This window comes from Acinonyx jubatus, chromosome A1, assembly GCF_027475565.1.
Source record: "Acinonyx jubatus isolate Ajub_Pintada_27869175 chromosome A1, VMU_Ajub_asm_v1.0, whole genome shotgun sequence".
NCBI classification, from domain to species: Eukaryota; Metazoa; Chordata; class Mammalia; order Carnivora; family Felidae; genus Acinonyx; species Acinonyx jubatus.
Window position 1 is genome coordinate 89,522,892 of NC_069380.1, and position 282,881 is coordinate 89,805,772.

Sequence of the window (282,881 nt, forward strand, 5' to 3'; positions counted from 1 at the left end):
CAGAGACTCAAAGGTAGAGGAGTGGGAAAACAAAGAAAGGCTTCAGGTGTGCTCTGATTAGAGGCTGTGGGCAGGGAAGGGGGGAAGCTGGCTAACTAGAAAGAGTCTTTTGTGTTGCTGTGAGGAGCATAATTGTCCTCAGGTTGGTCCAGAGATGAAAAGCAAAATGCAAAATATAGGGAAACTGGCAGTCATTGACCAAGTCCTGTCTGCTCTAGAGGTTGTAGATTTGTTTTAGAGGTTGGGGGTGGGGTTTGCTATAGAGGTGTTAATATGTGGTCTGGTCACAGTCCTTTTGTAAATTCAGCCCCTCAAACATAGTATTTGTAAGCAAATTTGGTTTTTTTCTAACATGCTATTGTGCAAAAGTTGGATAATTTAAACAATTTCTTAAACAATTTTAAATCATATATAACCTTAAGCCCCCACCCCTGTAAATAAATAATACCTGGTTTTACCTAACTGAAGTTATGTACTCTTGTAACTTCTTTGCTTCCCATCGATACACACTGGCCAGCATTTCATGTCAAACTCAGATTTTCTGTAATGGACCTGCATGATGGTCCTTGCTGAGTTACCGTAAGCAACCATTCTTTAGCGCATTTCCACTTTTTTCTGTTATACGAGAGTGAACACTAATGATAAATAATAAATCTGGGTGAGTCAGTTATTTTCTTAGTGTAGAGGTAACTGCCAGATCGTTTTCCATAAGTTTTTTTTATTTTACTCTTCTACCAGAATCCTGTTTTTCTCACTACATCCTTGTCAAGACTGGGTGTTATAATTTTAATAAGATGTTATCGACATGTGGAACGTCTTGACGGGCTGGCGTTAGGGTCCCAGCGCGGTTGGGACAGAAGGGTTGCGTCACTCGGCCCTTCTCCTCCACCTTCCAAAGCGGATCACAGCGGGGCTTTCTTGGGAGCTGCAGGAGGGTCTGGTTTCGTTTACAGCTGCCTCTCCTCTCTCCCTCTCCCGTAAGCGTGGGGCTGGTGAACTGCGTGTTTTCGCGGTCCTCGGGGCTCAGGCTCAAAGGTTACCTGGCTGCCTCTGCCCAGAAGACCCGCAAACCCCAACCACGAGTCCCAGGGGTTGGGCCGGGGCGGAACTCCCATTCCCAGTCTGCGACTAGAAGCAGCAGAGGGAATGGTGAGGGCAATGGCCAGACCCCGAGCAGCGGCTGGAGGACTTGCCCTTGCAACTTCAATCTTCCCAGCGAGCCCAGCAGGCTAGAGAGGCCCGAAAGCCTGGTGAGGGCGGAGCTGGGGCCGACCGAAGCGCAAAGCGCATGCGCACGTGAGGCGAGACGAAGCGGTTGGGGGAGGCGTCTAGTGGACCCTGAACGCGTGCGGGGGACGTAGTTCGGGCGGGCAGGAGAACGGGGCGCATGCGCAGCGGCGAGGGTAACCGCAATGGCGGCGCCTCAGCGGTTTTGTGTGCTGCGGTGCTATAGCTGCCGCCTCTTCCAGTCGCACCAGGTGGGGTGGGCACCGGCCTCCCCCTCTGTTGGGCGTGGGGACGGCGTGCGGGACTTGGCGGGGCCGCGGGGTGCCCGGCCTCCTTCCCGTACCTTGCCCTCAGGCGCGGGCGCCATCTCCTGCAGTTGCTTGGGTCTCCCTGAGGCCGGACACGTGATGATGACTGGCCTTGAGGACTGGGTTTTGATATCTCTTCATAACGTGGTTGTGAGCTTTGTTTTTTTAGTTTTTGTCATGGCTGTTGTAAAGGATTTACGAATCCAGGGGCAGTGGTTTCTGCCGAGGCGGCCTCGTAATTTACAGATAGTTGGGAAAGAGAGGTTGAGGATAGCCTCTTTTATGTAGAGCCTAGCTCCCAAAGTGGCTTCTTTCTTAATTTGAATACATGGGAGATGACAGTTTTTAAAACTGACACATGAACGGGCGTCCCCTGCTGCCACTGCTTGGCTGTGGCAGTGTCTCCATCCGCATGTTAAGGGACTCGCCGCCTTTCCCATAGTGTAAACAACTCGCGCATGAATATTTTAAACAGGATAATCGATACTTCTAAAACGTACTGCTTCCCAAACTTTCAAGATGCAATTTAGTGGATGTCATTTAACTTTTTTTTTCCTGGATAGCATTTGATCTTCCTGCTTGATGTCACCTAACACTGCTGTCAAGCAGGCGTATCTGCTTCTGATAGTCCTCTCTTACCCCTCGTTGTCTGCTAATCTGTGCCCTGAAAAAGGATAACCTCAAACTTCTTCAAAATGTATGTTTAAAAGTCCGATGCTGAGTATGTAGTTGTAAGCTCGCTGGGACTGTAAGGGCTGTTTGGGGACTCAGGAATTGTTTTTACTTACTTCATTTTTTTGGACAGTGTTTTAGGAATTGATATTAAATAGAAATTTCCATTTTTTAAATTATTACACATATATAATGTACACACTCTCATGGTCGTTTTCAACGATGAAAAGTGATTTGAAACTAAAGGGGGGAAAGAGTTAACAGTTTAATTGCAGGTATGACAATTTCACACATCCCCTTTAATTTCAGACAACCTCTGGATTAGGTATTTTACCATTATTATTTTACAGAGATGAGAATACAGCAATCCAGAGAAACCAAGTGGTCTAATAAATGGCAGATGCAGAGCTATCTGCAGAGATCCTGTTAAACCATACTGTCTCTCTCCAGATCCCCCAGAGCTAGCCAGTTACCATGTGTCCTTCCAGACCTTTTTTTTTTTTAAGTGCATTTCTTACGTGCAGATGTACCCATAGAAAACATTCTTATGGTGTTTGAGGTTCAATACTGGAGAATTAAATGAATTGTAGGACATGCCCACATAAATTTGTACATATGGCTTGTCCTCCTTAGAATCCTTTTGGGTACTTCAAAAAAACCCAATGATTTTTGTGTTAGGATCATACATCTATTAATTTTGATAAATCAACCCAGGCATGTTTTTTTTTAATTTTTTTTTAATGTTTATTTATTTTTGAGACAGAGACAAAGCATGAACTGGGGAGGGTCAGAGAGAGAAGGAGACACAGTATGAAGCAGGTTCCAGGCTCAGCTGTCAGCACAGCCGGACATGGGGCTCAAAACTCACAGACCGTGAGATCATGACCTGAGCGGAAGTTGGAGGCTTAATCGACTGAGCCACCCAGGCACCCCCAGGCATGTTTTTTATGTTAAGCACACTACTACGTTCCATTTTTTCAAACAACTTTGGTGCCTTTTGATAATATTTTCTTTGTTGTTGTTATAAATGGACTGTTCCGTTACCTTTTCTAACTAGATAATTGCTTATATAAAGACTCTATTAACTTTTGAAGCTATATTAACTTTGTATTCATCCCCACCATCTTAGATTGTTTTTAGTGGTTTTTCATTTGGTTTTGAGTTTTCAGGTAAAAAAAAAAATCAAATCTATACATAATGATAATGTTTTCCTCATTTCCAGTTTTCGTACCTCTTATTTTTCTTTTCCAATTCCATTTGTAGAAAATAACAATGGTAAATAGTAGTGGGGATTCTTGGCTTGTTCTTGACTTTCATGGGAGAGCTGGTAGTGATTCTACAGTTTTAGAGTTGAATGTAAGGTATTTTATCCTGTTAAGAGAGACCCCATCTAGTTAGATTTATCAAGAATTGGAATTAAATGTTGTGGAATTATTTTTGAGAACCACAGGTAATAGAGATCTAACTAGACTGTTTGATATGGATAGCCAGTTTTCCCAGCACCACTTATTAAATAGTCTGTTTTTTCCTCACTCCTAAAATGCCACCTTTACAATATACTAGCTTTTTATACATATATGTTGTTGGTTTGTTTTTACACTTTTACTCTTTTCCACTGGCCTTTTTATATCATTATTTTTGATTCAGTTCCACCTGTTTTAAATAATTATCTAAGCCAAATTTCTGAAATTCATTGTAGGAAAAGAAGAGTCTCAAGTGGACATGCAAAGCTTGTGGAGAGAAGCAGTCATTTTTGCGGGTGAGTCCTGAGAAACGGTATCTAATACCCAGGCCAGAAAGCCGGTGGGCCCAGCCCTGCAGTAGTGTGTTTCTCATGGGGTCCCAGCATCCCAGTATTGGGACCAAGTTCACTAGATGCAGAGCCTCTGCTCCCTAAATTCCTGTTCCTTCAGGAAGTGAAATGGATGGAGCAGTGCATGGAAAGTTACCTTCATTTGTTTATTTGGTCAGCAAGTATTTATTGAGTACTTTCTGCCTGCAGGCACAGGAGAAACAAGGGAAGGCAAAAAGCTTTGTCCTTCTTGCCCTCACAGATCTGCTCATGTGGAAGAGGAAGAGAAACCGATGCACACACACTGGCCATTTGAAACTAGATTGAGCACAATGCAGGGAAAATGCAGGAGCCTGTAAGAAGATGACCAGGCAGTCAGACCCACAACCGGTCGGGTGCATGTTGGTGCATGCAGGGTGTGGGCATGGGTGGGCTCAGGAAGGGGAGGCCATCAGGAGACCAAAACAGAGAGAATGAAAGCTCGGAGTAAAAGCTTATTTAGGCCATTGCCGTTCTCTTCAAGTGGATACCTATTTCTCCACCTCATCCTTTTTTGCTTTTTTTAATGTGTATGTTTGAGGGAGGAAGCACACATGAGAGAGAGCAAGAGCATGAGCACAAGCAAGGGAGGGGCAGAGAGAGAATCCCAAGAAGGCTTCATACAGTCAGTGTAGAGCCCGACACAGGGCTCAGTCTCAACTGTGAGATCATGACCTGAGCAGAAATCAAGAATCGGATGCTTAACCAACTGAACCACCCAGGTACCCCTCCATCTCATCTCTTTGATACCACACAGTGTCCTGCACCTTTTGCCTCTTTGAGCCCCTGTATACCTTCTCTGGCCCTTGATGCCACCTCTCCACCCTCAGCTCCTTGTTCTCCTTCAGCCATAAGGCCTTTTCTTTATGACCTTGAAACAATCCAGACATGCTGCACTCTTAAGGCCTTTGTGCTCATTGTTGGAACTTTGCCTAGCTCTTCTCACTATCCTGATCAGATATTATATTCAAGTGTGTTTATGTGAGTATTGTTTATCTCCTGGAAGTTCCCTGAGAGCAGAAGCTTTGCCTGTTTTATACTGATACACCTTCTGCACGTAGCACAGTACCTGGCACAGAGTAAGTGGTCGCTCGATAAATACTTGTTGAGTTGGTAAGTGTCCAATCCCATGTTGTTTGGCATTTAGGTTGATCTTCATCTTCATTGGTAAGAACGATGCTTCAGTGAAGCTTCTTACAAAGAACCTCCTCCTTCACTAGACTAATTACTTCCTTAGGACAAATTCCTAGAAGTTTAAATTGCAGTTTCAAAGGATATCTTTTGACCAAGGCTGTTTTAGTTACAAATAATAGAATATTTCAGAATGGCCTCAGCAAAATAGAAAAAAAATGTCCTGGCAAAATAATGGGGTATTATGGGGAATTCAGGGGAGGGGTTTCACCCCTGACCCCTTGAAGAACCAGCCCCAAGAATTGAAAAGCTGCCAGCAATGTAGGCATCTTTTCCTCCCCTTCTCCCCATACCTGATTGTCCCCACATCCTCCTTCCCCTCTCCCTGCCTCCTCTCCTTCCCTTACTATCTCCCCAGATAGTTCACAGTAACACACTCCACCCACAGACCATGGACTCTCACTTCAAGCCAACTAGAATAGCTGAGTCCTAATTAATAAACTGGCAGAAGTGATATGATTGGCCCATTTGACCCAGATGTCCACTTTTGGTCCAGCCAGCTGGGATGGTAGAAGTGGGGCTGATCAGGTCATTGGTTAGCAGTACAGCTGCTGAGGCGCACTCCAAGATTGAGTCTCAGAAGGCAAGGGGCTGGCTCATGAGCTAGTGACTGCTGCTTGTTTTTGATGTCAGCACATACTTCTAAGTTCTCCTTGAGGAGGCTCTACCTTCTTCCCAGCACCTCAGTGCATGTGCAGTGGTATATGGCTTATGGTAGACTAGGCCACTGTGACAGGACAACAAAATTGTGGTGGCCTAACACAGTAGAAGTTGTTTCTCTCGATGGGGTGCCTGGCTGGCTTAGTCAAAAGAGTGTGCAACTCTTGAACTCAGGGTCATGAATTCGAGCCCCATGTTGTATGTAGAGATTACGGAAAATAAATAAACTTTAAAAAAAGAAGAAGTTATTTCTCTTGTTCTTGTAACAGTCCTGAGAGGAATTGAGATCAGCAGGGCAGCCGTCCTTGGTGAGGTCATGCAGGGACCCAGGCTCCTTCTATCTTGAGGTTCTGTCACTCCCAGAGGCCTGTCTCCTGCTGCCTGGAGCCACTGAAGGGCAAGAGCACGAAGGAGCTACACAGGAGGCTTTGAGGGGCCAGGCCCGGAAGTGGCTCACATCCCACTAGAAAGAACCTAGTCTCAAGGCCACACCTGACTGCAAGGAAGACTAGAAAGTGTAGCCCAGTCTGTGGCCAGATAGGAGGAGAATTAATTTCAGTATTCAGCCAGTGGTCCCTGCCATGCTGGCGAGCGTCCTCCCTGCCACTTAACATCTTTTAAAGCTTTGCCATTCCATTCTGCAGTTCCTCTCTCATTCTTGCTTGAACTTGCCCCAGCTGGGCTTTTATTCCCCACAGTCCAGTAAAATTGCTCATGTCAAAGTCATCAGGGATCTCCATTTGCTAAAAACAGTTGTGAGTTCTCACTCCTCTGGTGACTTGACCTATTGGTAGTGTCTGTCACAGTTTGTCACTGAAACATTGTCTTCACCTGGACTTCCAGTCATCCCACTCCTGTCTTTCCCGCTGTCTTTCTGGCTGTGTTTCTGTCCTCTTTGCTAGTTTTTTTCTAATCTCCCCAACTTCTAAATGTGAGAATGCTGTGGTGCTCAGTTTGTTGGCCTCTTCTCTAGTGGCACTCCTTTGGTGGTCTGAGATGAGATCACCTGACAGTTCTGGAATGTCTATCTCAAGCCCCAGGCCTGCCCCTGCACCATCCATTCAGCTCTCTAATAGGTGTCCCAAACCCACCTTTCCAAACAGAAGGCCTCACCTTACCCCACCCACCTGCTCTCCCACAGTCCACCCTGTCTCTTACGGGCTAAGTCCCTTGTTAGTTGTTTTGGGCTAAAAACGTGGAAGTCCTCTCTGACTCCTTTTTTTTTTTTTTTTTTTCCTTAAACACTCTTCATCCAGTCCATCAATAGATTTTGTCAGCTCTACTTTCAGGATGTACTCAGAATGACCATTTGTTACTACAGTGGTCTGAGCCACATCAGTGTTTGCAGCAACCTCCTGCTAGCCCACCTGTGTCTGCCATACAGTCTGCCCTCAGCACCATACCTGAAGGTCCTGCTAAAACATGTGCTAGGCGAGGTCACTCACCCCAGCCTTCCAAGTTAGAGCAAAACCCATGGTCCTACAGGCAGGGCCAAGTGTGCCTGGTACAAAACGAAATTGTGGGGCCCCTTGTTCAAAAGCAAAAAAAAAAGCTGTTAAAAATACTAAAATATTAAGCTTTTCCTTTCCGTCCTGGTCTCTCTTGATTTTTTTAATGTCTTTTATTTACTGTTGAATGTCTTCCTAAGTAAAGAAAAACTAACATTTTAAAATTATTTTATTATTATTATTTTATTTTTTTTATTTTTATGCAGCATCAGTTTAAAATGCAAAGAGCGTTTAGTCTAGGGGTACCTGGATGGCTCAATTGGTTTAAGCATCTGACCCTTGATCTCAGCTCACATCTTGATCTCAGGGTCTCATGAGTTCAGGCCCCACAGTGGGCTCCGTGCTGGTCATGAAGCGTACTTAAAAAAAATAATAAGTGTTTATATGTGGAATAATATAAGAACATTTACTATATATATGCAGAATCCTCAGAATTGCCCAATTTGTATTTTGGAGCTCATTCATGCCTATGTATGTCATTCTTACCAGAACAGTGGACATGCTGCACAAAACTAACTCTGCTCTTTATACTCATTGATACATTCTCCCCACACTCTCCCCCATCAGCTCACTGATTGGCATAAGGAAGGACTGAGAGGGAAAGGAACAAGGGTCTCCCTGCCTTGCCCTTTCCTTCCGTGTCATGATTTTCAGCATAAGTGATCAGCTGTTCCAGGCAAGTAACAGGAATAAAAAGATATGATAGGGTTCTTTGATTATTCATGTATTTTTAAAACATCCTTGCCTTCCTTCTGAATCTGAAGCAAGTTCTTGTTCCAGTGGAAAGCCTGGCCTCTCAGGCAGTGGGTGCTCCCCACATACTCAGGCATAGACAGCAAACACTGAGCGTCTACACTCGGAGTCTCAGTGAACACTCCCACGTATTGTGAGTCCACTTTAATTCTGTGCTCCTGGGTCATTGAGCATGCTGTATGCAAATGGTGTGGCAAGGAACAATGGACTTGTGTAGTGTGTATATCTCCTCTGCTTATGGACGTGCTCCATTATCTTATCACACGTATTCAAAGATAAGGCTATTGAGCATTGGTGGTATAGTGGTGAGTATAGCTGCCTTCCAAAGATAAGGTTATTAACATTTTCAAATAAAAAAATTTTTTTAATGTTTTCAAGATGCCAGCCGCAGAACAGGTCTCGTTCCCATGAGGCTGACTTTGCCTGTAGTAGGGAATAATACACTCAGACCTCATCTCCTACCATTTTCCCCCGGACCACTCAGCTCTAGCCTTGTGCCCTCCTTACTGTTCCTTCACAGGCTTAGGGTCTTTGCCCTCAAGTGTATTTCATTGCTTCTGAATGCTTTCCCCCAGCTATCTATGTGGCTTATTCCTCATATCTTCCTATTTTGTGCCCAAATGTCACCTTAGTTATCTACTCCCTGAATGCCCTGTATAAAATAGTCTACTCTTTCCCCCACACTGCCCCATCCCCTTTCATCACCTTATTTTCCTTGGTGGTACTTCTCGTCATCTGATGACCACATAGTTGACTTATGCAGTCTCCTCACACTAGAATGTATGCTCCGTGATGACTGATTTTTGTCCACTTCTGTACTGTATTGTCCTTAACTACTCCAGGGGACTGGCACATAATAGGTGTTTAGTAAATATTGTTAAACAAATGAGTGACTGCTAAGTGAAAAAAAAGTATTTCATCTTATTTTATGGTCCTTAGATTATCAGTGAAGTAGCATATTTTATGTTTACTGGTGGTTTGCGTTACATATCTTCAATTTCTTATTCATGTTTATTAACCATTTTGTGTGGGGCCTGGGGCTGAGTTAGTCTTTGATGTGTAGAGTTCCAAGTGCTAGAAGGACAGTCAGACCAGAACTGTTAGTTCCTGAGACTGTTAGTTTGCAAATCAATTATTCCAGAAAAAGTGGTCAGTCATTAGAATTTCTGCATGGTACATTTGGGCCTTATAAAGTACAGCTTTCTTCTCCCTGAGGAACATCACTAATGGATCTGTTTCTCCGCATCCTATCAGCACTTTTTAAACTTAATATTTTTTTGTTTTTCAGACTTACGGCGAGGGTTCCGGTGCTGACTGTAGACGCCATGTCCAAAAATTAAATCTGTTGCAGGGACAGATTTCAGAGATGTCACTCAGGTACAGTTGTTTGAAAAGGGGACAGTTATCTTGTCCTGTGTTCATCTTGAGTGATTAGTGGAAGTTTTATATGGAGAAAGCTTTTTCTATATGGTGATTAGTTATCCTAACACTCTTCCAACTGAAAATAACTAAAATATGTCAGCTATGATATTTTAAGTACACTGATGAGATGATGGAAGTAAATGAAATATCAGAAGTCAAAAATGAAGCAAAAGCCAAAATTCAGAGAGTAAGTACCTGGGCTGTTGAGGCAATTGAAGCCTAGTGTTCTGGAACTTTCATTTAGGTGATTGGGAGGGGTGCAAGAGACAAAGACAAGGCCTGTTCAGCATGGGAAGGTCAGTAGGAGACCACAACATAAAGCCGAGTCCCCGGGGCGCCTGGGTGGCTCAGTCAGTTAAGCATCCGACTCTTGATTTGGGCTCAGGTTATGATCTCCTGGTTCATGGGATTGAGCCCCACATCAAATTCTGTGTTGACAGTGTGAAACCTGTTAGGGATTCTCTCTCTCCCTCACTTTCTCTGCCCCTCCCCCGCTTGTACATTCTCTCTCTCAAAATAAATAAATAAATTTTTTTTAAAAAAAAGCTGAGTCCCCAAAAGACTACACCCTCCATGAATTAATTGAACTAGAAATGCACCCTCTTTGCAGCCTGCCTGTGTTGACCTTGGTGCTGGCCAAAGAGAGGAAATCTCTCTCCAGGGTATAATAAACACAAGAAATCTATCACATGGCTTTTCAGTCTTCTACATGCACTGTGTGAAAAGCCTCAAGCGGAGAATTTATTTTTGAATTGTCCAAGGAAGCAGAGGTAAATATAGCTCCTCTGGAGCATACATCTTCAGCCTAGACCTGAATGTTTAATATAGTTAATGAAATAAAAGGGAAGGTTGATAATGTAAGAAGCAAGGGACTTCAAGGCACCTGGCTGGTTCAGTTGGTGGTAGAGCATGTGACTCTTGACCTCGGGGTCATGAATTGGAGCCCCACGTTGGAGATTACAAAAAAAAAAGGCAAATGACTTTAGAAAATGACCAAGTACATTTGAAAAAGAACCAGAAAGAGTTTGTAGAAATTAAAAGTATAATCATTGAAATTAAAAATTCAGTGGACAGATTGAGCATTAAATGTAGCTGAAGAGAGAATCAGTGAAATGGAAGATAAATCTGAAGAAAGTATTCACAGTGCAACACAGAAAGATAAAAAGGTGGAAAATGTGAGTTGAGAAACATGGAAACTAAGGGAAGAGTTTGGCAAGAGGGAGTTAAGAAAGCAGGGTAAAGGCAATATTTGAAGAGAAAAGACTAGAGCATTTTCTAGAATCAAAGGCTTATATTCTTAGATTTAGGAAACAATAAATCTCAAACTGGAACAAGTCATTATTTTATTTGCAAACACCATGATTATGTATGTAGGAAATCCTGATGAAACTACACAAATGCTACTAGAGCTAATATTTTAGCAAGATCACAAGGGTACAAAGTCAACGTACAAAATTAAATTATTTCTATATAAATGCTATGAACAATTGGAAAATGATTTTTTAAATCAAATACCATTTAGAACAGCATCAAAAATTAGATACTTAGGGATAAATATAACAAAAATGTGTCAGATCTGTTCAGTATAAACCATAAAACATTGCTAAGGAAATTAAAAGGTCTAAGTTAATGAAGAGTTCATGTTCATGGATTGGAAAATTCAATATCATGAAGATTTCAGTTTATCCTAAATTGGTTGGTAGAGACCACCTAATCCAAATCAAAATTCCAGTGAGGTTTTTTGTTTGTTTGTTTGTTTGGTAAAAATTGGCAAACTAATCCTAAAATTTATATAGAAATGCAAGTACCTAGAATTACCAAAACAATTCTGATAAGAACAAAGCCGGAGAATTTCTACTGCCTAATTTCAAGGTCTACTATGATGCTGCAGTGACTGAGTGCAATATCTGTATGTGGACATACAGAGGTTAATGGATAAACACACTGAGGTATGTTCATGCAGTGGCATGCTACAACAGAAACAACATGGGCAAATCTCAAAAACATTGCTAAGTGAGAGAAGCCGACACAAAAGACTACCTGCTGAATGGATCAGTGTGGTTTTCTAGGGGAGAGAATTGCCTGCCAAGACAGGTATGAGAACTTTTGGGGGTGATGAGAATTTTCCATATCTTGTCCATTATATCTCAATGAAAAATGTTTTTGCTGTATCTTGATTGGGGTGATAGTTTCAAAGATCTAATTTATCAAAGCTCATCTATACACTTGAGTTTTAGTGTATGTTATACCTCAAGTTAATTTTTAAGGTTAAAAAAAATTAAATGACCCTTAGATGATGACAACAACATAATGAAATTAGGGAACATGGAAGACATAGGGGAGAGCTGAAGAGTAGGTGGAGAGAAGAGAGATCTCCTACAAAGGAACATCAGACACCCAACTTGTCAGTGGTAACGTCAGAAACAAGAACACAGACTGGTATCCTCAGACTGTTGAGAGATGTCCTTTATTGATGGAGTTGAGTTCCTGAATCAGAAAGGTGAGCAGACTTCTAGCCAGTGGCTGCTAGGCCACTGCTCTGGTGAACACTGGATTATCAGCCATGTGGCAGGGTAGGTGTTTCACATGCATGATCTAATTTCCTCATCATAATCACCCTGTGAGGATTATTGGCTTCTGCGTACAGATGAAGAGAATCAAGTACAGACGCCCACATTTGGCAGAGTTGGCAGTTCGCATAGCTCACCAGGGAGAGTGCCCTCCTGATTGTGTGATGTAACCACCCTGTGTGATGTGGGTGGGGCTGGCCTTGTGCTAACCTCCAGCCCTTGTATGGTAAGTATTTACCCGCCCCTCAGTCCCATTAGAGACCACAGAGGCTCTGGCTCCCCACTCTTCTTTATGTGGTGGAAGAGCCCTGATCCTCTTCCCTGTGCTGTTCCCTCCCTGTGACACACACAGTGCCTCTCCTGTCTTGTAAGGGTTGAGGTATGACTAGAAAGACTTATATAACCCTATGCAGTAGAGACCTCTCCATTGCTGATGGGAGGGACTCTGTGCTACAGGAGTTCAGCTGACATTACTCTCCGTGTTCCAGGCCCTCAGCCAGGCATGTGCACACACTTTGTCACGTTTGTCTTCACAGTCACCCATGCAGTATTGTCTTTTGTGGATGAGGGAAGCGGGGTAAAATGATGAACCCAAAGGCACACTGTGACAATGACCGCCAGTCATTGGCAAAGCCAGGATGCAAACTCTGGTCTCTCCAGCTTTAGAGTCTGCCCTGTGTCACCTTTCCTGTTGTTGGTGCCTCTGCCCAGGCCTCCTGAACTAGATCAGAACAACAGAAATAAGATCCTAAGATCCCCTAGAACAGCCTTTGATGGCTGTTGTCAAGTATTTATGTCCTGCTGTTCTCCTCTCCTTGCCCTTCGTCTTCCTGGTCATTTTACTAAGGACACATGTACAATCTTTCATTAAGGTCTCTGGAAGAACCTGTAAATATTGACGAAGAGGACAATGCAGAGCCTCAGCAGGCTGAGCATGTGAGTTCACAGGTAAGCCAGCAGCTCTGTCTCTGTGTCACAGAGGGAGTTCCATTTATTCATCTGTTGATCTTTTGTTCAACAGTGCTATCAACAACAGGCACTTGGCTTAAAGCTACTGGAAACACAACAAAGAGTAAACCTATCCCTTTTGTACCAGTAATGTGTGTACCAGTAATTACGGTACTCTGAACGGGGCCTTGTCTTTGGCCGGGAGAACTCCTCTGAAATTAGCTTGAACTTTACCTCCCCGTGTTTCTCCCCTTGTCCCGCAGTGCTCTGGGCACACCTCTGACAGGGAAAAGGTGCTATTGTACAGTACCTGGCTTTCACATTTCCTTTCTCCAGACTGGGCCTCCCAGCAGGGCTCACATCCAGCTTTCTGTCCCAGTGCCTAGGAAAGTAGGTGCTCAGACAGTGTTGGCTGGGCAGTGTGTGTAAGAGCTTGAGTGAATGAGGAAGTGATGCCATTGGTACATCCAAGGTGCTGTGGGTACCCAGTGCTGTGTCCTGCTGGGGACAGGGTTAGTGGGAACAGCTGCCAGGGGCCCCCTGCCCACCTGAGGACAGAGCCTGCCTCCACTCACAGAATCACATTGGCAATGTCAGTTGCTTGGCAATGTCGCTCGCTTTTCCTGTTTTTATTATAAACAAGAGCCCTGCTCCTAAGTACATCACCTTAACCCAGAAGCTCTCACATACTTGGTTCTATACTTCCAATTCTGTCCACTTAGGGACTTAATTTTACATCATTGTTATTACAAGAAATGCTAGTTTGCACCCTGGAGTCTTCACTTATGTTGTTCTTGTGTCGCAGTAGAGTTTTCAGTGATGTCCAGTATTTACGGAATATAGTGGATGTAACCAGTGTTCGTTCCATGATGACCGGGCATGTAGATTATTTCCAGATTTTTGCTATGATACATATTTGCTGTGGTTCATATCACTTTGATGAGCATCTTTGTGCCTTTGTCTTCATTTGGAACCCCTAGGTCAGGGAACATGGACATTTATAAATTTCCTTGATGGGCTGTGCCCTGTATCTTTCCCCTGGCCTGTGCCAGTGTGCACAGTCCCCAGTGGTGCCTCAGGACACCCATCTCCCCATTACCTTCCAGCGAAATACCTTTCCTGGTGACAAGGGAGATGTGGGTCCTGAGAATAAACTTACTTCCCAATCCTGTAGGAAAAACCTCAGTCCTCAGAGAACCGCTGGCTGAAGTATCTGGAAGGAGACTCAGAAGAACAGGGGATGGAAGGAGGAGGAGTGTGTTTCAAGACACAGCCCTTGTCCAGGACGGAGAAGACGGACCCTCCCTTCAACACAGGCCTGCCTAGAAAAAGGTGCCAAGCTAGTCACTAATCCAGCCATCGCCCCATACCCACAGTGACTCACAGATGGCGGGGAGCGATGGGCAACCTCTAGCAGCCAGCAGCATGGGGGAAGTCTGAGTGGCGATGGCCAGCAGCTAGCTTCACCAGGCCCTCCTTGGCCTCGCCAGGTGCCAGATGCTGCCGCACAGAGGTGAGAGGTGCGGGGTGCCAGTATGAGCACCTTTTATGGTGCTCACTTAATTGTGACTGCACTGATCGCCAGAAGAATTGACAAAGTGAAGTGTGGCCAGAGTGGCTTACAGGCCTGGGAGCTTATAACCTACAGCAGGAAAGACCTGACCTCTTACAGGTGTCTTCTCCTGTAGGCATACTCTGTGTTTCTGCGATTCTTCTGAGACACTGCCTTATCTAGATCCACGGTGGCTCCCGTAGGGCGAGTGATTTATTGGAAGGTAGATTCCAATTCAAAATAAGAACTTTCTAGCAACTATGAGCTATGGAGCAGAAATGGACAGCCTTGCATGTTGTTGGGCAGTCTGTTATTGGCAGTGGAGGAGAAGCAGAGAAGCCACCTTGGAAGCTGTATGGGAGGACAATTACCTGTGCTAGAGGTCACACCTGGTGACCACCAAGTCAGGATCAGGACCCTGTGAGGTGATAGGACTAGATTCTTGACAGAACTTTATCTCCACCAGGAAATGGATCCAGAGCACAGACCGTCCTCCACACAGCCCTGATGTCTGGAACCCGAGTGACTCTGAGATTCCCTTGGAGCCTCAGAAGGTCAGTGAATGAGGACAGTGTTTCTCTTCTGGTCCTAGTAACTACTGAACACAGTATAGAATTTTTTTTTTTTTAAATGTTTATTCAATTTTGAGAGAGAGGGAGACACAATTCGAAGCAGGCTCCAGGGTTTGAGCTGTCAGCACAGAGCCCAACGAGGGGCTTGAACTCACAAACTGTGAGATCATGACCTGACCTGAAGTTGGATGCTTACCCTTGAGGTATCCAGGCGCCCGAACCACACATAGAATTTTTTAACACCCAGGTGTTTTGTCTGCTTTGACTTAAGCCAACTCCTTTCTCTGGCTTGTACCATTTCCCTGCCGTATTCAATCTCTCAGTGATGTGAGCTCCGAGTCAAAAGGACAGTTTGATCAACGAAGGTTAGCCACTAGGGCTTTTCTGAGTCAGGAATTTTCTCTTCCTTCTACATGCAGTGGAGGGTCTTTGTCAGACTAGGCAACATGGGATCTGCCCTGGATTTCTAAGGAATTGTTCCCATCCTCACCTTCAGTTACCCAAGTGTGTTCTTTTGCACTGAGACACTGTCTTCCCCTAGGTTCTGCTCTTGTTCGTTTTAATTATTGGAGTATAGTTGACATACAGTTATATTGATGTACAACATAGTGATTTAGCAGTTCAATACATGAATCAGTGCTCACCATGATAAATATAGTCATTGTCACCATACATTATTACAGTATGATATTTCCTATGCTGTTTTTCATCTCTATGACTTACTTATTTTATCACTGGAAGTTTGTATCTTTTCATCCCCTTCATTTATTTTGCCCATCTCCTCATCCCCTTCTGCTTGGGCGACCACCAGTTCTCTGTATTTATGAATTCGTTTTTATGGCTGAGTAATATTCCATTATATAGATATATACCACATCTTTACTCATCTATCATCAATGGGCACTTGGGCTGTTTCTATATCTTGGCTGTTATAAATAATGTTGCAGTAAACATAAGGGCGCATATATCTTTTTGAATTAGTGTTTTTGCTTTCTTTGGGTAAATACCCAGTAATGAAATTACTGGATCATATGGTATTTCTATTTTTAATTTTTTGAGGAAATTCCATATAGCTTTCCACTGTGGTTACACCAGTTCATATTCCCACCAACAGTGCACTAGGGTTCCCTTTTCTCCATGTCTTCCCCAATACTTGTTATTTCTTGTCTTTTTGATAATACCCATTCTGACAGGTGTGAGATAATATTTCATTGTGGTTTTGATTTGCATTTCCCTGATAATTAGCAATGTTGAGCATCTTTTCATGTGTCTGTTGGCCATCTGTATGTCTTCTTTGGAAAAGTGTCTATTTGGGCCCTTTGCCCATTTTTTAATTGGATTATTTGGGTTTTTGGTGTTGAGTTGTATTATAAGTTCTTTATATTTTAAGGATATTAACCCCTTTTCAGATATGTTATTTGCAAATATCGTCTTCCATTCAGTACACATTACCTTTTCATTTTGTTAATGGCTTTCTTCACTATGCAAAAGCTTTTTGTTTTTATGTGCTCCCAGTATTTTATTTTTGCTTTTGTTTCCCTTGCCTGAGGAATCATAGCCATAAATATGTTGCTAAGGCCATTGTTCAAGAGCTTATTGTATATATTGTCTTTTTAAGAGTTTTATGGTTTCAGATCTCACATTTAGGTCTTTAACCCCCCTTTTTTTTTTTTGAAAGTTTTTTTTTTTTTAAGTTTATTTATTTTGAGAGAGAGAGAGAGCTTGTGCATGAGTATGTGAGTGGGGCAGGGGCAAAGAGGGAAAGAGAGAATCCCAAGTAGGCCCCGTGCTGTCAGCACAGAGTCCGATGCGGGGCTCAAACTCATGAACCGTGAGATCGTGACTTGAGCCGAAATTAAGAGTTGGACACTTAACCGACTGAGCCACCCAGGTGTGCCTAGAAGATATTTAATCCATTTTGAGTTTATTTTTTTGTACAGTGTAAAAAAAATGGTCTAGTTTTCCCACCACCTTTCATTGAAGAGGCTGTCTTTTCCCCCACTGTACATTCTTCCCTTCTTTGTTCTTGATTAACTGACCATATAATCGTGGGTTTATTTCTGGATTTTCTATTCTGTTCCACTGATCTGTGTGTCCATTTTTTATGCCGATAAGTTTTGATTGCTATACCTTTGTAGTATATTTTGAAATCTGTGATTGTTACACCTCCAGCTTTGTTTTTCTTTCTCAAGTTTGCTTTTGCTACTCAGGGTCTTTTGGATTCCATACACATTTAAGGATTGTTTGTTCTAGTTCTGTGAAAAATGGTATTTTCATGTGGATTGCATTGAATTTCATAGATTGCATAGGGTAGTATGGGACAGTATTAATCCTTCTAATCCATGAGCGTGGTTTATCTTTCCATTTGTTTGTGTCATCTTCAGTTGCTTTCATCAGTGTCGTACAGTTTTCAGAATATAGGTCTTCTACCTCTTTGGTTAAATTTATTCCGAGGTATTTTATTCTTTTTGATACAGTCATAAATGGGGTTGTTTTCTTAATTTCTCTGTTATTAGCGTATAGAATTATCTTATTAGTGTATATTAGTGTATAGAATTTTTCTTTCTCTTTTGTTATTAATGTATACAAACACAAGAGATTTCTGCAACTTCACTGAATTCATTTATTCTGATAGTTCCTAGGTGGAGCCTTTAGAGTGTTCTATATGGAGTATCATGTCATCTGCAAATAGTGAGTTTTACTTCTTCCTTACCAGTTTGGATGCCTTTTATTTCTTTTTCTTGTCTGATTGCTATGGTAGGACTTCCAGTACTCTGCTGAATGAAAGTAGTGAACGTGGATATCCTTGTCTTGTTCCTGAGATCTTAGAGGAAAAGCTTTCACTTTTGCACCATTTAGTATGGTATTAACTGTGGGCTTGACATATATGGCCTTTATTATGTTGAAGTGTGTTTCCTCTAAACCCGTTTTATTGAGAGTTTTTATCATGAATGGATATTGTACCCTGTCAGATGCTTTTCCTGCATCTTATTGGGATGAACAATTGGTTGTTATCCTTCTCTTGTTGATACCATGTATCACATTAACTAATATGCGAACATTGAATCACCCTGGAATAAACCTGGAATAAATCCTACTTGATCATGGCAAATGATGATCCTTTTAACATATTGCTGAAATTGGCTTGCTAAGATTTTTTTGATTTTTGCATCTGTATTCATCAGGGATTTTGGTCCATAATTTTCTTTTCTTGCAGTGCCTTTGTCTGGTTTTGGTATCAGGGTAATGCTGATACAATGCTCATATAATGAATGTACAAGTTTTCTTTCCTCTTCTATTTTTTGGAATAGTGTGAACAGAATAGGTATTAACTCTTTAAATGTTTGCCAGAATTCAAGACTACCAGGGACGGCTGGGAGCAGAGCACACGGTGCTAGCACAGTGTGTGGAGACAGAACTGGCTCCCACACGCATCCCGTTATCCTGGCTGGGGGAGGGCAAGTGAAATGGTGCCTACTAGCACTTTTGTTCCAGAAGAGAGCTCCTACAGATCCCTGCCCCTCCAGCATATATCCTAAAATTAGTTAACTAAGATCTTCACATATATACTCAGGTGCTTTTCAAACTACTGTTTCTGTGCTGTGTTGGGCACAGTTATTTATCGTGTTGGCTCTTTACGGACAGGGACTTGGTTTCCTATCACCCTCCAGCTCTCTTAGTGTTAAGCTCCAGATTTACAAAGCCAGATGTTATATAGGGACTGGTCTTCCCAGTGCAGGTCCCTGAGGCCAGGGGTGCCTCGTGTGGGGTCTGACCCCTCCCATTTGTGGCCAGTCACTCCAAGTGTTTGGTCCTTGACTGCACTCATCTCTGCCCCTCCTACCCTTCCCAATATTATCTTGTTACAACTAGCTGTGCAAAGTCTGTCCTGCCATGCTTCACATCATTTTGAGTTAGTTAGGATACATGTAGTTGTTGCCCCCATATGTCTGTGGTACGAGGTAAGCTTAAAATCCTCCTACCCAGCCCCACCACCCTCCCCACACTTCTGCTCGTTCTTGGTGTTTTAAATCTTCCCAACCCCACTGCACTCAGACTTTGCTTTCTTCTGTCACCGGAGCCGCAGGCACTAAGGCAGAAGTCTCTGCTGGGCCTCGGTCACTGCATCCCCGCAACATAGGCCAAGGTCAGCCTGGCCAGCCTCACACAGTAGGGCAAAGGTCAAACTTTGACGTGGCCACTGACTAGCTGTGTGGCCCTGAATCTCCAAGTCCTAGAATAATGACAGTTATTGATCTGCTGGTCCCTCAAACATTTTAACTACATTGTCACGTGGAATGCCCACACAGGCATGTTTGGTTTTGCAGGTGAGGAACTAAGGCTGCACAATAACGTGGTCCCAGCAAGTCAGGGGCAGGGCCGATGGTGATCTTCAGCTGTTACAACCGACCACAAGCCTCTTCCACACTGCCCTCGGGTAGTGATGCAGGGTCCTGCCTGTTCCTACTCTCAGAGGCCTTTATAGGCCGTCAAACCCTGGTTCCAGTGCGCACTTGGCTCCTGAGGGAAGAGAGGCCAGGCCCCATGCTGTGCTCACCTCCTGGGGTCTTCTGTGCAGCCACTCCCCACCCCACCCCACCTCCACCGGCTTCAAACCTTCCCCCGCGGTTCCAGAGAGACCTTCCCATCTGTTTGACAGTGAGCAGACAGGACAGCTCTTCCCCCCTTTCTAGATGGTCTCATGGGCCTTTCCTGCTGACCCCTCCTTTCAGGCACCCTCTCACCTGACTCTTAAGTTTCCATGGGAATACTCTTTTCTGGAAAGCCTGGTCATAGAATTTGGCAGAGGATTTGAGGTGAGGGCATTTATTTGCCCTGCTTTGCCAAACCACAGAATGAAAGCAGGTCCCTAGCCTGCCAGCACAAGAACTAGCAAGTAGGCAGAACAGAGTGAAAAGTGGGAGAACCCTGAGGCAGAGGACACAGCAATGCAGGCACAGGGACCCTTGTCTCCCATCCCTGGGTCCTGCTGGGCCACTGGCACTTGTTCTGAATGGCGGACCTGATCATCTTCTCTCCTTTCCGTTGCAGGACCACACTGGCTTGATGGGGAAGGTCAAAGACAAAAGCAGTCACAAGGACCGGGGCACCAGGGAGCTTTTTGTTCCTCAGGGGGATCCTCCACAACCTGCCCACCATGTCAGGACCATGCCTTCCAAGTGGGAACGATTCCTTCAGCCGCCTGGAAACAGCCAATGTGTGGACATGGAGCCCCCAGTTCCTTTGAATAGAGACCCTAGGCCAGCCGAGGTGGCACTGACTGAGCAGGGGACCCTTAGGGCCCAGACCCCAAGGGAGAGGTACATCAGCAGGCCCCATGATGCACCCGAGCTTCTCTGGCTCACACACACGCTCACATCCGGCTCCCAGAGGCCCTGCGTAAAGACCACCAAACAGCCATGGGACACCAATCCTCTGGCAAAGGGTGGGTCCTTAGCCACAGGGGCACAAGAGCCCCCACTTGTGCAACTGTGTGACCTCTTTAAAACTGGGGAGGACTTTGAGGACCACTTGTGAACTGAAACTAGAATTTTAGTAACAGACATATTTGTTGTATGAGCAAATTAGACCTCTTGGCCACTGGAAAGGGGGCTCCCCAAGTAGCTTTTAAATGGTTCCCATAAATAGGGGTGCCTGGCTGGCTCAGTTGGAAGAGTGTGTGACTTTATCTCAGGATGAGTTCAAGTTTCACATTGGGTGTAGATTTTTTTTTTTTTTTTTTAAAGTTCCCATAAGTGATCCCCAGTCCTGTCAAGAAAGACACACTACAGGGCACTGGGTGGCTCAGATGGTTGAGCGTCTCCTCTGGCTCTTTAGTTCAAGCCCCACGTTGGGCTTTGTGCTGTCAGTGCGAAGCCTAGTTTGGCTCCTCTGCCCCCTCTCCTGTCCCTCCCCCTGCTCACACAGGTGTGGTCTTTCAAAAATAAAATGACAAACAACTATCAGGTCATCTCTGGTTGCAACATCTTTGATTAAGGTGCTTACAGATTGTTTACAACATAGCAACAGAATGGTTACAAAGGGTTTTTTTAAAAGCAAGGACACGCGGGAAAGGAGAGAAGTACAGTGGTTAACGACAGGCAGTATCCGTGAGCTCCAGCCTCCGTCCCCTCAGTCCCCCCTCCTGACCAGTCCCAGGCTGCGCTAGTCTCCCCTCCTGCACTTGCTCCTCCTCCACCCCGACAGGAGACAGGATGTTGGCGGGACTCGTCTGAACTTGGAGATCAGGTTTCTAGCAGAAAATCAACTACATGTCAGCATGTGAGTAGTGATTAAAAAAGGCAGAAGGCCATTAGGCAAGACATTCTGGACTGCTGGTGTAATCCTGGTGGGGGGAGAACAGGAATATGCCGCCATGTGGCCTCAGTGTCCTCCCCAGCAAGGACTTTCAATCTGCCCCAGGAAGCCTCCATGTACCCAAGGAAAGCTGGTAGACGTTTCTCAGACATTGGCACACATGCTGGGGTCTCCTCCTCTCACTTGTTCTCCTGCCCTATATGGCTTCATGCATCCCCGCCCCCCAGATTCTGGAAGAATGCAGAGAAACTGGCCATTACAGAGGCCCTGCTGTTCTACACTAGCTCAAAACAACTATGAGACAAGAAAGGGGACAGAACAAGTGAGCAAAAGCTGTCACAACGGCAGTGGATGCTTTGAATACTGGATGGTGTCCAGGGCAGCCCCGATGTCATAGTTCTTGGTCTGTAGGAGCCTGGTGAGCCAGCCGCCTTCATCTGAGAACCCCATGGACAGCATCTGGGAGAGGGACTCTATCAGCCGGGGGTCAGCTTCTGCCAGAGAGAGGACAAAAGCCATGAGGGCGAGTCCAGCCAGCCAGCACCCCGTGCCTGTGGAGCCGGCCCTTCCACGGGCTCTCTGACCTTCAGAGTGAAGTTCCCAGGCCAGGGTTGACCAGCCCTTCCCGTAAAGGGCCAGAGAGTAAATACCTTAAGCTGTTGTGTGAGACTATATGGTTTCTCACAACTACTCAGTTCTGCCATTACAGCATAAAACAGCCAGACACTGTGTCAACAGACAGGCACGGCTGTGCTCCAGTAAAACTTCTATTCTGGACACTGCCATTTTAATTTCATCTAGTTTTCATATCTTGATTTTTTTCCAACCATGGTAAAAATGAAAAACTCACTCTTGTCCCAAAAGCTATAGGTTGCTGCCCCCTGCCCTGAGGCAGAGAACATATATACAAATCTGGCCCACAGCCGGGTTTTCACCTGTTTTACCATTTCAAACATTGTCTTGTGACCATAACGAACCAAAGCAATAGGTCAGCTGCCTTTCCTACTCAATGCACCCGGGGCTGCGCAGTCCTCACGTGGCCCTACCGCCAGGCACACCACCCTCCACAGGTCGGCCTTCCCGGCTCCTGTAGGAGCTCTGAGATCGACATTTCCCTCAGGGAAATGGAAGGTGGACTTTGAATCCACTTCTAGGGGCACATGGCGGTGCCAGAGCCTTGAAATCCCACAGCCTTCATGACTCTGGGTCTGGAAGCTAAAGGGAGGGGACTAGATGCTCTGAAGGATAAAGATAGAAATATAAAACTGTTTGAAATCACTTGCCTGGGGGCAGATGTGGGTACACCGCAGCCTCCTTCAGCCCTGTGGGCCCTTCCTGAGAAGAGTCTAGGGAGGCTGGCCCTTCGGACTCGGGCATCTGTAGAGACTGGAGTTCACCTGTAGACGGGTCTACTTCTTTTGAAGATAAATGAGTCCAGTCCTCGTCCCCTCCTGAACAGTTATCAGACTCCATCTGTTCCTGGAACAGAAGCAGTCATGAGCACACAAGGACCCGCCCACAGCCCCAGTTCCTGGGAGAGGCAGGTGTGGACAAAGGGCAAGGAAAGTTCTAGCAGAGGGCTCACAGACTGAACTGTAACAGAAAGGCCATCAGCCAGCCATGTAAGCACCAGGCAGTGGCTGTGGCCTCTGGAGGGGGAGACTTGCCTCAGGCTGCCCTGGCTCTAGAGCTATCTTGTCCATCTGCTCTGCCAGAGACCGCGCGGCACCCTCCGTGTCCCCGTCCGGTTTGCTGGGGTCAGAAGAGCAACTGCTCGGCTGAGAGCTACACTTCTCCTCCATGCTGGAGCTGCCCGGAGAGACGGGCGTGAGGCGGCTTCTCTTCCCTCCATGTTCCACGTCAATATCCACTTCGATGCCTAGAGAGGCCGAGGAGGAAACAAAAACCAGTGAGGCCTTCACAGGGCCTCCCTGATGTGACAGTGTGTGGCGCGCACGGGCTTACAGAGCCCTTCCATGTTCAGTCCCCCTGAGCGTCACGGGTCAGGACAGAGTGGGATCTGCTACGCTCCACAGTCACACAGACAGAGCAGGACCAGGCAAATGGATGGTCATCTCTTTATCTTCAAGATCCCAAGGGCTGACTGCTCCCAATATCCTGGCTTCTAGAAAAACTCTGCTGACTTGTCCACCTCATTGGACCTTTCTCTTCTTCCAACTTATGGAAACTTTAATCTCCGCTAACATCCCAGGTCAGCTTTGGAGCCAGAAACCCCATAAAGAGATCTTGTCTTTCCCTAAATGTGTGGGCAGCAGCTGTACGGCAGGCAGGGCCAAGCCCTAGGAACGGGGAGCCAAACCCCCAGATGGCCAGGCTGTCCCAGCCACAGCGCTGAGGACCACATGAAGCATCACACTTGTGTGTGGGGCCTGGTGATGTGAAAACCAGAGTAAATGCTAGAATCCTGCTTAACTTTGTAAGGCTGGAAGGACAGGTCAGCAGGTCTCCTCTGGTCTCTCACACGGGCACATGCTCACTGAGGACCCGGAAGGTGGTCCCTGGTGCTCTTTTTTAAGTTTGTTTTTGAGAGAAGAGTGACAACACACCAGCAGGAAGGGCAGAGACAGATGGGCAGAGGATCTGAAGCGAACTCTGCACAGAGAGCAGCAAGCCCGATGTGGGGCTCAAACTCAACAACCATGAGATCATGACCTGAGCCAAAGTCAGACGCTTAACCTACTGAGCCACCCAGTGCCTTAATGTTTATTTTTGAGAGAGCGTTGAGTGGGAGAGAGGCAGGGAGAGAGAGATAGAATCTAAGCAGGCTCCATGCTGTCAACACAGAGCCTGGTGTAGGGCTCGATCTCACGAACCATGAGATCACGACCTGAGTCAGACACTTAACTGACAGCTACCCAGACGCCAGGCTGTGTTTCTAACTAATTTATCAAAGGACGACACGCCCACGGCTTAGAGTCAGCTCCTAAAGGCTATCTCAAAGACTCCCTGTCCCCCACCACAGCCTGCCCACTCCCAAAAGACAGCTTTCAATCCACACTGCTCTTCCTTGTTGGCTTCTTATTCTAGATCCACTTACCTCCCCTTCCCCTATGCTTTCAAAACTTTTAGTGACAACATTGTGTTATATTAATGCCACTATATAAATATTGTTCTTTCCCAGCCCAAATACTGAACTTATTTCCTTGTAGTTTTGTTTGTTTGTTTGTTTGTTTTTCCTTTTGCAACATTAATGACACTCACTTTTCTCATTTGCTGACTCTCTCCGTATTCTGCCAACAGCTCTATGGAATTTTCTACCTGTGTTAAGTGCCAGATACCCCTGCAAGCCCAGTTTTTCCCTGGAAACCATCCCTCTAGCACCACCCCCAGCACTGCCCCATGCTGGCAGCTCCCTGGGCCAGAGGCACAGCTATGCTGCACCTGCCTCTCCTCTCCCACCTGACGCCTCCCCATCTTGCTCATGTTTTGGGTCCCGTATTTTGAGCACCTTCCTCGTTCTGTGTTTATGTCTTCATTTTGTTGGGTTGGGGGAGGGTCGGAGCCAAGGAAGATGACTAAGACCTTGCATACCTGAAAACAACTTTGTTCTACCCTCACACTTGACAATCAGGTGGGGGTAGCTCTCTTGGTTGAAAAACCATTTCAGCTCAGGCTTATGAGGTCACTGGTTGTTACATGGTATTCCAGCTTCCAGTGCTGGCTCTTTGAACTCTCCAGTTTTTAGGATAACCTGGAGCATTTCCAGAGCCTCCCTTTATCCAAAGGGCTCTGAAACCAGGCAATAAGCTCTGGTGTGGGGTTTTTGGTCATTGTCCAAGACAACTGGGGTCCCCTTCAACCCAGAGGTTAATGTCCTTAGTGCTGAGATGCTCTTACATTCTTTGCTCATTTCCTTCCTTCGGTTTTGTCTGTTCTTTCTAGCATTTCTATTATTCATCCTATACTGGGCCTCCAGGATCAATCCTCAAATCTTCTCACTTTTTCCCTCTTCTCATCTCTATTTGTTTTGCTTCTGGAATATTTCCTCAAAATGACCTGAAAATCTAAGCCCCCTTCTGAGGTCTTTGTTATTTTTCTTCTGGATTCTAAGAACATTCTTATCTGTTCTTATCTTGGAGCGCACCTGGTGGCTCAGTCTGTCTTTGGCTCAGATCATGATCTCACGGTTTAGAAGTTCAAGCCCCATGTCGGACTCTCTGCTGTCGGTGTGGAGTCCACCTCGTATCCTGTCTCCCTCTGCCTCTTCCTTGCTCACACGTGAGCTCTCTCTCTCTCAAAAATAAACATTAAAAAAAATTTTTTTTAATCTGTTGTCATTTTATGGTATCCTATTCTTTTTTCAAGGATAGAAATATATTTTTGTATCTCACTGAGGATGTTAACATTCTTTTTCCTGTAATGTCCTTTCCCAAGTTCCTTCTTGTCCATGTGCTGAGATTTTCCCAAATGGTCGGTGATCCATGGCAGTCGATCCTAGTGAGGCACTCCCTGTGGGGCCAGGGCCATCATTCATTTCCCTCTGCAGGGTGACTGGGTGTATGGCCAGGCATCAGGATCCTAGGCAGCAGAGCTGCAGGACTCTGCTCCAGCATGCTCGGCCTCCCCTGAGCAGGGACTCCCTAGCACCTGCTAGAGACCCACTGCTCATTCATGGTGCCCAATTCCAGGCTGTGGACACAGGGCAGGGTAAGGTAATAGTGTCCTTAAGGCTAAAGCTTCCCTGGGTCCAGCAATTAAACATCAGGTCTTGTGCATGGGTTGGCAAGGGCCACCATCTGGCTGACCAGCCAGCGATCTCTACGTGATCCCGGAACAGTGGTCTTAACTGCTCCTTGGCCTCTCCTGGACCCTGAGAGGCCATCTTGCCTCTCACCAGTATTCCTGTGCAGGATGCGGGCTTCTGATGCCTCCACTGTTGGTTACTACCCTCCATCCATTTCCCACCTTCCAAAGTTTGATGTCACCTCATCTTGTCCCCTATCATTTTTTCACCATGTTTTTAATCCCTTTACTGTTATTTTGGTAGAGTTTGAGGACCAAACAGAGATAAAGACAGGCTTAGCTACCAATACCTACCCCTCCATCTGCCATAGTTAAGCTGTTTTTACCCTACTATCCTCCAATATTTCATCATGAAAGGTTCCAACAAACAGAAAATTTGGAACAGTACAATGAACACCCACATACTCTCACTTTTCTCTATGGATGAACGATGGGACTTCTGTCAATGAACTAGAGATTCTAGAAGCCAAGTTCTCCAACTGATGATAACCTGACACTTAGGGGCTTACAATATGTACCACAGTCTGTGCCCTGCTTCCCCCAAAGCCTCTGTGTGGGGAAGGGTTTTCTCAAGTCCTGGACGTCAGGGACTGCAAACTCAGGCCAGGAACAGTCCTGGGACTCAGCGGTGGACCTGCTCAGCTGGTTCTCATGGCACCTACCAAAAAAGGCCTTGGAGTTTTACTTTAAAGCCGCTGAGTCACTGCACACAGACCGCCCTCTGGGAGGTATTAACGGCTGTCCCTGGGCCCCTGCTCTGGGAACAGTCCCTTCTCGGCCATTGGCAGTATGAGTCATCCTAGCCATCAGGTACTCATGAGAAAGGAAGATACCTACAACACCAGAGCTTAATCAATTCCTCAAGTGGCTCTCTGGGACTGAAATTACTCAAAGGCATATTTACTGAAACTTTACTTGTTTTGTAGAGCTCTAGGCTCCTCCCTAGCTGTAGAAAGCAACTCCACCCACTTTGAAAGACTTAAAAAGGGCCTTTACCCTTATCCCAAAACACCTGGGCACTGCCAAAATTATTCCCAGATGTCTTGAGTGGGGCACCCAGGTCAAGGTCTGAAACATGCCACAAGCTCAGATGGGTCTCCGGATGGACAGCAAGTGTGACCCACAGTGGCCTGGGAAGCCTTCAAAACAGACCCCAGGCCCTACCCAAGACCCATTTACCAGAATCAAAAAAGTGGACCTGAGACTCTACACTGTTCCAAAGTTCCCTACCTGAACCTAAACTTGGCTTTAGGACTCGCCGGCTTGTCTTGTTCGTTCTTTTTAGTGAAGGACTTTGTTCTTCAGAGTCCTTTTAGTAACATTCCCATACAACAAAATCTATACCCCAAAAACCCGTGTTGGTGATTCTGATGCTCAGCCAGCCTAGAGAACCACTGCCCATTAACTGTCTTCCAAAAAGAAGCTTCCCGTGCCCCTAAATCCCAGCCTTTGGAGGACCATCTCTCAAAATACCCAGTGCCTTCACACTCTCAACACCACGTTGTAAGTAAGTGGCAGCTGGGGTTTAGCACTAGCTTATCTCTTGATTTGATGCCCCTTATAAAGCATTAACAACATTAGTTCTTTTCTCTCCCTCAAGTGCCTGAAACTCCAGTACAAAAACAGTATGCGGCCTGAGGTGTTGACGGGCAGCAATGCCAGGACATCACTGCTGCCGCAAAGCTGCGTTCTGGGCTGAAGGAGTGGGAGCTGGGGTGCTCTCACACTGGAGGTGAGGGCAGTCATGCCTCCCCTTCCACCAGCATCCTTTCAGACACTGGACATGACTTCTAGACCATCTGTGTGGGCACTTCCTGCCACTGCAGTCACAAAGCAGGGCACTTCTAGTCAGAGATTATGGAGCCACTATAATCTTGTCACCTTTGTAGTGGGCTATCACTGCCACAAAGCCCTGTCTGGAAGCCCCCACATCAAGACCAGCAGATGCAGAAGGTACTTTCTAAAGCCTCAGGCCAGGGGCACCTGGGTGGCTCAGTCGGTTAAACCTCAGACTTCAGCTCAGGTCATGATTCACAGTTCCTGAGTTCAAACCCCACATCAGACTCTGTGCTAGCTGCAGGGAGCCTGCTTGGGATTCTCTCTTTCTCTGTGCCTGTCCCCCACTCACCAGCGTGTGCACACTCTCCGAAATGAACTTAAAAAAAAATTACAAAAATAAATAGATAAAGCCTAGGGCCAGTCACACCACCAGGAAGGTACTCGCTGTGGTTCACCCATGGAGAAACCTCACATCTGTGAAATCCAGTGTCACACAGAACTCCTTATCACACACTGCTCCCCAGCTCGAGCACAAGCCAGGCACGTAAGGAAGCACCCAGAAAAGCTGGGGTTGCAAAAAAAGGGGGGGGGGGGGAGAGTGGAGGGGAGAAAAAAATAAACAACATCTCAGCTAACTGCTCACTTAAGTCCTTGGGTAAACCTGAGACTCACGTTCGGGGAAAGTGCAGAGTGCCCTTTGTGGGAAGAACTATCTGAAGTTGACAGGCCAGCCCTGCAGCTGAGCCTCTTGGGATTATCCCAACCACACACTCACTGCTTCCAATTCACACCACGTGGAAAGCTCAAGAATTTGTCAGGGATTTCAACTGAGTGACCTGGGGTGCAGCACATGGCAAAGGTCAAGGTGAGCCAACAGATGCTCACCAGTATCAAGGGCACAGCAGTGACAACTCCTCTATAGTGTCCCAGGGGCAAGCCACCAGACAGCCACCCACTAGTTCTCGAAACACTGCTGTCAAAGGACAAAGACAGCTACTTACCCAGAGGGCTGAGGGCAGCTGCCACACTCTCCCCTACGTTCTTAAGGAAATTCACGCTGGGGTCCTCCGATGGGCCAGAAGCTTTGATTTGCAAAAAACAAGAACAAAGATGTTTAATTCAAAGCATGTTTCTCAGTGACTTGAACACCTGTTGCAATCCTATCAAGTTCATCATGGGTCCCCTCTATCCCCAGGGGCCTTGTCCTGGCAGCCCTCCCTCACTCTCTCCCACTCTCGGCCCCTTTGTGACCCTGGTGCTCAGAAACCTGTGGGGGATTCAGTACACGCAGTAGAAAAAATGGACCACGTTCTAGCTCAAACCACATCAAAAATCAAACAAACATCCCCATCTTTGTTCCAAAGGATGAGGTAAATCGAAGGACAGTTAATAAAATCAGAATAAAACCAAAATCCAAAAATCTAGAACACAAGCCACATGTAAGTTAACTTTGTGATTGTGTTTAAAAAGACTTGAGTGTGGGTGGGTGCCTGGGTGCCTCAGCTGGTTGAGTGTTTGACTCTTGGTTGGTTTTGGTTCAGGTCACGAACTCATGACCCATAGGATCAAGCCCCATGTCAGGCTCTGCGCTGCCAGTGCGGAGCTTACTTGGGACTCTCTGCCCCTCCCTTGCTCTCTCTCAAAATAAGCCAAACATTTAAAAAAAAAAAAAAAAGGAAAAGAGAAAGAAAAAAATAAAAAAAGACTTGAGCAGAGGCACCTGGATAGCTCAGTCAGTACAGCATGGGACTTTTGATCTCAGGGTCAAGTTCAAGCTGCATGTTGGGTGTAGATCTTACTTTAAAAAAAAGGGGGGCAGTGGGGGGGCTCAGTCACTTAAGCATCTGACTCTTAATTTCAGCTCAGGTCATGATCTCAGCTTCGTGGGACTGAGCCCCACATCAAGCTCTGCACCGACACGTGGATCCTGCTTGGCATTCTCTCTCTCCCCTGCCCCGTCTACCCCTCCCCAGCTCATGCTGTCTCTCAAAATAAATATATAAACTTTAAGTAAATAAATAAATAAATAAATAAAAGCCTTGAGCAGATTTGGCTGATTTTGCTGGCAGCCAACACAAAAGCAGCAGCGGGCATATCACAGAGGTGTGGGAGCTCTCAGGGCCTCCCTGCCTGTAGGTGAGGGCCACCTCAGAAGGGCAGCATTGTGAGGCAGAAGCTGGGGGAAGATTACAGCTGATCACGCCTGGGCCGTGGCTAGATTCAGTGCAGGTGAGTTAGTGGCCTTGGGCACTTAGGTGCCTCAGTTTTCCGGCTATGAAGACAATGTCCCCCCACTTTGCAGGGTTTTGTTAGGATCAAATGCCATGAACAGCTGTGAAGTGCCTGCCGGGCCACAGGCCCAGCAGCAGACTCTGGACTTGGGGAAGGCCCTCCGGCTCCACCAGCCCTGCCATCTCACCCTTCAGAAGCCGGCAGACTCAAACCTCACCTGACTCCGCCGCAGGGCTGGGGCGGGCATCCCCTGCACGAGGGGGACGTGGGCTCCAATTCCCCGGTGGGCCCATCTCCCAGCCGGGCCACCCAAAGTGCCCATGTTTCAGTTTCCGGAGCCAGCGGCTATGCGAGAAGCCCTGACGAGGAGCAAGCAGAGGGGTGGCACAACACCATGTCAGGGGACTCCCTCCGCCCCAGGCCCACTCCAGGCCCACCCCAGCCCTCAGGGAAGCCCTACTCACCTCGGAGAAGGGCCCAAAGGTGGTGGGGAAGACAAGCTTGTTGTGCTCTCTGTGCAAGCCCTTCCCCTCACAGGCAGCACACAAGTCATAGTCCGGGCAGACGCTGCATTTGTAGCGGGTCCCCACCACCGGCCCATTGCAACCATCACAGATCACGTTGGGGTGCACCATGCTGCGGGGTGCCTCCTGAGCACACGGGGGGCGGTGGTCCCGCCGGCACTCCTTCTTCTCTGCAGGAAGGGCAGAGAGCTGAGAGGTGGGACCCCAGAAGTCTCCCGTTCGTCACCACCATAGGGCTTTCAGTTAGCAGGCCCCAGCCCTACTCTCCAGACAGAGTCCCTGCAGAACTCAGCTGTTCAAGTGACAGTAACAAAGGGATCTGAGAAACTGCCAGGAGGTTCCTGGTCCTTGTGCTGGTTACCCAGACGAGCGAGAAGTGGCAGGGAGCTGTGTCCACACAGCTTTGGTCTTGCCCCATATTACAATAAACCCCACAGCACCCCCAAAGCTGTCCCAGCCCAAGGCACTTGGTCTAGGCATAATCAAGAATGAACCCAGAGATCCTCAGGCCCCACCCCATGCGGTGGACAGACTCCTTTCTCGGGCCAAGCACAGTGATGATTAAGTCTTGGTTTCAACCCACAGGTTCTTTCCCCCTCCCACTCTGAAGGGATTTCTCAAAAATCTCAAGCTGACCTTACTTAGAAGAAGCACCCAGCTTCAGACCTTTACCTTTAATGTAAATACGGAAGATGTCATCCTTCACATAGGACATTGCCATGGTCAGCTCCTCGTCACTGGAAAAGGCAACCAAGTCTCCGTCCTCATCTAGATTGTTTAAAAGACAGCACGTAAGCACCCAGGGCTTCTCAGCCCAACACAAGCTGCTCAGAGGGGCTGAGGCCAACCCTAAAGGGGCACCTGCAGGCCTAGAAACTGAGGCACACCTGTGTGAGCCAGGGGCCAGCAGGGCTGAGGCCAGAGGTCAGAATGCCCTTTTACTCCCCACTGCCTGGAAGGTAAGCACCCCAACATGGGCCGTGGACGCCCACGGGAGACAGAGCATGTGTTCGTAGGGACAGCTGGCCACCTGCTCTGCCTTTAAGCCAGCTGTCCTGTAAACAGGTGCTGCCTCGGTCCACTTCCGACCACGCTTTAGACCCATCTTCAACTGCAGGAGATCCATATACCTGTGATGGGTTCCTAGGGGCCCAGCCCTTCCAAAGGCCTTGGGCCTCCTGTGGTTTAGGTCTGCCTACTTCCTGCTAAAGTATCTGTACGTACTCTTGCATTTTTACACTTCGATTTAGCTAATGGTGTTCAACTCCCACCACGTAGGCCAAACCACACAGTACATTACACCATGCAGACTGGGCCAGGTCTGTGGGCCACCAGATGAAACGTCCACCATAAGAACAGGGGCAGGATATCATAAGGTGATTAACCAAAATATCCATCAACTAATGAATGCATAAACAAAATGTGGTATGTCCGTAAAATGGGAGACTATTCATCACAAAAAGGAATTAAGTACTGAACTATGCTACAGCACACGTAAACCTCGAAAATGCTATGCTAAGAAGCCAGTCACCAAAGAATACATAATGGTCAGATTCCATGTACAGATTTATGTGAAATGTCCAGAATAAGGACTTCCATACAGAAAAAGATCAGTGGTTGCTTAGGGGTGAGGAGAACAGGAAGAGAGCCAAAGGGTACACTTCCTTTGTAATTTGATGAAAAGATTCTGAAAACTGTGATGATAGTTGCACAAGTCGCTCAAAACTGTGCACGTTAAGTGGGTGAATTGTAAGTGAATTACAGCTCAATAAAGTCATCACAAAACAAAACAAAACAAAACAATCCAGAAGCGGGCAGACCAGCTGGCAGCACTCCTAAAGAAGGTCCCGGCGCTGCCCCTCCCCAGGGGCCGGCCTTGGCTGCCCGCCTCCCTCCCAGCCACAACCACTTCCCCACCCCACCCACCAGCAGCCACCAGTCACACCAGCGCAGCAAGAAACTGAGCTGGTTCCCGGGCTTCTGTCCCTCCACCGACGCTTCTGAAGAATGTTTTGCTTTTGGCCCTCTGTCCACTGCCAGGGGGACAGTGTGCACACTCGTCAGCCAGGCAGCCCTGCCTGAGCCCTCGCACCCCCGCGCTCATTCTCCCGTCTCACTTCTGCCCCCGGCCGGCCCTTCCCGGGCCCTATCTGAACCCCCACCGGCCCTAGCCAGCCCAGATTCGGCAGCCACAGGATGTCAGCGTAACCTGAGTGCCCGCCCGGAGCCGGCTAGGACGCCCCCACGCGCCCTTGCCAAGATCTGCGACGTCACGGCGGGGGGAGGGGCGGCGCCCTGCGCCCCCGGGCCTGAAACCCACCGAGAGAGCCTTGCAGCACCGGGCCCAGAAGTGCGCCCGAGGCCGACTCGACGCCCACCCAGACAGCGGTCAGAGCAGACCCCGGCAGGCTCCGCCAGGCCGGACGAGAAAGGCCAGCCACCCGGCCCCGCACGGCAAGCCTGCGTCAAGGCCCCAAGCAGCTGCCCGAGGGCGCCCGGCCCGCTCACCGCGATAGTGCGTCTGGAAGCCTCCGGGCCGCAGCGCGGGGAACAGGGCGGCCACCCGGCTCAGCAGCCGTTCGCAGGGTCCGGGCCCAGCCGCGACCTCCGCCTCGGCCTCCGCCTCCGCCTCGGGTTCTGGGCTGAAGCAGAAGCTGAAGCGGCGGATCTCACGGGCCGCGTCCTCCTTGCCCAGAAGGTAGGCCTTGACGGTGAGCGACGCCATCTCTGCTTGTTGGTGAGGAGGAAGCGAGCTGGGCCGCAGCGGCAAAGAGCGCTCGGCTTTTGTAGAGAACGCGGGAAGCCCCGCCCAGGACGGCCTCCTGGGGGCGGGGACTCGGCGGCCCGCTCCGCCCCCAGGCGAGAGCGCGCCGCCCTGCATAGTCCTCCAGCAAGCTACCCCCTCTTCTCCCGCGCCCCCAAGTGTTCCCTCACAGTCTCCGGTACTCCCGTATTGCCGACACCTCTCCTCATGTCCTTAGCGCAGCCCAAGAGACCGGCCTAGGACTCCGACATCTAGGCCGGGACCCTGGCATCCTCACCTGAGGGGAGGCACCCCGAAGGGGTCCCGCCCCAGAGCCCTCCCAGGCTTGGGCCGGGCGGTGACTCAGCAAAGCAGAACGGAGGCCGCCGGGGATACCCAGCGCAGCGGGAGGGGGCCCACAGAAGCCGGAAGCCCCAGGCCAGAACAAACTAGTCCCCTAGGTTCTGTCCCGAGTCTGCATTCTTCACAGCCTCCCGAAGCACTCGGCTTCCCGGGTGGCAGCCCGCTCCACCGCCCCCAGCATCCCCTATGACGGCCCCTTACTGGCTTGAGGGACATACCCCCAACTCAGGCCTGAGCATCAGGGAGCTCCCAGTATAATACAGGGTAAGGTTGAGCCCAGAGTCTCCTCACGCTCACCTGGCCGGAGGGCCAGCCAAGGCTTCCTGGAGCCTCGGTAGTCATTACGGGTTCACTGCAGCCCAGGGCGCTCCCCATGGGCAGCCAGGCACCCACCTGTCAGCGCAGAGCTCGGTTCAGCAGGTGGTGCCCCAAGGGCCTGTGTGGTCTCAGGCCTGTGGGTCTCACGGGCACCCCAGGGGTCAGACCAACAGCCCTCCAGCTAGTAACCAAGAAACACTGCTTCATGTGACAAAATCCACCTGTTCGCAAGGTCTGGAGGAAGTGGGGGGGGGGGGGGTGGTCTTGGAAGGAGGTGGGCAGGAAGGGTAGATCATCCCATGTCATCTCCCAGGTCGGGTCCTGTGAGAAGTCAGACCTGCTGAGTCAAAATCCTGTCCTCTCATGGGGTGGTTTGTGGGAGCAGGTAAAACCTCAAGGGATGGGAAACCCAGAAGGGAAGGGTGGGTGGATTTGGCTCAGATGTGAAGGCGGTTTGCCCCTGGAAGCAGAGCAGGGACCTGTCCACAGGTGTGCCTGGTCCTCCCCAGGGGTTCCAGACTAGGCAAGTCTTCACACCCCCGCCCAGGCCAAAGAAGCCTTTTTTGAGAGGATATACCCTCTCAGACCCCTTCCTGCATCCCTATTGGGAGCCTGGGAAACTGACCCAATCCCCAGTGCCCCGCAGACAGGGTCAGGGGGTGCCGGGCAGAAGCTGCAGGGCCCACAGGTGTCCATGGGGGTGACTCAGCAGCCTGGGAGCCTGGCAGCCCAGAACAGGCTGAGCCAAGAGCCCAGCGTCCCACCTCCCCCCAGGTTTCAGCAGCCTCATCTGAATAAGTGGGGGCGCAGAAGGAAAGCCCTTCAGGAAGGGCTCAAGGTGCGTCCCCTGTCCAAACAAGCAGCGGAAATAGATGCTGCCAGCAGAACCTCCTTTGCTTTCTCCTCTCTTCAGCCCCATTTGGGACCGTGGTTTGAGAGGAGGGATGAGGAGTTTAGGTGAAAAGGGGGTGGCAGGGAATGGGGCCCAGGGAAACCAACCTGGAGCCCCGCCCCCCCCCCTGCTCTAGAGAGTCCCAGCTGTGACCTTCCCAGGATGCCCTACTGCTGAACATGGCCCTTGCCCTGCCCTCCCCCAAGGCTAGTGAGAAGTAAACAAGGCGGCAGCTGGGGAACCCCCTGGCAGGGCCCTCTCGCCTGCCGGGTGAGGTCAGGTGGTCTGGCCAGCAGTGAGTCAGCGTCCCATGACCACCGTCATAACAGGGGGATCCCCGCCCCGCTGCCACCTATCTCAGCAACATTTTAACAAGCAGCCAGGAAGCAGGGGTGGGGAGCAGGACCCCCAGAGCCACAAGAGCTCAGAGAGGCTAGGGTGGCAGGGAGCTGGCAGCGTGGAGACCAGAGCCAACCAGAAGGGGTCCAATGCCCCCTTCTGACATCTGCTGTCTTTCCCCTTCTTGGGTGTCAGGGACCTCCCCTATGCCCCACTTGCACCTGAGCCAGAAGACCCACTATCTACTGGGCCTGCCATCTTTGGGCATATGACAAGCCTCTCAGTTTCCCCATCTTTGAAATGGGGCTAGAATGGGGCCGCTCCCAGGCAATGCCCCTAGGCTTTGCTAGCTGTTGTTTGGCTGCCTTTGGGGGCGTCCACTGGGCGTAGGGATGTCAGGAAGGAGACTACAGTCGGTGTTGAGGTGAAAGTGTGGGGAGCACGGAAGAGACCTGGGTCAGGATTTTCTGGGGGACGAGCAGGAGTGGCTGGGAGGTTATCTGGTTTAGTTTATTGTTGTCTGGGATGTTGTAACCACCTCAATTCCGCCCCCCTATTCCTCCCCCTTAAAGAAGTAACCCCATCCCTTGACAATGGTTTTCTGAAGTTCCCTGTATTTTCTTTGGGATGTGGAGCCAAGCTTATAGGGGGTGCTGGGGAAACCAGAGACAAGGCCACCGCAGGACTCAGGCCAGGCTGCTGTAGGTCACCTGAAGGAAACCAGGATCACAGGGGATCAGACCCCTCCAGAACCCAGCACTGGGTCCAGGGACTGAGTTTGTCCATGGAGGAACAGAGTGGTTCGTGGGTGGGAGTCCCACACTGAGCTCCACTGTTCTCCCTCACAAGGGAGAGACACGCCCTTGGTTCCTAACCATGCTAACTCATTCCACCTGGTGACTTTCCCCTGGCTCCTTCCTCCCCCTACCTGGAACCCTCCCTCCCTCCTCTTGCAACCCAACCTCTCCATAATTGTCACCTCCTCCATGAGGCCTTTCCTGAGCAACCCCTTGGGAAAATCCCCAGACACTGAATATTACCTACATTTAACCCTTCCTGCAAAAGTGCATGGGCCAACCAAGAGTGTAGGGGCAGGTGGGGGCACCATGACAGGGTGAGGGTGGGGTGGGTCTGGGAGTGTTTCTAAAGAAAAAGGGCTCAAGGTAAGTGTCATCGGGGAAATGGAATAATGCCACGGAGAGTCACAGTTGGGAGAGTTAGGTAATGCTAAGTTGCCTAACTTAGCACCTGGGAGCACATGGCTGCTGGAGGACAGGAGCAGCGGTTCTGGGCTCAGCCGCCTGCCCAGCATTCCCCGGGGGGCGGGACACTTGGGTCCTGAAGGGAGCATTGAGGGTCACCCTCCACGTCTGTCAGAGCCGCTCATGGGTGGTGGGCTCTGGAGACAGCTCTCACCAAAACTGAATGAGAAAAAGAAGACGGCCCACCGCCTAATTCAGGTCATGTGTGTAAAAGACATACCAGAAAGCTCGGTGCCCAAGTTGGGCAGAAACACTAAGCCCCATGGGTGGCACCAGGGACCTCTCTGGCTGAGACCCCAGTCCTACATGCCTGGCAGGGAAGGAACATGCAGCCAGAGCTCAGGCCAAGGCGGGGGGTCCCCAGAGGGAGCTACAGACTGCCCCTGGGTGGAGGCTGGACCCAACCTCATCCTCACCCCACCCTGGTGGTGCCCTCTGGCCAGCCCTTTCTCAAGTATGGGTCCCTGGGCCCCTAGCATTGAGCAGGTCCTTGCCCCACAGACATGCCAGCAGGGGCACTGGTTCCCCCCATCCCTGCAGCAACAGGGAGAGCACACCCACTTCACCCGGCAGATCCTGTGGTCTGATATAGGTGACTGCAGTTCCCCTCAGGCTGTTCATTAAGTGGAACCTGCCAGGATGGAGGCTCAGACGAGGGTCATGGCTGGGATCCAATGGCACCACCCCTCACAGGACTCTCCCATCCTTGGTCCAGACCTACCCCTGGAGTGAGCACTGTTGGGAGCCCCTAGAGGACCATCCTGACAGCGGATGGTTCTAGAATCAACGGAGAAGCCAAGAGGTGTGGGGGAGGGGGCCATGATGAGACAGAGGGCTGTGACAAGACCACGTACCCTTGCAGACGATCACTGAGATGGGAGCTATGTTTTCTGAAAAGGGGCAGGAGTTTGGGGTCATTGGCTTAGGGCCCTACTTGCCCCTCCCCCAAGTCCCATCAACAACCTTCTAGAAAAGTTAGGGGTGCCTGGGTGGCTCAGTCGGTTAAGCATCCAACTTCAGCTCAGGTCATGGTCTCATGGTTTGTGAGTTCAAGTCCCACATGGAGCCCCATGCTGGCAGTGCAGAGCCTGCTTGGGATTCTCTCTCTCCTCTCTCTCTGCCCCTCCCCCACTTGCAGGCACTCATGCTGTCTCTTGTGCGCATGCTCTCTCTCAAATAAATTAGGGGGAAAAAAAACCTTCTGGAAATTTATTGGGCTTTCTTGTGCTCCAAAGTCCCAGTGCCCTGACAGCCCTCACCTCCAGGTCTGCACCCCCTTTCCCTGCCCCTCCTCTCCTCTTGGTCCAGGGGTACTTACCCCATTGCCCTGGGCCACACATGCCCTGAGCCAGAACTCCCCTCTTTCTGGCAGGCCTGGCTGGCTGCGGGCACCCCTTTCACTCTGCCCGTGTCTCCGTGCCTGTCATGTAGGGGAGCTCAGGTACTGTTTGTGGGGTGCGTGGGGGTGGTGTGAGTGCTGGACATAGTCCAACATCGCTGTAACCATGATGCTAGGGAGCAGGTACAGCGCAGGGTCCTCCTTGGAATAGCACTGGCTCACTGTGTAAAGGGGTCCCCGGGAGCCCCCTCCTGTGGGGGCCCAGGCAAAGACTCTGCAACTGCCTTGCCTAGCTGCCAGGTTCCAGCTGGCCCACAGACCACAGGGTGGGAGATGCTCCAGGTTTTCACATGTGACCGGATGAGAAGACAAGAGAATGGGGTCCCTGGAGCCCTGGTGGCTGGGGCTGGATCCTGGGCACCCAACTGTCCGTGGAGCCCAGAAGTTACCGTCTGGCAGGCCCTGAGCTAAGGAGAGAGGTCCTACAGGAGGCCATGCCCAAGTTGGCTTGCTCTCTGATGTGGTTAAAAGCATGTCAGGCAGGAAGAATTCAGTAGGGCATTTTCACAGCTACCTAACATGGGCATAGCCCCCACCCCCGTACTGGACTGTAGGGACCCACACTCCTTCACTCTCCAGGTCTGCAGTTCTGGAGGAGGGGCTCAAGTTCCCCTTGACTAGAGAGTTCCAGTAAGAGAAGGAAGGTTACAGCCCTCACTCCTGCATTTTACATGCATCCCCTATTCCAGTCTCCATGCTCAATTTCCATCCGTTTTCTGGATGGAAATTTTCCTTTAAGGATTCATTTCTCCCCAGCATTGAGGGTAGGGTACATGAGCCACGTTTGGCCAAACAGAGCATTGTAGCCCCCTGGGTCAGGGCTGGGCATGGAACCCAAGCTCAGTGCTGACCCTGAGCAGGAGATGAAGGCCTGATCTCAGCATCTGGGCTTCTAGGTCCCACCAGGCCTGATGCTGGATCACAAAATGGCTTAAACCAGTTGATTTGGATCTCTGTCAGTTGTAAACAAGAGTCCTAAACCATCACACCTTATGCCTGCCCCAGGGTTCCCAACGGCAATAACACTCACCTCAATGTAGGCTAGCAACCTGGGGGTCAGCTGTCACCACACCAATGCCCTCAAACCACCTGTAGTTCCTGTCAGTTGTGTGTCCCGATAATAACAGTAAAAATATCCACATAGTACTTCTCTTATGCTAGGAAGCATTCTAAATATTTTATATATATTAACTCACCTGCTCCCTTGAGGTACCTCATGTGATCAGTTCTGGCCAAGGATGTGAGAGAAGAGCCATGTATCATTTACAGGCCGGAGCATTTATTTATTTGCCAATGCCAGAGCTTCTATAGCTCTCTCCCAGTCATGAAAACCTATAACGTTCAGGTGGTTACCCCTGAAGCCTGGGCAGGAACTACCATGAGCCAAGTTCCCAGAGGACCTTTGATAGATATATAGTTTTGAGAAATATACCTTCATTAAAGCATTAAAATTTGGGGTGATTAAGCCTATCCTATTATCCCATTTTACACCCCAGGGAAATAGGCACAGAAAAGGTTAAGTAACTTGCCCAAAGTCACACAGCTTGTGATGGGGTTTTGGAGTGGTTGGGGTTCAGAGCTGACGGTGCAGAAAGAATTCTTGAAGGCATCTTTGGTGAAAAAAAGGTGATTTTATTAAAGCACAGGGACAGGACCCATGGGCAGAAAGAGCTGGGGTTGTGCAGAGTGACTGGTACTATGGAGTTGGGGGAGGTAAAGTCAAGAGGAAGTTTCTTTTTTTTTTTTTTAGGTTTATTTTTGAGAGAGAGAGAAAGAGAGAGAACATGAGTGGGGGAGAAGCAGAGAGAGAGGGAGACAGAATCTGAAGCAGACTCCAGACTCCGAGCTGTCAGCACAGAGCCCAACGCAGGGCTCGAACCCACAAACCATAAGATCATGACCTGAGCCAAAGTCAGACACTTAACCAACTAACCCACCCAGGTGCCCTAAGAGGAAGTTTCTTAAAGGGATTTCCATATGCTAAAGAAGACTCACAGATTACTGGAGGCCTAGCTATTGACAAGCTAAAGCTGTTTTATCCTCTAGCAAAGCATTATCATTAAGACAGTACAGAGCTCTGGGGCGCTTGGGTGGCTCAGTAGGTTGGGCAGGCGTCTGACTTCGGGTCAGGTCATGATCTCACTGTTTGTGAGTTCTGAGTTCGAGCCCCTCGTGGGGCTCTGTGCTGACAGCTCAGAGCCTGGATCCTGCTTCAGATTCTGTGTCTCCCTCTCTCTCTGCCCCTACCCCGCTCAAGCTCTGTCTCTCTCAAAAATAGACAAACATTAAAAAAAAAAAAAAAAAGACAGTAGGGAGTTCCTAGAGATTAGGCTATTGATAAGATTGCCCTTTTCTTGTAATATTACTAAGATGTTTGTAAATGATGGAGACTATCACTTTAACCATTTGTTTTCTGTCCTTCCCTTTATTCTTGGGCAGCCAGGAGCTCCTGAGGATTATCACACATATTCCACAGGGGCCAGGGCGGGGGGCGGAGGGGTGGCGGGGGTGCTCTAGCTTGTGCTTGACCCCCAGCTTGCCTTATGGTCCCTAATCAAGCTGTGTGTCACACAGTGGTACAGCCAGGATTATGAACCTGGGCAGGCTGTGTCTCTAGTCCGTGCTCTTGACCTCAACAATATATAATTTCCTAAAGGTTGTTCTGACCTATCTACTTCTCTTCATCTCCAACTCTCTGCCCGTCATTCCAGACCACCTCTCCCCCAGATGGTGACGTCTAAGCAGAATGGAAAACTCCTCTACCCTTTGAGGTTCAGTAACTAGGGCCTGTGAATTAAACTGACAAAAAGAAATTTAAAAAAAAATAATAAACTGACAAGAAACAGATTAGCAAGAAAAAAGATTTTTGTTAGAGTACTAGGCAGTTAGAATTTGGGGGCTTATATACCAATTTAATACGGGAAGCAGAGAGGAGAATGTACTTACAAGGAAAACAAATGACTTTTAGGAAAGATAAATGGGTCCTCAAGGAGAATAGATGAGAGGTATTGATGATGGTTTTGAGACAATGGGTTTATCAGGTGATAAAAGCCAATCTCTCCCCGGGTGCTCCCAGGGAGGGGATTTAGGACAATTGAGATATATTAGGAGGCCTTGCTGTTAGGCAGATAAAGGAGTTCAAGGGAAAGCATATTTTCAAATGCTTTCAGCTCAAAATAATTTTCATGCCACAGTGGTGTATTCTGGAGTCCTTCACCTACAACAGCTCCTGGCTCATCTCCCTGCTTTCTTTCTTACTCTCTCCAGTCCTTTCTCTCTGCCTGTGGTAGGTGATCAGTTCAAAATGTAGAGACCTTTGTATATGCTGACCCACCTGGCCATCTTTGCTGAGGCAACTCCTCCTCCTCCCCTGGGTCATACTGCTAACTCCATTTTCCCAGGAAGGCCCACTGTGTTTGGACAAGCTAATTTCCCCTATTGTAAGCTTTCGGAGCCCCATAGACTTTACCTTTCCAGTAGTGGGTGAAGTGGCCAGGGACAGAGCAGGGCAGGGACCAGGTAGATGTCAACGCACATGTGTCTGTGTTACTAGTGACTCAAGCATGTCTAGCACATGGTGGGCACTCAGAACATTTGTTACGAATGAATATGGAAATGAGGCATCCAAGGAAAGAAGGGCCAGCTGAGGGGTGAGGTGAGGCTTACGCCAGGACTTCCAAACTCTCCTGTGTGGAGAGACCTTTAACATCTGGAGAAGGCAAAGGATCTCTTAGAACCATGTTTTGAAATCCTTAAAATAAAGTATGTTGTGATGAGGGACCATAAGGCAAGCTGAGGGCCAAGCACAAGCTAGCACAGCCCAGATGGGACATATGTGATATTCCTCAGGCACTCCTGGCTTCCCAAAAACAAAGGAAAGGACTGAAAACAAATAGTTAAACTGATAAAAGTCTCCATCAGTTTACAAACATCTTAGTAATATTACCAGAAAAGGGCAATCTTATCAATAGCCTAATCTCCAGGAACTCCCTACCATCTTAATGTTAACGCTCTGTTAGAGGGAAAAACAGCCTGAGTTTGATAATTACTAGGCCTCCAGTAATCTATAAATCCTCTTTAGCATATGAAAATCACTTTAAGAAATCTCCTCTTGACTTTACCTCCCCCAACTCCACAGTATATAAGCAGTCACTCTCCACAACCCCAGTGCAGCTCTTCCTGCCCACAGGTCCTGTCCCTGTGCCTTAATAAAATCACCTTTTTGTACCAGAGCCCTCTTCAAGAATTCTTTCTTGGTCATCAGCTCTGAACCCCACTATTACCCCAAAACCCTATCATATTGCATTGCAAAAGGAGTACTAATATTGACATATAAATACCAAAATATAAAAACACAAATTGGTGGGGCGCTTTGCTGGCTCAGTCCATAGAGCATGCAACTCTTGAGCTCAGGGTCCTGAGTTCAAGTCCCATGTTGGGCACGGAACCTACTTTAAACACACACACACACACACACACACACACACACACAAACAACTTTATGATACAGAAACACCTGTGTTTTGTTTTGTTTTTTAAGTAAGCTCTATGCCCAGTGTCGGGCTTGAACTCAGGACCCTGAGCTCAAGAGTCACACGCTCTATGGACTGAGCCAGGCACCCCACCTGTGATTCTTTATTAACTCATTAAAGTATAAGATACAGAGGCAGGATTAATAAATACCAGAAACACCAAGTAGTGGTGTGTGACCACTATTTGGAGGTGTCTGCAATGCCTGTAATATGAAAATCCCTGTGATTTCTGTGTGACGGTCACAAGTACTGCTAATCCTGCTGACTCTGCATCCTCCATTCATAATTGAAGGAAATGCCAAGTTTCAGTTACAGATTAGTGAAAATAAAGATGGATTTTTTTTTCCTTTCTCATCTTAACTCTTAGACCTCCCCAAATCTGGGAGCCTGGACCACAGGTTAAGAAGCCCAGTAAAGGAGGCGCCTGGGTGGCTCAGTCGGTTAAGGATCTGACTTTGGCTGGGGTCGTGGTCTCATGGCTCATTTTGTGAGGTCAAGCACCACATCAGCACGGAGCCCACTTGGGATCCTCTGTCTCCCTCTCTCTCTCTCTCTCTCTCTCTCTCTCTCTGCCCCTCCCCAGCTCATTCGTGGTGTCTCTCTCTCTCTCTCTCTCAAAAATATAAACATTAAAAGAAAAAGCAGCAGCAGCAGCCCAGTAAAGAAGGAAGGACCAGCCACCTCCAAGGGCTGTCCCAGAAAATCTCCAGGAAGGCAAAGTGGGCTGAGGGCATTTTCACTCTGTAGGAAGCAAGAACAAAGGAAGAAGGGCCCACAGCCTGGGGTCTGGGGAGAAAGCAGGACTTTTCTGTGCCCATCTGGCTCCATCCTTCCTCCTGGGTGGAGATCAGTTACTGTCCCCAGGCACAGGGGCTGAACCCTTGGGTGAGGTGATGCTGCTCCCTAGCCCTGGAGGTGCCTGGAGGGAGTCTGGTTGCAGGCGGTCCCTGAAGCACTAATCACTGCAAGGGCACAGAGAGCAGTGGACAACCCAGGGGAGTCCAGCAACTGCTGCCCCTGTTTCAAAGGACAAAGTTGGGAGTGCAGAAGCCACAGTGGGGGGCAGGCTAAAGTCCTCCCAGAGCTGGGACAGCAGGATCAGGCCCCTCTCCCCAACAACAGTGGGCAGAATGAATGAACAAATGAATGCAGGGACTAATGAATTATGGAACAGTAGACCGGGGCGCCTGGGTGGCTCAGTCCGTTAAGCGTTGGACTTTGGCTCAGATCACAATCTCACGGTTTGTGAGTTTGAGCTCAGCGTTGGGCTCTCTGCTGACAACACAGAGCCTGCGTTGGACCCTCGGTCTCCCTCTCTGACCCTCCCCTGCTGGTTCATTCTCTCTCTCTCTCTCTCTCTCTCAAAAAAAAAAAAAAAAAAAATATATATATATATATATATATATATATATATATATATATATATGAACAGTGGGCCTTCCCTGTGATGTCACTTCTGCAGGCCCCCGTTTATGTTGCCCCCTTAGGTTTCTGCCCTCTTTCCCTTGGGATGTCCTTTCTCTCCCAGCTTTCCTTTGGGATGTCCTTTCTCTCCCTCACACCCAGCTTTCCTTTGGGATGTCCTTTCTCTCCCTCAATGTAAATCCTAGCAGGACATTCGGGCGTGGTGGTGGGTGTGTGTCCCTGAGTGAGGGTGTGGCCCAGAGGACCCCCACCTCCACCCCCCGCCCCTGCCCCCCGGGATTCTGATGGAGGCACAGAAAGGCAGCTTGGCTGGGGGGTCTGGAAAGCCTGCCCTCAGTTTCCACAGCCTGGACTCCTATGGCTGCCCAACCCAGCCATCTGTTTGGGTGTGGTTCCTGCAGCCTATACCCCCTAGCCCCCCCTCCCACTCCAGACCTCACGCTTCCCAAAGTCAATCACCACCCTTCTCGACCATGGTGGCCCTAGGTAATCCTGTTTCTGACAGAGTCCCTGCAATTCCCAGGATCCTGCCCCCATCCCAGGGCCTCCCTAATTCCTGTTCCTCCTCCCCAAAGCCGGAGTGTGGGTGGAAGGGGACTCAGATGAGCTTCCCAAACTTTAGTCACAGATGAGCCCTCCCCTTAATTTTTACTGGTTTAAGAATTTTCCTTAAATCAACTCCTTTTAAACCTAAAGACACATTTAAGGGTGCCTGGGTAGCTTAGTCGGCTAAACATGGGGCTTCAGCTCAGGTCATGATCTCATGGTTTGTGGGTTCAAGCCCTGCGATAGGCTCTGTGCTGACGGCTCAGAGCCTGGAGCCTGCTTCAAATTCTGTGTCTCCCTCTCTCTCTCTCTCTCTCTCTGTCCCTTCCCCTCCCCCTGCTTATGCTCTGTCTCAAAAATAAACATTAAAAAAAAAAAAAAGAAAACTAAAGACACATTTAGAACAAGGTAAAACCCTTTGTATCACCGTCCAAATGAAAAACCATTATTCCCTGCCACAAACAGAAGATGCCACAGGAACACAAAACCACACCATTTCCTCCAGAAGATTCCAACAAGGCCTGGTGTCAGTTCATAAAGTTCATTACAAGCAGAGAGAGCAGTACCAACCTGTCAGCGTTGGAATCAGGCCCCAGGATGAAGTCCCACCTCAGCTACTGGCCCTGCCTCACCTGCTCCTGGCATAAATACCTCTACAGAGGCTAATGCCCAGACCCTACAATGCTCCCAGGAGCACGTCCTGCCCCAGGTGTGGACCTGGGCTGGAAGAGAAAGAGAAATCCCCAGTGACTTCCAGTCTGAAACCTGTCCCCTGCCAAAGCCTCTCCCATGGGGCGGGGCTCGCAGGCAATGCTGGAAACCAGGATTCTTAGGAATTGGACAAGGGTGCTCCCCAGATGTCTGCCCTGAACCTCAGTTGGACAAATCCCTTTATTGTTTGTACCCTCGCTGGTTTCATGGAGGGTGGGGAGGGGGTAGGAGGGAGGGGCGGGGCAAAGAATTCAGGTGTAAGCGCTGGACCATTAGGGGCCTCGGACAGCATCCCCCTACTGTTCCACCTGCCTCCCGCCCACCTGGGAAGCCAGGCCCGCTCTGGACTGGTCACTGTGCCCAACACCCAAGGAACAGTGGCTCTTCCGCTCTTGAAAAACGCCCATTGTGCACACTCTGCGGAGCAGGAGCGCCTCTCTGGCCCCCAGCACGCCTTTATCCGGCTGACTACAGAAAGGTCCTGGTAGGCGAAGCGCCCGTGGGCGTCGGTGCAGGCAGCGGCCACTCAGGCCAGTCTCCCACCTCGAGGCAACACCAGCTCTAGCCGCATCTTTCCCCCTCCCACCGCTTAGACCTGGGGGCGGGGCCTGAGGGTCCCCCGAATAAATGGGAGCGGGGTCGGATCTGAGGCGGGGAGGGTTCATAATGGAGAGATTACGAAGCAGGGGTCCGGGGCCCCCGGCGCGCCTCCACCACCGCCGCCCACCCGCACTGCCGAAGGCCCCAGCCTCGACCTACCCGTGGCGGCCCGAGGCCTGGGACGCGCAGGCCCACGCGGGGGCCACTGTCTCGAGCCGCACGGGCGGGATCCCGGGCGCTAATACCCCACCCCGCCCCCTCGTGGTGCTGGTGGCGGCAGCGGGTGATGCGGCCCCTTTAAATCCGGGCCGCCCCGCCCTGCGCTGCCGACTCCGCGGCGGCCCCGGATCCAGGCCGGGCCGCGGCTCTCGCCGCCCAGCCTAGCCTAGTCCAGCCCGGCCCGGCCCAGCCGCCCAGCCGAAGCCGCCCGCGCCGCCAGCCCCGCGCCCCGGAGAAGCCGTCAGCTCGGCGCCCGGCCGGGTCCCCAGCGCCGCCCGCCCGCATCTCCGCCCGGCCCCGGGCCCCCAGCCCCTCCCCGCCCCGGGGCCGGGGCCCCCGCCGCCTCCCGGCCCCCGCGCCCCGGCCCCGGTTCCCCGGGCCATGAGGCCTCGGCCCCGCCGGCGCCCGCCGCGCACCCGAGGAGATGAGGCTCCGCAATGGCACCTTCCTGACGCTGCTGCTCTTCTGCCTGTGCGCCTTCCTCTCGCTCTCCTGGTACGCGGCGCTCAGCGGCCAGAAAGGTGAGCCCCCTCCCCCGCCGGGCCCCGCGCCGCGCCCCACACCTGGGCTCACCTGGGTGCTGGCCGCCGGAGCAGGGTCCGGCCAGTGGCCGCGGGAGGCGGCCGGAAGCCGACGCAGGCGCCCCTTCCCCGCCCGGGCGGCGCGGGAGGACGCCCCTCCCATCCTCGCCCCCACTTGTTTGCTGCCGGAATAGCGAAATTCTCCTCCGGCCTGGGCTGGGCCGCCGGGCCGAGCGGTCAGCAGATGCGCGGTGCGGCGCCCAGGACCCCAGACCGCTCTCCGGGAGTACAGTTACGCCGCTGCTAGGGCTGGTCGCTCCCACGGGCGAGCCGGGGACCTTGGAGTTTCTAGAGAGGGACAGGAACACAAGGTCAAGCGATGGCTGTGGCCGGGTGGTCCCCAAGGTACCCCCTCCAGGCACCTGGGCGGGAGCAGGTACGGTGTTCCTGAGACAGGTGTAAGGGGGCAGCCAGAAATGCAGGCGGCACCCTCCACCCCACACCACCTCTCCACCCCATCCCACTGTGGGGACTGCTCCCTGGGGCCTCCACAGCCCTTCTCCATGACATCTGGCCCCAGAATTCTTCTGCAGGAACCTGGGTGCTGGGGAAGACTTCCTGTGGCTGTCTGGCCCGTGGACAGCCTCATGAGTAGCCAGCCCAGCCCCGGTTACCTGTGAACTTATTTTGTGTGGTCTCATCCAACTTCCACCCCCCACCTGAAGTTTGGGCAGGCTGGCCAATCTATCACTGTGGCCCTCTGAGCTAGGTCAGCACACCTGGGGATGGGGGTAGGGACAGGCCACAGTACTGGCTGGAGTTGCTTGGTGTTGGCTGAGTTGGCTGGGGCTGAGTGGGGCCTTGGTGAAGGGCTGAGGAGGCCCTCACAGGCCTTGTCCACTGGGCCTGCAGCATGGGAGCCTCCGGGAAAAGCTGCTTCCTTCCTGCCTCCTGGCCTTCCTGCGGGAGGTCTAAGCAGGATCAGGTTAAGGCCAGCTGACCCTCTGCCACCCTCTTACCTCCCGCTTCCCTATTCCCCAACCCTGTGCTAAATGAAACTGGAGGAGGAGGACTGAGGGAGTATCTGGAACCTTCCTGACCCTCCAAGCCACAACGGCCCCCACCTGTCTCCTGCCTGACCAGCCCAGTAGACACTGCAATTTGCCAGCCTGTTTGGGTTTGAGGGCTTAGGGCTCCAGAGGCCCTGAAGGGAGATCCTTAGGGCTTGGCACAGATCAGGCATGGCTAGGGCAGAGTTCTCTGTAGATAGGTGTGTCACCAGGGGGATGGCATTTTGGACCTTTGGAAGAGTAGCCACATAAGCAGACTGGCATGGAGGCCAGGGTGGGGCCATATCTAATGTGCTGGGGCACATCTGTCTGGTCGTGGGTGGGTTGATGAGACAGGGTGCCAGGTCCTGTCCTCAGCCAGGCTGCAGTTCCTGTGTGCCTCTTGCAACAGCCACATGCCCTCAGCTTGGTGTCAGGAGCTCCAGGGCAAGGCCCCCAACTCAACCTGTTCTCTGGGAGCCTAGCTGGCGATGAACCTCCAGAGACAGAAGAGTGAGGGGAGATACCAGTGTTTCCATCTAGGCCCACCCTCTCTGAGAGGGGTATCCGGGAGGCTGGCAACCAAGCAAAAGAAGTGCTGGGCTCAGTTGCAGGAGTGCTCTTAGAAGCCCAAAAGCCTGTGAGGTAGGGCGAGGTGTGTGACCTGGGATTTCCTGTCAAGAGCTATCCCTGTTTTAAGGGGCCCAGTGGAGCAAGCCAGGGCTTTGGAAGCGTCAAGAAAAGCCTGGATCCGGGCTCTTATGCAAACCCTTCTCATTCTTACATGTAGACAACTGTGTTAAGCCTGTGCGTGGGGGAACCAGACCAAGCCAGTCTGAGGCCAGACTTGACCCCAGCTTCCAGTTTGCAGTGAGTGAGGGGTTTAGGATAGGGCTGGCACAGGCACCAGTACATACGGGAAAGGCAGAGAAACCCGGATGGGGAAGAAAGGTGGGCTGGGAGCCAGAGAAAGGAGGCAGCAGGAGCTTCCTGGAAGCTCAGGGCCAAGTGCCAGGAAGGACACCTAGGTCTTGGCAAGCTGGACCCTGGATACAAGTTTAGGGCCCACTGTCCTATCCAGCCTTGACCAGATTTGTGCCATGGCTCCACTAGCACTCAAATTGCAGCCCTCGGCCAAGCCCATCACCAGGGAGAACAGCAGACCCTGCGGGGCCCATCCTGTACCCTCCCTAGCATCCCAGCCGCCTCAACCTCAACAACCACAGACACCCTCCTTGACCTCCTGGGAGGGGTGGGTGCAAGGCCTGGAGAGGAGAGGAACACCTGCCCCCACCTGCAGGTTCACAGCAGACCTTCCCTAGGCCTGCCACCTGCCTGTGCCCCTCTGTGCTTGTTTCCCCTTCCCTAAGTACTTGGCAAGGGTCTGTGCCCAGCTTGGCTCTTCAATCTGTTTTTTCAATCAAGAGAGAAGAGGGTGGGGGGAGACTGTGGTCTCCAAGGTCACGTGTCCTGATTACGCCGCCTTCAGGTGGGGGGAGGGGTGGGAAAGGCGCCACTAGGGCGGCCACAGCTGCAGTTCTTCCCTATGGCCAGCTGCGCCAGAGACCAGGCCCTCCAGCCCTCCTCCGTGGGCCAGGAAGGTGTGGAGGGAAGGAGAAGCCAAAGTGCCCTCAGCCTTAGCTCCCAGGAACTTCTGTCCCACCCCTCAGGGGCAAGGGGCTCCCCAGGCCTTTGCCCCTCCCATCACTGGAGCTGCCCGCCCCCCACACCCATTCAACACTTCAATCCAGCTACCTAGCCCAAAAAGGTTGCAGGGGGGTGGGGAGGGGTTGCTAGGATGGTCTGACAGAGCCCTGGCACGTCCGGCTCAGCCTGTGGGGAGGTAGGCACCCAGCTTGAGTCTGGCTTTGACGGGCAAGGACAGAATTGCCCCAGAGCCAGGGAAGTCAAGGACAGTGGTCAGTCTGGGGACCTTGCAGGCAGGACAGGAGCAGGGGCAGGCTGCTGAGGGACAGGGCCTGCGGTGTTGAGGGAAATGACAAAGGGTTGGTGTGGGCAGGAGCCAGGGCCTGTCACCTGCTGGTAAGCAGAGGAAGCTCAGGACCTGGGTGGAGGGAGGCCCCTAGGAAGGGAGGCCATGGTGGGGAGCAGGCTGGGCCCAGTCCTCAGTGGCCAGGGGACTCAGGTGGCCACTGCTGCTCACCTGGCTTGTCTGCCCCTGCCAGGTTAAGGTTGAACTGAACTCAGCCTACGGAACAGAGAAGGCCTGGGAGGGACAGCAGTCAGAGAGGAGTGAGGCCTCCAACCTCCCCACATGTCACAGAGCAGGCAGCTCCAGAACTCCCTCCTGGGGGCCCTGGCACTAACAGTCCCCCTTTCCTGTCCTGTCGAGCATCTGCCCCAGAGGAGGACACTCCTGGCGCCTGGTGCCGCCCAACCCTAGGCTGGCTGGGTGGGTGTTTGTTGGGGGTGGCTGGCTCCCTTTCAAGGGGTCAGGTTTCCAGGGTAACCCAGCCACTGAACCCAGCGCAGAGCCTCACAGATCTTGTAACCTGACTCCCCTCCCTCCCCCTCCAGGGATGTCCCTGTGGGGCGAGCTGATGAGTGCAGAGTGCCTTAGGGAGGGTCTGTTTGGCTCAAACCCCCACCCCACCCCCACAGCTTCCTCTCCCCCTAGGATTTACCACTTAGACCTCTGCCCTGTGCAGTTTAAGGGGGTGTGTCCTGAGATGACAGAACTTTGCCTTGGTCCTGACCTTTGGTGCCCATAGCTGGGTTGGGGTGGCAACACCATCCCAGGGCATTCTGGGGGCTATGACCCCACCAGGGATCAAGGAACAGAAGAGCTGCCTAGGGATGGGAAGGGAGTTCTGGAAGGCTTCCCTGACTTGAAAACTGAACTTTGAAACTAGGCCTTGAAGGTTACATGGGTTTTCGTTTGGCCCAGAAGAGAAGAGGGGATCTCAGGCAGAAGAGATGGCACAAGCAAAGGCACAGACACGAGACAAGGAAAAGGAGTTGTATGTGGTGGCAACTAAAGAGGGCAAACCCGAGATTAGAAAAGACATTGTGTGCACAGCCCTGCGGGACCTGGCTGTGGCACCAGCCACAGGCAGGGATGTCTCATCCTTGCTCACTGGTCCCTCCCAAACCAGGGGAGCTAGGTACTTGGCACCCTGCAGAGCCCTTTCCACTGTCAGGAAGCCCCACCTCTGTGCTGCTTCGGGATGGCATGCAGACCCTTGGAGGTGGCACATGTCCAGTACAGGTCTCCAGAGAAGTGGGTCTCTGGGCATCCAGAGCTTGTTCCCTCTCTCCTGCTAACTTACTGAGTGACCCGGGACTAGTTCCTCAATTTCATTTGCTCCTCTGAGCACTGGAGACCGTGACTGCAGCAGCTACCTCTTGGGGCTGGAGTGAGACAGAGAATCCAGAGTTGGTGCTTAGTGCAGAATGGGTCCTGGGGCCCATCAGGAGGATAGAATGAGAGTCTGGAGAGGGCTATCCCCAGAGGGCCTTGGGGCAGCCTATGGTCTGCTCTGTGAACACAGGTGGGGAGCAGAGGAGAGAGGCTGAGAGGAGGGAGAGGGAAAGGACAGAGAGCTGGGTCCTTGTGCCGTGGATGGGATGTTGGCATCCCATCTCCTGGAAGAAGCAGATGCTGCAAGAAGAAGCGGGAAGGGGCTTTGGGAGCCACTAGGTGAGGATTCAGTCTATTGGCCGACCTGGAAGTGATCCTGCAGCCTTTCCTCAGATGTTTCCTCAAAGGTGAAGACAAAAGGGTAGGGGGAGAGTACTGAAGAAGACCAATCCTTCCAGTGAAGACTTTTTGCTCCCCATGGTGTGAGTGTCATTGTGACTTCAGAGTGACCCTAATGTACACACCTCCTCCCCTCCATCCCCGGACCTGGCATGTGGCAGGCACAAGAACAGATGTAGATGGGCTATCGCACAGATGGGCACAAAAATGTGCGTACTGGCTCACTCGAGGGGCAGTAGGTCAGTGCTTGGCTGCCCCCTGGTGACAGCGTGCGAACTACCCACAGGGGATGTGGTGGACGTGTACCAGCGGGAGTTCCTGGCGCTTCGTGACCGGCTGCACGCGGCTGAGCAGGAGAGCCTCAAGCGCTCTAAGGAGCTCAACCTGGTGCTGGACGAGATCAAGAGGGCTGTGTCGGAGAGGCAGGCGCTGCGAGAGGGGGAGGGCAATCGCACCTGGGGCCGCCTGACTGGTGAGCGCTGGAGCCACACGAGGCAGGGGAGGCGGGGCTAATCGCAGGCCGCTTGGTCTGAGCCGTCCCTTCCCGACCCACCCAGAGGATCCACGACTGAAGCCGTGGAACGTCTCGCACAAGCACGTGCTGCACCTGCCCACCGTCTTCCATCACCTGCCGCACCTGCTGGCCAAGGAAAGCAGCCTGCAACCTGCCGTGCGCGTGGGCCAGGGCCGTACTGGAGGTAGGGGCGGGTCCCAAGAGGGGCTAGAGGCGGGGATGGGAGGGGGGCGGTCCCGGCACCCAGCCAGTATGCGATCTCCGCGCCCCTGCAGTGTCGGTAGTGATGGGCATCCCCAGCGTGCGGCGGGAGGTGCACTCGTACCTGACAGACACGCTGCACTCGCTCATCTCGGAGCTGAGCCCGCAGGAGAAGGAGGACTCGGTCATCGTGGTGCTGATCGCCGAGGCGAGTGGGGTGGGGTACGGGGTGGGGGTGGGGGCATTCAGAGAACACACGGCACAAAACAAGGAGAAATAAAACAGCAACATTCCGGAGGAAAAAACTTATCAGAAGTTCAACTGTCAGATTCATTCACAAATTTATGAAGGGAAAAAAAGAAACAAGTTTTAGAGCCGCCTCGTGGAGATGCCAGTTACCTAGGCTGCCCCACCCCTGAGGCCCCAGGTACAGCTTTTTGTGAGGCACTATGGTCCCCAGGCCCAGACTTATTCGGCCCTCAGGATGGGGGGCTCACTTCTGTGCATGGGGTCATCTGAAGCCTGCACGCTTCTGACCCCAAGCCATTTGGGGCCAGGCTGAAGCCAGGCTTAGGGAGGGCTCTTGGTCTCCCCACAGACTGACCCACAGTACACCTCGGTGGTGACAGAGAACATCAAAGCCTTGTGAGTACTGGCAGTCCAATAAAGCTGGTGTGGGGAGGGCTTTGCAGGGTGCTGGGCAGGCAAGTGCCTGCTTCTCATTTTAGCTGAAAGAGGGTGGGTACAGAGAGGTGGCCTAGCCCCTCTGGAGCCTGACTGCCTCTAGGATGGGTGTGGTGTTGGGCAGTGTCTGCTTGGTGGGCCTTAATAAAGGGACAGGGTCTGGCTAGCTCGGCTCTGCCCTAACTCTGGTGCCTGGACGCTGCACACCCACCCGCCTTTCCTTTCCCCCAGGTTTCCCACGGAGATCCATTCTGGGCTCCTGGAGGTCATCTCCCCTTCCCCCCACTTCTACCCTGACTTCTCCCGCCTCCGAGAGTCCTTTGGGGACCCCAAGGAGAGAGTCAGGTACTAGCATTCCCCCCTCTCCCGGGCCCCAGCCACCCACCCACCTGTGCTGAGAACCCAGTCTGTTGGTGCCAGTCACCCAGGCACTTCCTTGCCGTGCCTCCATTTATCCATTGGAGGCCCCCTACATGGGGTTGGGATGGGGGGTCCAACCCACCCAGTGGCCTCTGTGGTAACCACACTGGAGGTGGAGGGGTCTGAGCTCCCGAAGCCCCTACCCCACAGGTGGAGGACCAAACAGAACCTCGATTACTGCTTCCTCATGATGTATGCGCAGTCCAAAGGCATCTACTACGTGCAGGTCAGCACTGAGACCCTGCTCTGCACCCCCCTCCTCACCAGCCCTGGACCCTGGCTGGGCCCAGGTGGTGAGCCCCACCATGCCCCATGCCCATCCTGAGTCTGGATCCTCCTTCTGCCCACCACTGTGCAGCTGGAGGATGACATTGTTGCCAAGCCAAACTACCTGAGCACCATGAAGAACTTCGCCCTGCAACAGCCTTCTGAGGACTGGATGATCCTGGAGTTCTCCCAGCTGGGCTTCATTGGTGTGCCCCCCCGCCCGACCCCATTCCATTGACCCCACCAGGGCCCCTCAGTCCAGCCTACCTCTGCCTCCTATGGCCCTGGTACCACACAGGGCCATGCTTGTGAGCTTTGCCAGGAGTGTCTGTTTTCACCCTCCCTGTGCCTCCACATGTCGGGGCTCCCTACCCCTGGCTGCCCCCTTGTGCTCGCACCTGCCTGCAGCTGGCCATAGAGCTTGCTGTGGGAACCTCCTTGGTGACCCTCCCCCCCCCCCCCCCAGGGATTAAGAGGAAGTAGGGTAGGGCAGAGCTGCCCACCCAGCACGCTTTTCCACCCCCAGGGAAGATGTTCAAGTCGCTGGACTTGAGCCTGATTGTGGAGTTCATCCTCATGTTCTACCGGGACAAGCCCATTGACTGGCTCCTGGATCACATCCTGTGGGTGAAGGTCTGCAACCCTGAGAAGGATGCGGTGAGCGGGGCTGCACAGAGGTGGGGGGGGCGGTGGGGTACATGGCTTCCAGCATGGAATATGTCCGTGTCCACGTGCCACCTGACATGGGGAGACAGCAGAGCCAAGCTGAGCCCTAGGGCGTCCCCCTCCCCCTGCAGAAGCACTGTGACCGGCAGAAGGCCAACCTTCGGATCCGCTTCAAGCCATCCCTCTTCCAGCATGTAGGCACTCACTCCTCACTGGCGGGCAAGATCCAGAAACTGAAGGTGGGCGGTGCTACACGGAACTGGCCGGGTACAGGCAGAGCCCAGGCCCAGGTGGGGCAAGCGGGAGGCAGGGCAAGATCAGGGCCCTCCCTAGCACCACTGTCCCTCCTTGGTGTCAGGACAAGGACTTTGGGAAGCAGGCGCTGAGGAAGGAGCATGTGAACCCACCGGCCGAGGTGAGCACAAGCCTCAAGACATACCAGCACTTCACCCTGGAGAAGGCCTACCTGCGTGAGGATTTCTTCTGGGCCTTCACACCTGCTGCAGGGGACTTCATCCGCTTCCGCTTCTTCCAGCCGCTGCGTCTTGAGCGGTCAGTACCAGTGCCCCTTGTTCTGCCTTGGGGGAGTGGCAGGGTAGCCACCAGGGTACAGGCCTCACTACAAATTTCTGGACCTGCACATGCCCCTCTGTGAGCACCCCCAGCAAATCACTTAACCTCACCATGCCTCAGTTTCCATATCTGAAAAGTGGGGTTCATAGTGGCAGCTACTTGAAGTCAGGCAGTGCTCACAGGAGTTCTGTGACACTGGCCCATCACCATCATTGCCCTGCACAGCCCAGTGGCTGCCCCAGGTGGTACCCAGACTCCTTCAGACGCCAGGGCCCACCCCCTACACTCCTGGCCCAGGCGTGGCCTTTGGTCTGCTAGACAGTGTGCCAGTGCAGCACCCCGCCCCTGCAGCAGCTCACAGGCCTGTCTGGCTGCAGGTTCTTCTTCCGCAGCGGGAACATTGAGCACCCAGAGGACAAGCTCTTCAACACATCCGTGGAGGTGCTGCCGTTTGATGTGAGTGTGATGGGGTGTGGATATACACTGATGCCTGCCCCTCCCACAGCCACTGGCTTCAGCCCCTTTCTTTTGCTCCCAGAACCCCCAGTCAGACAAGGAGGCCCTTCAGGAGGGCCGCTCAGCTACTCTGAGGTACCCTCGGAGCCCTGATGGCTACCTCCAGATAGGTGAGTGGAGGGGGGCAGGTGGAGGTGGGGGGAGTAGGCCAAGTTGGGGTCTGGAGGCAATCTTTCAGCGCTGCCCTCCCTCAGGCTCCTTCTACAAGGGTGTGGCAGAAGGTGAGGTGGACCCAGCCTTTGGCCCCCTGGAAGCACTGCGCCTCTCCATCCAGACAGACTCTCCAGTGTGGGTCATTCTGAGCGAGGTAAGCTAGACGGCACAAGACAGGGAGCTGGTCAAAGTAGCTAGACCAGGGCTGAACTCTGAGGCCCCAGCTGACCCCAAACCCCGTTCTTATAGATCTTCCTGAAAAAGGCTGACTAAGCGGAGGGCTTCTGAGGGTGCACTTTGGCTGGCCATGAAGCCCATGAGACCTGGGAGACCTGGGATGTTGTGGCTACTGCCCCTGGAGGGCCAGGCGTCACCACCCCAAGCCTGAGGGGTTCTGCCCAGCGCTCCCCGCTCTGCAAGCCCGGGATCCCCAGGCCTGGGATCGCCGCTGGCCCGGAGGCCCCAGGAGCTGGTGCTGCCCCCGCCCGCCCGGCCGCGGGAGGAGGCAGGCGGCCCCCACACTGTGCCTGAGGCCGGCCTGTGCCGCCCGCCCGGAACCGTTCGCACCCCGGCCGGCTTGAGCCAGGCCGTTTTAGAAGAGCTTTTTCCTGGGCGCCCGCTGTCTCCGGCGCGAACACTGGAATGCATATACTACTTTATGTGCTGTGTTTTTTATTCTTGGATACATTTGATTTTTTCACGTAAGTCCACATATACTTCTATAAGAGCGTGACTTGTAATAAAGGGTTAATGAAGCGCGAGCCTCCCATGTGAGTGTTCCAAGCTCCCGCTGGTGGCGGGAGGCCAGGTGCCTGGCAATGCCACCCCTGCCCGCTGCCACCTCAGCCCTCCGTGCAGCTCTAAACCGCATTTCCTAGAGGGCCCAGGCCGCAGGGTCGGTAACTCCTGGGTGGAGGCGGCGCGGAATCCCGGTCCTGGCGACCCAAACCGCCTCTGCTTCCTGAGGACCATCTTCCCCCCGCCAAAGGCGTCCCCTAGCTTCCATCATCCGTCCCAACTGCCTGCTCCAGAGGCGGCCTCTCAAGCCCAAGGCATCCCGACCTCCTGTTTCATGAGTCCCAGCCCGGCCCTGGTCCACGGTACCGAAGCCCCCCACCCGCCGCCCCAGCTCACCTTCCGCCCCGTCTCCCGGTCGCTAACACATTTTAGGGTCTCCCGCCCACCTCGGGGCCTATTCACTGCCTGGAAAGCTCCTCTCCACGGACGCAGCTAAAAAAACAATCACCTCTTTAGGGACGGTCTGCCCGGCCTGCAGGCCTTCCCCAGGTCCGGTCCCACAGGGCACCCGGACGTTTCCCTGAGTGCGCCCGTCACAACTACAATGACCACGTTGGTCGTCGCCCCCATGCCTCTGAGGCAGGGTGCCCTGAACATCCACACTGTGCCAGCTGGCAGGGACCGAGTGCTGACCGAGGAAAGTCCCCAGTGTCAGCTGTGAAAGCCAGGGGACGGGGAAGAGGGCGGCTGGGGAACAGTGAAGGGGCAGGCCTCAGAGGAGGAGACAGGCGACTACAGCGCTGAACGCGGGGAGAAGGAGCCGTGGGGTGAGCCCCGACGGAAAGGGCGGCCGTGGGCCCGGCCGAGAGGACCCTTTTCTTCTGCAGCCCCACACCCAGGAAGCCTACCCGACCGCTGCGGCCCAGGGCTGGGCTCCACAGCCCGCAGTGCGCGATCCCCTCCGACCTAGAGAGTGAATTCGGAGCCGGGTCACCGGCACTTTAATTGAAGATTAAGGATAAAGAGAGCACCCCCTCCCTTGTCCTCCCGGAAGCTCTGGCTTTTCTCCCGTTCCGTCGACTTGGCGTCCTCCATCTCAAACCCTGGGCAGCAGCGTCCGGAACGGTCCAAGGAGCGAGGCGCGCAGCGCGGCCGGCAGAAAGTGGACTAGCAGGCCGAGCGCCGCCAGCGCTACCAGCAGCCAGAGCGCGCTCGCGCTCGTGTACAGGGGAGCCAGCCTAAGGGCAGGGTTCAGCGGGGGCGGGGCGGAGCGACGGCGGCTCCGCCCACCTACTCTGCCGCCCAGCTCCACCCACCTCCGCCCAGCTTGGCCAGGACCCGTCCCCCGCCCAAAAGGGACCCACCTCCAGCCAGTCTCCCAGTTTCGCTGCCCGGATGGTCAAGACTCCTCCCACAAACCGCCTTTCCCCGGACCCACGTGACCTCACCGAGCCCCGCCCCTGCTCTCACCTTTGCTGCGGCGAGCGCGCGTAGCCCTGAAAGTAGCGGAGACGCGCGAAAAGGTAGACCAAACCGCACAGGGCCGCCGCACCTGGGAGAGGGGCGGGCGGGGCTAGGTGAGCCAGTTGGCGCGAGACCCTGTGGTTCCAGGGCGTGCACGCCCGCCCCGAGCCCAGACCTTCGTGAAAGAAGATTCCGGCGACCCAGAGCGTGGCGAGGAACAGCGGGAAGTACTCGCTGCAGTTCACTCTGAGGTGGGGGAGGGGCGGCGTGAGGGCGCGGGCTGGGGGCCTCGGACCCTGCAGCTGTCCGGGCTCCCTCCCTTCCTGCCCCAAGCCCTCCGCGCCTCACTGGGCTCGGTAGACACGCTCGAACTCGGGCGGGCCGGTGGTGAGCGGCGGCGACACGCGGAAGGCTCTGCGTGCAGAGATCACCTGCAGGGAGAAGTAGGCTGGGGGCGAGTAGGGGCGGGAGTCAGGTCTGGCTGCCCCGAGGCCCGCAACCTCCGCCAGGTTCCCGCCTTTTCTCCTTTCTACACGCTGAACTTGTCATGATTTCCCTTTAAAGCCCCCATGGAAAATAAAGTCCTCCCGAGGGGACCTCGTGCCCCCTCTCTTTCTGGGCTTGTCCTGTGTCCAAGATGTTCAAGGGGAGGGCAAGGTCCCTCTTCCCCCACCCTGAGATGCGTCATAGTTACACCTGTACTAGGGAGGGGCCCTCAAGCTTAGGACTGTGCTCCTGAATCCTTTGACTTGCAAAACACAGACAAATGACCAGCTCCCACTCTAGACATGATCTTGGCTCTGGGGGTCCCTGAATAGGGCATGCCACCAGGGCTTGAGGGCAGAGTTGTCTGCATTCTCCCTGGTGCAGGGGAGCACACACCCTGTGGTTTACAGTTCCTGGTCCCCACCGATAGAGAGACGGATGCAGTGGGGGGTGGGGAGGGCTCCTGACCCTACTTCCGGCCAGGATCACTCAAGCCTGGGGCCCTGTGCCTCCAAACTGTGGTGTGGTCTTCTGCTTTAGTTTCTCTGCTCAGGTGCTCTGGACTCTGCCCTAAGTCTGACATACATCCTCTCCCCTACCCCCCAATTGGTTGCTACTGAGACTCATCTAGTCCAACACCAGGCCTCCAGGGCTCTGCCTTCCCCTGCACCGCCCCCCCCCCCACATCCTGTTCCAGCATGGATGGATCTAAGTGCACAAGGGCCCTTCTCTTGGTTTCAGGGCAGGCCCCCATCACACACACAGCTCCAGTGCTGGTTGTCTTCAGCTATCTTCCAGCAAGTCCTGTGGCGCTGGTGCGCTTGGTATGAGGCCTTCTGAAGAAATATCCCATCCCAAGTGCACTGTGGGTGCCAAGGCTATGTGGACCATCACAGTGTAGGAGCTAGAGGGGGGTCCCATGGCTACGTGACAACCTTGCCAGTGCATCAGGAGATCCAGTCAGCCTGTCTGCTCTGGCCCTTCCAGGGTCCCTGCCCAGGCTGAGCCTTGTCCTGGCCCATACAGTGTGGGGTAATGGCGTCCCAAGTGGTAAAGATATCTAGCCTCGGAACATGTCCTGTAGGGCCAGTCTAAGAGGCCACCATGCAATTTTGGAGGGCCAGGCAGCAGGTTCCAGCCCTGTCTAGCTCTATGCCATCCCAGCATAGAGAGAATGCCTTTGAAGGCAAAGCCGGGTCCTGCTGGGACCCCCAGAAAGAGGATAGCTGGAGAGGGCAGGGATCAGCTGGACCAGGGCCACCCCAGGCCCATGGCTGACCCACTTCTGTACCCACCATCAGATCACCCTTTCATTCTGGTGCCCCCCCATCCCAGATCCTAGAGCCTAACACACCTGCATGCCCCACCTGCTCCCTGAAAGCCCTTGCCCTCTTCCAGGGTTCTATATCCCATCCCCAGCCCACACAAGGCATGCCTACCTCAGTTGTCCCTCAGGGGCCTTTTTCCATTTCACTGTCCCCTCCCTTGGTCAGGCACCCATGTCAGCCTTGGTCCCTGCCCAGGGTTTCACAGTTCACCCTGCAAATACTCCTTCCACGGCTTTCCCTGTCCCTAACCAAGGACAGCACAAGCGTCTCAGCCCCGGGGTATCCCAGCCTTCGCTGGTGCCAGAAGAGCTTGGGCACCAGGAGTCTGGGCCAGAAGCCCTGCCTCTGCCCCGCACCCACTCTGGGCCCTCCAGCACCTCCCCGGGGCCTGGAGGGCAGAAGACAGGCTGCAGGAGTTCAGGGCCCACCCACCTCCCAAACAGGAGCCAGCGCACCTTGCAGCAGGACTCCCAGGAGGGTGACAGTGGCCAGAAGAGCCACGTCGTCCTTCATGGTGCTGGCAGGTCTGTCAGCCGGGCTGGTGTGTGGAAAGGAACTGCGGAGCTTTTATCAGCCCCTTTCCGCTGGCTCAGAGGCTGGCTCAGAGGCTGGTCGGGGAGAGGAAGACTGGCTCGATCTCCCCGCCCCTACTTAGTGGAGGGGGCACGACAGAGGGGTGTGGCCATGGCCAGCAAGAGCCCAGGAGCCTGGTCAGGCCAGGCAGACAGAAACCAGGGCCAGACAAAGCCTGGGCAGGACAGAGCAGCAGGCTGGGGACAACCCGGCCCCACCACTTCCTCCCAGGCATTCTTGCCTCTTCTATGCCTAGTCCTGTGCTGACAGAGCCCAAGCTATCTACCTGGGCACACCATAGTGTTGGGTCAACCCAGTGTCCTTCAGGCCCTGTACCCTCAGCAGGTCCTAGGTGGCTCTCCAGACCTCCCCTTGTCCTGAGTCTGGTCTCAGGAAACCAGAGGATCCTACCTGAACTAGCCCCCTCACCCCCCACACAACATGCCTACACCACTTCCTATTGATCAAGTCCTGCTTATTCTCAAATCCACCCCGCCCAACCCCCCCCCCCCCCCCTGCACTTTCCAAGCCCTGCCCTGCCCCGGTCATCTCTCACCTGGACACAGGTCATGGGTTCCTCCAGGGTTCCCAGCCCTGACCCCACTCCCACCCATACACACCCACTTACCTATTTCCCTGATCACAGCCCAGGGCTCTTATATAACATGCAATTCTGACAGCAGGGCAGTCCGGGCACCCAGACCAATTGGGCACAGCTGAGTCCCTGCTCCCCTCGAGAAACCTGATGCCCGCCGGTCTCACAGCTCCCTGGGCTCCATGCACACAGGCCATCCTGAAGCCCACCTTGCTGGCCCGGAATGATGGGTCAGCCCATCCAGGGTGGTTGAGCCCAGCATCTCCTGGGACTCACACCTCAGAACAGTCACCTGCTGTTTCTGCCTGCCCAGGGTCCCTCCTTCCTGAGGTTCCAACCCTTCCTATTGTCAGGTCCTGTGGTGTGGACATAGCTGCCTCCCACCCCTCCTGGGCTTGAGGGATGAATGTATGAGTCCAAACTGACTGAGCCAAGGCTAACTCAAGATGGTGAGGTGCAGTTCTGGAAACTTTCTAAGGACTTTGGGAAGGGGAACTCAAAGTGAGGAGGAAGATTTCTGAGGGCCATTTATGGCTACTGGCCAACCTGAGGAAGACAGAGCTAACGCAAGGCCACGCTTTGAGGAGAAAGGTGGCTAGTGTCCTAGAGCCTCCTGGGACCACCTTGCCTGGGACCCACCCCCCCTCCCCCCCTCCCCCCCCTCCCCACCTCCCGGCCCCTGGCCATTCAGCCTTTCCGTTTTATAACACAGCCACTTCTCCTTTTGGCTCAAGCTGGTTGGAGGCGGGTTTTGGTCAGCTGTGGCACAGTCCAGACTGATACCTGAGCACAGGCAGGAGCTGGCAAGGCCACAAGCAGGCACAGGCCATGCCGTGGGATGAACAGAGCAGCTGGGTCTTTGGGGCAACTGCCACTGCTTTTAGTCTTGGGCAATTGTGATCTCCTGGCACCCTCTGCCTGGTCTCTCTGGGGGAGTCTCCATATGTCAGGGTCATGTGACCTCTGGAGCTCTATCCTTGCCACCCAGCTGGCCTCCTTCCTTGCTGTCCCCAAGCCTGGGTTCCAGCCCAAGAGCTTTGTTGCTTGCTGGGCTCCCCAAGAACCCCTTTTACCCTCTCATGGTCTGGCCAATGCCCAACAAATGCCCCTTGCCATCATTGCCCCCAGCAAACCAGCTGCTCCCCAGGGGCCGCAGCGGGCTCCTCAGAGGCAGGGATGGGTCTCCGTGTCTGTGCCCTGCTTTGGACCAGCTTGCCAGTCACCATGGCAGGTGCTCAATGGTGGAGAAATGACTGACAGAAGCTCAGAAAGAGACTGGAGCACAAGGGAACAGATGCCAGACGTGCCCTCGAGCTCTCTCTCTGCCTGCTCAGCACTCCTGTCCTCCCTGAAAGTGGTCCTGACCACAGCCCCCTGCTCTGGCCACCCCTCTTGACCCCAGCTGGGACCCCAGGAGCAGGCAGACCGTGTGCCAGCGTGTTTGCGTGAAACACATGTGTCCGTGGCAGTCATGGCATGTGTTTCTCAGGGCCCCTGGGCTTGCTAGCATGTTGGAGTTCATCTGGGCCTACGTGTGTGTCCGTGGGTCTCTGTGCATTTCAGGGGCTTCTCTCTGCCAGACTTTCATTTCCTCTGAGGCCTAGACATCTTCCCTTCCAAGCTGATCCCCTTCCCTGACAACAGGAAGCTGAGGCAGCTTCTGAGGAAGTCCTGGGGCAGATGTCCAGGCAGTAACTGGGGTCTCCACCCCTGGAGCTCTCCCCAGATCCTGCAGTTTCCACCTCGCTCCCTCTGCCCTTGCCCAGTCTCTCAGAGCCCTGCCTAGGCTGTGCCTGCTCTGGCTGACAGAGGTCCAGCCCGGGGCCCTCCAGGCAATGGGCCACCCACTCACCCTCCTGGGCAGCCCTTGTTAGACACTCACCTCATGAAGGAAGTGTAAAAGCCCCTCCCTGAGCCCCTGCAGGACATTCCTCTGCCCTCCAGCCCCTACAGGGCCCCGAGGAACCTTCTAGAAGCTGAGCTCACCAAGGATCTCTGGAGAGTGATAGAGTCAGCAGAACCATTATGTTGAGAAGAAATAACAATTTCAGAACAATAGACCACCACAAGCAGTGCAGAACTCAGACACTAAACTAAATTTAAAAAGGTGGGGAGCACGGGGCTGGCTCAGTTGGAAGAGCATGTGAATCTTGATCTCGGGGTTGCAAGTTCAAGCCCCACATTGGGTATAGAGATTACTTAAACTTAAAAAACAAAAAAGATGTTGAAATGATTTTACTTACCCAAAAAGTTGCAAAAATAGTACACAGTTTCCATATACCCTTCACCCATCTCACTCTAAGGTGAAAATCTGATTTAACCATAATTCAGTTATACAAACTAGGAAATTAACCTTGACACAAACCTATCAGCCATTCTACAGGTATCATTCAAATTTCCCCCAATTCTCCCACTAAAATAGGACAAGGACTTAAAAACATTATGCTAAGTTGTGCCCCAAACACAAAAGACCACATAGCGTATGACTCTCATTATATGAAATGTCCAGAAAAAGCAGATCAGAAGAAACAGAGAACAGATCACAGGCAGCCTGGGGGTGGAGGGGCAGATATGAGGAAGATGTTCTAGAACTGGATTATGGGGATGTTTGCACAGCTCAGTAAATTTACTCAAAGTCACTGGATTGTACACTTAAATTGGGCAAATGTTGTGGTATGGAAACTGATTCTTGAACAAGACAGGGGTTAGAGGTAGCAACAGTCAAAAATCAGTAGAATTCCCCCCAAACTTAACTACTAATAGCCTACTGTAGACCAGAAGCCTTACCCATAACATAATAATTAACACATATTTTGCATTTTACATGTATTATACAGTATATTCTTACAATAAAGTAAGCTAGAGAAAATTAAGAAAATCGTGAGGGACCACCTGCCTGGCTCAGTCTGTAGAGCATGAGACTCTTGATCTCAGCGTTATAAATTTGAGCCCCACATTGGGTGTAGAGATTACTTAAAAATAAAATCTTAAAAAAAAAAGAAAATCATAAGGAAGAGAAAAAACATTTACAATACTGTACTGTATTTATTGAAAAAAAAAATCCACGTATAAGTGGACCTGCGCAGTTCAAACCCGTGTTGCTCAAGGGGTCAACTGGACACCTCAGTAAAGCAGAGTGCGAGCAGGGGTGGGGAGAGGCAGAGAGAGAGAGGGAGACACAGAATCCGAAGCAGGCTCCAGGCTCTGAGATGTCAGCCTAGAACCCGAAGCAAGGCTTGAACTCACAAACCATGAGATCATGACCTGAGCCAAAGTGGGACGCTTAACTGAGCCACCCAGGTGCCCCTAAGCTTTCTGCACAAAAAAATAAAGACCTATGATGATAGCATGTCTTGCTCCTTTCAGCCCAGCCTGCCCCCAGCCCACACTCCACCTGCAGAAACACCTCACAGATTCATGGCTCTGATCTTGGTCCTCCTCAACCTGGTGCTATTCGGGCACTGGGGCCCCTTAGACAACCCCCTAGGACTCCTGGGACCCTTCCCTGGCTACCCTTGTCCCTTTCTGTTTTCCTGGGTTTTCTATCTACCCAGCCTTCCAGGAGTGTCTGTGAGGGGATGCCTCTGCTCCACCTTATCTCTGGCTCTGTGTGTAGTGGGTGCTCAAAAAAACATACCCATGAAGGGGCAAAGACTTCCCAGCTGGCCTGGCTGCCCTTCCGCCCCCTCCCCTTGGAAACCATTGAACTGAGAATAGGGAAACAGTGACCTGAGTAAATAGATCCCTCTAGAGGATGGGGGGGCGGGCAGGGCACTTGCCATAGTGTTGCAAGGTTTTTACAAGGACACCTGGCCTCTGCTTCAGCCAGTGGGTTCTGGGCCTGGGAACTGATTTGGGTCTGGAAATGGGCAAGGGATCATGAGTTTCCACTGACTCGGCTAACCTAGGTTTCTGCTGATCCATTCTTTTTTTTTTTTTTTTTAAGTTTATTTATTTTGAGAGAGACAGAGACAGCATGAGTGGAGGATGGGCAGAGAGAGAGGGAGGCAGAGAATCCCAAGCAGGCTCTGAACTGGCAGGACAGAGCGCAACGTGGGGCTCGAACCCAGGAAACCATGAGATCATGACCTGAGCCGAAATCAAGGGTCAGACACTCAACCGACTGAGCTACCCACGTGCCCCTCTGCTGACCCATTCTTGATCTCTTTTGGTTATATCTGTTAAGCAGCATACCCTCATCGGCTGCCCATCTCTCTGGTCACTAGGTCACATTCTGCACGCCATCACTCTAGACTCTGCCATTCTGATCTTGCCAACCATCATGGTAGTCATTGACACCTGGCTTGCGATAGGTGTATGCCACCACCTGGCCTCTATTTTTCTTTCTTTCTTTCTTTCTTTCTTTCTTTCTTTCTTTCTTTCTTTCTCTTTCTTTCCTTCCCTCCCTCCCTTCTTTCTCTTCCTTTCTTTCTTTCTCTTCCTTCCTTCCTCTTTCTTTCTTTTCTATTTCTTTCTTCCTTCCTTCCTTCCCTCCCTCCCTCCTTTCTTTCTCTTCTTTATTTCTTTCTTTCTCTTCTTTCTTCCTTCCCTCCCTCCCTCCTTTCTTTCTTTCTTTCTTCCCTCCTTCCTTCCTTTCTTTCTCTTCCTTCCTTCCTTTCTTTTTTAAGAGAGAGAACAAGAGAGCTGGGGAGAGGGGCAGAGGGAGAGAGAATCTCAAGCAGGCTCCATGCTCAGTGTGGAGCCTGACTCAGGGCTCAATCCCATGACCCTGGGATCATGACCTGAGCCGAAATTGGACGCTCAACTGAGTCAACCACGCAGGTGCCCCTGGCCTATATTATTTCTGTCTCTTTTCATCTCCATTGTTCCAAAGGCACCGGGTTCTGTCATGGCTATCACCCATCCCAGACTACAGGGGCCATGGAGGCAGGTAACAAACCCAAGTGTGTTCTGGGCCTCCCAAAAAGAGTCTTAGCCAAGTTCCATTTCACAGTGAATTAGCTGGGCCCAAGACCCCTGGGGCATCTCCCTGGCTCCTAGATGTATTATGGGACAGTCCTACTAGGCAGCTGGCATTGTGCAAAAAAGAGTTTACACAACAGGGCCATGATCACTGTCCTTGCAAGGACAGCCCTCAGCTAACATCTGCCAACTTAGATTTTGGGAAAGTTCCCACCATTAACTGATAAGAATGTCTCACTTGCCTAACCTGTTTGGGTTTATGTGGAACACCTACACTCCTTTTGGGAGTCTGGAATTTTGGTTCATGCTAGACAGAACCTACATGCCAGCCCCCTATTAAAAACCTGGGGTGCTGGGGCACTTGGATGGCTCAGTCAGTTGAATGCCCAACTTTGGTTCAGGTCATGATCTCACGGTTTGTGAGTTTGAGCCCCACATCACGCTCTCCGATGTTGGCAAGCCCACTTTGGATCCTCTGTCCCCCTCTCTGTCTCTACCTCCCCTGCTCATGCTCTCTCTTTCAAAAATAAATATACATTAAAAAAAAAAACCCGGGGTGCTGAGTCTCTAATAAGCTTCCCTGGTTGGCCACATTTCATGTCTTCACATCTTACTGCTGGAGGAATTAAGCATGTGGCTCCAATGACAGGGGCTCTTGGAAGCTTGTGCCTGGTTTCCCTGGTCCTCACACTGTGTGCCTTCTCCCCTTTGCTGACTTTGATCTGTATCCATTGGCTGTAATCCAGCATGGCTTACAACTGAGCGCCAGGAGCTGTACTATGAGCCCCACTGTGGCTGAGTCCTGGGGGTGCTGCCAGCACATCACGGGACCTGGGCTGGTCTTGGGGACCCTCTGATACAGGCAGATTCACACATTGGCTCCTTGGCCCATAGTAAGAGGTATTGGAGTAGGAAAAGCCAAGCAGAATCTCCTGAAACTGTTACCCACTCACCAAGAGAGTATGTTACAGAATAATACTGCCTCTGGGAGGAAAGACAGAGATTAGTGCCACACCGAAAGCCTTAAAGGTTGGAGGGTGGTGGTTCCTATCACCACCACCCCCAGGTTACATTCACCAGTCTGGCCCCTACAAAGAGCACATGAGTCCTGGCAGATGACAGGCACCCAGCCTGGTCGCAGCCCTCACTACAGCGGCCAGATGTGGAATAGTTGAGCACGTTACACAGGAGATGATGCAGAGCCACTGGATGTGATCATTTCCATTCTCATCTGAAAAGAGGATTGGATGGGAGCACCTGGGGGGCTCAGTCGGTTAAGCCTCTGACTTCGGCTCAGGTCATGATCTCGCGGTTCGTGAGTTCGAGCCCCGTGTCAGGCTCTGTGCTGACCCCTCGGAGCCTGGAGCCTGCTTCGGATTCTGTGTCTCCCTCTCTCTCCGTCCCTACCCCACTTGCACTCTGTCTCTCTCAAAAATAAATTAAAAAACATTTAAAAATTTAAAAAAAGAAAATTAATCCTTTAAAAAATAAAAAGTAAATAAATTTTAAATAAATTTTAAAAAATGGAAAGAGGATTGGAAGCAGTTTGGATTCACACGGGATGGACAGCATTACGCGTTTAGGCTTGCCCTGGGACTATTTTATTATATTTTATTTTTTTTAATGTTTACTTAATTTTGAGAGAGAGAGTGAGCACAAGCAGGGGAGGGTCAGAGACAAGAAGACACAGAATCCATAACAGGCTCCAGGCTCTGAGCTGTCAGTACAGAGCGTGATGCGGGGCTCAAACTCACAAATTATGAGATCATGACCTGAGCCGAAGTCAGACGCTCATCCACTGAGCCACCCAGGCACCCCAACCCCAGGACCATTTTAATTGTCCCACTCTCTGTCATAATACAGTTCGGAGGAACCTTAATGCTCTGGGCATTCCCCCAAGATCACATTGGTCCATCATATGGATGACGTCGTGTGATTGACCTGTGGAACAGGAAATACTGAGTACATCAGTGGCCTTGGTGAGACACACACTCCGAAAGGCCAGGGACTCGTCACCTCAATGAGGCTGCTAGTCAGTGGCCTATTGGAAATCCCCTCAGAAGTAAATACAGGGGCACCTGCGTGGCTCAGTTGGTTGAGTGTCCGATTTCAGCTCAGGTCATGATCTCATGGTTCGTGACCTCGAGCCCCATGTCGGGCTCTCTGCTGTCAGTGTGGAGCATGCTTTGGATCCTCTGTCCCCCTCTCTCTCTGCCCCTCCCCTGATCGTGTTTTCTCTCTATTTCTCTTAAAAATAAATAAAACATTAAAAAAAATAGTTAAAAAAAGAAGTAAATACAGGTTATTGCAGTTTGCATGAAAAAAGGAACACAAGACTTGGTAGGTCTCTGAGTTGGGGATGTGGCATATTCCACACTCAGGGACCCTACTGTGACACATTTATCAGATGACGCAGAAGGCTGCCAGCTGTGAAAAAGACCAAGGGCAAGGAAAGGCCTTTGCAGCAGGGCCAGGTTGCAGGGTGAGCACCCCCCTGCTTGGCCCACCAGGTCCAGCAGATCCCCTCGAGCTGGAAGTATCTGTGATAGAGAAAGAGATGTCATGTGTTTCTGGCAAGCCCCAGTAAGAGTCCTGGTGCACAGCCCTCGGGTCCCGGAGCAGGGCTATGCCTTCCCCACCAGGAAATGTACATCATTCCAAAAACGAAGCAAAACTTGACCATGGGACCATGGCACACTGGGGCACCAAGTGAGTATGTGGCCAGAGCCACCTGTCACTGGTCTATGGGACTGTGGTTCTAGGGCACACAAAAAGTCACAACAGAAGACCATCACACAAGGGAAGGGATGCTTGGTATTGGCTGAGTGGGGGTCTAGGGCACAAGTCAGTGTCTGCATCACCCACCACCTTGGCCCCCTCCCAGAACCTCTCCCTTAGCCACTGGCCAAAACTGGCCCAGAGAGGGGCTCCCTTTGACCAGAGGGTCCTTACAGTGGCTTCCAATGCACAGAAGCTCTTAATTTATTTTTTAATGTTTATTTATTTTTTAATGTTTATTTATTTTTGAGAGAGAAAGAGCATGAGTGGATGAAGTACAGGGCGGGGGGGGGGGGGCGGGGGGACAGAGGATTGGAAGTGGGCTCCACCTTGACAGCACAGAGCCCGATGTAGGGCTCGAACTCACGAACCAGGAGATCATGACCTGAACCGAAACCAAGAGTCAGACACTCATCTGACTGAGCCACCCAGGTGCCCCACAGAAGCTCTTAATTTTACTGTAAGAAGTTTATCCATGTTTCACTGTTACCTTCGTCTTGTATACTCAGGTCTCTAATCCACTGGGGGTTGGTTTGCCTGCTGGGGTTGCATTTTTTCCCCCCAAATGCTTTTAAACATAATTTCAGAAAATTTGAAAGAATATAAAGCATTGTGGTATATTCTTCACTTAGGTTTCTCTCATTTTATTGTATTTGATTTATCTGTGTCTTTTCTCTCCCTCTCTCTCTCTTAACACACACACACACACACACACACACACACACAGAGTAATTTGCAGACAAGATGCCCCTTTGTTCTTCAATACTTCCATGTGCATAAACATTCTCATATAGCTACAGTACAATTAGCATAATCAGGAAATTAACATTAAGACAATACCATTATCAATATATACAAATATCGAATCATTATGCTGTACACCTAAAACTAATATCATGTTATATGTCAATTATATCCCAATTTAAAAAAAGGCATTCTCTTTCTCTAAAGTAAAAAAAAAAGAAGGCTCCTGGGTGGCTCAGTCGGTTAAGTGTCCGACTTCAGCTCAGGTCATGATCTCATGGTTCTTTGGGTTCAAGCCCCGCATCGGGCTCTGTGCTGACACCTCAGAGCCTGGAGCCTGCTTCAAATTCTATGTCTCCCTCTCTCTCTGTTCCTCGCCCATTCACACTCTGTCTCTCTCTCTCTCAAAAATAAATAAATATTAAAATACATACATACATACATACAATACAATACAATACAATACCAGGGACCCTGGGTGGCTCAGTTGGTTAAGTGACTGACTCTTGATTTTGACTCAGGTCATGATCTCCAGGTTCATGAGATCAAGCCTTGAGTTGGGCTCTGCAGTGATGGTGTGGAACTTGCTTGGTATTCTCTTTCTCTTTCTCTCTCTCTCTCTGCTCCTGCCCCACTTGTGCTCTCTTCTCTTCAAAATAAATAAATAAATAAATAAACTTAAAAAAAGACAATACCGTTATCAATATATACAAATATTGAATCATTATGCTGTATACGTGAAACTAATATCATATTATATATCAATTATACATCAAATAAAAAAAAAAAAAGACAATACCAGCAAGCCTGGGTGGTTCAGTCGGTTAAGCAACCAACTCTTGATTTTGGCTCACATCATGATCTCAAGTCCCACGTCAAGCTATGCAGAGCCTGCTTGGGATTCTCTCTCCCTCTCTTTCTGCTCCTCCCCCACTTGCTCTCTCTTCTCTCTCAAAATAAATAAACTTAAAAAAAAAGAGAGGATACCATTATCAATATACATAAATATCAAATCATTATGCTGTACACCGGAAACTAATATCATGTTATATGTCAAGTATATATCAGTTTAAAAAAAGACTACCATAACTGAATCAACAGACTTTAACCAGATATTACCTGTCCTTATGGTGAAAGAAACTCCAGGATTCTGTGTTGTGTTCACTGTCAAGGGCATTCAGTCTCCTTTAGCCTGGAAGAGTTCTTCAGATCACAGATCTTTGTCTTTCATGAGCACAGGCCAGTTATTTTGCAGAAGTCCACTGATTTGATTTTATCTGACATTTCAGCTGATTATAATCGATCATGTGCTTTGAGCAGGAGGGGCAGGGGAATGGCCCTGTGTTTTTCTTGATGCACTGTCAGGAGGTACGTGATATCAGTCTGTCCTGTTCCTGGAGATGGTTTTTTCTTTCAGAGATTTTAAGTAGTCTCTACACCCAACATGGGGCTTGAACTTACAACCCCAAGATCAAGAATTGCATGCTCTGCCGACTGAGCCTTGTTCCTGGAGATGTTTTAGCCGTACTGTTAACATGGTGTCTGTTGGTTTCTCTACTGTAAAGTGAGATAGATCTGTAAGAACTCTCAGCACACTGACTCCATTCAAACCCCTTGCTTTGCACTAAGGGACTCTGCCCACATTCTGCCGTGGCTTCCAGCAGCCTAAGCCACTGAAATGACTCAGCCCTTTTGAGTGCCAGTCTGGAAAAGATAAAGGCTGACAAAAGAATTCACCATTCGTTCCAGCCAGAAGATGGGCTCCTGACCTGATTCTCTTTTTCCCTCTTTCTCTGCCCCTCCCCTGCTCGGGCTCTCTCGCTCTCTCTCTCTGTCTCCCTAAAATAATAATCAAAAAAGAAGTGCATCATTTTGACAATGACAGTGACCAACCCTCTTATCTGCTTCTTGTAATGTTTCACGTCCCTGACTCTGCTGGAGTTCCCACTATGTTTTTAATTCCCTTACCTAAAGTCTGGCTTTGTTGATGTTTGACAAAAGTAACTCTTTTTCCCATTGAAACTTATCTTTCTGGGTCATACTTTGAGGTTCTATAAAAAAAATTCCCTTACTCCTCAAACGTCCACCAACTGATTTTACAACAACCATTAGTGGCTCTTACCTGAATCACTTACTGTGATGGTAGCCAAATGATTCTCTAACTCCATCGTTCTTTTTACATTTAGTAGTGAAAAAGAGCTTCCCCTTCTCCACTTATTTACTTACTTGAACCATCGTGAATTCATAAATTCTTAAATTAAAAATAAATTCTCAGGGCTCCTGGGTGGCTCAGTTGGTTGAACTTGATTTCGGCTCAGGTCATGACCTCACAGTTCATGCAGGCTCCAAGCTGATGGTGTGGAGCCTATTTGTGATTCTCCTTGTTTCATTCTCTCTCTCCCCTTCTCCCACTCTCTCTCTCTCTCTCTCTCCCTCCCCCTCTCCCTCCCAAAATAGATAAATAAACTTAAAAAGAAAAGAAGGAAATGCTCAAAGGCAGATGGAGGCATGTCCAAAGGACACAGGAGCCAGTTTGAAGGGATACCCACCGGCCAAACCTGGACAGTATGGACATCAAAATACATAGTAACAAGGAATTATAACCCATTGAGTAAAATAAGAATTTATTTTTTTTAAGTTTATTTATTTATTTTGAGACAGAGAGAGAAAGAACTCACACCTTGCTTGGTGACATAAGTCCCTTAGTCTGTAGCAGAACTTACTTTCCTTGAGATCTGCAGCCCACTGGCCTTGAGTAAAGGACCAGAGTTTCCCAGAAGATAAGGCCTGACTATATTTGAAAAACACCTGTCACTGATGCCAGTGAGTCTGTTCAGAGTCATGTGGCCTGGGCACCTGCTTCTCCTGCACAGAGCCCCACTCCCTTTTCCCAGGTTTTCCCCTTTCAAACCCTTCAGCATGGGGCCTCCCGGGGTGGCTCAGTCAGTTGAGCCTCCCACTTCGGCTCAGGTCATGATCTCGCGGCTCAAGAGTCCAGGTCCCACGATGGGCTCACTGATGTCAATGCAAAGCCCGCTTCAGATCCTCTGTCCCTTTCTCTGTCCCTCGCCTACTTGCTCTCTTTCAAAAATGAATAAAACATTAAAAAAAAAAAGTTTAAAAACCCTCCAGCTTTCTTTGGGCTGCTGGCTTCCTGAATAAACCCTTTCCCTTCCCGCCATAATTTGTCTCTGGGATATTGATTTTCAAGCATCGAGCAGAACCTGAGTTCGGAACAGGTTCTCTGGCCAGTATCAATATTACATGGATACGAATTTAAATATCATAGCCAAGATTCACTGAAATTCTCTACCTGATGATTTTATTTTTCTTTATTTACTTACTTTTAAAGTAATCTCTACACCCAAAGTGGGACCTGAACTCAGGACCCCAAGATTGAGAGTTGCATGCTCTGCCGATTGAGCCAGCCAGCACCCCTCATCCTGACAATCTTTTTTTTTTTTTTTTTTTTTTAATGTTTATTTACAGGCTCCAGGCTGTGAGCTGTCAGCACAGAGCCCCACCCGGGGCTGGAACCTGGAAACAGGGAGATCAGGACCTGAGCCGGAATCCGGTGCTCAACCAACTGAGCCACCCAGGCGCCCCTCCCCCTCTACCGAACAATCTTTAAATAGCTTAAAATCAGAAGAAAAAACCCCGCAACACTGAAATTGCTCATTTCCAGAAGCCCCATGAATCGTGGTAGACCACAGTGGCGGGAAACAGCCGTTTTCATTCCCTCACGCTCTTCCAAGAGAGAGGAGGGCGGGCCTTCAAGGGACCATTTTGGGGACCAAAAAGAAGTCTCTGAAACGCTGATAAACTTACCTTCTCAACAAAACAAACGCAAAGCCTCCTGTTTGCATTGAGCGAGTTGCTCAGAAACAGGATTTGGGGATTGGGCCCCGGAACGTGCATGGCTTGTGGGAGAAGTCCGGGTAGAAAGCAGGGCAGGGCGGCCAGCTGAGCTGTGATGTGGCTGCGGCCCGGCTGCCAAGGGGGCCCTGCAGCCGGGCCGGCCCACTGGGTGGCCCCGAACTGGGGAGGCAGGTCGGGCCTCGGGACCCCCAAAGCGACCAGGCATTGAGAGCGGGCGGCCCTGCGTAGGGTACGTTAGGTGGAGCTGCGAAGCTCCCTATTCAACGCCAGTCCCAGGGAGAATCCCTCTGGCCTCCGCCCGCAGCACTGGGGGCGCGCCAGAGCGACACCTAGAGTCCGCACCTTGCACCACTCGTTCTCTTTATTTTTTTTATTTTAAATGTTTATTTTCAAGATTGAGTGCGAGCGGGGGAGGGGCAAAGAGAGGGGGACAGAGGATCCCAAGCGGGTTCCACGCCCTCAGCAGCGAACCCAGTGCGAGGCTGGGACTCACCAACCCTGAGCTCATGACCTGCATCGCCCAGGCGTCCCTTTGGGCCCTCTTTATACAGTAAGTTCAGTCCCCCAGCAAGTGGCACCTTACGACTCAGGACTCGTTTCCTGGGGAAATTTAAAATAAGGTTAGTGGGCGGGGCGCCTGGGTGGCTCAGTGGGTTGAGCATGGGACTCTTCCATCTCAGCTCAGGTTATGATCTCATGGTTCGTGGGTTCAAGCCCCATGTTGGGCTCTGCACTGATATCTCAGAACCTGATTGGGATTCTCTCTCTCTCTTTCCCTCTCTCTCTCTCTACCCCTCCCCTCCTCTCTCTCTCTCTCTCTCAAAATAAATAAACTTAAGAAAAAAAGGCTGGTGGAACACACAACAGCTGGTTTCAGGCTTCATCACCTCCGTCTTCTACCACCCAGTCTAGGTTGCCCTCACCCTCGGCTAGCACTTCAGCTTACCTGGAGGGGTCACCAAGACCTACCCAGACCCATATACCTGGAAGAGTCTGAGCCCCTGGTCACCCAGCACCATCAATGCATGGTGGGCGCACCTGTCCACTCATCACCAAAATCATACCAAGAGACACAGCATGGGGTCAGCGGGGTGGAATGCACTCTGCCTCCCCAGTGTGGAACCTCACCCTCCTCCCTTAATGGTCAAGGTCAACTCCTCTTGCCAGGACCCTGGCCTCTTCCTCTGAGCTCAAAGGACCCAGGAGGCAGCTGTAACTTAAAGCCTAATGGGACTCCTGCTGTGTCTTCTGGTGGGTATGTTCTCCCTTTGGGAGCCAGGGTCTCTGGATGCACACAGCCTAAAGTTTCAGGACAGAAAGCACAAGCTCTCCCAATGGGTCTCTGGAGTGACAACAAGCAGGGCCACCTCTAGGCCACCTCTACTTCCACTCTTGGGTTGCCCCTCTCCCTCCCGTCTCCTACCTATTGGAGCTGCAGCCCCATGTCCCAGTCACTGATCTGGGGTGTATACCCCTTCCTAGAGGAAGGGTAGAGGCAAGAGGATGGCATCCTTTCCTTGGAAAGTCTTATCACTAATCTGGTTCCTTACGTGTACCTTTTGTTGTGTTTATTTTTGAGAGAGAGAGAGAGAAAGAGAGAGAGAGAGAGAGAGAGCATGAGCAGGGGAGGGGCAGAGAGAGAGGGAGACACAGAATCAGAAGCGGGTTCCAGGCTCTGAGCTGTCAGCACAGAGCTCGAAGTGGGGCTTGAACCCACGAACTGTGAGATCATGACCTGAGCAGAAGTTGAACGCTTAACCCACTGAGCCACCCAGGTGCCCTCTGACCTGTACCTTTCAACAGTCTTTCCATTGCTCTTCAGGTCAGCAAATTCTGGGTGTCCAGAGGGAGATACAGCACATTGGATCCTGCTGCCATGCATCCACATGTCGTTGCTGTGGAGAGGCACTTGATCCAATCCAAGGTGACAGGATGTATTCTGTACTGGAAGGTCAAGCACTCTGAACCCTCACTGGCAGGACAGCCAGAGAGCCACACCTGGACTCTGTGTCCATTCCAGGATGTGCAAAATGGCTGGTGCCTCAGACTGAGGGACTGAGCCAGATTAGGAGAATGAGGAGGCCTGACGACTCAATGCAATGTGATCCTGGATGGGATCGTGGACCAGAAAAAGGGCATCATTACAGGACAACTGTAATGAATAAGATCTGTTGATTAGTTAACAGTCTCTGTTTTGGTGTTAATTTCCTATTTTTTTAATGTTTATTTTTGAGAGAGAGAGAGCATGAGCAGAGGAGGGGCAAAGAGAGAAAGAGAGAGAGAGAGAGAGAGAGAGAGAGAGAGAAGATTCAAAGTGGGCTCTGTGCTGTCAGCACAGAACCTGATGCAAGGCTCAAACTCATGAACTGCGAGATCATGACCTGAGCCAAAGTCGGATGCTTAACCAACTGAGCCACCCAGGTACCCTAATTTCCTGTTTTTAATAATTATACTGTTGTTGGGGTGCCGGGTGGCTTGGTTGGTTAAGCATCTGACTCTTGATCTCAACCCAGGTCTTGATCTCAGGGGTTGTGAGTTCAGGTCCCATGTTGGGGTCTGTGCTGGACATGAAGCTGACTTAAAAAAAAAGAAAAAAGAAAAAAAATCATACTGTTGTAAAAGATGAACATATGAGGAAGCTGGGTGAACTGTATTAAGCATTCTTTGTACTATTGTAAAAAGCAACTTTGTTGAGGTATATAATTTACATGCTATAAAATTCACCCATTTTAAATGTACAATTCAACTTCTGGTATATTTGCTCAGTTGTGCAGAGCATCACCATGATCTGGTTTTAGAGCAATTTCATCACCCCAGTAAGTCCCAGCCCCAGGCCACCACTGATCTGTTTCTGTCTTTGCTGGTTTGCCTTTTCTGGACATTTCACATAAAGGGATTCATTCCTATATTCCTATGATACGTGGTCTTTTGTGTCTGCTACAACTTGGCGTGTTTTTGAGATCTTTGTTCTCTTTTCACAAATGTAAAATTATATCGAAACGAAAAGCCAGAAAAGAACAAAAAAATAAAGATGAATCACCACCCTTTCCAGCATGGGAGGGACTAACATACTACCAAGTAAGTGGCTAGTCTCAAGAGATGGGCTCAGAGGCTTGGCATTGGTCTCTGTTGCTGACAGGCTGGACGTTCAGCAGTAACAGAGCTAGAGCAGCCTCGGTGAGTCAGAGCCATGCTGCTGACATCATGCAGAGCACCGTACCTCCTCTCCCTGCGCACCCCCCCCCCCCCCCCCCCGCCACCATAGCTAGTCCATTCAAAAGCCCTTTTCCCAGCACAGGAGGTTTCCACCTGACCAATGGAAGGTTTCTACAACAAGCAAGGGTGTCCACTCTGATTGAAGATCAAGGCCAGGGAAATGACCAGGCAGAGCTGTGAACCCAGCCATCCCACTGTGAGCTGGGCCTGGGGCCAGGACTCCATTTACTGTGTACCCACTTTTACTCCCCTAACCTAACCAGAGTCCTGATGACACTTGACTTCCTCAGGTATCAAAGGCACCTGTGTTCAAGGGCAATCCTAAAGCAACGCCAGGTATTCCTCTTCCTGGGGTATGTACAGTTCTCTGAGTAAATAAATGGCTGGAGGCCCCTCTGGGAAGGACCAGGACAACCATTACTGCATTCCTCACAGCGATGTGGGAGAGGCCTCCCTCATGAGATCCGGTCTCTCCTCTGGACAAGGGGTTCTGAGCCTGAGAATTGCCTCATGTCTGGGAACTGGGTAATGTTTTGTGACTTCATCTTGGGGCAGCTTCCCTCAGCCATTGGGCTAACGATCCCTTGAGTCCTTCCAGTTGCATAAAGGAAGCCAACCCCTGTCAGCTGCCCAGCCATTTGCCTCTGGCCACACCATGATCCATTCATAGCTCCCTAGCTCTCTGTGAGTCTGGTCCTCCCTCCTGGCCTCTGAAAGGCCCGAGCTACCACCTGGTCCTATTGCTGTGGGATCCTCTAGATCCCATTGCTATCAGGGAGCCCGGTTCTGTTACAACATCTTCTTCTGTCAGTTTGGGCCCCAGAGGAATGGCCACCCAGCTTCTCAACAATGTGGTGCCTCTTTCTTTTTGGTAGATGGAGGTCCTCTGGGTCCCTTTGTGGAACATACTTGGCTGGTGGGCATATTTGGCTGTCACAAATATAGAATTACGTCCACTTTAACACACAGAACTTAAGAAAAGTGTCTTACTGCACAGCCAAGTATCAAAAAGAAGAAATGGCATTGGGTTTGGGGAGAGATAGAACTAACAAAGATTTTGATTTTTTTTTTTTACTACTCAGAATCAAGGACCCCCTTGATCCTCCAGCTCTGAGAGTAACATGACACAGCGATGGGAATATCTGCAGCTCTTGACCTCGAAGATGACAGCAGTGGTTGGGCTCTGCCCCCCATTATAGAGAAGCTGAGTATGGAACCAGGGATAACTGGCTGGCTCAGTCGGTTGAGCGTCCGACTTCAGCTCAGGTCATGATCTCATGGTTGGTGAGTTTGAGTTTGAGCCCCACATTGGGCTCGCTGCTGTCAGTGCCAAGCCTGCTTCGGATCCTCTGTCCCTGTTCTCTCTGCCCCTCCCTCAGTCACACTCTCTCTCAAAAATGAGTATTAAGAAAAAAAAGGCAACTAAACAGGACCTGGAGAATTGCTCTGAGGGTGAGTCTAAGGGTTTCGAGTGAAACCTTTAAACTGCTAAGGACCTAGAGTATCCCTGAGTTATCTGGTCCACCTCCCTCCATTAGACACAAGGGCAGGGCTGGGTCCCAGAGAGGGGAGAGGCTGGTGGTCCCGAGTCCTACCCTCCTACCCATCATCACTGAGGTAAACCAAAACAGACGTCCCTTCTCCCTCCACCGAAGGAAAGGGGAAAATTGCCAAAGGAAATCAGCCACCAAAGAAGTCATGTCCGGGTCCACTTCCTCCCTCCCACACTGTGGGTGCAGCCACGTGAAGCCAAATGCACAGGCGGTTTCCATACTAGCAAAATACTTTTATTACTTTATAATGATAAAAGAAGGAGTAAAGATTTCTTTTTGGTGTATACCAGAGTTAAGGGCAGTAGGAGGATAAGGGGATTAACAGGATTTTTATGTACTTTGATGACAATAGAAAGTTAACAATATCGACTGTTTGCCATAAAACTTATCATAGCTCCCCCAAAACACATATATAAAGGATCATAGTTTTAAAATCTATAAAAGTAAAAAATATACAGTCAGAAACTCTAACGCTTATTTCCTCTTTAATATAAAATTGTAAACATTTATTTACACAAAGCAAATGTGTATAACAAAGTCCGAGCACCCTTTTCTTGTGAGTCATGGCTCCTGGAAGAGGGGATTTGCACTGAAGCGGAGTCTCCCCCCTTGACTACCCAAAAACCAGATTCATAAATAAAGCCATGGGCAGCTCCCTGGGGGGGGAACCCCAAGCATCACATTTTATTGCTCCGACACTGCAGCGAGAAGCCTGCTGTCTGTCCGGCGGCCCGAGGGCTAAGGCAGGGGCAGCCCTCCCCGGGAGGGGACAGAGGTGAGCGGCCAGGGGGAGAGCAGGAGAGGAACAAGGACTCATCACCAGCCTGCAGCCCGCTATTTTTGGTTGAAAACCCACTGAAGTCCCCCTCTTCCCCTTTAGATTGGGGAACTCACTCAGAGGGTGGAGTCTTCACTGGCTTTAGGATTCGTTCCCTTCTTTGAGAGCTAGATTCAGTACGAGGAAGGCAGGGAGGGCGTTTAAAGGGGAAATGGCCCAGACACCACCCAAGGTGGCAAATGGCTATTAGAGAAGAGGATCTGAGGGTCCAACTACCCCCATGAAAGGCACTGCTGGTGCAAAATAATTACCCATGTGTGTGCAACCATTCATCCCCTCAAAGCCACTCGGGCTGCCCATGTGGATCTCTTCCTTGGCTTAACTCTTTACATATGACACTCCTTGAATCACCCACTTTGAGACTCCAGGGAAATTAAAAATGGGGTTGTGGTTTCTCCAGGGACCACTCTACATGGAAGCCACTCTCTTCAGTGTCCTATTTTCTCTCCAACACTCTGTTTAGAAGGGTTTCGCCCTGCACTTACCATTTTGCTTTCGTTCTAACCGAAGTGCTCTCTCCATCTTTGTTTCCAGAAACAGCCCACGGGGAATATCTGTTCTGCGGACTCTTAGCTTAGCCAAAGTCCATTAATTCACAGACCTCCAAAGAGAAATCCACTCCAGTCTTTAGAAAGGATGTATTAGTGTTATAAAGTCATTCTCTTCAAAAAGTGCACGTCATCTGACGAGGGAGAGAGGCAGAAGTGGTGAAACAGAGTGGAGTTCTCACCTGCGGCTCGGCCTGTGGCCTCCCTGCCCAACAGTGCACACCTCTTTCCCTCCTTCCCCCAAACCTTTGCTTTCTGGGGAGGGGACACCAGCCCCACTACTACAATGCTAGGGCTCCCTAAGGAATCGTAATGACTTTCCCCTCCAGTCTAGTAACCTGTGGCCTTAAAGAGGTTTTCCATTTGTGCTGGAGAGAGAAGGGGAGGCAGAGAGGTCATGGGAACTGCAGATGGGGTGAAGGAAAGACGTCTGTGCACAGCAATGATCACCTTCCTGACACATTAAATACAAGTTTTGAGAGAAACTGCAGAAGAGGGGGAGGGTTTACAACAAAAGGGGACACAGGAATCCCAAATAATCCATCTCGGCATTTAGCCTGGGGGTGGCCTGGGGTCCTGGAAGCACAGCATTCTGGGGGGAGGAGGAGGAGCGCGGCTGGAGTGACCACATCTGTGTCACTAGTTCTGCTATCTCGCGGCATCCTGTTCCTTTTTGGCACATGCAGTCACAGCCTGTACTGACGGAAATGATTGCCCGGGGACCCTCCCTTTCCCCTGAAAGCGGACAAAGAGCAGGAATAAAAAGGGCTCTTAACCAAAGGAAACCCTAGGTTTCCAATGCCACTTAAAATCAATTTAAACCACCACCTATCCTAATCTGTCTTAAAATCTTAAAAAAAAAAATCTTTTCTATGCTACAAATTGCAAATAGTTCTGCTATATAAAGTTGCAACAAAACCTGTCCCCAACACTGGGGAAAGAGGAGAAATCTTGGATTAAGTCAACACAATGGCAGAGATTTTTATGAGCCTGCCATCGTGGGGTTTCACCATTCTTACTGTTGGTTTTTTGGTCATTTGGATAGAAAACCACTCATAGAACCCTATCCTGCTGTCCCAACACCAGGCAACAAAGCCAGCAGATGGGCTGGGGCCAGCCCGACGGGCCACAACTGCTGGCTGGGAGCTGTGCACCCGGCAGACCCTGGCCTGGCCAGGCCAGGCCTCCACCCTGGGGCTCTGGCTCCACCCACCCAGCTCCCCAGGCCGCGGGCTTTTGGTCCAATGTAGTTGCTCTTTCTTGAATCTGAGAATAAAAATACAGGCTGTGTGAACATTTGAGACCACCACAAATCCTCCAGTTACTGAGGCCCTAACAGGTCATCCAGATCGTTCATCCACTCTTCCGAAGTCCTGTTCTTCAGCAGGGAGTCGATCAGGTCAGCATCTCCGGCCATGCTGGCCAGCCCACTGCCACCCGGCTGCCCGCTGTAGGCGAAGGGCAGCTCCTGGCCCGCGGTCCGCACGGGATAGGCCTGAGTGCAGTGTAGTCCCGCCCGGCTGCTCATCGATGGCGCAGGGCTCTGGCTGAAGGCCCCCAGCTCGGGTGCGGCCGGGCTCAGGCCCGGCAAGCCCTGCTGCGGGGCTCCCTGGGGAGGTGCTGGGGCAGGGGCTCCGGTCCTCTGCTGCGCACTCACGGGGGGCAGCATGGACCCTGCCGCGGCTGCCGAGCTCATGGGGGCCATGGGCCTGCTGGGCATCGCCTGGGAGAACTGCGGGCTGGACATCTTCAGGTGGGCCTGCTGCATGTGGAAGCTGGAGGCTGCCGTGAAAGGGCTCACGGTGTTGTTCCCTGGGGTCTGGCCACTCAAGTTCGGCATTCCCTGATGCTGCCACGAGGGGTTCTGGCTTCCCATGGCAGCGGACACCCTTGGGACCTGTGGCTTTGTTAAACCAGAGTTCAGGGTACCCTTATTGTGCTGCTGGGGGAGGCCGGAGCTTCCCAGAGAGTTCTGCCCATAGGCAGCGGAGACCGAGGTGCTCTGGCCCACGCCAGTCTGCCGTGGAATGTGGGCATGTCCGTTGGTGGCCTGTGGTGGGGGCTGGCCAACTATCTGGGTTATGCCGGAGGCCAGGCCATAGAGACTGCTCTGTGGCAGGCTCTGGGAGCCAGTGAACTGAGCCACACCCCGGTCCTGCTGGCCTGAGTTTGAGGGGAGAGAGGAAACCGAAGTGTGTCCAGGACCCATTGACATCAAATTCCCGGCCTGAGGAAACGCTCGAGAACAGCCGGGGTTTGATGCACCCAAGTTGTTCATGCCAGGCACAGCAGCAGAGGACCCTGGAAGACAGAAAAAAGTCAGTCAATCAAGTTGACATTTCCTGGACTGCCGCTGCGGAGACATCTTTAGGACCCAAGATGCAGCCGTTATTCTCTGGCATGAAAGGCAAAATCAGAACACTGGACATCTTATCGTCCATGGAATCTCAAAGACGACAGCCCTGGGAGTCAAAAGGGAAGCAGGTTTCCCACAGGATGGAATGGAGGCCAGTCTGGAGCAATGAGGAATTCAAGACAGGCTCAGAGGAAGGGGCAAACACCCCAGGGCAGCAGAAGCCAGGAGACTCGATGATTTAACCTTCCAAAGCCCACCCTATTTCTGCTCTGTGGGAGGTCCATGCCGGCCCTGGGGACTCCCAGACAGATCCAGCCCAGGGTCTGCCTTCAGGAGGCAAAGGCTCCATGTGGTGTAACAGGGTTACAACAACAGCTGGGCAACAGGCCATGTGAGTGCAGGGGTCTGAAGGGTCAATGCCTGGGAAGATTTGGGGAGGGCTTCAGAGAAATGGTGACAAACACACTGGCTTTTTTAAAAGGGCTGAAGAAACTTCCTCTTGGGGTACCTGGGGCGCTCAGTCGGTTAAGGGTCCGACTCTGGCTCAGGTCATGATCTCATGTTTCGTGAGTCTGTGCCCCGTGTTGGGCTCTGTGCTGACAGCTCAGAGCCTGGAACCTGCTTCAGATTCTGTCTCTCTCTCTCTCTCTCTCTTTCTCCTCCGCTCGTGCATGCTCTCTCTCTCTCAGAAATAAAGACATTAAAAAAAAATTAAAAATAAATAAATAAATAAAAGGGTTGAAGTTTAGCAATTTCACCGTTTGGAGAAAGAGTATCCTAGACAGAGAAGAGAGTGTGTGCAACGGCATAAATTTACAAGAGGCGGTCTATGTGGGGAGCTCCATGGCCAGAGTGCAGGGAGGGCATCCCACTGGCTAGAGATAAGGCTGGAGAGATAGCCGTGGCCAGACTCAGAAGAGCTGTGGCTGCCATGTGGAGGACACAGTTGCAAAGTCCCAGGGTAAGTGGACCGCAACAGTGGTTTGGGGGCTGGGTGGGGGCTGCTCAAATCAATCAGGGGAGGGGTGTACCAGCTATGGCACCATGGGAGTGAAAGAGGGAGAGTGTGAGATCCTGTTCTTGACACCACCGAACAACAAGGGGGCTGAGGGAGGGACTGAAAGCAGCAGATGCTGACTGATCAGTGGCGGGCACTGCATGGGGGAGACGGCCGGGAACAGGACAGAGAGGTCCTGTCCTCAGGGAACCTGCTGTCTGGGGCTCTGTCTTAAGCAACGGATGCACAGTGACAACACTCACCAAATGGGTTTCTCTGGGTCGGGGGTGTACTATTCAGGGGCTGGCCATGACTGAGCTCTTTGTTCCTCCTCTCCCTCTCTCCACCAGCACTTAAGAACTAGGCTGAGGGACAGAGGAGGGTGGAAACAGTCTGCTTTGCTCCCGGTGACAGCCCAGAACCATGTGAGATGCGATGAAGGCAGGAAGGCTGGCTGAGGCCCAGGCTCCTGAGAAGCCCGCAGACTTCAGCTCCACGGTCTGGTCAGCACACACATAAAACTCCACCTAGGCTCCTAGTCAGGACACAGCCATGGGGCACCTAGGTGGCTCAGTCGGTTAACCGAATGACTTCGGCTCAGGTCATGATCTCGCAGTTCATGAGGTTGAACCCTGCGTCAGGCTCTGTGCTGACAGTTCAGAGCCGGAAGCCTGCTTGATTCTGTGTTTCTCTCTCTTTCTGCCCCTCCCCCACTCATGTTCTATTTCTCTCTCTCACTCAAAAGTAAACAAACATTAAAAAAAAAAAATTAAGGAGCGCACAGCTGTGCTCAGCTTTCCCTGGGACACTTTAGAGTGAGAGTCATTGACCAAAAAAGGGACAGGTTTTGAAGATAGGCCAAGAAGAGCTAGAAAGGCAGGTGCAACCAGGTTTTACTGCTTCTGTCAACTGGCGTATCTCTGAGTTTCTGGAGTGAGGCCTGAGCAAGGGCAGTCAGGTTCCCTTGCACATCTGAGCTGCATCAGCCAAGACCTCAGAGTGTTTCCTGCCCCTCTGTGGTCAACTGTCGGCAGCTGATGCTGCTGTCTGGGACACCAAAGTGAGCGGACAGGAAGAGAGAGCAGAAGCAAAAGGCCACACAAACTACACTTAGTCTCTCCTTATCTGGAAAATAAAAGCATCATTTTTTTGAAGGCACATAACGGCAGGAGCAAAGAACCTTCTTAAGAATTACAGAACCCATTTCCTGTTGATAAGCTAGCCTCCAGCTAGAAATGATTATGCTTCAAAAGACTGTGCAGCCAGAATACTGACCAAGGTGGTCTGCCTCTGTGACCCTCTCCTCCTAGCCTGCAAGGGAACTAGAAAGCCAGGCTCCATAGGCAGACCAAGGTTTACATAAGCAAGTCTATTTAGCCCCCAGCATATAGCATGGCAGACAGCAAGAAGCCAGCACGAGTGGAACGGACCACCTGCTCTGTCCTGTGCCTGCCTCCCCTGCCCGACTCTGCCGCTTCAGACATCCCCTCACCTGTGAACTGTCCAACCTGCTGTGGGAAGGTGCTCTGGGTTGGGTCTTGGTACTGGGGAGGTGGGCGCGTGAGGTGGCGCTGAAACTGCTGTTTCTCCTAGAAAATGCCAAGAACAACAGAACAGTACAATAAGACCCACATGGAACAGAAACAACAGTTACATCAGAGAAAAGTAAACTGCTATGGTTTGTTTCTCACAGATGGGTTCCTGTGAAGGTAACGCTCATGGTTTCATTTGGGGGATTTTTAATAAATTGTAGGAAACAGAAGGACGGGGCAGATCTAAGGAGCAATGATTAAAAAAAAAAAAAAGTGGCGTATCAGTTTAAAAAAATGTGGGGAGGGCAGATCGGGGAAATGCAAATCAAAGCCACGATGATCTACCTCTTCACACCCACAAGGATGGCCAGGATCAAAAAGACAAGTACGGCAAAGATGCAGAGAAACTGGCACCCTCACACGCCACTGTGGGAACGTGAAACGGTATGGCTGCTCTGGAGAACCGTCTGGCAAGTCCTCACAAGGTTACACATAACAGCCACCATATGTCCCGGCAATTCCACCCGTATGTACACACTAAAGAGAACTGAAAACTTATGCCCATAAACACGGAAAACAAACCAAATGTCTATCAACCGATGAATGGATAAATCAAATGGAGCTTTTCCAAATGACAGATTATGATCCAGACATAAAGCAGAGGCGAACGCTGCCACAGGCCACAACATGGGTGATGACTTTTATTGGGCAGGCAGTTTCTTTTTAGGGGGTGAAAACTGACGAAGTCGACTGTGGTGATGGTTGCATACCTGTGTGGATATATTAAAAACTACTGAACTGTACACTTTAAGTGGGTGGATTATATGTCATGTGAACCATATCCCAATAAAGCTGTTATCTTAAAAAATGGCAGAATGGGGGGCACCTGGGTGGCGCAGTCGGTTAAGCGTCCGACTTCAGCCAGGTCACAATCTCGCGGTTCGTGAGTTCGAGCCCCGCGTCAGGCTCTGGGCTGATGGCTCAGAGCCTGGAGCCTGTTTCCGATTCTGTGTCTCCCTCTCTCTCTGCCCCTCCCCCGTTCATGCTCTGTCTCTCTCTGTCCCAAAAATAAATAAACGTTAAAAAAAGTTTAAAAAAAAAATGGCAGAATGGAACACCGAGGTGGCTCAGTCGGTTGAGCGTCAGTCTTTGGCTCAGATCATGATCTTCGCATTGGGCTCTGCACTGACAGTACAGAGTCAGCTTGGGATTCTCTCTCTGCTACCCCTCTGCTTGCTCAAAAATAAATAAACTTTAAAAATAAATAAATATATGTAATAAATACAAATATTATATACATGTGGCAGAACTGAGGCAGTGATGTGGGCTTCAAAGTCATCCTCAATCACCTTCATCTTATGGGTAGATGGTTTTTCTGTTAGGACTTTGAAGATGTAATTTAAAATCCTGAGAACTCTCGTAACCTTGGTGACCAAGCGGGTGAACTGCAGGACTTGGAAAGAGATTGTCGGGCCTGATTCTAGAACTCTAGGACCTCAGGGACATTTTCATTTCCCTCTGTTGTATTCTGGCTTCTGACAAACTCTGTATTTACAACAAAGCTGGGACCCACAGTGAACTGGCAGACCAGTGAGCTTGGTGCTGTGGCAGTTGTAGACGAGGGACGTGGAAAAATGTCCCTAACAAAGTTTTAGCTAGAGATTTGCCTTCACTGATCACCAAGTGACATTAAAGCTACTTCTGAAACAGGCCACCATTGTCTGAGAAATGCCACACTCCTGGAAAGGGCTTTAAGATGGCAAACGACATGCAAATGAGCGCGCATGCACACATCGGAGCGGAGCACGCCTGTGTGCACACAGAAATATGCTGAAGCTGAGCGCGCGCACGCGCGCACACACACACACACACACACACACACGATGGAGCTAGCAGCCGCGGCAGTGACTGGGGAGGCAGGGGAGAGTGGGGGTGCTGGGGGGTCACCTTCCACCTCCCACTTTACCTGTTCCGCCAGAAGTTGCTGCTGCCTTTGTAAGAACTGCTGTTGCTGCAGGTGCTTCTGTTGCTGCTCCCTCTGTTTCTGTTGGTCCAAGAGCAACTGGTGCTGCTTCATTACTGCTGCCTGCTGCTGGCTACTGAGATAGGGGGTGCTGCTGTGAGTGCTGGCCCCGGACGCAGCTGGTGGCTGGCTCCCCACGCTGGCAGCCTGGGCTGGCACAGGGACGCCGGGTGGGTTCTGCTCCTGTCAACACAGGTAAGAGGGCCTCAAGTCAGGGAGACATGGTGAAGTCTGTGAGCCCCAATCAGGGCAGACGAGCTGTGCCTGGTGAGGGCCTGGCTCCAGGTTCTCTCTTGAAGCCTCTGCTTCATTCCAGGCCAGGCCAGAGACCAAAAGAGCTAACACCTGGGCATCCAGCCACAGCGGCGAACAGTCAGCCACTAGCTGCCTGTCAGCTCTGCGGCTCCTACGGTTCACCAGCGGCAAAGGTGTGATTTTACATTTAAGCTCATATTTGCATGCTTTAGTTCCAGAATGCAAATGGAGCCTCTAAATGCTCACTTTCTGGAAAGTGTGAGTACAGATGGGTTGCTGGAGGAATGCCCTGAGGAACTATGACTGATGGAGATGCCATGTTCCAAGTGTACAAACCTTGGGTCCCCAGTGGTGGGATGGTCCCTGAACTGCCTGAAATTGTATCATGTGTCCATCTGTGTGTGGCATTTTCCTGAGAAGAGACTGCTTGGCTTTTGTCAGATGTTCACACTCAAAAAATACTAAGTGTCAATGAAAACTTTAATAAATATTCTCAATTATATGCACCAAAAGTGAGAGTCAGGTCAAAGGCTATATATACAATATTATCCTGTCATGACTTTTAATTTAAAAGGGGAAAATTTAACTCGAAATGGGAAAAAGGTAAAAGGCAAAGATCATTTAAGCAAGTTCAACTTTTTGAGCTCCTTTCTAGTCCTTGTATGTCTATACATTTAATCTTTACAAGAATCTAACCTTAGAGCAGACAGCTCCTGAGGTAATATCCTCACCCCACGCACCAGAAGGTTATGGGCCAGAAGGTTTGTGAGGCCCTAAGTGCTACTGAAGTGGCAGTTACCACCATTTTTTTTTTTTTTTTTTAGTTTATTTATTTTGAGAGAGAAAGAGAGAGAGAGGCAGAGACAGAAAGAAAGAATCCCAAGCAGGCTCTACATTGTGTGCATGGAGCCCAATGTGGGACTCAATCTCACAAACCGTGAGACCATGACCTGAGCCGAGATCAAGAGTTGGACACTTAAACCGACTGAGTCACACAGGCGCCCCTGATTTTTTTTAAGGATGCTTTTAGTGGCTATGTAGCAGTTTACTGGCTGAAATAAGTGTAAGTATCAACATTTACACATGTACTCTCCTGCTGACTGTTGAGAAATGCTTAAACAGCTTCCCAGTTTTTGGCTATAAGAAATAATGATGCAATGAGTATCTTCTATATAACTTTCCTATTTTTTTTTTTTAAGGGATGATTTCTTGCAGAGGTATCATGTGTTAATGCTTATTAATACTTTTATGGCTAATGAAAAATACTGGGACATGTGGGTGTCTCAGTTAAGCATCCAACATTTTTTTTGTTTGTTTTTGAGAGAGAGACAGCAAGAGCAAGTGGGGGAGGCACAGAGAGAAGAGAGGGGGAACAGAGGATCTGAAGCAGGCTCTATGCTATCAGCACAGAGTCCAATGTGGGGCTTGAACTCCTGAACCGTGAGATCATGACCTGAGCCAAAGTCGGGACGCTCAACCAACTGAGCCACCCAGGTACCCGAGGCATCTGACTCTTGATCTCAGCTCAGGTTGTGATCTCAGGGTCAAGAGCTCAAGCCCTGCGTTGAGCTCAATGCTGGGCATGAAGCCTACTTATAAGGGGAAAAAAAAAATTATATATATATAATGAATTCATATATATATATACATATATATATATATTATATATGAACATGACACCAAATTACTTCCCACAAGCATTGTGCCCATTTACACACCCTCACCAGTACAGGAGCATCAATTTCCTCATTATTATTACCAGCACTGGATTTTTTAATTTTTAAAATTTTACAAATACACAAAGGTACCCACAAGGGTATTCACTATAGCCTTGCCTATAACCAGGAGACGATGAAGTACACCAAAACAAAGGGCACGTGCCATGGGCCACAACTGTTGTCACACAAGTGTTAACAAGTATCAAGGAATCTACACATGTAGACGAGGAAGACAGTCTGGGACATACTGTGGAGTGAGGAAAGCAACTGTGCTCTACTCTATCTTGGAGGAAGTCAAGGAATGACCCCTAGCCAGGGGAAAGTTGCCAGGGAAGAGACATTTTAGAACATACTTGAACAGGAGTAGAAATGCAAATAATGACCATGATAAAACTGGTACTTGATCATTCTCCACCCTACAGAGCTATGTGACTCTGCTAGGCTTGAGCGTCACGACTAAATAGATGCAGTTTAGATGTGTTGGGGAACAGCTCTCTCTCACCTTACTAAATCTTAAGGTACTTTGAACACAGAAATCTGAAAAGTGGTTTAAAAAAAAACAACAGGGGAGCCTGGGTGGCTCAGTCAGCTGAGTGTCAGACTCTTGAGATCGGTTCAGGTCATGACTCACAGTTGTGGGATTGAGCCCCACATCGGGCTCTGTGCTGATGGCACAGAGCCTGCATGGGAATCCCTCTCTCCCTGTCTCTCTCTCTGCCCCTCCCCTGCTCACTCTCTCTCAAATAAACAAACTAAAAAAAAAAAAAAAGGCAAAGCCTCTAAGGAGCACATTAAATGTGATCGTGATCTTTATCTGCAAAATACAGCCATAAATGACTTACTTTAAGTTGTGTGGCATGCAAGAGACACTAGACAAAGTACAGTGTCAAATGTATGGAAATTTGAAACCAAGTTATACTAGGGAATTTTACCCGATTTTCATTTATTCAGAATCAACCCTGGTTTGCCTGATTTTCACTCTCCAGAGACCCAAAGGATGACCGTAGCTGCTCCCTCCCACCCTCTTTGTCCCAACCACCGGAGACCTAGTGACCACAGGGATGCAGAGTGACAGCGAGGGAAGCCACGTGCTCACCTGGCTAGGGGGAACCAGTGATCGGAAGGGCATATTTCCTGGCTTTGGTTTCATCAGAAACAAGGAATTCTGCTCGTTGCTCAGATGAGGCAGCTGCTGGGGAAGATAAGCCATGAGGGCTGTCTTGCTCTGGCTGGATGCAGGGCCACCTTGCCCACAGTCTGCTTTGTAATGAGAAAGGGGTTTGGTGTTGCCATAGTCCAGCACCGACCCTTGGTTAGTCACGGCATTCTGATTCAAGTTACTTGGCGGCTGGTGACTCAGCAGGTTCACATGGCTGGGCTGGAGGTAGGGGCCTCCGGGCCGAGGGGAGCTCTTGTTCACACTGGGCATCATGAGCAGTTTGGAGTTGGTGAAGTCTTGCTTGTAGCCAGGAGGGCTGGCGGGCTTCTCCATGGGATAAGGGACGTTTAAGGGGCTGTGGGAGGGGCCTGTCTGCTGCCACGTGGACATCTGCCCTGGGGCCGGTGCAGGGGTGGCCTGCTGCGGGTTCTGGAGCATCTGCTCCCGCTTCTGCTTCGCAGCGATCTGCTGGAGCTGGTGAGCAGAGGATAGCTCTGAGGCCCCTCCCGGGCCCTGGCTGGGCAACACCACACTGGAGAGGGCTCTTTGTGCATTCTGGGCCTGGGCTGATGCCGGCATCAGGTTGGGACTGGGATTGTCTGCCCCGGGCTGACCAGAGGTGTGGAATAGAGGCTGAGTGCCCCCGAGGCTTGGTGAATCTGTGCTCACAGGGCCGGCTGAAGGCCCCATAAAGGTCTGTCCTGCAGACCCTGCCCTCACTTGTGGAGAGCCTAACTGTTCTTGTTCAAAGGCTGCTGGGGAGAATTCTGTCTTAATATTAATGTCCTGTGCCAAGGGGGTCTGCGTGGCGGAACCAGAACACTCTGGGTCCTTCTTTTCTTCAAAGTCCTCATTAAACAGATCCTTCATGTCTTCATCGGGCACTGACCTGTTCAGCTCCTCGATGAGCTCCTTCCACTCTTGCTCGTTAAGGTTGAGGTCAGGCATGAGGTTGCTTTGAGATATGGAGCCTCCGGCCCCCGCGATCATGCAAGGCAGGTCATCGACGGGCTCCTGCTTCAGTTCTTTATTCAGGCTCAGAGGAAACGGCTCACCAGGGTTGCTGCCTCCATTCAAGTGGAGGCTGGAGTCTGCCAGACACTTCTTACTGATGGAGTCAAGCCCCAGTGAGTGCTTCCCACTGGCCTGCAGGGCCTCTGCGCCAGGCTTGTCAGGCTGCCCCAGGGGAGAGGCTGGAGGCAAGCCATTGGAAGCGACAGCTACTCCCAGAGGGGCCTCTCGGCGGGTCTTCTTGTGTCCAGGAAAGAGGTCTCCGTAGCCATTCTGTTGCTCGCCATTCTGAGGGGGGGTGGTGCTATCAAGATTTCTCTTCACTGTGTCATGAAGATGCTGCAAAACATGGACAAGAGTGACTCAATACACAATGCCATGGGTGAGGGCCCCCCCCTCCCACCGCCACTTTGAATGGTGACTTAAATCTGGGGCCCAGGTCCCTGTAGTGTGCTCCTGTTGATTCTCTCATCCAATTTACACCCCCCGCTCCTGGGAACACAGCCTCGCTTCCCCTCTGGGTCTGCCTCTCCTCCTCCTAGGTCCCATGGCTTTGCCTGAGTCAGGACGACTGGCTCAGCTCCAGGAAAACAGCCTAGCTTCAGTCAGTACATCAGTCCCTCGACTTCTGCAGCCCTCTCTTTTTGAAGGATACAAGCCTGATGCTGCCCACAGCCACCTAGTCTGAGGGTGTACCCAAGACTGGAGTCAATGAGAAAGAACAGAAGATGCCTGTATGTGCTTGAGGGCATCACACCTAAGTTCTAGATCTAGTTGCATGTGAGACCACCCATGCCCATGGACTTTTCACTTAGAGGAACCAATAAAACTCCTATTGCTTTAAGCTGAAGGAGCCATGGCTGCTTTACAGGCTCTTTCTCAGGCCTTGGTGGGGGGTGTTGCACGGGCCACTTTTCATGCCCCACCCTGCCTTTCAAGGAGCCGTTGCCTGCCTCTACCCCTTCTCCCCATGCAGGGCTGCTCCCTCACATCCCCACTCACCTCCCTGCCAACCCTAAGCATCTTCCAATCCCCCATGCCCCGTCACCAGCTCCCACAAAGCCCACCACTTCTTACCAAGACTATTCCTTTGAACACAGCCAGTCTGTCTTGCACTGTTATTCTTGCCTCCCCCACCCCTGATACCATTCCCCTCAACTAAATTTGTTCAGTAAATCCTATTAATGGTCTACCTTGTGCCAGGGACAAATGTTGTGTGGATATCAAGACAAACGAGGTGGTTACCATGGTCTCCGTGGGCTTCCAGTCTTCTAGAACATGGGACATACGTATAAAGACATGGCTACGGAATAAGACAAATGTCCCATACAAGCAACAGGGCAAAAAGCACCCTGAGATGAGAGTTCAGGAGCAGGAGTTTCATGAAGAGAACATAATAATGTGAGTGGGGAGAAAGAACATGGTATCTTTCCGCTATTTCCCCAGCCTTGTTTTCAACTGTTAGGACATGACTCTGACTCTTCTGTTACCAGAGGTGCCTACTACACCAAGCCTCTAAACACAGTGCTGCTCCTTTCCTATGTTTACTTCTGTTATGTTTTTGTCCTTCACCATCTGCCAGCCCTTATTCCATCCCTCCTTCCCTCCCACTGACCCTAAGCACCTACACTGTGCTATTTGCAAAGTTCCAAATAATAGCTTTCGTCATTATCTTTAAATAGGTTTCAGAGGATCCATGGCATGCAGCGCTCTGTGCTGTTGTCCTCTGGCTACAGAGAAGGGCTGCACTGACCCACCACAGCAGGCCTTGGAGCGTGAGTGCGTGAGCGCTCTGACCAGAGGGTCCTGCCCAAGGCAACTCCCTGGGCACCACCAGCTCACAGCAGCAAACTACATCCTAGATACAAATGCACAGTGAGCAAGAAAACAGGGAGAGTTACTTTCTCAATCCAGAGCCCCAATTCCAATGCTCCCATTCCTTTTGAATCCCCACTTCCAAGACTTTCCTGTTTCTTTACTGTTAAAGCTGACTGCACAGTGCTCTATATATCCTGGCTGAGTCCATATTTCTCTAAATCCGTATCTGGGGGTGCCCGGGTGGTTCAGTCAGTTAAGCATCCAACTCATGGTTCTTTGGGTTCGAGCTCCACATCGGGCTCTGTGCTGACAGCTCGGAGTCTGGAGCCTGCTTCAGATTCTGTGTCTCCCTCTCTCTGTTCCTCCCCTGCTTGCACTTTCTCTGTCTCTCTCTCTCTCTCTCAAAAGTAAATAAATTTAAAAAAAAGATTAATAAATCCATATCTGGGTACACAAGTTAGCTCAGAAAAACTAAGAAATAATAAATAAATGGAACTGTAGGGCAGAGGTGTAAGTAAAACGTGATCTTAGGACCCGACAACAGGACGTCTGCTTTACTTTCATGCCAGTTCTTCTGCTTCCTACTGCCACCTAGGGGTGGAAGGGGGGAAGGGGACCAGGCTCTTACAATGGACCCTTTCTCTCTCTATAAGATCTGAAAAGTTTGTAAGATCTGAAAAGTTTCCTTTGGGGAAGGTAAATTCATAACCATTTAATCGGTCACAAGGAAATCAAAATGAGTTGTTGATTTTTTTTTGCATTTTTATCCTATTATTTTCTTTTTGGAAAATCATTTGTTCCTCAGCATCAGCTTTGTGCTGTCTGTAAACCTGGGAGCTCAGTTTTCCATTTTCCAAAGGGGGAAGATGGAAACCTAAGAGGTCAGGGCACTTGATGAGTCAGCTGGTTGTCCCAGATTAGAAACAGAATCCTTCTTTGCCCTAACAATTATAAAAACTACCACTCCCTCTTTCAATATCCACATGCAAACAGCTGCAGTCAAGTTCCAAAGTAACAACTCAATTTTGCAATGCCATTACTTTTAGCCAAAGGAAACACCGGGCCATTTTCTCAACTGCTCACAAAATGTAACTGGAATGATGTAGGCGGGGTGGAGAGTGTGGAATGTGGTGGCCCTGGCAGATTTTTAAGCCTTGAACGTTTGCAGGAGTGCCTGATATGTGCAGGACACTGTAGAGGAAGATGAAGATGAAAAAAACATGGAGACTAATCTCCAGGAATTTACAACAAAGATGGGAAAACAGCCTGAACAGATTATAAATTACATAAGAACAAACACAAAGCTATAAAGCACACAACCGGCTGCCATGTATGAACACACATGCTTGCTCTCAGCATTTCTGGTACTTCTGAGTGCTAAGCTCAGAGGTACCTGTCATAACTACCAAATGGTCTTAGGTACACAGGGTTCCAGGAGGATCTAGTCCTGGGATAACTCCATCTGGTGTTCTTTCTTCTGCAAGGGGGTTTTGTTAAAGGACACCACACGCCTGATGGTAAGCTGGAGGCCGTGCATGCTCACCCAGTCCTTCTCCCACAAAGCGCCTTGCAGGCCTGGCTCCCACCTCAGCCTCTACCACCCACCATCTTCTGCTCCAGGAGAGTGGCCCCGGATAGCAACGCTGCTCTGGGTCAAGCTGGAGTACCCGTACCCTGTGGACACCAAATCAGTATCCTATCATCTCCCTTCACCCTATCTGGAGGCGCCAGACTTACAGCACAGTCCCTCGCTTGGTCTCAAGAGACTTCCACCATCTGCCACTGAAATTCCGGATGCCCTTTTTGGTCAAACTAACCAAACACCTATAATCTTCCACGGAGCTAACAAACAGATGTGGGGTGGCTCTTTCATCCACATTCCTTACACACAGGCAGCCACCAGTGCTTTCTGACCCTTCTCACTGGGCATTTGCTCTTCCTCCACCTCTCTCCTGGGTCATCCTTCTATCGGCCAACCACCACCCACCCCCACCAGAGAGTCAGGACCCTGACCCGCTGCAACATGGCTTCCACCATCTGGGGAGTTGACTGGATATTGAATGGGGGGTGTGGGTTAGAAGGGAGAATTTAGGGCTGCTTTCCCGGAGGCGAGCAATCATCTTGATGCTGTCAAACACATTCTACATTTTCAGTGTTTTCCTCCATCATCTGCCTGTTAATAATTCCCTGCATCTTTAAAGTTCTCCTTTCTTGGTCCACCTGGGTGGCTCAGTTGGTTAAGCGTGTGACTCCATTTCGGCTCAGTTATGATCTCATGGTTTATGGGCTCGACCCCATCGTCGGGCTCTATGCTGACAGCACAAAGCCCGCTTGGGATTCTCTCTCTCCCCCTCCCTCTGCCCCTCCCCTGCTCACACACTCTCTCTCTCTCAAAATAAATAAACATAAAAAAAAAAAGTTCTCTTTCCTTGTATTTCTTTACCACATTATCTTGCTTTCTCTTCTACTTTTCTGGTTGTTTCTTCTAGTCTTTTTTGAGGTAGGTCTCCCCTTTAAACGAGTATGGGTTCTCTCTCTTTTCACTCTGCACACACTGAGTGATCTTATTCACCCCCATATCTTCAAATCCCTATGGCTGAACATCACACTCAGAATAAACCCAACTGCCAGGGATCAAGTGCTGATCTATCAGCGTTTGCCCCCATCCAACCTCCTTTCACGTGTTCCACCCTTATCCCCATTGTACAGCACGCCTGAGTCACACCAGCCTTCTTCTAGTTCCTCAAAGGTGCCCCCCCTTCCTGCCTCAGGGCCTTTGCACTTGTTCTTCTCTCTTCCTAAAACACTTCTTCTCCCTGATCTCCCTAGGGGTGGCTTAGCTCATAATTTGGGTCCCTTATCTCCTCAAAGTCATTCTCCCAATCATTCTCCATCCTAACTCCTTGTTAATTCCCCCACTGGAGGCACTCACATGAATGCACCTAGCTTCCCCTATTAGAATGAAAAGCAGAGACCCAGTACCTAGAACAGTGCCTGGCACTCAATAAATATTTGTGAATGAATGTGCTCTCTCACCCCCCATGTCTACAGAGCTCCACACTCCTGTTTGTCCAATCACCTATTTGGTATGTGGGGTGTACCACAGCTAACTCAGACTTAATCTGTCCAAACCTGAAGCAGCTTCTCCTCAGTCCTGTTTTCCTTTCTCTGCTCCTGTCTGATAATGTCACTACCATCCACCTAGTCACATAAACCAGAGCCAGAGAGCTGGTCTAGCCCTTCCTTCTTTACTCCTCGCATCCAGTCGGTCCCTGCGTCCTACTGAGCCCACCACCTTAGTTTTGGTTCTTTGGATCTGCACACTTCTCTCCATTCACTAAAACCAACTTCTGATGCTTGAATCATTTTAATCACGTCTAAAGCTAGTCCTGTTGCAATCTCCACCTTCATCCATGTTGCGCCCTATGGTTAGAGGGAGTGCACCGAAGGGCAAATCTGACCCCGTCACCATCCTCCTGCAAGTTCCTTCAATGGCACCCTGTTGAGGGTTCATTGGCCCTCAGATCTTTGTAACACAGAGCGTGGCTCCACTGACCTTCTGGCTCTGGCACTAGTGTCACTCCCCATCAACTTCCTAACCACACCCATGCTGTATGCCAGCCAGTGGTGCACCTTGCTGGAACACCTCAATCCATGTCAGGTAGCAACTTTGGTAATGCACTAATCTGAGCCAAGTGCCAGAGGGACAAGTCATTACCTCCCTGGTGGCCTTGCTGACCACTCAGCACCTGTGCTTAACTCCTCATGGTGTCAGAATCTCACTCAACCTGCAAATGCACCCTGAGGAGGAGAATCACTGTTCCTGCTATACAGTAGATGGAAGTCAGGTTACACAAGGCTTCCCACGACATGAGCATTCGTAGGTCATGGGGAGGATCTGCTGCCATCCTCAATCCTCCTGGCCCTGCCTCCCTCCTGGTCAGACTGGGGCAGGCCCAAAGTAACTCTGCTTCCACCTATGAAGCTGAGTGAGGAGTCTGGTGTGAAACACAAGCAGCAGGGAGTGAGTCAGAGCTTCAAACTGTAAGAACACCGCCCCTATGCCAAGCACAAAGAATCCCATCAAGCTGCTGTTACCAGAAAAACAGGCTGTGCCATGATGGTCTCTCCCTCCCTTCCTCTTTCTCTCTCTCTCCCTCTGTCTCTCACGTGCGTGCACATGCACGCATGCACGCACACACACACGGGCATAAATGATTCTTTGTAAAATACTTTAAGTTTTATTTATTTTAAATGTTTATGTTTGAGAGAGACAGGGTGAGACTGCACAGGCGGGGAAGGGGCAGAGAGAGAGGGAGACAGAGGATCCAAAGTGGGCTTGCCAACATCGGAGAGCGTGATGTGGGGCTCAAACCCACAGACCTCGAAATCATGACCCGAGCCAAAGTCAGACGCTCAACCAACTGAGCCACACAGGTGCCCCACTGCTTCATAAAATATTAAAAAAAGAAAAATATCACAGAACCACAGAATCTGCTACTAAAGATTCCACTTTTAAGATACTATTGGTCTTAATAGTTCAGAATTGTAATTTATTTTTTTATTTTTTTAATGTTTATTTTTATTTTGAGAGAGAGAGAGAAAGAGAGGGAGAGAGTCAGAGAAAGAGGGAGACACACAGAATCCAAAGCAGGCTGCAGGCTCCAAGCTCTGAGCTGTTAGCACAGAGCCCGACATGGGGCTCAAACTCACAAACCATGAGATCATGACCTGAGCTGAAGTCAGACACTTAGCCGACTGAGCCACCCAGGCAACCCTGAATTGTCAGTAATTTAGAAGTATGGTGAGTACTAAAGAGATCTGTAAGCACTCCTCCTTGCCACTGAATCCACCTACAAGGACATACTGAAAATAGCAAGTTCTAAGAAATGCGTTTTCCAGAAAACTTTATACTTTGGGATCCAGACATTTTTACCATCATTTTTAAAATTTTTTATCTTTAACAAATTACAGGTTCATGTATCTACTAAAAAAAAAAAAAAAAAAAGAATTAGAGTTCACAAGAAATTGGAAAGAGAGTACAGAGAGGTCCTGTGTATCCTTCACCCAGTTTCCCCCAATGGTTCCCCTACACAGTACTCACCAAGATCCTACTATGTGCCAGACGCTGCCCTATACAAGTTGAGCATAAAATAATGGCCAATTCAGATATGCACAAGGTTTTTACTACACTACACTCTGACAAAGCATTAGGCACTGGGGATAAAAAAAAAAAAAATACTTCCCACTCCTACCAGCTGGGATGTGATGATGAAGCTATGGAGGCAGCAGGATGAACTATTATGGGAGGAAGGAGAAGGGCACTTGAGTTAGGTACTGAAAGAACAAAGAAATAGGAGGAAGGCATACCAGGCTGAGAGGCAAAGGCAAGGATACACAAATGAGCACTGAGTAGGAGTGGACAGAAGGAGGCAAGCAGAAAAAATGAGTAGTAGTTTAATGTTGCTTAAGTGTAAATGGCACAACAGGAAGTGCTGAAAGAGAGAGGCTGTGAATGGACTGTGATGGCCCCAAAATGTTATTTACTAATGTGAAATTTCAAAAAAAAGACACAAAACTAGACAGAACAGTATACTGAACCCTCATTATGCTCCTCACCCAACTTAAACAACTATTAGTATTTGGCCATTTTGTTGCATTTCTACCTCCCTATTCCCCCCCCTCCCCATCCCTGAAACTGGGTTATTTAAGAAACAAATCTTGGGCACAGTATCATTCAATCCACAAATACTTCAGTAGGTATCTTTAAAAGGTAAAATCTCTTAAAAATATACATGTGTGTATAACATCACAATACTGTTACCACACCTAAAACATTAATAATTATTATCACCACCTCAAAGACATTAGGATGGCTACTATGCAAAACAAAACAAAAAAACAAAACAAAACAAAAAAAAACAAAAAAGCCCACCAAATGTTGGAGGGGGCTGTGGAGAAACTGGAACCCTTATGCACTGTTGGTGGGCATGAAATGGTGCATCTGCTGTGGAAAACAATATGGTGGTTCCTCAAAAAATAAAAACACAGATTTCCATTTAATTCAGCAATATTGTTTCTAAAAGAATTCATTTCCAAAAGCACAGAAAGCAAGAACTTGACCAGGTATTTGTAGACCATGTTCATAGCCGCATATTCACTGTAGCCAAAAGGTCAAAGCAACCTGAGTCCATCAGTGGATGAATGAAACAAAATGTGGGCCATCCACACAATGGAATATTATTCGGCTCCATGTTGACAGCAGAGAATCTGATGCGGAGCTCAAACTCACAAACCATGAGATCATGACCTGAGCCGAAGTCAGCCACTTAACTGACTGAGCCACCCAGGCACCCCAGGGAGGGTTATTTTGGAATAATATTGAGCTCACTTAAAAAACAGCAGATAATTAATTATTGATTAGACCAGATCTCTCTAAAATGCTCTGGAACTCTATGATTCTGTGCAATCAGGCATTTGTAGATAAATATGACAAAAATGCACCATGAACTACTGAAAGCATAAACACCATGACGTTGTCATGTATGAGGAAATCTTGACTTAATGGAGGGACCGCGTGTGTAAGAGTGATACCCTTCCCTTCCAAAGCCACGCCCTCACCGGGTCCTCTATCCCATTCCTATGTGGCCTCTTTAAGGGTCTTGCTCATTCCATCACCACCTTTTCCTCTGTTTTCCATCCATCTCCCTGTTTACCAATTCTTTCCTCCCCTAAGCACTGGCAACACTCCGTGCCTCCCATCTTTTGGCCCCCATCCTACTCTACGTACCATCTGGCTCAGTGTTAAGGGTATAGCTAGGCTGGGTTCAAACCCTGGTTTAGTTGCTTAATTGCTGCGTGCTCACAGGCAAATTACTAAGCATCTCAAGAAGCCCTGTTTCCTCATAGGAAGAAGGGCTGCTGCTGGTGGGGCGTGGGCACCACTTCCTGGGGGGCTGTGAGGCACATCACTACTGCTTACCGAGCAGCTGACAACGTTCTCACGGGTCAGCCCATCCCCTCCCTTCACTTCGGAGCTTCTTCAAAGATGGATCGCTACTTTGCCGTATGAACCAAGGTGACCTCCTGGATCTTAAATCCAAGGGACACTTTAAAACTGTATTGACTTAACCTCTCTGAGGCACTGAACTACGATGACCACTCCTCCCTTCTCTAAACATCTTCTCCCTTAAGGCCCATGAGATGGCTCTCTGGACGGCTCTCCATGGCTGCCCTCTGCAAGCTGCTGCTTCTCCTGCTCCTGCTCCTGTGATGTCTGTCGCCCACAAGGCCTTGGTCCCTTTTCACTGCTGTCCTCTCCCTAGGTATCCCATCCACACTCGGGGCCTCGGCCACAGCCTGGCAACTTGGCACAGAGCGGGCACTCAAATATTTACTGAATGAACATTTCCCGGATCTTCATCTTTGTGCCCAGTCCTCCGTCCTGTGCTCTAGATTCACATATTAGACTGTAAACTGGGAAACTTCACATCGCCACATGGATACTGGGCAGGATGTCCTCCAAACTTGGCTCTTCCTCTCATGCTCACCCACTAGGTACATGGCTCAATCCTTGTCCTCTGCTAACTCTACCTCCTAAATTGATCTCCAGTGTCCAATCCCTCCACACGACCACACCTCCCTTTTAGTTCAACCGCTCATTTTTTTACCTAGATTACTGAAATAACTTCATGCTGATCTATTTCTATTCTCTCTGTTCTAATCCATCCTTTATGTTGTTATCAAAGTGATCACTATAAAAACACACATTTGAACCATTTTTAAATCCCTTATTCCCCCCCTATTCACTTACAGATGAATTTCAAATTCCTTACTCTGGCACTAAGGGCGTGTTTGATCTGACCCCGATGAGCCTTTCCATTTAGTCCTCTGCCATTTCGTTGGGGACCCAACTTCAAGTGAATTTGTTTCAGGACTGAGAATATACCTAGCCTGCTGATCACCTGCGAATCCTTTAAGATTGAGTTCAAACATCAACTCCTCTGTAGTATTTTTTCCCTGACCACCTGCCCCACACCTGGTCAAGTTCCTTATTCCATCCCTAGCACTCTAACAAAGCGTTGTATGCACTACTTACATTCCATACTCACAGTGAAGCACTGGAGTCATACTGTAAATATGCACTCATCTGTTTCTTTTAATCTCCCTGCGCCCCCCTCCCCCCAGTCTGTGGAGGACAAGAACCTTGCCCTTTTCATGCCCAGGGCCAGCGAGTTACAGGTACCCAATGACTGTTTCCAGATTAACCCTCCCTCCTCCTTCCCCATGACTTCCCTTCACGGTCACTCAACTGTTCTTTAGCCTCAAGCACATCTGTCTTTCAGTTTCACGGGCTCTCTGTGCCCAATAATGGAGGCAGTATTAGTTCACTTAATCTTCATGACAACCTACCGGGTCGGTGCTGTTACCCCAATTTCAAGATCAAAGCACTGAGGCTTAAAGAAGTTAAACCCCTTGGAAAGTGAGCACTAAACCAGGATTTGAACACAGATTTAGTTGATTCAAAGTCATTTCCCAAAGTCCAACTTAGGCGACTCAGTCAAATATGCCTCTTTTTCATCTCAAAACTTCCTAGAGTTTTTACTTCTCTCCCTCTTCTCTGAGAGGAAAACATCTCTCCTTGCAAATGTTAACTGCTCTCCCCTGCACCTTCCTACTTCTTTTGGATCTGCTTCATCTGAGACTTTCTCCCTTCAAATTATTCCCCTCCAGGGGTGCCTGGCTGGCTCAGTTGGTGGAACATGTGACTCTTGATCTTGAGGTCAGGAGTTTGAGCCCCACGTTGGGTGTAGAGCTTATTTCAAAAAAACAAAAAACAAAAAACAAAACAACTCCCCGGGGTGCCTGGGTGGCTCAGTCAGTTAAGCACCCAACTTTGGCTCAGGTCATGATCTCATGGTTAATGAGTTCAAGCTCTGCATCGAGCTCTCTGGTGTCAGTGCAGAGGCCGCTTTGGATCCTCTGCTTCCCTCTCTCCCTGCCCCTCCCCTGCTCACTCGCTCTTTCACTCTCTCTCACTCAAAAAATAAACATTTTTTAAAAAAGTATTCCCCTCCTCACCTCAAAAATAACTTCAATATTTTGTTCAGAGCACTGGTTCTCAAAGTGTGGTCCCAGACCAGTAGCATGAGCATCACCTGGGAACCACCTACTAGGAATGCAATTCTCAGGCCTACTCCAGATGCCCTGAGTCAGAAACTCGGGGTCGGGCTCAGGAAACAGTTTTAAACAAGTCTTCCAGGTGTAACCATATTAAAAATAAACAGGTGAAGCTAATTTTAATAACATGTTTAAACCCAATATATTACCATTTCAAACGTAATTAATATTTTAGAAGGAGAGATTTTGCATTCCTTTTTGATTAGAAGTTTTCAAAACTCAGTGTTTTTTATGTTTGGCACAATACAATTTGGACTAGGCACACTTCAAGCATGTAACAGCCCTCTGTGGCCGGTGGCTACTGTACTGGACAACACTGCTCTAGGAACTGACCTTGAATGTAAGTCTTTAGGACAGTCCTGAGACAAAAGGAAGCACCCCTGACCTGGCTGCCTGCTTCAGGCAGCAGGCTCCTCACCACACACAAGGCTCTCCTCAAAGCCTGCCATCCTGCATCAGAAAGCTGAACTTCAACATACCAAGCCTCCTTGTGCTTCTGCACAGGCGGCTTCTTCGCTGAAGTACTCAACCTTGCCCCTCCTTTCTGTTTCTCCCAAACTCCTTCTCATGATCTTATTCAATGTATTCTGCAAAAAGCTACTGAGAGCTCACTGAGTCAGCCACCATCTGGGCCCCAGGGATACAGCAGAGAACAAAACAGACAAAGCCCTTGCTCTCCTGGAACCTACATTCTAGTTGGCTTGTGCTCCCAAGTAAATAAAGCACAGAAAGGGCATTTGCAGGGCTTACAATTTTAAAGAAGGTACTCAAGAAAGGCTTCACAGAGCATGAGCAGTTTGAGCCAAAGTCAGCGGGAGATGAGAGAGTGTGCCATGGCTACACCTCTGGAAGAGGGTCCAGGCTGGGGGAAGAGTGGCATAGAGGCTGAGGGGGAGTGTGTCTCGTGGTGGTGTGGGAGAGGGGACCTGGAAGAGGTAAGAGAGTGAAAGCGAGAGAGGGCAGGAGGGACAGGGGTGCCAGACTGCACAGGGCAGTCTAGCCAGGTGGACCCTGCCTAAGGGTTGGCTTTTCCCTTGGGTGAGATGGAAAACTGAGCAGGAGAACAAGATCATTCTGACTGCTGCACAGAGAGCAGACTGTAGGAGGGCTAGGGCAAACAGGGAGACTGAGTAGGAGGCAATATTCTAGGTTAAAAAAAAAAAAAAAGATTGCTTAGACTAGGGTGGTAGTGAAGGGGCCAATTCTGGATGTATGCTGAAAGTGGAGCTGCTGAGGTTTGCTGACAGCACTTGGCCCAAGGGTCTCCGGGAGAACAGTGTTCCTGACAGGCCCATGTGTGGCTAGAGTGCAGTGAGTGATGGCAGGTGGCAGCAGAGAGGTCCTGATGAACTCTCAGGCCAGTGATGGGGAGAGGCCATGGGTCTGTGCGGTTAAGGATGGAGGCTGGTGGAGAGTCGGTTTTGCCACGAGTACAGGGAGCTGTGGGCATCCCCCTGCACTTAACAGCAGAGAGCACGTAGTACCCACACCCTACCGTCCTCCCCAACTCCCAAAGGTGACTGGAGAGTTTGCCACTAGCTTTTTGTACAGTCCTCTGGTGTGGTACATATGACAGCACAGTGATGGCTGTCTCTGCATCTGTCTCTGTCAGCTCCTAAGGTAGGGTCACTCCCTCATTCACCTGTCTTTCCAGCACCAGTCTTTCCAGCACCAGAATGAGACCTGACTTATCACCAGTGTTCAGTAAACAGCTCTCCTAAATTCTGCCTGTTGGTTGGGACTGGCTAGTTTGCCAAACCAAAACAACATCCCATGGTTGGCAAGATCTTCTGGCAAAAGTTCACACCTGATTAACAACAACACATAAACAAACATTTATGAAGAAATCTCCTAGGGGTGGCCCTGGCTGGCTCAGTCATAAGAGATTCTTGATCTCAGGGTCATGAGTTTGAGTTGGGTGCGTTACTTTAAAATACATACGTACATAATAGCTCCTAAATCAACAAGAGCAACCATTTATTAAGCACCTATTCTGTGCAAGGCCTAGCAACTCTGCAAAGCAGGTGTTGTTTTCACCATTTCACAGGGAAGGGAACTAAGGCTTGGAGAGGGTAAGCAGAGCAAAGAGGAAGAGGATCAGAGGTAACTATAGCTCAGAAGCAGTGCCAGTGTGTGTGTGTGTGTGTGACAACTTCTGAAGACATAGTAGAGAGCAGTGTGGGGTGTGAGCTACACACATCCACCTGCAGTGTCACAGCTCCCGGGGAGGCTGGCTGTCTGCCATACTGAAGACTGGCATAGTACCCAGAACTCACAAAAATTCTTAACTGTCCACATAACGACTTATACAGACTTCATCATATGATCAAGTGTAGCACATGCATGTGATCAAGTTGTAGCACACCCAACTTATCACACAGATTCTAAACTTTCTTGAATAAAAACACTGAGGTGAAATAGACAACCTGAGGCAACTTGAGGCAGAAACCATAAATGGAATCAATGCAACATTAACAGTACACCTATTAGGCAAGGCTCCAAAGGGGCTGCAGCTCAAGACCTCGGCATATTTGGAGCTGTGGGTTAGCTCCACGTCTGATGTCCCCTGCCACTCCTCTACAACTGCTCTGGCAAGGTCACCAATGAGGCCCACGTGGCTAAATGCAATTTCTCAGCTACTCCTAGCCCAGCAGGGACTCTCCTGATCCGGGATCAGGAAACGGAATCTCAAAAATCAGAAACTCTTGACGAATCAGAATTCATCCCTAAATCTTCAATCAACCAATCACCATAGCCTGTTCATTTTACCATCTCAATATCTCTGGACTCCGGCCTTCTCCTATTTCCACACCACCACTTTCTAGTTCCTCCTAGTCATGTCTTGCCTAGACCAATAAAATAGCCCTTCTCTACTACTTATGTTCACCCCCAATCCTTACTCACCCACTGCAAAGTTTTGGTTTTTTTTTAATGTTTGTTTTTATTTTGAGAGACAGAGAAAGAACCTGTGGGGGAGGGGCGGAGAGAGAAGGGGAGAGAATCCCAGGTAGGCTTGGGGCTGTCAGCGCAGAAGGTGGCAAGGGACTGGGCTCATAACCATGAACTGTGAGATCCTGACCTGAGCCAAAATCAAGATCCACATGCCCAACTGAGCCACCCAGGTGCCCCTGCAAACATTATCTAAGGCACAAATTTACTCAATCATTCACAGTTATTTAAATCCTTTAACTGGCTCTTCACAGTACATACAATCAAGTGCACAGTACATATATCATATACTCTCCACAGTACATACAATCAAGTGTAAGCTCCTTGCCATGGTATGTGCAATGGTTGATTTTGTGCATCAACTTGACTGGACCATAGAGTGCCCAAATGTTTATTTGGCCAAACATTATTCTGGGTGTGTCTGTGAGGGTGCTTCTGGATGAAAATAACATTTGAATCAGCAGCCTGAGTAAAGCAGATTGCCCTCAGTCAGTTGAGGCCTACTAGAACAAAAAGATGGAGTTAAGAGGGAACTCTTCCTGCCTGCTTGCCTGAGCTAAGACAAAGATTTTCCTGCCTCTGGACTAAAAGGGAAACGCTGTCTCTTTGTGGGGTCTCAGGCCTGCCAACATTTGGACTGGAACCACACCACTGGTTCTCCCGGGTCTCCAGCTTGCCAACTGCAGATCTTGGGACTTGTTAGTTTCCATAAGTGCATGAGCCAATTTATTATAATCAACCAACCAATCAATCAATATCCTCCTCCCCCATATATATATGAGGGTTCTGTTTCTCCGGAAAACCCGAATACAGTTTGTAAGGCTTTTAAGAGTTGACATGTTTATGTCTGCAGGTTTATTGCTCAACATATTCTTCTCATATTTTTATTTTGCAATTAACATTTGTGGTTGTTGTGACAGGTATTATACATATATGCATATGTAACAGTGCAAAGAATAATGACAAAACCAACACCATTTTCCAACTGGTCAAGAAACACTTTAGAACCACAGCACTCAAAGTGTGGTCCCAGGACCAACAGAACTGGCATCACCTGAAAGGTTAAAAACCCAAATCTCAGTCTCTGCCACCTCTGCCTTAGAAATCTGCATTTTGTTTTTATTTATTTATTTTTGAGAGAGAGAGAGAGAGAGAGCGTGAGCGCGCGCACAAGAGTGGGGGAAGGGCAGAGAGAGAGAGGAGAGGGAGGAAGGGGGGACAGAGAGAGAGAGGGAGGGGGAGGAGGAGGGAGAGGGAGAGGGAGAGGGAGAGGGAGAGGGAGAGGGAGAGGGAGAGGGAGAGGGAGAGGGAGAGGGAGAGGGAGAGGGAGAGGGAGAGGGAGAGGGAGAGGGAGAGGGAGAGGGAGAGGGAGAGGGAGAGGAGGGAGACAGACAGAGAGAGAATACAAATCCCAAGTAGGCTCTGCACAGCCAGCGCAGAGGCAGATGCAGGACTCTAACTCACAAACCTTGAGTTCATGACTGGAGATAAAACCAAGAGTAGGAAGTTAACCAACTGAGCCACCCAGGTGGCCCCAGAAATTTGCATTTTAAAAGGATCTCCAAGTGATTCATATGCACATTAAGCCTGAGAAGCTCTCCTTATAAATTTCTGTACCCTCCCTCTTCATCCCACAGGAAATAATACCCTGGTTCTTTGTTACTGGATTTTATTTATAGTTCTACCACCTTCACATAATCTCTCCCCAAACAATATACCACCTTAGTCTCAAAAACAGAAGGCAAGCACACACGAGCTGTGCAAGGAGAGGGCAGCACTGCCCCCGCTGGACAGAAGCTCCAGGAGAGGGTGAGGAGAGCACTCTCCGGGTCGTGGGCTGACTTCCCCTTTGCTGGGAGCTGACAAGGCCCCTTCTGGGGAAGTGGCAAGCAAGGTCACAAGGGAGTCTGGGGAAACACAGGGCTCTCCACAGCCAGGCGCCAGGCAAGGCTGAGGTGTGCACCAGGCACCAGACAGAAGTATGGTCGGAGGGAATGGCCTGCCCTGTACTTTCCACTTCCGAGCCCACCATGGCCCTCTGGCTCTCAGGGAAAAGCTGAGAACTTCCAGGAGTGATACGTGTGTCCTCAGCAGAGCACGAGGAGAGAGACCCTCAGCAGCACATGGATGAGAATGTGGGCCAAGCTCTCCTAGGTGTTCTGTCTTTGGGTTAAGAGGATGGTCCAGTGGAAATGTGTGGGGGGCCTGTGTCTTAGCGATGACCGCCTGTCTCTTGCGTCACACGGAGGCAAGACTGCTCAGCTACCCTCCACATCTGGTGCAGAACTGCTGTCCCGGGATCACTTTTTACCATCCTCCAAGGGATTCCCTCTTCATTTTTTTCTATGTTGGATCTCCTCTTTTCTGTACCTCATGTCTTACTCTTTTTTGACTTATCCTTTCAATTTGGTGGAGTACATCTTGCAGTAGCTTCTTGAGAAAGGATGTGTAGCAGTTAAATTTTTAAAAATCTTTATCTCTCAAAATGACTATTCTATACTCATTCTTGTATACTTTGGCTAGGTCTAGAATTCTAGGTTGGTAATCATTTGCCTTCAGAATTTGGAAAGCACTGTCTTTTTGCTTCATACGTTGCTGTCATGAAGTCCAAAGGGATTCTGATACTTGATATGTGACCCAGTACATTCTCTACCCTAGAAACTTAATCTTTTCTTTAAACTCAGCGTTCAGAAATTTTATGACTGGTATGAGTCTATTTTCTTCCCCACTGCTGAGCACACAGTGTGTCCTTTGAATTTAGCAACTCATGTCCTTCAGATCTCAAATTACTTTATTAATCATTTCTTACCTTGTTTTCTCTTTTCCTGTAATTTCTTTTTAAAGTTTATTTTGGGAGATAGAGAGAGAGAACGCGCACGCACAAGCAGGGGAGGGGCAGAGAGAAGGAGAGACAGAATCCGAAGCAGGCTCTGTGCCATCAGCACAGGACCAAACGCGGGGCTCGAAACTCACAAACCCCGAGATCGTGACCTGAGCCGAGACCAAGAGTCAGACACTTAACTGACAGAGCCACCCAGTGCCCCTCTTTCTGTAATTTCTATTATTCAGTTGTTGGACTTCCTACACTGTCCTCTTGTTTTCTTTTCTATTTTCTGTTTTGTCTTTTTTACTTTACTTTTTGGGAAAATTGCTTTCTGTCAAATTGCTTTCTGAATTTTCCAAAATTCTTGTTCCATAAATGTAATACATCCTCTTAATCTCTCTCAATGATATTTCATTGGCCAAAATAAGTCCTATGTCCAAGCCCCAAATCAAGGGATGGATAGGTATACTCTGTCTGCTATGAAGCTATGCCAAGGGTGTGGGTTTATAATATGATCTACAGAGTGAAGAACTGAGACCAAACACTTAACTGACCCCCCTACCACTAAGGGCTATGACATACTCCCAAAGGTAACAGCAACTCGTTTTAGCAGTGATAAAGGATAAAAGTCAGGGGACAGGCGGAGGAGGGAGGGCATCAATAAGCAAGTAGCTGTATATTTAAAAAGTGCTGCAGGGGCTCCTGGGTGATTCAGTTGGTTGAGTATCCAGCTCTCGATTTCAGCTTAGGTCATGATCCTGTGGTCTGTGAGATCAAGCCCTGCATCAGGCTCTGCAATGACAGAGCAGAGCCTGCGTGGGTTTCTCTCTCTCTGCCCCTCCCCTGCTCACGCTGGCTCTCAAAATAAATGAACTTAAAAATGAAAGAGTGCCCCCAAGTAATTCTGATATATATGCCCCTCTGCCCGACAGAGTGTGTCTTTACTATACTAGATAATGTATTAACCGGCAATTTGTTTCCCAAAAAAACCTAATTTTTGTAAACTTCTTTCCCATGTATGATCTTATCTGCACAACCTAAATGGAAAGATAAACAGCTTTGGTACTGGATTTTGGTTTGAATTCTTGTCCTACCACTGAGCTGGCAACCTTGGCATGTTAACCTAGGAGTCTCCCTTTCCTTACAAGTGAAAGTGGATGCAATAATACCTACCAATGGAGATTGTTGTGGAGACTAAATGACAATATATTTAAAGAGTCCAGTCCTTTTAAACTTTTCTTTGACATGACAAGCTTGACCACTTGTACCAAAGCAGATCCAACTGGATGCCATGACCCCATGCTAGGCACATCACACAGAAGTACCAGAGGTGGCTCAAGGTGGAATCCCAACGTGGCTGCCCCTTTACATAGTAGACCACCTCCAGCCAGTCCAGGGCTTCCTTAATGGAAAGGTCCTGATTATCATTAGCCAATCAGCAACACAAAGTCTTTGCTTTCCAGTCAGGGAAGAGATGGTTTGTGGTCTTCTGGCTTTAAAAAAAACCACCCTAGTTTTCTTCCCCTGAACCACATCCCTCAGAGCCTAGACTGTGCTAGTATGGATTTTCTGCTTGGAGGTACACTTTGCCACTTAGTTTACAATCTCTGGTCTCCTAGAATTTTTTTTTCCTTAACATCTTATAAAGATGAGGAAGTTGGAGCAAGGCAGAGTAAGTGCCATGCCTTAAGTTATACAATTACTTTAGGCCAAAACAGTCACTGCATTCAGGTTTTTTGATTCCAGGCCCATAACTAGCTTCATCCATTTTGTATGCAAATCTCGAACTACCTTCTTTCCCTGAGACACAGGGAAGACATACTTGTTTTAGTTTTGTTTAGATTACAAATTTTTACTCATAACTAACTATACAGTAATAAAGATGCACTATAGCAATAAAGAGACACACATATGAAGTTTTTCCTTGTTTTAGATTTAAGCAGAGGATCACAGAATCTCACATCTTTCCTTGATTGGTTTTTAAATGACTCTGCTCTAATTTTGCTTATATGCCCTTAAATAAGAATCCTTAAATTGCAGGGTACCTGGGTGGCTCAGTCAGTTAAGCATCCGACTCTTGATTTAGGCTCAGTTCATGATCTCACAGTTTGTGGGACTGAGCCTTGTGATGAATTCTGTGCTGACAGCTCACAGCCTGCTTGGGATTCTCTCTCACCCCCTCCCCTGCTTGTGCTCTCTCTCTTAAAATAAATAAACATTAAAAAAAAAAAAAAAGGAATCCCTTAAATTGCTAGAAATTTTCAGGGCATATGGTTTGTAAAACCATAGCTTTAATCTTGTAGCTAATTTTTAAAAAACTGTGGTTAAAAACCCATATCAGAAAATATGCCATGAAATCCTAACCTTTTTTAAGTGTACAGTACACGTTGTGCAATTGATCTCTACAACTTTTTCATCTTGCAAAACTGAAACTCTGTATCCAATTCTGTATCCAACACAGCTCCCCCATTCTCTTCCCTTCAGCCCCTGGCAACTACCATTCTATTTTCTATTTTTAAGAGTTTGACTATTTAAAATATCTCATACAAGTGGAATCATGCAGCATTTGCCTTTTTTGCAACTGGCATATTTCACTTAGCATAATGCTCTCAAGGTTCATTCCTGTTCTAGCATATGACAGGATTTCCTTCCTTTTTAAGGCTGAATACTGTTTCATTGCACATATACACATTTTCTTCATCCATTCCTCTGCTGAAGGATACTTAGGTTCCTTCTACCTCTTGGTTACTATGAACAATGTTGCAATGAACATGGGAGTGCAAATCAGGGCCTACAGTCTTAACCTCTACCAACTCCACTTCTGAAATGATCCCAGCCTAAAAACATACATCTTATGATTCTCAGTTCAGAGCTCCATCCACAGTATCATTAACATTCATTGAATAAACGCCTGCTGACTATCAAATATGGGGCAGGTGCTAGACTCTTGGTCTTGCTCTCAGTTTGCTCATAGTCTAATGGAGAGCAGCAAACACACTAATTGAAGTTCAATGTGTGATGGTGACAGTGGTTGAGCGCCCAGCTCAGCTTGAGAAGGGACTTATAAGGAGTCCTGGAAAAGATGACACATTGGCAGAATTCTGAACGATGAGGAGCTGTCAGACATTACAAGACTGGGGAAAGATACTTGCAACGACACCAACAGAATTTAGACCATTTTCAAAGAACTGCGTTCAGAGGCATCTGGGTGGCTCAGTTGGTTAAGCATCTGACTCCTGATTTCAGCTCAGGTCATGATCTCACAGTTTGTGAGTTCGAGCCCCACATCGGGCTCTGCGATGGCAGTATGGAACCTGCTTGGGATTTTCTCTCTCCCTCGCCCTCTCTGCCCTTTCTGTGCTCGCGCACACACACTCTCCCTCTCAAAATAAATAAACAAACATTAAAAAAAAAGAAAAAAAGAACTGTATTTAAAGTATTTGGGGGGATCTTGAGACTGTGGCACATGGGCTTCATTCCTATGGTACCAGATGTCACATCAATGACATGTTCCACTGATGCTGCTCCCAATGTTCACCATTCTCTCCTGCTGCTCTGCTCAGCCACATACAATAGTTCTCCACTGACCTTAGGGCCTTGAGCACTCATATGGCCAATGTCTGGCCTGTGAGCTAGGGTGCTTTATTTATTTATTTATTTATTTATTTATTTTTAATTTTTTTTTTTTTAACGTTTATTTTTTTTTGAGACAGAGAGAGACAGAGCATGAACAGCGGAGGGGCAGAGAGAAAGAGAGGGAGACACAGAATCTGAAACAGGCTCCAGGCTCTGAGAGGCCAGCACAGAGCCCGACGCGGGGCTCGAACTCATGGACCGTGAGATCATGACCTGAGCTGAAGTCGGACGCTTAACCGACCGAGCCACCCAGGCGCCCCTAGGGTGCTTTATTTAAAAAAAAAAAAAGAAATTTTTAAAATTTTTATTTCTTTTTAAGAGAGAGAGAGACAGACAGAGACACAGAGTGCTAGCGGGGGAGGCTCAGAGAGAGAGAGAAGACCCAGAATCTAAAGCAGGTTCTAGGCTCCGAGCTATCAGCCCAGAGCCGGATGCAGGTTTGAACTCACAAACTGTGAGATCATGACCTGAGCCGCAGTCAGATGCCCAACCAACTAAGCCACCCAGGCACCTCACTGGGTGCTTTAAATTCAGACATACCATAGAGTGGGGAGCAGGAATTGTGATATTTTCCATTTAAAGACATCACTCTTGGGGCACCTGCGTGGCTTAGTCTGTTGAGTGTCTGACTTTGGCTCAGGTCATGATCTCACAGTTCGTGAGCCCGAGTCCCACGCTGGGCTCTGTGTTAACAGCTCAGAGCCTGGGGCCTGCTTCGGATTCTGTGTCTCCCTCTGTCTCTCTGTCTCTCTCAGTAACAAATAAACATTAAAAAAAAATGTAAAATAAATAAATAAAATAAAATAAAGACATCATTCTTCCAACCTCAAGTAATCAAAATACATACAGCTCTTTGAAGGAATCCTTCCTGAGAAAGCAGAAAGAACATAGGTAAGAAATTTGAAGATAATACATGTTATTTGATGCAGGTGACGAAACTCATGACAACACCCCATGCTCTTTAACTTTCTTCCTTAGAATTCAGAAGTGAGATGGTAGTCATGGGGATGTACGTTATTATGTGTGTATTTGGAAAAATACAGTCTAAGTTTTTCTGATAGAACACGGAGTCTGATTTGGCTGATTAATTTGACAGTAAATATTGGTTTTGCCAGTTATGTTACACGATAGACACTTTCCACACTTTTCATATATTAAACAAGATACAGTTTGAAGGTTTTGATGAAAATATAAAGCAGAAGTATTTTATCAAAAATACTGTACTGACAAAGGTGTACAAAATGAACAGTATTTTGATTCACCCAACCAATTTTGAGAATATTAGGTTAAACAAGATACCTCTAAAAAAAAAAAAAAACAAAAACAGGTCTACTCAATAATCAATTGATCAGACTTGATAAAGCCTTTTTGTTATATCTCTAAGTAAATGAGTAAGTGAATGACTAATGATGAGATTAAACCTTTCATAAGCCAAAATGTTTCTAATTCCTTTTTTAAAAAGTTTTCATTTAAACTCTAGTTAACATACAGTGTAATATTAGTTGCAGGTGTACAATATAGTGATTCAACAATTCCATACATCACCCAGTGCTCATCACAAGTGCACTCCTTAATCCTCATCACCTATTGCCCCCATCTGCCTCAGCCCCTCTGGTAACCATCAGTTTGTTCTCTATAGTTAAGAGTCTGTTTCCGGGTTTGTCCTTCTTTTTCCTCTTTGCTTGTTTTCTTTCTTAAATTCCACATGAGTGAAATCGCATGGTATTTATCTTTCTCTGACTGACTTATTTCACTTAGCATTAGATCCAAGAGTATAATTAGATCCAAGAGTATAATTTCCTCCTTTCTTTTGCATTTATGTAAGGATTTCTGGGGCTTAAATTTATAAAAACAGAAAATAGGAACAGAATTGAGGACTCTCATTTTTGTCAACAATATTCACCTGTGGTTACATGACCAAATTGAGGCAGGGGAGACTCATTCATCTCACCAAGATAAACATTTCTAATAAACTTGTACTCTTTTTGCTTAATTATTTATAAAAATGTATAATGCACTTGTTGTTTGTTGTGTACTAAATTACTATAACCTAAAACTTACTGAAAGGAGCACCTGGGTGGTTCAGTCGGTTAAGTGTTCAACTTCAGCTCAGGTCATGATCTCGTGTTCTGCGGGTTCAAGCCCCACGTTGGGCTCTGTGCTGACAGCTCAGAGCCTGGATCCTGCTTTGAATTCTGTGTCTCCCTCCCCCTCTCTTTGCCCCTCCCCCGCTCAAGCTCTGTCTCTCTCAAAAATAAACAAACATTAAAAAAACAAAACTTAGTGAAATCAGAAATATGTAACACCCACAATCTTATAAATGCTACATATATTCTTCTTTTGTATAAATTAACCTTTCTTAAAAAGAGCAAAAATATCCCTAGAGCTTTATGGTCAAAGTAAATTGAAAAGTCTTAAATTTCTATTTTTATACCTTTCTTTTGTTGCCAAGAAATTTGCCAGTGTGATAAAATAAAAAGACTTTTTAAAAAAGCATACGTTAAGTTAGAATAAAACAATGTGAGGCAAGTGTAAAAGAAATCCAAGTTGGAGGAAAAGGAAGGATTTACAATTTCTATGAAATGGGCGTCTGGGTGGCTCAGCTGGTTAAGCATGTGACTCCTGGTTTTGGCTCAGGTCATGATCTCATGGTTCGTGAGTTCAAGCCCCACATCAACCTCGGTGCTGACAGCAAGGAGCCCACTTGAGATTCTCTCTCTCTCCTCTCTCTTTGCCCCTCCCCGAGTGCACGTGCTCTCTCTCTGAAAATAAATAAACTTTAAAAAAAATAAATCTTCAACAAAAGCATTCTTTAAAATGTAATTTTTTTAAATGTTTATTTATTTTTGACACAGAGGGAGACAGAGCACGAGTGGGGGAGGGGCAGAGAGAAAGGGAGACACAGAATCCGAAACAGGCTCCAGGCTCTGAGCTGTCAGCACAGAGCATGATGTGGGGCTTGAACCCACGAACTGTGAGATCATGACCTGAGCCAAAGTCAGACGCTCAACTGACTGAGCCACCCAGGTGCCCCAAAAGCATTCTTTAAATGGCTGATGAAAGCATATTGCTAAGGTATTTAGATTCCACAGGCTACATTTTAAAAAGTGATGTAACCATTTTATTTTTAAATGTTAATATTTATAATTCTCTGGAAGTTACATCCCTGAAACTATAAATAGCATTTTCTGTCTTTTCTTTTTAAAATAGCTGACTCATATTGAACATATGTAGCACTTAGAAGGCTCTGTGCTAAATACATTTCTTTTTTTTTTTAATTTTTAAAATTTATTTTTTCTTGTTTTTTTTTTAATTTACATCCAAGTTGGTCAGCATAGTGTACATTTCTTATTTCATATATTTCACTTAATAAATCGAGGTATAGTAATTTAGTATACAGTTAATCAACACAATGAATACATTATGATTTTTGATAAGCTTAAAAACTTGGGATGAAAAGTTTTAGATGTCAACATAAAATGTGTTGAGGGGGTTCACAGTGTTGCAAATTTATTTAGTCCAAATGCCCAGTATCAAATATATGGCTTTTCACCATATGACTCCTAACGTTTCAGCTTCAACTTCTAGCTTCTGGCACTTTTAAAGCCCCAAATCCAAAGAACTACTCACTGTCATAATTTCGTGCTTCTGCTTAGTTTTCCAAAGGGATCACACTCCTATTAGATGCCCTGTGATATGAAGTCAAGTCCCTATGCATATTAGTGTATGAAAGGTTTGGAAAAGCCCTAAATAAAGGAAACTGTTTATGGGGCTCCTGGATGGCTCAATTGGTTAAATGCCTGACTCCTGATTTCAGCTCAGGTCATGATCTCACAGTTCGTGAGATGGAGCCCTGCAATGGGCTCCGTGCTGACAGTGCAGAGCCTGCTTGGGATTCTCTCTCCCTCTGCCCCTCCCCCACTCTCTCTCTCATTCTCCCCTTCTCTCTCAAAAATAAATAAACTTAAAAATTTTTTTTAATTAAAAAAAAAAGTAACTTGTTTAAATTTGTTTCTCCAAATCTAGAACTGTTAGTAGTCTGTGAAATTAGTGTTCCATCGAACACCTTTCCAGCAAAGTGCCCAGAAAAATCTTAAGATCTAGTTTAAAAGTCAAATCTTGGGGTACCTGGGTGGCTCGGTCAGTCTTGACTCTTGATTTTGGCTCAGGTCATGGATCTGGGTTGTGGGATCAAGACCCATGTCGAACTCTGCACTGGGCATGGAGTCTGCTTGGGATTCTCCCTCTCCCTTCTGCCCTTCCCCACTCCCCTGTCTCTCAAAATAAACTTTAACAAAGTAAGTAAATAAAACCCGATTAAAAAAAAAGTCAAATCTTTAAAGCCTTCCAAACTTCACCTGAGAGGCATCCTTTCTCCAGTATTCCCACAGGTTTTGCAGCCCTCAACATGGCTGTGCAATTACTAGTTTTCCACCTACTCCCCATTAGGCTGCATGACAAAGGTCCAGTACCATGATGGTTCCTGGCTCCCAGCAGGAGCTCAAAGTGGTTGAACCAACAACCAAAGGAAAGCTGGAAGTGCAGGAAAGGAGTGGACAATGGACAGATTTCTACTTCAGATGACTGGGCTACAGGAAATATTCACAAGGAATAGAAGATTGGCAGAAACAATTGAGAGTCCATTTTGGACGTGTGGGATATAAAAGTGGAAACGTCCAGTAGGCAGGTGGAAATATGGATCTGAATCTTGGAAGAGAGATCTGGAGATTTAGAGAATCTTATTTTATAGGTGGTAGATGAAGCCATGAAATAAACAATGACATGACCCAGGAAAACATGACTGAGCAGAAAGAGTAGAGAATGGAGTAACCTGAGGAACACCCATTATCTAAAAAGTGTGCAAAGAAAGCTTCTCAAGCCAAAACACTAGGATTCCCCTTGATTCCCCCAGTCTCCTGCCCCCCCCCCCCCCAATCCATCTGGCCCATCACTGAGCCCTGTCACCTCTCCCTTTGGGAGCTGTACCAAACCCATCTCCTTCTCTCTGTCTCCACTACTACCACCAACCCTAGTCTAGACCCCTGCGAAAGCCTTAACTGCATCCACTCTTGTGCACGCCACCCCAAGCATTCTCCACATAGCATCAGAAAGGCCCTTAAAAAATAAATCACGCTGGGGTGACTCAGTAGGTGGCTCAGTCGGTTAAGAATCTGACTTCAGCTCCAGTCATGATCTCACAGTTCATGAGTTCAAGTCCTGCGTTGGGCTCTCTGCTGTCAACGTGGGGTCCTCTTCCGATCCTCTGTCCCCCTCTCCCTGTGCCCCTCCCCTGCTCATCCTCTCTGTCAAAAATAAACATAATAAAAACCAACAAGTCACACTTCTTAAAATCCTAACTGCTCCCCACTGCACTTGATCTAGTCGTCCTCACCTACCTCTCATACTAGCTGCCTAGTGCCATGTGGCTCCAGCCACACTGACCTCCTTTCTGTTCTTCAGGCAAGCTCAGAAGGTTGCTGTCTCAGAGACTGTGCTGGTGGTTTTCTCTAACTGGAATGTTCTTTTCTGAGACTTTCAGCTGACTGATGACCTCCTGTCAATCAGGTCCAAATAAAGATGAAGCATCTTATCTAAAGTTGCTCCTAGGTAAGTCACCAGTATCACATTACTCTTAATTTTTTGTTAGCATAACTAATATTACAAAAATTAATTTTTTAAATTATCAATCTCTTTCTCCATGAAGGCGGGAGTTTTAACTTGCCTGTTCACTGCTATATTCCTCTGGCCCACAGTAGGCACTCAAGTACTTGTTGCTTGAGTGAATTAATAAGGAAAGCAGGAGACTCAGAAAAAAACCAGAAAGCTGGAAAGAGAACCAGAAGAAAGTAGAAGCTAAGAGAAGAGTCTTGGGAAGGAGGAAGTCAAAAAGAATGATGACTAAGAAGCCACTGAATTTGGCAATTCCATCTTTGGTGCCATTTAAGGGGAGTAACTTCGGAAAAGTAGAAGAGGTAAAAGGCAGATTACAATGGGCTCATGAGTAAATGGGAAGTTCAAGGGGAAAGGGCAAAGGGAAGGAAAAAGATGGAATACTATTTTGAGGGTGAGAAAAGACAAAAGCAAGGAGAATAACTGCCCATGTTTTCACGCTGAAGGGAAGGGCAGGGTGGGAAAGGGGATACTGAAGATAAAAAAGGAAAGAGTGCCAGGACAAGGTCCTGGATGTTATAGGAAGAAATAGGATCCTAAAGCCACATTAGTCACCTTTTCTCTAAAACTATCCCACATGATTACAGCACAATGTCTGTTTTACGTTCAGAAATATCTACTCCCTGTAAGTAATTTGTTATCTGCATAATTCTAGCATTAGTTTGCTCTACCAAATCATTATTAAAATTTTGTAAGTCTTTCTTAACTCTTAGAAGGTACACACTGGGGTGTCTGCAAGTAGAGAGCCATATGGTATGCACATAGTGCTCTCATCCAGTTCAGGGAACAAAGGTTTTAAGAGAGACAGAAAGACAGAGATGGATGGATGGATGGGTGGAAACAGGAGAGAAAGAGTGTGTGTGGAAATGATAAAGCAAATGGAGCACAACAGTGATAATGGGCAGAACATAAGTAAAGGGTGTAGAGAGGTCTTTTGCACCATTTGTGTCGTGGCTCAGTTGGTTAAGCGTCAACTCTTGATTTCGGATCAGATCACAATCTCACGGTTCATGAGATCAAGCCCTGCACTGGGCTCTGTGCCAACCGTGTGGAGCCAGCTTGGGATTCTCTCTCCCTCTCTGCCCCTCCCCCGTTTGTGCTCACTTGCGCACACACGCTCTCTCTCTCTCAAAATAAATTAATAGTAAACGTCAAAAACGTATTCAAATTATGTACAAATAAAAAGTTAAAAAGAGGGAAAGTTTTCACACCTAAACTAAGCAGGGAAGGCAACTGCCCCAAATGGCTGGCATGCAACTGTCAAACTTCTCTACAGACTTTCACAACTACTGAAGGAATAAGCAGCAAAAGTGTAACAATGATGGATAAAGGGATGAGGCAGAAACTTTTATAGCCTTTTACTAAAAGAAAATGTTCAAGCTAATGTATAAGACTATTCTCATCACAGAATGAATGCTTGTATCAAGTGGTTGGGTAATTCCCTATAATCTAGCATACCCAATAAAAAGAAGTCAATCCTGTCATTAGAAAACAATCTGGTTTTTAATACACAGACAGTATAAAGAAAACCTAACAGCTGTTCCTTGACAAGTAGAATAGAAAAAAGTCTGAAGCACTGTTTCTGAACCATCCTTAACAGAATAAGCAGGTAGTGGTTAAGCCTGCTGTTGCAGGACTTCCTAAGAAAGGAAAAAAACCTGAAGGCAAAATCTATCTGATCCCTTTTCTGTTTTACAAAGGGTTTGCTGATGATGGTAACTCTGGCTGTGAAACAGCTGCCTAACAATACTACAGTATATCTGGAAAAAAAGAACTGATCATATTCCCAATGTAAGGGACATTAATTAGATCAAATACACATAATAGAACTGTCAAAGATAACAATGACCAAGAGGCACCTTCTCCTCTCCATCTCTCTGTGAAAAGCTGTGCTGTCTCTCCAAACCAAAGTCTTATCCAAGCAAGGCACTCTCCTCTCTGAACCGAAGGAGCCATTAGAAGGGAAAACACTGTTTTTTTTCCTTAGTGATACTGATCTTCCATTACTAGGACCCCATCAAGGCTGAAGAGCTCAGCTAGAATCAGTTGTGGACTAAAGTGAAAAGGGTCCCCCCTTCCTACTAGGGAGGTGGAAGAGCACTTCCACTCTGAAGTTTAAACTCATGAAATCCAGGGGTCAAGGTTTAATGTGATAAGACATCAACATAACATGGCACATCTGATCCCAAAGGAATGACTGAAAAGCCAGATTCAAGTTCTAACACACTCAGAATTATTTCTCTTCAAACAGCAGGCCTAATTTCTTTTCAGTAAATCAGGACTAAAAATAACATACAGGATCCAAGCTCTTTCTCTCACTACTAATGTACTTTCTACAGGGTGTTCGAGGCAACTATTTTGAGTATAAAACTAGGATTTTTATGAGCTTTCATGGTTTACTTAAATTGGAATGACTACCCACTACTCTTAAAGGCTTTTCCTTAAAACAAGAGTCGTTAGTAAAGGTGGCTCATGAAATTAAGCCATTTTGCTTTTTGAGGTTAGTGCACAAGACCATAGATTACTGAGTAAAGTACTATGAAATTTAGTATCAGTCACTCAAGAAACACAGGCTGAGGGCCTAAGACATGTACAGGACTCTGAGCCAAACCCCTCCCTGCCTGCCTCCCAGGGCTTACAGTCCAGTTAGCAAGACATGACCTAAAGTAGCACCACTATGTGCTAAAAATAAATAGCGGAGATACCTTTTGTAAATGTTTGGACAAAGAAGAATCTGATCGTGAGTTAGGATGGTCTGAAACTAGCTCTAAAGAGGAAGATGAGCTGAAGAATGGGAGGATTCTTAGAGGGGAGAAGGGTCCTGTAGGCAGCAGCTTTTCTGTTTAAGAAATATTTTCACATCTGCACTCACTTGAGTCTTATAAGAATCCTGGAGGTTAAGAAACTAAACACATCCACAATTTACAGACAGGAAAAGGGAGGTCAGAAGACTGGACTAATCTTGATACAATAAGCAATGAAATGTCCAGCAGCCCAGTGTAGGAGAGAATAAAGAAAAGAATTCAACCAGAGCATAGGAGCCACAGCATTTAGACAGGAAAAAAGACTAATGACCTAAAGACTAGTTAGAGAAGAGTACAGCAATAGCCTAGCTGAGAGGTAACAAAGGCACAACTTTTAAAAACACACAGAACAAACTCGATTTTAAACACTTGTTTTAAACTTTAAGTTACCAAGAAAACAACAACAAAAATCACCTCTTAATTGTCTTCCTTTCATAAATCAGTTTCAGGGAGGTAAACCTCTAACCAACAAATTCCTTAATATTATCAAAGATTTTAAATAGGCTTATAAAATAAAACGGGAATTGTGAACAATATTGCTGGAATCACAAGTTCACAAATTTCTGGATTGCCTAAATACGCAATATTGTCTTGCAACTCACGAGCAGTATGATGCCTTTTATTTCGATTTCCCAAGATTTTTGGATTTTTCCGTTCAGAACACTTTGATTTAGACAACTGAAGGCCGACTTATTTCCATATGTAAGCCCTGACTCTTCAAAGAGCAAGGACCCTATAAAACATTCGCAGAATAAATGAGGTCACTATCAGAGGTAACACTTTGCCAGTCTGTTCCCCCCAAAAGTTATCAAAATCTCAGAATCGAGTTTGGAAGAACCACCTTTCAGCTACCGTTCACCAGCCTTCCCAGCCGGGGCCTTAATGTGAGTAAGGTCCTTACGGTCATGTTTTCCCAAAGTAATGCCACAGTGCCATTTCCCGCAGATGACAACTTCTCAGTCCCTGCCATGTCAGCCTCCCCCGAGCCAGACCCGAGGATTTGTGGGCACTGGGGAAGTCTCAAGGTGGCCGGGTGGTGTCAGGGGCAGTCAGTGGCTGCTCCCCACGCCCTACTCACCGCGACAGGGCGGCCGTGCTCGGGCCCGTCGGTGGCGTCGAGGCGCGGGGCCGAGGCCGGCGCGGCGGGCACCGGGGCGGCGGCGGACGCCGGGACGGGGGCGGTGGCCGGGGCCGGGGCGGGCGGCTGCCGGTGCTTGCCGGCGCGCTTGGCTTTGGCCTGGATGCAGCGCTGGTGCAGGGCGAAGGTGTGCTGGCGCTCGAGCTCCAGGCGCTCGGGCGACACGGCCTCGTAGCGGGCCTCGCAGGTGCTGTGGTGGCGCCGGCACAGCTCGATGCGCCGGCGGAGGCGCTCCATGACCGCGCTGTGCCGCGGCAGCGCGAACTCCGCCATGGGGCAGGTGGGCAGCACCATGGGCCGCGGGCTGCACGGGCCGGGCCCGGGGCGGGCCTCTCGGAGCCGGCTGGCACTGCGGGCTCCGTTCCCCGCCGGCGGCCCGGCCGCCTTACGGCCGCGCCATGGCCCCACGGGCTGCGGAGCGGGCTCGCGCGCGGCGGCGGGTCTTTCTCCGGCCCCGCTCGGCCCGACCCGGGCCGGCGCTCGCTGCCCACCTCAGGCTTCGGCCTGTCCCCGCCGCCCCGGCCCCATTGTTTTCCGCGCCGCCGCCGCCGCCATCTTAAAATTGTTTTCAGGGCCCTCGGAAGAGGGCGGGGCCCCGGCAGGCGACCCCGGCGTCACGGCTGATGAACAGGCACTGCGGCCAATCAGAGCAGGAAGAGCGGGCCGCCCGAGGGGCGGGGGCTAGCACGCAAGAGGCGCGCTGGGGCTCCCGAACGAGTTTAAAAGGAACTCTCAAGTGAGGGGCGGTGGGAAGCCCCTGGGCGGGCCTCAGTGCTGGGCACCGAGCCAAGTATGACCGACAGGAGCCGGTCCTAAACACCACCCCTAGCCCTCAGGCCCTTCCGGGCCCGCGGAGAAAAGGGGCAGTCCGCGAGGCGTTAACTGCCTGACCCAGACGCCTGCCTGGCACTGCAGCGCTTCACCATTTTCTCCTCCTACAGCCTTGTTGAATTGTTTTGATGAACTCTAAAGTAGCCACGCTTTTTCAACGTCAGCTGTTTTTCGACGCATTGCTTACATCCGGCCTCATAATTGGTCAGAATTGTCCACGAGTGTGCTGTGCTGGAAGAGCTTTCTTCTAGCACCATTACGAATCACGGGGACTGTCAATTTCCACTTAATACAAAAGTTTGAGCAAGTTTCAAAAGTCCTACTTAAAAACAAAAAAAACCCAGGGAGCCTAGCCTGACAGTTAAAGGATTATGGCTTAGGTAAAATTGAGTCACTCAAATAATCCAACCAGGGACAATTACGTTCTAGTATTATAACTAGTAGGCATACGGGGTGAGAGACTGGGGGTAAAAACAGGAGCAATGACTCAGTACTAAAACTAGGTATTAAGGGGCACCCAACTAACTCAGTGGGGCCAGCGACTCCTGATCCTGGGCTGTGAGTTCCAGCCCCACGTTGGGTGTGGGATTACTCAAAAATAAACCTTAAAAAAAAAAAACAAAAACAAAACCGGAAAACTAGCTACTAAGCCTGCGTTGGCTCAAGAGATACTAAGAAGTTATTAAGGGCACCCTAACTGCTAAAAAGTTAAACAGGAGGCGCCAGGAGGCTGTTAGTGGAGAGGCACCACCAACTAACTGGTCAACATTTGTTACAGTAACGTTTTACTAGGGCCCACAAAAATGTTTTATTTTAAAATCAGGAGAAAAAAATTCTTATTCAAGTAGTATTTTATACAAATGCAGTTAAAAAAAAAACACAAAGTGGCCCAAGACAAAAGTGTCTAGAGCTCATGAAAGCCGTATCATGGTCCTGCCTTTCTTCAAACATACATTTTCTAATAGGAGAGATAATAGTAACTAAGTGTACTACATTCTGTGTACTTCTCTTCCAGTAAGTAACCCAAAAGCCTAAAGGCACATTTTAAAGTAGTTTTGGCCCAACTTTCAGAAACATCCTTCAAATACGTAAGAATATGTAAAAGAATCTGATTCTGAACAAATTCTCTAAAAAGTTCAATGAGTCCAATAAATCTTAAAGAATATTATCTACAAATTACTGCCCCCCCTTTCCTGCTATCCCTATTATATATACAACAGAAACTACCGACCCCCAATCCAGCAGAAAAAGAAGGCAAAGTCTACACTGGTGAGATGAAATAATTACTCAATTGTCCATATTTTCTGCAGTAAAACACTTGAATTGACAGTTACCATGAAGAAGTTCAGTCAAAAGCAGACACTTAACACAGGCCTTTAATGTAACACCATTTAGTGACGTGACAATTTGAGGAAAATGCAGAGAATATTTTGTGGGTAAGAGAAATTGAGGAATACATCTGACGGAGTGGGTATTTTACAACAATTTGACAAATAGCCAGCATGTTAAATTATAATGTAAGTGCTTTTGAAGAGCTAAACACTGCTGGTCGTTCATTAATGTGTCAGACATTTAATTAGAAGGCTGCACCTTCAACAAAGTGAAAAAGAGAACCAAGAAAAGGCTTTTTTCTTTTCTTTCTTTTTGGACAAACTTTGCTAAATAATCCTGGAAAGGCAAATGAACACTAATTTATACTTGCCATTAGCTGGAAGAAACTGTTAAGTGAGACACGAGACAGAGTGGAGCGTCAGAGTGAGGAAGGCAGATTTCTGGAAATGCAATGATCCCACACATTTGCTTCAAGGAGAAACCTACAGACATATTTTCAGGTCTTGCTAAGTAACTGTTTATTTGCACTCAATACATTTGGGAAAGTCTGCTACATAGCTACGGTCACTGTGACCACAGAACAATAGATGAAAAGGATAAAGCACTGAACAGCAAGAAAAATTCATCCCACCCTCCTAAGAATTTCAGTGAACCAGTAAAAAATTTAAGATAAACAAAATAAACAGATACAGCCTTCATCTCTTACGAATATACTTCCTCCCCGAATCTCCCCAATATAAACACTTTGGAGTGTTTATATATATTCAGTGCAAGAAACAGTATCATCGGTACATTTGAAACACCTCTGAAGAAAGAATAAAGCTAAAACAATTCTGAATACATTTCAGTGTGGTGTAATAATGATATCACACTATAGTGATGGGGGAGAGGCTCCGATAGCACCCATCTGCATTCCACATGAAAAAAACAAATCTAAGATCACTTTTTAAAAAATTCTACAAGCCACATTAAAAAAAAAAAACTGCTTAAACAGGACTGCTTTATCATGTAATTTAAGACACAAATGTTACATGAACTGCAAATGAAGACTTAAAAAGGTTAGCAGCTACAAAAAATCAGGTAAATCATGCTATATGTCACTCCTCTCATAAATACTTTTAGCCTGTGTTCAATTACAGTCAATTCTGAATTGGCTCGCCTCTGGCTTAGACTTCTCAAGCCTTTACACAGAGTAAAAGAAATGGATAAAAATGAAAGACAGTATTCTATTCTGTACTTTGACCCTGGAAAGGTGCGGGTCTGCTTAGAAAAGGAAGAAGAAACATACACTTAATCACATAAAGCTTAACACTATGCAGAGCTTTATAATCATTTTCAGCAACGGACTGCAAGCTGCGCTGTGAAGAAAATGCATAGCAGAGGAGAAAGCTGGGAACTGGGGAAAACAGGGAAGGAAACAGTGTCAACACAGTGGAAGAAGTGACGAAACATCTGCATCTACTTGGGAGCTCCCATACCCTGGGAGCATTCCTTAAAAAGCCACCTGCTCCAGAAGGCTGGAGCCCAGACTCTCCCAGTTTGGGAAGCATGACCGCCCGAGTGCCACACTATGCCACCTCCTCCACCGACTGCAAAGCTGTCTGGGAACTGGGCTGTTCCAAGGGCAACAGAACACACGCACTTTATGGTCTAAACCAACAAGAGGAAAAGTTTCTTCTTTCTGTATGTCTATTTTTAATACAACTGAAACAGAACCCTTCTATAAATTTGGGCTGCCATCCAATCCATCTCCTCAATTTCCTTAGGAGGAATTGAGTGATGGAAGCAAGCAAAACAAGATTATAACCACAAACTACTGCACTTTAAACATGATTATCAATTTTAAGGGACAGACACACTTGAAGGTTTCTTAATACCAAACTTAGAAAACAAATTTGGTGATAAAAACTGCAATTCATCCCCCTAGCACTTCTAAAAGTTGGTGTTACTTCTGCATGGACAGATTAATATATTAAATTAAGCCAAGATTTTTAAAGACTGGCAAAGTTCTACCACTCTATTTTAAAAAACAAAGATGTTTCAAAACAAAACAAAACAAAATACAAGTTAGTTGCTTCATGTTATGTTTCACAACCATTAATGTTAAATGCTTTCTTTCTACAGCAACAGGGTCCTTTAGGTCACAACTGCAATTATTTACTGCTTAGATGTTTAAAATTACACGGGCTAGTGTTCGACTGGAACCTGTTGATGGTGACGTCTGGAGGTTTTCTGAGTTTCAACCTAAGGTGTGCCAGGGTCCTCTCCTAGGACCACACTTGCAGGGGAAGGGGAGGGAGAGGAAATCACAGATCAAGTTCTTTAAGATTGTTTCACTCTCTTCGCGGCTTTCTGTTTCTTGGTGATCTGTTCAAAATTTCATCCTCCTGTTGGATGAAAAAATAACAAATTCACTGTAAGTAGCATACTTTATAAACAAGTAAAACTTCACCAAGTTTTCAAGATTTGTCAGGCTGAGTGAGGGTAACCCATCTGAGGAAAGAAAAGAATAAAAATCTTTAGAAGAAAGTGCACCAAGAACAAGTGTCTCAGAGGCGGTGGGGTTATGTGCGTTCTAATTTAATCTGTACTGTTTTCTACAGACAGGCACTTTCCTCAATCTAACTCCTAAACGTTTTCTTTAAAAAGGACCAGATGCCATGCTTTCCCCACATTATCCTGTTCGATCCTGAATAATCTACTGGCCTGTGGGCACATTAGCCCCACTTTGAGGCTTCTCTGAGAAAGACGGGATATAAGAGGATGGAAGACTATCCCAGCAGTCCCACACGACATTCTAGATGACAAGCCCAGGGCCTCATTCTACTCTATGGAGCGACTTCTTATATTGTGAGGAAGACTGGTGGATATAAAATACGTATGTGAGACTCGTCCCTACCTGAAAGAAGAGCATTTAGTTGAAACTCTGCATTCTACTTGAGACAGGCTACGGCCATAGAAAATGTAAACAGCATTGACCTTTATCGATGGAGGGGCAGAGGTGCAGAAGCTAGAATGGAAACTGGGTAAGGTTTTCCAGCAAAGAGCAAACTGAAACAGAGATATGCTTGGAAAAGGGCCCTAAGAAAGGTGTAGACAATTCTCTTTCCCTTGTACCTCTTACCAATTCACCCAAAATCTGGACCCGGAAGCCCAGTGAGTTCTCAGACCTTCCTCTCCTATCACCTGGCTAGAGCCACCATATCTTGCCTGCATTATCACAGCAGCCTCCTAACTGTTCTCACTGATTCTCCCGTCTGTAGAAAACACAGCAGCCAGAGTATTCAGATCCTGTCACTCCTGTGCCCTAAAGCCTGCAATGGCTGCCCATTTCACAAGAAGGAAAAGCCAAGCTCACATTATGGCTTGGGAGGTCCCACTTAATCTAGAGCCTTCCCCACCCCAACCCCCCACCTCCCCAATGGCCGCTAGACTACTACTTCAGGCCACTGTACTGGCTGTTCTCTCTGCCAGGAATGCTCTTCCTAAGGACATCTCCACGGCAAAGTCCTGTATCTCTTTTAAGTCTGCTCCAGTGTCACTCTTCCATGAGGCCTACCATCCCTACCATTGCAACCCATCTCACCTCCGGTACTTCTAACACCCTTTCCTTTCCTACTTTTATTTTTCAGGCCGTATAGTTTCCTAACATACTATTCATTCATTTCCTTATAATGCCTCTTGCTTATTGGCTATTTCTTCCTACTGGAATTTATGCTCCCCAAAGGCAGGGTATTTTTGTTTCTGTCTTGTTCGTTGGCAATGTGCAGCATATGATGGGCACTCCAGAAATGTTTGTTGAATGGATGAATCCATGAGTAACAGGGATAAAAATTTTAGAATACAATTATTTGCTCAAAAAATACTTTTTATTCCCTCCTAACCACTAGACCCCTAGTGAAGGAAATACTTTTTAAGGGCACAGCAAGGAGAGAGGAGACAGATGTGTTACATTAATAACCTGAAGTTACCATCTTAAAAACACTGTATTGGTTTTCCCCTAAAACCTTCTGCTTATTCCAGAAAACCATTTGTAGCACAGAAAAATACTTCCAAGATTCAGATATAGTTTAAAATTAACCAATAAAATGTGTACCTGTCCTAAGAATTCCACTTTTATAAAACTAATTCTAACACATTTTTTTAATTGCCACAGCAAATGAAAATTACCCTATGAAAGTACCCCCTCTCTAGGGGCACCTGGGGCTCAGTCAGTTGAGCATCCAACTTCGGCTCAGGTCATGATCTCACGGTCCGGGAGTTCGAGCCCCATGTCAGGCTCTGTGCTGACAGCTCAGCCTGGAGCCTGCTTCAGATTCTGTGTCTCCCTCTCTCTGCCCACCACCTCACCCTCTGTCTCTTTCTCTCTCAAAAAATGAACATTTAAAAAACCTTTTTAAAAATGCCCCCTCTAGGGAAATGTACTTTCACTTGAGTTGCTTGAGATATAAACTGTACTTTTCCTTCGTATTACCTCTGCTTTAGGTTTTCTATCCTCCTCCTCTTGACTGACAGTGCCACCATCTTCTTCAGCATCACTTTTCTGCTTCTCTTCTAAGACAGAAATCAAAAGTACAACAAACTGAGCGAAACCTTATATTTGTTTTTGGTAATTAGACCATTAGCATTAGAACATGCTTCAACATTCAAAAGCAATCTTTATTGTTTGAAAACACCTTAGGGTCTTAGCTTAAAGCAGATATTCTGGGGCCTACTTCTTACCAAGTTTTTCTTCACCTTCCTCCTCCTCGTCTCCCTTGTCCTTTTCCTCTTCCTTCTCTTCTTCTTCCTCCTTCACATCTGGTTGAGGGGCATCAGTTTTCTTATATTCCACAGGACTTGACTGTTTCTGAAATATTCCCGCAAAATGCAACAATTTTGCTTATGCTTTTATGTTAACATCTACAAACCAAGTTCTATACGAGGCTATATACTGGTAAAATGAGTTAAGATATATAGGGGTGCCTGGGTGGCTCAGTCAGTTAAGCATCCAACTCCTGACTTCGGCTCAGGTCATGATCTCCCAGTTCGTGAGACTGAGCCCTGCATTGGGCAGTGTGCTGACAGGGCAGAGCCTGCTTGGGATTCTCTTTCTCCTCTCTCTGCCCCCGTCCTCCAAAATAAGTAGATACACTTAAAAAAAAAAAAAAAAAAAAGGTTTAAAAATGAGGTAAGATGTAATTCCTGCCCTGAGAGTTTTCTCTTCAGTGAGCATGTGTGCAGGTCAAGGGCAGAAGAAACAGTAAGAACAAAGGGTGAGAACAAAGAACGAAACACACCCAGTGCAAGGTGAAACATAATCCTCGTTTAACAGAAGTAGAGCACTTAAACAGAATTTTCTTGCCCTTTTTTTTTTTTTTCTGGAGTGCACACAACAAAGACTAAACAAGAAAAACTAAAAATAAGGCTGGATTACTCCCAAATGTATTTTGGGGGGGGAGGTAGGGATGCTGAAGAAGAATGCATAATGAAAAAAATAAAAGACTGAATTGTAAAGTATATGAAAACAGCTATCCTAGGAAGAAAAGCTGGTTTGGGCCCAGATGGCTGGTTCTATACCTAAGTTGTTGTGTTTTCTGTTTTTGTTTTCTAGAAAGCTGCTGCCAAATATTATGGAAGGGCAATATTGCAGGCTTAAGTACTTACTAGAAACTGAAGGGCTATAAATCCTCCTCCCATCTGGGCACAATAAATGGCCACTGAGAGTAGTGAGTAAGGTTCCAGGTGTGGCCCACTCATTACTGATCTCAGGCAACAGATCTTAGTTATATTTAATATGAGTTCTTTCTAAAAGTGACTAAAAAAAGAAAAACTCATACCTTTCCAGAGCAGCAGAAGAGGATAACAAGAAACACAGGCAGAGCTACTGTCAGGATGTAGACCACCCAGAGCCACGGGCGCTCCTCGGCCGCCTCAATCATCTGCCCCACCACACCTGGCTGAGAAACAGGATGAGACGGAGCTCAGGTCCTTGTTTTTGACACCAAATACATAGGTGGCACCATTTCTCTGTTTAACCTCTGTATGGCACTACTCCCTTGTCAAAGGGTTTGAGCCAAGACAGTCATACAACATAAAAAGGAAATAAGAGAAAGTCTCCATTTTCCCCGCTTTTACCATCAAGGTGGTTTCCCTTGCACAGGTGTGAAAGCAGGTTTCTTAATCACCTGCCAGAGGCCCCCTTAACCTCACCGCCAGTGAATGAATGATTTCTTGATCTCAATTATCTCTGGCTCTCGCACTCACAGCTTGGCCATATGGCCGCTTGTGTGAAAATTCCATATATTGGTAAACCATGATTCAACATTTAAGAGTGCATTAAAATATATCCTAGGGGGCACCTGGGTGGCTCAAGTGGGTTAATTGTCTGACTCTTGATATCGGCTGAGGTCGTGATCTCACAGTTCATGGGATCGAGCCCCGCATCAGGCCCCGCGTGGACAGCACAGAGCCTGCTTGGGACTCTCTCTCTCCACCCCTCCCAACATGTGGTCACATGCTCTTTCTCTCTCTTAAACATTAAAGAAAAAAATTTTTAATTAAATACACACATACCCTAAATGGCAAATTTTGTTAAATATGCTTTAACAAAGTAAAAAAAAAAACTACCCTACACGTAACACAAATAGGGAATCTGAAGCCATCATGTCAGACTGGTGAAATCATGTCCAAACACCTGGTATTTTGTTTTTAGCAGGCATACAGTCACACATTTTATGCCACTATTCCCAAATAAGGTAAAAGACAAATCCTAGAAGATAGCCTGTCACAAAAGAAACAATTTGTTACTTGCAATAACAGACATAAATGCGTAAGAAACAAGTAAGCACAAACCTCAGCAGCTCCGTCGGCAGCTTTCTTCAGGCCCCATCCATCATTGGCCCAATCATCAACTACTCTTCGATCACCGCAAATAATAAAGTTGTCAAAAAAAATGTCTGAGGTCATGGACCACAGCTCCAAACCAATAGCGCTAAAAGGAGTCATTTTGAAAGGTTCCAGATCTTCAAAGAAGTCTGGATTTGGTATTTTCCGGGGCTTCCAGATTCCCTAGAGAAAAATTTTAAAAAATCACTTCAGATAATGAACAACACAAACTTATGGTGAACCTAAGTAAGAATTAAGATGAATTCTGCATGATCAATGAAGGCCAAGTGCTGACTTTGTAAAACTCAACTGAGCAACAGGAAGAAAACAGTAAATGCTACTGACGCCTCTAAGATGTCTGGACTCCAAGTACTTTCAATTTCTAACATCATCCATGACCTTGATCCAAACCAACACCTCGCTCTGCCTGGCACATTCCAACAGACTCTTATCAATAAACAGCCTTGAACAAGTACAGACTTGTCCAATAGTGATTTAAAATGTACATGACCTTCAACCAGCAATTTTACTTCTTGATAACTAGCTAGAGAAATGGTTACCACATACACCAGACATGTTCAAGGATGATTACTGCAGAAAGGACGCCGAAAGCAAAAATGGCAATCCACCTAAATGGCCATCCACAGAACAGCTAAAGGCACTTTTAATTAAAGGGCAATTTTAATTTATCTTATTGCTTGACTGCACAATTAAAAATACACTTACAAACGGAAAAGTACACACATAGTGTATGCACAAAGACAGAGACCTATGCCTTACATTTTAAAGGGAACCAAGTGGAAATTAACAATGACAAATCATCTGACTAGGACAGAAACAGCAAGACAGACCAGGGTCTAAGTGGTTACATGTTTGTAGTGAAGTTGCAGCTTTATAACATCACTAGCTCTATTCTGAGCATTTTATATTTGCATCTCACAGTCTTTTCACAGCTGAAATACTAGGTGAAGCAATGACCGGACTCAGGGTCGGAGAGCCCCTTCCCACGTCAGGGCTCTATCCACCCCATTCCATGGATTGCTGGTTTGGATCCAGTGGCTGCAACACCCCCACCACACAACATAAGGGTGCCCAAATCACAAGTTTTCCATTTTTCTTTTCCTTTTTTAAACACAAGTTACAAAGCAATTAGGAAAGCTCTTCCTTCCAGTTTCTAGGTTTATTTTTTCAACACTTAACATATAAACTCTCTCTCAATTCGGCAGTTTGTTCTCAATTCAATAGTCTGAATACAGTGATCCACCTTAAGGCCTCACTACAAACAAAACTTCTATCCAAACAAACAGATCAGTGAGGCAACTCAACCATCAAGAGGCACAAACCTGGTAGTTAGGATTGTCAATCATGGGAGGCTTCCATTTGCCTTTATAATTAGGGTTGTCAATCATAGGTCGCTGCCAGAGACCACACCCAGGGGCCGACTCACACTTAGGGTTGGCAATCTGAGGAGCCTCCCATTCTCCATCCATATCTTCATCCCTGTGGAGAGACAAATTACAAATGGATCCTGTGATGCAGGACTGATGGCCATGCCAGGGTTCCCCTGAAATCCTGCAGAAATTCTTTCACGGTGTCATACTATGATGACACTGGAGTACCATCTTGTTTCTGCATTTCCAGTAACATGACAGTCATGTTAAAAAAGACAAACATGGGGGTGCCTGAGTGGCTCAGTCGGTTAAGCGTCCGACTTTGGCTCAGGTCATGATCTCACGGTTCGTGAGTTTGAGTCCCGCATCAGGCTCTGGGCTGACAGCTCAGAGCCTGGAGCCTGCTTCAGATTCTGTGTCTCCCTCTGTCTGCCCCTCCACTGCTTGCACTCTGTCACACTGTCTCAAAAATAAATAAACATTAAAAAAAAAAAAATTAAAAGAAAAAAGACAAATATGAGGATGCCTGGGTGGCTCAGTCAGTTAAATGTCCAACTTTGGCTCAGGTCATGATCTCTCAGTTCATGAGTTTGAGCCCTGTGTCGGGTTCTGTGCTAACAGCTCAGACTGGAGCTTGCTTCAGGTTCTGTGTCTCCCTCTCTCTGTCCCTCCCCTACTCACACTGTCTCTCTCTCTCTCTCTCTCAAAAAAAAAAAAAAAAAAAAAAAAAAAGACAAACACGAAATTAAATTTGTTGAGCTGTACACTTAAGTTAGACACTTGGCTATATTTAATTATTAACTTTTACTTCAGTAAAAAAGCAAGTAATTTAAAAAATTAACTGAAGCTCTTACCAATCCTCCGGCTTCTCTGCATCTGGATCAGGCACATATTCGGGCTCATCATCTAACCAGCCTTCAGGTTTTGTAGCTTCTTCATCTGCAATCTTAGCAGGGGCATCTTCATCCCTTAAACACAAACGAGAAGGCTAGTTATGACAGCACTGACCAGGGAATCATAATTGATCCCACTTGTGAATATGAAACAGGGCAATCTAAAATAGAGAAGTCTTGCTTAACCTCAAAATTTTAAATAATTCCTTCTAGACAATATCTGTAACTCGTTCATCTGATAATGGTCTAGTATTCAAAATACAGAGAGAGCTCTTACAACTCAGTAATAAAAAGACAACCCAATTTAAACAACGGCAAAGGATGTAAATAGACATTTCTCCAAAGATACACAATTGGCCAATAAGCACATGAAAAGATAATTTAACATCGTTAGCCATCAGAGAAATTCAAATCAAAACCATAATAAAATATCACTTCACATCTACTAGGTTGGCTGTGAGAAAAATGATGGATAAAAACAAGTGTTGGCAAGGACGTGGAGACACCAGAACTCCCATACGTCACTGGTAGGAAAGTAAATTAGTACACCCACTTTGGAAAAGTTCGGCCATTTCTCAAAAAGCTAAACGCATAGTCATCATATGACCCAGCGATTCCACTCCAAGAGAAATAAAAACGTGGAACCACCCAAAAACCTGTATATGACTGTTCATAGCAACATTATTCATAACCATTTCCAAAAAACGGAAATAAGCTAAACATCAGTCAACTAAAGAACGGATGAATAAAGTGTGTCGATATCCACACAATGGAGTATTCATCAGACAGAACAAGGAACAAAGTACTGACACGTGCTTCAACATGGATGAACCTTGAAAACATTATGATGAAAACATTATGAAAAAAGCCAGACACAAAGGGTCGCATATTGTATATAGTATGCTATGTCCAGAATAGGTTAATCCAGAGACAGAAAGTAGATTAGTCATTGCCAAGGGGCTGGTGGAAGGAAGAAACGGGAAGTAACTGCTTAATGGGTATGGGTTTCTTTTTGGATGATACAAATGTTCTGGAATTAGACCGTGGTGGCAATGGTTGCACAATACTGTGAATATACTAAATTGCTGAATTGTACAAATTAAGAGGATGGATTTTAGTATGTGAATTATAATTACTCTGAAAATAAAAGTTCATCAAGAAGAACCTAATTTCAAAGTTTTATGCGGTTACTGTATAACAGTGCCACTTCAGCTGATAAAACAAAGACATCTATCCTTGGTCACGATTACGGCTTCTTTTTTGAATAATGCTTACTTTAAATTAATGGCATGAGAACTTGTATAATATTCAGCTGGCCCTTTTAATTAAGCCAAACATTCACACTCCCACCCCTAAAATAAAACAGCTAGGTAGGCGGAGTCCAGACCTAATGTTCACGAATATACAAACTTAGCATTTACACTAGCACAGCATAAAAGTTTAGGTACACATACTTTAAGGGAGGAAAAACATGAGCTAGAATTTAACTCCTCTTTGTTCACTTCCTGACGTTTCTGAAAGTCACTATATCCGAGTTCAAACATGGCCACACACAAGAGTCTAACCCTGCCTGTTTTCACTCTCCATTACTCTCCCGTTTTACACTGCATGAAAAGCTCCACACTATATACTCCAGTTTGCTCACACGTGTCAAGCTCACTCCTGCTTCCCCACTACTACACACGCTGTTCTTCCTCAACTGGGAATATCATTTCTGATCATCACCACTGGGTTGACTCCTACCCCACTTTCAAGTCTCAGTTTGACCTGCCCTGCTTCAAGAAGCCACCCCTGGATCAGGTAGACCCGGTGCTCTGGTCACCTGCTGACACCTACTGCTAGATCACTTGCCACCTGCATGCCGACTTCACCTGCCTGTCTCATGGCTGAAACTGGAGCTTTGTGGGCAGCTGGTATCCCCACGGTTTTGTTCCACTGTCCAAAGCAGAGCAGACATGTCTTGAGTGAGATTTAAATGGGAAAAGGTTATTTTTCAAGTTAAAATTTAACATTTCAAGACTTTCAGATGTGAGTTAATAGAAGTGCTGGAAAGTCCAGGCCAGAAGAGGTTCTGCTATAAACCAACCATGTTACCACAGACAAACTCTTTCATCAATTTCAGCATTTTGTGGCTTATGAAATGGTGTCAGGTAATCCAGACGATCACTATGGCCCCACTGAAGCCACAGTGGTCTACGTTTCTCCTACCATTTAGACAGCATCACAGATTATTGAAATTATGAGATCTTAGCCAACATTCGGTTGTTTAGGCCACATGGAATGTATGAAATGCTGCACTCCAAGACTCACCAGTCATCCGGTTTGACAGCATCAGGATCTGGTATTTTTGGTCTTTCATCCCAGTCCTCAGGCTTCTGGTCATCTGGGTCCTCAATTTCACGTGAAGGATTTACAGAAGGAGTCATGTCGTTTAGCAAATTTCCACTATTCACAACAGATTGGTCCACTAGTATTTCAAAACTATTATCTGGATTCAGGACTGAAAAAATTAAATGCAATTTTAAAAAGTTAATTAACCACTCATTCCCCAAGCTCTCTTTACACAACAGAAGATCATATTTCTAACAGAAAACAGAAGCACAGAGTAATGACCTCAGGGCATTAGAGTCAGAACATGGTCTTGAAACTTTAAGCAAATTAACCCACTCTTCCTTAACTATAATTCATAAACACTAGTTCCTCAGGATTTTAAAATTAAAACATAATGATACATAAAATTTAAAACACCAAAAGACTTCAATTATGGACATTAAAAACAGCAAAACACCAAAGGTATATAAACTGATGCAATGATGATCTGATACAAATGGTTACACACCAGTCAACAGGCAAATAAGTTTATTTATTATAACCATTCCCCCAAGTGGAAAAAGCCCTCTTCCTCATTTTTTGAATTGGTACTACCGCCATCTATGTTACTAAAATTTCAAAGTACAGTTTTTTATTTTGTGCATTGAACCACATGTCCATTTATGGTTGTACTTTTGGAGCCCAGTAGAATTTTAAATCCATAAAGGTATCTCAAATGAGACTTCCTCTAAAGCCCAGATCCTACACCTAAATGTCTCCCAGGCAGCATATCCAGAATACTATGGAAATCAAGCAGCAACCACTCCGCTGTCCTCAGTAATGACCAAGAGCAGCAATGTCAGCAGTAGTATGTACTCACGGAGAGCTGCTGCTGCTTTTGTGAAGTTAAGAGAGCAAGTGAAATATAGCACCTTCAATTTTTAATAAAAAAATGACACGTGTTTATACACATACAGCCAAACATATGTTACAATGTTGATATTTCAAATAATTTTAAACATCTTTTGTTTTGCTTATTTCCAGCTTTTGAATTCCACACTGAGTATGTATTACTTTTGTTACAAATAAAAAAAGTTACTATATTCTTTAAGAAAAGAGGCATGTCTATATACGCTCAAACCATCAGGAAAAACTTCATTAAAACAAAAGATGCAGTCCAAACGATTAAATTCAACTGTCTAGGTGTTGGAGCATCCAAAGTTCAACTGACAGATAATTTGAAAAAAAAAGTACATATATTTCTACTGTGTCCTATCATTTAACATGTTATCAACAAGAAAATAATGACAAGAAAACGAGGGGAATCAGCAAAGCTCTTTATGGAACACGAAAGATCACTCTGAAAATGTCTCAAACCCCACTTCTCAATTCAACCTATGGGAGGAGAAATCTTTTTTTTAGTGATGAGAGATTAAGTTCTTTACACCACTATGATATTAAGTCAACAGAAACTCTTACTTGCAGGCTTGGGTCTCCTCCAGGTGTACAACCTTTAAATTAAAAAGATGATAAATGCTATCACACCCCCAAATTAATGCATATTCTTACTTAATGTATAAAGATGTGTTTTCTTATCAGTAAAATAGGTCTTTAGATCTGCATCTGGCCTCTTAGCGTGCTTTTCTTCATATACACCCGTTTTGGGGTTTTTGTGGCGGAAGATGAAGTGCAATTTATAGTCTTCTCCACATTTATCTGGACCAAACATAATCGTATAAGGGGTCTTGTCGTGGAACTGATCCTTCAGAAACAAAAATGAATTATTTTAAGTGACTCAGTCAAAGTGTTCAAAAGCAAACTTTCAAAGTGTGATATTTCCTCTAATAAAATCCCAGTAAGTTTTTGGCACCTTAAAGAAAAAACATTCATTTATGAGGCTTATATAGCTACCAAAGAAAAAGAAACTTAACATGAGAATATATGAAACTGCTTTAAAAAACAAAACAAAACAGTAGGGGCACCTGGGTGGCTCAGTTGGTTAAGCATCCAACTTCGGCTCAGGTCATTATCTCACAGTTCGTGAGTTTGAGCCCCACATCAGGCTCTGTGCTGACCGCTTGGAGCCTGGAGCCTGCGCTTCAGATTCTGTGTCTCCCTCTCTCTCTCTGCCCTTCCCCTGCTTGCACTCTGTGTGTCTCTATCTTTTTTTTTTTTTTTAATTTTTTTTTTCAACGTTTTTATTTATTTTTGGGACAGAGAGAGACAGAGCATGAACGGGGGAGGGGCAGAGAGAGAGGGAGACACAGAATCGGAAACAGGCTCCAGGCTCTGAGCCATCAGCCCAGAGCCTGACGCGGGGCTCGAACTCCCGGACCGCGAGATCATGACCTGGCTGAAGTCGGACGCTTAACCGACTGAGCCACCCAGGCGCCCCATGTGTGTCTCTATCTTAAAAATAAGCATTTTTGGGCCCCATGTGTGTCTCTATCTTAAAAATAAGCATTTTTGGGCCCCATGTGTGTCTCTATCTTAAAAGTAAGCATTTTTGGGCCCCATGTGTGTCTCTATCTTAAAAATAAGCATTTTTGGGCCCCATGTGTGTCTCTATCTTAAAAATAAGCATTTTTGGGCCCCATGTGTGTCTCTATCTTAAAAATAAGCATTTTTGGGCCCCATGTGTGTCTCTATCTTAAAAGTAAGCATTTTTGGGCCATGTGTGTCTCTATCTTAAAAATAAGCATTTTTGGGCCCCATGTGTGTCTCTATCTTAAAAATAAGCATTTTTGGGCGCCTGGGTGGCGCAGTCGGTTAAGCGTCCGACTTCAGCCAGGTCACGATCTCGCGGTCCGGGAGTTCGAGCCCCGCGTCAGGCTCTGGGCTGATGGCTCAGAGCCTGGAGCCTGTTTCCGATTCTGTGTCTCCCTCTCTCTCTGCCCCTCCCCCGTTCATGCTCTGTCTCTCTCTGTCCCAAAAATAAATAAAAACGTTGAAAAAAAAATTTAAAAAAAATAAATAAGCATTTTTTAAAAAGTTAAAAAAAAAAAGTCAAACTGGTGCAGTCACTCTGGAAAACAGTATGGAGGTTCCACAAAAAATTAAAAATACAACTACTCTACGACCCAGCAATTGCACAACTAGGTATTTATCCAAAGGATATGGGTGTGCTGTTTTGAAGGGGCACATGCACCCCAATGTTTATAGCAGTACTATCGACAACAGCTAAAGTTTGGAAAGAGCCCAAATGTCCACTGACGGATGAATGGATGAAGAAGATGTGGTATATACATACAATGGAGTATTACTCGGCAATCAAAAAGAATGAAATCTTGCCATTTGCAACTACATGGATGGAACTGGACAGTATTATGCTAAGTGAAATTAGTCAGAGAAAGACAAAAATCATATGACTTCACTCATATGAGGACTTTAAGAGACAAAACAAATGAACATAAGGGAAGGGTAACAAAAATAATATAAAAACAGGCAGGGCGACAAAACATAAGAGACTCTTGAATATAGAGAACAAACAGAGGGTTGCTGGAGGGTTTGGGGTGGGGGTGCTAAATGGGTAAAGGGCATTAAGGAATCTACTCCTGAAATCACTGTTGCACTATATGCTAACTAACTTGGATGTAAATTTAAAAAATAAATAAATTATTTTTAAAAAGTAATGCATATACCTATAGCTAATTACTGCTTCTTTCATAAAACAAAGAAATAAGTTTGCCAAAACTAAAAATTACCTAGAACAGAAATCAGGACAAGATAGAATGGCTTTGAAATTTACATTTCAAATAAAAAGCAAAGAAGTGTCAAAGTCATTATTCCCAATCCTCTAAATATTTCAAAAGCAGGAGAGGTCTTTATTTACACAAGTGTAAACAAAACTTTCCTTTTCTCTAAGATCCTTAAAAGATAACTGTGTGGGCGTCTGGGTGGCTCAGTTGGTTGAGTGTCCGACTTCAGCTCAGGTCATGATCTACCAGTTTGTGAGTTCGAGCCCCATGTCAGGCTCTGTGTTGACAGCTCAGAGCCTGAAGCCTGCTTCAGAGTCTGTGTCTCCCTCTCTCTCTGCCCTTTCCCCACCGATGCTTTGTCTCTCCCTCAAAGATAAACATTAAAAAAAAAAAAGATAACGGTGGGTGGTCCCATAAGGAAACAGGAAGTACCTACCAGGTTGAGTTCTGGGGTTTTGGAAAGCAGTTTCACATAGGCACCACCACATTCTATTCCATTTTGGAAATTAACCTCATACCTAATTTCAAAGAGAAAAGCAGAAAACCATAAGCCATTTTGAAAGATCAAATTTCTTAATTTACTTCCCCTTTCCCCCAATCTTGGTCACATATTTTATCACAGGTCATACGTTTATCCTTAAGAAAAATTCCATCTTCTATTGCTTTTCAAGATTTTTTTTTTTTAAGTAAGCTCTATGCCCAGCATGGGGCTTGAACTCACCACCCCGAGATTAAGAGTCACACCCCTCTACCAACTGAGCGCCTCATCTTCTTTTGTTTTTGAATGACTACTCAATACCCCCCACCAAAAATAAGTAAAATAAAACAAAACCTTAATGCAGATTCCCACTGAACACTTTTTACAAAACCCAGAAGTTCATTTGATATTAGGAGAAAAATAATCTGTTTCAAAGAATTTATTCAGCAGGAAAAATATACTGGATTATAGGATGTTTAATACACCCCAAACCAGCTACTAGAACATACAATTATTCTCATAATTCTTTAAAATACAGTAATAATGTTCTGAGATCTAGGAAGTTTCTATCAAGCAAATGTTTCACTCACTGAACAATGAGAGGCTTGGTATCAAACAGGAAGGGCTTGTTCAGTTTCGCGGAGATGGCATGATGCTTGGCCCGAGACATCAATACAAGTCCTTTATCACCTGGAAGCTTTGTTTCCTTCATTTCATCTACCTCCCACTTTCCTGCAAGACATCAGAAAAAACTCCAGGTATTCCTTAATTATACCTTTGAAGATCTCTTAAATGGTAACAGACAAAACTCCAAGTTGTTTAAGTCTATCATGCTGGCAAATTTTTACCATATTCCATTTACCTATGAGAGCTGGTCTATTAAACATACACACATTTAACAGGTATTAGGATATGGTTTTTAAAAACCTGTAGCATATTCACTTCATCAACGCCTAGAAAGACCTTCCACTTCCAACTGACAGTACCACAGTTGATAAACTACCTCTCCATTTTATGGTATGCAACAGTCAACAGGTCTAATCCTATGAACACACAGACAGCAAAACTCCCAAGGAAAAAAATCTTAAAATGTACACATATTCCTTTCAAACTAGCCTTAAGAGATACTATGGAAACAACATGTGAAGCCTCAATTTGCTCTTACATCTACATCAAATGGAACTCACCATCATATTTGGCAATTTCATCATCAGTGTCCTCTTTCTTGGCTTTGGATAAAATCCACCTATAATTAAGAAGACAAACCCCCAAATTAAGATTTAAAGGACAGCTGGCCTGTGAAAAGAATCAATGGAAATACTAACAAAAGCAAGATCTACCCAGGTCTTCGTAGCCTATTTAACCACTCTACTTTCTTTGACTTTTATTTTTTATTTATTTGTTTAGAGAGAGAGAGAGAGAGGGAGAGAGAGAGGGAGAGAGAGAGAGAGAGAGGGAGAGAGAACACATGCTCCATGTGCAAACTTAGAAGGACAGAGAGAGAGGGAGACAGAATCCCAAGCAGGGGGGGATCCTAGCTGGCTCAGTTGGAGAAAGCATGCAACTGTCTGAGCCCCACGTTGGGTATAGAGATTACTTACTTACAAATAAATAAATTAAAAAAAAAAAAAAAAGAATCCCAAGCAGGCTCTGAGCTGCTCAACTTGGGGCTCAATCTTAAGAACCATGAAATCATGGCCTAAGCCAAAATCAAGAGTCAGACACTTAACTGACTGAGCCACCCAGGTGCCCCTCTTCAACTTTTAAATCTGCCACACAAATAGTAATACATTGAATTCAACTCACAAACCTGTAAAAAAAAAAAAAAAAAAAAAAAAAAAGTACCAAACCCAGGAAACAATTCCACTTTTTTTGAGACTTAAGAGAAAAAAAATTTTCAATTCAAAGAACAATACATAGGGTCGAGGGAAAAAGAGAAATGGAAATTAGACCCACATGCTCTAAAAAAATTTTCTAACTGGGCATGTTCTAAATTTTCCTAAAACAGCACAAACACTGGGGACATAAAATAGACATTTCACTACATAAAATGCTATGCAAAAAGGAATCCATTATCACATCTTACTTATGTGAGGTTTGCCTCCAAGATGTTTTCCCCTAAGAGACACTTACCCTGACAGAGTTCCTCTGTCAAAGGAATCAGCAAAATACACTTCCCCTGTTGGAACCGGAGCTTTGTAGGTGACCTATGTTTAATATAAAAATGAGACTCAAGAATTGAAATTTGCAGCACTATTCCCTTCTTAGTAGGATTTGCTTTTAATTATCCCAAATTTTTATAGCAGGCCGTCAATTCAATGTATAAAAAATTTATCATTGGCAAGATATACAAAAGGCTACTATTTTTAACTTAACTTCCCCTTGGAAAAAGGTCCAAATTTACCTTCATCCTTTGATTATCTCAAGAGGTAAAACAAATAGATTCAAAGACTACTTCAAACCTTTGGAGACGGAGGAGCACTGGTATCTGGTTTTGATTTTGAGTCTTCTACCTCTTCAATAACATCATCGAGGTCGTCCTCAATATCAATCATATCATCATCATGGCCTTCGTGAGCATGAACAATTGTCGTTCCAAGGACCAGTAACATACAAAGCAACCACTTCCCTTCCATGATCTACGTATAAAAAAAGTAAAGTAAGTTAAATGTATCACTTCCTTTTAAAATCTTTGTAAAGAGGGGCACCTGGATGGCTCAGTCTGTTGTGTCCAACTTCAGCTCAGGTCACGATCTCGCGCAGTTCATAGGATGGAGTCCTGCATTGGGCTCTGGGCTGACAGCTCAGAGCCTGGAGCCTGCTTCGGATTCTGTGTCTCCCTCTCTGCCCCTCCCCTGCTCGTGCTCTGTCTCTCTCAAAAAATGAATAAACATTAAAAAATAAAAAACTAAAAATTTCGTGAAGACCACTAACCCCTCTCTTATTTAAAATTAAGGCATTCAAGGGGCACCTGGGTGGCTCAGTCGGTTGAATCTCCGACTTCCGCTCAAGTCATGATCTCACCTTGAGTTCTAGCCCACATCGGGCTCAGTGCTGACAGCTCCAGGCCTGGAGCCTGCTCTGGATTCTGTCTCCCTCTCTCTCTGCCCCTCCCCCGCTCACGCTTTGTTCTCTCAAAAATGAATAAACACTAAAAAAAATTTTTTTAATTAAAACTTTCAAATCAGAGCCAGAACAACTTAACCATGACTATTTCATTTTACAGGTAAAGAAAGTGAGCCAGAGAGATCAAGGGATTTTCCTAAAAATCAGTCAGTTAAAAGATTCAATTTCAAGAAAATTTCAAAATGAAACTCAAAACGATTGTTCCCATATATAATATCATGTTGGCCACCGACCTAGGGTGTCCAAATGCAATTTCAAACTAGCTTTTTGCATTTATAAAGAGTTTGACAATGGGCAAAAATCTCTTTCACGTATTAATTTACAATTTACAATGACATGGTAACAGAAGAGCTAATCAGCCTCACATTAAAAAGTTAATAGAGATATTGTTCCAAGATCATCAAGTTTAGATAGCTTTTAACTAGTGTTTTAAGGCTCACCAACAAAAATACTAAGCCAAGGACCAGCTACTTTTATCTCTTATTTTTTAAACACTTAAATGTATTATATCAGGCTGTCATGGCTGGTAGTGGGTCCTCTTTCTAAGGACCACAGATCTAAAGATATAAAAGCCGAGCCACGTGGATGCACAGCATGATTTAAGAATAGTATAGGGTTTTAACTGTGCCAGATGAAAAGAGTTCTAGAGATGGAAGGAGGTGATAATTGCACAAGAATGTGAATATACTTTATGCCACAGAACTGTACACTTAATAATGGTTAAGATTATAAATCTTCAACAGAAATTAATTTTTTAAAAAAGAGAGTAAATCTTATGTGTTTTTAAACCACAATAAAAAACTCAAGGAAAAAACCTGAGCGTAATATTTTTGGTCTCTTGTTTACAATAAAGACTTTTATTTCTCAGGCAAAGTCCAAAAAAAAAAAAAAAGAAAAAGAAAAAGAAAGAAAAGAAAAGAAAGGAAGAAAGAAAAAAAAAAACTGAAGGAACTCCTTCACAAACTTCAAATGGCCCCGATACACAACCCTGGCTGCCATTTTGACCAGTTAAGTTCCTAGAAAAAACCTAAATCAATGTACTCTCATGTTGAATTTAATGCCAATTCCTTACAAACTCTGTAATCCTTTAGTGTAACTCAACACATAGAACTAAATTTTCATGCGTCATTTCCTGGTATTTCTTTTATTTACACATCTTAGGACTGTGTTCCCAAAATGAAAGAAGGTAAAGTAGACTGGATTCTTAAATGTTTAGCATCTAGACAATGCAGAAAATACAAGTATTAATAAAACCATCCATAACCTTTCCTAGGACTGGATTAGTTTTTAGAAAAAACTCAGTATCAACATTCTGCTACAGTCTCTTATATACTTAAAAAATGCCAGTAATCGCTCATTTATTCACTGGAAAGACCTCTATTTTATGCAATCAAAACAATATACAATGGTATAGCAGTACTGCTTTGATTTACAACTATAAGGGGATTCTGTGAAAGTAAACAGGCTGATTCAACCCTTTTATCTAAATCAATTTTATACAACTCCTAAGTTCTCTCTCATACAAACAATGCTATAAATGGGGATTGGCCCCAGCAAAAAGCTATAAAACCAAATTAGCCCTAAACACAGCTAAAGCAACAGCTTTATGGCTACAGCTTTTTTTTTTAATTTTTTTTTAATGTTTATTTATTTTTGACAGAGACAGAGCATGAGTGGGAGAGGGGCAGAGAGAGAGGGAGACACAGAATCTGAAGCAGGCTCCAGGCTCCAAGCTGTCAGCACAGAGCCCAATGCAGGGCTCGAACTCACAGACCGCGAGATCATGACCTGAGCCAAAGTCGGTCGCTCAATCGACTGAGCCACCCAGGCGCCCCTGGCTACAGCTTTTTAAAAGTAAACAAAATGTGGTTAAGACTAGTAGTAATTAAAAGTACAAAACAGGGGTGCTTGGTGGCTCAGTTGCCTAAGCTTCCAACTCTTGATTTTGGCTCAGGTCATGATCTCACGGTTTCATGAGATCAAGCAGCCCCCACAATGACAGCTCGGAGCCTGCTTGAGATTCTCTCTTCCTCTCTCTCTGCCCCTTCCCCTCCCCTCACACTCTAGCATGCTCTCTTAAAAAAGTACAAAACCAATGGATTACTTAGGGCTAAGTAAGTACTGGTGCTGGAACACTCTTTTCCAAGGAAAAAAGCTAATTAGGGAGACAGTCTGGTAGGCTAACTACTCACCTTTAAAAAAGGTAGGACTGAATCGCTTCTCGGCCTTTTGGCTAAAATCAAGTGCAAAAAGGTAGGACTGATTTTTATTCCTCAATAATTTTTAATTTGTTGATATATTGTTGCTATGGACTGAACCGCGTTCCCTGGCCACCCCCCCGCCCCAAATCTGTTGAAGCCCTAACAACGTCCAATGTGACTGTATTTAGAAACAAGACCTTCAAAAATTAAGGTTACTTAAGAGGTCATAGGGTAGGGGCCCTGGTCCAGTGGAATTGGTATTCACATAAGAGGAAGAGACACTAGAAGCGTTCATGCACAGAGGAAAGTCCACATGAGGACACAGTGATGGCAGCTCTCTGCAAGCCAATAAGAAAAGTCCTCACCAGAAACCAATCCCGACAACCACCTTCATCTTGAGACTTCCAGCCTCCAGAACAGAGAGAAAATAATTCCCTCCTGTTTAAGCCCTGCCCTTAGTATTCTGTATGGCAGCCCAAGCAGACTACAACAGCTGTCCTCAGGTTTTTAAGTATAATGTAAAGCAGTGTTTCTCAAACTTAAACAGACATCAGCATCACCCAGGGGTGAAACAGATTGCTGGGGTTCATCCCGAGTTTCTGATTCAGTCCACACCTGAATTTTACCTAACTAGTTCCAGACGATGCTGAGGCTGCTGGTTCAGGAATCACACTTTGAGAACCACTGCTTAGGGTTTATGAATAATCCATCTGTGCTTCGTTTTCCAGGATATAAAACATTTTCATATATATTGTTCATGTAAAACCTCCCGTGAGGTATTACTCTTTTATTTCACACATTATGAATAAAAACTTAATGAAATTAAAATAGCCTACTTATTACCACAACTAATAAGCGAGACTCAAAGAATTCAAATCCTGTATTTCTATTACACTGGACAAAGTGTTACTACGCAGTTGAAACTGACAGAGTATAATGAACAGAAGACAGGAAGACTAAGGCAGGAAGAGCTAGTAGGGAGTGATCTGGAACAGGGGGGTTCAGGTAGGGTTAGTGAGGAAGGAGTGACTGCAGAACAGCTAGTCCCAGATGTGGACCAAGGAGCATGGGGAGAGAAGGCATCTGCGTCACGGAGGCAGAATGGTCCCACTGAAAGGAAAACAGTTTTCAGGTAGCAGAAGGCTACCTGTCCCATCAGGAACAACAAAGAAAATCTCTAGCAAACTTCAGAAAATGCACTTCTCCCCCACCGCCATCTCCTCTACACTCTGAGTTGCAGAACCTGGTTTTTTAGGTAAGAGAAGTGTGCGGGAACTCATCGGTCACTTTCACATTATCCAGAAGGTCACGAAGCCTATGAGGAATCGGTATGGCCAAACCACAATGCTCACAGCTCTTATGTGCCCTCATGAGCCTCACCCACTGCCAGCTTTACATATACTGCCTTAACACCAGTAATCTGCCAGTACTCCCGAGAAAATGCTACGGCCAATAAGTCCATTCTAGTTCCCACAATCACTATTAAGCCTCCTTAAATGTTCCAAGTTCTGTCAGAGACTTGTCCATACTCACAAACAATTCAGCAATGTATATGAAGGTGATCTTAATTCTCTGTTTTGTTAACGAAAATCCAACATTACCAAGACAAAAAATTCCCCCATCTTATTTCAGTCCCTCTGCCCACACTCTTTATATCAAATGGAATCCAAAGGTAGCACTGACTGCCTGGGTATTTACATAGGATGTTGGCACTACTATGCTTTTCTAGAAGAAAACAGGAGAAAATTTAGGTGATCTGGGGTTGGACAATGAGGTTTTACATACAATATCAAAAGCAAAATACATGAAAGACAAATTGGTAAGCTGGGTTTTACTAAAATTAAAAATGTCAAGGGGCACCTGGGTAGCTCAGTTGGTTAAGCGTCCGACTCCTGATTTCAGCTCAGGTGGTGATCTCATGATTCATGTGTTCCAGCCCCACATGGGGCTCTTGCTGACAGCACAGAGCCTGCTTGGGATTCTGTCTCCCTCTCTCTCTCTGCATCTCCTCGACTCGCACTCAAGCTCTTGCTCTCTCCGAGAACTTCAACTCTGAGACTTAAAGAACTCAAACTCACCAATAAGAAAATAAACCAGCCAGTCAAAAAATGGGCAAGAAATCTGAACAGATACTTCACCAAGTGAAATATTCAGATGGAAAACAAACATACGAAAAGATGCTCAATATAATTTGCCAGTAACTGCAAATTAAAACAAGATACCACCATGCACCTATGAGAATGGCTGAGATAAAAAAAAAAAAAATGGCAAGGATGTGAAGCAACAGGAGCTCTCACTCATTGCTGGTGAAAATGCAAAATCATATACCCACTCTGGAAGACAGTGTGGCAATTTCTTACAAAACTAAACATAGTTTTACCATATATTCGGCAATCATGTTTCTAAGTACTTACCCAAATGATCTGAAAGCTTACAAGTGCCCAAAAACCTGCACACCAATATTTCTAGCAGCTTTATCCATAACCACCCCAAACTTGAAGAATCTAAAATATCCTTCAATAACTCTATGAATAATAAGCAAACTGCAATGCAACATTATTCAGCAATTCAAAGAAATGAGTTATCAAGCCATAAAAAGACATGGATGCATTTTAAACGCACACTGCTAAGTGAAAGAAGCCAGTCTGAAAGGGTGACAGGCTGTATAATTCCAATTAGACGACATTCTGAAAAAAGCAAAACTACAGATACGGTAAAAAAAGATCAGTGGTTACCAGAGGTTTGGGGAAGGCAGTCAGGTTGAACATGTCAGCATCAGGGATAATTTACACAGTGAGACTACTCTGTAGGATGCTATAATTATGCATACATAACACTATGCATTTGTCAAAACCCATGAACCTTCACAGCACAGAGTGAATCAAAAGTATGAAAATTTTTAAAAAATCATTTAGGAGGTCGAGTGATCCAAGGATAGCATGCAGATGTGACAATCTGTGTTACGCATATATTAAACAGCCTCATCGAAAGGGGTGGAGGGAGACAATGCTGACCTATGTAACTTCAGAAACAAGTGGGGTGTGTAAACTTTACTGTACGAAAACATTTTTCTAGCTGGTGAGTTATTTCCTATGCGTGTACTGGCTAACAATTCTGACACTGCTATATGTGTACACTGGAACTGAACAAGTGAGTATTTGGGTGGTGGATGGTGGGAGCCACTTTTCATTGCTGGGTGTGGGAATTTACAGATAAGAAAAAGCCAGAATACTCTATATGGTAATGGAAGAGAGTCGGAGACATCAGCACAAACTCATGTTGTGCTTAATTTACAGAAGATTACACATAGTAGTATTTATAGATATGTGCATATATACCCATTAGTATGCACACATTTCCTTGATGTGACACTTGCGAGGACCTAGAAGAAACTATACCCCGGTACAATAAATACACCTAATACCAAGATGTTGGGGTTTTTTTTGTTTGTTTTTACATTTACTTATTTTTGAGAGAGAGACAGCACAAGTGGGGGAGGGGCAGAGAGAGGAGACACAGAATCCGAAGCAGGCTCCAGGCTCCAAGCTGTCAGCACAGAGCCCGACGCAGGGCTCGAACTCACAAACCGCGAGATCATGACCTGAGCCAAAGTTGGACGCTTAACCAACTGAGCCACCCAGGCGCCCCTAGATCTTGTTTGTTTTTTTTTTTTAATTTTTTTTTTTTTAACGTTTATTTATTTTTGAGACAGAGAGAGACACAGCATGAATGGGGGAAGGGCAGAGAAAGAGGGAGACACAGAATCGGAAGCAGGCTCCAGGCTCTGAGCCATCAGCCCAGAGCCCAGCGCGGGGATCGAACCCACGGACCGCGAGATCGTGACCCGGGCTGAAGTCGGACGCTTAACCGACTGAGCCACCCAGGCGCCCCTTAAAGTAGGCTTCATGTCCAGTGTGGAGCCCAACACAGGGCTTGAACTCATGACCCTGAGATCAAGACCTGAACTGAGATCAGGAGTCAGACATTTAACCAACTGAGCCACCCAGGGACCAACCAAGATCTTGATTTTTAAAACCACTTCCAAAAAAAGGGGGACCCCTTGGAGAAATGGCCAACTCTAGGATTGGGGCAGGAAGTACACAAGATAAACCTGGGACATCTTGCAGTGCCAGAAAAAAAAATGTTCAAAAAAGAAAACAAAACTAAAATACCCATAATGATGGGAGGGTATGTCAAAAGAACACAGGAAAGAGTGCCCAATGGCCAAAGCTGGAACAGTATGAGCAAAAAATAAGTGGTACTGGATAATACCCCAAAGTATAAAATAGATGCCCATGGATCTATACTGATACAAATATATGGGTAAATAAATAAATGGGGGAGGAGAGCCTAATTCCCCACTCCTAACGTGTGGGCTGCACATAGTGATGTCCTCCTAAAGAGAACAGTATGGGAAGGGGGAAAGAGAGAGGAACTTTCCACTGGAGAAACGTGGCAAACACTGCCTCACCCAGGTGATCAGAGTCAACATCAACAGTGATAGGTCAGGTTGGTAGCATGTACACTGGATACAATATGATGAAAGAAAGGACTTTAACCTCAATGGTTTTCCTCCCAAATACCCCCAGTCTAGTCATGAGGAAAACAACAAACAAAATCCCAATAGAAGGACATTCCACAAAAAAACCTAACGGTAGTCTTCAAAAACCTCAGGGTCATCAAAAATAAGGAAAGTCTGAAGAAGTATCACAGCCAAGGAAAGCCTAAGGAAACATGAGTAAATGTAATGTATCCTGGAACAGAAAAAGGACAGTGGGTAAAAACAAAGGAAAGCTGAATTAATGATGAACTTTAGTTAATATTTATGTATTAATATCGGTTTGTTAATTGTAAATTATAGTAAATATACTCTATTAACAGTAGAAAAAACTGGATATGCGTCATCTGGGAATTCTCTGTACTATTTTCATTATTTTTCTGTAAATCTAAAGTTGTTCTAAAAATTAGTTTGTATATATAAGTGTATACATACATGTATATATATAAACACGTATGTATACACACATACATACACAACCACGTATATATACACATACATATATATAAAAGGATGTTCTACTATTATGCCTCAAATGGTTGATCTCCCTCCTAGGGCTGAAATGTACTACAGGAATCTAGTCTTAACTCCCCTTTTTGAGAAGAAACTGAGGGCCAGACATTGACTTGCCACAAATCAGTTATTGGCAGAATCAGATCAGAAGTCAAGGTTCCTACCTCCCAGTGCAGTGCGCCCTTCCTGGTAATTCTACAAATGCTTTCGTCTTAAAGACATGAAGTGATTTTTCACATAGTTTAACATCCAAGAGGATTTCAGAAGAGGATTTCAGGGGTGTTTTCTCTCTTTTTAGAGGTCTTCATTTGTCTTTACGCTGACAGAATCCTAAGCAGAGTGCACACTTCTATTATCACTTTGTTTTTCTGTTTCTAAGATTATCCATATGAAATACCTAACAAGCAGCTCAGGAGCAAAGCAATAACACTTTTAGAGAATAGACAGCACACCTCTCCTCAACTTCCCCAAAGTCACAGAGCAAGTGGACCCTGTATTTGGAAGGCTCAGCAGTAAAAGTGAATTAAGAATTTACCTTTAAACTGAGAAACATTTTTCTCTAGTAAAGAAACATTGATCATGTTTCCTAAAATTCTCTTCTACTTCACAATTCAGGTTAATATACATTAGCTCGAGGGCAAGGCTTCTCACATTCCCACATGCCGTAACAGCAAATTCCTCCCGACCCATACTTTAAGCCATTATATTCTTAGAGCACTTCATTTTCCGGTTTTCTTTCAGGGACCATCTTCTCTCCCCCTCTCTCATAATTTTTATCATTCCAAGGCCTTACCTTAAACTCTACAGCAAAGCCCCTCTGAGCCAGGATGCAAATGCTGGATGAATGTATAACCCATAACTAGGTTACTCAGTGCTACATGAAGCCTCACAGTGGGTCCACTTAAATTCCTATCTTGGTCAAACTACAATCACTACAGGCATGGACCTCCAGGACAGCCAGCAATTAAAAAACCAAAGCACAAATATGAAAATCTTTTAACATCTATGAGTCTACTGAAGTGGACAACTGTCTCAAAAATACCTTTAGGTTACATACAAATATGAGTTTTGTGTGGCTCTGCCATAGGATAATGAAAGCAAAGACCAAGTCAATAAAACCAATACTATGGGGCCAACACCAAGACCAAAGCTTGATCTAAAAGTAAAACCTACAACATCTAGGTTCTAGAGAAATCAACAAACTGCAGATCCTTCAAATAATTAGTCAATTGGGCTTATAACAAAAGCTGGGTGGCAAAGTTCAAAGATTGTTTTCTGGGGGCACTTGGGTGGCTCAGTCAGTTAAGCGTCTGACTTCAGCTCAGGTTATGATCTTGTAGATCATGAGTTCAAGCCCCACATCGGGCTCTGTACTGACAGCTAAGGGCCAGGAGTCTGTTTTGGATTCTGTGTCTCCAACTCTGTCTGCCTCTCCCCCACTCACACTGTCTCTAGCTCTCAAAAATAAATAAACGTAAAAAAAAAAAAAGGCTGTTTTCTGGCAGCCACAGGCTTAGACTGGGAATTCTGTATTACAAAGGGGTTAAAGGAAAAAATACATCTGATACACATTAGAAAACCTGGCTTGTGTCAGATCCTAAAGCAATATTTATTGCTGACATTAAACTCCGTGAGTGCTAACTATATATCAAGTATGAAAAGAAGTCAGTAGTCTCTAACCCTCAGGAACTCAATCTACATAATATGGTTGTCCATAAAGTCTGGAAACATAAGGAGCCAGGGAATTAAAAACAAATCCAGAAAAGGGGCGCCTGGGTGGCTCAGTCGGTTAAGCAGCCGACTTCGGGTCATGATCTCACGGTTTGTGGGTTTGAGCCCTGCATCAGGCTCTGTGCTGACAGCTTGGAGCCTGGAGCCTGCTTCTGATTCTGTGTCTCCCTCTCTATCTCTGCCTCTCCCCTGCTCATACTCTCTCTCTCTCTCTCTCTCTCTCTCAAACATAAAGATTAAAAAAAAATTTTTAATCCAGAAACATGAAAAATTTTTATAGATTTAAAGTGACCTTAATGTCATTATAAATACTTGCCTGTGTTTTCAGAGTGTGTGAGTATACTGTAGTATTAGTTCTACTAATCAATTTTGGGGGGTTTTGGGGTCAATATCAAAATAAACTCATAATATTACAGACTTTTATTTATCTAACTTGCAAAGCAGGCACACAGCTTGTTAGCACTGCTTAAGACTCATGCTAGTATTTTCTTTCCATAAAAAACAATGCCAGGGGAGGCTGGAAGGCTCAGTTAAGCGTCTGACTTTGGCTCAGAGGTCATGATCTCACTGTTCGTGAGTTTGAGCCCCGTGTCGGGCTCTGGGCTGACAGCTCGGCTCTCAAAATCTCAGGGACAGGAGTCTTTTAAAAGCACTTAATCTACTCACTTTTAATACTTCAATCCACTCTTTTTAACTTTTAAGAGTGAACACATCTTGAATTCTAGAGATAGAAATTCCCTATTTTTAAGCTGACGAATCAGAAAATTAATTCCTGACATCCAAGGCAATATAGTGTATGTGGTGGTATAACCTGTCAAGTCGGAGAAACCTGGGCTCCAGACTCTCCTGCTCCTCTCTGTGGCCTTGCAGCTGACTGAACTTCCAGGAGTCTTCTTTCCCTATTTTATAGATGTGGGTAATAGTACTACTGGCTGAAAGGCTTGCTGTGAAAACAGAAAAAGATAATACAAAGTCTATCAGAATCCAATACTTTATAGGTATATGCAAATAGTTCGTTCTTTGACACACAGTTAGTACAACCAGAGTGAATACACCTTCAATTCTCATCCTAGACCAATAGGTCTAATATGTTTGCTTACTCCTCCAATGTTTTTCAGCAAAGCTGAATAATTTTGCATAGCAAGAAAAACCTGCTTTCCACCAAGTACACTGTAGGATTTCTTCTTTAACTCTTCCTTGCAATGGTGTCTATACAATTTTCGCATTGGTATATAGAAATGTCCATGTTTATCTGTGATTTTTTTTCCTGCCCTGTCATCAATCACTTCTCTTCATGAATTCTCTAAAAGTTAATTGATTTTTGGTTAATTATAATTCTGTTCCCAGCACACATTGTGAAAAAAAACAAACTATACACAACAATGTACATGAAACTTCAATTGAGCACAAAATATCCTATTTAACAGAAACAGACACATGCTGCACTGAATTTTAGCAAATCCGGACAAACACTTGGATCAACTTTAGGAATGGGTAAACACTAATGGAATATTAAATTTCGGGACTCATGGGTGGCTCAGTCAGTTGAGCATCTGACTTCAGCTCAGGTCATGATCTCGTGGTTCGTGGGTTTGAGCCCCAAGTCGGGCTCTGTGCTGCCAACTCAGAGCCTGGAGCTTGCTTTGGATTCTGTGTCTCCCTTACTCTCTGTCCCTCCCCACCTTGTGTTCTGTCTCTCTCAAAAAACAAACTTACATAAAAAGATTTTTTTTTTTAATTTCTACCCTGTAATAATAGAACTTTTATCCTCAATAAAGACCTATTTAGAAAAAAAATCTTTAAAACAAATGGACACTTACATTACTTTTTAGTTAATTAAATTTACATTTTTATATTTTATCTTCTTAAGTCTATTTTTTTCCTAGGAAAGAGAGTATTGGTCTGGGGTGCCTAGCTGAGTTGGTAGAGCATGTGACTCTTGACCTCAGGTTCATAAATTTAAGCCCTATGTTGGGCATAGAACTTATGTTAAAATATATATATATATATATATATATATACACACACATACAAAATATATATATGCATATACACACAAATACATGGTTTTCTTTTCTTGCGAAGTTTTTGTCTGGTTTTAGTATTAAGGAATACTGGCCTTACTAAATGGGTTAGGAAGTATTCTCTCCTATTTTCCAGAAGAGTTTGTGAAGTTAATTCTTTCCTAAGTTTCTGACAGAATTCACCAATGAAGACACTTGGTTCCAGGCTTTTATTTGTGGGAATCTGTTTCTCAAAAGTTAGGGAATGTCAATCTTAATTCCTGTAATCCATGAGAAATTAAAAGAAGAACAGAAGAAATCCCTGGGAAGGGATTATTTGTCTCTTCATTCAAGTTGAGGAAGTTCTTTGTATTCTCAGTTTGTTGAGTATTTTTATCATGAAAGGGAGCTGCATTTTGTCTAATGCTTTTTCTGTGTTTACGGAGATGCAGTTTTTGTCCTTCATTAATGTAGTGTGTTACATTCATTACTGTATGTTGAACCAACCTTGCATTCCTGGAATAAATCCCAGTTGGTTATTGGGTAGTGTCCTTTTAACGTTGCTGGATTCCATCTGCTACCATTTTGAGGATTTTTGCATCTATTTTCACAAAAGATGAGGTCTACTGGGGCTCTTGGGTGGCTCAGTAGGTTACACATCTGACTCTTGGATTTCGGATCAGGTCAAGATCTATAGTGTCTATAGATCTACAGATATAGAGCCCCACGTCAGGCTGGTGCTGACAGTTGGTGCTGGTATTAGGGTAGTTTGGCCTCACAGAATGAGTGGGAAGTGTTCTCTCTTCTATTTTTGGAAGAGTTTATGGACGACTGGTGTCAATTCTTCCTTAAGTATTTGGTAGAACTAACCAGTAAAGCCACTTGGTCCTAGGCTTTTCTTTGTGGGACTCATCTTTTAACCTACTGAGCCACCCAGGCACCCCTGTGGACTCATCTTTTAAAAGAAGATATTTCAACTAATTCCTTTAATCCATGAGAAATTAGAAAGATGAACAGAAGAAATGACCTGGCTAATATTCTTCGTTGTTTAGGGGGGGGGGGGGGAGTGATTTTTAAAAAGGCAGCATATAGGGGCGCCTGGGTGGCTCAGTCAGTTAAACGTCTGACTTCAGCTCAGATCGTGATCTCATGGTTCAGGAGTCTGAGCCCCACGTTGGGCTCTGTCCTGACAGCTCAGAGCCTGGAGCCTGCTTCAAATTCTGTGTCTCCCTCTCTCTCTGCCCCTTCCCTGCTCGTGCTCTCTCTCACTCTCTCTCTCAAAATTATTTTTCTTTAATTTAAAAAGGCAGTGTATAATAAGAAAGGAGGCAGTCTTTCTTTCATGTAGGTTATCCACTCATCTATTAATACACCCTTTTCAAAATTTAAGTCTTATAGGTCTTAGGTATCTTTGGTTATCTAATTTAATCCTCACAAGAACCCCAGGAGGTTCAATCACCCTCAGTTGACACGTAAGAAAAATAAAGCTAAGAGAAGTTACATAAACTGTCCTAAGTCACAGTTAGATATACAGTAATGTTTATGAGCGGGAACTCAGAAGTCACAATCCCTCCTCGACTACCCAATAACTTGGCACACTAAGTCAACTACTAACCTCGGGGCCCCAGTTTCTTCACCTCTTAAATGAGAGCACCACCACCATATACTTCTCAGGATCATTGTATGAACAAAATGCACGTAGAAAGTGCTTATGACAGTGCCTAGTTTACAGTACGTACGCATGACATCAGCAGTGATTTCTACTAGTACTAGGTATTGCCCAGTGAGATCATTTAAGTTTCAATGGTTCTAAAACTCCGAGTTTTAAGGCAAATGAGAAATTTTAAATCTTAGATTGGAAAGGAACCAGTTAAAAGGAACTCGATTCCAGGCAGGCAGAGATGAACAATTTTACTAGTACTTTTTATACCTTCTGATTGTATTACACATGCATCCAGTCAAAAATCAAAAGCACTAAGGTGGGGGAGGGGACCACATAAAATGTGGTCTTTATTTAAAAATATATCTCATTCAGGGGCTCTAGGTGGCTCAGTTGGTTAAGCGTCTGACTTCAGCTCAGGTCATCTCACAGTTCATGAGTTCAAGCCCTGCGTCAGGCTCTGTGCTGACAGCTCAGAGCCTGGAGCCCGCTTGGGATTCTGTGTCTCCCTCTCTCTCTGCCCCTCCCCTGCTTGTGCGCTCACGCTCTCTCTCTCAAAAATAAATAAACGTTAAAAAAAATTTAAAAAAAATATATATCCCATTCATTTAAAAATATATAGAGAGTACCTTGTTTACAGTTTTAAATTTTGTTTTTCATTGACAGGAACATTATAATCCATTTTTCCATAGCACTTTCTTTTTGCTATAAACCAAGTATGTTTAACATGTGAATACTCAAAACACATTGAAGATTCTCTAAATTCTTTAAAAAAAAAAATTCTCCAAATAGTTTTCACAGCACACAGTTAAGCTTAATTTAAAAGTACATCTGTTGCAGTTAAAAAAGCATCCAACCAGCACTTTCCTGACAAAGTCCTACAGTAAGCTATACAGGTTACAACTATGTTCAGTGCACTTTTACTTTGCTTCGGAGTCATTATGAGCTGAATTTGCACACTATTCAAAGTAGTTCCTGGTTCCCCATCTCATTTGTCCCTCCCCATAGCCCCCTAATTGGGGGTGTGGCATCCAGGAGAGTTCCCATTTCCATTTTAAAGATGTGGAAACCAAGCTAGTTACCTAAGCTAGTTACCATGATGGGCCTCGAATTCAAGACTCTGCATTCTGCTTCCAACTGTCACTTTGTCCCTTAGGCTATCTAGCAGGGCAAAGTGAACTCTAATTAAAGGATGCAACAGCACGATTGCCAAAACGGCAGCAACAGCCTCTGCCCAGACGTTTACCTCTCATGGTTCTTGGAAGATAACCTGTTAGTTGAACTGTCTGTCCTGTTAAGATAAGTTACGTGGAGACGGATGAGAACACCCATTTTCAGATAGGTCAGAAAATCTGTTGTTGTGGGGCACATTCACTCCAACACACAGTTCACTCTGGGCTTCTCATGATCCAGTCACTAGGCTTGTTGGCTTATGTATCCTGGCTGGTGCAAAGGAGAACTCCCACACAGTGCTTTACCTCTGTTCCAAGTCCACTCTAAGTACAATTACAGCAAGTGTACAACATGGCAGTGATTCTATTCAAGACCCTCAAAAAATTTTTTTTTAATGCTGAAGAGCTAAGATACAGAATGATTTCAAAAATCAATACAATTCTTCCCTTAAAAACAACCAGCAACAAAACCCAAAAAACTCTACTCGTTAAAAAATTAAAATGTCCCATTTCCTAAATTAGAGGTAAAGAGACTTAACCTTGGCTCACCTTAGTCCTCAGTTTAACTTCCCTCAACCACCATTCACTTGTGCCATACCCTGCAGTTAACTCTCTAGATCCAGTTCTCCCCCCCACCCCATTGCTAAAAATGTAACTTCAGGTACTGGGAAACAGGACTTAACCAATTCAAACAGCAGGATGTCAGTATAGTGGACCAACAGCATTCCGACTATAATAATTTATTGCAATCATTATTCATCTGGCAGTTAATATAGGGTTATCAATGTGTCTTCTCTGTCTTATTTTACACACATCTCAATTTAACTCTAACGACTCCATCAGGTACTATTATGCCCATTATTTGGGGAGAACTGGGGCACAAAAGGTAAGTAAATTGCCCAAGTTCACACAGCAGCAAATGGTCCATAAAAGACTTGAACCAGGGCCTTAACCTTAAGCACTACACCAAAACCGCCCTGCCCTCAACTATAATCCCAAACGTGATCATAAAATTAATGGAATGACCTTGGGCCAGTCATTTCATACCTCTGGGTCTCAGTTTCCTCCACTATAATACAACCTACCCTAATTAAAAGCAGGGGCTTTCCTGCTTTTAATGTCCGGTGAATTTCCGACTGGATTACTCCCCACCCCCAAATAGGTGTGTATGTTAAGACTGAAGTTCTTTAACCACGGCGTGTTCTAGCACATTCTCCATAGTCTTCGGGGTGCTAGGGTTCAGTCTTCGCTTTGCGGCTTTATTTTCCAGTATTGAACCTGTAATGCTAATCCTAAACATTCTCTCTCGTTCTGGTACTACATTTTCCCACTGCTAGGAGTACCGACTAGGCCTGATCCCACCCCAGACCTTTACCGGCTATTCCAACCCACCCCGCGGTTTCCCAGGTAGCCAGGAAAGGCCTTAGAAAGCCCTAGAAGCAAAGCCATAGAAAGAAGTTGGCTACCCAGAGGTCAAGGGAGGCTTCAGGGCACCTGCCACGCCTCCCGACCCCGGCAGCGCGGCCTCGGCCTGGCTCCCCAAACCAAGCGGCCCCGGTTAGGGCCTCGTCCCTCACGACTAGCGCGTCTGCCGAGGCCTGGGCCCTAGAAACCCAGCCCGACCCCCTCGGCCCCGGCCACGCCCGGCCCTTCGGCGCCGCACCGCGCACCCGGGCCCCCCGGGGTCCTCACAGGCCGGAGGACACGCGCAGGCCTGCTGTCTCACCTCGAGTTTTACGGGGACCGCCGGCGGCGCCCGCGCCTCCACCCGCCCGCACACCTGGCCCCGCGCTGCAGTGGAGACAGCGGCAGAGACGGCCCGATCGTCACGTGCCGCAGAACCAAGAGGCCTCTGCTACCGCTGCTGCCGCGCGAGCGAGCCCCACCGCGCAAAGCCCGGCCCTGCGTCCGCCCCTCGCTCCTGAGTAGCTACGGACGGCACCAAGTCCCGCCCCCCCGCGCAAGCTCCAGGGTTCGTTTGGTCGGTGAGGCCATCGCTCTAGGCACCTTCCCATACGCCCCCTAGGGCTATTCTTCGTGGAGTGTGGGGATTGGCTAGGAGTGAGGCAGGAAGTGGCTGTTGGTTGGGTAGGAGAGAAGGGGGAGGAACAGCAGCGGAATAGGGAACCTCGGGCGCGCGCACCCTGGGGCGGGGCCGGTCTGGCACGCGTTCCCGCGCCCGGTTGTCCTGGTGCCTTAGTGGGCCAGTTGCCCGATGTTTCATTCCCGTATCTTTGGCTTCTTCCCCGCCGGTGCCTGGACCTAGAACCCAGGATGGGCATCCCGTTCACTTTGCTTAGGGGGCAAATGACAGCCGGCAGAAGGAGTGGGAGATCGGCTGAGCCTTTGGGAAGGGCCAGTTCCCAGAGGCAGCATGTGCGGGGATCAGATGGAACCCCTCACCGGCTTCTTTGGCCCGGCCTGAAGTTGACTGCACAGCTCTGGGTAACCAGGCACCACCGTTCCTGCAGAGTCATCTCTCTGGGCGCAGCAGCCTGCGGCCGCCTCCTTACCCAACACACAGTCCAGTATACTATAATCCAAGGTTATTTCCACTTTCAGTTTGTGATGTTTCCTTAAATAAGATTAAACATAAAGGCACAGAGACTGACGGCAGGATTGAGAGAAAAGGATAGTGCAATGGAAAGATTTCAGACACACCACAATTTTTATAACCCACTTTAATATGTTGAAGAAATGGAAATGGCCAATGGCTTTCCTAGACCTTTTTGGGTCCTGGTCTCTGACTTCCATTTGTTTGGATACCCAAAGGCTGAATCTTAGGATGGAAAAAAATTGGAATCAGTAGATGTATCACCTATCCCAAGAACCAGCATTATTTCCTCTTGCCACTTTTAAGGAGAAGAGAAGGGTCAGAGTTTGGTGTTTGCATAAACTTAATATTCTCCAATTCTTCACCCCCCAAATCTATGTAAGAGAATTTTATAATATAAATTATAATTTGTGCTCTGTCCCTCTCTCAAAAATAAATAAACACTAAAAATTTTTTTCAAAAAAGGAGTGTGCAGGGAGATGGTTTAGGTTTTAGATCTGGATTTTAGATTTAGTATGATTCCAGGGATATCTGAAAGACTATGAGGCCAGTTGGGAAACCAATTTTTGCAGTTGATTGAAGAGCAGGATTAGGGAATGGCAGGGTGTGTAGAAACACGAGCATTGAATGTTTGTTTGTTTTAATGTTTATTTATTTATCTTGAGAGAGAGAGAGAGAGAGAGAGAGAGAGAATCCCAAGCAGGCTCCACGCTGTCATCAAGGAGACTGACACAGGGCTTGAGCTCAGGAGCTGTGAGATCAGGACCTGAAAATCAAGATTCAGACGCTTAACCCACTGAGCCACCCAGGCACCCCAAGCATTTAATGTTAATGGTGAAAAATGGCCCAGTGGACTCAGGAGGCTAGAGAAAGAGAAGAATCAAAGCTAACGCTGAAAGTCTGAGCTTGGGTGACTGGAGGTGAACTGTAAAGGCCCTCAGAAGAGGGAATTCAAGCTTGGCTGAGCCTGAGGATCCTGTCTGGGCCCAAGACAGAGCGGGACAGGAGATCCTGCTAAGAGTCCTGATGTGGATTTTTTTTTTTTTTTTTTTTTTTTTTTTTTTTTTTTTTTTTTCCAAAGCTTAATGTTCTTCAAAGGACGAAGCAAAGGGCAAAACACTGAGGAATGAGATTTTTTTTTTCCAATTTGAAAGCAGTCACTATTGATTAACTGACCAGATTACACAAATCATCACTGTAGACACCTCAGTTCATCCTTCTACTAAGTTTGCCAATCTGGTCCTCCCTGCTGCCAACATCTCCATCTTCTACAAAGTGGGTGGTCTTTCTCTTCATCCCACTCATGAAGAAGATAATTTGAAGGGCCACAAGGAATTGTTTGCTTCTTTGAAGTGTTTTCCAACAGTATATAGATCACCCGAATCAGAGTCTGCCAAGCAGATGATGCCATATTTACCAAGAGATGGAGCAATCCAAGTGTTATCTGTCAGGGTAATTTGCTCCTTGTTGATCTTTCCATAACACTTGTGGATCCATTCATTTTCTGACTTAAGGCTCATGTACTTCATATGCCAATATATGGTCCCACAAATGAAAGGTGAAAAGGAAGCTTTTATTTTTATTTTAACTGTTTTAATGTTAATTTATTTTTGACACAGAGAGAGACAGAGACAGAGCCCAAGCCAGGGAGGAGCAGAGAGGGAGCCACAGAATCTGAACCAGGCTCCAGGATCCGAGCTATGAGCAGACCCCAACGTGGGGCTTGAACTCGTGGGGCTTGAACTCACCAACCTCGAGATCATGACCTGAGCCAAAGTCAGACGCTTAACCGACTAAGCCATCCAGGCGCCCCAAAAAGGAAGCTTTTAAATAACATATGTATATTAGTTTTCAAAAAAGAATCATATAAATGTGGGTGCCTGGCTGGCTCAGTCGGTACAGCATGTGACGCTTGATCTCAGGGTTGTGAGTTCAAGCCCCACAATGGGTATAGAACTTCTTAAAAAATCACATAAAAGTCTGCTTTTGTGTTTCATTTTTAAAAATAAAATATATGTTTGGGGAGCCTGGGTGGCTCAGTTGGTTGAGCATCAGACTTTGGCCCAGGTCATGATCTTGTAGTTCGCGAGTTCGAGCCCCGTGTGGGGCTCTGTGCTGACAGCTCAGAGCCTAGAGCCTGCTTCGAATTCTGTGTTTCCCTCTCTCCCTCTGCTCCTCCCCTGCTCATGCATGCTCTGTCCTCTCTCTCTCCCAAAAGTAAGCATTAAAAGAAATAGTTTTAAAAATAATAAAAATAAAAATAAATAAAATATATGTTTATGAGGCGCTTGGGTGGCTCAGTCAGTTAAGCGTCCGACTCTTTATTTCAGCTCACGTCATGATCTCATGGTTCCTGAAATCGAGCGCCGCCAGTGGGGCTCTGCACTGACAGTGTGGAACCTGCTTAGGATTCTCTCTCTCCTTCTCCCTCTGCTCCCCACCCAGCTCACAGTCTCTCTCTAAAACTTAAAACAGCTAAAAATAAAAATAAAAAATATGTTTCAAACGCACCATAAACAAAATTGTTGAAAACTTCTGTCCTTCTGTGCTTCTTATGACTTAACTTGCCTCTCCACCTTACCTGCGAAGCCGCCCTCACCCTTGCTTACCCCCACCTTCCTTTGCCAGAAAGAGAAAGGGGGCACATAGCCAGAAGGAGCACTCTCCATTCCCATCCTGTTCTGTCTTGCTGGTTAGGCTAGTAATGATCATTTCTGTGCACCTACACTAATCTAGCAGTGTCAAATTGAGAAGGGAAAAAAAAGTACATAAATAGAGTGCCTGGCTGACTAAGCCCATAGTGCATGCCACTCTTGATCTGGCAGTCATGAGTTCAAGTCCCACGTTGGGCGTAGAGTTTACTTTAAAAAAAAAGTGGGGTGTCTGGGTGGCTCAGTCCGACTTCAGCTGTAGTCATGATCTTGTGCAGTTTGAGAGTTCGAGCCCCACATTGAGCTCTGTGCTGACAGCTCAGAGGCTAGAGCCTGCTTCGGATTCTGTGTCTCCCTCTCTCTCCTTCACAAATAAATAAACATTAAAAAAAAATGAAAAGAAAAAAAAGTACTGGGGTGCCTGAGTGGCTCAGTTGGTTAAGCCTCTGACTCTCAATTTCTGCTCAGGTCATGATCTCACAGTTTCATGAGTTTGAGCCCTGCATCAGGCTCTGCACTGACAGTGTGGAGCCCGCTTAGGATTCTGTCTCTGCCCACCCCAACCCCGCCGCCTCTCCCCCGCTTATGCACTCTCTCTCAAAAGAATAAATTGAAAATAAATAAAAAATTAAAATTCAACTTTATTGTACAGTTTCATGATTTTGAGAAATGTACAGAACCATGTAAGTACTATCATAGTGGAGATCTAGAACATTTCCATTACCCCAAAAGTTTCCTCTGAAGCTTTTTCTCTTCCCCTTAAACCAAATGTGGGGTGCCCTCTTCTGACACTAATTGTGATGTCTTTTTCTGACAACACTTCAGTCAATTCAATTCAATTCTGACATCAACTACCCAGAGTTAGTGTCAGACTTCACAGGTTTAAGGGTTCAGTCCCACAAGACTGCCCCCATTTCAGATGCCAGCTGCAAATAGGGTGCCCAGACTGCCACATGTCTGCCTGGTTGGCTACAAATTTAGGGGTTCCCATCAAAACCTTAGAGGAGAAAGCAGGAAAAGACCTCTCTGACCTCAGCCATAGCAATCTCTTACTCCACACATCCCCAAAGGAAAGGGAATTAAAAGCAAAAGTGAATTACTGGGACCTTATGAAGATAAAAAGCTTCTGCACAGCAAAGGAAACAACCAACAAAACTAAAAGGCAACCAACGGAATGGGAAAAGATATTTGCAAATGACATATCGGACAAAGGGCTAGTATCCAAAATCTATAAAGAGCTCACCTAACTTCATACCCGAAAAACAAATAACCCAGTGAAGAAATGGGCAGAAAACATGAAAAGACACTTCTCTAAAGAAGACATCCGGATGGCCAATAGGCACATGAAAAGATGTTCAACGTCGCTCCTCATCAGGGAAATACAAATCAAAACCACACTCAGATATCACCTCACGCCAGTCAGAGTGGCCAAAATGAACAAATCAGGAGACTATAGATGCTGGAGAGGATGTGGAGAAACGGGAACCCTCTTGCACTGTTGGTGGGAATGCAAATTGGTGCAGCCGCTCTGGAAAGCAGTGTGGAGGTTCCTCAGAAAATTAAAAATAGACCTACCCTATGACCCAGCAATAGCACTGCTAGGAATTTATCCAAGGGATACAGGAGTACTGATGCATAGGGGCACTTGGACCCCAATGTTTATAGCAGCACTCTCAACAATAGCCAAATTATGGAAAGAGCCTAAATGTCCATCAACTGATGAATGGATAAACAAATTGTGGTTTATATACACAATGGAATACTACGTGGCAATGAGAAAGAACGAAATATGGCCCTTTGTAGCAACGTGGATGGAACTGGAGAGTGTGATGCTAAGTGAAATAAGCCATACAGAGAAAGACAGATACCATATGGTTTCACTTTTATGTGGATCCTAAGAAACTTAACAGAAACCCATGGGGGAAGGGAAGGAAAAAAAAAAAAGAGGTTAGAGTGGGAGAGAGCCAAAACATAAGAGACTGTTAAAAACTGAGAACAAACTGAGGGTTGATGGGGGGTGGGAGGGAGGGGAGGGTGGGTGATGGGTATTGAGGAGGGCACCTTTTGGGATGAGCACTGGGTGTTGTATGGAAACCAATTTGACAATAAATTTCATATATTTAAAAAAAAACAAATTTAGGGGTTCCCATGATCACTCCTTGCTCAGGTTCAATAATTCACTAGAACAATTCACAGAACTCAGGACAGCATTTTTTTAAGTTGTTTTGTTTTGTTTTGTTTTGTTTTGTTTTGTTTTGTTTTGTTTTTGGAATCTCTACACCCAATATGGGGGCTCAAACTCGCGATTCTGAGATCGAGAGTTACCTGCTCTTCCGGCTGAGCCAGCCAGGTGTCCCCAGTACTACTACTGGTTTAGTAAAAAGGATTCAACTCAGGCACAGCCAAATGGAGGAGATACAGGAGACAAAGTATGGGGAGATAGGGTGTGTGTGGAGTTTCCATGCTCTCTCTAGGGGAAGCTCCCTCTAGGCATGCCAAACCCCCTGCCCTTGGATGTGTTAACCTAGCCACAAGCACTCTGAACACCATTACTTAAGGTTTTTTATGGAGGTCCCATAACACAGGCATGATTATTGAAATCATTGACCATCGGTGACTGCACTCGATCTCCAGGACTTCTTCCCTTCCTAGAGGTCCAGAGTGGAGTTGAAAATTCCAACCCTTGGGGCCCCTGGGTGGCTCAGTTGGTTAAGCGTCTGACTCTTGATTTTGGCTCAGATCATGATCTCACGTTTAATGGGACCAAGCCCCAGGCTCTGTAATGATGGTGCAGAGCCTGCTTGGGATAATCTGTCTCCCTCTCTCTCTGCCCCTCGTCCACTTATGCACACGTGCACGCGCTTTCTCGCATGCGCATGTACTCAAATAAACTTAAAAAAAAAATTAAAAAGAAAATTCCCACCCTCTAATCTCTTGGTTTGGTTCTTCTAGCAACCAGCCTCTAACCTGAAGCTGTCTAGGGGTCCACCAATAATCACCATATTAGCATAACCTCAGGTGTGGTTATGAGGATTATTAAGGGGTTATTATGAATAACAAAAGACACTCCTATCACTCAGGAAGCTCCAAGGGTTTTAGGAGCTCTGCACCAGGAATCCAGAACAAGCACTAATTTTTTACTATACTACCTTTCCCGTGTACCTATTCCCAGTCCATCCCTACACCAGCTTCAGGCAAAAGCTGATTTGATTTCAGTTACTATAGACTTGTCTTTTCTAGAGCTTCATATAAATAGAATCATATGGAATATAGTGTTTTGTGTCCGGCTTCTTTCACTCAACAGATTGTCTTGAGATCTTCATGTATACAGTTAACATTTATCACTACTTTGTTCCTTTTAATTGTTGAGTAGTATTCCATTGTATGAGCATGCCACAGTTCATTTATCCACTCACCAAGTAACAGACACGTGGGCTGTTTCCAATTTGGGGCTAGAGTGTCTAAATGGCTATGGACTCTTTGTACAGATGTATGTTTTAATGTTCTCTTACTAACCTAACATCTTCATTTTTTCTTGGGTTACTACCACAATTCGTACTTTCATCTTCCTGTTGCCTCCTGAGAAAGACTGTGAGGTAAAGTTTTGTTGAAATCTTGCACATCAAAAATGTCTTATAGGGGCACCTGGGTAGCTTAGTCAGTTGAGTGTCTGACTTTGGCTCAGGTCATGATCTCACGGCTCATGAGTTTGAGCCCCATGTCAAGCTCTGTCCTGACAGCTCAGAGTCAGGAGCCTGCTTGGGATTCTGTGTCTCCCTCTTTCTCTGCCTCTCCCCCACTCGTGCTCTGTATCTGTCTCTCAAAAATAAATAAACGTTAAAAAATTTTAAGTCATATAAAAAATAATAAATGAAAAAAGTAAAAATGTCTTTATTCTACCTTTACATTATTTTTTTAAACTTGATTGAAGTATAATTCACACACCATAAAGATTATCCAATGTAAATAAATGATCTTTAGTAAATTTATAGAATTATAAAACCATTATCATAATCCAATTTTAGGATATCTCAGCCACCAAAAACTGCCCTTGTGCCTGTTTGCCCAGCCAACCCCAGGTAGCCACTGAACTGCTTTCTCCCTCTATTGATTTCCCTTTTCAAGATATTTCATACAAGTGGAATCACAAAACATGTAGTTTTTTTGTATCTGACTTCTTTCTCATAGCATAATGTTTTTGCAGTTCATTTGCCTAGTAGCGTGTATCAGGAATTCATTCCTTTTCATTGCTGAATAATATTCCACTGCATGGATATACCACCTTTTGTCTCTCCGTTGAACAGTTCATGTGCATTTAGATTTCTTCCAGGTTTGAGCTATAATGAGTAATGCTGCCATGAATGTTTGTATATAAGTTTTTATACACACATTTCTTTTTCTCTTGGGTACTACATAGAACTGCTAGCTTAAGTGGTAAATGTATACTGAACTTTTGAAGAAATTGCCAAATTGCTTTCCAAAGTAGCTGTTCTTTTTCACAGTCCCATGTAGGAGGGCTTCAGTTCTTCACATCATTGCCAACATGTGCTATTGTCTGTCTTTTTTATTATAGCCGTTCTCATGGGTGTGTGGTAGTGTCTCGCTGTGGTTTGTTCCAAATCCAGTGAGCCCCCTCTGGCAGTGAAGCTGTTGGATGGCATAGCCTGACCAGTCATGGGCTGCTGCCGAGCTGACAAGTGTGGGGGAATGTGAGCAGCCCCAGGCCAGAGTGCCACAGACTCTTACTGTTCTCACCCAGAGTTCAGTGGCTTTTCATGGATAAATTCTTTTCAATTTCTCATTTGCTTTTGGTCAATTTCCAGAACCCTAACTGGTTTTTTAGATTTCTTTTTTTTCTCCAGTTATTTTTTAAATTTAAATTTTTTATTTAATTTATTTTTTAAATTTACATCCAAGTTAGCATATAGTGCAACAATGATTTCCGGAGTAGATTCCTTAATGCCCCTTCCCCATTTAGCCCATCCCCCCTCCCACAACCCTCCAGTGACCCTCTGTTTGTTCTCCATATAAGTCTCCTATATTTTGTCCCCTTCCCTGTTTTTATATTATTTTTCCTTCCCTTGTGTTCATCTGTTCTGTGCCTTAAAGTCCTCATATGAGTGTAGTCATATGACATTTGTCTTTCTCTGACTAATTTCGCTTAGCATAATACCCTCCACACAGTTGAAAATGGCAAGATTTCATTCTTTTTGATTGCTGAGTAATACTCCATTGCATATATATACCACATCTTCTTTATCCATTCATCCATCAATGGACATTTGAGCTCTTTCCATACTTTGGCTATTGTTGATAGTGCTGTTATAAACATTGGGGTGCATGTGCCCCTTTGAAACAGCATACCTGTATCCCTTGGATAAATACCTAGTAGTACAATTGCTGGGTTGTAGGGTAGTTCCATTTTTAACTTTTTGAGAAACCTCCATACTGTTTTCCAGAGTGGCTGCACCAGTTTGCATTCCCACCAGCAATACAAAAGAGGTCCTCTCTCTCCGCATCCTAGCCAACATCTATTGTTGCCTGAGTTGTTAATGTGAGTCATTCTGACAGGTGTAAGGTGGTATCTCATTGTGGTTTTGATTTGTATTTCCTGGATGATGAGCGATGCTGCGCATTTTTTCATGTGTCGATTGGCCATCTGGATGTCTTCTTTGGAGAAGTGTCTATTCATGTCTTTTGCCCATTTCTTCACTGGATTCTTTGTTTTTTGGGTGTTGAGTTTGTAAGTTCTTTATAGATCTTGGATACTAACCCTTTATCTGATATGTCGTTTGCAAGTTTCTTGTCCCATTCCGTCACTTGCCTTTTAGTTTTGCTGATTGTTTCCTTCGCTGTGCAGAAGCTTTTATTTTGAAGAGGTCCCAATAGTTCATTTTTGCTTTTGTTTCCCTTGCCTCTGGAGATGTGTTGAGTAAGAAGTTGCTGCGGCTTAGGTCAAAGAAGTTTTTGCCTGCTGTCTCCTTGAGGATTTTGATAGCTTCCTGTCTTACATTTAGGTCTTTCGTTCATTTTGAGTTTGTTTTTGTGTATGGTGTAAGAAAGTGGTCCAGGTTCATTCTTCTGCCTGTCACTGTCCAGTTTTCCCACCACTTGCTGAAGAGACTGTCTTTATTCCATTGAATATTCTTTCCTGCTTCATCAAAGATTAGTTGGCCATACGTTTGTGGGTCCATTTCTGGGTTCTTATTCTGTTTTTTTTCCCTCCAGTTTTATCACTGTTTGGTGGGGGAGAGAATTTGCTGATCTCCTCACTTCACCGGAATGCCACCCTCATAGACTTTTAGTTGAATATTTTTTCCTCTGTATGTCTTCTCCAGACATTTGTTTATTTCTGTTTGCTTGTGTTGGTCTCTATGTTCTACATTGCAAGGGACATTTGCCTTGTCTGCACATTGGAATCACTTGGGCATCTTTTCAAATCCCAGTGCCCAACTGCAGCCCCAGAAGATTACATCAGAATCAGATGGCTAGACATCTGAGATTCAAAATAGTTATAAGCCATTGGAAAATAAAAACATCAACAAAGTTTTAAAAAGAAAAAATAGAAATTAATAAAGTATAAAGAAAAAAAACCTAGAGGTGCCCAGCCGGCTCAGTTGAAAGAGTATGTGACTCTTGATCTCAGGGTCATGAGGGCAAGCCATGGGTGTAGAGGTTACTTAAAAATAGATAGACCTTTAGGGCACATGGATGGCTCAGTCGGTTAAGCTCTTGACTTCGGCTCAGGTCATGATCTCAAAGTTCCTGAGTTTGAGCCCTACATCAGGCTCTCTGCTGTCAGCATGGAGCCCACTTCAGATCCTCTGTCTCCTTCTCTCCCTGCCCCTCCCCCCACTCCTGCACGTGTGCTGTCTCTCTTTCAAAAATAAACATTAAAAAATAATGCGCCTGGGTGGCTCAGTAGGTTACGCATCTGACTCTTGATTTCGGCTCAGGTCATGATCGCATGGTTGGTGAGTTTGAGCCCTGCGTTAGGCTCTATGCTGGCAGTGCTGAGACTGGTTGGGATTCTCCCTCTCTCCCTCTCTCTGCCCCACCCCTGCTCATGCTCTCTTTCTCTCAGAGTAAATAATTAAACTTAAAAAAAATTAAGCTTTTTAAAATAATAAAATTAATAAATAAACTTTTTTTTTTTTTGGAGAGCACAAGCGGGGGATGGGGACAGAGAGGGAGGACAAAGGATCTGAAGCCTCCTCCACACTGACAGGCTGATAGCAGTGAGTCTGATATGGGGCTCAAAACCATGAACTGCGAGATCATGACCTGACACTCGACCAACTCAGCCACCCAGGTGTCCCAATAAATAAACTTTTAAAATAAAAACAACCCCTACTCTCTCCTATGTTTCCTCTTTACTCACACCACTACCATGCTCATACTTCTGACACTAGATGTGTGGGAGTTTTCCCCATACCACACAATTCTGCGACATTAGCTGGCTGTCCTACAATTTAATTCAATTCTGACATCATCTACCTGGAGATCGCTACTGTCAGATCCCACCGGTTAAGGGCTCAGTCCATGAGACTGACCACACTTCAGATGCCAATCACAAGGAGTAGGTCCCCAGGTTACCCACAATGCCTGTCCAACTTGGCTCCAGATCAGGGGTTCTCATGATCCCCTCCCCTTGGATTTGGTTATTTGCTAGAACAGCTCCCAGAACTCAGGAAAACCCTTATTTATGTTTACCAGCTTATTAAAGGATATGATGAAGGATATAGATGAACAACCAGATGAAAGGATACATTGGCTGAGGTCTAGGAGGGCTCAGAGCAAAGGCATTTCCATCCTATGCCATTGTGGGGGAGTCATCCTTCTGGCACATGAATATGAGTTCACCAACCTGAATCCCACATTTTGGGGATTTTTATAGAGGTTTCATCACGTAGGCATGATCCATCATTAACTCCATTTCCAGCCCTTCTTCCCTTTCTGGAGAATGGCGATGCAGCTGAAAATTCCAAGCTTCTAATCATGGCTTGGTCTTTCTGGTGACCAGCCTCCATACAGGGGCCCACCAAGAGTCATCTCAGTAGAACAAAAGACATTGCTATTACCAGGAAATTTCAAGGGATTTGGAAACTCTGTATCAAGAATAAGGGTCAGGGTACCTCCTGGCTCAGAGGTTTAAGCGTCCAACTCTTGATTTCAGCTTAGGTCATGATCCCATAATCCTGGGATCGAGCCCCAGGTCAGGCTCCACACTGAGCAGGCAGACTGCTTAAGATTCTCTCTCTCTCCCTCTGCCCCCCTCTGCCCCACTCACATGCATGCATGCATGCACACACACTCTCTCTCAAATAAAAAAATGTTCTTAATTAAATAAATTTTAAAAATAAGGGTCAAAGACCAAATATTAGAGCAAAGCATACTTAGTGGTACTCTTATCACTTAGGAAATTAAAAGGGTTTTATTATTTTTTTAATGTTTATTTATTTGAGAGAGAGAGAGAGAACATGAGTAGGGGAGGGGCAGAGAGAGAGGAGAGAGAGAGAATCCCAAATAGGCTCTGCAGCTGTCAGCAAGGAGCCCGATGTGGGGCTTGAACTCATGAACTGTGAGATCGTGACCTGAGTCAATGTCAAGTCAGACGCTTAACCCACTGAGCCACCCAAGTGCCCCTAGAAGGTTTTTAGAAGTCCTGTGTCAGGAATTTGGGGGGTGGGGTACAGACAGTATATACATTTTCTATTATTTCATGATACCAACAGAAGAGAAGGAACACCTCTTGCTTATAATAGAATGCTTAGGGCCTCCTGACAAATATGAAGTGAGCCCTAGGCTCCATGCTGTCAGCACAGAGCCCGAAGCAGGGCGCAAACTTAGGAACATGAGATCATGACCTGAGCTGAGATCAAGAGTTGGACACTCAACCAACTGAGCTACCCAGGCGCCCCCTCAAATTAACATTTAAGTAGGACAACAAAAAATGTTTTTTTTTTTCTGCTGAAAATAAGCACTATGTGGCCTGTGATCTGGTCCCAATTGCCCTCAAGACAGATGTTTTAAATAAAGCTCAGCTGGCACATGTTCTGTGCAATGATATGATGCACATTCTCAGCCTACTTTTGACTCTTCAGAAAGACTTTGATATCTTCCACTCCCCAGCGGAGCTCAGCGTTCCCATGTCTGCCTGCTTGCCTTGCCCATTCCTTAGCCTCCTCCACTCAGGCCTAGATGCAGACTCAGGTTTGGTGGTGCTTCCTGGTTACAATGCGGTTATCTAGAGCAGATAGAACATGCATCAGCATTTTTCCAGTTTTTTTTTTATTAAAACAGAAAATTCAAACATTTTTTCATATAGAGGACTTGCAGATTCCAAAGAACATGCGTGATGGGGTGCCTGGGTGGCTCAGTCGGTTGTGTCCAACTCTTGGTTTTGGCTCAGGTCTTGATCTCACAGTTTGTGGTTTCAAGCCCCGCATGGGGCTCTGTGCTGACAGCTCAGAGCCTGGAGTCTGCTTCAGATTCTGTGTCTCCTTCTCTCTCTGCCCCTCCCCTGCTCGCTCTCTCTCTCTCTCTCTCTCTCTCTCGAAAATAAATCTTGAAAACAAAAACAAAGACCATGGATGAGACTAATTTTAAGGCACAATGGCTTCAGAGCAGCATGGGAAAGAGGGCAGGAGTATAGCCACCTTTAAACCACTACCCTGGCCTGCCCTGCGTGCTACACCCCACCCCACAGCTGTCACCACCAAGCCCAAGAGGACGAGTGAAGAAACTAAAGAAGAAAAAGCCCGGGGCGCCTGGGTGGCTCAGTCAGTTAAACATCCAACTTCAGGTCAGGTCATGATCTCACGGTTTGTGGGGTTGAGCCCTGCGTTGGGCTCTCTGCTGTCAGCACAGAGCGTGTTTTGGATCCTCTGTCCTCCCCTCCGTCTGCCCCTCCCCTGCTCGCTCACTCCCTCTCAAAAATCAATAAACATTAAAAAAAAAAAAAGATGAAAAAGCCCAAGGGAAGGATAAGCCACAGAGCAGATGGGCATTCTTTCCTGCTTAATTTGCTCTTCCATAAAAAGGCACCTTGCAGAAAAGGGAGCAAATAACCAAATATACAAAAAAATGGAGGTGCCAAATGAAGCTTGTACATTCTTTATAACGATGTTCTTGTGTTCTGTACCATCTGAATGACTTTTATCAAGTTTTATACAGATGCAGAATTCTTTTTTTGTACGGTATGTTGGCACAGAGAACGCCTCATTGTTTTGGGGAAGGGCAAATGTCACACTAACAGAGTTATCTCAGGAACCAAGTGAAATAGCCACAGGGCTGAAAACAAGAGTTTGTGTCCTTGGTTTTGGGAGTATTCTTCTCAGTTGCCAAGAGAAGGGATTCACTGACATTCACAGCCACTGTGGCATTTGCCTGTGGTGTGAGGAAACAAAAATTCATTTTTTAGGTCCTCTTCTCCATTCCTTTGTGCCCTTAGAATGAACTTTATGTCCTTAAACTCAGACGTGTTGGTACCTACCACTCCTTTCCTTGGGGGCTCCAGGTCTGGTCTTTTCAGGGATGACATGGGCACTGAGTTCCCTAAAAAAGCCAGGAAGCAATGTTTTTTTTTTTATTGTGGACCTTAAATTCTGCAGTTTTCATGACATTTCCTCAAAATCAAGGTCTGCTTGTGAAAGGAGTTAACATGTTAATTGTTCCTCATTTACCTAAACTTCTCCCATTTAAATAATCAAGTAAAAATTTCCTTGGGTTTTAGGGTGCCTTGGTGGCTCAGTTGGTTGAACATCTGACTCTTGATTTTGGCTCAGGTCATGATCTCATGGTTCCTGAGATGAACCTCTGAGCTGGGCTATGCGCTGACAGCATGGAGCCTACCTAGATTCTCTCTCCCTCTCTCTCTGCCCCTCCCCCTCCTCTCTCTGCCCTTCCCCTGTGCACGCGTGTGGGCACACTCTCAAAATAAACATTAAAAACAATAATAAAAATAAAAGGCATCATGGGGCGCCTGGGTGACTCAGTCGGTTAAGCGGCCCACTTTGGCTCAGGTCATGATCTCGCGGCCCGTGGTTTTGAGCCCTGCGTCGGGCTCTGTGCTGACAGCTGGGAGCCTGTAGCCTGCTTCAGATTCTGTGTCTCCCTCTCTCTCTGCTCCTCCCCTACTCATGCTCTGTCTCTCTCTGAAAAATGAATAAATGTTAAAAAAAAAAGTATTAAAGCCCATTTGTTTTAGGAAAAACATTACTTAAACCTTTTCAACTTTCAGAAAAATCTACGTTTCTGAATATGGGCTCAATTTTAAGTTCTACCTTAGTGTAATATTTGTTTCAGAAGTGAGACAATGAATATGTTATTGAGCCACAGGGGGAAAAAACCTCCTGATCTTAATGTGTATCAACAGCTATCAAACACATTCATATTCGGGGCCCCTGGGTGACTCAGTTGGTTAAGCATCAGACTCTTGAACTGTGAGATCAAGCCCTGAGTCGGGGTCTGAGATAACAGTCTGATAGGGATTCTTGGGATCCTCTCTGGGGATTCTCTCTCCCTCTCTCTCTGCCTCTCCCCTGCTCTCTATCAGTCTCTCTCTCAAAATAAATAAATAAACTTAAAGAGAAGACTTCCTTGGGTTTTATAGCTTTCCCCTTTTTGCAAGGAAATAAGGGAAATTGAAAGTTTCTGTATACCATGGCCACCCATGACCTGCATGAAATGCTGAGATTGTTAATGAAAATTAGCCTTAATAATATCGATACAATTTGGAGAGAGATACAGAGAGAATGAATCACTGGCTTGATTAAAATATTCCTGGGCTCAGATTCCATGTCCATCAGACAACCTTCTGAGGGCTGATTTGAGCTCTCCAAGTGTCCTCGTGGTAGGAAGAGAGAGCTTTGAACAGTGAGCATGAGGGTTTATTTGTGGAAACTGACATTCTAATTCTAAAATTAGGATGGAAATTCAATTATATAGAATTCCAAAGGACCTAGAAAACCAAAGCGATCTTTAAAGAACATTGTTGGAAGATATGTACTACCAGATATGAAGACTTACAATAATTAAGCTATAATAATTAAGAAAATATGGTATTGGTACAAGAATAAAGATCAATGGAAGAGAACAGAGAGCCCAGAAACAGACATTTGGACATAGTCACATGATGAACAAGAGATGGGACTGCAACTAGGGAGGAAAGACTAGTCTTTCTATCATTGGTGCTAGGTCAAATTGACATCTATATGGAAAAAAAATCAATTCTCACCTCACACTGTACACAAAAATTAACTCAAAATGTAGCACAGACCTAAATGTAAAGCCAAAACCACAAAACCTCCAGAAGAAAACAGAGGAGAAAATCTTAGTGACCTTAGGTTTGGCAAAGAATTCTTAAATAGGACACAAAAAGAATGAAACAAGAGAAGAAACATGATAAGCTGGACTTTATAAAATTAAAAACTTTTACTTTGAGGGGCGCCTAGGTGGCTTAGTCCGTTAAGCGTCCGACTTCAGCTCAGGTCATGATCTCATGGTTTGTAAGTTCAAGCCCCATGTTGGGTTCTGTGCTGACAGCTCAGAGCCTGGAGCCTGCTTCAGATTCTGTCTCCGTCTCTCTCTGTGCCTCCCCCACTGCTTGTGCTCTGTCTCTCTCTCTTTCAAAAATAAACATTAAAAAATTTAAAATAAGGGGAGCCTGGGTGGCTCAGTCGGTTGAGCATCCGACTTCGGCTCAGGTCATGATCTCACGGTTCGTGGGTTCGAGCCCCGCGTCGGGCTCTGTGCTGATGTTCAGAGCCTGGAGACTGTTTCTGATTCTGTCTCCCTCTCTCTCTGCCCCTCCCCTGTTCATGCTGTCTTTGTCTCGAGAATAAACATTAAAAAAAATTCTTTTAATTAAAATAAATAAATGTCATTTATTGTCAATTATACCTTAATAAAACTGTTCAAGAAGAAACTTTCCCAGGAGGTGACACTACCTGCTTGCTCTCCTCCAGGATGTGAGCTTCTCTGGAGCTGGGTCCAACTCCCTGGAGGGCCATGCAGGAGGCTGAATTAATGGGGAGGCCTGTGGAAGAGGCCCTTGAGGTCAGGAACGCCAAGCTAGGTGATGGCAGTCAACTTGGGCGTGCTTGGCAGGTAATACCTTCCATTTTCCCAACACATGGTGCTTGTCCTTCAAACAGGCCCAGCTCATCCCTGCCTCCAGCCCCCAATCTTCATGTAGCTGAGATGTCCTCATCATTTAGGTCTTAGCATGGATGTCAAGTACCTTTACTGAACACCATGTCCTCAGGTCATTTTCTGTATTTCTCTATTTTCTTTTCCTTTTTTTTTTCCCCATTGTATGCACCACAATTAAATTCTTTCTTTCTTTCTTTCTTTCTTTCTTTCTTTCTTTCTTGGGGGGAGCACAAGTAGGGGAGGGGCAGAGAGAGGGGGACAGAGGATCCGAAGTGGGCTCTGCACTGACAGGCTGACAGCAGTAAGCCTGAAGTGGGGCTCGAACTCACAAACTGTGAGATCATGACCTGAGCTGAAGTCAGACACTTAACCGACTGAGCTACCCAGGTGCCTCTCACAATCAAATTCATTTAGTTATTTAAAAAAAAATTTTTTTAATGTTCATTTATTTCTGAGACAGAGAGAGACAGAGCATGAGTAGCGGAGGGGCAGAGAGAGGGGAGACACAGAATCTGAAGTAGGCTCCAGGCTCTGAGCTGTCAGCACAGAGCCCAACGCGGGGCTCGAACTCACAATGAGATCATGACCTGAGCCGAAGTCGGACACTCAACTGACTGAGCCACCCAGGCACCCCTCATTTAGTTATTTTTTTTAACATTTAAGTTATCTCTACCCTCAACATGGGGCTCAAACTCATGAGCCCAAGACCAAGAGTTGCATGCTCTATCAGCTGAGCCAACCAGGCGCCTCTCTTTTCATTTTTACTATTTATCCTCTTCGTCTCTCCTCTATGCTGCTGGGGCCCCAAAGATCCCTTTTACTGGTGATGCACCCACCTCATACATGCGTTAAGTGCTGGCTGACAACTCACAGCTGCCCTGGCCAATACATCATGGGAAATGAAGGGTAGGAGAGAAGGGAGAGGGCGTTAAAAACTTGCTTTCTTGTGGTAAGGAGGCCTAACTGTGCAATTTATGCAGTTACCTATGGGATGGGGCTGAAACTAGTTTCCAACTGAGGCCACTCTCCTGCTTACTTTAGTTTGTTGCCCCGCCCTGCCCTGTTTCCCCCATCCCTTCTCCTGGAAGCATTTCCCCAATAAATCACTAAGCAAGAATTCTCATCTCAGTCTCTGCTTCCGGGAACCTGACCCATGACACCCAGACACTAGAAACTATCTTGTTTTTGTTTTATTGTTTGTTTTAGGGACTTATCTTGTTCAATCAGTCCCTTACATCAAATTCCTATCTCTGGCTCTGCTTCTAAACCTCCCCCCACACACCCCCACCACACACACCCCCCCACTATAGTTTGATAAGAGAACATCTCCTTCACTTCTGTACAACCCCGCCTGGAACACAGCAGACAATAACTGCTGAATATGGGAAGAGCCCAGGGTCTGTTTTATAGCTAGACCGTGTGCACCCCTTCTGTCCCAGGCTGGCCCAACCTGGAGGCATTGTGAGTCGTAGCTGGTGGACAGCAGCTTAGTGGTTCAGGGATGGGGCCAGGCCTGGGAGAGCAGCTTGGCACCTCCGACACATCCTCCAGGTGAGGCACAACATGCAGTGAGCATTACTGGGAAAGGGCCCTCTGGGAAGACGCAGCCTTAAACATGGGCCTGGCTGCACATTTCAGGCTCTCTTTGGGCTTTCAGAGAGATGATGCCCTGAGACAGATCTAGGGGGTAGTACCACCCCTTCAGCCCAGCTGTGTGCGAGAGGAATAAGTGTATGTTGGATTGATGAAGGCATGATAGAGTTCTATCCCTTTTCACCCTCCTGGAGAGAAGAGGAATTTAAAAGAGAACACATAGCCCTCTTCCCATTTAATAGAGTCAGCACTTACAGGCGCTGGCGGAGACAGAGAATGAAACTTGTCTGTTATCTGGACTTTAGCTTCCTTGAGGATGTAGTCCACTTGGGAGAAAAGTCATGTGTAGTCTGCATAACCTCTATGACTTTGAATTCTAAGCATAGGTCCTAGCCCATGGCACAGGCCCCCAAGATGTCACTGAGTATAATGCACCACTGTCACCTACATACACATCTGGGTTCCTAGCTGGACCAGTAGCATCTTGAGGGCAGGCACAGGCTAAGAACCCCTGCCCAGACCAAGCCTGGCCCAGAGCAGTTTATAAAATAACTGGACGTGGCAATAATGCCTTTGTTTATTTTAGACATCCTACCAAATACTTTCCTGAATCCAGACCTAGCCCTGGCTTTGTCATCCAGCAGTGCCCTCTTATCCACAGAATGAAGTTTATGCCCTGGTCCCCTTTCTAGCGTCCTCTTCTATTCCCAGCAGAGTCCCCTGCACAAATCCTACTCCAAACTCTTCCTTACATGGGGAACATGCAAGCTGTGCCTGGCTCTTCACTCTGCCTAGAGGTTCTCCATTGTCCACCCTCAACCTACATGGCAAAGTCCTGCTCAACTTTTAAGTACCTGTCTCAGCAATCCCTTCCAGCAGCCTGTCCTATGCTCAGAAAGCAAGGGATATGGTCCTTCATCCGCATTTTGTCTCCTGGGCCTGACACACAGTGGTCTTTGGAGAAGGTAGTTTCAGGAGATTGCTGTCAGTGCCAGTGTGCAGGGATGGGCTCCTCAGCGACCGGCACCCTAGTGCCAGCCTCAGAGCTAAGCCCTGTCCACCGATCCTCGCGGTTTGACCGGACAGCCTGTCCAAGCAGGCTGCTCACCCGGACTCTTGCTCCCCAGCAGTGCCCCTGGCTCGCCTTCATCATTCTGGACACAGGGCCTCCAGAGGCAAGGGCGCAGCCCTGGTCGCCCACGTCCTGGAGGCTCGGCACTGGGCACCCACGCGCCCCACAAGGTCCACTCGGTCCTCGCCCTGGAGGCCTTCAGGTGTCTTAGCTCAGGCCACATCAGCCGCCTGTGGGAGCAGCTGCAGCAGTTCTGGGCCGACCACTTCTCGCAGCGCTTCTCCCCGCGGCGCCCGCCGCTGCGCCGCCTCTCCTCCATGTCCACCTTCTACTTGCTAGACCACCGGACGCGCCAGGCCGAGCTGGGCCTCAGCTACGGCGCGCCGCGCACTCGCCTGAGCGACGAGGCCTTTGTGTTCCGCGGCGGCCAGTGGACCACCGAGGGGCAGCCGCGGCGGTCGCGACCGCTGCTGCCCTCACCCAGCAACTCGGGCTGGAAGACGCAGGTGCAGGGGGTCAACAGCCAATTGTTGCTGGAGGAGAACAACTACCTGAAGCTGCAGCAGGAGCTGCTCATGGACATGCTGACTGAGGCCACAGCGCGCATGCACCTGCTGGAGAAGAAGCTCGATTCCCAGGCCAGCCCGGCGTCTGGGGCGCGCTCCTGGCAGAGGAAGATGCGCAAACGCGAAGGCGCGAACGCGGTGCTCTTGCTCCAGCCGCGCGCTCTGGAGTCGCGGTGACGCAATAAAGCCCGTGCGGCGCACGCGCATTTCGCTCCTCGCTGCCGGCCCGGCGCCTTCGTGGGCAGCCAAGTGGGGTCGGCTCGGGCTCGCGACCTGCGGGTAGGGACCGTCACTTAGTGTGCGTTAGTGGACGGGTGACTCAGCCGGCAGCCCGTCTCGGGAGGGCGCGATAGGGCCGTGGAGGAAGGTGTGTGTGCGGCCCGCTGGGAACGCGGGGTGGGAGCCAGGCTTGCAAAGGGCAGTGCTAGGGGAGGGAGGAGTGGAGTGGGCGCGAGGATGGCAAGCAGGGGTGAGCAGTGGCTTTCTTGGCCCAAGGAACGGAGGACGAAGTCGGGGAGACAGTGAAACCTTGGGAGCTCAGCGATGCAGGGTGCGGTGAGGCGGTCAGGCGGAGAGGGTCGGGGACCTCGCTCTTGGCTCCCCTGGTTTAGAGGAGCGGCGCGGGCCAGAGGGTTTCAGCCTGAGTCCGGAGTATGTGTATTTTACGAAGCTTTCTCGAAACTGGGCCTCAGCCTCTCCCAGCTGCTGTGTGGCTTTTGGCGGGTAGCTTCTCCGTTACAGGTCTCCTTTCCTCCTCTGTAGAATAAAGGGTTTGTCTCACCCGGGGTGCAAACAAGCACTCTCCAGAGCTAAGCCTGTAACACAGATAGGATTTGCTCCACCCGCGTTGTTTAAAAGTTTTGCATTAGTTGTCAACATTAAAATTTTTTTAAAATATTTATTTATTTTTGAGAGGGGGGGAGGGACAGAGAGAGAGGGAGACACAGAATCTGAAGCAGGCTCCTGGCTCCCTTTCAGCACAGAGGCCGAGGCAGGGCTCCAACCCACCAATGAGATCATGACGTGAGCCAGTCAGTCGCTTAACCGACTGAGCCCCCCAGGTGCCCCTAGTTGCCAACATTTAAGAATTTGGAAATTTCATATTAAAAATCCAGATTTCCTGTGCTCTCAAAGAGACTTGGCCATCCTGGACCTTCATTTTGTCCTACAGCAGTGGCCTTGAGCTGAATCGTGGCTGTTACCTCCTGGTGAGTTTCACTCCTTTCTTCTGGTAGGTGTCTGATTTTGCTCTCCTCCTAGATCCATTTTGGATCAGGGACATGGGGGGGTCTGCTTCCCCCAACCCCTATACACACAAAGTATAGTAGAAGGTGCTTCAGGGAGTGTGTTGTACTTGTGGTTGATGTAACTGCACAACAAAAGGTGGTGACACCAGTCCTTGCAATCTGTAACCTTTTCCCTGGAATGTAGACGGCATTTCAGCAACCACTGAAACCTGAGAGCATGGGCCCTTTTCCCTAGGGTCAGGTAATACCTGTGAGAGAAGTGAGTGTCCTGCCTCCACCTAACTTTCCTTCAGGAGTAGACTAGGGATTACTAAACAGCTACTTTGATAGATGTTTTTCTGTGGGTTTGTTTTTGTTTTGTTTATTTTAAATGTTTATTTTTGAGAGAGAACACATGTGCATGAGCAGGGGAGGGGCAGAGAGAGAGAAGGAGACAATTCGATGCAGGCTCCCCACTGTGAGCACAGAGCTGGAAGGGGGGCTCTATCTCATGAACCCTGCCAGGTCATGGCCTGAGCTGAAGTCAGATGCCAGACTGAGCTACCCAGGCGCCCAACTTAACAGCTACTTTGTACAAAGATGTGGACTTATTTATTCAATCAGGAAAACAACACAAAACATGTCATTAGACACTAAGTTTAAAACATTGTGAGCAGTGCTTTTTTTTGTATTTTAGTAATTCTGTGTATACATTAATGTAAATTAAATAAAAAATATTTAAAATAGTTATGATGAAATCAATTTTCCTTTTAAAATAATTAAGAAAGGGGTGCCTGGTTGCTCAGTCAGTGAGGTGTCCAACTTCATTCAGCTCAGGTCAGGATCTCATGGTTTGTGGGTTTGAGCCCTGCATCAAGCTCTATGCTGACAGCTCAGATCCTGGAGCCTGCTTCTGATTCTGTGTCTCCCTCTCTCTCTGCCCCTCCCCTGCTCATGCCCTGTCTCTGTCTCTCAAAAATGAATAAATGCTAAAAAAATTTTTTTTAATAACTAAGAAAGGGGCACCTGGCTGACCTAGTCGGAAGAGTGTGTGCTCTTGATCCAGAGATTTTGAGTTTGAGCCCCATGTTGGGTGTAGAGATTACTTAAATAAAATATTTAAATAAACAAAATGAAGAAAAAATATATACAGACAAGGAAATGGAAAGGGAGTCAAAATGATAACACCAGAAAAAAATCAAGCCCAAAATAAGGTGCTAATGGAGAAACCATACTAAGTGAAAGATGCCAGACTCAAAGGGTCAGATATATGATTCTCTTTATATAGTATACCCATAATAGGCAAATCCAGAGAGACAGGAAGCAGATTGGTGGTTACCAAGGGCTGGTTGGGGGGGGGGGGGGGTGGGATTTGGGAGGAGGCAGTGACTGCTTAGCAGGCAAAGGGATCCCTTTTAAAATGACGAAAAATATTTTGGAACTGTTTGGTAATGGTTGTACAGCACTGAATGCTCTAAAAGCCACTGAATTGTACACTTCAGTGAATTTTGTGTTACGCGAATTTTACCACAGTAAAAAAAAAAATTTTTTTTAAGAAAGTGCTTTACATAAAAACATGAAGTAGGGGTGCTTGGGTGGCTCAGTCCATTAAGCATCCAACTTAGGCTCAGGTCATGACCTCACGGTTTGTGGGTTCGAGCCCCCTGTCCGGCTCTGTGCTGACAGCTCGGAGCCTGGAGCCTACTTCAGATTCTGTGTCTCCCTCTCTCTCTCTGCCCCTCACCCACTCACACTCTGTCTCTCTCTCCTTCAAAAATAAACAAACATTTTTAAAAAATTTAAAAAAAGAAACATGCAGTAAAACGACATGAGTTGTAGGGAAACAGCTAAAATCATAACAATGATCCAGGAATGCCTAAAGTTTAGGGAATATTGCTTTGATCAAAATACTTAACAATAAAGTAGCTGCGCTGGCAGACCAGAGCAGCAGGCAGGCAGGGAGCCCCATGTTTAGGGAGAGGCCATCCAAGTGGAGAAAGGGCTGGAAATAAATGCAGCAGGATGATATTTTGAGATATCTGACTTTGTTCTTCCTGCTATGGAATTTCAGCCCCTGACTGAGGCAGCCAAGTGTATTGCCCCAGGGAAGGATGTGACAAGAGCAGAAAGTTTGCACAAAGGACTCTTTGTGGCTTTCACCTCCTACAGCTCAGAACTCTGGGGATCAGAGCTTTGCAGAAAAATATTTTGGGGCTTGAAGAGGGAGGTCAAAGAGGCCGCAGATTTGTCTACAGCAAGAGGAAAGATGAAGGGAAATGGGAGCAGAGAAGCTGGTAGGTCTCCCATCTTGGAAAGAAAAAATTCCTTATCTTGACCCTACATTACTTTCCAGCTACTGCCCCATTTCTCTGCTTCCCTTTATAATGAAACTCCAAGAAGTTTCCTGTATTCACTGTCCTCAGTTCCTCCCCTCCCTCTTTGCTCTGCTCTCTGTCAAAGATGCCATCACCCTGCTATGTTGCTTTGTCCTTTGCCCATTGTCCATCCTCACCTTGGCCACTCAGCATTTCAGGCAGTTGAGGCCTCCTCCTCCTTGAAACACTGTCTTCACCTGGCATGGGAGAGGGAGGCACTGCACTCTCCCGATTTGCTTCTTCCCTCACACCGTTCCCTCCTTCTCAGTGTCTGGCTGATTTTACTCTCACTTCCTTCAGGTATCTTCTTAAAATTTTTTTTATGTTTTTATTTTATATTTGAAAGAGAGAGAGAGCAAGCAGGGGAGGGGCAGAGAAATGGAGACAGAATCTGAAGCAGGCTCCAGGCTCCGAGCTGTCAGCATAGATCCCAACATGGGGCTTGAACTCACAGTGACATCATGACCTAAGCTGAAGTCAGATGCCTAACCAGCTGAGCCACTCAGCCCCCTAGGTATCTGCTTAAATGTCATCTTTTCAGTGAAGTTTTCCCTGATGACTCTATTTTTTAATTGTTTTTTTTTTTTAGAAGTTTTATATATTTATTTTGAGAGAGAGGGAAAGCGACCAGGGGAGGGCCAGAGAAAGGGGGAAAGAGAGAGAATCCCAATCAGGCTCTGCACCATCAGCATAGAGCCCAACGTGGGGCTCAATCTTAGGAACCGTCAGATCATGACTTGAGCGAAGTCAAGAGACAGACGCTTAACCTACTGAACCATCCAGGGACCACCCCTCCCTGCCCCCCACCATGTCTCTATTTAAATGAGCATGTGTTCTCCCCAGCTGAAACCAGACCAACACAACTTACCCTTCTTTCCTGTTTTGTTTTCTAACACCTGTTACCATTTGATAGGCTGTATATTTTATTGTCCTTCTCCTCCCCCCCCCCCCACCTCTTAACCCACCACCACTACTAGGACACAAGCTCCATAGAGCTGTTATATTCTCTCCTGTATTTCAGTGTAGGAAAGTATTTAATGACACTTATTAGGACCTCTGAAAATATTCCTAGAATGAACATGAAAGAGCGGACCTAGGCCAGCCAACTCCATTTTGTTCTGTGTCCTCCATCTTGAGTGACTACGTCCCTGACATGGCCCCCTTTCCCGGAAAACCACAGAAAGAAATTCCCCTTCAAACCTCAGACCAAGCCTCTTCCCCTTGAGTAACTTCCGGCTCACCCGTTCAAACCTCCCATTCAAACCATGCCTGGCAACCTGCACAACAGGACTCTGACCCTTCCCCAGCCAATTGGCTAAGGCCACGACCATTACCCCGCCAACTGCCCCTAGATCCCTATAAAACCTTTGTGCTTTTGAAACTCGCTCTCTCTCTCCCTGGCATCTCACCGCTGCATCGGTGCAGGTAGGGGATTGAGCTCGAGCTAGCTCGAGTAAAGGCTCTTTGCTTTTGCATTGGACTCGGCTCCCTGGTGGTCTTTGGGGATCATGAATTCTGGGCATAACATTTGGGGGCTCGTCCGGGATCCCCAAGACCCCCGAGGGACTCCCGACCCAGAGAGCCTGACTGGCCATGGTTAGTGTCTGTTCGTTCCCTGTCTCTTCTCTGTGAGCTCATTTCTGAAATTCTGGTAGTGCCCGGTGCGGTCTAAGTGGACGCACTGGAGGACCTCGGGCCAGGAATTTCGGAAGACGTTCCGATCCTCCCTTCTGGAGGGACGTGGATTCCCCTCAAAGGTCTGAGATGAGGTGGGTCGTTCCCGCCGGTCGGTGTGAGGCCGTCGTCTAGCTTTCAGTTTTGCTTCCACGGAGTTGGAAGAGTTTCTAGGGGCCCTCTGTTTGTCTGTTTCTGTGTTTCTCTGTTTTGTTCTGTGGACTTACTGGACGGACATTATGGGACAGACTCAGACTACTCCTCTAAGTATTATGATTGATCACTTTAAGGATGTCAGGGGAAGAGCTAACAACCTCAGTGTGGAAGTCCGAAAGGGTCGGTGGCAGGTTTTTTGTTCTAGCGAGTGGTCAGCTTTCAATGTCAGATGGCCGCCAGAGGGAACCTTCAAGCTCCCTACCATCCACCAAGTCGGGTATCATCTCTCGGCCTAAGATGGGCCATCCTGATCAGCTCCCTTACATTATCACTTGGCAGGACCTTGTAGAAGACCCACCCTCTTGGCTTAAGCCCTTCCTAGCCCCATGCCCTCTGGAGCCAAAACGCATTCTCGCTTTGCAGGGGACAGAAAAGAAGGAGAACAAGAAAAGTCTTACCCAGCTTTCAGCACCCCTCTACCCTGTCCTACAAGGGGGGACTGAAGAAGAATTAATTTTTCCTCCCCCGTATAACCCCCCTAGGATGCTGGAAGAACACCATCCTCCTCCTCTGGGGGAGACAGATGCTGTTCCGAGAGCAGGAGGCGGAAACGCTCCAGTGGGAAGCCCGCCCTTTACCAGACAAAGGGCTCAGAGGGAGCAATCCGTCTCCGCCGCCGACTCCACTATTCTGCCCCTGCGAGCCACCGGGCCCCCAGATGCGGAGGGGAATCAGCCCTATCACTATTGGCCTTTCGCCACTAGTGACCTCTACAATTGGAAAGCTCAGAATCCTAAGTTTTCCAAGAAACCAACAGGGCTTATTGATCTGTTAGACTCTGTTCTTTTTACCCATCAGCCCACATGGGGCGATTGCCAGCAGCTTTTGCAGGTCCTGTTCATGACTGAGGAAACAGAAAGAATCCTCAACGAGGCCCGAAAACTAGTTCCGGGCGCAGATGGGAATCCCACCACCAACCAGGCTCAGATAGATGCCTTCTTCCCCTTAACTCGGCCCCAGTGGAATTTCAACACGGCAGAAGGTAAGGAGAGGCTCGGGGTCTACCGCCAGACTCTAATGGGGGGTCTCCAAATGGCTGCTAGGAAGCCAACCAATTTGGCCAAGGTAGGAAATGTGCAACAGGAAAAAGATGAATCTCTGGCTGCCTTTTTAGAACGGATCATGGAGGCATTCCGTACCTATACCCCCATGGATCCAGAGGCTCTGGAAAGCAAGGCAGCTGTTATCATGGCCTTTGTAAACCAATCGGCCATAGACATTAGGAAAAAATTACAAAAAACAGATAGACTAGGAGAAAAAAAGTCTGCAGAACTTACTGGTGGTAGCCAAAAAGGTATATAATAACCGGGAGCCTCCTGAGGATAAGCAGGCTCGCGCCATGGTGGCTGCCAGCAGTAAGCAGACTTGAGACCTGGCCAGAATACTATTAGCTACCACTGCTGACTTCCCCGAGGAACAAGACCGCCGTCTCCGGCAGCTGGTGGACAACTCAAGAGGAGGTAAAGGAACCACCAAGGGGGGGGAGGCAGAAGATCAGTGCGCATACTGCAAGGAGATAGGGCATTGGGTCCGAGATTGTCCGAAAAAGGCCAGCGGGAAGGGAAGCAAGACTGATCGGGTAAAAGTCTTAGAGCTAGATGAACTGAGTGATTAGGGGAGTCGGGGTTCAGACCCTCTCCCTGAGCCCAGGGTAACTCTTAAAGTGGAGGGGACCCTGGTTGACTTCCTTATCGACACTAGAGCACAACATTCGGTCCTCCACACCCCACAAGGAAAGGTAGCCAGCAAGAAGTCCTGGGTACAAGGGGCAACTGGTATGAGCCAGTATTCATGGACTACCCGAAGAACGGTAGATGTGGGGACGGGATGGGTATCCCACTCCTTTATGGTAATACCAGAATGCCCCTACCCGCTGTTAGGATGGGACTTACTGACCAAGATTGGAGCTCAGATAACTTTCAGACAAGGGGAGCCTCAGGTCACCGATGGCAAGGGCCACCCCATCCAGGTCCTGACCATGAAACTAGGGGATGAATACCACCTCCACAAGGAGGCACTCTCGAGAGAGGATAATATAGACAGATGGCTACAAGAATTCCCCTCGGTTTGGGCAGACGGGGGGGATAGGACTAGCTGCTCACAGGACCCCGGTCCTGGTAGAGCTCAAGCCAGGAGAAGGTCCGGTAAGAATCAAACAATACCCCATATCTCAGGAGGCCCGGAAGGGGATCCAGCCACACATCTGGAGACTACGAAGCCTAGGGGGACTAGTTCCTTGCCAGTCTGCCTGGAACACCCCCCTACTGCCGGTCAAAAAGCCTCACACAAATGACTATCGACCGGTACAAGACCTCCGGGAAGTAAATAAGAGGGTCACGGACATACACCCAACTGTTCCCAACCCATATACTCTCTTGAGCTCCTTGGCACTCTCCAGGGTCTGTATACTGTACTAGATTTAAAGGACGCCTTCTTCAGTCTGCTGCTGGCACCCCAGAGCCAACCCTTGTTCGCCGTCGAGTGGCATGATCCAGAGGAGGGCTACAGCAGGCAACTCACCTGGACACGGCTGCCTCAGGGGTTTAAAAATTCGCCCACCATCTTTGACAAGGCACTACACGAGGGCCTGGGTGAGTACAGAAAGGAGCACCGTGGTCTCACCCTCCTACAGTACGTAGATGACATCCTGATTGCTGTGCCGACATAACCAAGGACCGTGAGCGAGGGACCCAGGACCTGCTGGCTACCCTGGGGGCCTTGGGATACAGGGCAACCGCGAAGAAGTCTCAGATATGCAGGGAGAGGGTAAGTTACCTGGGATACATCCTGGAGGGCGGACAGCAGCGGTTATCAGATGCCAGAAAAGAAACTGTCCTAAAGATCCCTACTCCCAACTCCCGAAAGGAAGTAAGGGAATTCCTAGGATCTGCCGGCTACTGCTGCCTCCGGGTTCTGGGTTTTGCTGAGATCGCCAGGCCCCTATATGAAGCTACCAAAGAGGGGAAAACATTTAAATGGACTGAAAAAGAAGAAACTGCCTTTAATCAGTTGAAAAAAGCCCTCCTAAGTGCCCCAGCCCTGGGCCTGCCAGACATTACGAAGCCCTTCCATCTCTTTGTAGACGAACACAAGGGAATAGCAAAAGGGGTTCTAACTCAAGCCTTAGGCCCTTGGAACCACCCGGTGGCTTACCTGTCCAAGAAGCTAGACCCAGTGGCTGCGGGCTGGCCGCCATGCCTAAGAATTGTGGGGACAGCACTCCTAGTCAAGGACGCAGACAAACTGACCCTAGGACAGGAGATCTGGATCACGACCCCACACGCCATTGAAGGGGTCCTGAAACAGCCTCCTGATAGATGGATGAGTAACACACTTATGACTTATTACTAGAGCCTCCTATTCAACCCTCCATGAGTGCGGTTCCACCCCAGTGCGGCCCTCAATCCTGCAACCCTGCTGCCCGACCCTGACCTAGATGCTCCACTACATGACTGTGCGGGGATCCTGGAGCAAGTACATGGATTCCGGACGGATCTGACCGACTGGCCCCTCCCCGATGCCGAGGCTACTTCGTTCACTGATGGCAGCAGCTTTGTGCGGGACAGACACAGATTCACCAATAGGACACCAAAATAGAGCAAGTTATATCTGCTTGCAAGACCTGCCAACTCACCAATGCAAGAGCCACATCAAGTAAAAAAGGAACCAGGCTCAGAGGCACCAGACCAGGAGCCCAATGGGAGGTCAACTTCACTGAAGTTAAACCAGGAAAGTATGGTTATAAATATCTTATTATTTATAGACACCTTCTCTGGCTGGATGGAGGCATACCCAACCAAGCATGAAATGGCTCAGACGGTAGCTAAGAAGCTACTAGAAGACATCTTACCCACGTATGGTTTTCCTGCCATGGTAGGATCAGACAACGGACCAGCATTTATCTCGCAGGTAATGCAGGCAGTAGCCAAGGCTGTGGGGGCAAACTGGAAATTACATTGTGCTTTATAGGCCCCAGAGCTCAGGACAGGTAGAAAGAATGAATAGAACCCTAAAAGAGACCCTTACCAAATTAACCATGGAGACTGGCGGGGACTGGGTGACTCTCCTACCGTATGCCCTTTACTGGGTTAGGAACACTCCTTACACTCTGGGTTTTACTCCCTATGAAATCATGTTTGGCAGGCCACCCCCTATTATTCCCAACCTTCGAGCTGAACTTCTTGCTGAGTTTAAAGATCAAGAACTTTTTCTTTCCTTGAGAGGGCTCCAGAGGGTGCACGAGGACATTTGGCCGCACCTCCGTGCCATCTACGAGGCTGGCCCGACCCCGACACCTCATCAGTACAGGCCGGGAGACTGGGTCTACGTCAAGAGGCACCACCGAGAGACCCTCGAGCCGCACTGGAAGGGACCCTACATCGTGGTGCTGACAACCCCCACCGCTCTCAAAGTAGACGGCATTGCGACCTGGGTCCATCACACCCACGTTCGGCCAGCGGACCCCTCCACGATCCGGAAGGACTTCGTCACGCGATGGGCTGTCAGTCGGGACCAACACAACCTGCTCAAGTTCAGGTTACAGCACATTCGACCCACCTGATATTGGTAATTCTGTTAGCTCTGCTTGTCACTGCTCATGCTGCCGAGAGTCCCCACGCCCCCCAAAACATCACCTGGCAGATCATAGACACCAGCTCGGGGACAATACTTAATCAGACTTCCCAGAGCCACCCCACAGATACTTGGTTCCCAGAACTTTGCGTAGACCTCCAAACTCTGCTCCCCTTGTCACCATATGCCCCCGGATTCCATGCGCAGAATCTTTATTTCTATGTCTGCCCCGGCCACTCTCGCTCGAGCACATGTGGGGACGCGGCTGACTACTTTTGCGCCTCCTGGTCATGTGTCTCGACGGGGCACATCTGGTGGACCCCACCACGCACCGGAGATCTCATTGTGGTAAAGCGGCCCAGTGGCCCCCGACCGTCATATGCCTGGGGGCGCGGTAATCCCATAGTTATATCCTTTACAAGCCAAGGTAAAAAAACAACAGGATGGGAGAGTGGAAAAACCTGGGGACTCAGGATATATGACCGGGTTAGGCTGGGAGCCAAGGACAAGGGAACGTTATTTACCCTCCGAATGCAAGCGACTCCCCTTGCCCAGCAGTCCCCCACAAGGGTAGGACCCAACCAAGTACTAGTTCCCCGACCTGCCCCCACCCGGACAGCCACTCCCAGAAACACCTAGGCCTTGGCCACACAGCCCTCCACATCCCCTGTCCCTACCGGAGCATCACCCGCATCTCCTGCCCCAGGTCACAACTTACTATCTGATACAGACCCCTGTGGAGCACAGTTGTCGGAGCATACCAGGTACTAAACACTTCTAGACCCGACCTGACCAAGTCCTATTTGCTCTGTCTAGATGTCCGGCCCCCATATTACGAAGGTATTGCCATTAAAGGCAATTATACAACAGCCTCCAACTCTAGCTCCTGCAGATGGCAGCAGGCTACTGCAAGACTAATCCTCCAGGCAGTAACAGAGCAGGGCACTTGCATAAGCCACGTGCCCCCCCGGCAGTCACATCTCTAATGAAACCCTAACAGTCCCCAGGGAGACAATGTATCTACTTCCCCCCGAAAATGCACGGTGGGCCTGTTCCAGCAGCCTCGCTCCCTGCGTCCACTCCCAAGTCCTTAACTCCTCGAAAGAAGGCTTCTGCATACTCCTGTAGTTAATCCCCAAGCTAGTGTACCATTCGGGGGAAGAAATACTTAACAGGTTAGGCTCTACTAACCCCCGAAGTAAGAGAGAGCTTATTACAACCCTAACTCTGGCTGCGCTCTTGGAACTGGGATTAGCGGGGGCAGGGACCGGAATATCCTCACTCGTCATCCAGGACAAAAACTACGGAACCCTAAGGGCAGCCATTGACTTAGACATAGAAAGAATTGAGAAATCAATTTCTCATTTACAGGAATCCCTTACTTCCTTATCAGAAGTAGTACTCCAAAACAGAAGGGGATTAGACTTATTATTCATGCAGCAAGGAGGACTATGTGCAGCCCTAGGGGAAGAATATTGCTTCTATGTTGATCACTTGGGGGTCGTAAAAGAATCTATGGCCCTCATAAGGGAAGGGCTGCAAAAATAAAAGTTTAGAGAGAGAACAATCTCAGTCCTGGTACGAGTCTTTGTTCAACTGGTCTCCCTGATTAGCTACCCTCATCTCGGCCCTTGCCGGACCCCTCACCATCCTGCTCCTACTATTAACCCTCGGACCCTATATCATCAACAGACTGGTCCAGTTTGTCAGGGACTGCATAGGGGCCGTCCAACTAATGGTCCTCCGTGCTCAGTGCAAGCCCCTAATAACAGAAGAGGACAAAATAGAAATGCAGCCAGTCCCATGATTGGGTCCATAAGCTACATGACAAGGGGGGAATGAAAGAGCGGACCTAGGCCGGCCGACTCCATTTTGTTCTGTGTCCTCCATCTTGAGTGACTACGTCCCTGACATGGCCCCCTTTCCCAGAAAACCACAGAAAGAAATTCCCATTCAAACCTCAGACCACATCTCCTCCCTTTGAGTAACTTCCCGCTCACCCGTTCAAACTTCCTGTTCAAACCACACCTGGCAACCTGCGCAACAGGACTCTGACCCTTCCCCAGCCAATTGGCTAAGGCCACAACCATTACCCCACCAACTGCCCCTAGATCCCTATAACACCTTTGTGCTTTTGAACCTCACTCTCCCTGGCATCTCACCGCTGCATTGGTGCAGGTAGGGGATTGAGCTCCAGCTAGCTCGAATAAAGGCTCTTTGCTTTTCATCAGACTCGGCTCCCTGGTGATCTTTGGGGATCACGAATTCTGGGCATAACAAAGGTCTACAGGACCAGGCACCTGAATCCCAGGGAGCAGATGGTGTCTGGCCTTTGTCATTGGCCCAGATGTCTAATCCCCTAGGAGGCAGGAAAGATGTGCTAGATGTGTTGGAACTTTTGGTTACATCTTATCAGCCCACCTCTGACTCTAGCCACAGCTATGGTAGACGACTCCATGTACGCTGTCAGTGCCTCGTTTCAAGTGTCTACTGTAGGTTTCTCTGCTTTTCTGCTTTAGGGCTTTCTCCTAAGCCTCAGGACCTCTCTCAACCATAGGCATAGCCTGGGAGTGCAGGTGAGTTAACGCCTTCTGAGGCAACCTTCAACTCATAAGGGACAGAAGCCAAAATACACTTTGTTGAATTTTCCTTCTACCCTGTGTCATTCTCCTCCCTCCCTCTCATTTCCTGGATTCACCTACCATATCAACTGCCCCCAAGTTCTAGGCTCAGTCTCTGCTTTCATGGGGATTCAAGCTAAAACAGTAGGAAGTAGCAATGGAAGGGAGACTATAGGGATAGGAATCTAGAACTGGCTCATTGACCATTCAGAAGGCAACAGCGACCTCCCACCACTGGGGTGGTGATAACCCCTAATCTGAAGCATAAGACTTCCCTTTGGTAGATTGGAATAAGATAGAAGTTGAAGGGAAAGCTTGGCTTATGAAGTAGCTTTGGCCCTTGAAAGATGGGAAGGCAACTGTAATTACAAGGATTATAGGGGTGGCTAGTTTTTCTAAACCTGCTTTAGAAACTTTGCAGAAGGCATATAAGACTCAAGTTAGCCCACTCGACTGAGGGCATGATATGAAAGCCAGAAAGTCTCCCGAGGCAACGTAAATGCTAACTTGGGGCGCCTGTGTGACTCAGTCGGTTAAGCATCAGATTTCGGCTCAGGTCATGATCTTGTGGTTCGTGAGTTCGAGCCCCATGTCGGGCTCTGTGCTGACAGCTCGGAGCCTGGAGCCTGCTTCGGATTCTGTCTCCCTCTCTCTCTGCCCCTTCCTGCCTTTGCTCTCTCTCTCTCTCTCAAAAATAAATAAAGAAAATTAAGACATACTTACTTTTTCAGCAAAGCGTGCTGAAAACTGGGCCCACAATTTAACCATAAGGGCAGCAGAGCTGTGGAGCAGACCAGTGGATCCTCAACAATTTTCCTGTGCTAGAGTCAGGGCTTGAAGGGGATGGGGGGGGGGGGAGGGGGTGGAGGAAGGTGGGATCCTGAGGCCTGGGCCTGGCATGGGGTTGTTTGGGTGGATATATCTAAGAATCTTGAGCCTGAGAGCCCTGAGCAGTAGCTGCTTCCTTGCCTTGATATAGAAGAACAGTCTAGTTTGCCTGGAGGCTATGCAAAGATCTCACTTGAGGTGAATGTCTTATGCAATAATGCTGATCACTCTCACGATCACCTCCGCTCATTGCCTCCAGACCAACAACTAGAATTGGGTCTCAGCATGGCCTCTGCAGTGAAGCACAGTCCCTACTCTAGGAGGAAATAGCTCAGTCACCCAAAAACTTGCAGGACAGGTCTGACTGCAGGGACTGGGGAAGCACACCCAGGGAGTGGATCTTGAAGGTACCAGATGGGGGTGGGATACAGAATATTGTCGAGCAAGTTGGTTGATACGGGAGCATTTCCCATAACTGTACAGAATATGGTCGAGCAAGTTGGTTGGTCGAGCAAGTTGGTTGATACGGGAGCATTTCCCATAACTGAAGTGCTGCCAAGAACACCCAGATCTTGTCCTAAGGTGCTTCTGGATGACTCCGGAAGTTTGGACACCGTGGTGGCCTCAGTCAGATGAGTTGGAGATGCCAGCATTGCCTTGGCTGAGTTTTAAAGAAGGGAACCAAAGGCTCAGGGGAGTGGGAATGTTAAAATGGCTTTATTACTTAAACCAGAAGATCCACCATTTGACTGTTCTTTAGCAGCTGCCCAGAGGATGCTCCCTCCACTAAGGCAGTAGGGGATGAGACAGTGAAGGCAGCATTGAGTCATCTAGAAGCTGTTGGTGGCTGTCCCCTCTGGGCCAGAACTGACAGCAGGAGAGGCTGCCACGGAACAGGGCTTCCTAGTGCCATTGGAGATGATGGGATTCTCGAGTGGCATTTAGCTATTCCGATGGTGATATGATACTTAACAGCCAGAGGACAGAAGGGCCTTCTCACCACACTTTGCAGCAAGACTGGAGTGGCCGCTAGGGGACGTCTTGCTTCTCAGAGCTCTCTGGCAATGCCATGGGTGTCCATGGGGGCAAAATAAATGGGCAGCCAAAGGAGGCAGAGAGTGGGGTGCCTGGGTGGCTCAGTCGGTTAAGCGTCAGACTCTTGACACTCAGGTCATGATCTCACAGTTCCTGGGTTCGAGCTCCATGTTGGGCCCTGTGCTGACAGTGCGGAGCCTGCTTGGGATTCTCTCTCTCCCTCCCTCTCTGCCCCTCTCCTGCTTGTGCTCTCTCTCAAAATAAACAAATAAACATTAAAAAAGAAAAAGGAGGCAGTGAGCAGTGTAGAAAAAATGAGGGAGCAAGGAGAGACATGCACGCAGAGATCTGACAGTCTTGCAGTTTAAAATGCCTTTGTCTTCAGGCGGTATGTAGACACATCCGAGAGGAAGGAAAGGGAGATGGGACAGCTCCAACTGAAGTTATGTTCCCACCACTGCTGTCGAGTGGCGGGTTCGACATAAAAATTAAGTTATGGGAAAACATTTACAAACCGCATTTCCTGCACTGCTGGAAATGTGGAGTGAGACATGGACTGGCTACAAATACCAACAAGGAAACCAGGCAATATGAGATGCTGAGAAATGTGACAGTGACAGACCAAATTCAGACCCCGTGGGCGTGTCTTAGTTCAGGCTGCTGTCAAAATACGGTATTTTGGGTGGCTTTAATTTCCACAACAGAAATTTGCTGGAGTTCAAGGTCAGGATGCCAGCATGGCCCAGGCGAGGGCTGTCTTGCAGAGGCCAGCTTCTCCTTGTATCCGTACATGGCAGAGAGCAGAGCAGGGAAGCAAGCTCTCTCGTGACTCTCATGAGGGCACTAATTCCGTCATGAGGGCTCCATGTCATGATCTTACCAAACCTGCTCACCTCCCTAAGGCCCCACCTCCCGATGCCATCACATTGGGGGTGGGGTTTTGCCACATGAATCATTTTGGGAGTGGGGGACACAGTCCATAACAGGATGCAAATGCTGGAATCCTAAGCAGGCTCAGCAGGGAGCAATGCTGAACCCAGGACCCTTACCTGTAGCCATGGCCCTCTGCACCTGAACCCACCCCACCAGCCCAGGTGATGGATAGAAACTGGGGTGGTAACATCGGTCAATAAGAATGGTCAGTGGTTTCAGCTGGACCAGAAGAAACAAGAGAAGGGGACGGTTAGGGGTGGTGGTTGTATAACAATGCAAATGTGGTTAATACCACTTCACTGTACACCAAAAAATGGTTAGGATGGTCAATGTTTCTGTCCTGTGTATTTGTCACTTAGTAAAAAGGAGGGAAAAATGGTTAGGGGTGACTGTGCTGAGAATGGGGTCCAGAATAGAATATTGGCCAGAGGAACGTAAGAAGCAGCACAGCTTTGAAGAGAAAAAACAGACTGTGTCTGAAAAGTTGCATCTTTCCAGAAAACAACCTGCAATTCCCAGAGCCAAGCGCTTTCGAGAACGTGTTTAAGATGAAAGGGGAGAGGGACAGATGTGACAGCTGAGTGAGCATAGATGGGGGGTCATGTGTCCAGGATGGCCAGGGCATTGGCCTTGGCATTGGCTAGGATGGTGCCTCCTGCCTTCTGTAGGGGACCCAGGTGGCCTGGGTGTTTCCCACAAAACCACCTGCTTGCCCTGTGTCTTTCTGGGAGCTAAGGGGTCACAGCCTCACCCCAGTTTTCTACTTTTCCTGTTTCCATCTGGCTCAGTGCCACACAGTTTCCCCATGAGCACTTTACCCTTGCTCCTGCCTCACCCCTCAGTTCTGACACGGGTGTGTCTCTTCTTTCAGATTCTTGGGGCCACTCCTACCAGGATTGACCCCCTCTCCAGTTCAGTCTGGGAGGCCATCCGTGCTCTGCCTTGCCTGCTGTTGAATCTTGGACGCGTTCAGAATAAGAGCGAGATCACTCAGAAGCCTGTGCCCAAGATGTGCGTCTGCGCACACGTGGGACAGGAATACCACAGAAGCCTGTGGCAGCCAGAGGGGACTGGGCACAGAGCAGAGGCCCAAAGAACTTGCTCGGTCACCGGGAACAGGGCCAACAGGGAGTGAGGAGGCCTCACGTGGGACCCTGGGAAGCAGGAGTGGCTCTAGGGCTGTGACCAGCACCACTATCCCTGGAGCCACAGAGCAGGAGCCTTGGCCCCTGTACCCTCGGGAGCCACCAACCCATCAGCCTGTCTGCTGCTTTCTGTCCCCTCCTAGTATATCGCACCTACAAAAATTTTAGCAATGCTGTAATATCATATACTCAATTTGTTTTCAACTGGTCCATGCCCTATCTCTGATCAGGCAGAGCTGAATAGAAGTAAGGGGACAGAGGGTCATGGGGACTCTGTGCACTCATCAGTGGGTGGACTGGGTGTAGACCTTAGAGACCCATGTCCTGGGGTTATGCCAGCAGAGTTACAACTCTCCAGGGAAAGTGCAAGACCAGTCAGTGGCTTGGTGTGTGGATGACCATGGACTGAGGCCTGTGTGTGGCCTTAAAACCAATAGCGATGGGACTGTGGAGCATGGCCCTTCACACCGTGCGCAGGCCTCTGAAGAGACACATCCACCGGTCACAATGTATGGACATTTTTGGGTCCTGATTTTCAAACAAACTAAAACAAACAAAAAACACCCCCCCCCCACACACACACACCAAAACCGATAGAGGGGCGCCTAGGTGGCTCAGTCAGTTAAGCGTCCGACTCTTGATTTTGGCTCAGGTCATAATCTCACAATTTATGGGTTCGAGCCCCAAGTTGGGCTCTGCACTGACAGTGTGGAGCCTGCTCGGGATTCTCTTTCTCTCTCTCTCTGCCCCTCCCGTTCTCTCTCTCTCAAAATAAATAAATTTAAAACCCTAACACAGAAGACAGTTGGGGAAAGATGAAAATAGGCTGTATATTTGATGATATTACAGAATTGTTAAATTTGTGTAGGCATGATATATAGGGGTTATGTTTTGTGTTTTTGAAATCCTTATCTTTCAGAGAGACTTACTGAAATACTTACAGATGAAATGATGAGATGTCTGGAATTCATTTCCCAGTAGTCTAGGATGTGGGTTGGGTAAGTGGGTGAGAATACAAATGAAAAGATTTGGTTATAAACTATTGATTGTAGAAGCTGGGTGATGGGTACCTGAGGGTTTGTCATACTATTCTTTCTAATTTTGTGCGGTGGATATTTTCCGCAATAAATTGTTTTCAAAAAGAAAAAAAAGAGAAGCCTGAATTCCCCCGCCCCCTGTAACCATTTTAAAGAGATTTCATTAGTAATTACAAATCTCCCTTCAAAGAAAATACCAAGCCCAGCTGGCTTCATAGACAGGCTCCACCAAACTGTCAAGGAACAGATCATTTCGATCATAAAAGAACAAACTCTTCCAGAGAACAGAAAGAGAGAACGTCCCTCAGCTCAAGGCCATTATAACTGAGAGCAAAGCGAGACAAGGACTGTATGCAAAAGAGAGACACAGGCCATTCTCACCAGGAAAATAGAAGCGGTTAAATTCACTCCTAAATAAAAAGATAAGTGCAGGGGCACCTGGCTGGCTCAGTCAGAAGAGCATGTAACTCTTTAAAAAAAATTTTTTTTTAACATTTATTCATCTTGAGAGACAGAGTGTGAGCAGGGGAGGGGCAGAGAGAGGGAGACACAGGATCTGAAGCAGGCTCCAGGCTCTGAGCTGTCAGCACAGAGCCCGACACGGGGCTCAAACCCACGGACCGTGAGATCATGACCTGAGCTAAAATCAGACGTCTAACTGTGACTCTTGATCTCGGGGTTGTGAGTTTGAGCCCTATATTGGGTGCAGAGATTAGTTAAAAGTAAAATCAATAATACATTGGGGTGCCTGGGTGGCTCAGCTGGCTCAGCCTTTGACTTTGGCTCAGATTATGACCTCACAGTTCATTGGTGGGCTCTGTGCTGACAGCTCAAGAGCCTGGAGCCTGCTTCAGATTCTGTGTCTTTCTCGCTCTCTGCCCCTCCTCCACTCACACTCTGTGTCTCTCTCAAAAATAAACATTAAAAAAATTTTTATTTTTTTTCAAAAAAAATTTTTTTAACATTTATTTATTTTTGAGACAGAGAGAGACACAGCATGAATGGGGGAGGGGCAGAGAGAGAGGGAGACACAGAATCGGAAGCAGGCTCCAAGTTCTGAGCCATCAGCCCAGAGCCCCACGTGGGGCTCGAACTCGCGGACCGCGAGATCGTGACCTGAGCTGAAGTCGGACGCTTAACTGACTGAGCCACCCAGGTGCCCCCCCAAAATTTTTAAATAAATACAAAATAAAAATTTTAAGGATTGTTTATTATCTCATCGTATATTGTGAACAGTTGACTGCAGATATTCAAAGTATATGCTTTGATGAGTTTTTACGTATCTGTATACCCACAAAACCATCACCACAATCAAGCTAATGAACACATTCATCACCCTCAAAGTTTCCTCATGCCCATTAATCCTTCCGTCCTTCCCCTTCCCCAGGGCACCACTGATCTGCTTTTTATCATTATGGATTACTTTTCATTTATCAGAATTTTCTGCAAATGGAATAATACTGTATGTACTGTTTGAAAGCCTAATTTCTTTTACTCTACAAAATTGTTTCAAGATTCATCAATGATGTTAGGCACATCGACATTCCTTTTTATTAGTAGTAGTCTCTCATGTGGAAATACCACAATTTATCCATTCCTCCGTTGGTGGAAATTTGGGTTGTTCCCAGTTTGGGGGCTATTGTAAATAAAGCTGCTGTGAACATTTGCATAAAAGCCTTTGTGTGGACATGTGTTTTCATTTCTCTTGGGTATGCTAACTCTGTTTCAATTTTTGAGGAAGCCAGACTATTTTCTAAAGCAGGGACCCCATTTTACATTCCCACTAGCGATGTGTGAGGGTTCCAGTTCCTTTGTATCCTCACCGGTACTTGTAACTTTCTGTTTGTTTGTTTGTTTTAAATAGGCTTCATGCCCAACGTGGGCCGCATGGGGCTTGAACTCACGATCCTGAGATCAAGACCTGAGCTGAGCTTAAGAGTTGGACACTTAACCGACTGAGCCACCCAGGCACCCCTGTTTGTTTGTTTTTTAATATACCCATCCTAGTGGAAAAGATCTCAAAAATCACCACCCCCGTGAGGCACCTGCCTGATTCAGTCACTAGAGCATGCAACTATTGATCTTGGGGTTGTGAGTTTGACCCCCACATCAGGTGTAGAGATTACTTAAAAATCTTTAAAAAAAATCAGGCTGTTATAATGAGATTGACGAGAAATCAATCTAACTCTATACTGATTACGTTTTTTTTAATTTTAAAGTTTATTTATTTATTCTGAGAGGGAGAGACAGTGTGAGCAGGGAAGGGGCAGAGAGGAAGAGAAAGAGAATCCCAAGTAGGCTCTGCACTGTCATCACCGAGCCTGACTTGGGGCTTGAAACCATGAATCACAAGATCATGATCAGAACTGAAATTGACTCAGAAGCTTAACTGACTGAACCACCCAGGCACTCCCTGATTAAGTTTTTTAGAAATTGTGTACACATTTACACATTTCTAAATACAAAAGTATGAAGCAAGATAGGTACCAAGAGGTCTATCCGCACCCCTGTCCCTTCAACCCTCATGTTTCCTCCCCACTAGGTAAATGTTTATATTGATTTATTTCTCCTTCCATTTGAAAATATAAGCATATATATTTGTACGTCCTCCCTTTCTTGGATGTTGTAGCATACTGTAAAATCTGTAAAACCCCCTGCTGTCTTCACTTAGTGACATATCCTTGAGGTCACACCTCAGTAGGACATAAGATACTCATTCTTTTTTTTATAGCTGTATTATATTCTACTGGGTGAACATAGCATAATCTATTCCACTATGAATTCAAAGTTTCTTAACTGTTTTTTGTTCTTTTTTTTAATGTTTATTTATTTTGAGAAAGAGAGAAAGAAAGACAGCACACACCCACATGCTCGTGAGTGGGGGAGAAGCAGAGAGACAGAGATAATCCCAAGCAGACTCTGCACTGATAGCACAAGCCAGACGCGGGGGCTCAATCTCACAGACTGTGAGATCAGGACCTGAGCCATAATCCAGAATCAGACACTTAACCGACTGAGCCACCCAGGCACTTCTGCTGTTATTTCTTTCTAAGACTGTGAAATTCACATAACATGAAATTTGCCATCTTAACCAGCTTTAAGTGTACAGTCCAGTGGCATGAAGCACATTCACATTCTTGTGCAACCATCACCACCATCCATCCCCATAACACTTTTCATCTCGCAGAACTAAAATTCTGGACCCATTAAACATCCACTTCCCATTTCACTCCCTCTCCAGCCTCCTGGCATCCACCATTCTACTTTCTGTCTATGATTTTGCCTACTTTAGCTACCTCATATAAAAAGAATCATACAGCACTTGTATTTTTGTGACTGGCTGATTTCACTTAGCATAATATCCTCAAGGTTCATGCACATTGTAGCACGTGTCAGAATGTCAGACACATTTTGTTTATCCACTGTCAATGGACATGTGAGTTGCTTCCACCTTTTGGCTGTTGTGAATAGTGTTGGTATGAACGTGGGGGTACAATTATCTCTTTGAGGCCCTGCTTCTAATTCTTTAGCATATATACCCAATGGGATTGCCGGATCAGATAGGAATTCCATGTAGGATTATTATTTACAAAATTAAAAAAAAATTTTTTTTAAATGTTTATTTATTTTTGAGAGACAGAGCATTGGGGCGGGGGGAGAGAGAGACACACACACAGAATCCAAAGCAGGCTCCAGCTCCGAGCTGTCAGCATAGAGCCCAACGCGGGGCTCAAACTCACAGACAGTGAGATCATTACCTGAACTGAAGTCAAATGATTATTTTTTTTTCAATATATGAAATTTATTGTCCAATTTGTTTCCATACAACACCCAGTGCTCATCCCAAAAGGTGCCCTCCTCAATACCCATACACACCCTCCCCTCCCTCCCACCCCCCATCAACCCTCAGTTTGTTCTCAGTTTTTAAGAGTCTCTTATGCTTTGGCTGTCTCCCACTCTAACCTCTTTTTTTTTTTTCCTTCCCCTCTCCCATGGGTTTCTGTTAAGTTTCTCAGGATCCACATAAAAGTGAAACCATATGGTATCTGTCTTTCTCTGTATGGCTTATTTCACTTAGCATCACACTCTCCAGTTCCATCCACGTTGCTACAAAGGGCCATATTTCGTTCTTTCTCATTGCCATGTAGTACTCCATTGTGTATATAAACCACAATTTCTTTATCCATTCATCAGTTGATGGACATTTAGGCTCTTTCCACAATTTGGCTATTGTTGAGAGTGCTGCTATAAACATTGGGGTACAAGCGCCCCTATGCATCAGTACTCCTGTATCCCTTGGGTAAATTCCTAGCAGTGCTATTGCTGGGTTGAAGTCAGACGATTAACTGACTGAGCCACCCAGGTGCCCCTCCATGTCAGATTAGTTTAGGAATCACCAAACTGTTTTCCATAGTGGCAGCATCATTTTACATTCTCACCAACAATGCACAAGGGTCCCAATTTCTCGGCATCCTCATCAATGCTTGTTATTTTCTAGGTTTGTTTTGCTTTGTTGTTTTTTAATAGCCATTCTGATGGGTGTGAGGTGGTAGTATCTCATTGTGGTTTTGTGTTTCCTGTCTTCCAATAATACAATTAGTACTGCAATGGAAAGTCTTGTGGGACACCTGGGAGGCTCAGTTGGTTAAGCATCCAACTCTTGATCTCAGCTCAGATCATGATCTCACAGTTGGTGAGTTTGAGCCCCATGTTGGGCTCTGAGCTGATGGTGCGGAGCCTGCTTGGGATTCTGTCTCTTCTTCTCTCTGCCCCTCAGCTGTTTGTGCTCTCAAAATAAATAAATAAACTTAAAAAAAAAAAAGCAAAAATCTTGTGTCTAAGGTGGGATGCTCAATCTTGCTTATAATAACAGAAATACAAAATAAAAATGCACTAAGATGTCATTTCTCACCTGTCAGGTCAGCCAAAAACCCAAAGCTTTGCAACATACTCTGTTGGCAAGGCTGTGGGGAAGCAGGCACTCACTCAGTTGCTGTGGGGAAATGCAAAATGGTACAACTGCTTCAAATCAAAATGTGACAACGTAGCAAAATTGCCTGTGCCTTTACCCTTTAGCCTAGCAACCCCACTTCCCAGAATCTATGTCAGACACACACCGTAGTATATAAATGGCCCTGAGATGAAGAGCTTGGTAATTTCTGTGGGTAACATCCTTAGGATCCCCTTGTTTCTTCTAGGTCTCATTCTCAGGTGGGGTTCTGAGGTCATGGCCGCCTCTTGAGCCCTCTCATCTTGAATCCAACCCCTGGCTGGGAGAGCATCCTGGGCAGGCTTTGCACAAGTGCAATTGGACAGAAAGCTCCCTCTGGAGATTCTGGAGGGGCTCAGGAGGCAATGGATAAATCCTTCTTTCCTCCTCAGGAGGATGGTTCTGAGATGAATTTCATAAAGAGGCCTAGAATGTCCTGGGAGACTGAGCAGAAGAGACCACCTTGGTAGCCAAGAGTTGTCTTGGCTCTGTCACCTCTTCTGGTCACACTCCTTCCCCTGTCACCTCCTAAAGCCACTCCTGGCAGGCTCTGCTTTGGGGGGAAGCCAGGCCAAAATCAGATACAGAACATACACTCAGAATAATACAAGCTTGTAAGTGTGTCAAACAGTACGTTTAGTATTTAAAGAGCAGGGTTTAAAACGAAAAGCAAAACTCCTTACCCCTCCCCCATGCAATTCCACTGCAGGAACCAGTGATGATTTTACCCAGTTTCTCAATGCACAAGCAGGAAGAGGACCTCAGGAGGAATCACCTCCCCAGGTCCAGCCCACGCGCCCGCGGTCTCACGCGTTCGAGAGGGGATCTGGCGCCCCCTGCTGGTCATGCGGAGACGGAGCTGGTGGTGCCTCCTGAAAGAGCGGCACCTTCCATGGCGCTGTTGGCGCTCAGGCTTGGGTTGCATGTTCCCACTCCCCCCGCTGCCTTGAGACTCTGGGTGACCCCCCCCCCCCCGGGGTGCCTCACCAGCTAGGAGCTCAAATCCTCTTCCCCAACTGCCCCCTGCCCCTGACGTACCCGTCCCACTGTCTTCCTGGGAGTTTGCCACTCCAGTATTCCTTTTGGCCAGGTGTCCTTGGCTCTCTGATAGGCTGGAGTGGTGGAAAGGGCACTGGCTTTGGACGTGACCTGGAGTCCCACTTCTGCTCTGCCCAATTGCTGGGTCTCTGTGCACATCTCTGAGCTTCTTCCTTGGAGAATTGGGACTGCTGAGAGGCCCCAACAACAGAGATGGTGGAGCAACCAGGTGGGGGTCTGACTCTGAAATAGTCCTTGAACCCAGCTGCCTGAACCTGCATGCTTTCCCTCCCTCTTCACCTACCCAAACCCAGCCCCCCAGCTCCTGACTGCCCCTCCCAACAGTGGTTCTTTCTGCTCTGTTGGGAAGTTCCTCCAGCTCCCTCCCTCCCACTGAGAGTGACTCTGTCCAGCCCTTGGGCTTGACCACAGGCTTCACTTTATCTTTCATACTAGCCCAGGGCCACAGAGAAGTCTTAACGTTACCCAGACTCCCCCTTGACTCACTAATAACACAACTCTAAAATAATTATTTGTCGGGGGTGCCTGGGTGACTCATTCAGTTAAACGTCTGACTCTTAATTTTTCGGCTCAGGTTATAATCTCACAGTTCGTGGGTTCGAGCCCCATATCGGGCTCTGTGCTGACAGTGGGGAGCCTGCTTGGGATTCTTTCTCTCCCTTCGGTCTGCCCTTCCCCCACTTGTGTGCACACACACTCTCTCTCAAGATACATACACTTTGGGGCGCCTGGGTGGCTCAGTCGGTTGAGCATCCGACTTCGGCTCAGGTCATGATCTCACAGTTTGTGAGTTCAAGCCCCGCATCAGGCTCTGTGCTGACAGCTTGGAGCCTGGAGCCTGTTTCCGATTCTGTGTCTCCCTCTCTCTCTGCCCACTCATGCTCTGTCTCTCTCTGTCTTAAAAATAAATAAAATATTTTAAAAAAGATAAATACACTTTAAAAAATAATAAAATGATTATTTGTCAAATTCTAGGGCCCAATGACTAGGTCTTATCACTTGACAGAGTCAGCCATGACTGGGCAAAACCCAGAGAAAGGACATGGAAGGTGAGAAGGGAAGGAAGGGCCTTAGTGCAGTGTGGGCATTATGGAGGAGGCCAATCTCTCTGGGGATGTGGCCAGTCCTGACTGAGGACTGTCACCTGACTGAGGTGAATCCTTCAAAGGTGAACTGAAACTTATCGGTGCCACCAAGCAGGTGCTCCATGTTTACTGCAAGAGGCATTTCCTCTTTGATGTCTGTATATAAACAGGGACACCCCACCTAGAGTGGGCGGTCTCTCCTCTTGTTCATTGAGATTTCTAGTTCCTTTTCCAGGACGATGGGAAAGTTTCATTTCTCCAGCCTCTTGAAGAACAGTTTGGCCATGTGACTTATTTGGTTAAGGAGCTGTTGACAGAACTATTTGTGTCTCTTCTGGGTGGAAGCCTCTGGGTGCCACAGTGTTGGTTCTGGATGGTAGAGACACCACCAGCCTGAGTCCTTGAGGGAAGCAAGATGGAGTAGAGCCTCCCTGACCTAAGATAGGCGTGTCCGTCTGAGCAGTGAGAAACCAACTTTGTCTCGTTAAGCCCCTGAGACTTGGAGTTGCTACTGCAGCATAACCCAGCCCATCCTGACTAATGCATCCTAACTCCTTTCTGAAATAGTACATGCCACCTAGCAAACAGGCAGGAAGGTGGATTATTCCCTTTAAGACTGTAAGCCCTGTGAATCTAGAATTTATTCTTTATTTTTAATTTTTTTAATGTTTCTTTATTTTTGAGAGAGAGACAAAGTGTGAGCAGGGTAGGGGCAGAGAGGGAGGGAGATTCCAAAGCAGGCTCCAGGCTTGGAGCTGTCAGCACAGAGCCTGATGCAGGGCTTGAACTCATGAATCTCAAGATCATGACCTGAGATGAAGTCAGACACTCAACTGACTGAGCCACCCAGGCGCCCCTAGGATTTATTCTTGAACAATGAATGGCAGGTCAAGGTGTCCTCAAGTCGAGGACATTCAGACTGAGCTGACCATGGTGTGAGCTTGTCTGCTCTGACCTGGACTCCAAGGTCACGGCTCTTCTGGCAGAGCTGGCCTGTTCATTGTGCTCGTCTGCACTGCAGCCCTGGAGCTGTAGGCTGGAAATGGACTCTCTGGAGGCTTCCGGCCATCCCACACCACTCTGGTGAGAACCTGTCCCTCCCTGTTGGAGTTCTCCCTGTCCTGTTAGTCAAGCCTCCTCCCTATCTTGTTTGTTTTTCTGTTTCATATTCACGAATGGCTGGTCAGGAGTGGTTGCAGGCTTCACTCAACATCGCCATCTGTACCAACACGTGTGTAAGGGGAGACGGTGGGCACAGTGGGGTAATGTGCACAAACTTCTTCATAGGACTCTAATGGGAAAAAACTAACTTTGTTTTCGACTTGCCAGCGCCCCCTGCTCTGAGCCCTATCCCTGCTAATGGGAAACAGCAAACTTGCTCTGTAATGGTGATGATCTCTCCGGATTTATTTTAGTCTTCCAGGTCTTCCAACTTTCAAATTTTCTTCCTTTCCCCCTGCGCAAGCCTGCGTAATCGCTGTTTCCGGCTTCATGGCCACAGGCTTCGCTTTATCTTTCATACTAGCCCAGGGCCACAAAGAACACTGACTGTTTGGGTTTCACCCTTGCAGAGGAAGCCCCTCACCCAGGTGTGGGGATCAGGCCTGAACTGGCTAAGCCAACCTCAGCAGAGCCATCACCCTGTGCTTGGTGTCTGGGGCTGAGCACCTGACACAAGTTCTGACCTGCATCACAGGGGTAGATATCTGTCTTGCCTTGTGGCTTGCTGTAAAAAAGAAACAAAGGAAAAGTAATGGAACTTGTTTTTTTTATTTATTTTTGTACGTTTATTTATTTTTGAGAGACAGAGACAGAATGTGAGTGGGGGAGGGGTAGAGAGAGAGGGAGACAGAACCCAAAGCAGGCTCCAGGCTCTGAGCTGTCAGCACAGAGCCTGACACGGGGCTCGAACTCATGAGCCTTGAGATCATGACCTGAGCCGAAGTTGGACACTTAACCGACTGAGCCACCCAGGCGCCCCAAGAAATTGAATTTGTTACCCAAATCTTCCCCAAAAGAAAGATCCAAGCCCAGATGGTGTCTCATACAAACACAGAGAATAGAGGAGGGGTGAACACTGGCCACTCAGTTCCTTTTCTGAGGCCAGCACCACCCAGGACAGAAAGCTGGCAAAGAGATTACAAAAGAAAGTTACAGACCAATAGGCCAGGTTAACGTAGACTTAAACATCCTTATCAAATATTAGCAAATCAAACCCAACGTTAATGTAAAAAGATAACACATCATGACAGAGTAGGATTTATTCCAGGAATGCAAGGTTGTTTTAACGTTTGAAAATCAGTCAATGCATGCTTCCTCACTCAGCCTCCCTGCCAGGCCTGCAGATTATAGAGCTATGAGCACTTAAACTCCTTACATGTGTTTCAGAATGCGGTACTTTTTGGATTTTAGGAAATTATATGACACCCCCAGCAGGCTCTGAGGCAGCACTTCCTAATCAAATGCATTAGTTAATGGTTCTGCAGAATATAAAAAATATTCTCACCAAGCAAAGTGACTTAAGACTGCAAATAGCCTCATATTAGATCAGGTTGAAGTCTTGCTGCCGAATGGCCTCAAATTTAACAAAGTGAAAACATCTTTCTGGTTTTCAAGACTTTTTGAAGGGGCACCTGGATGGCTCAGTTGGTTGAGCATCCAACTCTTGATTTCGGCTCGGGTCATGATCTCATGGTTTGTGGGTTCCAGCCCTGTGTCAGGCTCCACGCTGACAGCCTGGAGCCTGCTTGGGATTCTCTCTTTCCCTCCCTCTCTCTCTGCCCCTCCCCTGCTTGGGCACACATGCACTCTATCTCTCAAAATGGATGAACTTAAAAAAAAAAAAAACAGATTGTGTTATAGTTTGGATATGAACCCCTCTTTAATTGTAGCCAATCTTACTGCTGCTTTAGTTTGCATTTCTCTGACTACTTGTGAGGTTGAGCCCTATTCATAAGATTTGAGTCATTTATATGTCTTGTTTTCTTACTGGTCTGTTAAAAAATGTAGGTACAATTGCATACTAAGGATTTTAACTCTTTGCCTTTCATATTTATTTTTTTATGATTCAACAATTTTATACATTACTCAGAGCTCATAGTGATAAGTATATTCTTTTTAAAAAATTTTTTTTTTATTTTTAGAGAGCAAGAAATCAAGCAGGGGAGGGGGCAGAGGAAGAGAGAGAGAGAAAGAGAAAGAGAATCCCAAGCAGGCTCCATGCTTAGTGTGGAGCCTGACATGGGGCTTGATCCCATGACCCCGGGATCATGACCTGAGCCAAATGATAAGTATATTCTAATTTGGGGTGCCTGGGTGGCTCACTCAGTTAAGTGTCCCACTCTTGACTTCAGCTCAAGTCATGATATCAATGTTTTGAGAGTGGAGCCTGCTTGGGATTCTCTCTTACCCTCTTTCTCTCAGCCCCTCACCTGCTCATGCACATGCTTGCTCTTTCACTCTCTCAAAATAAATAAAATTTTTTAAAAAGTATAGTCCCTTTTATCTATTTCTCCCATCCTCCACATTTCTGCCCTCTGATAACCACTATTTTGTTCTCTGTATTTAAGAGTCTTTCTTTTTTGTGTCTTTTTTTTTCCTTTGCTTGTTCCTTTGTTCCTTAAATCCTACATATGAGTGAAATCATATGGTATTTGTCTACCTCTGGTTTATTTCACCTAGCATTATGCCCTTCAGGTCCAACCATGTTGTCACAAGTGGCAAGATTTCATTATTTTGTATGGCTGCGTAATATAGTACTCCATTACCTATCTATTTATGTATTTATCTCACTCTTCTTTATCCATTTATCTATCAATGGACACTTGGGTTGCTTTCATATCTTGGCTATTTTAAATAAAGCTACAATAAACATAGAGATGCATATGTCATATTGAACTAGTGTTTTGTTTTCTTTGGGATAATACCGAGTAGTGGGATTACTGCAACATGTGGCAATTCTATTTTTAATTTTGAAGAAACTCCAAACTGTTTTCCATGGTGGCTGTGCCAATATCCATTTCTACCAACAGTGCATGGGTTCCTTTTTCTCCACATCCTTGCCAGCACGTGTTTCTTGTCTTTTTTATTCTGACAGGTGTGAGGTGATAGCTCATTGCAGTTCTGAATTTGCATTTCCCTGATGATGAGTATGGTTGAGTATCTTCGCATGTGTTTGTCACCTGTTTGTATGTCTTCTTTAAAAAATGTCTATTGAGGGCCTCTGGCCATTTTTTAATTGGATGATGATGATGATGATGATGATGATTTTGGTGATGGGTTTATAAGTTCTTTATAAATTTTGGATGTTAACTCCTCATTGAATATATCGTTTGCAAGTATATTCTCCCATTTGGTAGGTTGCCTTGTCACTTTGTTGATGGTGTCCCTCACTGTGCAAAAGTTTTGTTTTGTTTAGATTTTACTTTATTTTATTTAAGATTTTATTTTATTTTTATTTATTTTTAATTAAAAAAATTTTAACATTTATTTATTTTTGAGAGACAGAGAGAGAGAGAGAGCGTGAGTGGGAGAGGGGCAGAGAGAGAGAGGGAGACACAAAATCCGAAGCAGGCTCCATGCTCTGAGCTGTCAGCACAGAGCCCGATGCGGGGCTCATACTCACAAACCGTGAGATCTCGACCTGAGCCGAAGTTGGACGCTTAAGCGACTGAGTCACCCAAGCGCCCCTTTATTTTATTTTTTAAGAAGTCTCTACACCCAACATGGGGCTCAAACTCACAACCGTGAGGTGAAGAGTTGCATGATCCACTGACTGACCCAGCCAGGTGCCCCTGCAAAACCTTTTTATTTTGGTGTAGTTGCAATAGTTACATTTTGATTTTGTTTCTCTTACCTGAGGAGACATATCCAGAAAAATATTTCTATGGCCCGTGTCAAAGAAATTATGGCCTGTTTTCTTCTAAGAATTTTATGGTTTCCGGTCTCAATTGCATATTAGGGCTTTTGACTCTTTGTCTTTCACATATTTTATAAATATTTTCTCAGTTTATCATTTGCTTTCTATATTTTCTTATATCTTTTTCTAGGAAAATTTAAAATTTGTGCGCAGTCAAATATATTTTTTCCTTTTGGCTTTCCGGTTTCCAGGCTTAATACTCAGCAATTTCTACTCCAGTTATGTAAATGTTATTGTTTTCTCTTTTCAAATTTTTTTATTCTGTTTTCTAATACATTGTTTTATATTTAAATATTTATTATGGAATTTTTTTAACATTTATTTATTTTTGAGAGACAGAGAGAGATAGAACACAAGCAGGGGAGGAGCAGAGGGAGAGAGGGAGACATAGAATTTGAAGCAGGATCCAGGCTCTGAGCAGTCAGCACAGAGCCCAACGTGGGGCTCGAAATCACGGACTGTGAGATCATGACCTTAGCTAAAGTCAGCTGCTTAACCAACTGCACCACCCAGGCACCCCTAGAATTTTTTCTTTTTTTGAGAGAGAGAGAGATGGAGAGAGAGAGAGACAGAGACAGAGAATGTCAAGCAGGCTCCACACTGTTAGCACAGAGACTGACTCAGGGCTCAATCCCATGAACTGTGAGATCATGACCTGAGCCAATATCAGGAGTCAGACATTCAACTGACTGAGACACCCAGGGCCCCCCAGTTGAACTTTAATTTAAACCAGTTCTAGGAGCACTTGGCTGGCACAGTTGGTAGAGCATGCAACTCTTGATCTCAGGGTTGTGAGTTTGAGCCCCACGTTGGACGCAGAGATTACTTAAAAAAAATAAAATCATTTAAACCAGTTAGAACGGCATTGTCTACCTAGAACTTCCAAAACAATCTTAAAGAGGAGTGATAACCCCTGTCTTGATCCAGATTTTAGTAGAAACAACTTTGATATATCCATTTAGTTTGATTGATTGATTGATTTAAGTTTCCTTTACAATTTTGGGTTCTGGTAAATAGTCTTTATTACATTTAAGTATATTTCTTCTATTCTTTTTAAATTTATGCCCTTATGAGGAAAAGATAGAGAATTCTTTCAAATGTCTTTCTTTCTTCCTTTCTCTCTTTTTCTCTCTTTCTTCTCATCAAGTGCCTTTCTGAGTATCCATGGATATAATCACAAGATTTTTCTCCTTGATTTACAAGACAAGGAATTATCCTTTTTGTTTCCTAGAATACGCCCTGAATGACTTTCCTGTTACTGCTATAGCAAACAACCACAAACTTAGTAGCTCAAACCAACACAAATTCATTATATTGTGTTCTAGGAAGAGTATGCTGGTATTGTATGTGCCCTCCCTGACTTTTCTCTGCACTGTGCTCTGGTTTCCACCCCTTTAATTTGACCTAACCTGCTCTTGCTAAAGGCACTAGTGACTTCCATGTTGCCAAATTCCAGGGCCTCAGTTCCCCTATCTTCTGAGTCCTCTCACTAGAATTTGATGCTGTGGACTGTACTCCCTGTCCCTCCTTCCTCCCTCCCCTTTTCTTTCTTCTTTTTCTTTCTTTCTTTCTTTCTTTCTTTCTTTCTTTCTTTCTTTCTTTCTCTCTTTCTTATGTTTATTTCAAGGGCGCCTTGGTGGCTCAGTTGGTTAAGCGTCTAACTTCAGCTCAGGTCATGATCTCATGGTTTATGAGTTTGAGCCCCGTGTTGGGCTCTGTGCTGACAGCTCAGAGCCTGGAGCCTCTGCTTCGGATTCTGTGTCTCCCTCTCCCTCTGCCCCTCCCCTGCTTGTGTTGTGTCTCTCTCTGTTTCTCTGTCTTGTCTGTCTCTCTCTTTCAAAAATAAATAAACATTAAAAAAGAAATTTAAAAAATTAAATATTTATTTTGAAAGAGAGAGCACAAGTGGGGGAGGTGCAGAGAGAGAGAGGGGGGGGGACAGAGGATTTGAAGCTGGCTCTGCCCTGACAGCAGAGAGCCCAATGCAGGGCTCGAACTCACAAACTGTGAGATCATGACCTGAGCCAAAGTCAATGCTCAACCAATAGAGCCACCCAGGTGCCCCTCTTTCTTGTTTTTTCTTTCTTTGACACAACCTCCCAGTCTATAATTTGTGTGATGCCTGATGTTGGAATCCCTAAGTGTTTCTTCTCAAGGGTAAGCCCCTTATTCATCCCTGAGGCTTTAAATATCATCCATATCCAGTGACATTCAGATTTTTATATCCAGCTTAGACTACTCTTGTTGGCTTTAGACTCATAGGACTCCAGCTGCTTGTATGACACCTCCACTTGGATATCTTGGAAGCATCTCAAATTTAATACATTCAAAATGGATCTACTGACACGTCCCCTCCTTTCTGCCTGCCTCCAGCTCTCCCCTCTCCCCATCTCAGTGAATGGTGCCTTTGTCCCTCCAGGACACTGACCTTCCTGTGTCCTTTCCCCTCTTCTCTTTAATCCTTTTCTCATCCAACACTTACTTGTTGATGCCTATTACATGCCAGGCACTCTGTCCCAGTGCTAGCAATATAAGCAACATTGTAGTGTGGGGGAAAAGCCAAGAAACAGTAATCACGTAAATAAACAAGATGATCATAGGGTGTAGAAAAGGTATGAAAGATTTGAATAGAGGAATTTGATGGACAGAGACCCAGAGAGGGAGCTGGTGATGAGAGCATTTGAGGGACAGTGCTCTGGGTGGAGGAATCCCCATTTGCAAAGGCCTGCGATAGAAAAGAGCAGAAAGGAGGTCAGCATGGCTGGAGCATAAGGAAGGGGGTGAAGAGGCCATGAGAAGAAGATGGGAGGCACACAGGAGTCACATCATGCAGGACCTCGTTGAGAGCCATGAAAGATTCAAAGCGGGTGAGTTATATGATCTCACTTGTAGTTTTCAAAGACTGCTCCAGACTGATAATTGGTTAGGGGTTTCTTTTTGTGGGTGATGAAAATGTTCTAAACTTAGAACGTGGTGATAGTGGGGCGCCTGGGTGGCTCAGTCGGTTAAGCATCTGACTCCCGGTTTCGGCTCAGGTCATGATCTCACAGTGAGTTTGAGCCCCACCTTGGGTTCTGTACTAACAGTGTGGAGCTTGCTTGGGATTCTCTCTCTCCCTCTCTCTCTCTCTCTCAACCCCTGCCCTGCCCTCCTCTCTCTCCCCCTGCCCTGCCCTCCTCTCTCTCAAAAATAAATAAATAAATAAACTTAAAAAATAAAAAAAATAAAAAGAATGTGGTGATGGTGGCAGAACTCAGTGATTACACTGAAATAAAAAACAAAACAACAACAACAAAAAAACCTGTCTGGTATGTGAATTATATCTCAGTAAAGCTGTTAGCAGGACAAAAGGAAATCACTCTGGGGTTGAGGGTGACCAGGCAGAGGACAAGAGGATAGCCCAGGAGATCAACCGTGTTCATCAGATGATGGAGGGATGACAGAGCCTGGGCCAGAGCGGTGCCTGCCTGTGGGTGCCAGGCAGGATGTGGCGAATGTCAGGTGGGGGACGGGGAGGAAGGAGGGTTCCTTTCTCAAACTATTGGCAGCACAGCAGCAAGAATAATCCTTGAGAAAATAAAATGGGTCATTCCACTGTGCAGCTTGAGCCTTCAGTGGTTTCCCACTGCCAGTAGAACCATGTCTGGCTTCAGGCCCCCCAGCCTCAAAGCTGGGTTGCTTTGGCCAAATCACTCTGCCCTAACCAGGCCCTCTCATCTGTCAAATCCCAGTGTGAGTGCCACTTTCTCAGCAACTTCCTCCAACCTCACATTATGTCAGGGGCTCTTGCTGTCCTGCACAGCACTTGTCAGGATCTGTAGTCATTGGCTGAGTTGCATAATCATTCGTTTTTTGTTCACCTCCCCCACTAAACTGCAAGCTCTTCCAGGACAGGGATCTTTTCTCCTGTGATTATGCCTCCAGTGCTCAGGCAAGAGCATGGTATATGAAATGTACTGGAACGTTGTCTGGGTGGATTGAATGCATGAAATGGATGTATATGTGAGAAGCTAGTAAGCAACGGGTCAAGGAACCTTCAGAAAGGAAAATCACATTACAAAGACTCAAAAATGTAAGGGACAACCCACAGAATGAGAGAGAGTATTTGCAAATCATATACTCGATAAGGGATTAATATCCAGAATATATAAAAAATCCTTAAAACTCAGACAAAACAACAACAACTACCACCAAATGAAAAATAGAAAAGGAACTTAAACACACATTTCTCCAAAGGAGATCTACAAATGGCCCCGAAGCATATAGAAAGATGCTCAACATCTTCAGAGATGTTCATTAGAGAAATGCAAATGAACACCACGGGGAGACACCACATCACACTCCTTGACAGCTACTGTAAAAAACTAAAACCAAAAACAACTAGGAAATAACTAGTGTTGCTGAAGATGTGGAGAAATTGGAAGCCTTGTGCATTGCCGGCGGTGATGTAAAATATCTCAGTCTCTGTGGAAAACAGTTTGGTGGTCCTTAAAAAAGATAAACATAGAATGACACAGGATCCAGCAATTCCACTCCTGGGTATATACAGATACCCAGATCTGTATGAAACAGATACTTTTACCCCCAACGTTCAAAGCAGCACTATTCACAAGAGTTAAAAGGTGGGACCAACTCAAATGTCCATTAATGGATTAACAGATAAACAAGATGTAGTATATACATATAACAACATTTGTTTTAGAAAGAAAGGAAATTCTGATAAGGTCTATTCTAATGGATAGACCTTGAAACTATTGTGTTGAGTTAAATAACCATACACAAAAAATATTCTACGATTCCACTTATGTCAGGTACCTAGAATAGGCAAATTTCCAGAGACAGAATAGAGGTCACTGGGGACTGGGGGAGTCAGTGCTTAAATGGTAGTATTTCAGTTGGAGAAGATGAAAATGTTCTGGAGAAAGATAGTCGTGATATTTGCACAACATTGTGAATGTATTTAATCCCATTCAGTTGTACACTTAAAAATGGCTAAAAGGGTAACTTTTTTGTTAGGTATATTTTACCACAACAAAAAAATTTTAAACATAAGGAATAACGTTAGCCATCAGTACACTTTGAACACCTGGCTGCAGGATTCAACCACAGTGAGTGACCAGGCTAAAGCCTTGGGAGACCAGGGTCAATACCTAAAAAGTTCAAAACCAATGGTTGTCGCATTCCGCCTGGAAGGAGGTGCGCTGAGCCAACCGAAGGGGGCGTGTTAGGATCCCCTTTTCCCAGCCTCGCTCTGCGGCGGACCCCCCTCCTTTGGGAGAGCCAGGCTCCTCCCCTGGGACGCTCCGCCTCCGCCTTTGTTTATACTGCTCCAAATATACGAGTTCACGGTGGTTGGAATAGTTTCGGAGTCTTCACGAAGTGTGGGAGAGGCGATCTCCTGTAATACAATCGGGATCGCGCAGCTGGAGGGGCAAAGCCAGGCAGCGTGGAGGTGGGGATGCGCTTGGGACCCTAGTCCCCGGCTCTACCCACTGCGCCCGCGTGGCTGTCTGAGTGTCCAGCTCCAAAGTGTGGTCCCTGCCCGCAAGCACGTTCGGGAGGCTGCTGGTGCTGAGATTCCAAGACGATGGGGAGAAACGCGTGTCCTGACGTTCTCAATCTAACCACTAAGAGAATTGTAAAGTTTTGCATCTGCAAATAGTTAAGTGTTGAGCATTAAAACGATGAAAAATACCGAGAAACAAAACAAAACAAGACAATTCACCCACGCCGGCACCATCCAAAGTCCCTATAAACATTTTAGATTATACCTTGTATGTGTGTATATACATACACACACACACACATTCTATACACGTGTGTAGTTATACATATTTCAGAAAACTGAGCTGTACTATTATTGCTTCATGAATTGCTTTTCACGTAACAAGTATTGTAAACGTCTTTTCAAAAATATACTCCTAAATCACCATTTTTAATCATTGTGGAGTATTCTATTATAGAGATAAGTTTTTCTCAATTTCTTTTTTCATGATTGTCACCCAAAGGAAACTTTTTGGACAGTTTTCCCCCTAATGCCTCCCCACATGAAATGTTAATAGCATAGACATATGGTATATCTTTTTAGGTGGCCATAAAGCATGGTAGTAGCAAAGATTGTATTTGCCTTTCCCCCACACTCAAGAACTAATTTTTGCCACCCTTAGGAGGTGATATCACTCCAAGTAAGAATGTATGGTAAAGCTATACCACAATTTATTCAACACAACAATAGACATTTAAAGTTATTTTCTATGATTTCCCCATTTCAGGCTGCAATAAACATTCTTATAATTTTTTATAAAAGTAAGCTCTACGCCCAACAGTGGGCTCAAACTCACCACCCCAACATCAAGAGTCCCGTGCTCTACCGACTGAGACAGCTGAAAAAAATATATTTTAAGTTTATTTATTTATTTTGAGAGAGAGAGATGGCAGGGAGGGCAGAGAGAGGGAGACAGAATCCCAAGCAGGCTCCACACTGTCAGCACAGAGCCTAATATGGGCTCGATCCCAGAACAATGAGATCATGACCTGAGCTGAAACCAAGAGTTGGATGCTCAACCTACTGAGCCACTCAGGCACACTAAGGGACATATATTTTCAAGACTTTGAATATATATTGCCAATAGTCCTTCAGGCAGACTGTACCAATTTACATTCCAACAGCAGTGCAATGCATGTGCATGGCGTCTCCCTGCATTCTTTCCCTTTCCAGCTCTATTATTACTCTTTTTTAAAATAGTATTTGTTTGTTTAGAAAAAGAGAGAGAGAGAGCATGTAGGAGGGGCAGAGAGAGAGGAATCTCAAGCAGGCTCCACACTGTCCGCGAGGAGCCGGATGAGGGGCTGGAACTCACAAACTCTGAGATCACCACCTGAGCGGAGATCAGGTGTTGGATGCTTAACTGATTGAGCCACCCAGGTGCCCCATATTATTACTCTTTTTAACAGTCATTACTTTGAAAATTAGTGGTGAAAGGTGTTGCATTGTTTTTTACTTTAATTTGTATTTCTTTGGCCACAGTGTTTTAATGTAACGTTAATATAGTTTTACATGGTCCATATACCACTTATTAATTTTGTAATCTGCTCTTTTCCCACATACAATTATATCACACACATTTCTTCACAATATCAACACATCCATAAAAACATAATTTTAATGGCTGCAATGTGTCATCACAAAAATTAAGTGGAATATACCAGTTTCTATTAAAACTATGATGTCATTAATTTTAAGACACACTATTTATGTACTACTAAAAAAATGCTGCCGAGTAAACTATAACATGCCACTGGTTTTTAAAACACATCCCTATATTAGAGAGGTTAAACTGTGAAAAGATATTATTTTAGAATTGATGAAAGATATAGACGATGAATAAATGCATGCTTTATCTCTGTGTGGGAAAGGGCTTTCTAAGCTTAAAGATAAAAGAAAGTATCCATGGCTTTGACTTCATCAAAATTAAAAACTTCCTTATTTCTTTTTTTTTTTAAAGTTTATTTATTTTTGAGAGAATCCCAAGCAGTCTCCGCACTGTAAATGCACAGCCCACCTAGGGCTCCATCTGATCTGATGAAGTATAAGATCAAGACCTGAACTGATATCAAGAGTCAGATGCTTAACTGACTGAGCCACCCAGGTGCCCCAAAACTTCCTTATTTCTTATTAAAACTATAACAAGCAAAAGGTAAGTGAACAGAAAGATATTTGGGGCAGCTGTGACCAAGGGTTAATCGCCTTAAAAAGACCACAAGATCACTGGAGAAAGCAATCAAACTGCCAATTTACGTAAGAGGGAGTTGGCTATAAATGTATAAAATTTATTCTACCTCACTAGTAATCAAACAGGTGCAAATTAGAGATATGGTTTTTCTCAGTGTTACATCACCAAAGATTAGTGGAAAGGAAATTTTCAGTGCCAGCAAAACAAGGGATATGAAACCCTCACATACCACAGAGAGGATTTGTCAAGTGCTATAGCCTTTATTAGGGGCCTTCAAAAGACTCAGATCCTTTCATTAAATAATTTTACTTCTAGAAATTTACCCTACAGAAATGATCAAGTCTTTCTGTGATAATGATACATTACATTGATTTTTTTAAAGGATTTTTAAGTACCTCTACACCTTATGTGGGGCTCAAACCCACAATGCCAAGATCAAAAGTTGCATGCTCCACTGACTAAGCCATCCAGGCACCCACATTCTTATTATGGGAGAAAATCACAGGAAACTGTAGGAAAAAAACTAGGAAAAATAAACATCTTAGAAGGGTGGCCATATTGTTAAAAGGTAGAAACATGATTTTTTTAAATGCACTACCAAGGAGATCAGGGGTTTTCCCTCATCTGATCATAAACCAGTGTTCTTTGGTCATTTAATAAGACCTGAACTCTCAAACGCTGTAACCTGTTAAGACGACACCTCCGGATGTTAATTATACCTTAATTAAAACAAAAAATTATAAGAAACCTCTGGGAAGTGTCTTTGTGATATCCTGGAGAGAGCATCCAAAAGCAAAAGAAATGGGGCGCCTGGGTGGCTCAGTGGGTTAAGTGTCCGCGTCCGACTTCAGCTCAGGTCATGATCTCACACTCTGTGAGTTCGAGCCCCGCGTCAGGCTCTGTGCTGACAGCTGAGCCTGGAGCCTGCTTCAGATTCTGTGTCTCCCTTTCTCTCTGCCCCTCCCCTGCTTATGCTCTCTTTCTATCTCAAAAATAAGTAAAACATTTAAAAAAATCTCAAAAGCAAAAAAAAAAGTTTTCCTTACTTGTGAACCACCCAGAAACAGACCTCCTGTCTGGAAGATTTGGGAGTCCCACGTCTTGGTGACTTCAGCCAAAATGCCATTTCCTCTAGCTCTGTTTTCATTTGAGGGCAGGCAGCATTATTCACCCTGCCTGTTTTCTGTGTCCCTCTCACTCCTAGCCATGGAATTTTCCTTTACCAACAGCTTGTATTGCTCCCTGTTGAAGATCTGCTCATGCCTTCCCCTTGCACTTGGAGTTAACACCCTTGCCAAGACCTAAATGGCCCGTCAGGATCACCCTACCTCTGGGATCCTATCTTGGATCATTGTCCCCCTTTACTCCATTGATTAATCTTTCTCTAGTTTTCTCAAACCTGTCAAAACTGGATGCGGCTTCCAGATTATTACACTTGGGCAGGAACAAACTTTCGCCCAAGGATTTCGCCCAAATCCTTTCATGGTGGCATTCAGAGAGGCCTTCACTAACTGTCCAACACTACCTCATTGCTAACTTGTTTATGGCCTGCGTCCGTAGGTCTGAGGTGGAGAGGACAGGCAGGTAAGTTCCCTGCAGTGCTGGTGGGGACCAGGAACACCACTCATCTTGTGCCATATGCTCACATGGGGTGACCCGGCGTCTCCACCGGGGAAAGGGACTTAATAGTACCCACTTATCCTTGGAAGAATTAAGCAGGAACCTGCTCAGGAGAGCCGAGTCCAGCGCTGATGAAGTGCAGTGGGACACGGCTTCCGGCCACCCTTTCTCGTGGCAGCGCCCGCGGCGTTCAGGGCCTGTCTACTGGGCGCCGCAGGGGGGGGGGGGGAAGGGGGGGAGGGTCGCGGGGGTGCGAGTTCGTTAGGGCAAAAGCCAGGTACGGGACTGAGGCACGCGCAGGAGACCCCGCGCGGGCCCGGGCCTCAGGCCCGACGGTGGCAGGTAAGGGGAGTGGAGGCACATAAGCCTTGGACATGCTTCCAGTGTCGCAGCCCCCAGGAGAGGCCCAGGTGGTCATAGGCTGGTTCTAGGGAGAAAACGGGTATAGGCGGCGCCAGGGCGGGGAGCGGCTGTCCCTTCAGGTCAGCCCGGAGCGCGGATAATAGGCTAGAGTAGGGGTAGGAACGTAGCCACCGCACCACACCCCAGATCTCGGGACGGCCTTTCATATGATTACTACAGGGAACGGATTGCCGCCATTCCCCTCCCCCACTCTGGCGGGTAAGGGGACAGAACTGTTTGAAGGAAGACGCATGCGCATGAAACTAAATCATAAACGGCAGAGGCTCGAAGTTCAATAACCGCTGAATGGCGCAGGCGCAAGAAAGCCCGGCGGGTTTATGGAGGTGGGAGGGGGAATGAGCCCAAAACGCGTGCGCACAATCATATGCTGCCTAGAGGGAGGCCGGTTCATGAAATTACGCATGCGTCTGAGCTCTGTGTGACGCAAGGGGGCGGTGCGGGCACCTAGCTGCGCGTGCGCAGAGCTTGTTCAAAGGGCCTTATTTAGGTTGCGCAGGCGCCCGCTGGCCATTTCTTCTCAGCCACGCCGAAGTCGTGTGTTCAGGTAGGTGAGTGTCGCTCTGTGTTTGCTACCCAGTGGCCCCCGAGGATGTCATTTTTTCGAGGACTGCTTATCCCTAGCCCTCGGTAGTGCCTGTGGGGCCCTGGCAAGGTGCGGGCTGCAACTAGAAGCCAGAAGTAATTCGCCGAGTAGCGGCGGGGCCGCCGAGGCCTGCAGGCCGCGTCGACTCTATTGTGTGAGATGTCGGAGGAGGCGGAGCGGAAGCGGCCGCCGCCATTTCCTTGCCTGCACGCTGGCGCTAGGCCAGGGCCCCCTCGGCTTGGGGCACCGGTACGTGGTGCCCACAGCGGCTTCGGGCTCCCGGCCGTTGGCCAAAGAGGTGTTGGTGTTGGAATTGCTGGGTTTCGGGCGTCTGCACGGGCTCGCCTCATACTCGGGCGCCGCGGACCGTCGGGCGCCTCGAGGGCGGAGGGCTGTTGAATTTTAACATTTCCCTGTTCTGACGTTCATCCCTCGCCTTGCAGTCTGTTTGGACGCCAGGACCCACTAAGAGACAATGATGTTGGGCACCGAAGGCGGAGAGGGATTCGTGGTGAAGGTCCGGGGCTTGCCTTGGTCTTGCTCAGCAGACGAAGTGCAGCGTTTTTTTTCTGGTGAGTTTGAAGCGGAGGCGGGAGTTCGGGGCCGGAGCCGGCGGACGGGCAGGCGGGCCGTGAGGCGGTCGGGCCAGGGCGGGGCGGGCCGGCCCTGGGGCGCCCCCTGGCGGGGCGCGGGCGGCAGCCGTTCCCTCTGGGCTGCTCGCGCCCCGCCGGCCGCTGTTACGCAATGGAAATTGCGAAAGCCCCGCCCGCCCTCCGAGTCCTCTTGGGGGGAGTGCGGCCTCTCTGGCTGATTTTTTTTTTTTTTTTTTTTGTTTGCTTCACCTACGTTTAAGCACTAGTCTTCTACGGCTATCTTTTCGAAAGGATAAATGGGATTTCTCTCTTCATCTTGAGAAAATTGCCCAGTTGCTGGGCAAACAGTACTAACATTTTGCAAAACCTTGAAGTGTAACAACTTACTCCCAATTTTGGTATGTTCTTGAAGCAGGGTATTTGACTTCAGAAAGTTAAAATGTCACTTGTTAATTTCAGACAATTTTCCAAATCAAGATTTGGTAATTGTGACGAGTTCTTGCTCATTGTAGTTCTTGATCTGGCTCACTTTACAGTTGAGGACACTGAAGCCCAGGGAAATTTACTTGTCTGTGTAGCTCTTTTCCAGTATGTAGGTTTTCTGAATAATTTCTACTAGAATGTCCTTGTTCTCATTGCTAGTGTGAGTTTAGGCTGATAAAGATATATTTGGAAGAAATTTACAGGTTTTGGAAGGACACTTGTAGTATTGACTTACTGTCTGAATTTAGCCTGGGTAACGGAAAACGACCTGTAAAACGAGAACCAAGTACACTGGAAGCCACCTTGCGGTGAGCAAGACTGAGTTTGGCTTCAGCTGTGCAACTTGGAGCATTTTAGCTTGCTAACATTGATCCCCACTTAGGTGAGTATTGGCCCTGCAAATTTGGATTCACAGGAGAAATTGTAATGTTGCTGCTAGTAAGGTAAAACCAAGTGCCCTGGACCAAAACTTGAAACAGTACCCAGAAAATGCCATAAAATCAAAGTCCAGACTTATTTTATGAGGGGTTTCAAAGGATGTTCAATGGAGAAGACTTGGAAATCAATTTTGTTAAACTGTTTGGATTTTGGGTTTTCTTGAGGTAATGTAATGTATAATCTAGGGAGTAAGGAAGTTTGGGAGAAGTTAACGGCTTAAGTTGTAGAAAGCGGCTCTGGGATTTGGTAATATTGCTCATTCTAGGCTTGTAAAAGCTCTGTTTGTAGCGGAGCATGAATAGGCGTTTCATCTGTATCACCCAGAGGTGGTTTTTTTTTTTTTGGTTTTTTTTTTGTTTTTAGTTTTAAATTCTGTATTAACGGTTGTTTTCTTTCCAGACTGCAAAATTCAAAATGGGGCTCAAGGTATTCGTTTCATCTACACCAGAGAAGGCAGACCGAGTGGCGAGGCTTTTGTTGAACTTGAATCAGAAGATGAAGTCAAATTGGCCCTGAAAAAAGACAGAGAAACTATGGGACACAGATATGTTGAAGGTTTGATTTATGTTGCCCTAGTAACAGTAAATAAAAACATTAAACACATAGAGCTCTATCTTACCCCTTCTGAATTTTAGGTATTTGACCGCATGGAAATGGTCATCTAAGGGAGTTTATGGCAGCTCTTCCTAGATTATCTAAAGACCCAGGAAGTCTGAACTTTGTTCTCTGACTTTCCAAAATTGACTAATTCTAAGCACCTCTTTCAGTATTCAAGTCAAACAACGTTGAAATGGATTGGGTGTTGAAGCATACTGGTCCAAATAGTCCTGACACGGCCAATGATGGCTTTGTACGGCTTAGAGGACTCCCCTTTGGATGTAGCAAGGAAGAAATTGTTCAGTTCTTCTCAGGTATGTAGTTGTGTTTGTTGCTGAGCAGTGAGTTCTGGCTAGCTTCTGGCAACATGTGATTTAATAGACCTTAAAGTTGAGTAGCTTAGATATTTAAACAGGTGTGAGTATATACAGGTGAATTAAATGTTTTCTTCTTCCTGGAGACCTTCAAATAATTTAAGCCCATCTTAAAGGTGGAAATTAAGTACTTTGAAAATGCTAACTTTGCCTATATTTAGTATTGTAGTTCAGAGTAGATCTTTGAGGATTGTCCTCAACAGCTTAACTACTTCCTCACAATGCTGTTCAGCAAAGTACTTCGAGTTAAAGGTAAGATCCCTTAACATTAGATTAGTTTGAGTTAGGTTGTTGTGATTTATGGCAAGTGCCTATGTTTTAAGACAAATTGGGTCATGGGCCCAGAAACGTCTCTAATGGCCTAACTCTTAGTGGGGAAAAAAAAATACGGAAGCAACTGGTTGTTGTAGCTAGGGAATTATGAACTTAATTAAAATCTAATGTAAGAGTAGTTTGAATGTAGTCTCATTGTCTGAAATACAGAAAGTATTTTGAAACTGTTCTGGGCCTAAAGTATTTGAATGTTTTTATGCTGAAGAGCTGGTAAAATTGCATGTGTAGAAGAATGTTAGATCATATATTTTAAGTACTATTTTAATACTCATGTGATAAGTGGAATTAAGAAATCCTTTCATGGTTCAGTATAGTATGTATGAAAATCTTGACTTAGATATGTATCAAGTCCTAATATTTTGCCAGAATTCTTGAAATCAAGTCTGCTTTGATTGTTTTTGTCTAAATTGGTGAGAATTGAATGCTATCTGTCAACGTTAAATATGAACATAATTTCATATCTTCTAGGAAAGTGCTTTAAGCCCTTTTTGTAAGCTTGGGAATGTATCCACGGAAAGGATTTTTCATAGACGGAATTTCCAGAAGTGAATCATACTACTGTTAGAGCATAAGAGTGCATGATTGTGCTGTGTAGATCAGTTGTTTGTTGAAAAGTTTAGATTGTATGTTTGTCAATTATATGACTTAAGCAATGTTTCAATTTGTATATGAAATGTTTTAAATGTGTAATTTTTTTTAAAAGTTGAAGTTCCACTAACTTAGAACATTGAAATATAAATTGAGGTAAAAGGTGTTTTAAGTATAGTAACTGTTGTATTTAATGCTTGAAACTTTATTAAATTCTTGTGTAATTCTCAACATTAATTTGCATAGATTAGAGTGTTAATTGTTGAATTCTTAATGCATCCTGTGTTCAAGTTTTTTTCTTACATACTGTGCCATGGGGTGTGTTAAGAATTGAGTTATACTTTGTAATAATGGAACTTCATATTACAATGCATATGTAAAAAAGTACTTGTTGAAAGAATACCGTTCACCTAAAGTTAAAATTCTGGTTTATTTAAAGCTATAAGAAGAATCATTTCTGGGCTTGTGATGTTAATATTGCCCCCCTACTGGGGTTATTTGTCCTTGGGTTGAAGGGTTGGAAATCGTGCCAAATGGGATAACATTGCCGGTGGACTTCCAGGGGAGGAGTACGGGGGAGGCCTTCGTGCAGTTTGCTTCACAGGAAATAGCTGAAAAGGCTCTAAAGAAACACAAGGAAAGAATAGGGCACAGGTGGGGATGGATGGTTGGTTGGATTTGTCACTTTTCTTATGGTAAACAATTAAATCCATATTCTCTCTGCTTAGAAGAAAGAAACCTATTTTCTAGTCCCAATTGATGTTTTGCCACAATTTTCAAATTCCCTATATTAAAGTCCCATAAAGCATTCAGATTAAAGTTTAGGTTTTAAAATTGTCCCCAGTTAATTTGGTCTCCCTTACGATACTGTAAGATTCCAAGATTCCTAATTCTAATAAATAGAGTTGAGAGACTATGGCTTTAAAAAATGTTAATGCAAACCTGGCTTTAGCTGTAATAACACCCACCTAGTAAATTAATATTACCATAAGAAAATGTGATACTTTCTGATCTTGTTTTTAAAGTTGAAATGCAACAAACTTTTTCTTGCTGTATAAATATTCTGCATATGTATTAATAAGCATAGCTTTCAAGAAATTGTCACAAAAGGTTTTATTCTCTTTGCTTGTGACTATTTTTCATTGAAGCATGCGCTTACCTATGCTGATTTCTACTAAAAGCATAGGCCTGGGGTATTATTGGCGAAAGAAAATGTGTAGTGTGGGCTAGACTGTTGGTGGAGGCTGGCTTTTTAGCCCACTTGCTATACATGATGCCAATGGATTTAAGACCTGAAATGTTGAAAGTTGAGTGGAATTCTTTCCCTCCTAAAACATTTATTTGTAGTACTCCTCTCTACCCCTAAGGTTGGGCTCTCTGCCTCAGAGGAGTGAGTTATAATCTATAAATACAATTTACATTAAATCTTACAATTGAGTGAATTTCTGGTCATTGCCTATGCAAATATAAGAAATCTGGCTTTAAATATTAGTCAGTTTCATGGCTATGACTACATTGTTTTCTTGTGTAACTAAATACCTGTATGAAATGAACTAATGTTTTTTCTCCCTTCCCCATCCCTTTCCTTCGTGAACAATGCTTTAGGTATATCGAAATCTTTAAGAGCAGTCGAGCTGAAGTTAGAACTCACTATGATCCACCACGAAAGCTTATGGCCATGCAGCGGCCAGGTCCCTATGACAGACCTGGAGCTGGCAGAGGGTATAACAGCATTGGCAGGGGAGCTGGCTTTGAACGGATGAGACGTGGTGCTTATGGAGGAGGTACGTCAATATGCAGATATCACAAGGTCTGTTGTTTGTGTAACTGTTTTCATTTGATTGATTGTACTTCTTGTCTTCCAGGTTATGGAGGCTATGATGATTATAATGGATATAATGATGGCTATGGATTTGGGTCAGATAGATTTGGAAGAGGTAAGGTAAGAATTGAATTTCTCAACTAAAGGATACTTACACTCTTGTCCATCTAGACCTCAATTATTGTTTTTCAGGAATGTCTGATCACAGATATGGGGATGGTGGCTCTACTTTCCAGAGCACAACAGGACATTGTGTACACATGCGGGGATTACCTTACAGAGCTACTGAGAACGACATTTATAATGTAAGTGTAAGATAAATTTACAGGTTGTCTATTTCAGGAGAGCATTAAAAACTTGGTTCTTAGTCTAAGTGAAACAGTACGCTATAAATTTGTGTTTTCTAACAATAGAGATTTGACTTATTCTCTGAAATACTTATATTTAGTTTTTTTCACCGCTGAACCCTGTGAGAGTACACATTGAAATTGGTCCTGATGGCAGAGTAACCGGTGAAGCAGATGTCGAGTTTGCAACTCACGAAGATGCTGTGGCAGCTATGTCAAAAGACAAAGCAAATATGCGTAAGTGAGATTTAAGTGTCTTGGCCGGGGGTCTCTACAGATGGTTGAGTGACCAGTGTTTGTGATAGAGAAATAGTAGGGATGTATGAGAAATTCGGTCTGATAATGAGTTAGTTCTTTGGTTTGTGTTTAAAATATGTGGGTTTAGTGGGATTGGAAGGGGTTTGTGATGAGAACATGGACTTGAATTGAATTATAGCCTTAATTGACTTAATTTAGATGAATGTTTAAATCAAAACTGGTTTTTGAAATGTGCATAGTCCAATTGCCTGAGAAGCAGCTAGACTTTTTTTTTTTTACCAAAAGTATTTGAAGTTCACAGATCTATTTGTTTAAGAACTTAAAAGTGCTTCTCTCTCTTTCTTTCACCAACAAACACTTTCAAACTTTTTTTTTTCTCATTTCAGAACACAGATATGTAGAACTCTTCTTGAATTCTACAGCAGGAGCAAGCGGTGGTGCTTACGGTAGCCAAATGCTAGGAGGCATGGGTTTGTGTAAATATCACTTTAGTGTCTTTTTTTTAAGCTAACCTTGTATGCCTTTTCTCTCATTTCAGAACACAGATATGTAGAACTCTTCTTGAATTCTACAGCAGGAGCAAGCGGTGGTGCTTATGGTAGCCAAATGATGGGAGGCATGGGCTTGTGTAAATATCGTTAGTTTTTTTAAAAACCAAAACATATCTATATAAGTCGATTATATAAGTTAAGTTAATTTATATTTTAATGAGTTTAGCATAATTAAGTTAGGCAAAGAGTTTTCAATTTGAATTTTGTCTGGCTTATTTAAATCCTTGTGAGTTAATGTAAAAACTGTTTAGATGACTAGTTTTAAGTACTTTTGGGGGAGGGGATGGCAGAAACTAGCTCGGTTGTCTTTATGAAGTATAAGTCTAAAATTAAAAAGCACAGGATCAATAAATTCTTGGGCATAGTTGGGCATAATTAGGTGTTCAGTTATACCTGTGTATTCATATAACCTTACTGTATAAATTATGGGGTAAAACCCCACTAAATCCAGTTAAGCAGTATCTTAAGGTCTTCTCAAAATGCCTCTACTTTATGGAATCATGTGCATTTAGTCCTGCTGATGTGCATACTGTTGGCCTTTTGGTTTATAAATGTTTGACTAGTTCATACGATGGATAGGTAGTTTTGGTCATAGGCAATAGGCAGAAGGAGACAGAGGATTATAGTAATATAAAATCAAAACTGGAAAATCATAGATTTAGAATTACAAGCTCGGTACCACCAGGTACCACATTACATATGGCACAAGGTTCTAATGTTCTCTTAACTTAACAGCAAACCAGTCCAGTTATGGTGGCCCAGCCAGTCAGCAGCTGAGTGGTGGTTATGGAGGCGGCTATGGCGGCCAGAGCAGCATGAGTGGATATGGTAAGTGTGTTTTTCTGTATACTTGAGATAAGTTTTAGGCAGGTTTCTTTAGTTGGGGGAATATGCAGGCTTCTTTTTGGTGAAATTGGGGTTAATAAATAATATGCTTTTGATCCAAATGTAACTTGTTCTTTTAATAGCTTAATTTTCAGAACCAATCTTTGGGAGGGGGAAGTGTTGTATAAATTTAGTCATTGCAACTTGGAATAATGTCGAGCCAGAAAACATCTGCCTCCATTTATTAAAAAAATTGTTCATCTTTTTTTTTTTTTTCTGTCTTTTCGTTAGCATTAAATCCATTTTAGATGGAGGGAGAATTTTATAAAGTAGAATGGTGGTTGGGTTCAGGACCGTATTTACTAGTCAGTTTTATCCTAGGATTGCTTTTATTTGATTTTTTTTTTCAATTGGTCTAAAGAATGGTGATTTTGGTATTATAGTCTTACCCTACAAAATCCTTTTGCAGACCAAGTTTTACAGGAAAACTCCAGTGATTTTCAATCAAACATTGCATAGGTAAATATTTTCTCAAAAAATATAATTTAAATTCCCAATAGCAAATACTGATATGTTGTAATAACACTATTTCTATAGCAGTCAATGGCTCTGACTTAACTCCATGGAGGCTGCCATTTTGGGCACAGTGAGTTGCCTTTAGTCCAACTTTTGTTGTCTCACTTCCTGCCCACCATGAATAGGAAAAGCAAGAGACTGCCCCTGTCCTCCCTATTCATATATGCCATTCGATGGACACATTGTGAATGTTTATGGTAAAATTTTTTTTTTAAAATGCCTTGTTTAGCTTTAAAAACAACATGAAGTAATTTTGCAATTTTTGAAAAACACTAGTTTTCCTTTAAACTTAATTTTCTATGTTGATCCTGAAGCATCCAATTAAATGGTAGCACGAGAGTCTGGCAAGTTGGTACTGCAGAGAAAAGGGGTTAATTGAGACTTGTTTGGAGTCGGGAGTCCCCTTTCCCAAACATGCTTCTCGCCACTTGGACAGCAGCCATTTGTACTCGTATACTTTTTAAACTTTTTCTTGGAATGCTATATTTTATTTGACTGATAATCTGATAATTCTCCTGACTTGTAATATTGATCTCTTTGCAGGCAGCCAAGGAGCAGTGAACAGCAGCTACTACAGTAGTGGAAGCCGTGCATCTATGGGAGTGAACGGAATGGGAGGGATGTCTAGCATGTCCAGTATGAGTGGTGGATGGGGAATGTAATTGATCCTGATCACAGACTCTTGGTCAACATTTTTTAAAGAAAAAAGTTTAACAGTTTTGCAATACAAGCTTGTGATTTATGCTTACTCTAAGTGGAAATCAGGATTGTTTTAAAGACTTAAGGTTCAGTATTTTTGAACACAGACTTTCATCTAGGATGTAACAACCGAGTAAACTATAACTGTTAAACAATTTTCAGCTTTTCTCTAGTTATATAGTAGGATGTACTTAAGCAGTAAGTGTATTTAGGTTAAAGCAGTTGAATTATGTTAAATGTTGCTCTTATACCACATTACATTGAACACTGTTTGGATGCATGTTGAAAGACATGCCTTTTTTTTGTAAAACTCAATATAGGAGCTGTGTCTACAATTAAAAGTGAAAACATTTGGCATGTTTGTTAATTCTAGTTTCATTTAATAACCTCTAAGGCACGTAAGTTTTTTTTTTTTTTTTTTTTTAAGTTAATGGGGGAAATTTGAGACGCAATACCAATACTTTAGGATTTTGGTCTTGGTGTTTGTATGAAATTCTGAGGCCTTGATTTAAATCTTTCATTGTATTGTGATTTCCTTTTAGGTGTATTGCGCTAAGTGAAACTTGTCAAATAAATCTTCCTTTTAAAAACTGCACTTTGTCTTGTCTATACTTCAGTGTCATGTGGACTGTTTCTTGGTGCTCTATTCCTGCCCGGGGCGTAGGTGAGAGTGGCTCACATCTTTGGCTGTGGCAGAGAGGCTCGGCAGTTGAGGCTGTTGTGTAGATGTCATCAGACTTCCCTCCAGTGCAACTGAAGGTAAATCTAGCTTGTGGGGCCCTTGTGGAAGGGCTGTGTGTTTGGCCTGGCTGCGTAGGACCTAACCTGAGCTGCCTCTGACTCGCTAAGCGCTTGCGTAAAACATGGAGAGGCAGAAGTGCTCACTGCATGTTCTGCATGTTCGCGGAGGCCTGCAGCAGGCATGGCTAAGAAGGAAGTGCCAGGGGTGGCGGGTGGCTGACCAGCAGCCACCCATCCCACTCTGATGGCATCTCTTGAGTTTTTGCTTACGTGGGGTACGGGAAGTCTTCTAGAAGGAGCTAGCTCTCTTAAAGGTGTGATTGTCTCAAAATTCCTTTAGTACATGCTTAACACTGCAGACTCCGCTTAAGCCAAATTGAGGGTTTGAAGCCACTTGTGTCAGTGCTGAAAATCTCTTTTCATCTTGGGTGAGGTTTGGTTACAATCCTAGGTGTTTCTAAGCATCTGTAGATGGCAGCATTGTACAAACGTGTGCAAAAGGCCCGGCAGATGTATTGTGCTGCATCCCCTCTGTGGAGGATGGTGCTATCCCACATGGTGGAGGGGAACAACTTGCCATCAGCCTGGGACACACAAGTGTTCTTGGAATCCTTAGCCTGTCTTCAGGTTTAGAGAAATAATTTGCAGGGGAGGCAGCCTTGAGCTTCTGCTGTGTTCTGGACTTCACACTGCCCCTAGCATCTTGGCTGAGTTATTCAGTGTCTGTGGAACTGACCCGTTAATGAGAAGGCTCAAGGAAGGTTGCTTGTCTGGCTCTTTAAGTTGTTTTACGCAAGGAATGTCTTTGTTGAGTAAAGGCTCTTTGGAGGTAAAGGGGACGGCGGGAGTAAGGCTAAGCTAATCCAGAACCATTTGGCTTTTGAAAAGGGAGTATTTAACCCGCCATCCTGGGTCTTTGGAACCTTGTGTTCCATGGACTTGAACCAAAACCACCTGGGTGCTTGTTAGACCAGAACCTCCAGGTGCTGTTGGGAGGTGGCATTCTAACAGGACACCCTTCTCCCTGGCTAATTAACCTGTGCATTTAAGCTTGAGAAGCATTGCCTTAGACCACTGTCCCTCATTGCCCGGGTTAGGAAGGTCACCCCACCACAGCCTGAGGATTTCAAAGTTCAGGTGCATATTTAATGTGGCGTGGATAGAAAAGTTATCTCACTGCAACTAAATATTTGGTAACTGGCAAAAGGGTCCTTTGAATAATGCCTCAGTATCTTGCTTGTTGGGTGGAGAGGGGGAACGTTCTACTTAGTGGTCAAAACAGGAGTCCGGTATTTTCTGTGTGGGCAGATGAGAGCCCATAAGTGAGGTGATGATGAGCCCAAGGCTCCCCAGTGAGCTGGAATCCAAATTGGGTGCACTGAATACTGGGTACCGCTCTGATGCCAGGCCAGTGTGGAGTATAGTTCAGGATGTAAGCATTACGGGAACAGCTGAGTGCTGGAGATTTTACTAAAAAGCTGCTCAGATGAAGCGTCCCTCTTGGCAGCTGCTTTCGCTGCCATCGTACTTCCTGATAGGATGTGAGAACCTGCAGCTCCGAAGGAATGTTGCTCTGGAGCTGGGTGTGTGTATCGACCCAATCTTGCAGAGCTGCCCAGATCTCTTCACCCCCGCCCCCCCCCCCCAACTTCCCAACCCCACAGATGTGTTTGAGGGAGCAGAGCAGCACATACGGAATCTGAGCCAGCCTGTGGGGAACTTTCTGCAGGGTAAGAGCCCAGGAAGAAGAGGGAGAGCCAGGGCCTCGAGCAGGGGCTGGACAGCTAAGCAGGCCAGGGGACTTATGGGGAAAGTCCACTGAGGGCTGGAGAAGGCAGAGGCTCTGCAGATGGATGGATGGACAGGTCTGGACAGCATTACAGCACTTGTTTCATTTCAGACCCCTGGCTGGGGGCAGGGGGTGGGGTGAGCATGTGCTGAGCCCAATTTCACAGCTGACTGCACCTGTCCTAGCCCTACTTTTGAAGTTCGTGAATGACTATCTGGTAGGTGCCTCCCACAGGTATCTCCTGCAATCCACTTGCATAAAGGAACAACTTCTGAGTTTTGGTGATGGGCGTGAGGTCACTTCCTCTGTGCCTGTTGGTGGACTTAATGGCCTATGTCGTCCTCAGCTCACTGGACAGGGCACAGCCTGTACCAGAACCCAGCAGGCTCACCTCAAAGGCAGCTGCCCTCCTTGAGGGCCTTTAGTCCTGACATGGGGGCTGCCCTGAGGCCTCTCCAGAGGCTGACCCTGACCTCTGTGACACGGACACGAGTGCCTATGCTTTCTGCACCGGAGTGAAAAATAAATGATTTTATTGCAGGTCCAAAGACACATATTAACAAGGGTGTGATGTGGCAAATCTCTGGCTTCTGAAGCAGGGAAGGCACGGTGCGGGGGGGGGCGGAACTGGTTGCTCATTATACTAGTAAGACTGCCATAAAACCGGACAATTTTTTTGAAAAGTGAAAAATGACAGTAGCAAAATCATGAAGTTACACTGGAGCCAAAGCCAGTGATGTAGCCAAGTGAGAAGGAAGCATCCAGACAGGTTAGCAGATAGGTTAATTCCATACAGTCCGGAAAGGAGAGGCGTGTACCTTCCATTCCGCCATGCTGTGTGCACAGCCGGCCAGGATCGCCTTCCTTCCTGCTTCCCCAAGCCCCTGGGCATCCCCCAAGACCCACAGAGTTTGGCACTGTTCTGAGGCTGCCTCGCCGACGCCCTGTGTGCTTAGGAGCCAGTGGACGAGGAGCAGCGCTGCAGGAGCAGCGTGTGGCAGCTGTCGCACACACGCACGGGCTTGGGGTAGGAGGGCAGTGCTAGCTCGTTGCTGGAACACGTGTTGCAGAAGATGTGGCCACAGTTACGGCAGTGGTGCTGCAGGACAGAGAGACCATCTTGGTGTGCTGTGCTCCCCCATCCGTACACCCACTTTGTTCTTACAGCCTTTGGGGGAGGGATCTTAAAACCTAAGGCAGACTTGCAGATGTGTCAGTTTGGAAGGGGTCCTTGCAGACCTTTGTTTCTACAGTCCTGTGCCTCTGTGCCTCTAAGGTCTGCAGAGTGGTGGTGGAGGGGCATGCGCTTGTATGAATCAGGCTCTTTTCCTTCAGAATGTGTTTACTGGAGTTGGGGGCCCTGGTTCAGTCCCTGCAATCCCTGCACCCTGTGGTGGGACCCCAGGTTTCTTTAGCCAGCCAGCCCCTCCTGATGGGTGTCTTACTTTGTGAAGAACTGCCTAAGCCTTGGGCAGAACGCCAAGACCAGGATCCATGTAGAAATCTGTCATTTCTGCCAACAGCCCAACCCCATCAGGCTAGACAATGAACCTCTGCCAGGCCGTTCACAGGTGGGGATGGAGAGGCCCTAGTGTCCAGCAGGCCTTGTGGAAAAGCAGGATTTCAACGGTAGCCTCGGGAGGGCTGTTTCTACCTCTGGACCTACTGCAAGGCACTAAGGTTTGGGAGTTGTACTTTTCCACAGAGAGGCCATTAGCCGGGACCGGTGAGCGTGTGCACCTGTGTAGTAGTGGATGGGGTACTGTGGGCTGTAGAGGTTTCCAGTTTTGCTCGGCATCTATATCCTGCCCCTGTCGTGCCCAACTGGCCACTCAAAGCCCTGTCAACCCTGGACCAAAGGTATAGGACCACCTGTTTCTGGAGCCTGAGGGCAGACTGTACACTGGCAGAGGCAGACTTACCAGGGCACTGGCCCTGCCCAGATGCCAGTGAGCTTTTGGTGCCACTTGGGGGCCTGTCCGGAGACTCGCTGCTCACCGGTTCTCTAGATTGTTTTTGCCTCACTTTGCCAGATGTTGGTCCTGTTGCTTAAAATGAATTTTCAATGATCTGCTCACCTAGACTAGCTCTGGGCATGAGCTGGGAAACCATCTCCGTGGGCCAGCAGACCAGCAAGTGTGATCACAGTGCGGTGGCCCCTGTGGGACTGGGGGTGGGAGGGGAGCCCCACCTGTGTGAGCCAATGGAGGGCCACCCCACGTACCTTTCTTCGGGAAATGGAGAACTCCTTTTCACACTGCTTACAGTGCGTTGCTTCATCGTCTTTCAGCCAGGTATGGCCCTGGGGGAGGAAAGACCACCACAGAATCCCAGTTTACAGCCTGGCTCCTGATGGACCTTTGCCCAATGTCAGTGGCCTACCACTTCTCTAATAGCACCTTTTGAGGGACAGCCACTTTACGCTAGATAGGGCCTCCTAGGGCCTCCCTGCCCTGACCACAGCTCACGTGCTGCAGACCGTCTGCCCTCTGGCCCTGGCTTCCCGGCCTGCAGCCAGATCCCCCAGCTTCCCGGGAACCTGAGCCTTCCCCACCCCCTTTCAATAAATGCCCTTCGGCTGAGGTAACAAGAGTCAGGATCTGATGCCTGCAACCGGATCCTGGCTGAGACATTCTCCAGTGTCCCCCTGCTGAACTGGCAGGAGGGAGAGGGGCCAGACTGGTCAGCCAGACCAGGTCTGTGATGGCAGTCCCTGCTGAGACAGAAGGCAACGTGACATGGGATGGGAGGCCCTTCTCCACATGCTGAGCCCCCGACCCTCAGAGCGAGGCGGGGAGGCAGGAGTCTCCATTCTACAGAGGCAGCCGCCACTCTGAAAGCTCTTTCTAAAGGACAACCAGGAGGTATGATTTGTTCAGCTGCAGGGACTGAGCTTTCAAGGGGCCAAAGACCTGAGAAACTTTTCTGGCTCCTTAGCCTCTGGTGGATGTCACTTTCTTGGTGACAGAGTGACCCTAAGAGCTGTAGCATGACCACGCCCAACAGCTCCTTCCTCGAGTGCTGCTGTCACTGTTGGACATTCCAGCAGTTTTTCAGGGACAGAAAAGCAGCTCACAGCGATCTCCCCTAAGGCGCTGCCCACCTGCAAGGGCGGGGAAGGTGCATGATGTTAAGTCAGGGCTGCCGTAAGCTGCCGTGACAGTTTGCCTCTGCCCTGTGTGCACTAGGGTCTCCATCCAGCAGAGGCCGCAAACTCCTGTCCCAGGTGGGCGGTCCCTTCTCTGAACTGTCCCTGTCCCGACCCTAGTGGGCCAGCCTGGTGCCCGTACCTAGTCACCTGGTCCCCACGTGCCAGCTCTCCGTAGGTGGGTGCATCATCCTGCCCTCCCCAAGGTGGTCCAAAAACACGGCCCAGCTCAGGGCTTAAATGGTCCCCAGAAATAGCAGGGTGGCCTCCGGCCCCTCACTTGCAGGGAGAGGTCTCACGCTCCCTATTCAACAATCCCTGGATCTCTCTGCCACTTTGTGCTTCCTCCATTTGGGCACCTGTGTGGCAGGCCTGGGGTGGAACTACGGCTGACAGCTGAGGAGCCCGGATCCAGACCAGGGTTCTGGGCTGGGCCCGTCGCTCAGCAGCACCACCTCTCACCAGGTCACCTGGCTCTGAGCGGCATTTTCTGCTCTGTGAACAAGTGCTAACCGCCACTGAAGCCTCAGCCGCACACGCTCACCTGACTTGTGGCAAAACCCAAGAGCACATGGGGCGTTCGCACTAGCTGACCAACAGCTGCTCTTGGGCAGAGATTCTTATGCTAATAACATCAACAATCCAGTACCTTCAGTGCCTTATTTACTTCTTTGATGTCTTCCATCTTCAGCTTTGACCTTGAAGAAAAAAAAAGGCAAAAATCATTTAGAAGCAGTGAGAGGCTCTCAACAGCGACTGTCTGGCTTCGGGAGGGAGGCAGAGCTTATTGAGAGAGCTGTCCCATAACGTGAGTCATTCTGGAACACTCTTTCTACCTTTTCATCATCCCAGAGCCACCTCTTGAGGTTGGCTCACGTCTGCCATACTCCGAGGTTGAGCCTGTGGACTGAACGTGGCCCAAGAACAGACTTGATCCTGTAAGCTTTCAGAAGACTTGGAAATAGTTGCAGCCATTTAAAGATTGAGGATACGGGTGCCTGGGGGGCTCAGTTAAGCGTCCGACTCTTGGTTTTGGCTTGGGTCACCATCTCACAGCTTTGTGAGTTCGTGCCCCGCATCGGGCTCTGCGCTGCAGTGCAGACTCTCTCTCTCTGTCTGCCCCTCCCCCACTTGGGGTGTCTCTTTCTCTCTCAAAATAAATAAACTTAAAAAATAAAAAGATAATGTCCTAGAAGTCCAGTTTCCTGGCTTCTCTGGGCAACCATTCCTGCATACGGCATGTGCTGGAGTGGGGCTGTGTGTGCTCCCCTCAGGAACCAGAATCTGCAGGGCTCTCTGGGCCCTTTTCCTGCTGCCTGCTCCTTTTAGAACAGTCCTGCTCAGAGGACATGGTCATTTGTCCTTGCTCCATTCTTGTTAGGGTAAGGATAATTCCTTAGTTGTCCACATAAACGACCGACTGAACATGGTCTAAACTGGCAGGATTAAACCAGATAAAATGAAACTGTAAGAAGTTGTAATTGTGGGCGGGTGGGGCAGGGGGGATGGTCTGAGCCCTTGAAAGCTGAGATTAGCCTAAACTGTCATTGGATTAACCTAATCCAAGTGTCAAAGTGGCCGGGCTCTGAGACCCGAGCTAGTCTTCTGGGGGAGGATTAGGAAACTGAGCATCAGGTCCCTTAGAAAAAGACGTTCCCTCCTGCCCTGACCAGCTTAGGAACAGGCCTGCAGACTGACAGCACCAGCAGCTGCCTGGGTGGAGAGACCTGGGGACACCAGGTGGAGAGGGCAGCCTGACCGTGCAAGCACTTCCCTGGGAAATAAGCTTGGGAAGGACCCAGACTTTGGTGACAAAGAAACCAGGCAGCTGTGTCTGGCTGGTGGAGGGATCTGAAGGGAGTCTTCTCTGGTGTCACCTGGTGACATGAAGAAGGAGGGAGGGAAGGAGGGAAGAAGCACAAAGGTTCCCTGGGGAACCCCTGCCTGTGTCATGTGTCCTGACACAGCAACCCCCACGCAGCCCAACTGAGGGACGTCCTGTTCGGTGTGCATACTACTTCAGTGTTTCTAGTTTCTTCTCCTGGTCACCCTCCTCTCTGGATCTTTTCTGGTCAGGGTTTTATTCAGCATGGAGCCTGAGCCCAGGCTGTGCTGGCCATGACAGCCCTTCTCTCTGGTCACCATGCTTATGGCAGGCACCAGAACAGGACTCTGGTGGGGGTGGCAAATCAACCTGGAGTCCCTGTGGGAGCCATTCTGCCCTGATGTGGGCCAGAGCCCCTCGTGGTGGAAGCAACAGACAGGATGGCAGAGGTAGGAAGGAGAGACAGTTCTGATGGCTTTTTCTGCTTCAGACAGTTTGAGTTGGATTTCTGTCCCTCTGAAACCAAGAGTCCTGACTCAGAAGGAGAAAAAGCTCCCCCATGGCTTTGAAAATTCAGTAATAGGGGCACCTGGGTGGCTCAGTCAGTTAAGTGTCCGACTTTGGCTCAGGTCTCACGGTTTGTGGGTTGGAGCCTGGAGCCTGCTTCGAATTCTGTCTCTCTCTCTGCCCCTCCCCTGCTCATGCCCTATCTCTTTCAAGAAATATTAAAAACAACAACAACAATAATTGCACAGGTGGACATATTCTAGTATCGGCTGTGACCTATCAGACTGTCCAGAGCAACCTGGCAGGACTGGGACATCGGGAAGGAGAGCTGTCCAGTTACAGGACAGACAGAAGCACCAACATCGGCACTCCTGCAGCAGCAGGCAGCAGAGCAGACAGAAAGACTGGTGGGTGCGAGTATCCAGAAAGGCTGGAGGTGACCGCACTTTGGCTAGGGCAGGCTGGAACCCTCAAACCACAGTATCCACTCTGGTCTGACTGCAGGCCCAGCAAGCAGCCTGCCCCCCACCCGTCTGGTTCACCCATCTGGGGTTTCTTAACGCGTTAAACCAGCATTGCGTCCTCGAGGCCTGACCTCCACCTGGCAGGCCTCCTTCCCAGCCCTCCCTTCCACGACAACACAATTTGGTTCAGGGCCTGGTGGGCAGGCTGGTGTGACTCCAGGGGGCGGTGCAGGGGGCAGGTGAGGGGGACTGGGGTCTTACTGGCTGAGGTGCAGCCCCATTTCCTGGAGGGCCTGTTCCTGCTCCTCGCAAACCTTCTGCAACTCTGCCTTCTCGTCCTGGAGCTCCCGCAGCTCCTAAAACGAACCGACCAGATGCCTGATACGCTGACAGTCTTTTTCTTTCTTTCTTTCTTTTTTTTTTTTTTTAAAAGGTTTAGCGATCACAGGGGCACCTGGGTGGCTCAGTCGGTTGGGCGTCTGACTTCGGCTCAGGTCATGATCTCGTGGTTCGTGAGTTCGAGCCCTGCATCGGGCTCCATGCTGACAGCTCGGAGCCTGGAGCCTGCTTTGGAAGCTGTGACTCCCCCTCTCTCTGTCCCCTCCCTTGCTCATGCTCATGCTCTGTCTCTCAAAAAATAAATAAACGTTAAAAAAAATTAAAAAAAAAAAGGCTTAGCGATCACAGCAACAAGAAGGGCAGAATGCTTTTCAAGCGCAAAAAGCAGTTTTGTTGTATGAACCGCACTCCAGACGGAGTTACTTCATGGGTTACTTCTCACCAGCCTGTTTCTCCAGAATGGGCAACTGCAAGGTGAATGCTACAGGGGTGGCCCTGCGGTGGGGACAGTGACATGGAGCAGGAAACAGCTCCATTCAAACAGTCCTCCTCCCAGGGCAAACAAGGCTCTGCCCATCTGAGTTGCTATTAAAGGACTGTTTAAACACAGAATTACCTCCAAAAATACACAGGTGAAACTTCTATAGAACTGTAGGTCACTTGCCCAGGGAAGGCTTGTCTGGATAGTGTTTTTTGGAAAGGGCTGGTCGTGAGTGAGTGAACAAGGCTGATGAAGGCCCAGATTGGGATCTCATTCTCGTGCATGTGGGGAGAGCAGCTCACACAGTGACAACCATCGTAACCTGAGAACAGGGCACCTTGACACAGGCTGGCGAGGGCCAAGACAGAAGACCCAGGACAGTGCAGTTCAGGGCTTAGGCCTAAGTGGTGGGCACTTCCCTCCCAGCCGCCCCAGAGCCTGCTGTCACAGGCACACGGCACAGGGCACCCCGCTGATGTCAGATACATTTTGTTTCTCGTGTGTGTATGTAAGTGCGGGTGGGAGGTGGGGAGGGCAAGCGATTCAAATCTTACACCAAAGTAGTTGGGAGTGGAATAAAGGAGGCACGATGCAGAACGTTCTGGGAGTCCTCTTCTGCCCTCCATTTCTTCTCCTCCCTTTTCCAAGCCTGAGAGGCTCATGAGGAACTTCTCCCCTCCCCAGGGGTCCTCCCCACCCCTGGCCTAGTGGGCTCCCCAGCAAGGGGCTCTATAGACACTTTTCAACAGAAACCAAAGTGCCTTTGTTGGCTCATTCAGATTGTGCAGCAGGACCCATTACCATGTTCAGCACAACGAGATCCGGGTCTGGGAGCTGCCCCAGCCTCAAGGCCCTCCGCCAGGGCAGGTGTGGTGCGGAAGGCATGCCAGTCCCACCAGGAGAGGCTGCAGTAGCCAGGGACACCCCCTAGCAGGCTGCAGCTGCTCCCACCAGCATTGTGGGGACCTCCAGCCTTTGCGGGAGATGCCTGGCGATTTTATCATCGGGGAAGACTTGTAGACTGCCTGGGTTCCCTGGGAGATCTAGTTCTGCAACCAGACAGAGATGCCATTCTGGCACCCCAACATCTCTCTCCCTGAAGCTTTCCATAGGATCCAGGCCTCACCTTCACCAGAGGACCGAGGTGACTCCAGGCAGAGACTGGTTCGGTTGGCTTCCCAGGGGTGGCCCAGGCCCAGAAAGTTCTGGGGAACCAGGATACCTGACCCTAGGCCGAGCCCCTCTGGGGTGGAGGTGTGGCACTTGGTGGAAGATGTTCATGCTTACTGTTTCCTCTCTTGCAAGCCCGCCACCCATTCTCACACAGTAGCTGGTGACGGTCTTAAAATGAAGTGGGCCATGTACCTCCCCCACCCCCTCCATGCCCCCAACAGCTTCTTACCGTGCTCAAGATAAGATCCAAATCCCTTCGTGCAGCTCTGGGGGCCCGAGATCGGTCTGCCCACCTGAGGCCTCAGCTCCAGTGCTTCCTTCTTCCGCTCGCCACACCTCAGCCTCATGGCCCTTCTTTCTGCTCCTTGACCACGACAGACCCTCACACTTCCTGCTATCTGCCTGAGAGGTTCTTAGCTTGGACCTGTGCATAGCCGTCCCTTGCTGTCATTCAGATCCGCCCGTCACTCTTCCCAGACCACCCCTGCCCACAGCAGGGAATGTTCTGTTCACAGCACTCATCCCTGAGTGTCTGGTGTGTGCACCGGCCGCCCAGAGCAGCAGCTCCATGGGCACAGCTCTGGCTCTGTGGTTGCAGTTTCCAGAGACACTGGTAGCTCTTTTTCTCCCAAGGATGGCTGCCTTACTTTTCTTTTTTTTTAGTTAGTTTGTTTGTTTATTTATTTATTTAGAGAGTGAGTGAGTGAGCAGGGGAGGGGCAGAGAAAGGGAAAGAGAGAATCCCAAGCAGGCTCCATGCTGTCAGCACACAGCATGATGTGGGGCTCCAACTCATGAACTGCGAGATCGTGACCTGAGTTGAGATCAAGAGTCCAACACTCAACCGAGCCACCCAGGCACCCCTGCCTTACCTTTTTTAATCCTTCCACTTGCTGTAGCTCTGCTCGGAGCAGAGAGGAAGTGTCTTTCTCCAGCTGTAATTCTCGTTGAAGAGCCTGTCTTTGCTCTTTTTCTGATTTCAGCTCTTTCTCTAGACTTGAGCTGTTTTCCCAAAATGAACTGGAGTTAGTCTCAGTGGGAGATTTGCACGGAAACTGCACAATCACCAACCCAATTCACCACACAGGGAACGGGGAATTGGAATTGGCATCGTCACATGCGTATCTAAACCCGTCACTGGAGCAGGGCTGCCTGCCCCTCCACAGGGGACACCGGGACCCCTCAAGGGGAAGAAGGGCAGGTGCACACTTGACTGCATGTGAGCCGAAAGAAAGCAAAAGGGCCTGGGGACACTTAGGGCTGCACCTGTGGGATCCCCTACTGAGGCAAGACCTGGGGCGTGGGGGGTTGCAACACGAGTTCTGCTTTTTCCAACCCAGAGCCAGCTCCCACTGGAGGACACTGGGGGTGGGGGCAGGAGAAAGCTACTGGACCCCCCCACCCCCCGCTGCTCACCAGCCAAGCGGCCCTGGGACATTCCTGAACCCCCAAACCAGCTCTCTCATTTGTGAAACACAGACATCTGTCACTCATCACTGGGCTTTACACGCACGCTCAAACCCTCATTCCAGCCTCGCAGGAGATGAGGGTTAAACTTCGAAGAGGCCACGGCACGCCCCCCCCTGCCCCCCACCGGGCCGCCCGCCTACCACTGCTCATGCAACTGTGAGAACTGCTGCTGCAAAGCACACGTCCGGCCGCCCAGCTCCTGCTGCAGCCGGTGGCTCCGCTCCTCGGCCCCCTGCCTGGCCCTTTCAGACTGCCGTAACCTGCACCGAAGCAAGCACATCTGCATAAGGAAAGGAGCCACCCTCGCCACCGAAGGTATCGTGCTTTCCTGTTCTCGTGGCTTTCGTTGTAAATATGCACACAGTAAGATTGACTCATGCGTGTGCCCAATTCCCAGAGTTTTTAGCACACGGATAGACCCATGGAACCACCATGGTGATCAAGAGACAGAGCAGTTCTGTCACCCCTGAAGGCTCCCTTCCCACCCCTGACCCCCGATCGGCTCTGATACCATGACTTTTTCTTTTCCAGAGTGTCGTATAAGTGGAATCATACTTTATATAAATAACGTTTTAAGCCTGGCTTCTTTCTCTCAGCTTAATATCACTGAAATCAAGTTTGTGGATCAGTGGCTCATTCCTTCCTCTGCCTGAGTACTATTTCACTGTACAGGGTACCAGTTTGTTCTTACTTCACTCGATGAAACACCTCTAACTCGCTTCTAGTTTTGACAATAATGAATAGACCTGCTACAAACATTTGTGTATGGGCTTTTGTGAGGACATTAGTTTCCATTTCTCTTGGGCTGATACCCAGGAGTGGGATTGTTGGGTCAGATGGAAGAGTAAGGTTAGCTTTATTTTAAGACACTGTTTTCCAATGTGGCTGTACCATTTGGCATCCCCACCGGTCACGTAGGTGAGTTCTAGTTGCTCTGTAGCCCCGTCAGCACTCGGTATTGTCATTAAAAAGATATTTAGCTGTTCTAACAGGTGTGTAGTAGCATCTCACTGTGATTTTAACATGTACTTCCCTGGGGGTGCCTGGGTGGCTCAGCTGGTTGAGTGTCTGCCTTGGCTCAGGTCCTCATCTTGCGGTTTGTGAGTTCGAACCCACAGAGGGCTCACTGCTGTTAGCACAAAAGCCCACCTCTGTCCCCCTCTCTCTGCCCCTCCTCTGCTTGCACTCTTTCAAAAATCAATATTTAAAACAAAACATAACAAAACATGTACCTCCTTGATGGCTACTGACACTGAACATCTTTTTGTGTGCTTATTTGCCATCCCTACGTCCTCTTTGGCGAAGTGTCCGTTCAAGTCTTTTGTCCATTTTTCAACTGGGTTGTCTGTTGAGTTTTGAGAGTTCTTTATATATTCTGGAGACAGAATATATAACTTTGTCAGTTAAGTGATTTGCAAGTTTTCTGTCAATCTCTAGCTGGTCTTTTTATTCTCTTAACCATGTCTTTCATAGCACAAAGGTTTTACCTTTTGATAAAGTCCAACTTATCAAGTTTTTCCTCCCATGGACACCATGCTTTTCAAAAGTATTACTTTTTTTTAAGTTTTTATTTATTTATTTTGACAGAGAGAGAGAGCAAGAGAGAGCAGGCTGAGAGAGAGAATCCCAAGCAGGCTCTGCAGTGCCAGCGCAGGGCCTGGCATGGGACTCGAACTCATGAACCGTGAAATTATGACCTGAGCCGAAATCAAGAGTTGGACACTCAACTGACTGAGCCACCCAGGGGCCCTGGATCCCATGCTTTTATGTCATGTCTAAGATCTCTTTGCCTAATCCAAGATCACAAAGATTTTCTCCTATGTTTTCTTCCAGAGGTTGTAAGTTTTAAGTTTTCCATTTAGACTTATGATCCATTTCCAGCTAATTTTTGTAGAAGATAGGAAGTATACAACCAAGCTCCATTTTTTTTTGCTTATGCATGTCCGATTGTCCCAGTATCATTTATTGAAAAGATTTTCCTTTCTCCCTTGAACTGCCTTTGCACCTCTGTAAGAAAATCAGTTGCCATATTCGTTGGGGTCTGCTTTCAGGCTCTATTCTGACCCATTACAGACTGATGTTTAAGTGTGTCGGTGACAAGGAGCTCACTGTATGGGTCTGACTCCTGAGAAGACAATGTGATACAGTCACCCAGAGATTGATTAAGGGAATACACACTTAGGCAAGGATGGGAATCCAGCCCCCTTGCTCAGCAAGACTACAATCCCAAAGGACTTTCATCCCAAGTTGTCTGACCTTTTGAGAGAGACTCTGAGTAAGTTCCCAGGCCTGGGGAATGTCCAGCACCTTCTAGGGAGTATCTGCCACAGGGAGTGATTACCTTTCTTCCATCTGTTTCATGCTGGACATAACCTGGTTGGTTTTTTCTTCAAAAGATGTGATGGCTTCATTCTTCTGCTGTAAACAGCTCTCTGCATTCTGCAAAGGCAAGGAAGAGGGGTCACACTCTGCCTCTCTCTCACTGCTGTGCCCGCTCAGGGTTAAGAGAGGGTTTGATGATTCAATCTGTACTTTCACAACATTTCTAGGAGCATTTCACTAATTGCTGGTCTTTCCCATAGCACTGGAAGACAAACTGGACTGAGGCTCCCAGCTTTATCCACACAAAGAAAGGCCAAAAAGGAAGTAATAAGCTTTTTGTTTCCCTCTATGAAAGGTCCATGCTCCTTTTTAAAAAAAGAACTTCAGAGTGAGATCTGACAGTGTTGCAGAGCTGTTCCTACATGCCAAGCACACCTACGAGTTCATCGGGCCCTTGCAGGTTCTTGTGGCCGGCTGGTCAGCCCCAGTTCCCTAAGCACAGAGGGAGGCTGGCACAGATGTGCGATACAGCAGATTTACACCCACAACTGTGTGACTTCTGAATCCAGGCATGTACCGGGGGGCCCAGGCAGGGGGCGGGGGCAGGCAAAAAGCACTGTGTCCCTGTGTGTCTATAACAGACACTTTTAAAATAAAAGGATACGGAAAGGCTGATGACAGAAGGAAGTCCTAATAAGTTCCTAACATAATATAGACTGTATTCTTGGACCTTAATATAATACAGTTAGACATTAACAACAAAAGAATGGCTAAAAATGCCTCATATCTTAGAAACTAAACTACATGGCATATCACTAAAAAGCTGTTGAGCTAAAAATGTAAACCAGAGGACTAATTAAGAAATACTGAGAGGTAGGGGCACCTGGGTGGCTCAGTTGGTTAATTGTCCGACTCATGATTTTGGTCCAGGTCATTATCTCATAGTTCGTAAGTTTGAGCCCTGCATCAGGCTCTGGGTTGACAGCCTGGAGCCTGCTGGGGATTCTCTCTCTCCCTCTCTCTCTGCCCCTCCCCTACTTGTGCTTTCTCTTTCAAAAATAAATAAACTTAAAAAAAAAAAAAAGAAATATTTAGAGGTAAAAGCCAGTGAAAACACTATGCAATATTGTATGGTATTGAAGATGCACTGAGTGGAAGACATATCCTAATTTTACACACCACTAAGCAAGAAAAAACAGCTACTTAGAACATGTGCCATTGACTATAAGATGCATGGAGGTTTCAGAGAGGCTGAGCTGTGAATAAATGTGCTTCTTAGGTGATATACTTTTGTCAAAATTTGAGGGCCACAGCTAAAGCAGCTGTGTGGGTCATTTTTAACTTCAAATAACATCTTTTTTATTTTTATTTTTTAAAGCAAACTACCCCCAGCATGGGGCTTGAACTCACAACCTTGAGATCAAAAGTCACATGCTCTACTGACTGAGCCAGCCAGCTGCCCCCAAATAAATTTTTTTATGAAATAAAAAAAAAGATAAAACAGATGAGCTAAGCATGCATTTCAGAAGATGAAAATAAATTACAGAGCAAACGCAAAGAAATCAGAAAGAATATAATAAAGGGGTACCTGGGTGACTCAGTCAGTTAAGCATCTGACTCTTGATTTTGGCTCAGGGCATGATCTCATGGTTGTGAGATTGAGCCCCCCAGCGCAGAGCCTGCCTGGGATTCTGTGTCTCTCTGCCCCCTCCCCTGCTCAGGCCCGTTCTTTCTTTCTTTCTTCTTTTTTTAATGTTTATGTTTGAGAGAGACAGAGCATGAGTGGGGGAGGAGCAGAGAAAGAGAGAGACACAGAATCTGAAGCAGGCTTCAGGCTCTGAGCTGTTAGTACAGAGCCCGATGTGGGGCTCGAACTCACAGATCATGATGTGGGCCAAAGTTGTACGCTTAACCGACTGAGCCACCCAGGTGCCCCTGTTTCAAAATAAACTTATAATAAACTTATAATAATGTATAATAAGCTTAACAAACTTATATAAAAAAAGAAAACCTTAAAAAAAGAATATAATAAAAGGAAGGGTGGAAATCAATGAAACATGGAACAACAGACAATACAGAATATTAGGAAAAAAGGTGGTTCTTTGAAAAGATTATTGCCAATGATCACCAGCAACCACCAGCAGCTAGGGGACAGGGATGCTTACAGTCCTTCTCACAGCCCTTAGAAGAAAGCAACTGTGCTAATACCCAGCCTCAGGCTTCTGGCTTCCTGACAGTGTGGAGTCTGGTTGGGATTCTCTCTCTCCCTCTCTCTGCCCCTCTCCCGCTCCCACTCGTGCACGCTTCTCTTTATCTCAAAATGAATAAATAAACTTTAAAAAAAATGTTATATATGAACCTTATGGTAACCACCAATCAAAAACCTATAATAGACACACAAAAAACAAAGAGAAAGGAATATAAGCACAACACTATAGGAAGCCATCAACTGCAAGTGAAGAGAGCAAGAGAAGGAATAGAGAATAACTACAGAAACAACCAAAAAACAACAAAATGGCAATAAGTACACACCTGTCAGTGATTATTTATTTATGAGAGAACATATGCATATTTACTTATTTATTTTTGAGGAGAGAGCGAGCCCAAGAAAGGGGCAGAGGTGGGGAGAGGGAGACTCTTAAGCAGGCTCCACTGTGAGCCTTGATCCGATGACCCTAAGATCATGACGTGAGCTGAAATCAAGAGTCGGATGCTCAATGGACAGAACCATCCAGGCGCCCCAAGTAATGACTTTAAATTTAAATGCTCTATCTGCTCCAGTCAGAAGACATAGGTAGGGTGAGATGAATGGATAAAAAACCAAGACCTGTCTATATGCTGCCTATAAGAGACTCACTTCAGATCTAAAAACATATACAGACCGAAAGTGAAGTGATAGAAAAACATATCGCACACAAATGGAAGCAAAAAAAAAAAAAAAAAAAAAAAAAAAAAGCTGGGGTAGCAGTACCCATGTGAGACTAAAATAGAATTACATGATGATAAAGAGATCTAACAAGCTGAATCCAGCTTGAGGATATATGTCCAGCAAAAGAATATAAAAATCATAAATCTATGCACCCAACATGGAAGCACCTAAATACATAAAGCAGCTAACAACAAACATTAAAAAAGAAACTGACAATAATACAATAGTAGGGGACTACTTACATCAATGGATAGATCATCCAGGTAGAAAATCAGTAAGGAAACAGTGGTTTTGAATGACACATTAGAGCTGATGGACTTAACAGATATATACAGAACATTCTATTCCAAGATAGCAAAATACACATTCTTTTCAAGTGCACATGGGACATTCTCCAGGATTGATCATGTCAGGCCACACAAGGAGTCTCAATAAATTTAAGAAGACTGAAATGATATTAAGCTGCTTTTCTGACCACAATAGTATGAAACTTAAAATCAATTATAGAAGAAAACCTGGAAAAGGCACAAACATACAAAAAATACACCAAAAAAACCTGGGGAGGCTAAACAACATGCTACCAAACAACAAATTGGTCAACAAAGAAATCAAAGGAGACATTAAAAAAAAAAAAGCACCTGGAGACAAATGAAAATGGAAACACAGTGGTCCAAAATCTTTGGGAGGCAATAGAAGCAGTCCTAAGAAGGAAATTTATAGGGATACAGGCCTACCTCAAGAAACAAGAAAAATCTCAAAGAAACAATCTAACCTCACACATAAAGCAACTAAAAAAAGAAGAGCAAAACCCAAAGTTAGTACAAGGAAGGAAATCATAAAAATAAGAATGGCTATAAGTGAAATAGAGACTAAAAAAACAATAGCAAAGACCAGATGAAACCAAGAGCTGGTTCTTTGAAAAGATAAAATTGATAAACTTTCAGCCAGACTCGTCAAGAAAAAGAGGGCTCAAATAAATAAATTCAGGGGCATCTGGGTGGCTCAGTCAGTTAAGCGTCCGACTTCGGCTCAGGTCATGATCTTGCGGTTCATGAGTTTGAGCCCACATGGGGCTCTGCATTGACAGAAAGACCCCAGTTGGAATTCTCTCCTTTTCTCTCTCTGCCCTTCCCCTGCTTGCGCTCTCTCTCTCAAAATAAATAAACTTTATAAATACATACATACATACAGAAATGAAAGAGAAAAAGTAACAGCTGACACCACAGGACTGTAAGATACAACTATGAAAAATTATATGCCAACACATTGGACAACCTAAAATAAATGGATAAATTTCTAGAAACTTAACGATCTTCCAAGACTGAATTAGGAAGAAATAAAAATCTGAACAGACCAGGGCACCTGGGTGTCTCAGTTAATTAAGTATCTGACTTTTAAAAAAAAAATTTTTTTTTTAATTAACATTTATTTATTTTTTGAGAGTCAGAGAGAGACAGAGCATGAGCAGGGGAGGTACAGAGAGAGGGAGACATAGAATCGGAAGCAGGCTCCAGGCTCTGAACTGTCAGCACACAGCCCGATGCAGGGCTCAAACCCATGAATTGTGAGATCATGACCTGAGCTGAAGTCGGTTGCTTAACTGACTGAGCCACCCAGGCGCCCCCTGACTTTTTTTTTTTTTTAATTTATTTTTGAGAGAGAGAGAGAGAGAGAGAGAGAGAGGGAGAGAGACAGAGTGTGAGCTGGGGAGAGGCAGAGACAGAGAGGGAGACACAGAATCTGAAGCAGGCTCCAGGTTGAGCTGTCAGCACAGAGCCCGATGTGGGGCTTGAACTCATGAACTGTGATTTCATGACCTTAGCCAAAGTCAGATGCTCAACGATTGAGTCACCCAGGCACCCCAGGCGCCCCTCAAGCACCCGACTCTTGATTTCAGCTCATGTTCTCATGGTTTGTGAGTTTGAGTCCCACGTTAGGCTCTGAGCTGACAGTGCAGAGCCTGCTAGGAATTCTCTCTTTCCCTGTTTCTCTGCCCCACCCCACCTCTCAAAATAAATAAACTTAAAAAAAAAATCTAGGGGTGCCTGGATGGCCCAACTGGTTGAGTGTCTGACTTCGACTCAGGTCATGATCTCACACTCATGGGTTTGAGCCCCGCGATGGGCTCTGTGCTGACAGCTCAGAGCCTGGAGCCTGCTTCGGATTCTGTGTCTCCCTCTCACTCTGCCCCTGCCCCACTCGCACTCTTTTTCTCTCAAAATAAATAAACATAATAATAAAAAAAAATCTGAACAGACCAAGTTCTAGTAATGAAATTGAATTTGTAATAAAAAGAACTCCCAACAAACACAAGTCTAGGACTGGATGGCTTCATAGGTGAATTCTACCAAACATTTACTTAAAAAAGAATTAAAGGGCACCTGGGTGGCTCAGTAGGTTAAGCGTCTGACTTCAGCTCAGGTCATGATCTCACAGCTTGTGAATTCGAGCCCCACACAGAACTCTCTGCTGTTGGCATGGAGCCCACTTGGGATCCTCTGTCCCTGTCTCTTTATGCCCCTCCCCCTTTCATTCTTACTCTCTCTCTCTCAAAATAAATAAACTTTAAAAAACATTTAAAGAGGGGCGCCTGGGTAGCTCAGTCGGTTAAGTGTCTGACTTCGGCTCAGGTCATGATCTCGCGGTCCGTGAGTTTGAGCCCCGCATTGGGCTCTGTGCTGACAGCTCAGAGCCTGGAGCCTGTTTTGGATTCTGTGTCTCCCTCTCTCTCTGACCCTCCCCTGTTCATGCTCTGTCTCTCCCTGTCTCAAAAATAAATAAACGTTAAAATAAAATAAAATAAAATAAAATAAAATAAAATTAAAAAAAAAAACATTTAAAGAAGAGTTAATACTCCATCTTCTCAAACTATTCCAAAAAACAGAAGAGCAAAGAAAACTTCCAAATTCATTCTGTGAGGTCAGCAGTACTTTGATATCAAAACCAAAACACAGGTCCTACCAAGAAAGAAAACTACAGGCTAACATCCCTGATAAACACAGATGCAAAAATTCTCAGCAAAATACTGGCAAACTGAATCCAACAATATGTTAAAAGGATCATTCACACGATCAAGTAGGATTTATTCTAGGATACATAGCTGGTTCAGTATCTGTAGATCAATCAACGTGATACATCACAACAAAATGAAGGATAAAAACCATATGGTCATCTTAATAGATGCAGAAAAAGCATCTGATAAAATACAACATCCGTTCAATAAAGTACGTTTAGAGGGAACACACTTCAACATAATAAAGGCCATATAATGAGAAACCCACAGCTAACATCAGATGCAATGATGAAACACTGAAAGCTTTTCCCCTAAGGTCAGGAACAAGACAGGATGTCCACTCTCACCACTTTTACTTAACATAGTACTCCAAGTCCTAGCCAAGGCAATCAGACAATTGAAAGAAATAAAAGGCAACCAAGTTGGGAGGGCGCCTGGGTGGCTCAGTCGGTTGAGTGTCTGACTTCGGTTCAGGTTATGATCTTGCAAATTGTGAGTTTGAGCCCCTTGTCAGGCTCTGTGCTGACAGCTTGGAGCCTGGAGCCTGCTAGGGATTCTGTCTCCCTCTCTCTCTGCCCTTCCCCACTCATGCCCTGTCTCTCTCTCTCAAAAATAAGTAAACATTAAAAAAAAAAAGGCGGGGCACCTGGGTGGCTCAGTCGGTTAAGTGGCCCACTTTGGCTCAAGTCATGATCTCAAGGTCCATGAGTTCGAGCCCCGCAATGGGCTCTGTGCTGATAGCTCAGAGCCTGGAGCCTGCTTAGGATTCTGTGTCTCCCTTTCTCTCTGCCCCTCCCCTGCTCGCGCGCTCTCAAAACTGAATAAACATTAAAAAAAAAAAAAAAAAAAAGGCATCCAAGTTGGTAAGAAAGAAGTAAATCTGTCACTATTTGCAACTACATGATACTACATAAAGAAAACCCAAAAGACTAAAAACAGAGCAGATAAATGAATTCAGTAAAGTTACAGATACAAAGTTAATATACATTTCTGTTCCATTTCTATATACTAATAAAGTAGCCAAAAGAAAAATTAAGAAAACAATCCCATTTATGGGGCAACTGGGTGCCTCAGTTGGTTAAGCATCCGACTTCGACTCAGGTCACAATCTCCCAGCTCGTGGGTTCAAGCCCCGCATCGGGCTCTGTGCTGACAGCTTAGAGCCTGGAGCCTACTTCGAATTCTGTGTCTCCCTCTCTCTGCCCCTCCCCTGCTCGCTCTCTGCCTCTCAAAAAAAAAAAAAAAACCATTTTAAAAAAACAATCCCATTTATAATTACAGAAAAAATAACAAAATACCTAGGAATAAACTTCACCAAAGAGGTGAAAAGCCGATACTGTGAAGACTGTAAAGCATGGATGAAAGAAACTGAAGATGGCACAAATAGACCATGCTCACAGATTGGAAGAATTAATGTTGTTAAAATATCCATACTACCCAAAGCAATCTATTGATTCAATGCAGTTCCTATCAATATACCAACAGTATTTTCTTTCCTTTACTTCTTTTTTTAAAATTTTTTAATTTTTTAAAATTTACATCCAAAGTAGCATATAGTACAACAATGATTTCAGGAGTAGATTTCTTAGTACCCCTTACCCATTTAGCCCATCCCAATCCCCCCCCCCCCCGACAACCCTTTCAGTAACCCTGTTTGTTCTCCATATTTATGAGTCTCTATGTTTTGTCCCCCTCCCTGTTTTTATATTATTTTTGTTTCCCTTCCCACCAATAGTATTTTTCATAGAACTAGAACAAACAATCCTAAAATTTGTATGGAACCACAAAGGACCCCAAATAACCGAAGTGATCTTGACAAAGAACAAAACTGGAGGTACAGAATCCTAGATTTTAAGCTATACTACAAAGCTGTAGTAATCAAAACAACAGTATGGGCTTTCCTGCACATCTCTGTCTGCAGTTTCAGACGACCGGCGGCTGAAGGAGGGGAGTGGGGAAAGACTGATAGAGCACAGAAATGAGGCAGGCAGAAGAACTGTGTTCAATAAATGAAACCATAGGGGCGCAGGGTTAGCTCAGTCAGTTGAGCATCTGGCTCTTGATTTCGGCTAAGGTCAGTATCTCATGGTCGTTGAGTTCAAGCCCCGGCACTGGGCTCCCCACTGAATGTGCAGCCTGCTTAGGACTCTCTCTCCCCTTCTCTGTCTGCCCGCCCCTGCTCACATGCATGCGCACCTGTACTCTCTCTTTCAAAATAAAAAAAATATTAAAAAAATAAGAAATAAAAATAAATGAAACAATAAACTGTGGTCATCAATACACGGACTGAAGGGAAATAACCAGACCAGACATGGTGACTGAGGGAACTGTACTGTCACAAAAACCACGAGTCAGGCCTGAAGAGTATCTGTGACTGTTTGACCCTTCATACAATCTCCAGGCCAGCAAACCGGGACCAGTGGGAATGTGGCTTTTAAGCCGTGCAGCCACCAGGAAGGCTCACATTCCCCAAGAGCCCACTTCAAATGGGCTATAGAGATGGTGGACTTGTCAGGGACCATGGAGGTTGGCTGACAAGTTCTGTTGATGACTGAGGAAGGGTAGGTGGACATGCTAACAAATGGAGCCCCCAGCACCCTGGGCAGCCTTCCCAGCTCCTGCCCAGAGGTGCAAATGATGGCCACGGCAGGCCAGGGTCTGCCCTGTGGGTCTCTTGTTTCCTTTTGCAATCCTGTTTTGGCTCCACTATTTTATGCTGGGCGGGATGGGTTAATGTGAGGAAGACAGCTGATCTTCTGGTTCAAACACAGGCCTCGAGGGCTCCATGGAGAGTGCTGCTTGTCACCCAGGGGCTGCGGACTGGGAGGATTCTGGGACTGGACAGGACTTCTGGAAGCTCAGTGGGGCAGATGGTGGTAGTGACAGCTATATCTAGTGACCCTAGTGACTCCTATTCTCCCCTTCATCTGGCTCGCAGCTGGGACACGCCAGCCCCAGGCTCCCCTCGCAGCCACGTCTGGCCCTTGGCTGTGTTATTGAATGGAATGATGTGTGAAACTTCTCTCTCACTGTTTGGGAGGAGATCCTGGTTCTGGACTTTTGCTTTTCTCTCCCTTCCACTCTCTTCCAGTGGCCTGGACAGCTGGAGCTGCCATTAGCCTGGGTCCCCAAGTGACTGCGGGGGGCAAAACTGCTGGTCTGAAATGATCTCCTCGAAACCATTATGCAACAGAAATACAAACTGCCATAGTTTGAAGCTGCTTTAGGTTAGGGCCTGCTAAATTATTATGGAAGTATGGTTTCCTCTGACGAGCATGAATATTAAGGTTACAGACTGACCCAGACCAGAAGAAAACACAAATTAAAATAAAGAATGTGTCAGGAGAGTGCAACGATTTTCCTCTTTTTCTCCCTGTGCTTTAATTTCCACTGCAGCTATTATTATAATGCTGGTTATGTAATAGTTTTTAAAAAGGCTGGGGGTGCCTGGGTAGCTCTGTAGATTGAGCATCCAACTCTTGATTTCGGCTCAGGTGAAATCCCACGGTTCGTGAGTTTGAGCCCCTCGTCGGGCTTTGTACTGACAGCTCGGAGCCTGGAGCCTGTCAGATTCTGGGTCTCCCTCTCTCTCCGCCCCTCGCCCACTTGTGCGCTCACTCTCTCTCAAAAATAAACATGAGGAAAAAAAAGATTCTCTCTCTCCCTCTGCCGATTGCATATGCTCTCTCTAAAAAATTAAAATAAAATAAATACATAGATAAATAAATAAATGAGACTATGTTTAAAAAAATGGCAGGACAAGATAACATGTGTGTCTGTTCACACCATCTTTGACACAGATTGAGAGCACATCTAAAGAAGAGGAAGTGGGACAGTTCAGGCATTAAAACAGGAAACAGGGGCACCTGGGTGGCTCAGTTGGTTGAGCGTCCGACTTTGGCTCAGGTCATGATCTCACAGTTTGTGAGTTCAAGCCCTGCACTGGGCTCTGTGCTGACAGCTCAGAGCCTGGAGCCTGCTTCGGATTCTGTGTCTCCCTCTCTCTCTTTGCCTCTCCCCTGCTCATGCTCTGTCTCTCTCAAAAATAAAAATATAAACATTAAAAAAAAAAAATTAAAAAAAAAAACCCAGGAAACAGAACTTCAGAAAAAAGAAAAGAAGGACACAGAATGGTCCTGGGTGCTGCTGTAGCCTCTGAGCAAGGAAGCTCTGCGATTTTTAGATGCTAGCTTTCAAACTCTGGCACAATTGCTTCTCTCTGGGCTACCTCCCCTGAACCGCTCTGAAGTGACAGGAGAGGCGTGCAGCCAGCCGCACAGCTGGAGACTCAGCAAGATTAACTTCATGGCCCAGCTTGAAAAGACGACACTAACTTCTATCGTTCCTTAATCCACTTCTCCATTTCCTGGGGCAGACAGTCATTGAAGAAGACGAAAGACACTAGGGAGACAGTGAAGGGAAGAACGGGCCAAGACAGGGTTCACTTTTCAGTTCTACTTACTAGCTGTGCCACCCAGAGCACAAGATGCAGCCACTCGGGTCTGCCCTGTAATTTACACTTTCCCCCATGTTATCAACTTTTCTCAGGGACTGCTGGGAGACCCAAATAAAATAAGTGCAGAAATGCGTAACAGGGCCTATGGACGGGGCCTCACGGAGGTGTCCGTCCTCTCTTCTGCGGCAAGAACGGTGTGAGGTCGCAAGGCTGTGCTAGGGACACAGAGTCAGCTCCCACCTGAACTTTGTGAAACATCTGTAAATTGATGGCTTTGACTTCCTCCAGCTGCTGGCGGAGGGCGACTAGGGTGTCCTGCTTCTCGTGGGTGTCCTTTTCGAGCAGCTTCATTGCGATCTCCATCTCCGTCTTCATTCCAATCTGTAGCTCCAGTTCTTTTTCTAGTTCCTTATCAATTAGGAATATCAATTAAGAAGGTGTTATTACAGTAGACACAGGGATGTATTTACCTGAGGGTGTATCTTGGGCAGTGGCAAAAATATAACCCGGAAGTCGGAGTAGGTTAGGGAGATTTAGGAAATTCTGTCTAGAGCATAACTACATTAAGTTTAGCCCTTTTGCTCATTTTGTAAGGAAAACTGGCTCTGGATCCAGTCAACAGAAAGTTGGTAGGTGGCAATGTGAGCCTTGATCCTGGCAACCACATTCTTTAAACCCGAAGATCAGAACGCACAGTCTGAAAGAATGTCTGCCAAGCGATCTGACGTTGCAATGTGAGAGTTTTTGGATTTTCGTATGGTTTGCTCCTTTATGGCAATAAAGGTGCAACCATTTTGAACTAGTGCTGTCCTGGGTAACTCAGGAGACACGTTTCCACATCTGTGTAAAGACACAAAGCAGGCCCAAGAGTTGTGTCTACTAAAAAACACTGGTTGGGGCATTTGGGTTGGTTCAGTTGGTAGAGTGTGTGACTCTTGATCTCAGGGTCATGAGTTCAAGCCCCATGCTGGGTGTGGAGCATACTTTAAAATTCACGGTTCATGGGATCAAGCCCGGCATCGGGCTCTGCACTGGCAGTATGGAGTCTGCTTGGGATTCTCTCTCTCCCTCTCTCTGCCCCTCCTCCACTTGTGATCGCTCTCTCTCAAATAAATAAACATTAAAAACAAACCCAAAACACTGGTCACTGGCACAGAGATTAGGTAGAATATAATAAATAGACCAGAAGCTGACTGAGGGAACTGTATTGGCAAAGCAACCTCGAATCTGGTCTCATGGTAATCCTTGAAAAAGGTTTATAAAACTGGAAAAAATACAAAACTTAGGTATACGCTAAGTAAGCCCTTAAAAAAACATTTTTTGGAGGGCGCCTGGGTGGCTCAGTTGTTTAAGCAACTGACTTCGGCTCAGGTCATGACCTCACGGTTCCTGAATTCGAGCCCTGCGTCAGGCTCTGGGCAGACAGCTCAGAGCCTGGAGCCTGCTTCGGATTCTGTGTCTCCCTCTCTCTCTGCCCCTCCCTTACTCACACTCTGTCTTTCTCTCAAAAATAAATAAATATTTTAAAAGGATGATTTTTGATTCTTCATGAATATATTTCTTCAGACTTTAGAAACTTTGCATAAAAAACTCATTTGTTTTTAAAAGCAGATTTAAGCACATGTGTGAAAAGTGACAACAAATAACATGAAGGGCTATTGGGGAATTCCTTCTAAAGACACTTAGCCTATGGGTACCTGGCTAGCTTAGTTAAGCGTCTCAGCTCAGGTCTTGATCTCAGGGTCGTGAGTTCAAGCCCCATGTTGGGCTCTGCACTGGGCATGAATCCTACTTAAAAAAAAAAAAAAAAAAAAAAAGACAGTCTTGCACTCACCAAACGGACTTTCTTCTCCTCTTTTAGCTGCTTCCACACATCACTATACATTTCATCCAGACCTTGCCGAGTTTGCTTGTAAGTGTCCAGCTCAACTTTTGTATCTTGTTTTGTTATCTATGTCAAACAAGAACACCAAGAGGCATGGTTTGCTTATGGAAGTGAGCTAACTACAAAGTATTTTACAATATACCATAGGGGCACCTGGCTGGCTCAGTCAACTCTTAATCTCAGGGTCAGGAATTCAAGCCCCACATTGGGCATGGAGCCTACTTAAAATAAAAACATTAAAAGAATATGCCACAATTTTTAAAGATGTAGGATAACTTCTATATTTTAAGCACTGTAGAAAAATGCTAAAAGATACTTCAAAATATCTTTGAACCTGAAGGATGACAGCAAGCCAACAGACTTTTGAAAAGTTAGGTTCGGAAAACAATACATATTTAATTTTCTTTAAAACAGAACCGTTGTTCTTAGTGGGAAAGGCCCCCATTCATTCCATCATTCAGCATGGATTTTTATTTATCTAGCATGTTCTTTAGCAGTGGGTGAATTTCAAGATGAATCAGATATGGTCTCTTTCTGTTCTCAGGTCATTGTGTAGGACAGCTGCAAGCCAGCAATTCTATGACACAGAAAATGGGTTCTCTAATGGAGGGAGGGACAAACAGCTCTGGGAACAGGGGAGGAAGGCCCAAGGCCATGGATGGGGGCCATGGAGGCATCACAGAGGACACGGTACGTGAGCAGAGGTTGAAGAGTAAATGGGAACCTTTGAGTGCAAAGGCCCAGAGGTGAGGAAGCAGTGCGCTTGGAAGCCCGAAGTGGCCCAGGTGGCCTGCAAGTGGTGTGGGAGGGCACAGTGGCACCAAACAAGGCATCTCTGTACGTCCTGAGGCCTGTGTCACTATTAAACAATGAGCATGAGCTCTGCCATGGACACTTGCGCATGGGAGACATGCTGCCCAGCTGTGAGGTCAGTTTCTCACCTCCACGCTCTTTTCACTTCTTTCGCGAATTAACTCATTTTGTTCTCTTAATTGTTGCTGCTCTTCTTGAAGTGAACAAATCCGGTCTGTTGCAGCTGAAAGCTGATAAAGAAAGATTTTTATGTTCCTTAACGTTGAAATTAATCTTACCGTTAAGATTAAAAACATTTGGCACCTTCACAATTGATGATGGATTTCCACGTATTTGGTATTTTATCATTTAATTTCTTTGTTTTGAATAGGGAATACATTCACATAGTTTAAAAAAAAATGAGAGCAAACCACTTAATGGGGTTAAGGATTTAATGTGGGCAAGGATTTATGGACACAAATTATTAGAGGCACTTGAGTGTCCAATATCACAGAAGCTTACTGAAAGACAGTGGGAGCATAAGGCAGAAATATGTAGTTATTAAAATGTTTGCAAAGGCTTTTGATGACTTGAGAACATACTTCGGGTATAATATCAATAGGGGACAAAAGGCAAGTTCTATGGCACGTTCTCACCTCTAATTAAAAAGAAAAAAATCACCTGTGTTAGAAATGCTTAGGAAACATTGGAGAGCACATATACACGGATAATAACAGTAGCTGTTACTTAGCAAAGGGATTATGGGCTTTTTTTCCTGATCCTTCACTCTTTTCCAGCCAATAAACAAGGATTATTTTTATCACTAGAGGGAGACTTAAAGCATTCTGGGGAAGGAATCACAACAAAATCTGCTGAAGCCGGGCCCTAGAAAGCCATCTTCCTGTCCTCGAATGAGTTACCATAGGTGGGGGCAAAGTGTATACAAGCCTGTTGGGAGGAGGTTCTCTGCAGAGGCAGGTAGAGGCATTAACATACCCACCAACCTCTCCTTATGCAGCCTCTGAACACAGCCTGGAGAGAGAAGGGCAGGCTGGGGAAGGAGAAAGAAGATGTGAACTGGGCTGTGCTCTTGGCATCACTCACTGAGGGGGCGGGGCTAAAGCACTGAACGCCTCTCTCCTCTTCCTCAACTGCATCTAAGTCCACGTGGACTCAGAACCCACGACTGGGGTTTCTAAACGTTACCGCTGTGCCGAACTAAGAAATCTTAAGTCTCTAGAGGTGCTAGTTAGCCATCTGCTAATTCCCACTCTGCTCTCTGAAGCCAGGGAGAGCACACCCTGAGGAGAGGGACTTTTCTATAAAGCATGTTTCCCATTACAGTTGTTGGACTTTGAAGAAAAAATAACCTAGCTGTTTAGTTTCAAAAGCTAAAATTAGACCTTCCTTCAAAGTATGCCACCTCGCCTGGGAGAACGAAGAGTCAATCTGTTTGTTCTAAAATCAACTAATGTCTCCACACGCCAAGTGTTGTGTGAGGCACATTTATATAACACAAATCTCATTTTTACAACACTGTTAGGTATGAGTTATCATCTGATTTGGAGATGAGGACAGTGAGGCCCAAAGACCTGCCTCCCTAGTAAACTAAGGCCCAAAAGCCCATCCACCCAAGGGCAATGTGGGTCCTCCAGTTCTAAGCGTGGTGAAGCTGCTCCTGAGAAGCCCATCTACGAACGCCGCCTTTGAATCTCCTTCTCCTCACACAAATCTGAGCTCCTCCCCTTAAAGCTTTCCAGCGCTGGCCCCTTGGGAGAGAGCAGTCAGTGTAAACAGAGGGAGCCTTAAACCGGGCCCTCTGTACAAAGGCATGCTCTGTGTCTCTCCTCTGGCCATAACCTGCCTCCACACTGAGGTGGGGGTCACGCCCTGGCAACCTCTCACAGCCCTCTTCCTCCCCAGTGAGACCTGGTGGGGAGGCCCGAGCAGCCAGGGACCGCTACCTGTGGAAAGCCTCAGAAAGGCTGAGCAACCCCCCTCCTGCTAACAGGAGACAAGATGTGTCCACCAAGGAGACTGCCGGGCAGCGGGCAGCAAGCTTTCTTCCTCGGCCTCAGCCCTCCTTCTTCCTGTCTTTTCATTCTCTCTCTTCCTAGTGAGAAAGCAGAGAAAGACCACACTGTGGGGAGACTGGTTCCAGGCTCCTGAGAGGCCGAAACACAGAAGGGGTGGGCAAGGGTACTTTTACCTCATAACAGAGTCTGCACCTTCTGGGCAGCAGGGAGGCATACTATGTCAGAGGAAGGTGGGGAAAGAGGAAGAGAGAAGCGCATTCACCACAGGAGCTGGGCTTTCCGAAGGAGGCCCAGGGTTCACTGCGAGGTGATAAAACCTAAGTCACTTAGAACTGGCTCATGATCAGCTGCACTGGCTCATGGGAAGCCCCGGACAGGGCCACAGACATTCTAAGGATGCAAAATTCCGAGAACACCGGTCTCACATGCAGCTCAGTCCAAACTTAGCGATTCCCATTCTGACCAGTGAGCAGCTCCAGTCAGATGTACCAACCACACTGTTTCTCTTAACCTTGGGCCATTTTGTCCTAAGAATTTCAGTAAGTTACAAACCTCTTCTTGAAGTTTTGAATTCGTCTTTTCCAAGCCATCTATCTTGTTTTGAAGATCCCCAACTGTGCAGCTAGAGAAAATAACATATTAAGTAATGGTGAACTTTAGGAAGGCTGTTTCCCCAACCTCTGAACAATGAGAATAGATTCCTAGGTTTCCTGTATGAAATGGAGAGTTGAGGGGTCTCCGATTAATTCAGAGATGAGAATTCTGAAGACATACGTATGTGTGCGTGTGTATACGTTTATTGAAAAGGTTTCAATGTCTTTCCCCCCAAATATGCTACACATTTCTTTAGCCAACTGGAAAGAAAATCATTTTTTCTCCCTAACATGGTAGATGGGAACCAAAATGTACTGGCAGTCATGTATCTAAATAATATCCACAATAAGATAATAGTACTTTGGGGTTGTAGGATCAAAGGGGGATCTTTTTTATACTTTGCCTCATTTTTTCAAATATTCTTTAAGTAATATGTACTATGTTCCCACTGAAAAATATGTAAAACGAATGTAAATCTGATAAATAATAATAACGGCCACAATAATGATACAGTACCTTCCTTTTTGGAAGGTCTCTTCTAAGCACTTTATTTATTTCAAATTATTTGTTTGTTTGTTTGTTTATTTATTTATTTAATTTTTGAGATTGAGAGAGAGAGCATGCAGGGGAGGGGCAGAGAGAGAGAGGGGCACAGAGGATCCAAAGTGGGCTCTGTGCTGACAGTAGAGAGCCCAGAGCCCGATGTGGGTCTCGAACTCATGAACTGTGAGATCATAACCCAAGCCGAAGGCAAACACTTAACCAACTGAGCCACCCAGGGGCCCCTAATTTTTTTCTAATGTTTATTTATCTTTGAGAGCAGGGGAGGGGCAGAGAAAGGGAGACAGAATTCAAAGCAGGCTCCAGGCTCCACGCTATCAGCACAGAGCTGGATCTGGGGCTCGAACCATGAACCATGAGATCATGACCTGAGCCGAAGTTGGACACTTAACCGACTGAGCCACCCAGGTGCCCCTTCTAAGCACTTTAAGTGCATCAACTCATGTGACCCTCTCCATAATTCTGTGAGTAAATCTTACCGTTACCTATTTCACAGACGAGGAAACCATAACTTTACACTGAAAAACTCACTCAGGTTTCATCCCCGTTTGGAGGGCTGCCAGGATCTGAACCTAGTCAGTCTGGCTCGAGAACCTGTACCTTTTGCCACTAACCTGGTGCCTTTTGCCAGTGGGGGGGCGGGGCAAAGAAATAAACCTGGCAAGGTTAATGAATCAAAGTTCAGGCATTAGATACGACAAAAATTAAAACACGACAAAATGAAAAAAAAAGAACACAAAAGATATAGAGGAATTACAAGTCTTTAAAGTATGTAATTTTCAGTTCTATTCCAACTGTAACATAGAAAACGTCCCTAAAATTTATGCTTTTCTTCGAAAATATAAATTACCAGGGGCGCCTGGGTGGCTCAGTCGGTTAAGCGTCCGACTTCGGCTCAGGTCATGATCTCCCAACTCGTGGGTTTGAGCCCCGCGCCGGGCTCTGTGCTGACAGCTCGGAGCCTGGAGCCTGTTTTGGATTCTGTGTCTCCCTCTCTCTCTGCCCCTCCCCTGCTTGTGCTCTATGTCTCTCTCAAAAATAAATAAACATTAAAAAAAAATTTTAAAATAAAATATAAATGACCAAAAAAGACACATCCTCAGGAGAAAAAAACACAGATAAACAACTCAGGAAAAAACTGAAAAGCTGACAAAGTCTTGCCTGAGTAAAGGCTTTGAGCTTCACATTTTCTGATTTCTTTTTTAAAATTGTTTTAAAAAAACTAATCTCTACACCCAGTGTGGTGCTCGAACTCACGACCCTGACATCAAGAGTCGCATCTACTGACTGAGCCAGCCCGGCGCCCCATGCTTCACTTTTTCAAGGAGCAAATAATGCTCATGAACCAGAAGCTCCTCCTGATTCATTCTGTGAAGATGCATAATCCTGACACCGTGCCAGAGGGGGGAAAAAACTACAGAACAATTAGGTCAGTTCACATATCAAAAATGATGCAGTTACTAAAACTATGATTAAGTAGAGTTTATTCCTGTGACCTGGAAATGGTTCTGTATGAAGAAATCTATTAATAAAAAACCTCCCATCAACAGATTAAGGGATAAAAGTCATGATTGCCTGAATGATAATGAATGTCTGATGAAATCTGACATCTCTTCCTTACAAAACCGGTCAATAAATGAGGGATCTATCAAGGATCTCTCAAAGCAACAGCCAACATCACGCCTCAGGAGAACTTGGAGCACTGTCCCCAGGCACGTTCTGTGAAATGTGCCAGCTCTTTTAGCTGTCTCGTTGGCTTTTGGGGCCAGCGGGGCTGTCCCTTGGAGCACTGCTTATGTGCACTGCCCACTCGGAGGGGATTCAGAGATACAGAGAATAACCTGTCTCCCAAACACATTAGACTGTGAATCTCTGCCCATTCTCCACCAATACCACCATCGGCTAGTGTTTCATGGAACACAGCAGGAGCTTTCCAATTAAAATGAAAAAAATCACAGAAAAGATGCCTGCTGTTGCTACTGAATTGCTGTCGGGGTTTAGCCCTTTTCTCCTGTCCCGACACACCAGAGGGATGTGTGTGGATTCCCTGTAGGAACAGTGCTTCCCATGGCAGTCACTTCCAACCAGGTGGCTGAGGGGTGAGGGGTGAAGACTCAAGGCTTAATTTGTTTGCTTTCTACAATGTCTAACTGCATAAAACAAAGAACCAAAGAACTCCCAAAGCTCCTTATTGAGAAATCATACATACTCCTCTGGTCTGTACACACAAGCACGCTATGATACCCCTTTTTCACTTGGTTTGGAAAAAAGGTCAGTTATGGCAACTGAAAAATGTTCCACGGAACAATTATTGGGTACTGAGAATTAACTGTGACACTGGAAAAGGGAGTGAGTCCTACCTTAAGTGCCGATTAAGTTCTTCCACGTAATTTTTTTGATCAAGGACATCAGTAATTCTTTCGTGCCTTTTGAAAACAGCATAAAAAAGACAGAAAGTCCTTTAATACATGGTTAATACCTTGTAACCATCTCCCAACCTTCCAGGCACCTCGAAGAAGTACCAATGTCATCATGAAACTAAGGCACAGTCAGAGCTTAGTAATAATGTCTGCCTGGTCCTGGTCCCGGAGTGAATAGAGCAAAGCTGGCCAAGGGTGTGGTGGGGATGGCAGCCAGGTCCTTTGGAGATGCAGGAATGTGGGCAGGCTTCCTGTAGACACCCTCCTGCCTTGTCAGGCCAGGCATTTGGGAAGAGGAGAGAAAGCCATCTGGCATATGAGGTGGAAATACTGACAGCCAGATACAAATGGCCCTCCCTCAAGGTGGCAGATCAAGCTTATGATACTCAAGGGAAAGAGAAATGGCTCAAAAAAGGAGACCAGAGGCTTTTCAAAACATAAAGCTGACTAGGCTGGGTAAAAAAAAGATGTTAATTAAAAAAAAAATTTTTTTTTAAATAAAAAATGTTTGTTTATTTTTGAGAGAGACAGAGACAGAATGTGAGTGGGTTAGGGGCAGAGAGAGAGGGAGACACAGAATCCGAAGCAGGCTCCAGGCTCTGAGCTATCAGCACAGAGCCCGACGAAGGGCTCAAACTCACGAGCTGTGAGATCATGACCTGAGCTGAAGTCGGACGCTCAACTGACTGAGCCACCCAGGCGCCCCTTAAAAATTTTTTTAATGTTTTTATTCATTTTTGAGACAGAGAGACAGAGCATGAACGGGGGAGGGGCAGAGAGAGGGAGACACAGGACCCAAAGCAGACTCCAGGCTCTGAGCTGTCAGCATAGAGCTCAATGTGGGGCTCGAACTCAGGAACTGTGAGATTATGACCTGAGCCGAAGTCGGATGCTTAACCGACTGAGCCACCCAGGCGCTCTTCTTTAACATTTTAAAGTTAGGCATCCCTCTCCACCCTGACCCTCAATCTCCATATATATATATATATATATACACATACATACACACACACATATGTACATACAGGGGATCATTCTACACAGGTTCTTGCCACAGGTGCTGGATTTGTTTTTCAGCACATTTTTTTCTTTTACCTATTCTGCCCTTCACATAGCTTTTCAGGTAACCCACGTTAACAGTCTGTTGAGCCTATATGCATATGACCATAGTATCTGTCTGTATTATATACATAGATACAGTATGTAATTAAAACATAGAAAATACGTTATGGATTTCTTGGGGTTGTTTACAAAAATGACATACAGTTGACCTGTGAACAATACATCGGTGGGGGACGCCAACCCCCTGCACCGCTGAAAATGTGCATGCAACTTTTGACTCCCCCAAAACTTAACTACTCATAGTGTACTGTTGAGGGAAGCCTTACCAATTACATAGTTCATTAACATGTATTTTGTATGTTATGTGTATTATATACTATAGCCTTACAATGAAATAAAATGTTATTAAGAAAATCATAAGGAAGAGAAAATACATTTACAGTACTGTACCGTACTTAACCAAAAAATATCTGCGTAAAAGTGGGCTTGTGCAGGTCAAGCCCATGTTGTTCAGGGGATCAACCGTATATACCCTTCTCAGTATCATACTTTTCTCATTTGATAACACCTTGTGGAAATCCCTCTAAGTCTACTATAACCAGTAGGTCAAATTTGTTCCATAATATCTCATAGAATGGAATATTTTGAATGTTCTGTAATTCATTCAATTATCTCCTATTGGTAGATATCAGTTTATTTCTATTTCTTTACATTATGAGTATAATTTTTGGGGGCTCCTGGGTGGCTCAGTTGGTTAAGTGTCTGACTTTTGATTTCGGCTCAGGTCATGATCTCACACAGTTCCTGAGTTCAAGCCCTGCTTCAGATTCTGCGCTGACAACACAGCCTGCTTGGGATTCTCTGTCTCCCTCTCTCTCTGCCCGTCCCCACTTGTGCTCATGCACACTCTCTAAGTAGATAAATAAACCTTAAAAGAAAAAAAAAGAATATTTCTGTTTAAGTTTCAAGTGGGTGAATAATCCTTATACTCAAGAAGCCTGAGGTATTTGTGGGGTTCCCACTGCCGGATAAGGTGTGCTGCTAGGGCTTGGGGCCTGTGAGAGTCCTTATAAAGAACACATTTGAGAGACAGATAACAGATACGGTAAACTATTCAAGCACAACCCAAGAGTTTACAGTGAGACTCCCTTCCATGCCTGCCTCCTGGCCTCTTCCCCTCACCCACCCAGAACAGCCACTGTTAGTAGGTGTCTACGCACCACTCTAGAAATGGTCCAAGCGTGTGGAAATACATCGTATAAATGTGGATGCATATTCTTCAGCATAACTCAAATGGTAGCATGTTATATACATTGTTCACTTTGTTTTCTACCCCACCCCGAATGACTCCTTTAAAAGGATGCTCTTGTTAATAATAAGCAGGAAGGAGAGCATAATAAGGAAGGAGAGCATAATAAGCATGGCATGGAGGGACATCCAAGACACACTAGGATCAAGGAATGAGTCCAAGGGCAACTTTTATATATATATGGGAGTACCTATAATGGTACCATCCCACTTATATTCAAACAAACCATAAGGCAAATTATACAACCAATAAATACACACCTGCAAGGCATTTAAAAAAGGTGTGGAAGGAGACATGAGCAGCTTCCTCTGAGGGAGGAGCAGGCACGGGATTGAGCTGGAGATGAGGGGGCAATGTGAATGGGGACATTCCTTTCTACCCTGCAGAGCTTAGCTCCTTGCACAATGAGCACATTCATGTATTACCTCCGTGACTAAAAAATACCTGCTGAAAATGAAAAGGTCGAACAAAGCAAAAACAAACGTAGTATTCTTTCCCAGAATTTCATTAAAATTGTGAAGAACAGCAGCAGGCATGCAGTTACTTACTCTTTGCCGCCATCAAGACCCTGTACATCCTTAAGGTAGAGGGAAAAATCGATCACTCCAACCTAATTGACACAAAACGTACAAGTATTAAATAGGAGAAACTTTTTCTGTTTTCCGTAAACCATACATCTTTAAAATTCAGGGCATTTACCTTCCCGTCTCTTTCCTACACACATTTAGTCGGGCTGACCACCTCTACAAAAATAGTAATCAACTGAACAAACAAACCAAGAGAGAGAGAACCCCGCCAACTTCTAGAAGAAAAACTTATCACAAATCAGGATTTAAGGGAAGATTCTGAAGTTTTACCCTCTCGTCAAGACTAGTTTTGTGTATTTATTCACTAAGCAGGTTGTTGACAAAGATCAGTGAAGTTCTTTGGGTATAGAGCAATTAAAAAAAAAGGGGGGGAGGGCGCCTGGGTGGCTCAGTTAGTTGAGCATCCAACTTCAGCTCAGGTCATGATCTCACAGTTCATGAGTTCGAGCCCCCCATCAGGCTCTGTGCTGTCAGAGCAGAGTCTGCTTTGGATCCTTTGTCCCTTCCAGCCCCCTCTCTCTGTCCCTCCTCTGCTCATGCTCTCTCTCTTTTTTTTTTTTTAATTTTTTTAATGTTTACTTATTTTTGAGAGAGAGAGAGAGAGAGAGAGAGAGAGCGAGCGCGGGGAAGTGGCAGAGAGAGAGGGAGACACAGAATCTGAAGCAGGCTCCAGGCTGTCAGCACAGATCCCGACATGGGGCTTGAACTCACAAACTGTGAGATCATGACCTGAGCCGAAGTTGGACACTCAGCTGACTGAGCCACCCAGGTGCCCCCTGCTCATGCTCTCTTTCAAAAAAAAAAAAAAAAAGAATAAACATAAAGAAAAAAAAGAAAAAAGAGGCCTGGGTGGCTAGATTAAGGTGGTAGGTAACCTTAACTGACATTCTGACCCCCTCCTTCCCTAAATTGTGGTGAAATGGTCCCATCTCATTTTCCAGGGGAAATTCTCTGCTGTTGTGAACGAGGGAGAACCAGAGCCCCTCACATCTGAATGTCAAGGGCTTTGTCAAGAAATAAAGCCCTTGAGAGAGAATGAGAGCCTGGTCTGCCACTGTCTGCTACAGCATGAGTAAGTGAAGCCACTTCTTCTTCTTTTTTGTTTTTTTTAAATGTTTTTTAACTTTATTTTTGAGAGAGAGACAGTGTAAGTGGGGGAGGGCACAGAGAGAGGGAGATGAAAACTGGGAAAATGGGGTCCATCAGTAGAGAAATATTGATCAGTCATGTAATAGACATGTCATGGAGCCCCATGCACCCATCACAAAGAATGCAGTGGGTGGATGTATGACATAATGACATGAAGAAAGCTCCAGGAGAAAATGAGAAGTCCCAGAGTGATAGATACAGCATTAACCCTTTACAGTAATACCACTTTGTTAAAGCCACAGCCATGTGTGAGAGTTTCTGCAACTTCTCTGTCACACCTCCCACCAAACCTGGGCAGCCTCAGTGTCTGTCTTGAGTAAAAAGCAGCAGAAATGATTCCGTGACTTCTGCAGCTACATTAATGGAGGCAACATAAGCTTCTTCCTAGCTCTTCCTAGAGGGGCATATAACATTGAAGTTCTGAGCTTCCCCGAAAGAAGTCTGGCTACCCTGAAGCTACCATGCTGGACACCAAATGGAGAGACCACATGAGGACAGGGGCGCCTGAGAAGCCTCTGCGGTTCCTGTCCCAGCTCCCTGAACCTTCTCAGCCTGAAGACAGATAAGCGAGAGAAGAGGCCTTCAGTGATTGCTGCCCCAGCCACCAACCTGACCGCACAGAGCTCTTAATCCAGAAGCGCCTGCCTCTCTCTGTCCAGCCAACCGCTGAGATACAGTGATTGCTATTGGTTACCTGGCTGTTGATTTGTCATCCAGAAATAGGAGCAAGAAAGGATTTAATATGAAACAAACCCACATATACAAAAATGCATAGAAAAAGTAGAACTGTTTCTAGAGAGATTTTCCCCCTCAATATTTACCACTATCTATGGGGACGAAAGGGATCAAGGGAGGGGAGGGGGGGAGTTTGAATTTCATTCTTCACTTGATATGCTTCTGTATGAACTTTTTTTCAGCAAGCATGTATTTCTTTTGTAATAAAATTAAATAATAATAAATCGGGGCGGGGGGGCCTGGCTAGCTCAGTCAGTAGAGCATGTGACTCTTGGTCTTGGGGCTGTGAGTTCGGGCCTACATTGGGTGTAGAGATTACTCAAAAATAAAATCTTAAAAAAAAATAATAAAATTTAATTTAAAAAGTACACTTTGGGGCACCAGAGATTCTGTGTCTCCCTCTCTCTGCCCCTTCCCTGCTTATGCTCTGTCTCTGTCTCTTAAAAATGAATAAATGTTAAAAATTAGAAAAAAAAAGTACATTTTCAACTGCAAAAAACTCTCAACAATAGAAAAAAGAGAGGATTAATACTCAAAGTAGACATTAATGGATCAGAAAGCAAATAAAGCCCTCCTCCCAAAGCAGAAATAATCAAGAGCAAAAGATCAAATGTAAAAGCTGGTTCTTCGAGTTCAATATAGCAGACAAATCTCCACCAAATATGATCAAGATTTAGCAAGTGCACAACACTGCCAATGAGAAAAGTGAGATTTTAAGAAGCTTAAGAGAATACTCTCTTATAACCAATAGACCTGAATGAAATATATGACTTTTGGAAAAATATAAATTACTAAAAAATTGTCCTAAGGGGCACCTGGGTGACTCTTGATTTTGGCTCAGGTCATGGTCTCATGATTGTGAGATCAAGCCTCGTGTCTGGCTCTCACTCAGCGTGGAGCCTGCTTAGTATTCTCTCTCTCTCTCTCTCTCTCAAAAAAAGAAATGAATAAAAATAAAAATAAAAAAATGTCCTAAGACACTGGAAACCAATACATTGACCAAAAGCTAAATGAAAAAGTGGTCAAACAACTAAGGACCAAAAAACCCATAAAGCTGAAGAGATCATCCCAGTAAGTTCTTACAAACCTTCAGAGGAAAAAATCATTCCTGGTCTAATAAATAGTTGCAGGAATACAGAAAAGAACATTATCCAGCTTATTTTATGAGATTACATTCCGACACCACAAAGTGGCAAAGACAGTACAGTAAAGGAAAACTGAGAACAGTGTCACAAATACAGGGAAACACAACATTTCCAAATAAACCACAGACATGTTGAATCTAGGAGGACACTAGAAGAGTAACACATGATGACCACTCCTGTAAACCCTGTTTACTTGAGGAATGCAGGGATAATATCACAAAAGGAAACCTACGAATGAATTCAGTTATATTTATGGGTTAAAAGCTAAGACATTTTAAAAGACACCAAAAAAAGATACGTGATGGCACTGCATGCTCATTTATAATAAAAATGCAAAATAAATTAGATTGGCACAGTACTTTCTGAACATGAGAAAAAGGATCCCTCAGACATCAGTAGCAAACATTCATGGTGACCTATGAGAGGCACTGTGCTAAAGAACAAACCAGGGAAATGCATGGAAGTGTGGGATCATATATCATACACCTGAAACTAATGTAACACTGTACGTTAACAATACTGGAATTTAAAATAAAATTCCAGGGGCGCCTGGGTGGCGCAGTCGGTTAAGCGTCTGACTTCAGCCAGGTCACGATCTTGCGGTCCGTGAGTTCGAGCCCCGCGTCGGGCTCTGGGCTGATGGCTCGGAGCCTGGAGCCTGTTTCCGATTCTCCCTCTCTCTCTGCCCCTCCCCCGTTCATGCTCTGTCTCTCTCTGTCCCAAAAATAAATAAACGTTGAAAAAAAAAATAAAAATAAAATAAAATTCCAGGGGCACCTGAGTGGCTCAGTGGGTTGAGTGTCTGACTTCAGCTCAGGTCATGATCTCATGGCTCGTGAGTTGGAGCCCTGTGTCAGGCTCTGGGCTGACAGCTCAGAGCCTGGAGTCTGCTTCAGATTCTGTGTCTCCCTCTGTCTGCCCCTCCGCTGCTTGCACTCTGTCTCTCACATTGTCTCAAAAATAAACATTAAAAAAAATTTTTTTTTAATAAAATTCCACTGTGAGCACAGACCTACATATGGAAATGCTATTTAAGATTTTTAAAAAATATTTTGAGACAGAGCAAGAGCGCACAGTCAGGGGAGGGGCAGAGGGAGAGAGAGAATCCTAAGCAGGCTCCACTTGGCGAGGAGCCCGACTCTGGGCTCAATCTCATGACCTTGAGATCATGACCTGAGCTGAAATCAAGAGTCAGAGGTTTCATTGACTGAGCCATCCAGGAGCTCCAATGTTATTTAAAACTAAAAATGAATGAAGCAGGCTACTACTGTCATTTCAGAGGACTCTTTAAAGTTTCCCTCAGATTGTCTCTTAAATAACGGTAACCATAACAGTACAGAATTAAAAATAAAAAAAGAGGTGCCTGGGTGGCTCAGTGGGTTGGGCATCCAACTTCAGCTCAGGTCATGATCTTGCAGCTCGTGGGTTTGTGCCCTGCGTCGGGTTCTGTGTTGACAGCTCAGACCCTGGAGCCTGCTTTGGATTCTGTGTCTCCCTCTCTTTCTGCCCCTCCCCTGCTCACACTCTGTCTCTCAAAAATGAATAAACGTTAAAAAAGAAAAAATAAATAAAATAAAAATAGAAAAAGACCAGAACAGGATGCTTTATCATATCTATTATTTGATAAGAGTCACAATTGAGTTTTTATTTTGGAATCTAACAAAGTGATGTTCAAGTTCACATGGCAGAATGGACAGCCTGAACTATATCTGAAAAGGAAATAAACAAAGTAGGCAGGAGGTGAGCGACTAGAATGTAAAACATACTATGTGGCTCTGGTAAATTAAAGACTGTGTTACTGGCATAGGAATAGAGAGATTCAGAGACTAGAACTCTGAGTCCAGAAATAAACTTCAGTAGATTTTGGATATTTCACTCATGATAAAGGTGAAATTCCAAATTAGCAGAAAAATATATTTACTACATGACATTGAGAAAACTGGTTTACTATTTGTAAAAGAAACCTAGACTCCCACTTCACACTATGTCAAAACAAATGACACACGTTATTTAAATGTAAAAAAAAACCAAACCAGTTTTTAAAAAATTACATTAATTTTTAGATGGGGACAATACCTTAGAAAGTATAAAGAGAAAGTCCATTAAATTTGATGGCACCAGCAGGGGTGCCTGGATGGTTCAAGTTGTTAAAGCATGCAACTCTTGGTCTCAGGGTCATGAATTTGAGCCCCATGTTGGGTGTAGAGATTACTTAAAAATAAAATCTTAAAAAAAAAATCAAATAAATTTGAATGCCAAAAAAAATTATTTTTTTCCTTGCAGAGAAAACCAGCTGTAAGAAACCAGCAAAAAATTTATAACAAAAATTCTGACAATTAATATCATTAATCTATAATAAAGGAGTGGGAAAAAATGGAAGACACACAAAAATGGGAAAAGGAATAGGGATGGGGAGTCACAAAAGCTGAACCACCAATGGCATATAAAGCATGCAAAAAATACTTGACCTCCTGAGTCCTCAAAAATATAAATTCGATGGGGTGCATGGCTGGCTCAGTTGGTAGAACATGTGACTCTTGATCTCAGGGTCGTGAGTTCAAGCCCCATGTTGGCCATGAAGCTTACATTTATTTATTTATTTATTTTTTACATGTATTTGTTTTTATGTATATTTAATATATTTTTAAGTCTATTTATTTATTGAGAGACAGAGAGACTGCAAGTGGGGTAGGGACAGAGAGAGAATGGGAGAATCTCAAGCAGGCTCCTTGCTGTCAGTGCAGAGCCTGATGTGGGGGGTTGAACTCACAAAACTGTGAGATCATAACATGAGCTGAAATCAAGAGTCAGCTGCTTAACTGACTGAGCCACCCCAGTGCCCCTGAGCCTACTTTTAAAAATAAAAACATGTTGGGGTGCCTGGGTGGCTCAGGTCATGATTTCACGGTTCACAAGTTTTGAGCCCTGTGTTGGGCTCTGTGTTGACAGCTCAGAGCCTGGAGCCTGCTCTGGATTCTGTGTCTCCCTCTCTCTCTACCCATCCCCTGGCTCATGCTCTGTCTCTCTCTCCCTCTCAAAAATAAATAAACATTACAAAAATGTTTTTAAATAAAAAAAAATAAAAAACATGTTTATAAAAAAATGCAAATTTGAGATGAGCTGTTTTTGTCTATCAGATTGAAAAAAGACCAAGAAAGCCCACCATGACATCACAATACTCATGTAGAATGTTTACTGTGACACAGTAGTCCCAAAATTTATCCTAAGGAAATCAATGGACAATAGTAAAAAGAGGTATGAGGATGTTTACAATACTGTTGTTGTAATATGGAATCAACCTAAGCTAATAAGGTACTGGTTAATGAATTATGGCACATTCATAAAATGGAATACAGGCATACCTCATTTTATGCTTTATTTGTACTTTGCTTAATTGTACTTTGCTTTATTTTGCTTTGTTGTACTTCGTGGACATTCCTTTTTTACAAATTGAAGGTATGTGGTAACCATGTGTTGGGCAAGTCTATCAGCATCATTTTCCCAACAGCATTTGCTCACCTTGTGTCTGTGGTTCACATTTTGGTAATCATGTATTTCAAACTTTTCCTACTTTGTTATGATGATCTGTGATCAGTGACTATGACTTGTTGAAAGCTCAGATGATGGTTAGCATTTTTCAGCAATGAAATATTTAAATTTTTTAAAAAATATTTATTGGGGCGCCTGGGTGGCGCAGTCGGTTAAGCGTCTGACTTCAGCCAGGTCACGATCTCGCGGTCCGTGAGTTCGAGCCCCGCGTCGGGCTCTGGGCTGATGGCTCAGAGCCTGGAGCCTGTTTCCGATTCTGTGTCTCCCTCTCTCTGCCCCTACCCCACCATGCTCTCTCTCTCTCTCTCAAAATAAATAAACTTAAGAAAAAAAAAAAAGATTTATATCTCAGGGCACCCGGGTGGCTCAGGGTTAAGTGTCGGACTCTTGATTTTGGCTCAGGTCATGATCTCACTGTTTGTGAGTTTGAGCCTCCTGTGGGGATTTGCACTGTCAATGCAGAGCCTGCTTGGGATTCTGTCTTTCCCTCTCTCTCTGCCCCCTTCCTGCCCACCCTCCTGTGCATGTGTGCACTGTCAAAATGAATAAAATAAGCTAAAAGTAAATAAATAAATGGTTTATATCTCTACTGACATTGAGAGCTATGTGGGACATAGTGTGAAATAAACAAAATTACAAAATGGTGTGTCTGGAATAATCATATTTTGGTTGAACAAAAGTCCAAATACCTTTAATAAAAGATATAAACGTACACCCCCTATTCTTGTGCTGGAAGGATAGATATCAAAATGTAACACTGTATTACTCTCTGAATATGGGATTATGTGTGAAGTTTTGTTTCTTTTCAAATACTTGTCTGTATTTTTTGAAAAATTTTCAACATGCAAAAACAATACAACTATTGGGGAAGAAAGGGGGGAGAGGTTATAAGAAAAAAACAAAACAAAACAAGCTGACCTGGGTATGGAGGGATTAGAGGAAGCTTTAGATTCTTCAGATCCAAACTTGTGGCAGGAAGAAGGCTGGGCATTGGCCCAACCACAGCTACAGATGCTCTGAACAGGGGTGGAGGTCGGGATGGGTCGGGGTGTCTCTCCCCGTCACACATCTATTGTCACTACCACCAGGAGCGTAGGGCTCAACCCTGGTCACCTGCTCCCATAAGGAAGAAAGCCTCCCAAGAGGGCTGTCTCACCCATCAGGGCATTCTGATCTGTGCTGCCTGCTTTCATTTGCACCCCATTGTATCATCTCACTTCCCAAATCTCTCCTGACTCTACCTTCCTAGTCCCCATCCAACCTTTGGGACTTTGCTCACTGTTTTTGCTGTCTCCACTGTTGGCCCCTTCTAAACTTATGACCTGGATGGCTGCTAGATTGCTCTTTCTCTAAGCTGGGCCCAATCATTTCAGTACACTGCTTAAAAACCTCCAATGGCTTCCTTTTTTTTTTTTTTTTTTAGTTTATTTATTTATTTTGAGAAAGAGAGACAGAGACAGAGAATCCCAAGTAGGCTCCACACTGTCAGTGCAGAGCCTGACATGGGACTCGAACCCACGAACTGTGGAGATCGTGACTTGAGCCGAAATCAAGAGTCAAAATGCTTCACTGCGCTACCCAGGCAGCCCTCTGATGGCTTCCCAAGGTTCCAGACACAAAAGACAAACACTTTCCCAGGACACCGATGGCCTAGAAACTGAGCCCAGCCTCTACCTTCATTTCATGTGCCTCTGTGCCTTGGCCCAGACTTCCCCTTCCCCGGGGGGCTTCCCCCTCTGCCCCAGCCTTCCAGTAGACACCCTCTACCATTTGCCCCTTTCTTCGGCTCAGCCCATGTCCTCAGATCTTATGGAAAATCCCTGGCCCAAAGAAGGCATTCCACTTAGAGCCAAGATTCCTATTTTACCTGAGAATCCAAGTCTTCTCCTTTTAAGCAGAGATTGGCATCGAGAACATTGAGTCCCACCAGCAGACCCACAATCACCATCCCTTCCTCTTCCATCATCAATGCCTCAGGCTCATAGAACTCACTGAAAGAGATTGACACAGCAGGGGGCTTCTTAGGAAGGGATGTTCACCACCCCATCTTCCTGACCTGCACCCCTTTTTATCTCCCAGCTGACAGCTGGGCTGCTGGCTTCACCAGAAGCCAGAAACTCCCTGGTGTCCATTTCCTCCTGCCCCCACCTGCTTCAAGTGCTGCTATTTCTTCTCTGGCCTCTCTTCTCTTCCTGTGGTTGAGAATGGGCTCCTCCCACCTCTAGTCTAAGGCTGACTCCTCCATCTGGGCCCTGGACCCTGGTCCTTCTCACCTCCTCTTGGCTCCTCTGTTCCTGACCATCACTCTGCCCTTCCTTTCTCTGCTGGCTCCTTTTTCGGCACTGTGAGGAACTATTTCTACACTCATGTTAGCCGGAAGCAGGTTTCCACAGCTCCCCACATCCAAGAATAAAACCCTTCCCTCTTCCCTGTGTCCCACGGAGCAACACTGGATGCTTTTACTTTCTTACCTCCCGAGTCACCTCAGCCATTCATAGTGGGGCCCCATCCCCTGTCTACTACTGCTCCTGGTCACCAGTGATGTGCTAGTTTACCAGCTGTGTGTGTGTGAGTGCATGAGAACTTATCATCTTAAGAATTAGTTCGTTAGGTCATAGGGATGAAAGGTCCAGTATAGGGAATACAGTCAATGGTGCTGTGGTAACTCTGCACGGCGACAGAGGGTAACTACACTTGTGGTGAGTACAGCATCATGGTGTAGACTTGTGGAATCACGATGTTGCACACCTGAAACTATGTAACGTGTGTCAACTATAAGTCAATTAAAAAAAAAAAAAGAATTAGTTCATTAGAACACAATCTGTACCTCAAAGCTACTCAGTGTGACTTTACTCACAGTGCAAAGTATGTGAAGTATTTGAAATCGCATTTATCATGTTAAAGATATAATCAATAATAAGCCATGACTTAAAAGGTGGCAAATTTTGAGTGGCAGGCCATACTATAAAAGCTACTTTCAACTCAATTAGACAAAAAGATTAACTCTAGAGAGATTCTTCCCTTATAAATGCTCATGTTCTAGAGAAAATTCCTTTTATGAAGGTATTTTTGTTTACATACGTTTATATGTACATATTTTATAAATTTATATTTATATATTTATAAATATCAAAAATGAACCAGTCTTGGGCACCTGGTGACTCAGTCCGTTAAGCATCTGACTCTTGAATTTCAGCTCAGGTCATGATCTCATGGTTTGTGAGATCAAGCCCCATGTTGGGCTCTGTGCTGACAGTGCGGAGCCTCCTTGGGACTCTCTCCCTCTCTCTCTCTGCCCCTCCCCTGCTCTCTCTCTTTATCTCAAAATAAATAAACATTAAAAAAAAAAATGAACCAGTCATAAATTTCAGAGACAGCCAGTTAGTCATTACTGATGCTAAGAGATATAAAATTTTACAAACTGGATATGGAATCCTAAGATAGGTAATATCTTGAAAAAAGCAGGATTTTATACTTTAAAGTTGTTCACTGCATCTGGTTTTAAAGTCATTTTTTCCCTGTTATCAACAAGTCAAATAAATAACATTTTGTTGAAGCTTAACCGAGTAGGCTGTCAGTTACCTAATCACAGGGATTTTGAAGAATGAGTTTCGAAATGACTTTTCAAAATGAAAAGTAAGTATGACTCTTCATTCAAAAGGACTTTCAGATACCCGTGCTTACAAACTGAAATACTCTTTTAAAACTAAGCCACAGGAAATTTATGATGAATAATAATTCAAATAAAAGCTGTGTATGTTGTATACTTGTTTCAATTCAAAACAATCTGCAGAACTATGTTCTAATTATTTACAGAGCGAAAGACAAGCAAAGATAGGAGGTAAAAAAATACCTTAAGAGATGTTTATTGTCTATAAGCACTTTCAGATAATCTGCCAGTTTCTTTTGCATGAGTGCAAGATAAAGCCATGCTCTGCCTCTTCCCACAGCTGTCCTAGAATTCAGAGAATCAAACTGTTAAGGTGTTAACACCAAAAACCCCTCAAACCCCACTTTAAAGAGATACACATATTCACACATGTACATGCACATCAACATGAACACAGAGAACACTGTAAGAATAGTGGCTTTGGGGGTTGGGTGGAACATACGGTCTGCAAAAGCCCAGAAAACAGCTCTTTGGGTACAGTTTGAATTTTGTATCGTGGACATGTACTTTTTGTCTGGTTGGTTTTTTTTTTTTTTTGATGCAAAAAGATGATTTTATTAAAGCATGGGGAAAGGACCCATGGGCAGGAAGAACTGCCTATTTTGACAAAAGAGTGAGAAAAAAACACTCTTAATCCTCAAAAATCTGATTTCTGGAACAAATACAATTAGGTAAACCTTTGCATATATTCATAAAATTTCACAGGGGGCCAGGAAATACCAGATTAGGTTTGTACGTCAGACATAGGTCATGATGTCATGATGTGTGGGTTTGAGCCCTGCATCGGGCTCTGTGCTGGCAGTATTGAGCCCACTTGGGATTTTCTCTCTCTCTCTCTCTCTCCCCCGCCTCACTTGCTTTCTCTATCTCAAAATGAATAAAACTTAAAAAAAAAAAAAAAAAAAAAATTCTGGGTGACAAATCATACTGCAAAAGATATTTTCATTTATTTATTTGTTTGTTTGTTTATTTACTTGGGGGGGGAGGAGCAGAGTGAAGAGACAATCCTAAGCAGGCTCTATACCCAGTGTGGAGCCTGATGCGGGGCTCAGTCTCACAATTGTGAGATCATGACCTGAGGCCAAAATCAACACTCAGATGCTTAACCAACTGAGCCACCTAGGAGCTCTGATATTTTTTCTTTAAAAAAAATTTTTTTTTGAGAGAGAGAGAGGGCAGGGGAGGGGCAGAGAGGAGGAGAGAGAATCCCAAGCAGGCTCCCCACTGTGAGTGCAAAGCCCAATGTAGGGCTCAAACCCACAAACTGTGAGATCATGACCTGAGCTGAAATCAAGAATCAGACGCTTAACAGACTGAGCCACCCAGGTGCCCCACCCTGGTATTTTCATTTTAGACAGGGGAACTGAATTTTGGACAGATTCCTCTCAGGATGCAAAAATTCATCCTACAAGTTTCAAACAACCTTAAACAACCCCTTCCCCCCCAAAAAACCCCACTAGTCATAACTTCCAAAATAATACCAAAATTTGAGAACTTTCATTACTATTTAATGAAATAGTTAAAAAAAAAAAAAAAGTCCTTTCCCATGCGGCCCCCTGTGAGGCTACTCCCGGAGGTATCAAGGAAAGGGAACTATTGTATATTTCCTCTTTGGCAGACGGTAGGATTTTGGTACCTAAGCCTGTTTAGCAGCCAGAGTTAATAGGGGAACAGAGTAGTGGGTTTAGCTGACAGTGAGCTCTTTGTTAGCATAAGGCTTCAAAAATGCCTCCCATGCATAACTGGAAACAGAGGTCTGAGCGTAGGAGGGACTGTTCTACTCCGACCTGAACACGCTGGGACTTGGTCTAGCTGCTTCACTCCTGAGGGAGTAAGCTGGTCGGAAGGGGTGGGCAAACAGGACCACATAAGTATGAAGCAAAGAAGACGAGGGAAGTGCATGACAGATCACCAAATACAGATTTGAAGGTTGTCATGTACTAAAGGCTTTCACCTTCTGTGGTACAAGCCCAGAGGACTGAACTAGGGACAGGGACAGAGGCTTAAATTTCATCTTGATAAGAATGCATAGGGTTCTGTAGCAATGGAGGTCAATGGGCTTTAGAAGGTTCCAGAGTCCTGCAGACCTGTGTTCTCTTCCTGGCTCTACTACTCACTTGCCAACGGACCTTGGGCAGGTTACTTAGCTACTCAGTCTTAGTTTCTGTACTTATCAGTGGGGATTCCAACAGCTTTCCCAGAGGCTTGTTGAGAGGGATTAAATGAGATCCTGAAATGTCCTTAGCACAACTCCTGGCACATGGCAGGCCCTTAGTGAATGCTGGTTATTATCATTATCTCAAAATGGAACAGGCTAGGTCCTTGGGAGAAGCATCAGAGGCTGGACAGTCGTGTCCCCCTCTGGGAGACTGCAGGGTGCTCTTTTGTATTGGCCCAGGGATCTCTAGGTCCCTTTCTAGTTCCAAATTTCATGATGATGCCTTGTTTGTATTCTGTCCAGTTTTTTATTTTGAGCCTATGCACGGGGAATCCTGAGGCAAACCCAGACATGGCAAATGATTTGTCAGTCTCACCTTTTCACAAATGTCTCATGTCCCAGAATCGAAAATCTGGCCCGAACTACACTATTCAGAAAGGTGCCCAGATGTATCTGAAGCACGGATTCCCAGGAGTGTAATGATGACTCCTTTTACTTCTGTAACCGCTCCTCAGGTGACAACACCTTTTCTTTTTTAAAGTAATCGCTACACCCAACATGGCGCTTGAACTCAAGAGTTGCATGCTCTACTGAGCCAGCCAGGTGCCCCACCACATCTCTTCAAACTACGTGACCTTGTGTGACAAGCAGGAATCTTTCAAACCCCATTTGAAAGATAAGGGAACTGAGGCTCAGGGAGGGGCAAATCTTGCTGAAGATCTTGACAATTATGAGCATCAGGGCTGGAACTAAAGTTTAAGTAGAGTGTGGCTCATGCTACAATTTGTTCTGAATTAGAAAAAGTTTTATCAGCAAGTAGTTGAGAAGTGGGTAAATACAAGGTTTTTTTTTGTTTTTGTTTTTGTTTTTAACATTAAGTCAGTGTAACTGCTTCTCACTCACTTTAATTCTGGCAGATTTCTGACACTGGTGGCTATATCTGATGCTTCTGGACAAAGTTTCTCCACCAGCTCCAAAGGACCAAAGAAAGATTTATTTTGGCCAATAAAACTCTTCTTGACTAAAAGGGAAAACAAAAGTGTTATTTATAAGAACAGGTTGCAAAATGTCTTCAGGTGTCCACTGTCTCTCTCCCAAAAGCCAAACAGACAATGCACGACTCTACCACTTAATCCTGATTTAGTCTCAGGGACTCAGATGCCAGGTAACGAAAGAGCTCTCCCTTCCTTTGGTGACAGGGTTTCTCTGATATCCTGACTAGGTTCTTACTCCAAGTATTTACTGCCCATGAAATAAAACAAGTATCTCATATCTGTATTGCTTGTAGAAAGCCTTCCCCTTTCTCCCTCCTACCTGATGTCAAAATCAATGCTCAAATTATCCCCACCGTCCCTCATCTGACCTGCTGCCAATAATCTTCTAATGGGTCTTCTTGCTCCCAATACGGTCGACTTCCCACCCTTACAATCTGTTCAAACACGTGGAAGTTGTTTTAAAAATGTAAGTCAGGTCATGTTTTCCCTTGCTTAAAATCCTCCAGATACAGTTGGAATAAAATCCGACTCCTCATATGACCTATAAAAGTCTACACCATCCAGCCTTTCCCCACCCCCCAATCTATTTCCCTGACCTCATCTCCCCGCACTCTCCCTCTGAGCCCTCTGGTATCTTCCTCAAACCAAGCTTGGTCTCACTCAGGACTTCTGCACCTGTTTTTTTCTCCCTCAGGAATGCTCTTGCCCCAAATCTCTGCACGGCTAACTCTCTTTTGGGTCTCAGCTCATAGTTCCCCAGCAAGGCCTTCCCCTCTCACTCTAGTAGAAACCCATGTTACTTCCTTGAATCTGTAGCATTTTGTAATTAAGTTTGTTTCTGCCTTTACTGTCTGGTCCTCTAGAACTGTGCTGTCAGAGGTAGTCAGTGGCCACATGTGCTACTGAGCACTTGAAGTGTAGCCAGTGCAATCGCGATGTAAAACACAGTGGGTTTTTAAGCCTTAGTATAAAAAAGAATAATGTAAAAATCTCATTAATAAGGCTTTTAAATATTGTGTGTAAAAATCATATTTTGGATATACTGCGGACAAAAAAGTATGTTCTTAAAATTAATTTCACCTGTTTATTTTCACTTTTTTTTTTTTTAAACGTGACTAGCAGAACAGTAAAAATTGCACATGTAGCTGACCTACCAGACAGTGCTGCTCTGTCACTTATTGAGGGCAGGGACGCTTGTCGGTTTTGTACACTGCTGTTATCCCAAGCACCAAGAACAATGTTTGGCACTGATGAACGCCTGCTGAGCAAACAGCTAGCCCGAATTTCCACGCCCCCGAACGACCCCCCCTCAGGCTCACCTTTCAGCCCGTGTTTGAGGCAGTGCTCCATCACTACAAAGAATTGCTGCAAGGGGGCATGGTCCGCATCCAGGCTGCGGCCCAGGCTCAGGGCAGACTGGAGCAAGACTTTGACGCTGAGTTTCATCATGTGCATCAAGTTGGCACGCTCCTCCATCATCTGGCACTTGGAAGCTGTTGGGGCACAAACAGGGACAGCTTCGTTAGTGGGCTGAGTGTGTTCCCGGGTGAGGACTTTAGATGCAGGGCAATGGATGGAAGATCGTCCAAGCGGGGCCAGGCAATCTGTTCTGAGCACGGACGTGCGGCAGGACGGATAACTGGGTTTCGCAGTCAAACGGCCTCTGATCCCTGGAGGTCATAGATGCACCCGGGCAGCCTAAGTCGCGGGTCAGTTTCCCGAGACCTTTCCCAGGCGGCTCCGCGCGTTGCTAAGGCGACCGTCCTACTAAGACTTGCCGAGATTGGCCTTTCCCACACCCAGTATTCCATTTTTGACCAATGGAAGGGGGCAAACTCCAGGAAGCCCCGCCCCAAGATAGAAGGCGAGCTGGTGGAAAGCGTTCCGCCCCTGAACACTCCAATTGGACGAGCCCAGCTAGAGGCCACGCCCACGAAGCTCACGGGCGCCATTTTGCATCCTCTGCCCGAGTTCCCCTCGTCTTCAGCCTGTTCAGAAGGCCAACTGAACCGGCTCTTTTGTCCCATGGTGTCAGCCCAAGTGTCTTCGGGGAGGCCTCTGCCCCTCAGTTCCAGACTCAAATTCTCGTTGTTGCCCGTCAACTGTTGCCCACAGCTACTGGACAATTACGAGTTTTACATTTGTGGGTAAAACCGTTAGAATCAAAAGAACTGCTATGTTTCCATTTCAGCTCCATTAACGTCGCTTTGTTTTGAGAGTAAAAAAAGGTTTGTCGGCTGTATCAGATATCCATGACAAATGTTTACCAGGTGTCCCCCTAATACCCAGAAACCTGTCATCCTGGAAATTAAAAATGTAGACTCCATGCTATTAACTGAGTCCTGGCAGAAAAAACAGAGCCGCGCGCGTCCCTCCTCACCCACGCCAACATTTAGTCTTAAATATTTGACAACTGGATGGGCGAGGGAGTCGTATTGTTTTAGTTTGCAGCTGTTGATTACCAATGAGGTTAAGTAGCTTTTCATGTTTATCCTCTCCTAGTATTCTGTGACTTGCCTGCTAAATCTTTTACGTTTCTCGCTGAACTGTCTTATTGATCTGTATAAATTAATAGTGATATTAATCTTTTATAGCTGTTTTATTTCACGGTCATTAATATGAACATAAAGATAGCTAAAAGACCACATCATGTATAGCTTAAATTGAAAAGAACTACATAATGAATTATGACCGTGAATTACTTTCAGAGAATCCTATGTATTATATTTATAAATTCGAAAACTTTAATGAACTGGATGATTGGCAAAGGAAATAGAAATTGTAAAACCTCATTAAGAGGAGGGAAGAACCCTGAGTGGAGCAATAAACATAGAAGCAATTTGTAAAGATTTACTGCTGAAGAAGGTACCACGCCCAGTTCTGTAAACCACACTGGTCTTCTGATCACAATACATATCCAGGATTCCTGCGCAGGGCTACGCAAGCCCAGGAGCTTGAAGGAAATCCGTTTCCAGCTCAAGTGTGACAGTTCACAGGACAACCTGATTTGAAAGAGGGCTTCAAATACCTCCGTTCTGATCTTAGTTCTTTCTAATTGAAGTTCTTTCCAGCTTATGTTACCTCTGGCAGAAGGCTGCGTTCAGAAACCACCCCCTCAGGCAATAAGGACTGCCCTGAGCCAGCAAGACCCCACGTGACTGACTCGAAGACCAGGATAGACTTGACCTTTACTGTCCACCTGTCTGTACTCACCGGCCTTTGTCCCACATTTTCCTTACACAAATCTGTATTTTCAGCACTTTGTAAATCGCTTTTGAAAGGCTAGTCCACTGTCTTCCCGGTGTTGGCCTCATGGAAATAAATTCCTTTCTGCTTCACCACCCATTGTCTCTCTGCCTTTGGATTTTGTCAGTGGTGAGTGGCCGAACCTGGTGTGTTTTGAAACCCCGGAGGCCAGTGCTCTTGAACCTCTCTGCCCTGGATACAGATTCCCTCCCTATCCCACATCTTCCTTTTTATACATTGACCTGGGGTCCACAAAGTCCCACACACCAAATGGAGGTGAAGCCTTCTTTGATAATTCATCAAATCATCCAAAACATGAAGAGCTTCCAATCTCTCATTGCTTTATTGTACTTAGTTAAGGAAACCTAGTCTTGGGGGAGAGGGAAGGTCTCTAGCTCTCTAATGGTTATCCCAAATTTAGAAAGTTATAAATTTTCCCCTACAAATACATGTAATTATTCTCATCCAGTCTCAATACTCCTCCCTAGGATATACCATTAACTTGATGGACATGTGCCATAAATTAAATAGGCCAAAACTGTAGCTCCATGTTTTCAATGAAACTGGATTTGAAGTACACATAAACTATGTCTTTTTGTCAAAAAATGTTGTATTAGCAAAGCTGTAATGAAATAAGCAACACCTAGGTGTCCCCAACTGTTTTGAGTGTTGTGGTCTAAACATGTAACTAAATGAAAGAATTACAAGTATAATTTTCACTTGATAAGTCTTAGTAAAGCCTTAAAAATGTGTTTTTATTTTTTAAAATTTATTTATTTTGAGAGAGACAGAGACTGCACAAGTGGGGGAGGGTCAGAGACAGAGGGAAGACTGAGAATCCCAAGCAGGCTCTACACTGTTGGCGCCGAGCGACTGTCAGGCTCAAACTCACTAAACCATGAGATTATGACCTGAGCCGAACACAAGAGTCAGCTGCTTAACCGACCCAGGCACCGCAAGCCTTTAAAAAAAAAAAAGTTTACTTATTTTTGAGAGAGAGTGAGATGGGGATGGGCAGAGAGAGAAGGAGACCGAGGTCTAGGAAGCAGGGTCTGCACTGACAGTTTGAGCCTGATGTGGGGCTCAGACTCACAAACCATGAGATCATGACCTAAGCTGAAGTGGGATGCTTAACTGACTAAGCCACCCAGGCACCCTTTGGTAAAAACTTTTTTTGGGGAACCTTTTTTTGGTAACTGATCAGTCTCCTTTATTCTATATCATCCCATTAGAGTTTTATTATTTTTACACAGGCACTGTGAAATGCTTAAGATATAGATTACTAAATAAAAAAATTAAAAAGAGATCTCAGTACAGAAAATACATTTAATAAATTAAAGTAAAAACCAAAGATCTGGGGAGATCCAAGAGAGCAAAACAAGCCTTAACCAAAAACGTCTGGAAATACCCAAGGAACTAGTCTTTTGACCCATATTCTCTTGGCTTCCAGTGACCATATTTAATAATAAGCACATCAGCCAAAAAAGGGCAACAAATAGTTTAATGGTTTAAAAGATAAGCAAATGTATTTTGTACTGTACCAAGTGCTACTTTCAATAGATCCATTAAAATAAATATGTGAGAAATGTTAATAAAAGTGATGGTTGCTCAATCCAAATTAATGTTAGATATACAGTTTATAGCATTTTGTTACTGCTAGTGTTTTAAATCTGTATGGACAAATTCAAGTACTTCAGTAGTTTCTTACACTTTATAGAAAACCTACCACAGTTTCAAATGCTTTTCAGCATAAGTATCTTAAGAAATATTATAAATAATTGTTCGAATGTTAACTAGGTGCTATGGTCTTAAAACAGGCCACTTCCAAAAAGTCTAATAATTATGGATTATCATAGTAAGGAACTTTTTGAGAAACTTCTTTAATATGGCTGAGTTGCGTCCTTTGCAAGTCAGGTGATTTTCCTTTGCTTTGAACAAAAAGTAACAAAAAAATAATTTTTGACCATAGATCAGTGTGATTTGGGGCACATAACTTGGAAGGAATTAAAAAAACTTGACAACATTACTATGACAAGATTATTCATTTCTATTTCTTTTTATATGAACCAGGCTTCTCAGGGATCACATCTATAAAAGACCAAAACACAGGAATAAAACTGATGCTGAATCCTATCATATTTTATCAGTAAATCACATATTTTCATCTACAGATACATGCTAATGCAAAAAACCAAACCAGCTCATTTAGAGAACAAGAAATTATATCCTTTTGTCAACTTAGCATTTCTAATTATTTTAATGGTAATTCATTCCAGAAGAAAAATATTTTATACACTTAGAGCTTTAGTCACAAGAAAAGTTTACTGAATTTTAATTCATTTACATTTGTTTCTGAAATGTATGATAGAATGAACAATAAGATTTTTAAAAACATATGGAAGTGGATGGGGCACCTGGGTGGCTCAGGTGGTTTAGTGCCCAACTCTTGATTTTGGCTCATGTCATGATCTCATCTGAGATTGAGCCCCACAGATGGGGCTCTGTCAGTGCAGATTCTCTCTCTCCCTCTTTCTCTCTCTCTCTGCCCCTCCCCTGTTCACACATTCTCTCTAGATAGATAGATAAATAAATAAATATTAAATAAACAAGCATTAAAAAAAAAATATATATATATGTATATGGATGGGACACCTGGGTGGCTCAGTCTGTCAAGCATTGACTTCCAGTTCAGGTCATGATCTCATGGCTTGTGGGTTTGAGCCCCATGTTGGGCTCTGTGCTGACAGCTCAGAGCCTGGATCCTGCTTCAGATTCTGTGTGTGTGTCTCTCTTTCTCTCTCTGCCCCTCCCCTGTTTGTGCTCTGTCTCTCTCTCTCTCAAAAATAAATAGACGTTAAAAAAAACAAACATGGAAGTGAAATGGAAATTCAAGTTCAAGGAATAAAGGGACAATGTACAGTTTTCAGGGGTGCCTGGCTGGCTCAGTCACTAGAGCATGCAACTCTTTTCTTTTTTTAATTAATTTTGAGAGAGACAGAATGAGAGCAGGGGAAGGGCTGAGAGAGGAGAGAGGGAGAATCCGAAGCAGGTACCAAGGCCAGTGCACAGAGTCCAATGAGGGGCTTGAACCCACAAAACCATGAGATCATTACCTGAGCCAAGATCAAGAGTCGCCGCTTAACCCACTGAGCCACCCAGGCACAAGAGAATGCAACTCTTGATCTCAGGGTTGTGAGTTCAAGCCCCATGTTGGGTGTAGAGATTACTTAAAAATAAAAAAACTTTAAAAAAATGTAAAGTTTTCAAATAACTTATTTATTTTTAAGATGGACAGTAGTGCTTATCAAATCATTTAGATATTTACATACCACTTAAAGAATGATGTAACACTTTTATTTTAAAAAGCCAGTACTTAACAATAAGCCAGAAAACATATTACAAACTTTAAAATTATGATGAAGAATTTTATATGTTAGCTTTAAAAGCTGAAGATTTTTTGGGGGGGGCGGTCATGTGAGAAAAACATGTGAAGACTAGTGTTTTAGGTGATATGAGCTGGAACCCTGTCACCGTTCCTGGGTACATGGCTGGGTCCCATCCATTGTTCTCTTCATTATTCACCTGTTTCCATTCGTGCTCAAGTCAGAGAGCTAGGCAAAATGTGAAGTGGATCTTTTCTTCCTTTTTAAAATGTTTATTTTTTATAGAGAGCACGAATGGGGAAGGGGCAGAGAGAGAGGGGGACAGAGGATCTGAAGCAGGCACTGCACTGACAGCAACGAGCCCAATGTGGGGCTCAAACTCGCAAACCGTGAGAACCTGAACCACCAGGCGCCCCTTTGAGCCATTCCATCTCTCAATTTTAATAGCTTTGTGACTCTAGCCAAGCTGGTCACATCTCTCTAAGCTGCATTAATAATAGTTCAGCACATCAGCACAACACATGGAACATCACAAAGTTCTACACTACCTGAATTGCCAAATAAGTGGTGTGTTCAGGGATCCCGAGCTTGACTCCTGCACAGGGGCCAGGCCTGGAATAGAAACGAGTGCAGCTCTGGGAATATGAGCTGGAGGGAACCTGTGGCCCAACCTCCAGAGGCAGCTGGAGATGTTTGTTTTTTTTTTTAATTTTTAAATTTTTTAAAATGTTTATTTATTTTTGAGAGAGACAGAGACAGAATGCGAGTGGGTTAGGGGCAGAGAGAGTGGGAGACACAGAATCCGAAGCAGGCTCCAGGCTCTGAGCTGTCAGCACAGAGCCCGACACGGGGCTCAAACTCACAAGCTGTGAGATCACGACCTGAGCCGAAGTCGGAGGCTCAACTGACTGAGCCACCCAGGCACCCCTGGAGATCTGGATTTTTATGTAAAGCCTGCAAATTGACTAAAAAATCTTTTTGTGTGTTTTAATACCTTTATGCTATGCGGCATGAAAAAAAAAGCAACTTCCAGACACAAATGGCTCAAATGGCTGGCAGCTTGTTGTAACTTTTGGTGTAGAGAGTAAGGACTCAGAACGGGGAGTGGGCTGTTTGGGGTTTTTTGTTGTTGGCCTCTAAGTTATAGAGAAGTGAGTAGATGCTTTAATAAATTTGAGTTCCGGGTAGCCCTTTGGTGTCTTGAAAGATCTTATAATGCAGTGTGATGAGGAAGAAAACTTTGACACTTTCCCAACTGTCAGGAATTTTCACTCAGCATCTCAAGGGCTAACCTGAGTTCAGCAATGTGGAGTAGAAAAAGTTACTGTGCTTCATTCTAGAAGGAGTGGTACCAGTTGTGGAGGGCCATTTTGACACGTGGAAAATAAAATTGCCCATGGAAGAGAACAGACAAAGGCATAATATGTACCACCTGCCCGGTGGCAAATATGTATGTAAATAATTATAAGATTTTGAAAGAGCGCCCTCTTTATTGGGTACCCACATGCAAGCCATTGTGCTGGACATGTTAACTCTTAGGAACATGCATACTTTGTCACTCGTCCATTAGGAGAAGGCATTACTCGAACAAGCAAGATGAAGAACCTGGCGTGTGTCCTGTGGTTTGTGAGAAAACTGCGTGGGGAGATGAAAGCATGCGTGACCGCTCACTGAAACATACGACAGGACTGGGGACAGTTCCTGTGCAGGAGGACATACTCTATCTACACTGAATGATCTTTTGCACGGTTTGATTTCTTTTTTATCACCTGCACTTATTACTTAAAACAACAAAGAACCGGGGGCACGTGGGTGGCTCAGTCGGTTGAGCCTGACTTT

At 46.4% G+C, this 282,881-nt stretch overlaps 9 protein-coding genes across 59 annotated transcripts in view; 4 read left to right on the forward strand and 5 right to left on the reverse strand.

Annotated features, from left to right (window-relative positions):
• The first annotated feature begins 1,323 nt into the window (after positions 1-1,323).
• On the forward strand, positions 1,324-21,177 carry MRNIP (MRN complex interacting protein). 6 transcript variants are annotated; one of them, XM_053219353.1, is made up of 8 exons: positions 1,397-1,478; positions 3,907-3,966; positions 4,262-4,389; positions 9,439-9,527; positions 11,369-13,090; positions 14,277-14,422; positions 15,109-15,196; positions 20,267-21,177. In XM_053219353.1, exons 5-8 carry the CDS (start codon positions 12,995-12,997, stop codon positions 20,750-20,752), a joined length of 816 nt encoding a protein of 271 aa, XP_053075328.1. In that variant the 5' UTR covers positions 1,397-1,478; positions 3,907-3,966; positions 4,262-4,389; positions 9,439-9,527; positions 11,369-12,994; the 3' UTR covers positions 20,753-21,177. The 6 variants fall into 6 exon arrangements, with proteins under 6 accessions (XP_014921890.2, XP_053075328.1, XP_014921896.1 ...); XM_015066410.3 differs by having other exon boundaries at positions 13,015-13,090; XM_053219350.1 differs by having other exon boundaries at positions 4,262-4,354.
• Positions 21,178-21,182: 5 nt separating this feature from the next.
• SQSTM1 (sequestosome 1) lies at positions 21,183-33,605 on the reverse strand. Its single transcript, XM_027076936.2, has 8 exons — positions 33,340-33,605; positions 31,504-31,599; positions 30,772-31,001; positions 30,525-30,666; positions 29,077-29,157; positions 23,200-23,411; positions 22,816-23,011; positions 21,183-22,026 (listed from the first exon to the last, which is right to left on the reverse strand). Exons 1-8 carry the CDS (start codon positions 33,554-33,556, stop codon positions 21,869-21,871), a joined length of 1,332 nt encoding a protein of 443 aa, XP_026932737.1. The 5' UTR covers positions 33,557-33,605; the 3' UTR covers positions 21,183-21,868.
• A 12,895-nt stretch (positions 33,606-46,500) lies between these two features.
• Positions 46,501-56,221, forward strand: MGAT4B (alpha-1,3-mannosyl-glycoprotein 4-beta-N-acetylglucosaminyltransferase B). Of its 2 annotated transcripts, none has more exons than XM_027076938.2 (15): positions 46,501-46,701; positions 51,758-51,943; positions 52,029-52,169; positions 52,261-52,394; positions 52,785-52,831; positions 53,102-53,215; positions 53,441-53,516; positions 53,649-53,763; positions 54,084-54,214; positions 54,355-54,417; positions 54,582-54,775; positions 55,174-55,252; positions 55,335-55,422; positions 55,507-55,619; positions 55,715-56,221. In XM_027076938.2, exons 1-15 carry the CDS (start codon positions 46,605-46,607, stop codon positions 55,736-55,738), a joined length of 1,602 nt encoding a protein of 533 aa, XP_026932739.1. In that variant the 5' UTR covers positions 46,501-46,604; the 3' UTR covers positions 55,739-56,221. The 2 variants fall into 2 exon arrangements, with proteins under 2 accessions (XP_026932739.1, XP_026932738.1); XM_027076937.2 differs by having other exon boundaries at positions 46,505-46,701; positions 54,355-54,462.
• Positions 56,222-57,188: 967 nt separating this feature from the next.
• Positions 57,189-73,469, reverse strand: LTC4S (leukotriene C4 synthase). 3 transcript variants are annotated; one of them, XM_053219366.1, is made up of 6 exons: positions 72,937-73,469; positions 70,214-70,669; positions 58,016-58,115; positions 57,843-57,913; positions 57,674-57,755; positions 57,189-57,441 (listed from the first exon to the last, which is right to left on the reverse strand). In XM_053219366.1, the coding sequence occupies exons 2-6, from the start codon at positions 70,269-70,271 to the stop codon at positions 57,300-57,302; spliced, it is 453 nt and encodes a 150-aa protein (XP_053075341.1). In that variant the 5' UTR covers positions 70,272-70,669; positions 72,937-73,469; the 3' UTR covers positions 57,189-57,299. The 3 variants fall into 3 exon arrangements, with proteins under 3 accessions (XP_053075341.1, XP_026932741.1, XP_026932740.1); XM_027076940.2 differs by lacking the exon at positions 72,937-73,469 and having other exon boundaries at positions 70,214-70,797; XM_027076939.2 differs by lacking the exons at positions 70,214-70,669; positions 72,937-73,469 and adding an exon at positions 59,937-60,480.
• A 4,485-nt stretch (positions 73,470-77,954) lies between these two features.
• Positions 77,955-121,343, reverse strand: MAML1 (mastermind like transcriptional coactivator 1). The gene is made up of 5 exons (XM_027076929.2): positions 120,139-121,343; positions 89,106-90,518; positions 85,980-86,219; positions 83,974-84,070; positions 77,955-81,429 (listed from the first exon to the last, which is right to left on the reverse strand). Exons 1-5 carry the CDS (start codon positions 120,490-120,492, stop codon positions 80,450-80,452), a joined length of 3,084 nt encoding a protein of 1,027 aa, XP_026932730.1. The 5' UTR covers positions 120,493-121,343; the 3' UTR covers positions 77,955-80,449.
• Positions 121,344-122,387: 1,044 nt separating this feature from the next.
• Positions 122,388-156,868, reverse strand: CANX (calnexin). Of its 4 annotated transcripts, XM_053219405.1 has the most exons (16): positions 156,689-156,865; positions 150,939-151,071; positions 140,461-140,637; positions 140,132-140,205; positions 139,186-139,244; positions 138,589-138,730; positions 137,957-138,038; positions 135,392-135,584; positions 133,823-134,012; positions 131,474-131,587; positions 130,572-130,728; positions 129,196-129,411; positions 128,181-128,300; positions 127,084-127,210; positions 126,836-126,915; positions 122,388-124,748 (listed from the first exon to the last, which is right to left on the reverse strand). In XM_053219405.1, the coding sequence occupies exons 3-16, from the start codon at positions 140,632-140,634 to the stop codon at positions 124,695-124,697; spliced, it is 1,782 nt and encodes a 593-aa protein (XP_053075380.1). In that variant the 5' UTR covers positions 140,635-140,637; positions 150,939-151,071; positions 156,689-156,865; the 3' UTR covers positions 122,388-124,694. The 4 variants fall into 4 exon arrangements, with proteins under 4 accessions (XP_053075380.1, XP_026932733.1, XP_053075374.1 ...); XM_027076932.2 differs by lacking the exon at positions 150,939-151,071 and having other exon boundaries at positions 156,689-156,866; XM_053219399.1 differs by lacking the exon at positions 122,388-124,748 and having other exon boundaries at positions 126,758-126,915; positions 156,689-156,868.
• Positions 156,869-174,789: 17,921 nt separating this feature from the next.
• CBY3 (chibby family member 3) lies at positions 174,790-193,722 on the forward strand. Of its 34 annotated transcripts, none has more exons than XM_053219503.1 (6): positions 174,790-174,873; positions 176,046-176,920; positions 177,669-177,761; positions 182,408-183,026; positions 184,219-184,635; positions 185,396-188,841. In XM_053219503.1, the coding sequence occupies exons 1-2, from the start codon at positions 174,824-174,826 to the stop codon at positions 176,728-176,730; spliced, it is 735 nt and encodes a 244-aa protein (XP_053075478.1). In that variant the 5' UTR covers positions 174,790-174,823; the 3' UTR covers positions 176,731-176,920; positions 177,669-177,761; positions 182,408-183,026; positions 184,219-184,635; positions 185,396-188,841. The 34 variants fall into 34 exon arrangements, 32 of the variants coding, with proteins under 32 accessions (XP_053075478.1, XP_053075490.1, XP_053075486.1 ...); XR_008297183.1 differs by lacking the exon at positions 174,790-174,873 and adding an exon at positions 192,905-193,722 and having other exon boundaries at positions 176,749-176,920; positions 185,396-189,192; XM_053219414.1 differs by lacking the exon at positions 174,790-174,873 and having other exon boundaries at positions 176,753-176,920; positions 182,864-183,026; positions 185,396-185,953; positions 186,266-188,841.
• A 22,714-nt stretch (positions 193,723-216,436) lies between these two features.
• Positions 216,437-225,705, forward strand: HNRNPH1 (heterogeneous nuclear ribonucleoprotein H1). 6 transcript variants are annotated; one of them, XM_015066343.3, is made up of 14 exons: positions 216,437-216,587; positions 217,070-217,198; positions 218,540-218,695; positions 218,908-219,051; positions 220,548-220,686; positions 221,638-221,816; positions 221,898-221,969; positions 222,026-222,159; positions 222,303-222,438; positions 222,846-222,905; positions 222,998-223,087; positions 223,746-223,838; positions 224,305-224,354; positions 224,955-225,705. In XM_015066343.3, exons 2-13 carry the CDS (start codon positions 217,102-217,104, stop codon positions 224,352-224,354), a joined length of 1,350 nt encoding a protein of 449 aa, XP_014921829.1. In that variant the 5' UTR covers positions 216,437-216,587; positions 217,070-217,101; the 3' UTR covers positions 224,955-225,705. The 6 variants fall into 6 exon arrangements, with proteins under 6 accessions (XP_014921829.1, XP_026932734.1, XP_014921803.1 ...); XM_027076933.2 differs by lacking the exon at positions 222,998-223,087 and having other exon boundaries at positions 222,846-222,935; XM_015066317.3 differs by lacking the exon at positions 224,305-224,354.
• A 2,451-nt stretch (positions 225,706-228,156) lies between these two features.
• RUFY1 (RUN and FYVE domain containing 1) overlaps positions 228,157-282,881 on the reverse strand; it is a 58,190-nt gene continuing 3,465 nt past the window's right edge. Inside the window, exons 2-18 of one of the 2 annotated variants that reach the window (XM_027076930.2) lie at positions 275,733-275,906; positions 274,322-274,439; positions 271,444-271,545; positions 269,458-269,581; positions 260,974-261,035; positions 257,995-258,060; positions 255,032-255,101; positions 252,593-252,694; positions 251,601-251,717; positions 250,007-250,174; positions 239,388-239,485; positions 237,187-237,306; positions 236,449-236,578; positions 233,846-233,940; positions 231,438-231,486; positions 229,865-229,942; positions 228,157-228,739 (exon numbers count right to left, since the gene is read on the reverse strand). In XM_027076930.2, coding sequence (XP_026932731.1) covers positions 228,593-228,739; positions 229,865-229,942; positions 231,438-231,486; positions 233,846-233,940; positions 236,449-236,578; positions 237,187-237,306; positions 239,388-239,485; positions 250,007-250,174; positions 251,601-251,717; positions 252,593-252,694; positions 255,032-255,101; positions 257,995-258,060; positions 260,974-261,035; positions 269,458-269,581; positions 271,444-271,545; positions 274,322-274,439; positions 275,733-275,906 — 1,820 coding nt within the window. In that variant the 3' untranslated portion in view covers positions 228,157-228,592. The remainder of the gene's footprint in view (positions 228,740-229,864; positions 229,943-231,437; positions 231,487-233,845; positions 233,941-236,448; positions 236,579-237,186; positions 237,307-239,387; positions 239,486-250,006; positions 250,175-251,600; positions 251,718-252,592; positions 252,695-255,031; positions 255,102-257,994; positions 258,061-260,973; positions 261,036-269,457; positions 269,582-271,443; positions 271,546-274,321; positions 274,440-275,732; positions 275,907-282,881) is intronic. The other variant, XM_027076931.2, reaches the window with a different exon arrangement.

What these genes read in the sequence shown, in the direction of transcription:
- CBY3 (XM_053219414.1), top strand. Translation starts at nt 185,681, where the DNA reads ATGCAAGAGCCACATCAAGTAAAAAAGGAACCAGGCTCAGAGGCACCA. An exon ending in GACCAGCATTTATCTCGCAG is followed by an intron (nt 185,954 to 186,265) that starts GTAATGCAGGCA and finishes TCTTTCCTTGAG; the next exon opens with AGGGCTCCAGAGGGTGCACG.
- CANX (XM_053219392.1), bottom strand. Translation starts at nt 140,634, where the DNA reads ATGGAAGGGAAGTGGTTGCTTTGTATGTTACTGGTCCTTGGAACGACA. An exon ending in GTGCTCCTCCGTCTCCAAAG is followed by an intron (nt 140,206 to 140,460) that starts GTTTGAAGTAGT and finishes TATTAAACATAG; the next exon opens with GTCACCTACAAAGCTCCGGT. An exon ending in AAACCCCAGAACTCAACCTG is followed by an intron (nt 135,585 to 137,956) that starts GTAGGTACTTCC and finishes TTGTTTCTGAAG; the next exon opens with GATCAGTTCCACGACAAGAC.
- HNRNPH1 (XM_015066317.3), top strand. Translation starts at nt 217,102, where the DNA reads ATGATGTTGGGCACCGAAGGCGGAGAGGGATTCGTGGTGAAGGTCCGG. An exon ending in ACGTGGTGCTTATGGAGGAG is followed by an intron (nt 221,817 to 221,897) that starts GTACGTCAATAT and finishes CTTGTCTTCCAG; the next exon opens with GTTATGGAGGCTATGATGAT. An exon ending in GAGCAGCATGAGTGGATATG is followed by an intron (nt 223,839 to 224,954) that starts GTAAGTGTGTTT and finishes ATCTCTTTGCAG; the next exon opens with GCAGCCAAGGAGCAGTGAAC.
- LTC4S (XM_053219366.1), bottom strand. Translation starts at nt 70,271, where the DNA reads ATGCCCTTGACAGTGAACACAACACAGAATCCTGGAGTTTCTTTCACC. An exon ending in TTCTTTCACCATAAGGACAG is followed by an intron (nt 58,116 to 70,213) that starts GTAATATCTGGT and finishes ACTCGCCCCCAG; the next exon opens with CCTACTTCTCCCTGCAGGTG. An exon ending in CGGAATCTTCTTTCACGAAG is followed by an intron (nt 57,756 to 57,842) that starts GTCTGGGCTCGG and finishes CCCCTCTCCCAG; the next exon opens with GTGCGGCGGCCCTGTGCGGT.
- MGAT4B (XM_027076937.2), top strand. Translation starts at nt 46,605, where the DNA reads ATGAGGCTCCGCAATGGCACCTTCCTGACGCTGCTGCTCTTCTGCCTG. An exon ending in AAGGCATCTACTACGTGCAG is followed by an intron (nt 53,517 to 53,648) that starts GTCAGCACTGAG and finishes ACCACTGTGCAG; the next exon opens with CTGGAGGATGACATTGTTGC. An exon ending in TGGAGGTGCTGCCGTTTGAT is followed by an intron (nt 55,253 to 55,334) that starts GTGAGTGTGATG and finishes TTTTGCTCCCAG; the next exon opens with AACCCCCAGTCAGACAAGGA.
- MRNIP (XM_015066404.3), top strand. Translation starts at nt 1,413, where the DNA reads ATGGCGGCGCCTCAGCGGTTTTGTGTGCTGCGGTGCTATAGCTGCCGC. An exon ending in GCCTCTTCCAGTCGCACCAG is followed by an intron (nt 1,479 to 3,906) that starts GTGGGGTGGGCA and finishes AATTCATTGTAG; the next exon opens with GAAAAGAAGAGTCTCAAGTG. An exon ending in ACAGGCCTGCCTAGAAAAAG is followed by an intron (nt 14,423 to 15,108) that starts GTGCCAAGCTAG and finishes TATCTCCACCAG; the next exon opens with GAAATGGATCCAGAGCACAG.
- MAML1 (XM_027076929.2), bottom strand. Translation starts at nt 120,492, where the DNA reads ATGGTGCTGCCCACCTGCCCCATGGCGGAGTTCGCGCTGCCGCGGCAC. An exon ending in AGCACGGCCGCCCTGTCGCG is followed by an intron (nt 90,519 to 120,138) that starts GTGAGTAGGGCG and finishes CATGTTTTGCAG; the next exon opens with CATCTTCATGACACAGTGAA. An exon ending in GCAGGTTGGACAGTTCACAG is followed by an intron (nt 81,430 to 83,973) that starts GTGAGGGGATGT and finishes TCTGTCTTCCAG; the next exon opens with GGTCCTCTGCTGCTGTGCCT.
- SQSTM1 (XM_027076936.2), bottom strand. Translation starts at nt 33,556, where the DNA reads ATGGCGTCGCTCACCGTCAAGGCCTACCTTCTGGGCAAGGAGGACGCG. An exon ending in CAGCCCTGCGGCGGAGTCAG is followed by an intron (nt 29,158 to 30,524) that starts GTGAGGTTTGAG and finishes TGCAAATCAAAG; the next exon opens with CTTCTGGCCCATCGGAGGAC. An exon ending in AGCTGCCCTCAGCCCTCTGG is followed by an intron (nt 23,412 to 29,076) that starts GTAAGTAGCTGT and finishes CGGCCTCTCTAG; the next exon opens with GCATCGAAGTGGATATTGAC.